Source organism: Cydia pomonella, chromosome 1 (assembly GCF_033807575.1).
Source record: "Cydia pomonella isolate Wapato2018A chromosome 1, ilCydPomo1, whole genome shotgun sequence".
NCBI classification, from domain to species: domain Eukaryota; kingdom Metazoa; phylum Arthropoda; class Insecta; order Lepidoptera; family Tortricidae; genus Cydia; species Cydia pomonella.
Genome location: NC_084703.1, coordinates 4,456,669 through 4,725,089, shown reverse-complemented (window position 1 = coordinate 4,725,089; position 268,421 = coordinate 4,456,669). Strand labels below are relative to the sequence as shown.

Sequence of the window (268,421 nt, the reverse complement as noted above, 5' to 3'; positions counted from 1 at the left end):
GGATCTTTGAAGCGTGGCAGGGGCTAGCCCCGGAAACAAACTGGCGTGATTTTCGGATATATGTATCTTGACTATATGATAAGAGGTATGATACTAGTCGAAACAAAAAGGCTTAAAATTTTCTCGATAGAATATAAATCCAAAGTTACATCTACATTTTTAGTGTTTACCTCAGTGCAACTAGAAAACACATCTTCATCCAGCATAATCCACTTTAAAGTAAAGGTTTTCATCTCGTCTTAAACCTCATTCAACTAAATATTAACTTATTATCTTATACAAACGGATTTATTCTCGTTTTTGATTTTATGAATTCAACAGAAAACGCCCATTTTACGCAGTTCGACTTCTCTTTTTGTCATGCGTCAAAGTCATATATGCGTCCTTTATGCCAGTAATGTTAGATGGCCGTGGTGCCTCAAAGAGGTAAGACCTATGTCAAATCGCGCAGCGCTTCAAATTACGTAAAATCGACATATCCAATAAACGTTGAGTCGTAGCTCTATTAACTAGTAACGGAATTCGAGGTCTACTACGAATGGAGCTATCTTTACAGGCCTATACGTTACGCATGTGTGCGTGTTTGCTTAGCTACGTCAAAGTCAAATACTCTTTGAACAATTACAACGGGTAAGGAAGTTTCGACAGCATCTGTAATGTATCGGTAGCTGTGTGGTCGTGTAGACACCAAAGAAAAAATGCGAGACATCTATAGACCGATCGAATCTAATCGTAACTTTTTGTTTTCTTTTTTTGTTACTATATAATATCTTTATTGCTTATTTTCTATTTCATTGTAAAAGTTAATCTTGTCTGTCTTATACAGAAATAAAGTTATTCTTTTAAATATGTGTATTAAAAACATATTTTAATGACACGAATAATTTTATTTTATTCATACCAATTTTTCTATAGCCTAGGTAATCTTTATATAAAACAAATATACTTATTATATAAAAAAATAAACGAAAAAAATCAACATGTTTATTAGAAAAAAAAAACTCGTTTGCACGGGCCGGGGTTTGAACCAGCGACCTCTGATTTGTAATCCGCATGCCTTAAGAACAATTCACATAATTGATTTAACAGGATACTGTCAAAACGTCAATGACTAATATGACTTTTCAGCAAAGAGTAAAGTAACTATGCTTTTCAGTTTGATTTTACTTGACTAGGAGCAATAAGAAAAACGTACCGAATCGTCCCTTTCTTAAAATTGCCATTCAAAAAGAGAGATGGGCATTGTGATAAGAGAGGTATGGGCATTGTGAATTTCATCACGCTTTGTGTGGTAGGGCACAGCCAGTACAGAAAACCGCAGCCAAATAACACTAGACCCTACTCATAGTGTTGTGTTCCTGCCGGTGAGTAAGGTTGCCAGAGCTCAACGAGGGGGAGGGGGGGGGCGAGTTTAGGGTCGGCAACGTGCATGTAACTCCTCTAGGCGTACATAGGCTACGGAGACTGCTTACCATCAGGCGGGCCGTATGCTTGTTTGCCACCGACGTAGTATAAAAAAAAAGAAAATTCAGCTCGTGTGTGGTGCTATCTATAGTTTTTTTTATATGGGTACGCTGACAGCTGTCGTTTCAATACGATTTTGCGAGATTTGGCGTTTTTAGGTTAATAATTATATAGAGATAACACCTGTCACCCTACCCATCGAGTTTGAAAAATACTATAAATGTTAACATATACAGGCTTACCATCAGGCGGGCCGTATGCTTGTTTGCCACCGACGTAGTATAAAAAAAAAGAAAATTCAGCTCGTGTATGGTGCTATCTATAGTTTTTTTATATGGGTACGCTGACAGCTGTCGTTTCAATACGATTTTGCGAGATTTGGCGTTTTTAGGTTAATAATTATATGGAGATAACACCTGTCACCCTACCCATCGAGTTTGAAAAATACTATAAATGTTAACATATACAGGATGGTTTTTGATAATGTATATCTTAGAACTTACACTGTTTTTAATTATTTTTTTTTCAGATTTTAAAATTATACTTTTTTACCTTAATAATATATCTTAGTCTTGGCAAAGACGATTAAAGTTTTATACTTAGCAAAATCGCTTACTAACAATGTCTTTCCTGTAAGTTTAGGCAACTGCTATAGCAGATACCACCATTTAACAGCAGTATCAGTTCATTACACTTGGTTCGGTGCTTCAACCTCTTGTCTAACTGTCTGATAATTAAAGTAGTTCCTAATAGACGGCGTTGTGCAATTTTGGATATCCCGATCAAACTTTTCATTTCAGAGGAACGCGATTCTGTGTTGATAATGTTAGTCAATACTTTATTTGTCCATGCTCTTGAAACCATTAGCCAACCAATTAGCTTATGGCGGGCGTTGAAGGGTCGTTCTTTGAAATCAGATTATTAAATATAATTTCAATATAAGCCCATCAATCGAATAGGCATACATTTTGGTCAATTTCTTACCTATCAGTGGAATAATAAAATCGATAAAAAGAATGTAAAAGCGACGAGGGAATGAAAAAAACCGATAAGGGAATGACAAGGAATGACATAATGACAATGAATTTCGGAACAATTACTTCCAAAATAATACACTGAATCATAGAACGCTCTTAGCAACTTAATGTTATTTTTAAGATCTATAGAACGAAGTACCAAACGTTGATTTTAGTTGAAACCCCAGTCCAAAGGCATTGAATGAGAACCAGGGGAAAAGAAATAAGTATGTCTTTGATCGACTGTTATGATTACGATAATTTTTACTTAATCCATGAAAGTAAATAATCATTTACTTGACATATGATTTTACATTGTACATGCCCATGAAGAATACATTTTATATGAAAACACACGGGAATGAAAATCACAGTGAACCAAAGCCACGGGAACGATATTATGAAATCGTTTATTTCAGGTGAAAGACCCATAATTACATCACAAACAAACGAAAATACAATACAAATTAACTTAAATTAAAAACAGTCAAAATAACAATCATAAATACATACGTCAATTTTGTGTTACCTGTAAGAATAGCATATATTTTTAAGAAAATAAGTAAACTAAATATCAATATCCTTAGTAATTTACCTCTAGTTTTATGTCAACCTAATATCCTAAGAGCATTTATTAGAAACATATTAAGAAGTTCTAAATGTCACGGAACGTGTAGTGTGACTTCCTCGGATTTTATGATATTTTATTTTTCTTTGAAAGTGTTTTTGGAAGAATTTTATATCAAATGTTAACACTTACACCTATTCCACAATACGGTTTAAAAATTGTATGGATATATAACGACTTTATAACAATTTTAATAACATACATCTTGTTATCAGTTTTCGTGTCACCGCCGCGCGTGGTAACATAAACATGCAGTACTCGGTAGAAAGTTACCTTTACGTCTGGCAGCCTTTTTAACGCTTTTTTTTAGAACAGCAATACTGTGTTGGTGTCAGATTTGCAAATGGCTGAAGGGAGAAATGTTGTCGAAAATTATTTTTTTGTGTTAATTAAAAAAAAAAGGTCAACCTTAACGCGTCACCGCCATGTTTGAGTTTTTAAAAGTCAGTGCTCATTTCACGTTATTGTTTGTAACATAAGATATACCTAATACATTCGAGATTGAGCTAATTATTTAATATTTGCAAAGTCAAAGGTAATTTTTAGGTAATACCGAACATGTTTCAAATTGTCACGACAGTGGCCTCAAAATTCTCTCCCCGCCACGGACTATTGAATCCACGTTCGTGTCATATAGATACGTGGTCGTGACATTCTCAATTCGTTTGATTAATTTAGAGGCATATTCACTCTTTAGAAATGGATTTTATTAGCTACGTTCATTTGTTATTATTGCCCAACTGCCGAAGCAGAAAAATGGTTTCCGCGTGTATGTGGATGTATGATGTGTATCCGATTCTTTGTCACGCTCTACAGCGTTAGTTTGACGAATTTCAACGTATGAGCTGTCATTCGATGTGTCGTAGTCATGGGAGTAACTTAGGCTATATTAAAAATATTGTATAATTCAAAATAGTGGAGTTGGCCGCCAAAATGCCGAAACGTCACGGCTGAGGGACACTTTGTGACAACCGTGATTATGTACTCATTTTATTTACCTTTCCTGAGGGTATTAAGCTTGACCATATGCATCAAAAAATGCTTTTTATACGTAACAATATGTGAAAAATATTTTTCTGGACACAATTTAAGAATCACCCTGATTGTTTGAGTAATTGTTTAAAAGTTTCACTTTTTTTGTAGTTTTCGTTGTTACCATATACTTACTTTTTTCTTTTTTATATGTAGGTGACAACTGTGATTCACTATCATCCGAAAAATTGGTCGTCGGAAAACGGCACCCTGTATTTCCTGCCTCAACAATATATTACTAAATAAAATATGATAACTAACAATGTAAGATACCGAATTTAAAAAGATAGGTAGTGTTATACCTACAATTATCTATACTATTGACATCTTCCAAAAATCAACAATAAAAATTGGCTATATTGTAGTCTCAGATTTATTACAATTTACAACAATATAATTTTTTATTTTCTAGTAGCAAGTAATAACGCCATCTTTTTTATTTTCTAAGAATTAAGTTTCTGGCCGACCGCGTATAATCGTAGTTAACTTTTGTAACGCTAGATGGAGCTTTCACCTTCACGTGCGCCGCGGACTCCGCGGAGCGCTTCCATGTGTGCGTGCTAGCGGGGAGTGAGGAAGCTATCGGGCGTGGCTTACGAACCGGTATTCACGGCTTTAGTAGGCCCTTAAAGAAATACTACTAGACTACCTAAAGTAGTGAGGCAAAAGTAATACACAAATATAAAAAAAGTTATACCATAAAAACATGGAGGTAATAAACATGATTGGCCGGTACTGTAGATTTATATATTTGGTGTACAGTCACGTCTGAAAATATCGATACGAAAAATGTGCCAAAAATATGTATACACAACCTTAAATATGGGCAATGAAGTCGTGTATACATAATTTTGGAATTTTTTTCGTATCGATATTTTCAGACGTGACCGTAATAGTTTCTGTTACTTGAAATTGTAATACTTTTATTCCGGAGGAGTCACATGCGCGTTGCCGACCCTAGCATCCCCCCCCCCCCCCCTCTCGTTGAGCTCTGGCAATCTTACTCACCGGCAGGAACACAACACTTTGAGTAGGGTCTAGTGTTATTTGGCTGCGGTTTTCTGTAAGGTGGAGGTATTTCGCCAGTCGGGCTCCGCTCTAGATCTGGAATGATGTTCGCTGTGCTGTGCCCTACCACAGCCGTCAGATTTTTGGCGCGAGGCGTAAATATGATGTTTTATGTTCCGATGTAGCCCACAAGATGGCAGAACCTACTATGCACAAGAAAACACGTGACGTGTACATGTGCATGTCTATGGTTCCGATTCAAGCCACAAGATGGCAGACCCTCCAACGCGCACGGTCCCTATTAGGCCTCGGGTGATTTATAAAAGGATCAAGGGAAATAAGACGCGTCAAGTGGTGCATAATATAGATGTTGCCCGCGTAACTGACGTTTTCTCACATTACGAGGCATGGGCAAGATTTATTTTGACATTATTATTATTTAATAAGCAGGCAGGCAGTTTGACATCTGATATGACCCATATCCAGTATTCATAAAGATAGTTATTAAATTTGACAATAGTTACCGCAAAATTCTCGGCAGCACCATGTACTTAGTTCAGGGGGTATGGAAGGTAGAGGCAAGGAACAGAATCTCCATATACCAAAAGTTGCCCGACAAAAAAACCATAAATAGGTGGCGCTACAATACCTAGAATACTTGAAAAAAAATTTAATCATAGACAGCGCACTTCACTCCGTCAATAACGCCTAGGTTCTTAGCTAGTAGCTACTCTACCGCTACTCTGGAGAGATTTGGAACTATTATTTGTAGCTGACAGCTGGACACTTTTGCAACAGTTCTGCCTAAGGAGATTTTGTTCCTTGCCTCTACCTTCCATATTAGGGGGCCTAGCCCAGACGTCAATCGTAGATGGAAAACGCCGATCGGAACTTCAATAATGTATGGAAATAGTCACGTGACCTTTTGTGACATCTGGCATCCCGATTTTTTTTCTTTTCATTTGACGTGTCGATGTACAGTCTGATGCAGAGGGAGGTGACCCCCCCCCCCCCCCCCTGCATAGACTGATTATATGCAGGGGGTCACCTCTCTCTGCAGCTGACTGTACGATTGACATTTTGTCTAGGCCCCCGGATGTCTACAACAAGTTTTTAATTTGGGTGTCTTATCCAATAACAATAGTCCGTCAAACAACTTTGCCAGTAGAAAAAGGCGCGAAATTTTTTTTTTTTTGATTTGCCGCTTTTTTCTACTGACGGAAATGGCTTAACACACTATATTATTCGTCTATGGCAATGAGGACATGGTCACAATGTTTACAACGTTTAGGCCCTTTGGGCCTCCATGGATCTTAAGAAGGTAGCATTGACATTTTTAAGTATTTTTAATTTACATGAACAATTTAGATAGATAAGGTAGAATAATTAGATGTAATACTATGAATTGTTGTAATTAAATGATAAATAAATGTTAAATCCTTAAACGAGGTCTTTGAATTGCACATCTCCTGTTGTTGTGTGGAATTGTATTTATTTACCTTCATAACTGTACGACTTGGTAAAATCCTTTCAATGGATTTGTTTCGCAGTTTTGCCTTCCAAAAAAAGAACTGATTAACTCCATGAATTCCTATTTTCTCCATCTTGCCGCGTAACTCAGACCACTTTTGTTTAAACTACTGTCAAATGTCAAATTCCCGCCAAAAATTACATGGCGCCACAGATTAAATATTTTTAGTTACTAAGCTAAATTAATACATACAGAGTTGACGCCAACGCCATCTATACGTAGGCGAAACAAGTTACTTCTTAAACCCTCGTACGAATAGCCATGGGAGTTTACGAAACATTTTCTCATATACATATTTCGAATCTTCGTCTTGAAATATTTCAAAATGTGTAAAAGTTAAAGAGCGTAAGAGCCAAGATAAGTTGGCAGCGCTTTTTATTGCCCAGACGGTGCAAGTGTCAAGTAAACTTCATAATTTCATAGAAATTGACGTGTAAAATAACCCGTGCACCGTCTAGCACATTCATTGCCACCCAGCCAAACAAAACATCAGCTCCAGGCCGCAAAAATAATTACGACCCGATACTCGGGTACAGTTGCACACTTATCGAACGAATCGACACTACACGCCAAGAACCCGACAGTCGGGTACACCATAGGGTTGCGCGTTGCGCTAAAAAACATTTGTTATTATGTCGGATTGCTCACTTATTACGTTATACCGGAAAGTTAGGCCAACGTCTATCTCCGGAATCTGATAGATAATACACATCAATATCTAATTATTAGAGACAATTCAAATGGAAAATTGAACGCATACCAATATTATGTTAGCGACAACCCTGTTCGTCAAAACCAGTACCCGATATATCGGGTCCTCCGGCGTGGCCTTTAGGCATGTATAGCTATAGTACCAAGATCCCGACTATCGGGTAGTGCGGCCTGGGCGCGAAATCATAAAATGCCCGATAGTCGGGTTTCCGGCATTGAATGTGCTAGACTATCAAAATCACTGCCAACTCTAGCAAGTAATAGGATACTTTCCTACTAGTCAAATCATAGGTCTGATCATTTGTTTAGGTTTTGTCTAACCCGTGGGAAGCCGAGACGGGTCGCCAGTCGAAAATAAAAAACAGGTGAAACGTTGAACAAATTTTATTAAGACTTTATTACACCAATAAAACAACCTTAGGACTAATGTATTTACAGTAAGACAGTAGTAAAAAAATAGTTTTAAAGAAGTTTAATTTAGGATTGAAGAGAAATTAACGTTAAACATATATAGCTGGCAAGTTTCAAGATAGCGGGTTATCAGATGTTTTCGAGATTTTTTTTGTATCAAAGCTAGTGTTTTTCTTTTTTGCCACTTTTTATGACATTTTTTGTCACTTTTGTGTGGTTTCTAGTCAGGATTGCGCGCCTTTTTCATCCTTACAAAAAGAGTCCCATAACTTCCATACGTTTTTTGTAACTTTCCTTTATGTTACCGCCATACAAAGTATATGGGGAAATGGTAACACAATAGGATTGTTTTATATTCCATTAGGATAGTAAGAGCTCGTGATCCGGTGTAAAAACAACACAAAAAATTAATGAGTGTCATTTTTTCTAAGAAACTCTGATATTGACAATAATATTTCCGAACAGACTAAGGTTTTGCATAGTCTGTCCTGGCAAATAGTCTACATAGGTCACTAGATAAGTTTTACAATAGACAAATACAAAAGAAACAGGTGGCCTCTCACATATACTTTTTAAAACTATATTCCCATAGACAATGATTGGCTGAAAAACATTTACTTTCTTTTTAAATTTACTTATTAAAAAATTTTGTATAAAATATGCGAAAATCGCCCTTAGCACACGCCGACGTTTTCAAAGTTTAAATCTATTTTACAGTACATATGGGGCTACTTTATAGCACTAGTGCGAGAAGTAGCATATTACGTTACTGTGTCGAACATTTAAAGGGCCATATGTACTGTAAAACGTTGTACGATACATGTGCGAATAGGTAATTCGCAACTCGTGTCGATTTAAAACACTCCCTTCGATCGTGTTTTAATTTATCGCCACTCGTTTCGAATTTCCTATTTTTCGCACTTGTATCGTAATGTACTATTTTAATAAGTATATTTAAAAAGTAAAGTGGCAGGGGTGTAGGTCTTGTAGCGGTATAAATGTCCGTATTCTGACAAGTCACTGTTGTTAGAGCTTGTAGTGGAGCCCTTATTCTGGCAGGGGTGTAGGTTTTGTAGCGGTATAAATGCCCTTATTCTGACAAATATTTACTTTCTTTTTAAATTTACTTCTTAAAAAAAATGTTGTATAAAATATGCAAAATCGCCCTTAGCCCACGCCGACGTTTTCAAAGTTTAAATCTATTTTTTAATAAGTAAATTTATAAAGTAAAATTTACTTGGGCGGAATCGTTTATGGAAATATACTCGTAGTTTAAAAAATATATGTGATAGGCCACCTCATTGTTTTATATTTGTCTATTGCAAAACTTATCTAGTGACCTACGTATAATGCGTGTGAATTTTTATGGCTTTTGCCCTAGTTTAAAACGGGTAAAAATTCAATATAAAAACCATATTTTTTTAAATGTAACCCCTCTTCAAGGCTTATATACGATATATCCACTATCTTGAGGCTCACGAAAACGGGAGGAGTATCATTGAGGAATATCACAATTAGAAAATCAATCGCGCTCACCAGTGTTGAAAAATATATAAAAATAACAAAAAAATGTGAAAAAATCTATGTACTTTTGTGCTGTTCTGCAGTTAATATTATTATATTTACGTAAATTTATTCTATATATGGTAAAATTCGAATGTCACAGTCACGGGCTTAGGGCCATTTACCGTTCAAACCATGTTCAAACTAATTTGACTGTCAAAACTAACTGTATGAAAAGTCCAATGTAAACCCTAACCCCCTTATTCATAAACGATTATTAGCGGCTTGTTAACTTTAGTAGACGTTTATGAATGAGGGGGTTAATGGCTTAGCAATTAAAGTCCGTGACTGTACTTAATTTATTTTAAACATTCATATCTTTTTTGTAGTTCATTAGCTTTTACAAGTATTGTTGATGTATATCAACATATGTAGATTTCTGTACATTATCATATTTCAGCAAAATCTAAATATGTTTAGCTAAAGTGAGGACACTAAGCACAAATAATGTTGTTCATCGACCCACCTGTTCTTGTCTGTCGCACGCGCGTAATTAATTACCTACTAATTATATTGATGTCACGTTCATGATGCAGCGGTCAATGCCAGCGAGCGAGACAGCAATATAATTATGCGCGTGCGATAGAGATAGAAACATGAGGGTACGAAATTCGTGCATAGCGTTCTTACTTTACCTCAATTGATTAAAAAAAAATACTAAAGAGACTAATTGACAGTCGGCGCTCAGAATAGTTTCTAAATAAGGCTTAAATTAAAATAATAAAAAGAACACAATTAGCGTTCTTACTTTACCTCAATTGATTAAAAAAAATACTAAAGAGACTAATTGACAGTCGGCGCTCAGAATAGTTTCTAAATAAGGCTTAAATTAAAATAATAAAAAGAACACAATTTTCTAAACACTAACCCCCTTATTCATAAATGTGTACTAAAGTTACGATGCCGCTGATCATCGTTTGTCCCTTTCCATCATACTAATACGTCGGAAAGGGACAAACGATGATCAGCGGCATCGTAACTTTAGTACACGTTTATGAATAAGGGGGTAAAGACATAATTGTAAATATTGCATGGCTGCTTCAGTCCAAAATAAATTTACACCATATCTCCACAGACATACACTTACAACAATATAACTCAAAATCTCCACTCCACTCCACTTCAGTACATTTTGTTCTAATGATTGAAATAAAAAATAGTCGACCTATTTAAAAAGTTGCCAATTACTCAGGCGAACTTTCTGGTAACATTAGTATTTTATTTACTATAGTAACGGCTTATCGTAGTGTTAGCTAAAAGAATGTTGATATCATTGCAAGACTTGATTTTTTTTGGATATGCATGAAGAATATTTTACAATGTTTGTTCAACAATACTAAATTAATCCAAAAATGTGAGATCCGCAATTTTTTGTAACATTTTAAGATACTGGAGAATGTCAAAATATAAACCTTACTTCAAAGTGTGACGGTTACTTTGACAGCGTCCGCCATAACACTTATGTCCTTGGCGCTGTGGGCACGACTAGTAACGACGACGACTTTAGGTGTTCTTGGCGTTCAACTGGTCAAAGATTGACATTCCTACAAAAATAGACTAATGATGGTAATGGGGTTGGCAACTGTCAAAGGTTTGCATAGATGGCGCCATCATTAGCTTGCCCCTGTCTCTAGTTTTGTTCTATGAGATTTGGCTTAAAGTACTGGAATCCAGGTCACAAAATTCCAGAAAAAAAACAAGAATTTGACACAATTCTAGGGATTGACAGGGCAAGCTATGATGGCGCCATCTGTTTAATACTTCGACCGGCCAACCCCATTTAAGGTGAGTCATTGGCATATATAGCAAGTCTCGCGGCATCCACATCCTTTAAACACACACTAATTGATAATTATTTACACAATCATACAAATTAATACTAAGTTAATATTTGGTAACGGAAGTACATTTTTACTAGCTATTCGGTAGCGTCTCGTCATAAACGGGGAATCATAAAACTACTTCATCTTAAGGTTATCAGAAAAAAATTACCATTTACTGTTTCTCGTGGGTTTTTTTCACAAGGACTATTGATGAAAAATAAGAAAAAAAACCTTTAAAAAAGAGACCTCCGTTTTTCATAAAAATTTTAGTCGACAGTTTTTTTGACGGCCCATATAAAATGTATGTGAATATGCGTCAGATAACGGTAATTTTTTTCTAAGTTGCTTGTTTTGCGAAAAAAAGTAGACGATACACTTTTCTCTGATAATGCCTATAAGACTAAATGTCGAAATGCCACATATAACAATATATTTTGGGAATTGGCGTATATGGTGACGTTTCCACATTCCGTCGCTTACCAAGCCGGTGGAGACTTAATTGCTCCCTTATTAAAAAAAATTAAAGCCTCAATTAGTCAATTTATGTTTTCTCCCTTTCTTAAAAATACAATATGACAGATTAAGACAAACTAATAACAGCTAATTAAGGCTTTTAGCTTGTATATTAATAACGTCCTCTGATATTATGTAACATCGGTGCCCCTTTCACTATGTTGAACACACAATAAAATCTTACACACTAGCGTCTTTTGAGCGTCGGTGTCTAGTCAGCGCTATGGAAAATGGCGTCGCTGCGCAGTTGCGCCAACGCTGCGTCGGGCAGCAGCCAAAGAGTTGTCTAGACGCTGACGCTTGGGAGACGCCAGTGTGGAGTGGCCTTTAAATAAAATGTGTCTTATCCAGGTACGTGTGCGTGTATTGCAGCTAATATACGAGCGTTTAGAGTGCTTATTACATCTCTACGGTGGCCCGACCGACGGCCGACCTGTTTTCCATTTCACGAAATATCAAAACATCTTTGAAATGTAAAAAAAAAATTTTTGAAAAATAAAAAATATACCGATTTTTTATACAAAAATATAACTATTTTAAATAAAATTTCGAATTTCGGAGCACAGTGGGCACATTTTACGGCAAGGTATTTGGATAACAAGCGTGATGACCTTCACCCTAGGTTTTGTGTGCAGGAATGTTACACTAAACAAAACCTATAAAAACAAACTACTTTTAACATTTCTAAGGGCCGGTACAGACGGACTGCAACTTGTATGGGAACTGCACGTCGACGTTGCAGTTGGAGTGCAGTCGGCATGCAGTCCCATACAAGTTGCAGTCGAGTTGCAGTCCGTCTGTACCGGCCCTAAGAATATTTGGAGCTTACCTATTTCGGATTCATAATTTGGTATCTATTTTAAAATATGAGTTAAAAATACAGGAAATCATTGCACCAAAAATTTCAGTTTGATTATGACAGAAGCACAGACCACCTCAACTATTAGACGAAACACATAAAACAATCGAGGTCATAAGCGCTCCTGTACAATTTTTGTACGTGGGTTTTATAACTAAATTTCTTAGAGCATATATCCAAAAGTGTGCAGATTTTTGGGGGACTGGAGCGGTATAAATGTCCATATTTTGACAAAAGTCACTGTTGTTGGGGCTTGTAGTGGAGCCCTTATTCTGGCAGGGGTGTAGGTCTTGTAGCGGTATAAATGTCCATATTCTGACAAAAGTCACTGTTGTTGGGGCTTGTAGTGGAGCCCTTATTCTGGCAGGGGTGTAGGTCTTGTAGCGGTATAAATGTCCATATTCTGACAAAAGTCACTGTTGTTGGGGCTTGTAGTGGAGCCCTTATTCTGGCAGGGGTGTAGGTCTTGTAGCGGTATAAATGTCCATATTCTGACAAAAGTCACTGTTGTTGGGGCTTGTAGTGGAGCCCTTATTCTGGCAGGGGTGTAGGGCTTGTAGCGCCCTTATTCTGGCAGGGGTGTAGGTCTTGTAGCGGTATAAATGTCCGTATTCTGACAAAAGTCACTGTTGTAAGAGCTTGTAGTGGAGTCCTTATTCTGGCAGGGGTGTAGGTCTTGTAGCGGTATAAATGTCCGAATTCAATGTGAGTTGTTAGGGCTTGTAGTGAAGCTCCTATTCTGGCAGGGGCGGGCTTTGTCATCTCCGTCGTAGGACACTCGGGCGAAGCCTCTCCAGATTAGGCTCTGAGAACAACAAAGTATTATTAATTATTTAGAGATTGATCATTCGAATAGACGAGTCAAAAATCAAAGGAATCCTAAGACGAAAAGATTTCAGAACGCTATTTAATGTTTGTCTATTGTCATCTCTATAGCCTTAGGTAATAGATTCATAATGGATTGTACTTAACCAGCGGCAGAATCTCCAGTTTTTTTTTTAAACTTATTGTTATATAAAAATAAACATACATGAACAGTAACAAAACTTTCGCCAACTGTTATACAGTTTATTTGCGGTGTGCTCTTATCCTGGTTTTAGGCAATTTCCTCGCGCACAAAACGGTTAGTGTAGACGTGCCTCGGCCGAGGCGGCGCGCGCGTTTTCCTCGCCCTACACTGGCCGGTGTGTGCGCGAGGATATTGCCTCGCGTGTATGCTCTCTCTGTGTGGACCCGTCTATTAATTACATATTAATATATAATTCTAATACCCAATATACGTATACAGTATGCTATATACGTAAATAATAAAAAACTATAATGCATGTTCAATTAAATAAGTAAGCTTTTTTCGTTGACTGAGTAAATTTTATATTAGGTATAGGAAAATTATTAATTCAAAATTCGATCGCTCTCTAAACTTGGGTCACATATATTGTAACTAGCCCTAGCACAGGCCCCGGTCTTTTTGTCGGCTGTTACTGCACACTATGTCTTTAAACGCTGGTTTCAATTAAAATGTATATTTAATTAGATATAGTGAAAAGTTTGCTGTACATATTTAATGAATAATAATAAATAAATAAAAATAGAGTTGCACTCCGGGAGTGCCGGCAGAAGTGAAAACTTGAATATTAACGATGTGCATTTTTGATATTTTGAAGAAATTGAGTAGCAGTTTTATAAAAAGAGATTATTCTCTATTATACCTACGTAAATAAATTTGTGTGTAAAAGATATTTTGAAATGCGAATTTTAGTGTTAATATATAACATATACAGAGTAATTCATGAGACGTGAACAGGACTACAGCCTACACAATCAGTAAATGTTAATTAATCGTTCACCATCATATTAAGATAAACAATCACGCTTCTTTGTTATTTAACTTTTTGGTAAGGACAAATTTGAGTATCTACAATCATGGACACCCAACAACACAAAGATACAATACAACACAATTAACAAAGATTAAATCTCTTTAACCGTTATGACAGCACTTTGATTATGAAGAAAATAAAATGTCACACTTGAATGAGATACGATTTTTCAAAAGTAACCAGGCTTCGATGACATTCAACTTGCACGTCACCATGATCCCCATCACAAAAAGTGCACAGCGCCGCTAAAGAAGTTTTCACTTTAAAAAAACACACACACCTTATTAGCGCGTGTCCACCACACGCTACATTTGATTGTTCATAATTCATAATGTATCTACTGTCTAAAGTCATAGAGTTAAATTGATATTTCAAATTTGATTAATTGAAATAAAATCAAAATTCCAATAACTCAAAAACGACATATGCCACTTGAAGAGGCGTTAAGGTAAACGCGCGAAAAGCACTGATTTTAAAGCTCTTATTTGTACATTTCTTAAATTTTCGAATGCTAAAAACGGCAATTTTGTATTACACATTACCTGTACTTCAACTTTAATAAACTACATTTTTGTTATTATAAATTTGAAGTAGTGTAAATGAATGTTAGACGAAATCAATTTTCTCCACAAATTACTTCAAAATAAGTGACAATTTCTCTGAAAATCGACTTAATTTCAACGTAAGTTTGATACTTAAAACATCTACAACATTTGTTGAAACTGTTCTTATACATCATTTTGTATAATTTACCACCATCATTTTTAGATGTTTTTTTTTAAACTGTCCCTTCTCGTCACATATTACCGGAGACGCACGCTTGCGACCTCATTATTAAAAGTCAAAGGAGAGAAGCGCTAACAGAAACCAATACTTGTTATTTAGATATAACGTAACGAAACGTATACAATTTCAACGACTAAATCTATCGATTTTACATTTTTGCTCTAAAATCGTTACCGGGCGCTTAACAAAGTAATACTTTTGTTTCGATTGATTTGGATTTCCGCAAACTAACGCCTGATTCTATAAATTATAGAGTTGATAAATGGTAAATATTGAGCACCGTTCCGACCTTGTTTTGGCGCCTCCGGTTTGCGCCAGTGCATGGAGTAGGGGTGTCACCCACCTCGCTATTGGTGCTGGCTCTCCACGATGAGCATGATGGACTGGTGCTGGTCGTGGATGGTGGGCACGGAGCGGAGACACTCTATCTGGTGGGAGGCCCAGTCTTTCTTCTGGCAGTAAGTGGAGCAGTAAGGGGTACGGCGGCAGAGGGAGCATTCTGCCGACGCCTCCCGATTGCAGTTTGCACACTAGGAATAAATAAAACTACCGTTTCAAAGTTGTAACAACGAAAGGCCAAGCTCATTCTATGGTCAGTTGTAGAAACTTTCTGTTTAGCAATTATTTAAATAAATAAAATATTTTTATTTCAGAACCATAAGAATTCCATAAAACATTGTTAGTACCATCGTTATAGCTAGGGGTTAGTAAGTACATTAAAATCAAATCAAAACATAATATGAATAATTAATAATATTTACATGATAACAATGAAATCACGATTCATAGTAAAATAAAAATTAGTTGAAATAATGAATACAAAAATAATTAATAAATTAACATGTCAAATTCAAAATAAAATAGACTCAAATAATAATTACGATGTCAAAATTTACTATATTTATTCATATTCCCATAAATAATGATTTCATGTCAAAAGAGCAATAGGTACAAGTATAAAAATGTCGATATATTTTAATTAATAATTTTGACCCATGTACACTGAACGGAACTCTCTGGTCTATTTGTGGTAACTGTCTAAATATTAATAAAGTCTTGAAAGTGGTTCTTAGCTTCTTAGCCTCGGCCTCTTCAGCGCTATGTAACGCCGCATCGGCATGTTCCACCGCGTGTAACAATGCCCCCTCCCTCCCCTGTTCTACCCTGGCGAGCTGCCGACCGGACACTCCCCTGACACTGCCACACTGTTTCAACTCAGTAGCTAGTCGTTACAGTGTCACTGTCGAGTCGTTGCGATGTGCCATTAAGTTCAGAACACCTATAGACACCTACCTTCTTAGCCTCTGCATCATCAGCGCTATGTAACGCCGCATCGGCATGTTCCACCGCGTGTAACAATGCCCCCGCCCTCTCCTGTTCTATCCTGGCGAGCTGCCGAGCGGACACTCCCCTGACATCTTCGACACACTGTTTCAACTCGGTGGCAAGTCGCGAGAGTGTCGCCCCGATGTCGTCGAGACGTTTAAGCACGCCGCTCATGTCTGGGAGACCTGGCGGTCAGACAAGAGTACTTATACAAAGGGGCACAGTTATTGTTTAACCCCTCATGCTCATATTAATACCCGAGCAAGGGATAGGTTCTAAAATTGAACCACGAGCGTAGCAAGTAGTTCGAAAGGAGAGTTAGACAAACTTTTCTCCGGAGTGAAACACAAAAATTCTCACAACATCAACGCGGGAAAAATTAACTGTAAAACATTACAAATGAAATTCAAATGAACGTTATTAAATATTTATCATTCAAAATAATCGCTCGAAAGTCAATTCAACCAGCCAACATGATTCAGTTTTTGTACTATAAAAAAGCCTTTATAAGAGGTGAAAAAAATAGTAAAGGGTCTTTCTTACTTAAACATAAACCAGAATACACTGATTCAAATAAATTCACAGTACTATAATCGTACAGTCTGGTTTTTATAAACACACAAATATTTTGTTTCTGCAGTATAAAGGCTCGCAACGGCAGCCGAAATTATCTGACTTAAAGTTATATTCTTATATAACTTGTACTTATATTCTTATTTAACTTCGTAGTATATTTGGAGCGACAGCTATAAATTATTTTAAATAATGTAACAGTTTAAATATAACATTTGATACTAAACAGTGAAGAGTAGTACAGTGAGCATATAGGGCATCCAATATAGGACGATTCTTAATACCGGTATTTATTATATCCGATCGAAATGGGCAAATAGAATTAATATTTTATCAAAATATTCTTGATTAATGAAATATTAGTAATTTTATAACCCAAAACTGATTAGGAAAGAAATTTTAAACGAATAAAAACAACATCATTCCAATAACTTCTTATTTAACTGTGCAGCGAATAAAAATCTTTAAATAAATCTTCGGTTACTGATGCTTAAATTAAAGTGACGTCACAAAGTTTGTGGCTCCCCCCTCCCCCTTGTCACAACATGTCACATTTTCTTGATCCCCTCCCTCCCCCTAAACGTGTGATGTAATTAATGGATGACCCCGAAACATACTCCATAAAAAAGCCACTGTCAAATCTCATATATAACAAAAAAAGAAAGTGGAAAAAGAACTCTCCGAAGTGCAAATAATCTATGCCTTACTTTCCCACGAACTAAAAACTTTGGAAATAAAAATATAACATACCAAGGTGCACGTATGTATAACGACCTTCTCAAAAATATAAAAGACAGTTTTTCAATATATAAAAATAATAAAATCTCATATACACTCTGGTATCCCGGTTATATAAATACGGCCCTGGCAAATACATCGTCTTATCGCGGGCTTAGTAACCGGCCGATCGCCCGGTGCCAAAGCGAATAACATTAATATTCTGTTTTACTCCTACCTGACATTGTATATATTTATAACTTAAAAAAGGAAAAGAATATGTTAATGTGATTTTTATTGTCTGTTAGTAAATAATATTAATATACTCAACTAACTCTCACTCAATACTTACAAGTTTTAGAAACTTTGTTTTAATCTATAGCTTTGTCTGCAACAAACTATTAATGTAAACGCTCACGAAATTATAATAACTTGTTATTTGTTCTGTATTTTAAACTACCTACTCATTAAGTGAAATGTAAATTTCTTAAGAGACGGCGATGACGCAACATTCAACTGTTCGTTAAGAATCATCCCCCTATTATTGTACCTAATTATTTCCAATTGTTCCAGAACACTCGAACGCAATCCTTTCTCGCAAACATGTAAAATATCATAAGAATGATGCTTAAGAGTAACTAAATGTATTTAACCAGAATAGTGGTAGACGGTAGTATATACATATATTAAGTACCGTAAAACCACCCAACTAAGTCCAAAGCTCCCAACTATGGTCCACAAATAAAGTCAATTTTTCTCGTTCAGGTGTGTATTTTACTATATTTTTGTAGTTCTAAGGCAAAGTATGATTATAAATGGAAGGTAAAACTAGGAGTAAACCAAAAGGAACATTGGTATAGATACTTAATTTCCTTTTGAACTTCTGGACCATAGTTGCAGTATTGGACTATAGTTGGGTAGTTTTATGGTATAGTTGAAAATTTATTAAATGAAGGTTTAGTTTACCACTTGAGAGGTTATCTCGTGAACATTACATTGTTCACTTTAGCTTAAGGCTACCGTTAATAACGTCCTGAATATCGACAAAGCGCCAAAAAAACATTAACACGTTTTTATTGCCAAGACATTAAGGTAGCGCATAAATATTTCTGGACCTTTATTCGTGTCAATAATTTAGACCTTGACGGTACTTCTGTGTCTACCGTTATCAGATTGAAATAAAATAGTAATTATTCTAATAAAACAGGCAACGCAAAATAATTCGCTATGCAGTTTTGCTTCAATCAAGAAATAATATCAAGGTTACAGTATATTTCAAAATGTACTTAATATAATTGCATTATTGAAAACATCGTGAGGTTTCTTGCATACCTCAATATATAAAAAGTTTTTTGTAAAAAAAAACATTATTGATACAAGCTTTTATTGCTGACTGGACTTTTCTTTCAACAGGCAACTAGTACTGATCGAGACAATTCTAACAAATTCAAACACTGCCACCTGTCTCCTTCATCAGATCAGCTCGATGGTACCATAATATTGCATTGTCGTCCAATTCACATAAGTTTGCAATTTTCAGCTTCATTGGAAACCGGGAAGTGGGTCAAATTTAACTTGCAAGATTTGACCCGTACATACACAGTTATATACATAACATACATACATTGCAAGCATGTAATAATTCAGCCTATACATATAAGCGCTACTGCTGGACACAGATCTCCTTACAAGCGGTCAGGGCTTGGGCTATAGTCCCCACGCTGGCCCAATGCGGGTTGGGGAGATTACATACACCTTTGAATTCCTCCGTGGATGTATGCAGGTTTCCTCTCTATTTTCCTTCAACGAAAAGCTAGAGGTAAATATCAAGTGATAAAACTCTTTGGTATGACATACTTATCATTATGGTGAATAGTTCACATGGTGGCTTTTTTCTTGTGTCAAGTTGGGTCAGAACGAGATGAACGGTTTAAGCTATCCTTGTCGCACTACAAAAATAAAAATAAAACGTAGTTTATTTCCATAATTGGTTTAAAAAAATCGCATTGCACAGTAATTATAATAATTTCGCATTTATCGATTGGTATTTCGCAGAAGCATTTGTTCGCCATAGTAAATAATAATATAAGTATTAAAAGATAACAAATAGTAAAATATTGCTCAGTTAAAAAAAATAGTATATAAGCTTTAGATTAATTTAATTAATAATACATTTTATATTAAATTTCCTCTCAGTAATCTAGACATAGAAAAGTTTTATTTAACATCACAAATATAGCATTGGTACATTTGAACATAAAATCTTAAAACGACTAAAACAATTTAATACTAAGATGCGTTGACTGACATATAAACAGCGTGATGTTAATAAGTTTTTGGCAAAAATTTTCAATTTTGGTACAAGCTTTTATCGCTGACTGTACTTTTCTTCCCACAGGCAACTAATACTCAACCCGCAAATTCTAAAAACCCCAAAAACAATTAGGTTGCGTTGTTTTATCACAGAGTTCCTATGTCCACCTCTTGTCTCCATCATCAAATCAGCTCGATGGTACCATAATTTTGCATTGTCACCCGACTTACATATGTATGCAAATTTTCAGCTCAATCGGAAACCGGCAAGTGGATCAAATTTAACTTGCAAGATTTCATTACAAACATGCAACGGTCAGGTGAAAGTAAATAAAAGCTTGTAAAAAGGGGCTCGACAGCATAAAGTTGCAGTAAATGTACTGCAACGCTGGTTTTCAGTCGGACCCTAGTAATAAAAACAAAACATAAGATTAAACATTTCAAAACAAAAACATTAAGACAAAACATTAGGAAGAGGAAAGCATACAATAGCAGTATAATGATAGCATATACCTATTAAATTAAAAAAATTACAAAAACACCTAGCCTATTTGTGTCTCCCACTGCTGGGCAAAGGCCTCCGCTCTTCATTTTGGAAAAGAACTGACAGTATTCAAACTGCTGGATCGATTTGTATGAAACATAGCTAAGAACCACTGCAACTAAACCCGATTTCACCTAGAAAAACGCATCGAAATCGGCCTATCCGTTGGAGAGGCTCTCCAGGAGAGCTACGATGCTAGAGATATTTTGGTAATTGAGATAAAAGGTAAAAGCCCGCGAGACGGACAAATCTTCCGTCGCAGCATTCTCGCGGCGCGTCATATCTTTTGTTTCCTTCTAATTTCCTGGCTTTACGTCTTCTTAAATGCTACGACACAATAAACAAGAAACTCACTGGCAGTAGGATCGTTGCTCGCGTCCGGCGCCTCCAGCAGATGATAGTCCGTATTGCTCTCCAAGCCCTCCGCTATGGTCTGCCAGGCCTCCTTCGAGTGGCTGTTGTTACTCGTGTTGTGAATGTTGTCCATGTCGCTGTCCCCGAGACTGCTGTCCCGCTTTATCTTGGGCTTCTTCTCGGTGCCCTCCTCTTGGTTGCGTCTCCGTCGCTTGTAGGGTGTGAATAGACGGACGGGGCCCATGGCTGGAACAGTTGAACTAGTATTTAGTAGGTGGTTTATAGACTCGAAAAAATCGGTAAGTCGTGTGAAATGGGAAAGCCTTGGTGCACAAAAAAAAGGCCTCATATGGTTGTGGCCCGCAGTGTGAGAAGACGAGGAAGAATAAGGAATAAAAATGACAATTTTTTTAAACTGTAGAACCATATCCCTATTAATATTAAAAATGCGAAAGTTACTATACTAGCCAAGGTTTCATAATGCATTAACAACACACACAGTTATGTCGGTAGTATTTTATCTACTATAATATAATATGTTAAGACGTAAATCTTACGTAAAATATAAACTCCATTGTGATATTGAATTTCCTGGTTCAATCCTGCCATTGTCACTTTAATTTAAAGAAATATGTAACACACTTCAAACTGAATATAAACTAGTTTCTACCGTGCACATGTGAATTCATATAAGCACGCTGTTATTTTAAAACGACTCACTAATTCCTCTGAAACTTCCACTACCACTACATCTATGCCTGTCTAAGTTTATGTAGCTTCAGATACCATAGTTAAAAAAATACAGTGAAGTTTTTCGTTTGCTTTATAAGCTGGAGCTATATAAACTAATTACAGGCATAGATATACCTCACATCATTTTATGAGCAAAGTTTTATTGCAATCCAACACGCAATTTAAAAATGAGAACGAAATTCCGTTTGTATAGGTTAGTAAAATTCGGTCAAGCTTCCTGCAGACTCATGGTTAAGAAAATAGCATGGCCAATTTTTTTCATGAGTATGTGGGTAGTTTTGAATTCGTATCTCGGATTTTTTACATGTTTGTGGCATAGCTAATGAACTCTTTCAATATTTTTTATTTAGGTATTTACTGTAAAAATAAATAATTGAATAGGCTAAATAAAAGCATGTAAATCATTTTAATAGATATACAATTACACTTGCCAAATATAGTTTACTCTTTCCAATTTAGGGTACAAATTTAATTCATTTTTAAAAGGTGTCTTGCAATTTATAATTGATGTCATCTTCTATGAAAATATGACGTTTATAATGACATTTTTCACTTTGTTCTAAACAAGTTGGTGCAGTTAACTTTGGGTAGTATTCCATTTGTCCAATTTATGTTTAAAGAACTAAAAGAACTTTATTTTTCTCAAAGGAAATTGTACATTTAGCTTCATGAGAATATTATACAAACAATAACAAATAAGTTTTTGTCATAAATGTCATTTTTAATACAAGCTTTTATTTTATTTGACTGTATTATTCTTTCCACAGGCTCACTAAGACTCATCAAGACAATTCTAAAAACCCAAACACAATAAGGTTGAGTTGTTTTATCACAGAGTTCATAGGTCCATAGGACCACCTCCTTTCTCTATCATTAAATCAGTTTGATAGTATCATATTGCATTGCCACCATCTTCACAGGACTTACATATGTATGCAAATTTTCAGCTTCATTGAAAACAGATTGGGTCAAATTTAACTTGCAAGATTTCACCCATACATAGTTAGATACATATATTGCATGTTAATTAAAAGCTTGTAAAATAAACATTTTTTGTCACAATAACTTATAGTAGAACAGTGCAGGTAGCACTATAAAAGTCCAGAAACTTACACGTAAACATTTCGTGTGGAGCATTCTACTTGTAGTGTTGCTAAAACTATTAGTAGTACTTAATAACTACATCTGAAATCAAATAAGTAGCAATCCTCTTCACATACAAGCATATTGATGAGCATGGATATTTGTTCCGAAGTCATGGGTGTTTTCTATGTATTTAAGTATTTATAAATATTTATATATTATATATATCGTTGTCTAAGTACCCTCAACACAAGCCTTATTGAGCTTACTGTGGGACTTAGTCAATTTGTGTAATATAATGTCCTATATTTATTTATATTCAGTACAAAAATGCTTGTGCTGCACATTGGTGAAATCCCGCCTTTGTTAATGTGAAACCCAGAAATTAACAAAGTAACAAGTATTCTAACAACCTACAGAATAACTTACATGAAGAGAATATGGGCAATAAATAGATTTGTCCTTCTTCTGTAAATATTTTGCTTCTAATATGAAATATATGTACCCTAAATTCAACATAACTGGCATGATTCATGATTGTATTCAACATTTAGGATTTGGTTTATAAGTTTTAGTTTTAATTTTGATATATTCCATATCATAAAATCGTGTATCACATGTGCTTTGGTATCTTGTGTTAAATGTGCAATTATATATCCAGTTTCTATTTGGGAATTCATATAATTTGGCTCTGTATTACTATTTAAAAAGTTTAATGTATCGTTTAGAGCTGTTGGAATTTCTTGTATGAATAAATAAATAAATAAAATTATAAGACAATGTCGAAGATGGGTGGTGAGGATATAAAATTTTTACTTTTACACAGCTATTTTTATTGTGATTTCAATGGATATGAAAAATATTATTTTACTTGTGAAGTTGTGCACCAATGGCGAAGTTAGGATTCCCAATGGTAGATCAACAAGATTCAATTGCAACATCGATAACAAGGTTTGTTTATTAATATTATATTATATTGTTTACAACACAACACACAAGCAGCTGAAAACTGATGCATGTAGATCATATCACTGCTTTTGATAGTTTTAAATGTTTGTCAAGTCTGTTATAGTTGCTGCAATAGTTGTACATTAGTTCACAATAAATAATACAAAAACTCTGGCTCTCTGTGATAAATTGTCGGCATGATCATGTTTTGATTCAGTGAATGCTACTTATTTACCTCCATTTTATTTGTACAGTGAATTCTCAATAATCTCTGTTCCAGTGTACCTAGTAATCTGGCACTAAAATTAAGCCGTGCCTCCGGGGTCCTGTACACTCTTGGCAACGGTCCGTCCTAAGAGAGCTACGAGAGGTCGGGTTGAGCTGGAGCAAGGCTAGAAGGCGAGCTGAAGATAGGAAGGCGTGGTGCGAGCTTGTGAAGGCCCTTTGCACCTCTGGGGTGCTTTAGGACAACAACAACAACAAAATTAAGGGTACAAATGATTATTCTATGTCCTAATACTCCTAATTTACGATGTGCACTTACATTATCACACTTCCATCTCTTTATAAGTGGCTAAGTTCCAGATAACAGTAACTTTTGGATTTAGTATTTTAGAGTAATGTATTTCTACAACATACTAAAACATCAAAATAATATGCAGATTTGCTCTAACTACCAGTAATCTGGCTCTCTTGTGTTAGCAATAGTGACAGATTAGTGAGATTGTACTGTACTTTGATTTATTTACTATTAGACATTACAGAAGAGGGACAAACCTATTGCCCATATTCTTTAAAGTTAGTAATTCTGCAAGTTGTTAGAATACCAGTTAGTTTCTGAGTCGGTAGGTCAAACTTGAAACAACTCACCAGACTGATCATCGCAGCATGCGCCGCAGGTACAGCTGGTGGCATGTGGCGTCAGCACGCCCTCATCTATCAGCGCCTGGATGCTCCTCCCGCCGAACCTTATCGAGCGCTTCCAGTCCTTGCTAGACGCCCGCCCGCACAACGCTTCGAACTCACTCGGCGTGTACCATTCAAGTCCGTACTTAATACACCTCCCGCGACCCCCCGAACCGAACCGCTGTTTGTGCAACTCCGCAGAGGTATTTTTACACCGAACCGGTAGAATGGGCATGTTCGCCGTCTCTGCCCACGAACGCGCGCTCGCTCGTGCTGGCGCCTGGGAACCCTCATCGTGCCGCGGCGACGGTGGGTTCTGTATTACTATATGTGTGGCTTTTATATCCTCGGTCACCGGCCCGCCTGATATGAAGCCGTTGTCCACGCAGAGCATCGGCTTAAAGTGGCCCGGCAGCTGGTCCGATGTGATCACATTGAAGGTCGTTCCCGTTATAAGAGTCCCGACAGGAAGGGACACGGGCACGGTCACCACGCCGTTGGAATCAGCGAGACGGGCCGCTTTGAGCGCGCCGCCGTCGCGCTCCAGCCTCTCGACTTCGCGCTCGCTCGCCGCCGCCAGCGGATCGGGCTCGGTCACTTCGGTAATGTCCGGCATAACGACGTCTACCGAACCCCTGTTCTCCGCCATCGCCGAACGCCGCCCACCCGATACTCCCCGACCGCCTCTGCACTTATTTATCGAAGCACATCAACGTTTCAACGAATTATTTGCACTCTTGATGGAAAAATGAACTTCGCTCAGCCACAGTCCGCCATAATTAATCGAAATATGAAAACATTTCACACACGTACGCTCCGAGGTTATGGCGGCAAATTCGAAATTCGATTGTAATCACTATAGACAGCAGGAAGCAGCCTATTTTTTAAATTGAATTTACACTACTATTCCAAATACTTGTAAACTTGCATGACAATCATATTTTATGCAAACCAAATCAATATTACATTTACACTTACACTATTCTTCGCTTTGCAACATAGACATACAGCAGTAGGTATTGAACAGTTGAATGGTAAAATGTTTTTCGGTATATGAAAATATGTAGTCCAGAACTGTATAACAGCGTAATTTACGTTATTAAATATACTGATAGAACACGTCTTCATTAATTTCTTATTTATTTATTTTTATACAAAATGATTATTGTGAACGCTACTTTAACTAAATTATTGATTTTTTGAACGCCATGTTCTTACGCAATATTAACCGGCTATATTGGGCAAACCAGCGCCATAAGCGGCTAATGGATAGATGATACATACATTTGAACTTTGCCGGCATACACGCGTTAGCTTCCCGTTTTACGACACTCGTATCTGCCAAACAAAATAATAATAAAGGAGGGAAATATTCAAATATATTATGGTATTTGCTAGTTTTCGCCTTAATTTTCGTTAAGTAACACGTAAGAAAGTTTTGTGTAAGTATTGTTTTATTGAGAAAATGTGAATATTTGTTTAAAACACCGGACAGGTAGTCAAGTGTCGTTAGAAGTTTAATCGAAAAGAAAATTATAATGGATGAGTTGCGGTCGAAGCATAAGTCCCTGCACAATGCCGCTCATCACATCGCCTTGGAGTGTATTAATCCTCAGGTACCATTACATTTTAATATGTACATACACGTATTTACAAAGGTAATCTAAGGAAACTATATGTAGGTATCTACAAACTGGTCAGACTGCCTGCGCATTTTTTTAATTTATTAACGCTGTTGCGATTATTATTCGAGTGGAAACCTAATATAAAATAAACACCTTGCTTGTGTCCAATATTTGATTTTTATAACACTTAAAGCTATGGAATTTATATTTCGGTTATCATTATATTAAAGATCTGTCTAAGAGACTCAGAGACGCCACAGGAGATCAAAGAGCTGGCAGCTTCCTCGCTCAACGCATCAGTCTAACAATCCAGCGAGGAAATGCTGCCAGCGTCGGTACTATGCCACAGGGGCCATTTTTAGATTTATTTTAGATTTAATTTAGTCATATTTTAGTTTTAGTTTACATTATTAATTGTAATAATTACTTTTAAAAATTCATTTTATATTACTTTTCACGAAATATTAAAACATTTGATTTTTAAATTTATTATTATATTATTGTTGTTGTGTTTATTACTACTACCACTCAGTAGGGTCAGTGGACCCTAGTTGTCCTGCCCTTTGTTTACTTTAAGCTCCAAAAAACCTTACTATCATTATTTGTGTATACACGTTATTCTGCCAATGTTGCATAATTGTGTACTCATTATTATTTTTAATTTTGCCAAGCAATCAGTTTCTGTCTTTACAATATTCTTTTTTCAATATTCATGTGAATCCTGTGTTTAACATGGTGGTGGGCATAGTACGGCAACGGAAATAATTTTAAACAGTCGCGTTGCCGGTCCTTCAAAATAATTTGTACATGGCAGTAACTATATTTTGATGGCCCAGCCATTTTAAGTAAAGATCAACTGTATAATTTTTATATTTTTATATTACTATGTGATTTGAAACAAAAAAAGATACTTTAAGTTTCAGTAACAGTTTCAAATTGTAATGCATTTTCTGGCCACCCATAAAGAAAGTTTGCCCACCACTGGTTTAAACCGTGGAGTGGATTTCAGGTTAAACTTCAAATTGCCAAAGTTATTCCGAGAATGTTTTATTGCTTTTTGGTCATTAATATTGTTTAAATTGTAATATTGATAGCTATGCAATGAACATAGTGGAAGTGTGCAGCAAATGAAGAATTAATCTTGTAATTCATTTAACCATTCCTTAGTGAAGCCACGGCAATCCATTGTGGCTATTTGTACAGTCCAGCTCAGGGATCGGAACCGGTTTTTTGGAAAAACTTTGAAATAAACATATATTTCGGTTTATTTTATACTCCAAATATAGGACTCGGTTGTGTTTTTAGATAACGACTTCGTATTATGAGATTGCCCAATTAGAAATGAAATAATTAACAAAGAACGAAGAAATACCGTTTTCGTTCCCATACAAAAAATACCGGTTTCCGATATTCCGATCCCTGGTCCAGCTATCACTGTACTAAAGGCAACTACTGAAAAACAGCACACTTGACATTGGCTAGATCATCAGGGGGCATCCATTAATTACGTGAGGGGTTTTTGACCCCCCGCCCTCCTGGAGAGATATAGTGAGATTTGTTTCAACCAGATTTTCACACTATTTATTGCTACAACCCTTCTGTCCCTCTATGTGAGATTTAGTGAGTATCGGCTTGACCCCCTCCCCCTGGAAGCCCTCACGTAAGTAATGGACGCCTCCTCATACATTTGATGGAACCTATTCTTTACAAGAATGGAGTGCAATTTTTATATTTATCTATCAGTAGGGTTATTATTTTTAAACCTCTGAAGTATCTCTCAATACCAGATAATTTTATTTCTTTGGACACATTTTTGAGTAGGTGCATATTTTATTATTTTGCTAATTTTAGTAGCTATTATTGCCAGAAGTCAGACTACAAGAAATTAACATAAAAATGTAGTGACACTAAAAATTTGTTCAAAGAAATATGGCCCCTCTATGATTCTATTGGAAATTTTCTACCGAATCACCCATTTTAGTATCTGAGCTATAAAAAATTGTAAAGTGAGGACATGAAACATGAAGAATTTCGTACATTGATCCGCCTGTTTCTATATCTATTGCATCTGTGTGCGCGCATTCACACTTAGATAGCTCCCGCTCCCGCCCACCGCAGCGCGACAGAAACATAGCTTCAAAAAGTCGAGATTTGAAAAGTTGCTCAGCTAGAAATTGCTCTTCACGCCTGTTTCTATCTCTATTGCCTGCGCATAGTCCTACTCGCACAGTGGCATTGACCGCCAGGATCTTCGGTGGAACAAGAATATAATTTTGCGCATGCAGTCATGTCTGAAAATATCGATACGAGAAATGTGGCAAAAATATGTATACACTACCTTAACATATGGGCAATAAAGTCGTGTATAGGTACATCATTTTAGCGCTTTTTTCGTATCGATATTTTCACACGTGACCGTACGATAAAGATAGGACCAGTTGGATCAATGGACGACATTCTTCTTGCTTAATTTACTTTAGTTTATAATCATGTTATTATTTCCAGAGAATGAATTAGCATAAAAACATGAAGAACAGGTTGTACCCGGAGCAACGTGGCCTGCAGATGGATAGAGTACATAACACCTTACTAAAACTGTTGTGGCACACGCTTTTAGAAAAATAATATAGTCTGGTCATGCTAAGTTTTCATACCAAGTGCTATGTCAAGTATGGTACTCCCTTATTTTCAGGTGACAACCAATACTCACTAATAGGCGGGCAATTTCCTCGCGCACAAACCGGCCAGTGTAGACGTGCCTCGGCCGAGGCGATGCGCGCGTTTTCGTCGTCTGAGCGCGCCGCCTCGGCCGAGGCACGTCTACACTGGCCGGTTTGTGCGTGAGGAAATTGCCTCGCGCGTATGCTCGCTCTGTGTGGACCCGCCTATTTACAGAAAAAATCCTTATTTTGGTACTGATAGGTTATTGCGTCCTGCGCATAGCATACTGCGTCCAAACGGGATGTGCTATAGCGTTGTTTCGCTCAAACTTTGGAGCGACGTGCAAATCGGACGCAGTATGCCATGCACCATATGGTTCACTCTGGCTGTGAACTTATTACTCTGGCGGTAATTAAGTAAGTTTTGGTTGTCACCTGACAATATATTGTTACAGTCAAGCCCAGTTGGTGCCAACTTAGCATGAACGGGCTTTAGACAAAGAAATAAAGGCCAATATACACCAGAGGCTTAATGCACCAAGCCATGCAGGCAAAGCGCTGACTAGACACCGCCGCTCAAGACACCAGTGTCTAGTGTGGCCCTTAAATGTCCATGCATCTGGTGTGGTCTTAAAACAGGCAAAGTGGTGAAAAAGATAATATGCGTAGTTTTAGCAGCTATAGGTTGGATGGCGAATCGGTATTTACGATACAAGTGCAGAAAATAGGAAATTTGCAACGAGTGGTGATAAATTACAACACGGCCGAAGGGAGTGTTTAAGTATTCCAGCTGCGATCGCGGCATTACGTGCACTTCAGCTCGTTTGTGGTGCGCGCCCCGCGGCCGCTGCTGGAAACCATCGCGAGCGCGGACTTCTGGCCGAAAGGTGTGATATTGCGGCGGTTTCGTGGGAAATTGGGAATCTGCCGAACCCCGCACCAGAACAGGTGGCGCAACCGAAAACTGCGTCGTCTAAATGATATTTATATTTTAAGATTTTTATTATTGTATGTATGTTAGTCTGTAAGGTATGTATGGGCCATAGTTGCCTGAAAATAAATGATATTTAATTTAATTTTAATTTAAATCGACACGAGTTGCGAATTACCTATTCGCACGTGTATCATACAACGTTTTACAGTACATATGGCTCTTTAAAGTTTCGACATATGCACGGAAAGTGCTCATTCTCGCACGCGTGCGGGAAAGTAGCACCATATGGTCCATATGTACTGTAAACTATTACTATCTTTCAAAACGCCTGCATACCACTTTGCGTGCCTTTTTATAACTTTGTCTCATTGACATAATTATATATCTAAGGACGGGCCTTACGGGCACTAAGAATGGTGCTAATAATAAAATTATTTTTTCACGTCAGCAGCTCGAACAAGGGTAATTTGCTGCTTAAAAACAGTGAGCAAAATCGCATTTTGCTCACTGAGTGAGACAAAATAAGTGACCTTTAGATTCGAATATCATTTTAACGTGTGGGGCCTAATACAAGTTCGAAATATTTGGATTCTATTGTCTTTGTCCCTTTCACGTCATTATCAAAAAGAAATATACAAAAAAAAAACTGCATCCGTAATTCAACGGCATATTGACGGTTTATAATAGACCCCCAAAATAAGTCAGACCGCATCGTTCCAAAACACCCTTCGAGTCTCCAATTCGTAATAATTAATTAATGAAATAAAAGTTTAAAATTTAATAAAAACACCATATTTTACGTATTTTATTATACAATCAAAACAATGAACTTATACTCTACTATAGTTGACAAATAGTAGTATCCTCAATTCGGACCGTATCTTACAAAAAAAAAATTACAAAAAAAAAGTTGTCGTTTGAACTGTCAATTGATGTTCGTTAATTCATTATTTTCGTATTATTTTATTGAAATTTCTTTAGTTTTGTTTTATCGCGGTAATTAAAGTTAATTGTTAGAATACCTGCAGAAAACATGAGTGAAATAATGATCCGTCCGTCTGGATTATTTTTTTTTGATGGCTGAATGTAGTGAAAAGTCTTGTGTACTACACGAGATCAAAGTTATTTACATCTTGTGCGCTTTTGAGTCCCTTACTACGCTCAAGATTATAAATTATCTTTCGCTTGCACGGGACTCAACACAAGCACTCGAAGAAATATCAAACTTTGCTCTCTTGTTGTACAAATAACTATTTAATTATTTAATCTGTTTATTTCATAAAAAAACATGCATTTTTACAAACTTACGTACTAATCTTAAATTAAAATATCAAATCACGATACAAGTGTGAAAAATAGGAAATTCGAAACGAGTGGCGATAAATTAAAACACGACCGAAGGGAGTGTTTTAAATCGACACGAGTTGCGAATTACCTATTCGCACATGTATCGTACAACGTTTTACAGTACATATGGCCCTTTAAATGTTCGACACAGTAACGTAATATGCTACTTCTCGCACTAGTGCTATAAAGTAGCCCCATATGTACTGTAAAGATTTTTTGAGTTAGTTCAGTGGTGTCACTCACGAATTCGAGCCAATCGTGCAGTCAAAGGCAACTAATTGCGACGAATCGCGCGCGTGATACGAACTCATCAACCAATCCCGTTGTGGCGTTAGACTGCAGGATTGGCTCGAATTCTTGTGCGTCACACCGCTGTGGGCCTACCGCGAACCACGTTCGACGTGTTGCCTTTCTGTCGCACTTGTAAATTCGTGCATAAGTGTGACAGGGAACGTGGTTCGCGGTAGGCTTCTGGCCCCATTCTTATTGCCCGTAAGGCCCGTCCTTAGATATATGTCAATGCTTAGTCTTAAAAATATAGACTTTGCAGAAGAGGTGCCTATTTAATATGCATAACTTTCAGTTACTGCATCAAGTTTCTATGTGGTATTAAAACCGTCAATTGTTCTACAAAGTCTATATTTTATTAACACGTGTGTTGCACCAAAATTGGATTGATACTCAAGAGTGATCTTGACCACATGATGTCTAATGAAGTTTACTTGCTAAAATATGTGATGAATTTTGTCTGTATCTTAAAATGCATTATTTTACGTTAATAATGGTTTCTCATTGATAGATCTAATTTAACTACATTGTATATAATGGCGATTCTGGTTATTTGTGTGGAATAAAGAATATCTACCAAATAGCGGAAGTGCCATCAACAGAAAAAGCTAGAAAGTTAGTCATTAACCTTTTGAAAACGTCACTCACACGCCAACATTACGGGCGCTAGTGTGCTAATGTAAACCTTATAGACCAGTCATATCGAATATTAAAATCGCAAACTAAAGCTTAACGCACACACGGCGGGAGCGTGCAGGTGCATGCGGGAGCGGACCAGGCGGGCCCGCGACGAGGATTTAGGTCCATTTAAGTTGTAATAAAATAAAACCACGCACGCGCACGGCCGGCCCTGCGCCCGCGGCCTGTGTGTTGATGGTCATACATATAAAACTAGCTAATGAGACGCGCCGCGGGCCCGCTAGGTGACACGCACGCCCGCACTCGCCCGTGTGTGTGTGTGGGTTAAGCTTAATGCCTAGTTCTATTTTTTTATGTTCTTAGGGCTAAAACCAATATACACTACATATATACAAGTTTGCAGCTTCGAAAGACCTGTGCGAAATTTTCACGTGGCCGCAAAAAATAATTTATAAGAGGACCATTTTGATCCGCATTTTAGTGTTCAGACATGCTATTCACCGATTTCGCACACCACTATGCTTCCTACACATGTGTGATACGCACAGGCCTGTTCACAGTGTGTGTTGTCCCACCATGTCTGTGCTTGGAGCAGTCTCACTCGCCGTACCATGTGCACCCGTACCCGAGCCCCGTGCGACTGCAGCACGCCTTCCAGAGCCAGAATAGCCCTAAGATGTTCCACCCTAAAGGGCTCAAGCCTCATATCGTGAGTAAAAATGTCTGCATGTGTGTTACTCGAAGCAGTTACACCCATACGTACCCGAGGTGCGATTATAGCACGACTTGAGATGATCCATCCTACCACAGCGGATTAAACAACGAATGACAAGTATCTCCCACACTACACACAGTTCGCGTTCAGAAATATCTATTACAATTCATTTTACAAGCTTTTATTTAACTTGTAAGTATGAATCTCGGTTTCCAATGAAGCTGAAAATTTGCATACATATGTAATTTGGGTGACAAATTGACAATGAGTCATTATACTATCGAGCTGATCTGATGATGGAGACAGGAGGTGGCCATTGGAACTCCACGAGGAAACAACGCCACCTAATTGTGTTTGGGGTTGTTAGACAATGCTACAATTTTCTCAATAATTGATAGTTTCCTGTGGATAGAAAAGTACATATCGATAAAAGCTTGTATCAAAAATGGCACTTTTGACAAAAACATATTTATGTGTTTGAGCTACTTTTGATGCTGACCGTACCACCACCACTCTAAGGCTTCACTGTATATTGTGAGTACCAAATTTTCTCCGCACTTCATGACCACGACCATGACCATCCAGGCACGACCGGTACACGTGTACAGGTTATCTAAAATAAGGCATAGGAGTAAAAACCTCCACCTACGTAAAAAAACTGTAAGTGTTCTGTATGGTGTACTTAATTCTTAGTCTATATCATATATGGCAAGGTAATAACAATGTCAACTACTTTATGTTGCAACTAGCAGAGCAAAACTTTACTTAACCTTCTAAGTTCCAGTCATTTTTGAAGTTTTGAATTTGGAACCTACCTTTATTCCATTATAGTTTAAATTGGATTTAATTTTGTCCTTTTAAAAGGACATCAGGACTTAGAAGGCTGAATAAGTTTACGCTTATTACTTTTTCAACAACACCTAACACCCGCTCTCTATCCAGGACGGGCGCGCCTACAGCACACCAAACGACAGCCCGATACTCGGGCGCGCCCTCTGCCTCACACCCCGCGGCAGCCCCTTACCGGGCCGAGTCTCGCACCTTAGCGACAAGTTTCAAGACTCACTCACTCTGGCCTCGGACACGGACGCCCTCGTCGCTAAGATCAGCGCTATGTTCCCTACTGTCAGCGAGACGCATATCAAGATACTGCTGAAGAAGTGAGTATATGTAGCATAAAGACCGTGTTGTTCAGCGACAAGTTCCAAGACTCACTCACTCCGGCCTCGGACACGGACACCCTCGTCGCTCAGATCAGCGCTATGTTCCCTACTGTCAGCGAGACGCATATCAAGATACTGCTGAAGAAGTGAGTATATTTAGCATAAAGACCGTGTTGTTCAGCGACAAGTTCCAAGACTCACTCACTCCGGCCTCAACACGGGCGCCCTCTTCGCAAAGATCAGCGCTATGTTCCCTACTGTCAGCGAGACGCATATCAAGATACTGCTGAAGAAGTGAGTATATGTAGCATAAAGACCGTGTTGTTCAGCGACAAGTTCCAAGACTCACTCACTCCGGCCTCGGACACGGACACCCTCGTCGCTCAGATCAGCGCTATGTTCCCTACTGTCAGCGAGACGCATATCAAGATACTGCTGAAGAAGTGAGTATATGTAGCATAAAGACCGTGTTGTTCAGCGACAAGTTCCAAGACTCACTCACTCCGGCCTCGGACACGGACACCCTCGTCGCTCAGATCAGCGCTATGTTCCCTACTGTCAGCGAGACGCATATCAAGATACTGCTGAAGAAGTGAGTATATGTAGCATAAAGACCGTGTTGTTCAGCGACAAGTTCCAAGATACTTGTTATGGTTTTACCAATTGCACCTCAATAACTTTTTATTTCGGATTGAATAAATATAAATAAATATTATAGGACAATCTTACACAGATTTAGTCCGACAGTAAGCTCAATAAGGCTTGTGTTGTGACTGCTGTGGGTACTAACGATACATACAATGTGTAGAGATAGGTAACTTCTTATACTCGTATAAGTAATAATGATAAAAACACGAATAAATGCCCTTATTAGAATTCGAACCCTTTATGGAGTGCAGGAGGTCCCTCCTGCTTCATAAGCTGGGTCACTACCGACTAGGCAAGAAGGCCGTAAAAATTACTTTATTTTTTTATTTCTATCTTCTCCCCAGGTACTACAACCGTGAAGCCGTCGTAATAAGTGCTCTCCAAGTCGAGAAGCATCCCATAACGACACCGGGGCCTCTCACCATGTCCCCTATGGCGGCTCGCATGCAAAAGGGGGCTATGGGGGTCTATTCGGCCCTGCAGCTGGCTAAGGGAGTCTCAGGCTCCATACACTCCGCTCATTTTACCCCGCTCTCTGGAACACCTCAAGGTAACATATCGTATCACATAATATTATAACCAGAGTAAGCGTAGGAGTTGAAAATAGAGTTCCGGTTACTCTAGTTATAATATTAGCGGAAAATCGTTGAGCATTAGTCTTTTTGTTTGCCGTGATATCTATTGTCGAGTAGCAGTACTGAGAGCTCCGCTACTCGATGCTAGATGTCGACTACGAAAATAATAAGCGTGTTGGTACCAAAACTGATGTATGGAGTGAACACTTTACTACTTCTTATTTCTCTATGATAGAACTGACCGTGGGAGAAACAGTCCTGTTGTAGTATCTCGTTCCCTACCTCATAAGCTAAAAAAAACCCTTATAAGATCACGTGTGGCTGTCTGTCACTCCATCCGTTACAACCGATTTGCTTCGAAACTACTGGACCGATTGAATTGCAATTTGGCAAAAATATTTTCAACATTTTTCATGTCCGTTGTTAAATTTTAAAATCATTCAATGCCATTTTCGTAAATACCGTCCCAAATAACGATAAACGACACCCATATTGATATTTAGTAATTTCAACCCCATCGCACCCCAACAGGGGATTTGTATTTCACGTCCACCTCGTTACATTTTACAATCTTTGTTATTTTCGTAATCAGCGACCCGATAAACCATAGAAATAATAGGCCTGAATTCTCAAAACCTGAAACACGTGTTTACTCATTTATCGTTAGGAATACTCTTGTAAAGTTTCGAATAAAATAGTCTAACTAATCTTGTTTCCCCATACAAGTTTTGGACCCCCATTTCACCCCCTTAGGGGGTGAAAATGGAAAAATCCTTTCTTAGTGCACCCCTAGACCTTGTAAAGAACCTACGTGCCAAATTTGGAATCTCTAGAACCAGCGGTTTAGGCTGTGCGTTGATATGTCAGTCAGTCAGTCAGTTTCTTCTTTTATATATTTACATTGGACTTATACGATTTTTAGTGACTCAATGTTGCATCGGTGGGAATCAAACGAATAATCTTTACCCTTCGTGAAATCTCGGTAGTCGGACTTCCAAAAGGTGTGGACAGCATTTACGGAAATTGGCGTATTACATACTTAATACGTAATGTTTGTATAATGATTAAAAACGAACCTGTGAGATTGGCGAATATAAGAAATGAGGCCTGTGTGCACATTGATTAGTGTTTAGTACGAGTTTATATTTTGCTACTTTCGTTTCGTAGCAAATGAAAAATATCGCACTAAACACGAATCAATGTGTAAACAAGCCCATAGATTTAGATCATTAAAAGACATGCAATTTTAGAATTGTTAACTTCATGTATGGTTTGACTTTCTCATGGTGGCCAACCGATAATTTCATGAAATGATTACCGCATCATAATATGATCAATTCTAAGATTTGGCCACGTCAAGGACATTTGGATGAATACAAAGGTGAGTCAGTCCCCCTAAACGAAAATCCTATCAGGTGTTTGACTTATCTATGTTATCTCCCAGATATGGATAAAAATAACATATCTATCTTTATTTCCAAATGCATAAATCGATCGGTCCGTTCGTTCAGTTTAATTCTCCTTAGGATCAAACCCAACGAATTACGGTTCAGAAAATCTATGAAAAAATAAAACACAATTCATCATCCATTTAACTTTTCGAGGGCCGCGAACTACTTTCGACGTCTTGCCTCTCTCTCTGCCCTTGTAAAATCGTACGTAAGTGTGACAGGGAGGCAATAGGTATACGTAGTTCGAGGTAGGCCTTCTGATACTTACTTAGTATTGTCAAAACTTTGTAAGTGGCTTATGTTCAACTGTTTTTTCTTCACTATTTATCATATTGTCCAAATTGCTCAAAAGAATATTTCTGATCTTCATAATTCTTGTTACCAACATATTGTATAGCAGATCGGACAAAGCCTGGGCGTTTGCTTAGCAATATAACTGGGAATAGCGTTAGTTTACTATAAAAAGTGATTGTGCTAGAAAACTTAGCTACAAAATGGTTCGTCAAAAATTCATGTGATTATCTAGTGCTCTATAGGTCGCACAGGAAATTACATTGCGCATTGGGTAAATAGTTAGCAATGTAAAGAATTTATAATTTTTTTTTTATATGGTTATAAATATGCAGGCAGGGCATTAAAATTAAGATAAATAGATATACTTACAAAGTGAAATATTATACATTCCTCTCTTCTCTTCTTTTGTGTTTTTTTTTTTCAAGTTTCCCAGCATTTATGACTTCAGGTCTGCACTCAGCAGTAGGACGTAAGTATACAGTGCGGAAGAACTCACAGGGCCCTTCAGGGCAGTATCGCCCTTAACTTTCGCGAGGCCCCTTGTAAAAATCTGCTTTACGAGGCCCTTGTAAACTTGTGATCGGGTTGATGCGAGGCCTAGAGCGACTGCCCTGCTCGCCACCCCCTAAGGCAGCCACTGCTCCAGGGGAATAGCTAAACAGGTTCCTTTCAGCAGATTCAGCTATCATACATTCGTTTTCCTACAATTTATTAAGCAAATTCAGTAACAATCTGGTGCACAGTCCTGTCCAGTTACATCGATGACAGTTAAGCCTCTTGCAGGGTCACCGAGCTTGCTCCGGCCAGCGTCCGGAGCCTCCAGCCATTATGGCGCCCGTTCCACCAGCAGTCAACCCACGCGACACCAATCACCGAAGATGAAGCTGAAGTAAGTACAGAATAGGTGCACAGAATACACACCTTAGGGTGAGAACTGATTAGTCCACGTTCAATGAATGCCTTAGTGTAAACTTCTCAAATAGCTTGGAAGCTGGACTGGTTTCTAATGTATTTTTATTTGTTCATGAATTAAATCTGTATATACCTATTATGTAATTTAATGCAAAGTACAACATAGGGCATAGTTGTCATATAAGCATACATCGCAATCAAGGGGGCATTTTGTGGGCACGTCAGTTAGTAACGTTTGTAAATAAATTAATAAATTTTAGTTGTCATTATAAGGTGACGACGGCTGATGAATGACGTCGGATTTTGTATATTTTATACTTAGACAGTCTTTTTTATTTGGACTAGTCCATAGCTGTTACATAAATGTATGCTGTAGACATTTTTTGAAGTTTAGCCCGTTAATTAACTTTTAGGAAATAGCAATACGATATAAACGTATTTCCTAAATATATTATCTAATAAAATTAATTGTGATTGGGTTACCTTTTGAGGTGAAGAAAGAGCTTTTAACGAACTGTTATAGGATTTTAATTACAAATTAAAATCATGCGTCATTATGATTAAATACGGTTACAGATATTTTATTCGGACAACTAGAAAATGTATTGATTTATTTGCAAACGTTACTAACTGACGTGCCCGCAAAATGCCCCCTCGAGTGCGATGTATGGATATAAGGCAAAGTTGCCGTCTAGGGCAGGAAATATTTAATATTTTAATTTAATTTAATCTTCACTATACTATACTATATACTATACTATTTTTTTACTATATTATTAGTTTTTTTTAATACCTATTTATATTACTATATAAACTTATTTATTAATATTTATATGTCACTCCCCAAGGCCTTGGCAGAATAACAGCGTTGCAATTTGCCTCGTTTGCGAATAGCAACAATATGCTGAGACAGGGCCTTTTCCCTACTGCACACATTGCTGGACCCAAGTGTGTAATTTTCGGATTTTAATGTGTACATAATTTATGTTTATATCTGTTGTTTTTTTGTTTTTTTGTTTTTGTTTTGTTGTTCTTATTATTATCGTTCTATCTTATTTCTTTCATCTTCTTGTCCTGTGTATGTGTGCTTTATGGAATAAATGTCATTTCTTCTTCTTCTTCTTCTTCTTCTTCAAAGACGCAATATCTTACGTAAATATTATATCACAGATACCTGAAGAGCGTTTTCCCGAAGGCGGAAGAAACGTTGATTCTGGACGTGCTCGCGAACAAAGACAACAACGTTCAGAAGGCAAGCGAGGAGCTCATCACTATGGGGTTCACTAAGAAGGCAAGTCGGTTCGGGATTTGCGGGCCTAGCCAACGTGACAATCGTAACGCTGAACGAAAATAGTTATTTACGATACAAGTCATATATCATTTGATATTTACCACTAGCTTTTCGGTGAAGGAAAACATCGTGAGGAAACCTGCATGCATCTGCGAAGAAATTCAAAAGTGTATGTGAAGTCCCCAATCCGCATTGGGCTAGCGTGGGGACTATAGCCCGAGCCCTCTCGCGCATGAGAGGAGGCCTGTGCCCAGCAGTGGGACGTATATAGGCTGAATTATTATTATTATTTTACGATACAAGTGCAGCAAATAGGAAATTCGCAACGAGTGGTGATAAATCAAACCACGACTGAAGGGAGTGAATTATCTATTCACACGTGTGTCATACAACGTTTTACTTTTACAGTACATATGGCACTTTAATGTTTTGACATATGCACGGAAAGTGCTCATTCACGCACGCGTGCGGGAAATTCAAGTAATTTTATTTTATCTAAAATGCTTTTCAACAGGAGATTGTAAAGAAAAAAGAAGAAACACCCCAGCCTGCAAAAAAAGTTGTCACCATCGTGAAAACAGCGGAGGAGAAAAACGAATGTATGTACAACTTTTCTGTTTAGAATAATACGTAGAATAAATATATGTTTGAGTAATATCTTACTTACAACGGAAAATAGACTAGGTTTAGGTATGCACCTACATTTGCTCGGGCAAACTCCAACCAAAACTTAAAAGGTTATATTTCTTGGTAGAAAAAAATCATGAAACTAGTCTATTTTTCGCCTTTACTGTTATTTTATATTTGTTTTACAGTAAAGAAGAAACTCCAAAAGAAATACAGCGCTGTGGCTGAGCGCGTCATCTCCATAGCGCTCGACAGCGTGGATTATAACGAGGAGCGCGCGGAGCAGATACTCTCCGCCGTGCTAACAGAGGAGCCCAAGGTACTATTCCTCACACTTTCTCGAAAAAGTTTTTATTTCATGCAGGTGTTCTGAAGGACAAAGGTCTATTTTGTTCCCGCGGGTGTTATGGATTGTGAAAAAAAAAAAGGATAGCATTACACACCAGTGTGTTTAATACCGTTTATTGATAGAAACTCCTTAAAAAGTATGGCCGAGGGGTAACATCTCCATAGCGCTCGACACAACGACGAGCGCGCGAGGATGTACAGTCAGCGTCAAATACTTTGTAGCAGTCAAAGTGGCCAAATAGTTCGGTACACCATACTAAATATATGGTGTACCGAACTATTTGGCTACTTTGGTTGCTACAAAGTATTTGACGCTGACTGTACTATTTCTCGCTCTTACATTTTCATTTCATTGCAAGCCCTTCGGCCTACATTAAAAGTACAGTCAGTGATAAAAGTTTATATCGAAAATGAAATTTTTGACAAAAACATTTTTACAGATCAAAACGGCGCCAACGACGCCGAAACGGTCTCGGACACCTGAAGTCAAACCTGGGTAAGAATTATATTAATAATTGATACACTTAATTACCTATACAAAATCAACATCACATTTTAATGACGCTTAAAGCTATAAAGCTCTGGTTTCCTAGCGTCATATAGCGGCCGTAAAACAGCGGTGAAATAACGTCACTAGAACGTTGTCTATGTAAACAAAATGGCGCGGTTTCCTAGAGAGCGGTGATTGAACGAACATTTTTTTTGCGTCCGTAATATTACGGCCGCTATGTGACGGCACGGCTATCCTAGGAAACCAGAACTTAACATTGTGTTGATAATTTAATGTTTTAATGTGAAATTAATGTTTATACCAAAATACGAACTTGTATTAATGTTAAAAGAAAAAAGGCATAATAGACACATTCTAAGCTAAAAAAAGTGATTCCATACATTTTTTTTTGTTACTACTGCCTGAGACAAAAAATCTGAAGTGATAATGAATCAAAAACATTATTTTTTTTTAACAATTAAAATGCTGTTTTACCATTCGATTATTATTCGATTGCTGTTTTTTATTTTAATTCGAATATTCCAACGACGGCCTATTAGAACGTGCACCTGACATCAGAACGATAATCTCAGTTAGTTATCTCGCTCGCACTTGTCCATACATGTACTAGCGTGAGCGAGACTCACGCGCCAATGATAACTGACATCATTCAGATATCGTTTCGGATGACAGGTGTCAGGTGCGCAGGCTTGAAAGTCTGGCAACTTCCCTATTAACGTTATATTTTCATAAAGTAAGGACGCTCAGCTAATTTCTCTCTATCGCACGCTCATAATTATATTGCTTTCCCACTCGCACAGTGGCATTGACTGCCGGCACATGGGCGGGATAGCAATGCGACAAGAACATTCGGGTCAATGTACGAAATTCATCGTGGTTAGTGTCCGTGGTTATACTCTAGGAATTAATTTAACGGTGGATACACTGTCGCACTGCAGAGTTAGAGCGACTAAAATTGTTAATTTCACATTAAAACGTTCAAGTTGACAATGGAAATATCATAAATATACAGTGTGTCCCTAGCCATTGGACAAAGCCGAAATGTACATATGCATTAGGGTATTTAGAACCAGTGTACAAAGTATCATAACAGCCGGTGTAGCGGTTTCGAAGAAATTAACAAATTACCATTTTTTACTTTGGAGCAGCCTGTATGTGTTAGTAGCTCCTAAGGTAATATCCTCAAAGAATAGTATGGAACCTTATTCGACCTTTTTGATTATCTTTTTTATTTATGACACTAATAAGCTTCTGACTTTTGAAAAATGACATTATTATCAAATATTTCGAACAAATTGTCAAAAACACTGCCAAAGATTAACACAGTGTTTCTTTTTGCTGTCGATTATTGCAAATAACTTTTGTTCGAAAAATTTATTTTTTTATCTTTTGTTCTAATTAAAAAAATATTAATGTCAGAGCATTCCTGAGAAGTAACCCCACGTGTGATTTCAGGGTTCGTTCAATTGCTAAGGTCACCCTGTATAATATTAAATGTCATACATTTATAATAATCAATAATTGATGTCAGGTTAGGTAAGAGAAACACATGGGGAACGGAAAATAAACCGAAATACGTAAATATATTAAACACCAAAATTAATAATAATACTAAAAATAAAACTAATGTGAGATTTACAAATACTTACGTAGAAGGACTTTCCTCATACTGTTTCTCTTGTCCTTAGCACTATAAACTATGTTTCTCTTACAGACTTTATATTAATGTTTATCATAATCAAATTACAAGCACAAGGCCGATTTTCATTCGACGAGCTTTTTATCTCATTCTTATGAATAGTGCTGTACGTTTCTTTGTGAACCTCCAGTACTCTTCGATCATACATCAATCTTGTTTCGACAGTGCGTATAATTTTGTAACGTGGATGAGTGTACCAATCGTGCCTACAACTTTGCTCACCTGATGTAAGTTTGCCCATATATAAAAAAATCAAAGATGAAGTACTGTTCTAGACTATTTTGTAGTATTAAATTTGCATGAAAATTTTTTGTGGGCAAAGTCACATAGTAGGGTATACTTGTATTCAAATTTAACACAATGAAGGAAAATGTTTGTGTTTTCTCGTTTGTTTGTGTAATTACCAAGCGACAAGCAAGGAAATACAACGCTATATATGTCTCATTACGGCTTTGAGACACCAAAACAGTGATAGAATCGGATCAAGATAACTCTTCTAAGAGTTATCTTGGTCTTACTCTAATTTTAAATTGTGTACGCGAGCGTTCGTGACTAGCTGCAATGTATATATGCCGTGAAACTATTCACTTTTTACGTCGCAGGTTTGATTAAATTGTTACTAAATTATTGTTAAATCACGAGCCCGTGACATTGATTATACTTACATGGGATGTGTAGTTAATGAATTTTCAATGGGCAATTTTCCTTATATTATAAACTGAAATAGATTTCATATACTAAAGAAAAAGTAACTAAACCATCCAGTGCCCAGGCCTGATTCGAATCAGGCTTCTTCAACTTTAGGCCACCAACACCCAGTCACTGTCGGTGACCAGTTCGAATCTGGTATTGGCCACTTTTGCTAGATCACTTATTCTTTAATGTATGGCATCTATTTAAGTTTATAATTTATTTATAGTAGTGTGACTAAATAATATATATCAAAAAAATGTATAAACAACCAGGGAGTTGTTTTCCTTCAATGCCAAAAAACAGTTTCACGGCACTTACAGTACGCTTTCATACGGCACTCATACGGTATTATGAACTAGGGAGGAGCGGAGAGCAGTGCTGCCGTGTGTTATAAGCGTCGCGCGACTACCGTACGTGTAAATTTATTACTAGATGCCATGTCTTTCCAGTCACATAAACATAACTAACAGAATTATCCTTCTATGGTCCACGGCCTAGGTACCTATAGTACTAATTACTTAAATATAATTTAAACCATTTTCAATTGGCACAAAGATGCATTTCTTTAGTTTTATTCGATTTCAATACAAAAGAAAATCAATCATATTTTCAACAGCCCGCCAATTTTTATTATATGACGGACCGTATGAGGTTAAACCTTTCCTCCTTTTATAAGACAATACCTTATTTTTTTTCTTTGGTTTTTGCTATACGGCAAAACAAAGTTCTTTGGTATATCATTTTTGATTTATGACTTTTATGAGGGCAAAGTTGTCGTTGAAAAATATGTAAATACGAAGTTTAGTGACTAGAAATAAGAGGCTGAACATCAATTTAATTGCGGCTGGTCCATATGGTGAAAGAGGTCTAATGGTGTATATGAGCATTGGGCATTCATTAACCATTTACTCGTCAATGTACATCATCAAATCGCAATTTAATAAAAATCAATTTTAGATTTCGAAAACAAAAATTAATCAATTAATTACCTCAACAAAAATAGTGGGTATTGCATTGTAAAAAGATTTTTTTGAGAAAAAGGCTGCAGTGAACATTTTACTATATTCATACAGACAGCTTCTCCCAACATGTGGATCAGCTGTGATATCTTTCCCGTCCCCAAGCGTAGTAATTCTAAGGGCCCGAGCTACAGGCCCTCGTGTATTTCACGCAGCTTGCACTTTATGTATCATGGCATAATCGGCCAACGCAAGGGCCTTTGTTCCTGTATTAACTCATTCACTGCTACAGTCGTAATGCTACGTCGTGTTTTATAATACGAGTATAAAATTAATTTATATTTTATATTTATATAGAGAAAACGGCAGCGTGTAATGATTAGCGCTGAGTGAGTTAAGCGACAAGAACACGCTATCGTAGAATTTGATTGTCATCAGTCTTTGGGCCCTAGCTCGATCCCTTACATCATATACGATACGACTAAATCGTAATACGAAACCTGCGAACCTGTGGATACTAGTATTTCTCATTAGCGCGGCTACGGTTACTTATGAAGGCATCAACGCCGAAACGTAGTTGGAACGTGAAGTTTTTAAAGATAGAACCGAGAACACACACGAGCGATACAGAGAACGCCAAACAGAGTTCGTAACGCGCGTGGCAAAAAAAAAAAAAAACAAAATTGCATTCTTGGAAACAACTGATTTTATTTCTTCTTAGTAAATTAATTCAGAACGGGTATTAGGGTATTACCTACGTTCTATCACAGTATTTTGCTGTACGTATGGTTAAAATTGATAAACTAAGGATAATTCAATTTTTAAGAAAACATTGATGTATCATAGACATATTTCGTTACTGGTATCTGACCTCCTACGACATGTATGATGAACTTTTCTATCTTAACGATTGGCGAGCTGGGTCGATTCTTAGGTTTGAGTTACGATTCAAGGTACACTTTGTATTAGCGGCTTTCGCATGTGACCTTAGCATGTTGAAATGTATTTTTATGTGCTCCTTATATCGATATTTGCCCGGTCTTTAAGCTTAGTTACATTACAAATATGATATATTTTCCTTCTTGAAACAAATAAATAAATAAAAGAAACTTGGATTTATGTAACATGGAAGGGCAATGTTGAACGGAGTTTTAAATAAGATACAGTATAAATTATAAATATGAATTAACAAAAAAAGTATAATACAAATTTACCTTTCATTGTTTTCTTGCTTCGCTTCGTATTTTTACTTCAATATGAAGATCTAATAACATATTAATGCTTTGGCTGTTGTACATACATAGTACACATTAAGTTGTTTAAAATTAATATAATATATATCTATTCATCAAAGCTGGCGTAAACAAATAAAAAACGGGCTTATCAAATAATCTAGTTATGGGTGTTTGTTAATTTAAGCAATGGTTACGAGTATATTCAATCAAAAAACATCAAGATTATTTGAGTAACATTTATTTGTTTTACTCGATGGTTACTACCAACTTGGTATTACGGTTATGTAAACCGCCAACTTAAAAATTGATGACCATCTGTATTATGCGTGCATTTATTAATTTTAAATGTTTAGCAAAACAAGAACAATTACTATACTCAATAATAAGTGAAATTAATTCACGCCAGCTCTTGTGAATTGGTTGGTCTGGAACTATACTATTTCAATATCATATGTAAAGTCTAAAACATTTTTTTTTTTCAATTATTTAATACACTTTATCTTTGTAAGTTGAAGTTAAAAAAATATACTTTTTACTCAGTGCTTTCTTTAAGATCTCCGTGTGAAAATTATACTTAACTTTACTTAATAACCTAAAAATCCAATCTTCGAAAAATGTTTTTTTAATACTATCTTTATTATATTTATCGTAATATTATAAATTCGAAACAACTCTTGTTTGTTTATAAAATACCGACTGATGACCGATAGACGGACCGATTCAAATATTTCATTTACATTTGAACTTTATCAAATGGCATAAAGCGAGATTATAAAGAAACATTCCTGGATTGGATTTTTGTCTTTTGATTGGACTATTAAATAAAACATAATAAGCAACAAACGCTTCACCTGTACAGGAATGAGACAGCAAGCATACACGACACGCTTGACGTATTAGATGACGTTGTCACTTCCTGGTAAATATCTTCTTTTCTTTTGCATGTTGTTGTCTTCTGTTTAAGGACTTGCCAGAGGGTATCTGTAATGACAACTTAACAAAAATTAGCTGGTATATATTAACCAGGACTCTGAAATCGTTTTCGTTCATTCACCCGGGAACGAAAAGGATTTCGGTTCCGTTTGCGGTTAGCGGTTAAAGAACTGTTCTATCGAGATAAAATTTCATGCCAAACTATATCACCTAACAAGTCGACCCAATTGTGGCTATTGCATGTCTTTAATACAACCGTAGTTAATTAAAAAAGAAACGCAATTTTGTTATTAATCATTAGGTTTCATAACATTTTTTTAATTTTTGTCATCGTGTTTTATCTTTGCCTTTTTGCAGCGTAAAGTTTTTTTTTGCTAGGCAAAGTTAAAACGAATGGGCAATGATAATAGCGTTTGACCCTACAGTAGTACGAAAGTAAGTAGGAATTAGATGTGTTGTGGTACTTGTGGTGTACGACATTACGTGCCTATAGTTTGTCGTAAGTGTCGTATTTTTACTTGATTTTGTTTTATATTGTTATACTTAGTAAGCATGTTTAATGTTTGTTTAACATAACTGTATATATGTATAGCTGTCATTCATGATCATCTTATTTTTAGTTTAGCAGTTAATATAATTTATTTAATTTGAAATATTAAAATGACACTTATATGAATTAGATAAAATATTTAAAATTCACTTGAAATATTTATGAAAGTTTGCAATCTTTTAGACATTAAATTATTACAAAAGACAATTTAATAACAATTAGTTTGTTATAGTATAGAATATTAAGCAAACTTACGGCTGCATGAAAAATATCCAATTTTTAGTTTGTTCTAAGCAAAAGGTATTCTAACAGGTGCCTTATGTACAATGCTATTTTATCTACATTTGCCGATTCTATCAAAAAACTCCCTCGCCTGTGAAAAAGCATCATTAGTGGCATCCAACTGCATTCTATCCATGAGTTATATTATATAACTATTAATTACTTTGTTGAATTTTAGTGATCCCTTTTGCTCTGAACAGTGTGGATTTCTATAAAAGTGTAGTTAAGACTAGTTCTAAACATTTTTAACGGAGATTTATCAACGTCACTAAATCAGAATGGCTAATAGTACAACTTATCACAATAACAATAACCTTCGTCCTCTGGAAAGTACTGAAGTTATACAACGTGTTTCGACAGCTATCGACAAAATCACCCCGATACCTATTATTTTATTAAATTATTAACTATTTTTAAATTGCACCCCTGTAATTTTTTGGTAAATTAACTGTTTGCCTAATTATCGGTCGCACATGTGTAAAAGATCGAATGATAAAATTTATCTTAGATACTATACGTGGTTAACGGCTCCACCAAGGCTGTCCAAACACATTGTATATCTCATCTGTATTTTGAGAACGAAGTATGAACATAAAAAGTCGACTTAAGTTATCTTAGCCCTTCTTCGTTATTTTAGGAATGGTTTTGACTAATTAGCGTTACACAATTTAATGAACATCCCTCTTATTACCAGTCTCATACCGCTCCTAAAATAAGTACTTAGTGACAAATCATACTTGTGTTTATCATGCAGTAATATCAAGATTTTTAAATAGCTTCGTCTTGAGACCACTTGAGGCCCGTATTTGCATACTTGTATTTTTTATGTAAGCAGAAGGCTTCTTTTAACTTCTTGTATTCGAAAAAGCCTTTCTCGTTTTACTAGATGGAAAACATTCATAAAACATGTCCCTAATTAAATTCTGAATAGCAGTTGTATTCTTTTCAAAACTGCATGTAAACGCAATTGTGATGTTATGTTTAACGCTTTAGAAAAAGATAAGCTCCTATGTGTAGTGATTTATGTTGCAGGCCGATCTTGAAGACGAGCGTCGCCGAAACCAAATATAAGTCGCAGTACACGGTAGCGGGTTCCGGGCCCAACCCGGCGCTCCGGCGTGGCCCGAAGGATAGTCTTTTACTGTAAGAATTAATATATACCTATGGTTCCCCTGTAACTTTTATATTGACCATTGTATTTGTGTTTTATCTAAATGTTTTAGGGGAGACTTCTAAAATTATACTTTTTTAGTGCATAGTGCACGTATAAGATACGAAGGAAGGTAAACGCGACAATATTGAAATTTCAGTGAGGACTACATGGTCTGGAAGGGTCCTAACCCAGAGCTTCGCAAGGGGCCATGCGTGCGGCCAGTGGGTCCTGAGCCCCGCGAGAGGGGCTTCTCGTTAGCGCGGGGGCCCGCGGAGCTCGCCAGTGGCCCCGCTGGACTAAACAAGGGCTCCATATATCAGAAGATGAACAAGAAGACCGCAAAAATGTGAGTAAAATTTACACTGATAACGTTGTAACGAGATATAATGATTTTAGTGTAGTTAATAGGAGCTTTTCTATTTATTTGCTTTGTTTCATATTTTGGTTAGACTGCATTAACCATTTTAATCGTTAAAATAGTCTGTTATTAACATTAATATAAAAATAATATGCGCTGAATTATGCGTTGAAGGTGACACAAATGCAAATCTTAATGGATCATTCGTAATTGTTATTAATATTCTTTATTTTTTGTTTTTAGTGACCCATTCATAAGAATGTTATGGCCAGAACACTTCCCGTCGCCTTAGTCGTAGTTTTACGCCATTGGGGTAGTTTGAGTACGTGTTTTTGTTTTATATTTTATTAGAACTAGCTTCGTTTTAATTTAATGCCCTTCTTATAATACTGTGTAGGTATACGGCGTACCAATAAGGTGTATGTTTCTGCTTAAATTTTTTATACTATTAATGTAAAACAAATAGACACCACTTTTATTTTTATTATTGTTAACAGATCAAAAAAAGTGAAATATGCGTTAAGGTCCAGTAAGTTCGTGTTCTTCTCTCACTCTCACTGAGCGTTAGCGTGAGCGAGATGGATGTGCGTGCCCGGGATCGCGGATATCATGTTTTTGTTATTAGTTTTTTGTACTATTAAATAAATAAATAAAATAATCTTATTCCCTGAAACATTATATTGCCGATTTTTAGAACAATTTTCATTTTTTTAGGTTTTGTGCAAAATTTGTTACATAATTTTAAAGTGCATTTTAGACCTTATTTCGTGATTTTTACCTATCTAGCGAAAGTCAAAAACTCGGGAAAAAAGAAACTCAGGCATCAAGTATACTAATTAAATTTTTGGCAGTCGTATTGTGATCTAAACAAGCACTTTACAAAAACTCCGCTGTCTGAACCTACTGTACCTTAAACTACTAATCCAAATCCGTACTTTTACAAGTAAGTCTCCTCCTCTTCTTCCTCGCGTTGTCCCGGCATTTTGCCACGGCTCATGGGAGCCTGGGGTCCGCTTGACAACTAATCCCAAGATTTGGCGTAGGCACTAGTTTTTACGAAAGCGACTGCCATCTGACCTTCCAACCCAGAGGGTAAACTAGGCCTTGTTAGGAATAGTCCGGTTTCCTCACAAGTAAGTATACAAATTTATATGTCCACCTTAATTTTGTTTTTACGTTTTATTGCAAAACTAAAAAAATATGGGCAAAGTTGTAAATAATGTTTTCACTTTCTCATTACGTTTAATGATTTTTTGTTACAGTCTGGCATAAAATCGGAAAGTATTATAATTATAAGCAATGTCCAGGTATGATCTATTTTATTATTATTGTTTAGTTTTTAGTATTGTTATTTACACTACGTTAATTTGGGTGTCACCCATACAATTGGGTATTAGAAATTTAATGATACGTGTTGGTAGAATAAACACGCGACCTGTAATAGATCTCAATAGTTTTAATATTATTTTATTGTTTATTTATAATCGTTTTAACATAAATAACTCAGGGAAATAGGTTATTAAATCAGACATTATTATTGTATGAAAGGTTTCTTACTTAGATGTAAGCAATATGTCAAAAGTAATACATAGTTAATTTTAGTCACCTTAAATCTTATTGCTGACCGATTGGAAGTCTATTTCGAACAAATCTTAAGGTTGTAAAGTTGAACTTGTATTGCAGGAAACAGAGTTAATTTTGCATTGTTGGAAAATTGCACGAAACAAAACATGTAATTGAACCCTTTGACCGCTACAGACGTCCACAAACGCGCACGGTTAACGTTTCATATTAAACTTTAATCCATTCTAATAAGGTTTACTATGGAGCGTTATACAGCAATAGCGTATAACGTAGCCGTGGCGTTCAAAGGGTTAAAGCGACATATTACTACAGTTTTGTTACTTTAGAAATACTAAACTGCCTTAGATTAGTGTATCGTGCAATATTTACTTAAGGTTATGTTTATGTGTTAAGGTAGTTGTTTTCATGTTTTGTATGACCTTTAGGGCGGCTAGCTAGCGCGGTTGCACGGAGCGGGTTAACGAAAAATAGTATGAGCAACCTGGCGCGGACGCGTGCGACGGATTTTACCTACAATGGCACCCGCGTGCGTGCGCCCGCTCCTTGTACCCGCCCACACGACGCGGACGCCCATATATAGGTTATTGCGCTGTTCTAATGTACCACGTACAATTATTTCAACTACCGTATCCGGCAATAAATATTGCACATCGGCCTTTGAAAATATTATTGTGTCTGTATAGTTTGTGTTACATTGTACTGCAATAAAAGTATGTAGCTACAGTGATTTAAACCTTTAACAGTCATAGACGTCATCTGACGCGCGCGGCCATAGCTCAAGAGGGCCTACCGCGAACCACGTTCGACGTGTTACCTCCCTATCACGCTTACGTACGAATTTACAAGTGCGACAGAGAGGCAACACGTCGAACGTGGTTCGCGGTAGGCCTCAAGGTTCCTGCATTAAGACAAAGTTCACGATGACACGCCGCGCACGATAGGCGTGATGTTCAAAGGGTTGAAGGAAAACCTGGAGCATTTTTATTGTCTTTTAAATAGCATAATGTTATGAATTAAAAACATTGCTTTCCAATGCTCAACATTTTCGTGTATCGTACGTGTAAATATAAAGCAGCTGATTTTAGTATAACTTTAAACATCGTTCCATGCGTAAAGTGGTACAAAATATTGATGCTGCAGACAAACAATTTTGGTATACTTTGTATTAATAAGAACTCTAAATTACTACTAGTAACTTTCCGCATTAGGAAGAAATATTTTAATACGACGGTTTAGGTACCTATAATATAATAATCTTTACTGGCACGATTATTACTAATGTACTTCAAAATGTTTCCGCATGAAGTGCCCGATTTATAACCTCATGCTTATTTCTGCGTAGTTCTTTATAATTTTAACCTCGTAAGGCCCAATGTGCATTACAATGTACACTCTGTTTCAATCTAGTTAGAACCTTTCATAAACCAAATAAAAAATAATTTCTATTATTTCATTGCTTTCTCAAACAAACGGAATTCATCATAACTTACTATAATTCATTATAATTTACTATTATGATGAATTCCGTTTGTTTGCTCATGAGGTTAAACAAAATTGAGTATTTCTGGATTGTCGAACGCCAGCGCATAAAGTACCTACTCGGCCTTACAGCGCCATCTATCTATTTCAGCTGTCAAACTTGCGTGAACAATATTTTGTGTTTACTTTGCGCATTACTTAAACTAAATAGCCACGATGGACTTTCTTTGAAACGTTTAGAGATACTATCAAATGACATAATCAAAAGACCTGCCCTCAAAATTTGGGGATGGGTTATATTTTTTGGAATTTATATTTATGCAATTATATTACTATAATATCGTGTAAATTCCACGTTTAAGATTCTTCTAGATTACCAGTACTTATCCGAATCAAATTAGCACTAAAATGTACACTTATAGAGCTCAGCTTTAACACTTTGAACGCTATACGTCATAAACATCGTCTCTCACATGCCAAGGTCACGGGCGTATGAAAACTATACTTGAAAGTATAGGTTACCTAGTTTACCTACATCCATACGCCATAAAAGTTGAGTTTATGATAAAACTTATGTGTGTTCATGGCGCTGTGGGCACGACTATTAGTTTATGACGCCTTTAGGTGTTCTTGGCGTTCAAAAGGTTAAAGATCGCAATAAATGTCAGTATGTGTAAAAACGCTGTTAATTATTTTATTAATAGCTATAATGACTCAAGTCCCCGTCATATTTAAAACAATTTTAGGCCGTATGCTTGTAGCAACAATATTATAACGCGTCGCGTTGATAAAAATTGTTTCTCTGTTTCTTTTTATTTGGTTCGGATAAATTAATAACGGTGTCTTTATGAATAATACTAGTCAAATAGATAGATAATAACATTGCTACGCGAGCATAATACATACATAATATTTAAGTTATTACTAAGTAAGTAAGTAAATATTCTTTATTGCACCAACAATTATACATTTTACATACATGTAAAACTACAAATGATTTTTAAAGGAAACTACTAATATATAATTTTAAGTTTAAAAGTTACAGCCATGAATATTAATTAGTATGACCATGCTCGCGTGGCAACCATTTTGAATTTATCTTGATTACAGTTGCCAAATTGAAACTGTAGTACGCTCGATTTTCTAATTGTTCATACATTCGGATGGAATTTCTTTTTTTCCTTTATTTATTTAAATTGTCACCTATTAGATCCATTCACGTAATTATACAAGACTACGAATACGGAACATCATCTTGCCGGCAATAGTTAGAAAGCCAGAGCCGCACGTTAAAGACCAGTCCAGACGGAAACAATTTTTCACCAATCTGATCAAATTGATCAAATCCTGGGGGCGCGGACGCAAACACCAATTTGGCTCGCCGATTTCAAACGCCGTTTATAACCGATATTGTCGAATAAAATGGAGGTACAGACGCAAGATGATCAATTTGTGACGCTAGTATTCGCGTTTGGGGGCTTTTTTATTTAGAGCGCTCAAATATAATTTTGAAATGTCATTCAATTGTAGGTACCTATGCCTTGTACTTGTACGATATGTTCTACAATTGAAAGAGATTTCAAAGCTTTGTGCGGCAACATTAAAGTGTAATAAAAAAGTAAATCGAGCGTACTAAAGTCGAGATACCGATTCGTTGTGCCCATTCTTCCGTTGCACTTAGACTGTAATATAAATAGAATAGTAGGTATGCACCGCCCCGGTAGATTCGGGGTGAATTTCAGTTTTTAAGCCGTAATATATATTTATGCGGGATTTTTAGTAGTAGGCAAACAAGAACAGTAATTTAATTGTAATCCAATGTACAGTGGACATCAATAGTAACATATGAAACGAAGCACCAAAATTATCTGCCGCCCTCGATTACTTTTCATAAAAAAGATACTTATAGGGACCGTGCGCGCTGGAAGGTCTGCCATCTTGCGGGCTACATTGGAAGCATAAACTTCACATTTACACCTTGTGATAAAAATCTGATGACCTCTACAGTTTATGCACGCTCCCTATATTATCTCGACAGTTCACATTCAAAAGTACCTGACATCGTTTAATCGTTTACCTACATATAGAGACAGTAATTAGGAAATGGTAGATACTTTTGACACATACACTGAGGGCCTGTCACACGTACGAATTTACAAGTCCCTCTGATGCTCTTACTTTTGATGCTGACTGTACCTAAGTCTATTCTAATAGTTCGATTATCGATAGTTATTTGCAATTTATTATAGTTAACCTGAAATGTGATAGACGCTTTTTAAGCTCCATACGTTACAAGAACACAGTTTTGTTACAAAAATCTATAAAAAAATTAGAGGAAAAATTTATCATAATTCTTCACATTTACCGCCTAGTATTTTTTTACAGAATTTAGCTGTTACTTCTTGACGTGTGTACGCGTTCATGGCGCTCACAAGGCTTTCCGTGTACGTGTTGAGGCGGCTAAGGGTCACGGGTACATTTCTGTGTTCTTAAGCTCTGGTTTCCTAGGATAGCGGTGCCGTCATATAGCGGCCGTAATATTACGGACGCAAAAATAATGTCCCTTCAATCACCGCCCTCTAGGAAACCGCGCCATTTTGTTTACATAGACAACGTCCCTATCTTATCCGAAATTATAAATTTCTCCTTTTCCTCTGGTACATTCCCTGCTATGTGGAAACTTGCTCATGTTATCCCTCTTCCTAAAACATCTAATCCCACATCCTTTTCTCAATATCGACCCATCTCCATTCTCCCAGTTTTGTCTAAAATCATCGAACATTTTGTTAATCGTCGCCTCCTTTCACATCTCCACAAGCATAATTTGTTGAATCGGTTTCAGTCAGGTTTCCGCCCCGGGCATAGCACTGTCACGGCTTTGGTGAAGGTCACTGATGACATTCGTTTTAATATTGAGAATAAAAAGCTCACGGTCCTGGTACTTTTAGACTTCAGTAGTGCCTTTAATGCGGTGGATTTTGATATTCTCCTTCATATCCTTCGTACGTTAAATGTTTCTCCTGCAGCTTTGTCTTGGTTCCGTAACTATCTCTTTGGGAGGCGCCAGCGTGTCAAGGTTGACGACAAGGTCTCGGAGTGGTGTGACCTTTCTGCTGGTGTCCCCCAAGGAGGGATACTCTCTCCTCTCCTTTTCTCGATCTTCATTAATGGCATTACTGAGTCCTTAAATTGTAACTTCCACCTTTACGCGGATGATTTACAGATTTACGCAGCGGCTAGCATTGATGATTTTTCATCTTTAGTTGGTAGAATAAATGGCGACCTTGAGTCAATTCGTTGCTGGGCGAATAAGTTTGGTTTGAAAGTTAATACAAAAAAATCGCAAGCAATTGTCATTGGTGGTCCTTATTTTGTGTCCAAATTGTCAGAGATGGTGGTACCCAAAGTGCGTTTTGATGGAACAATTATACCTTTTTCTTCTACAGTTAAGAACTTGGGTATCATCATTGATCAAACCTTGTCCTGGTCAGCTCATGTTTCTGACATTAGCAATAAACTTTTTGCGTCTCTCCACTCACTAAGGCGTCTTCAAAATTTCCTTCCTCTTCAAACCAAAATAACTCTCGCATGTTCACTTTTACTCCCGTTGTTAGATTACGCTGATACTGCTTTCTTGGACCTTAGTGAGGAGTTACTGGACAAACTCGAGCGATTGCAAAATATTTGTATTCGATACATTTTCGGTCTACGTAAGTTTGATCATGTATCCCAGTTTCGATCGCAGCTTGGCTGGCTTCCGATTCGTCGTCGACGAGATGTGCATGTCCTATCATTGCTTTTCAATGTTCTATTTAATCCTGCTTCGCCACCTTACCTTTCCGAAAGGTTTAGTTATTTAGCTGCTGGTAGTGGTCATCGCCTTCGATCAAGCACCAATCTTTTACTCACGATTCCTTCCAATACGACGCGCACATACAAGAAATCCTTTACTGTCCATGCCGTCAAGTTATGGAACGAGATTCCGGTGTCCGTGAGGCAATCCCAATCTGTAGCATCACTCAAGGAGAAGCTTAAAAAATTGTGGCTTTCCGATACTTTGGTTACGACTTCCTAGTTCTTTGGAGTACTTCTACTTTTTTAATTTCCTTTACTTTTCTGGTTCGAATTCATATTTATTTATATTATATATTGAATATTTATTTATTTTTATTTATATATATATGTATGCATTATTTTATGGTTATTTTTCTATCTATGTATATTTGTATCAATGTGTATTCAAAACGTGCATTTCATTAATTTCAGTGATTGTACACTTTTGTTTGTGTTTGTCATTCATTCACCGTTACTTCTGTTTTACTCATTTCCTCAAAGGTTAACTGGAAGAGATCCCATACAGGGATAAGTTCGCCTTTGTTGTATTTAATTTACTCTGTAACTGTGTTTTTCGTGTTTTTATTTCTATGTACAATAAAGTATATACATACATACATACATACATACAACGTTCTAGTGACGTGATTTCACCGTTACATTATCGCCGCTATCCTAGGAAATCAGAGCTTTAACGTTAGGGGCAAACTATACCTCCATCCCATCGAAAATGCTAAAATATAATCCTACTTATTTTTATACAATAACTACGGTTATTCTAGTGCTTGTAAGTAATTACTAATTAGAATATGTGACTTTTACAATGCGTTTATAGAAACTTTTATTTGAATCTTGCAAAATTATATTAAGTAATTGATATTTTGATCTGAGAGCCACATTGAGTGTAGTAAAAATATGTAATATTTTGCCATTATGACCGCAAGCCTTTTAAAACGTTACAGGTTTAGTTATACTATTTTTCATTTAATAATAGATAGGTACTAGGCATATTAAAGTGCAATATATAAAGTTTTTACTACAGATAGGAAGTTAACTAGAAAATTTATTCAAGCAATAATTGTAATTACTAGGTACTTGCTTACTAATAGTTACTAGATCAATGTTTTGATTAGATGAGGTGGGCCAAAATAATTACATTCTCTTGTTTTTTTTTTTTTTCATTTTTTTTCTTCAAATAATGCCCAACCTTCAAATAATAATAACCAACGCCAAATTTTTTATATATATTTGCTGTCACAAAAACATTAATTAAAAATATAAAATCATACCTTTTTATTTCTATCCAACATCAAAAATAATGGACCGCGAGCATCAGGTAATGCATTTTAATGAACTAAAACTTTCGCGGTATCCTTAGCCACCAAAACCCGAAAAAAGTCTTATTCTTTTCAATTTGTATTCTGACAGTGCCCAGGAAAAAGGAAATGAACAAAATTATAAAAGTAAACGTCTTAGCAAGATACAACCATTTATTTAATATAATTCTATTCATGATAATTTGACAAATTAGCCACAATAATAAGTCGTAGGACTCGTAGGTAATTATTTTATTCATAGGTGTCCGTGGCTGTCGGTCAAAACAGATTAATCATTGGCTAAAACAGGGTTAGCCGAACGCTAATTAGAATTGAAAATTAATCATTACAAATTGAACCGTAAACTGTAACCGACCGTTTGAAAATTAATTTCAATTCTAATTAACGTTTGGCCAACACTGGTCCAAAACTTTTGGAATATGTTTATGCCGGCTGCACATACTCGTCGAGAGACCCCGAGACAGGGGCCGAGAACGGGTGTGTACATACTGCTCCCTTCTTGTCCCGCTCTTATTCGTCTCGTGCCTTCTCGGATTGTGTGAGTTTCTTACCGAGACTTTCGGTTAGAAGCTCTCTGCGGGCCTACCGCGAAAACCGAAATTCACTAATTGCGGAGATCTTTCTCTTTTACTCTCGTTAAGACGTAATTAGAGTGACAGAGAAAAAACCCGCAATTGACGCACTTCGACTTTCGCAGTTATAGCCCAGATTGCCAATGTGGTGTCGCCTAGCTGCCACTCATTTAATTTTGTACCTTATCCTCGTGCAATAAAGAACAAATTTGTACTTGCTGTCCAAAATAACAGTTACCGATTTGTTTGAACAGGGATTATGTACTTTAACATCTTTTTAATTATAATTTAGTATAAGTATTTAATAAATAATATAGTGTATAGAAGGGACACTTCTACGTAAAACTAACACAAATAAGTGGCTGTGTCCAGAAAAGGTTATATAAATTAATGACGTCACTATTTTATTATACAACTCAATTTTTATCCGCTCAGCCAAAAAAATCAGCAGACTCCATAGCATTAAAAATAAAATTTAAATACATAATTACATATTATTGTGCCCTATAGGAACTCTATTTACGCTTTGAATTCCATAATCTGCTCTCCTTCTTATCTTTGAAATATGTATCGAATTAACCCTTCTTATATTCTGTGATTATTTATAAGAATTATGTCTTAAAGTAGGCACGTCTGGAAAAAAGGCGGTACCTGGGTCAAACGCAACACGCCAACGGACGATCTCAATGTTTGTACAAATAACTACATTTATTACTGAACTAAATTTTATTTTTATTTCGACGTTCGGGGAACTTATTCTTAATGTAAGCACGCTAAGCACGAAGAATTTCGTACAAAGACCAGACTGTTCCTATCTCTATCGCATACGCATGGCTGATATTGCTGTCCCGCTCGCACAGTGGCATTAGCATAGGCGGGACAGCAATATAATTATGCACGTGCGATAGAAATGGAACAGGCGGGTTAACGGACGGAACTCTTCGTGATCAGTGCTTAGCTTCTTTACCTACTCTGAATCGTAAAAATTAGTTCTGGAATAAAAATATAGTTTTATGCAAAAATGTTTGAAAATCGTCCAAACCATAATTGTATAATAATTTATGCAAATATTCTATAAATTGTTCATCTCGGCGCCGCCTTTTATTTCCGTCCCATATTAGTTAAAAGCCTAGTACCTATACATTTCCTAACGCTAGGTTCCGAAATATCAGAGTTAACAGTATTATGGCCGTCATTTCACATGTCTTCAAATCTCAATCACACGCTAAGATCTTGGGCGCGAGAGTGAAACTTTAGACTTCAAACTCAATGCATGCGCCCATGTGGGACAGAACAGAACCGTGATGCCTGTTCTTGCTTCACAGCAATATAATAATGCGCGTGCCAGACTTGGCCGAACGTTAATTGCAATTTACCGGTAACCATTACAAATTGAACCGTACACCGTAACGGACGGTTACAGTTCAATTTACAGGTTCAATTTGTAATGGTTACCGGTCAATTGCATTAACGTTTCGGCTAACACTGGCGTAAAATTCTTCGTGCTGCGTCCTTACTTTAATACTAATGATATGTTTGAATATTATATTAATATACCTCTGATATTTTGGTCCAGTGTGAGAAGGACATATCCCCGAGTGCAGCGCTCGGTCTAGTCGCAAATTTAGTCAATTAGCATAAGCATAGAGATGTAGGTGCAATTCAACATTCCATATTTTTGTGAAAATGTAATGTATTTGTCGAAATAAAGTTGTTGGTTTGTCCTATTGTTGTTTTTTTTATGGAATACAGAGGGCCTACCGCGAACCACGTTCGACGTGTTGCCTCCCTGTCACACTTAGCTACGAATTTACAAGTGCAATAGAGAGGCAACACGTCGAACGTGGTTCGCGGTAGGCCCTCAGGTGCAGTAGCGTGAACTAATTTAGCCGTGGGCGAAGACGCATCTGCGGGCCCTTTTCTTTCAATGTGTATTCCCAAGATAATAAAAAGGGTTGCTTTCCGCGAGCCCCTTAAGTGCGAGGCCGTGTGCGAGTGCCCACTTCGCCACTGTACAGGTGAAAGGTTAACCTTTTGAACGCCAAGAGCCACTAAAGTGGTCGTGTGCTGTCGTGCCTACCACGCCAACGACCACTAAAGAGGCCATGGCAGACGCTGTCAAAGCAATTTTACTGTTGACAGATAAGGTTTAAATTCGTTTCTCAATAGTTGACATATTGGCGTGTATGCCACATTTTAAAAATATGTCCATGAGTATATATACCTGGGCCAAATAGTATCCTTCCAGGCGCGGCAAGATAAAGAAGTTGCAAGACGGACCGAGAATGCCTGGAGGAGCTTTTGGTCCATAAAAGAGCACATGAAGGGAAACCTCCCTATATCACTAAAAAGAAAACTCATGGACATGTGCATTCTCCCCATCCTCACCTACGGAGCACAGACTTGGTCTTTGACAAAAGTTCAAAAAACCAAACTCAAGGTTTGTCAGCGAGCTATGGAGCGTAGTATTCTGAGCGTGAAGTTAACCGATCGCATTAAAAATACAATACTACGCTCCAAAACTGGAATAAATGATGTAGCTGAAACTGCCGCTAAGCTCAAATGGGACTGGGCAGGGCACGTCTGCCGTATGCCGGATGACCTGTGGGCCAAAACAGCCACCTGTTGGGTCCCACAGGTTGTAAGGCGTCACGGTAGACCTCGTCGGAGATGGCGGGACGAACTTGATGCCTTCGACAGAGACTGGTGGGAGACTTCCGAGGATAGGGACACGTGGAAGAATAAGAGGGAGGCCTTTGCCCAGCAGTGGGACAGTATGGGCTCATAATAAAATGCCACATTTTGATGCGAGGGAGAAAGCGTTGAAAAGGTTAATAGACCTATAGATAATAATAAAATTAATATTATATTATATTAATATCTATTAATAAATATAATAATACAACCAGAATAGTGTTCAAGTAATTTATTTCGGTAATCAGAAAAACTTCGTTCTATACATTTCGAGTGGGACTAGAATTGTACTTAAACTACACATCAATACCAGGGCCTTTGTAATACTCATAACGTACATTGACCCGCCATGCAGCGGTTTATGCCTCTGTGCGCGCGGGACAGCAATATATAGCGTGTGCGATGGATTTTACATGGCAGGTCAATGTACGAAAATCTTCGTTTTTAGCGTCTCTACTTTAGGCCATACTCACATTGACACCACGGTGTGAACGACGAATGTAACAATGTATGCGAGTACTTACATCCGCTTGCAGGTAAACACACACTGAAGACACGGCCGCGCACGATGGATAAGTCGCTCCGCCGAGTCGCGGTGTCATTGTGTTAATCGCCTAACCAAGAGACCAAGCACATTGTTCCAATATTACCCTGTTGTAGATTCCTTTAAGTATTATCAAGATACGGGAAAACAACTTACAAAGAATAATAGTAAGAAAAATCGTTGTTGGATTTACAGGTACAGTCAGCGTCAAATACTTTGTTGCATCAAAAGTAGCCAAATAGTTCGGTACACCATATATTTAGTATGGTGTACCGAACTATTTGGCCACTTTGACTGCTACAAAGTATTTGACGCTGACTGTACAATTCGAACGTAGGTTCAGTCAAGTTCATAAATATGTATACATTTAATTTTAGTCCATTGCAATAAGGTGAACAAATGTATACATATTTATGAATTCGACTGTACATTGATATCAGAATTACGTCTAACATAAGTAATTCAGTTATCATGCATTCCGCTCGTACTTGTCCGTACATGTATTAACCCGGGCGAGACGCACGATAACTCAAATATCATTCTAATGTCGAATTGGCCTGATAGTTAAATTCGGTTGAGTCACAAATAATTTTCAGTACCTATTTTCTCACTCTGTATTTGAATTGTTTGTTTTATCAATCGATCAATGTATCAATCCGATGTGTCAATCAATGGTGACGACTATTGGCTAAAAATTAGACCAATATGTGGCATTATCTAGAAAAGGGACCTTATTGTCGATGGCGTTTACACCGCACTGCGTCGCAGCGTTGTATTTGTATAATATCGGAGCATCGTTTATGACGGCGGAAGCGCCATCGACAATAAGGTCCCTTTTCATAGATAACGTCACATATTTGGTTATTATTCCTATACGTGCGTCTCTATCCATTAAACTATTATTACTACGCATAGAACGGGCACAGAGTTCCAGTATTTTGCGCCATGAGATGTTGTCGACCGACGATAAACTATGAAAGCCGTGAATCTCGCGACCTAAACGCGTAACCGCCATGAATTCCACGGCGCTTACGACGTTTTGGTCGCGTGGTGCAGGTTGAGTGTTGAGGTGAAGTTGTCGCACTTCATTGTTTGGAATGGCTTCTCTATAGTAATAAATAATAAGTTAATGTATATCAGATTTATTGATAAATATGTACATTTACAGGCCATAAAAGGCTTATGCTGAGTATTTCATGAAACAAAACAGAGGCGTACGCAAGAATGAACATAAAATAAGGACGGCTTGTTTTAAATTCGGTTAAAAGGACTGAAAAAACATCATAAGTACACCTAAAATTATGTCTAGAAAAAAAAACAACGGGTTGCACTCCGGGAGTGCCGGCAGAAGTGAAAACTTGAATATTAACGTTGTGCATTTTTGATATTTTGGAAAGGTTAGGGTATAATTTTGCACTAATTGCTTTAATTATCAGTATAAAAGTACTATCATTTATGTGGTAAAATACAATATTCATTTATTGCGCTATCGTACACAAACATGACCATTTACAATACATTAAAAATTTTACACTTCAGAACTATTACAATTATTTAACATTAAAAAGTTTCTCAGAGAAATCAACTTCTCTTCAACGACTCTTACACCATCATCATTACTAGAACCATCATGGAGTTTTTCGATCAGTACCCCTAGTGTAAATAAATTCGATTTCGAAACGTGACGTACGCGTTTGCGTTTAGTCTCATTTTGTATTGGATTTAGAAAGAGCGCGCCAAGCGGGACGTGTTGGAAACTCAAAATCCTATACAAAATGAGACTTAACGCAAACGCGTTCGTCACGTTATGATATCGATCAAATTTACACTAGGGGTACTGGTCACGTCTTACGAATTTTCAATCTGACGAATCTGTCGGTCACGTGACCTGTTGCGAGTTTAACATCTTTTTCCCCGTCACAAAAAGTGCACAGCGCCGCTAAAGAAGTTTTCACTTCAATAAGTGGATGACATAATGAAATATTGACATAACTGTTATCGATGACGTAGCCTCAACTCATCTTCATTGTATTAGAAAAAGTTCTAAGACTAATTATAAAATAGGTATATTTTGTATGTAGAATTGGCCCCGGTATTAGGGTTGTCACTACTGGGTATCTACATGTGTACGAAAATTCAGAAACAAGTATAAGTACTAGGGAAAATATAATATGAGTCAACGTAGCGCGTGAAAACCAGACGGCATAACCAAGAGACAAACGTTTATAGAAAACCACGATCGAAACTTCAATCAATATCGTAGGAAATCCCGCAACATGAGCGTCGCCAAGAGAACAAAATTTCTAACCAGCAAATGTGCCTCTCCCCCTTCCCTTGGCTATCGGCGATATGATGATTTCCAAAATGGTTTAAAATCTATTTTTTATATATTTAAATTAACAGTTGTTAGTTTTCGACTTTTTTTTTGCGTAACACTACATTTATTAAAAAAAATTAAAATCATATCAAGACACATGTCAGATCCACGACGCAGGCTTCGTCAATATGTACGTAATCATAAAAAAAACATCCACAACACGCTTCGTCATCGTAATATGCACCTTTTCGATTGAAGTTTCTCGACGATTGTCATTTTGGCTACGGTCACTGTCTCTTTTCAAAGTTGGCTTCAAATTGAGTTAATAGTCACAAAAAAAAAACTAGGAACACAAAATTCCGAAATTTAACTTTTTCGAGACTCCCTTGGTGACGTCGAGTCGAATGATGGTTCCCATGACAGTACTTCAAGTCTCTTTTGGTCAGGCTTAATTTAAATAATAAATATAAATAAATATTATAGGACATTTTTACACAAATTGACTAAGTCCGACAGTAAGCTCAATAAGGCTTGTGTTGAGGGTACTTAGACAACGATATATATAAATACTTAAATACATAGAAACCACTCATGACTCAGGAACAAATATCTATGCTCATCATACGAATAAATGCCCTTACCAGGATTTGAACCTGGGACCATCGGCTTCATAGGCAGGGTCACTACCCACAAAGCCAGACGGGTCGTCAAATAATAATCGAAGCAATGTATTTTTATCGTTTAAATGTTACATTTCTAAATAAATTAGTGCACTAAACTTCCAAAACATTTTATGTGTAAAACAACACACAACATTTTGTGACTGTCTGCATATAAAAATGAACTTTCATAGGGACATCATTCGACGCAAATCTTCATTAAGCTATTTTGAAATGAAGTTTAAAATCATTGTTATAGGGTGGTCATTTTTGCCATAGAAAATCTAAGTTTGCCCGTTAAAGGGTTAAAGCCAGGTATTGTAACCGATTTTTTTATTTATATTGTAAATAAGTAGATTAAAAATAGGTTACCCAAGAAGGAAGCTTAACCTTTTGAACTCCAAGAACAGTAAAGTCGTATTAAGTCGTGCCCACAGCGCCATGGACAACTTATGGTTATGGCGTACGATGTCAAAGTAACCTTCACACATTCGAATAAGGTTTACATTAGCTCCCACGCGCCCGAGACCTCGGGCCTAATAATGCATAATAAAATACAAGCTAGTACTATTAATGATTTTGCATGTAAAATCACTCATTAGCTTGCATTTTATTATGCAATAGGCCCCTAAACTAGGCTGGGCTTGTATGTAACGTTTTTGTTTATGATGTAAAGCGTTCAAAAGGTTAATCCTTATAACATCAATTCTCACTAGTAAATTTTCAAATAAATATCTTTGTTAAAGTTTCAACGAAAACGTAAATTAAATAACAGAAATATAAAACATTATAAGGATCCCTTTAAGAAAGCCAGATAAAACATTATTTCATAAAGCAAGGTAAGCAATCTGTTTTTTTTCCACTGACAGTACAGGCAGGGCCGGATTTAGGGGAGGGCAACCTGGGCTTCTGCCCCGGGCCTCCACAAAAAAGGAGCCCCCCACAATAGAGATTTCGGTAAATTTACCATTTTATTTGGAAAAAATTTGGGGCCAGGGGGCCTCCACTCCTTTATTGCCCGAGGCCTCCAGACCTCTAAATCGGGCATTGAGTACAGGGTGCGTAGACAAGATGTCAATCGTTAACGCTCCGTAGCAAACGAACCGGAACTGTTTGTGTCGCACTAATATGGAAGAGATAGAGAGAGATAACTACGCTACGCCTCGGAGTGTGAATGATTGGCATCTTGTCTACGCACCCAGTTAAGAATGTAAAGAAACCGACATCGTTGCTTCTATGGGCCATTTTATCTATAGTTGTACAGTCAGCATCAAAAGTAGCGGATCAAACAACGCTTCATAAGTATCTGTCTTTAATATAGAACAACTAAGACTGGAAAAGATATACTTATTAACGCGAATTTTAGAAATTTATCTATATTTGGAAAAGTTTATAAAAGTTATCCGGAATATCAGATACTTTTGGCGCGTTGTTTCATCCGCTACTTTTGATGTTGACTGTACGTGTACAGTCAGCGGAGACTACGCGTCAAAAGTAATAGATACATTCTCTAATAGCTTAACAAAAAGAGGGATGTCTCTCTTTGTAGAGCAATTAGACTATGGGCCGAAATACTTTTTAATGCTTAAAAAGTAGTCCCTTTTCAAATTGATAATTATTTCTATCAAATTGATAATTACACTTATTTTTAAATTTCATACAATTTAATCCATAACATTTAATAAAATTCTTTATTTTTCCTTAAATCAACTGTTTTACTGTATTTCTCTGTTATTATTACCACTGCGTTACCATTTTGCCCCAGAGATGTAGGTATTAGTATATTTCCTCTGGAGTTGCAGGCGTACATAGGCTACGGATACTGCTTACCATCAGGCGGGCCGTACGCTTGTTTGCCACCGACGTAGTATAAAAAAAATGCAATGATATTCATTTGAAACACTTGGACTCCAAAGTTTCTTGTTGTTTACCATTGACCAATGCTGTTGCAGCAAATTTATTTTTCTAATAAAATATAAAATTTTAGTAAAATAACGCAGTTGTTGTACGGACATCCCGTGTTTTTTTAAGTATCGGTATGAATAAAATATAGTTATCGTGAAACTTCTGAACGAATATAAAAAAAAGTATTGAAATATGTTAACAATTTCTATTAGGAATCAAAAATATCTGTTATACGATAAGTTCATACTTTTGAACGCAAACTGTAGTGATTGGTTTCTAGTTTGAAACTATTCCACGGTGGCAGATACTTTTGGCGCGTTGTTCCCGTTACTATTGATGCTGACTTGACTGTACACTACACCTTTTTTTTAAATTTGGGAATAATTATGTTATTTGTACTCAGAATCAAGGGGTTCGATCCGAGAAAAAGTGCTCTAAATTTTCATAAATTTGTGACAATCCATATCATAAGGAACCTTATGGCGGTCGGCGCTTATGTCGCGTAGTAGCGCATTAGTGTTGGCGTAAGCGCCGTTCGCCATAAGGTCCCTTTTCATTTGGATTGTCACATTTTTCGCTCCTTCAATTCCGTTACCGTCATATGTGACATTATCTATGAAAAGGGACCTTATTGTCGGTGGCGCTTATGCCATTATCAACGATGCTCCCATATTATAAACAACGCCGCGCTACGCAGTGCGGCGTAAGCGCCATCGACAATAAGGTCCCTTTTCATTTGGATTGTCACATTTTTCGCTCCTTCAATTCCGTTACCGTCATATGTGACATTATCTATGAAAAGGGACCTTATTGTCGGTGGCGCTTATGCCATTATCAACGATGCTCCCATATTATAAACAACGCCGCGCTACGCAGTGCGGCGTAAGCGCCATCGACAATAAGGTCCCTTTTCATTTGGATTGTCACATTTTTCGCTCCTTCAATTCCGTTACCGTCATATGTGACATTATCTATGAAAAGGGACCTTATTGTCGGTGGCGCTTATGCCATTATCAACGATGCTCCCATATTATAAACAACGCCGCGCTACGCAGTGCGGCGTAAGCGCCATCGACAATAAGGTCCCTTTTCATAGATAATGTCACATATAAGGTCTATGAAAAATGATAAAGGAATGGAAATACTTAATCTTGGGACACTTTCTTAGAATCGAGGATAGGAGCTCATCACTAGCAGAAATAGCATAACAAAGTTAACCCTTTACCAGGCTAAGGGATATATATTTCCCACATGCGGCTCTTCAAACATGTGTTCTATTTTCGATGAGTAAGACTGACATTCGATTGTCATTTTTGAACTGTCAGCCTGGTAAAGGGTTAAAAAAAAATTGGCAGAGCTGTCGGGCCATGCTCAGTGTAGGGTTTCATAGTTACCATTCTGTGAGAACAGGCCGAACGGGGGCTATTATTAAGTGTCATGTACATTACAAGCATAAGGGACTAAGGAAATACCTTTGTAGCGCTTTGTACGTCTTTTTACTACGAAGAGAAGATTTTTTGCAATAACACAAAAACGTCTGGGGGCCTACCGCGAAAACCGAAATTCGCAAATTGCGGGGATCTTTCTCTTTTACTCTCACTAAGACGTAATTAGTGACAGAGAAAAATGCCCGCAATTGACGAACTTCGATTTTCGCGGTAGGCCTCTTGGACTGATTATGTTCACTATAGTTTTAGTTGAAAGTATTTATTAAGCTTCTATTTAATTTTTTTAGTTTTTTTATGTTTATAGGACCCATGGTTCAAAAGATAGAGGGGGTATCATTTTTTTTTTTTTTTTTTCCTTTTCGGAGCGATTATTTCCGAAAATATTAACTTTATCAAAAAATGGTTTTCGGAGACCCTTATTCGTTTTGAGAGACCTATCCAACGCTACCATAGAGTTAAAGCGAAAATTAAAACCTAAAACAACTTTTTATATGGGTACCCTACATTTTTTTTTCTACCATTTATTTTACCGTTCCATCGCCATGTATGATTCATGTATCCATGCAAAATTGCAGCTTTCTAGCACTAACGATCACGGAGCAAAGCCGCTGACGGAGGGACAGACGGACATGGCGAAACTATAAGGGTTTCCGGGTAACTACGAAACCCTAAAAAGGTAGAGAACTTTATATAAAATGGCCCCTATACAAAATATAATTGCCATTTTCATTATGCGGACGCAAATAATATAACTCGATTTACATAACCTTGTTTTTTGGACAGTTTTTTTTGTACTTTTATCACTAAGTCAATAAATCTAGATTGTCTTCATAAAAACCAAACTATATTTTTCAAACAGACACAGTGCCAAGTTATTTAAAAAAATGGTAACATATATTCGACTCGTGGCGTAGGGCGGGCTAGTCCCGTACACTGACACATTTACTATTAATATCTCCTAAATAGGGTCGGAGCACTTTTATCAGTTTTCACTTTTTTTTAATCATTTCTAAGCGTAGACAACGCTAGCGTTGTTTCGCCGGCGCGTGCGTTCGGTTTACATTTTGACCGCCACCACTATTTTATAAAACACATAATAGTAAACTTCATTACATTATATAACGGTTCGTTTTGGGAGAATCAACTTTTTAGAGTCACTCGTTGCCATGGTTACGATTAGTTGTCCAGGGGACAAAAGTTCATTGAAATACTGATTTTATGGTACTTAAATGTATTAAACTTGCGTTTTTGTGGTCGTTATAACCAATGTCCATAATGGGCCCCCTACTAAGCATGTTAATAGAACGGCATACAACGTCTCTTCAAACAAACTGTGCCACTGTTGTCCCTTGGACAACGGGACAGGATAACAAAACAAAAAAAGTTGATTCACCCTTTTACACTGCAACATTTGTCGGCTATGCCCGACTGTGGCGGTCAAATTCATATGCCGGCTGTACAGTCACGTCTGACAACATCGACACGATCGAAGTGCCAAAAGTATGTATACCCAACCTTATGGCCCATATATTAGAGTAGATACATATTTTTGGCACTTTGTCCGTATCGATATTTTCGGACATGACCGTACACACTCGTCGAGTCTCGGCACCGTTCCGACTCAATCGGGCAAGGGCGAGACAAGACCAGAAGGGAGCAATATGTACACACTCGTTCTCGGCCTGTCTCGGGATCTTTCGATGAGCGTGTACATTTGCCAAAGTCCGTTGACATCAAAAAGTGCTCTTAATGTCTTGCTATCTTCATCGACATGGAATCGACTTGAGCTATCCACGTTTCAGGTCCCTCAACAAAGCCGTTAGGAAACCTTCGGCATTGAATTTTCACCGTAATCTCAAGTTCATTAGGTTTCTTTTGCGATTCCCCGTCGACAGAAGACTCATCCCCGTATATACCACTAACACTTACAATATCCATAGCAACGCCGTCAATATAGTATTGCAGCAAAATATATATAAAAAATACTTCTTCAATTTTGACAGGCGCTCAAATCACATTATTACTAGTCTTGAAAAAAAGCTGTCAAACATTGATATAGAAATCGAGAACCTTTTAGACTAGACATTCCGGCTAGGACATGCCGTTGAGGTCGAGAATATGACCCTTTCTTCAGGGTAATAAGTTGAGGGAACATTGTATTCCCATGAAAGCAATTTGATGAGTTACTTTCGAGGGAACTACTCCGCAGAAAGAGATGTAAACACATTAAAGGTCATATGTCGAACTCGGTTTATAAAATACAGGTAAAAACCGGTTTATTTCGGTTTTCTTCCGAACTTTTATAAGAACGCGAACATTTTTGTAACCTAAAAAAACCGGTTTATTCGACATACGACGAAACGGCCGGCCGGTCTGGTGGTGTGCCACGTAAACATAGACACAGACATAGGAAGAAACCGGTTACTTTGACAAGAACTGGTCTCATAAAAACCGGTTTTTCGAGCGAAACCGAAATCAAAAGGTTTTGCGCCAAGTACATGATAACGGTTTGGAAATTTAACCGGTTTCCGAGCCTGGCCTTGGAATGAGTCGATGATTACAAGAGTAATCTTAAATAGCGGTCTCTGTATGTTTGAAACCCATAGTAGGTAAATATCATTTTTCTACAGCAATACTACTGTACATTATTAAAACAGTATCCTTTTCGCTACATCATAGAAGGATTTTTGTGTGTATTTTTTAAAACTCCGTTAAATTCCGGGTTTGGCTGCCGTGATAGTTAGACAGTTGAAATCAGGGATCGGAACCGGTTTTTTGGAAAAACTTTGAAATAAACATATATTTCGGTTTATTTTATACTCCAAATATAGGACTCGGTTGTGTTTTTAGATAACGACTTCGTATTATTAGATTGCCCGATTAGAAATGAAATAATTAACAAAGAACGAAAAAATACCGTTTTCGTTCCCATAGAAAAAATACCGGTTTCCGATCCCTGGTTGAAATTTTCACAGATGATGTATTACTGTTGCCGCTATAACAAATACTAAAAAGTACGGAACCCTCGGTAGGCTAGTCCAACTCGCACTTGTCCAGCTTTTTAGTTATTGGATTAAACTTGCAATCACCGTCTCTAACAGAACCATACGTACAAATATAGAAAAAAGTCTTGTTTAAGACATTTCTACTGAGAAATAAAAAGTTTACAGTACTGTAGTTTTAGTTTATGTTATATAAAAACAACACTCAATAGCAAAATCATTGATCTCGATATAAATAAATAAAAAATACCAAAATAATTATAAATAAAGTTTCAGACCAGCTAAAACGCTCTATGACTAAAATTCACTTACATTTTAAATAATACGGTTTAATAATCGTTCAAACGAAAAGGGACCTTACAGGATGCTGTTAGTCGCCGTCAGATAAATCGGAGCGGCCAGGGTGCTCACAAATATCTGAACAGTTAGAATGCGTGTTCAGATATTTATGAGCACTTTGGCCGCTACGATATATCTGAAGCGACTGTAGAGTTGTTTATTTTATAGTTGTCTATTTTGTCTTCCATATACGATAGGAAAAAGTCAGAAGGAACTAAGAATGATTGAGATAGGTTTATACATTATAATAAATTCTTTATTATATATAATAACATTTAAAAAAAACATATAGTTTCAAATAAATAAGCGTCTCATACAAAGCCCCTTTGAGTTTAAACAACTAATATCTACTTAAACTGTGTCCCTAGTGAAAAAGGGTACAAGTCTCTGGCAGTTTAGGTGTATAAGGGCATAACAGGGGTCGGACAAAAAGTGCGGATGACGTAAAAATGACGTAATCTTACACACAGGATGATGTTTGAGTTTGTATTTAAACTTGTGTGACATGTAGTATTAATGAAGTAACAAAATAAACGTAAATAAATCCATGGAATTAATAATACAGGTGGTAGGGTGATGTAGTGAATAAAATAAATTTCACGAAACTTGTTACCATAAGGTATAATTATTTGAAATTAGTTAGAACAAGTCTGTGGGATCCTCAGATAAATAGGTTTAATAGTCAAAAGTGGGAACAGTAGGTAAGATTAGCAGTATACGTGTTTGTCACGTACCTCCAAAAACGGAAAATTGCCACAATATTCGAGTAAAGATGACATGACATTTTAGAGCGTTTTCTTATACATTAGTAAATATAAATTTTAGCTAAATATAATCGTGAAGATACAATAGCTAAACAGTAACGAAGTCAATTTATTAATAATTGTTCATCTGATTGACAATGTATCAGTCAAAAACGTACTTACTCATTTCAAGTGGCGATATCGTTTAATAAAGAGGTTGATAAATGATAAGTGATAATTGTTTATGAAAATCAAAAATACTATGTATTTGAAATCATCCTATAAGTGGTTTGACGTCATGCGCACTTTTTGTCCGACCCCTGGGCATAAGTGTTACGTGGAACTTACACCCCTTTACACCTGCGCTGCCAGAGACTTGTACCCTTTTTCACTAGGGCCATTAACCTACATAAATCTATGGAGATTTTAAATAAACTTTGAGATTAAGTCATTTTAGGCCGAATGAGGCCAATTATTTTAAATTAAATATTTTTTTCTTAATAAATTAAGTATACTTCAAAGGAATGTTCATTGGAATAGGTATAAAATCAACGAAGTCTTGTTGAATAATTATGAGAATTAAGAGTTACAATCAATTTTTTCGTCAATTTTGCCAGAAAAATAAAATATTTACAAAAAGCTTATGTATAATGCTCTACAACTTTTGTTGTTTTTTAAGGCAAGAAGTTAGGTACATAGAATTTTGATCAAATGAAAAATGATTATGATTAAGTACTATTAAAGAAAATTTGAAATAGAGGTGGATTGTCAACGAAAACTTGTAGCCACAGTAAATTTACTGCTATCTTTCGACACGATTGAAACTAAGAACGCCATTTGACTGTAATCCTTATTTATTTCACTGTATATGTGTTAAATTTGTTAAATATCAAAAAGTGGCGCCATCTTACCGGGCACCGGCTAAAGGTTGTGGCGCCATGGGTTGAAACGATGCCGCCATACCTTTGGTCTTTGATCTATTAGATGGCACCACTTTTTGATATATATATTAATAAGGATCAAAGTCAAATGGTGTTCTAAAAGTTTTAATCAAATGTCAAAAGATGGCAGTAAATTTACTGTGGCTACAAGTTTTGTTTGACAATCCACCTCTATTTCTAATTTTCTTCGGTATTACTACTAAAATATAGTTTAAACTATTCTGGTAAAGCTTAAACAAATAATTACAATAATAATAATAAAATATCTCACTGTCTCTTATATGACATTAATTGGTCAAAGACTTAAAAGAAAATGAGATCTTTTCGGTCTTAGATTAATAAGATCTATATAAAATAAAAATATAAAAGTAATAAAAATAAACAACATTATTCTAAGTCAGTTGAGACATCTCCAAATTGGTATACAGTAACTAGGTCTTGGAAGATTAGATTTCGTGGAAACTTTTACCAGAAACAGTAAATGGAGATGACCACCTTTATTCTGCAGACTTTTTCAATTATTAACTATAGTGTAAGTACACATTAGTAAAAAACATTGGTCAAAAATCACCAGTTTTTTCTTACAATTTGCAAATCAACATACCTATTTATACAGGGCATTCTGGAGGCGGAGGGCACCAGCCAATGCCGGATTTAGAGGTCTGGAGGCCTCGGGCAATAAAGAAGTGGAGGCCCCCTGGCCCCAAATTTTTTCCAAATAAAATGGTAAATTTACCGCATTCTCTATTGTGGGGGGGCCCCTCTTTTGTGGAGGCCCGGGGCAGTAGCCCCGGTTGCCCTCCCCTATATCCGGCCCTGGCACCAGCGGTGAAGATAGGGTTACCTACGGTAGATCGTTTTGTCAAATCAAATTTTCAATGATATGCAAATTTGCAGCATCGATAAGTTTGCTAAAGTCGTCATGGACACCAAAAAAATATTGAGTTTTATGACGCTGTCTATGTGATCTTATTTTTAAGGTTTATAATGTATTGGCATAATGTTAGTGTAAAAGGTACGTTTATGTAAATGAATTGTAGACCAAAATACTTTTAAATGCCTAAAAACTTGTCCCTTTTCAAATTGAAATCTATTTCCAACGCAAAAACTTCAGACAACTTTTAAGAAAATTACGTTTATATTAAAGTTTCATATAATAAACAAACAATGTAATATATAACATTTAATAATAGTACATTACGATACAAGTGCGAAAAATAGGAAATTCGAAACGAGTGGCGATAAATTAAAACACGACCGAAGGGAGTGTTTTAAATCGACACGAGTTGCGAATTACCTATTCGCACATGTATCGTACAACGTTTTACAGTACATATGGCCCTTTAAATGTTCGACACAGTAACATAATATGCTAATTTTCGCACTAGTGCGATAAAGTAGCACCATATGTACTGTAAAATTATTTATTTTTCCTTAATTCAAATTTTTACTGTAGGCAACTCTGTTATTATTACCACTGCGTTACAATTTTGCTCCAAAGATTTATTAGCATAATTTATAAAAATGATATAAAATACGGTAATATTTACTTAAAATATTCACTCCAAAAGTGTCTTGTTGTTTACCCCTAACCAATGTTACTCTCGCAATTTTTTTTTCTTATAAAATGTAAGGTTTTAGTAAAGTAACGCAGTTGTTGTTCAGATCTTATTAGTATTAGTACTCTGACATTGGGGACCTTTTACATCTCCAGATTTAATGTATTTTTAACCATAGAGACTATACATCTCTATTGTATTGTAGTAATTATTTATTTTAAGATTATTATAATGTAATGTTTACCCAGGTATTGGCTGTTGTATTTATAAATGTTGTTATGTATTTTTCATGTCACTATATGTTACTATAAATGTTGTATTGACTTGTAAAAGAGCCCTTGAGGCCTACTTGCAGAATAAATATTTGAATTTTGAATTTATCTATGGTCTATTACAATATATTTGTCTGTGGCTTAAGGGGAAAGGGTGGCCCCTTTCCGCTTCTCCACACAAACCCAGTCCCCATTTTCCTCTCTGGACAGTAGCATTATAGAAGGTATATTTACACAATTTGATGTATATTCATAAAGGTCCCTTCGTTTGACTTTTATTTAATTTTTGGTCGTTATAAGAGATAAGAGCGAAAAACAAATTGCATACAAACTTTAAATTCTTATCTTTTATAATAATTAAAGCGCTGGTGGCCTAGCGGTAAGAGCGTGCGACTTGCAATCCGGAGGTCGCGGGTTCAAACCCCGGCTCGTACCAAAGAGTTTTTCGGAACTTATGTACGAAATATCATTTGATATTTACCAGTCGCTTTTCGGTGAAGGAAAACATCGTGAGGAAACCGGACTAATCCTAACAAGGCCTAGTTTACCCTTTGGGTTGGAAGGTCAGATGGCAGTCGCTTTCGTAAAAACTAGTGCCTACGCCAAATCTTGGGATTAGTTGTCAAGCGGACCCCAGGCTCCCATGAGCCGTGGCAAAATGCTGGGACAACGCGAGGAAGATCTTTTATAATAATTAAAAATTCGAAAAAAAAATTAACGTGGATCTGAGGTTGATATACATCAAATCGTGTTAAAATATTTCCAATAATTCATAGCCAACATTCTTTTCGATCTTGTTTCTGACCACTCCGTCACGCTCGCATCTATTATTGATTTATTTTCAAACACATGTCCGGCTCACAGCAAAGGCCAAACGCCAGGACATGGAAAAAACATGTCAAAACATATACAAAATAATATTAATTACAAATAAACTAGTAAATAGAAATAAAATAAAAATCATAATAATTCAAGATAAAAATTACATAATTTTGTAACATTAACATTTTTTATTTGGCATATCTACCAACCGCCTCAGTTTAGGGACGTCTGATAGAGATAAATATTGGAATATTTTCGAGCACAAAATCTATGTCTTCTATAAGAAAAAGTCGAGTGCTGTTGTATGTCTTTCTAGCTGTAGATTACATTATACATGAGAAAAAAAAATCTCACACAAAAATCTCCACTCTGTCACATTTTTGGGGGACAATAAACAGGACCACGAACAGAATTTTGGCCCTGAGGGCCTACCGCGAACCACGTTCGATGTGTTGCCTCCCTGTCACGCTTACGTACGCATTTACAAGTGCGACAGAGAGGCAACACGTCAAACGTTTCGCGGTAGGCCCTCTGATGGCAAACATAGTTGCGTTGAAAAAATCTGCAGCATAAATATAAACTATATTTACACTTGAGCAACGACCTCGTCGATATAATTATCGTTGACGACATCCTTCAGTTCGACGTTGCCGTTCTGCTCGACGATGGTATCTGCCGTCTCTTTCTCTAGGTTGTTGTTTTTTACGCCGTCGACGATTGAGGAGAACTGAGGAGAAATAAAAAAACGATCAAATATTAAAATGTTTAACTAGAGTAAACAAATTAAATAAAAAAACAACGGGTTGCACTCCGGGAGTGCCGGCAGAAGTGAAAACTTGAATATTATCGTTGGGCATCTTGATATTTTGGAATGGTTAGGGAATAATTGCTTTAATTATCAGTATAAAAGTACTATCATTTATGTGGTAAAATACAATATTCATTTATTGCGCTATCATACACAAACATGACAATTTATATTACATAAAAAATTTAACACTTCAGAATGATTACAATTATTTAACATTAATAAGTTTATCTCTCAGAAAAATCAACTTCCATCCATAATTTCAACGACTCTACTGGTTTCAATGACATTGTAACAGTTTTTCGATCAGGTCACGTGTCCATCTTACGAATTTTCAATCTGACGAATCTGTCGGTCACGTGACCTGTCGCAAGTTTACCATTTTTTTCTCCATCATAAAAAGTGCCCAACGCGGCTAAAGAAGTTTTCACTTCAAAAAAAGCTACTCGAATACAGAACCTCCTCCTTCTATGAAACTGAATTCGGTTAAAAATATTTTAGAATATGACCTTCTTAACGGTCTCCTACCTTAATTTAATTAGCCTGCCTACGAAGGAAGGTCCCAGCTTCATATCCTGGTAAGGGCATTAATTTTTGTGATGATTATGGGTATTTGTACCCGAGCCATGGGTGTTTAAAGTATTTATGTATAAATCGTTGTCTAAGTACCCTCAACACAATCCTTATTGAGCTGACTGTGGGACTTAGTTAATTTGTATAATGAATAATGATGTCCTATAATATATATGTAGATACTTTCTATTACGTGTTTTCATCATTAAACATCATACAGTCCACCGTCAGCTCCGTCCGGCGTATAACATTTTTGGTTGGGAAGACCGTCATGGGGGACCCTCGTTATTGAATGAAATTTCTGATGACGGTGTCCCGCTTCCGCTGCCGTCTGTGCATTGGCCCCACACGTTGTTTACATACGTTGTTCCCGTGTCTCAGTAGTTCGGTGCTGGTCTTCTGTTCTAGTGTGATGGTGTCCCCGCCCCGCTGCCGCCTGTGCACTGGCCCCACACGTTGTTTACATACCTTGCTCCCGTCGCTCGATAGTTCGGTGCTGGTCTTCTGTTCTAGTGTGATGACGGTGTCCCCGCTCCCACTGCCGCCTGTGCACTGGCCCCACACGTTGTTTACATACCTTGTTCCCGTCGCTCAGTAGTACGGTGCTGGTCTTCTGTTGTTCTTGTGTGATGACGGTGTCCCGCTTCCGCTGCCGCCTGTGCACTGGCCCCACACGTTGTTTACATACCTTGTTCCCGTCGCTCAGTAGTACGGTGCTGGTCTTCTGTTGATCTTGTGTGATGACGGTGTCCCGCTTCCGCTGCCGCCTGTGCACTGGCCCCACACGTTGTTTACATACCTTGTTCCCGTCGCTCAGTAGTACGGTGCTGGTCTTCTGTTGATCTTGTGTGATGACGGTGTCCCGCTTCCGCTGCCGCCTGTGCACTGGCCCCACACGTTGTTTACATACCTTGTTCCCGTCGCTCAGTAGTACGGTGCTGGTCTTCTGTTGATCTTGTGTGATGACGGTGTCCCGCTTCCGCTGCCGCCTGTGCACTGGCCCCACACGTTGTTTACATACCTTGTTCCCGTCGCTCAGTAGCACGGTGCTGGTCTTCTGTTGTTCTTGTGAGATGACGGTGTCCCGCTTCCGCTGCCGCCTGTGCACTGGTCCCACACGTTGTTTACATACCTTGTTCCCGTCGCTCAGTAGCACGGTGCTGGTCTTCTGTTGTTCTTGTGTGATGACGGTGTCCCGCTTCCGCTGCCGCCTGTGCACTGGCCCCACACGTTGTTTACATACCTTGTTCCCGTCGCTCAGTAGCACGGTGCTGGTCTTCTGTTGTTCTTGTGTGATGACGGTGTCCCGCTTCCGCTGCCGCCTGTGCACTGGCCCCACACGTTGTTTACATACCTTGTTCCCGTCGCTCAGTAGCACGGTGCTGGTCTTCTGTTGTTCTTGTGTGATGACGGTGTCCCGCTTCCGCTGCCGCCTGTGCACTGGCCCCACACGTTGTTTACATACCTTGTTCCCGTCGCTCAGTAGCACGGTGCTGGTCTTCTGTTGTTCTTGTGTGATGACGGTGTCCCGCTTCCGCTGCCGCCTGTGCACTGGCGCCACACGTTGTTTACATACCTTGTTCCCGTCGCTCAGTAGCACGGTGCTGGTCTTCTGTTGTTCTTGTGTGATGACGGTGTCCCGCTTCCGCTGCCGCCTGTGCACTGGCCCCACACGTTGTTTACATACCTTGTTCCCGTCGCTCAGTAGCACGGTGCTGGTCTTCTGTTGTTCTTGTGTGATGACGGTGTCCCGCTTCCGCTGCCGCCTGTGCACTGGCCCCACACGTTGTTTACATACCTTGTTCCCGTCGCTCAGTAGCACGGTGCTGGTCTTCTGTTGTTCTTGTGTGATGACGGTGTCCCGCTTCCGCTGCCGCCTGTGCACTGGCCCCACACGTTGTTTACATACCTTGTTCCCGTCGCTCAGTAGCACGGTGCTGGTCTTCTGTTGTTCTTGTGTGATGACGGTGTCCCGCTTCCGCTGCCGCCTGTGCACTGGCCCCACACGTTGTTTACATACCTTGTTCCCGTCGCTCAGTAGCACGGTGCTGGTCTTCTGTTGTTCTTGTGTGATGACGGTGTCCCGCTTCCGCTGCCGCCTGTGCACTGGCCCCACACGTTGTTTACATACCTTGTTCCCGTCGCTCAGTAGCACGGTGCTGGTCTTCTGTTGTTCTTGTGTGATGACGGTGTCCCGCTTCCGCTGCCGCCTGTGCACTGGCCCCACACGTTGTTTACATACCTTGTTCCCGTCGCTCAGTAGCACGGTGCTGGTCTTCTGTTGTTCTTGTGTGATGACGGTGTCCCGCTTCCGCTGCCGCCTGTGCACTGGCGCCACACGTTGTTTACATACCTTGTTCCCGTCGCTCAGTAGCACGGTGCTGGTCTTCTGTTGTTCTTGTGTGATGACGGTGTCCCGCTTCCGCTGCCGCCTGTGCACTGGCCCCACACGTTGTTTACATACCTTGTTCCCGTCGCTCAGTAGCACGGTGCTGGTCTTCTGTTGTTCTTGTGTGATGACGGTGTCCCGCTTCCGCTGCCGCCTGTGCACTGGCCCCACACGTTGTTTACATACCTTGTTCCCGTCGCTCAGTAGCACGGTGCTGGTCTTCTGTTGTTCTTGTGTGATGACGGTGTCCCGCTTCCGCTGCCGCCTGTGCACTGGCCCCACACGTTGTTTACATACCTTGTTCCCGTCGCTCAGTAGCACGGTGCTGGTCTTCTGTTGTTCTTGTGTGATGACGGTGTCCCGCTTCCGCTGCCGCCTGTGCACTGGCCCCACACGTTGTTTACATACCTTGTTCCCGTCGCTCAGTAGCACGGTGCTGGTCTTCTGTTGTTCTTGTGTGATGACGGTGTCCCGCTTCCGCTGCCGCCTATGCACTGGCTCCGCGCGGCACTTGCCATCTGAAGAGGTTGAGCTCTGGCGGTGGAGCGTTTGTTTTCGGAAGCCACAGCGGCAGGATTTTAGGGCCTTTTCGCGCCTGAAAGGTTAAAGTGGTGAATACAATATTCGCTATGTGCACGACTGTCACGCAACCTAGCGTCCGTAACTCTAGGGGAAAACGTCAATTCACTACAGATGAAACACTAGAAATAAAAATAAGCTTACTATCAGAAAGTTTCGTGTCCGCAAAGTACAAAATTCATTCGCTGGACAATGCATTTATTGTTATAACAATTTACCTGACGATGCTTTAAGATTACCCTTGCCAGCTCTTAAGAATTACTTAAAAAAGTCATTGATGTTGAAGGCTTATTACAGAGTCGAGGACTACTTGACAGACAAACATGCATGGTCGAAATTAGAAACTGCAAAAACAAGTAGCAATTAAAATAATTGTATTATGTGTATATGTAAAATTGTAAGCAAGGACATCAAATATTTTTTGTAGGTATAGCAATCTGTCAGATTTATATAATGTATATTCTCATTTCTTTTTTGATATGTTTTCTGAAAGAGCTGCGTATCTGTATCATTTGATATGACATATATACTTTTTTAATCAAATTTCTATAAAGAAAAGTAGCTACTGTATGTAATTGCATGATTTCTATAGTAATCTAAATTGTATTTTTTTTCTTATTTAATGCATGTTAATTATAAGATGTAATGTTTTGAAAAGATGTGTCCCGCCGAGTTTCTTGCCGGTCCATATTGGGATACCCTCCTCCAATTGAGGGGGCGATTTAAATTTTCTCGGGTCAGAGGTGTAGGGTTAGAGCCGACGTAGCTTTATTTGACGTTCATAAGCGCATTGTAATATGCCTACCTGAATAATAAACTATCTTTATCTTATCTTTACATCTTATACACCGGGTCCGTACATTTCATGCCGATGACGAAAAATGACGTAGTTTAACATACAAGGAGTTTCCTTACAACACAACAGCTTTTGATAACTTACCTATTGACGCGTAGGAAAATAAATACTTGCTGCGTAAAATACATTGTTAAAAATCAAAAGTATTTCATCATCTATTATTTAGTTGGGTGAAAATAAGATAAAAGTCAGACGTTTCTGTACTGATTGTCAAGTATCTATAACAGTTAACTAAAGAGGCTGTCAACTGATTAATTATTAGGAAAATACTAACTGGAATGATACTCTATATAGCGTGACGTAATTTTTCCGTCAACGGCATGAAATGTACGGGCCCTGCTTATAAAACTACTTCAAAACTAAAAACTACTGACCGCATTTTCATACGACTTTCATCTATCAATAGAGTAATTCTTGAGGAAGGTTTAGCTATATAACTTGTTAAGGTTTTGTGTGAATTGGTTGAAATATAACGACGTTCATGTAAGGGAAAAAAGGAAATAAATAAACATTACAGGCCTAGGTCGAAATTTAGGATTTACAGACCGCATTGCCTACGTGTAATAACACCTTTGACAAGCAAGTGTGATGAACAGAGGCTTCAGTGCTTACTCTCTGAGAGCGGCCTCCCGCTGCTCCAGCTGCAGTTTGACGGCGCACGCCTCCATGTACAACTCGTTGGCTCGCGCTAGTTGCTTCTCGTAAACCTACAGGCAAATATTTAATTTATTTCGAGACCATGAAAAGTGAAGAATGTGAAAATATTGAAAAAAAAAAATACAACAAGCAACTAGTAGAAGTGGGCAAAGTTACCACCTATTGAGCAGAATTCAAGAACGCGAACTCTTCTACTTAGTCGAACGATAAATTGTTAATCTATGGCACTATTCAAATATTTGCAGTGTCCCACTCAAAGTCGGCTTTCATCAGGGCCCCGTATGACAGTTCAATTTTATATCGAGTAACTGACACGTAAAATGTTTTTAGACATTTTTTGGAATTTAGCACATTCATTTATATACGAATGTAACATTCAAGTAATAAAAATACGGTAATAATATATTTCTATAATTATTTTTCATTATCATTCGACGTGAGAGGTATAGCATTCTCATTAAAATAAAAGTATTTGCGGCAGTAAACGATACTCTGGTGGAATTTTCCCTTATACATAATTCATTCCAGATAACATTAGACTAAAGAATCACAAAATCAGATATTCTAATCTTAATCTGTGAAGTTGTACAGCAAACAACTTAGATATCGATACAACGTGAACAATTACAAAAGCAAACTGTAAACAGTGACAGTAATGACACCTAACATCAAGCGTTCTTGACCAGTGCCATTCGCCATTTGTACTTTTTTGTAAATTTGTTGAATAAACAAGACAGAAATTTTATTTATTTATTGTAAACTACAATCAGAATATTGCACTATATACAAATTAACATGTGAAAGTCGCTAAAATGATTTGTGAATAAATTTGTAGTTCTTCTTGATATTTTATTAAGAACTAGATTTGGAGCGTATTATTCAGAAAGAATAAAGAATAATAATTGAATGACATTATAAAAATTGCACCATAAAAAAAAAAAACACTTTTATTTATATTTAATGATATCTGGAATGGAGTATTCAGTAACAAAAGGCAAAAAATCTACAGATAAAAAGTGGGCAAAGTCACCATTTAATTGGTATTTAAATAAGATAAACAGGGCTCGAACTTTTAGTGCCGATGAAGTCAAACCACACAGGATGATTCAGATGAACAATAAATTGACGTTGTGATTAATTGTATTTTTTACTACTACTGCTGTGGCGCAACGACCCGAAGTGGATCTTGGCCTCCGACACCAAAGACCGCCATGCTTCTCTATCCAAAACTGTTTCTGTCCAGTCGACGGCGCCTAGTTCTCTATAGTATTTTCTACAAACGTGATACAATAGAAAGCTGATTATATCACTATTGTATACAATACTTTTTATTTATTTACAATACTTTTTCTATGGGTCATCTAAAAGTCTCTCGTCTCTCCAGCGGTACCTAGGCCTAGGCCCCTTCTAGGAGAAAGTGAAGAGGATGTCCGCAGAGCAGTCCAGAATCTAGACGGGGAAGCTGTGAAGGTTGACCAACTAATTAATGACGACAAAACTGAGTACAATCATACGTAGTATTTATTTTTACGTCATCCACGCTAAAAGTCTGAGCCCTGGAGAATAAAACGAACCTGTCTGATATCACGTGCGTGTTTCAACTCCTCTTTCCTAGTAGCTGTCTCCTGCACGTCGGCTGGCTTACCGCTCCTAAAGAATACGTTTTTGTTCATAATTATAATGTCTAAAGCGAGCGGATCATGAGATAAACGCATACACCCATTTTACATCAGATAACCTAATGACCGCATTGTAATTTTTCCTACATTCCGTTGACGCATGCGTTCACCGTTGCGTCTATTGCATAAAACAACGGCGCGCTTCTAAAGTTAGCCGGTTTTTTACGGACCGTAACATATTTAAAAAAAAATTGGAAAAAAAAATACATACTCAATTAAAGCCTTAATTAAGTCTGTATTCGTCCATATGTAATTGATTCCACTGTGTTACGAATATTAATTGTATTGTAATGTATTTATTTCATACGCATATGTATAAGTAGTTTATTAAAAGTTGTACTACAATAATCATTGTTGAAAAACTATAATACTATACAATTAAAACGTAATTTAGTATTTGTATCAAACTAAGAAGAAACAAGAAGAATATAAACACACTTACATACATGTAACTTATATTAAAAGGATCTAATTCTCGTAACACAATGGAATCAATTAAATTAAGATATAGTTTTGAACTTTGAAAAAACGTACTTTCCCTAATTTCATAATTTGTTTTTCATGACTAAAATGTATACAAAACAGCAATTATTCTAAAATGTAAGTTGAGCACAATCGAAAAATTTCGTCACAAGCCGCTTGCGCCCGATGTAATGAATGTGTTTTTAGGGTTCCGTAGCCAAATGGCAAAAAACGGAACCCTTATAGATTCGTCATGTCCGTCTGTCTGTCCGATTCTGTCACAGCCACTTTTTTCCGAAACTATAAAAGCTATACTGTTCAAACTTGGTAAGTAGATGTATTCTATGAACCGCATTATAATGTTTACACAAAAATAGAAAAAAAACGATAAATTTTGGGGTTCCCCATACTTAGAACTAAAACTCAAAAAATCTTTTTTTATCAAACCCATACGTGTGGGGTATGGATAGGTCTTTAAAAATGATATTGAGGTTTCTAATATCATTTTTTTCTAAACTGAATAGTTTGCGCGAGAGACACTTCCAAAGTGGTAAAAAGTGTGTGTCCCCCCCCCCCCCCCCCCCCGTAACTTCTAAAATAACAGAATGAAAAATCTAAAAAAAATATATGATATACATTGCCATGCAAATTTCCACCGAAAATTGGTTCGAACGAGATCTAGTAAGTAGTTTTTTTAATACGTCATAAAAATTTAAAAATTTTTTTTTTTCATCAAACCCATACGTGTGGGGTATCTAAGGATAGGTCTTCAAAAATGATATTAAGTTTCTAATATCATTTTTTTCTAAACTGAATAGTTTGCGCGAGAGACACTTCCAAAGTGAAAAAAAGTGTGTCCCCCCCCCTGTAACTTCTAAAATAACGGAATGAAAAATCTAAAAAAAATATATGATATACATTACCATGCAAACTTCCAAAGAAAATTGGTTTGAACCAGATCTAGTAAGTAGTTTTTTTAATACGTCATAAATGGTACGGAACCCTTCATGGGCGAGTCCGACTCGCACTTGGCCGCGTTTTTACGTACTTGGTGTAGAGGTGCGACATGCCCTCCTGCACTTCTTTCTTCCAGGTCTGCTGGGTCACGCTGAAGGTCTCCTGGTGGATCTCTGCGAACTCGTCGCCGGCTATCTCTAGGTGCGCGGCTATTATTTTGAAGGGTGGCCTATAAAAAACGTGCTAATTTATTCTGTTTATATATCAATATTCTGTTTATATGTCATTTGCAATGAGCGGAATTCTTCATAGCAAAAATCAAACTGTCAGAGGGATTGACCTAACTGTTTTATCGACTTATCGATGTTACGGAATAAATAGCATTAGGTATCCATAATAAACTTAAAAGATTATTCTGTAACATTTGACCGCTTTGATAAGCAACTTGCATCTCCGTATTAAAGTAAATCATGTCAGCGTCACATATGTCATTTATGTCACTTGAGTTTTCATGAGTGATTTCCGTGCCGTGTTACTAAAATGGTTAATCCTAAAAGAAAACAATAAAAAAATGGATACAGAAAGATTCTTATTTCAGTTTCAAAGAAGATTCTTCCACAATATATTGCTCTAAATGTTACGTTCATTTACATCATAAAAGTATTTTCTGTTTTATTCTTTTAATTCTTTACTATTATACCAAAATACAGTGGCGGTCAGCTAATTAGGGACACCTGTGTTTCGTTAAGTGACAAATATTTATCGATAAGTCGATAAAACAGTTAGGTCAATCCCTCTGACAGTTCGATTTTTGCTATGAAGAATTCCGCTCATTGGTCATTTGATATGAATTATCACCATATTTTTATATTTTAAGCCAAAAATTGATTATTATTAACCGTACGGAAGTATGGAAACAACGTTGTTTTCTTTAATATCTCATGTAACTATTATTATTGTATATTGCAACTAAGAACTTACATTAGGCAACTCCAGAAGATTACCAATACCTATGTCCTGTGTCCTTTATCAGATCAGCTCGGTGGTACCATAATATTGTATTTCACCCAACTTACATATGTATGTGAAGTTCAGTCGGTTAATGGGAAGTGGGTATAATTAGCATGCAAGATTTGACCCGAACGTACATACAATGCAAGTTAAATAAAAGCTTGTAAACACGAGCTCACCTGTTTTTAGGCGTCCTGTTCCAACATTGAGTGAGCAAGAGCTGCATGCTGTCGGGCACTGAGGCCGGAACGGGCAAGGAGATAGTGTCGGTGCCGACGCCCCACATGATCGCGTGCGTCTCCATGTTCTTATAAGGTATCTGGAGGAAATAGTGGGTAAACAAAGTCAGTTAACTGGTGTTTTTAAGTAAATTTGGATTTTGGAGAAATATGGAAAAATAAATTGAATTGGGTAATATCAAAGGCTGGGAAGGCACGAAAATGCAATGTTTTTTTACAAGTTAAGTTTTGTTGAAATTGCATATGAAAAAATAAATGACAAAACCAATAAAAAAAATTTTTTTCATTCCACATACTAACTAAAAGCGGGCAGTTGAAACTTATAAAGTATCTAAAATGGGCAAAGTTACGATTGAAGAAGTGGTAAAGTTAGTATAATGGACAAAGTTGAATTTGAAAAAAAAGGGAAAAAGCAGGTGCACTCGCCTCCTGAGTGAGAAGTTCCCATAAGACCACGCCGAACGACCAGACATCGACCCGCTCCGAGCACGGCTCGTGACGGATCACCTCGGGCGCCATCCACGCCACGGTGCCCGTGAACGACATGATGGCGCTCACGTCGTTCCACTCCCGCGACGTCCCGAAGTCGGACACTTTGACAACCAGGTTGTCCGCTATGAGGATGCTGGAAAGTTAGAATTAGATTAGAATTAAAGTTGGCTTAAAAAGCGAGAAACTACGAAGATGAGGTGAAAATTGGAGGCAAATAAAAGTGAAAATGAGACTTCACTCGATAACCTTAATACACCGTGGGCTAGTAAAACCCGTCAAATTTTAACCACGCATTCCTGAGGTCATAAAGAGCAAAACATGTTATATGAGTTTTGGTCAAATTAAAAAAAAAATATTGCCGAGATTTTTTTGAAACTGTTTTCTAATGAGCAAAGTTGCATTGTAATCAGGTAAATACATTTCAGTGGGCAAAGTAACCATTCATTGTAAAACAAAGTTTTAAATAAGAAACTGAAGCACTTACTTTGGACTCTTAAGATCCCTGTGTATAATCTTGTGACTGTGCAAATAAGCCATGCCGTTTGCTATCTCTTTCGCCCACTTGAGAATTTGTTTGGGCGCGAAGAGGGAGCCACTGTGCAGGAACTCGAACAGCGGCCCGTACTGGCAGTATTCCATTACCACGCAGTAAGTGGGGGGCTTGGTCACTACCCCGCGGAAACGGACTGGAAGAATAAACCTTATTTATTAGTGTGCTAAAGACGATAGTGGACGATCGCTTCTCCATACAAACGTAGTCCTCAGTTTTCTTCCCAGATACTAAGAAATATACATATATGGAAGGTCTTCAGTTATAGCCTACTCAGAGCTCAATAGTGCTAATGTTTTTGGTTAGGTTAGGGTCCACACAGACCGAGTTGCCTCGCGAGGAAATTGCCACGCGAAGCTTTGGTTTAATTGCACCTAAATATCATAATGCCGTTGTCTTTATTTGTCCTAGATTTCAAAATATCTTAGGCTCAAAATGCAGAAATATCAAAATGTTTTTTTTTTTTCAAATAGCCGAATGTCATATTGACTTTTATTAATATCGTCCAAGTCTCAAAATATCCAAATGTCTAAAAGTATGTGTGATCGATCAAATGCCGCTTTTCCGATGGGACTTCTTTTTTAAATATATTAAGCTTAACTACGTCTTAATTGCAATTTTATAAGCTTCTTCTTCTTCCTCGCGTTGTCCCGGCATTTTGCCACGGCTCATGGGAGCCTGGGCAACTAATCCCAAGATTTGGCGTAGGCACTAATTTTTACGAAAGCGACTGCCATCTGACCTTCCAACCCAGAGGGTAAACTAGGCCTTGTTAGGATTAGTCCGGTTTCCTCACGATGTTTTCCTTCACCGAAAAGTGACTGGTAAATATCAAATGATGATATTTCGTAATTAAGTTCCGAAAAACTCATTGGTACGAGCCGGGGTTTGAACCCGCGACCTCCGGATTGCAAGTCGCACGCTCTTACCGCTAGGCCACCAGCGCTTTTCTTGCAATTTTATAAGCTTATTAGCATGAATTATTATTTTTTAACAATCTGCTGGAACCCCGGAACTAAAGACAACAATATTGGATAGCACTCAATAATTTAGGTATTTTGCGATTAAGGTAAGTAAGTAAGTAAGTAAATATTCTTTATTGCACCAACAATTATACATTTTACATACATGTAAAACTACAAATGAATTTTAAAGGAAAATAGAACCAGGTAACAACAGGCGGTCTTATCGCTAAAAAGCACCTTTGACATTGTGAATATGATATTTTGAGTTAATAAAATTAGGCATTCTGAGATTTTTAATAAATGGGTAAAATAAAATTAAGGTACAATAAACCAAACCCGTGCGTAGCAGCTCGGTCGGTGGAGAAGTGCGGCCGTCACACATCTACACAGACCGAGTTGTTTCGCGTTCTGTGAGGACCCGCCTGTTCAGAAAAATGGCATAAAAGCGGTCAAAGGTAATATGCCTCCTGTGTCCCGTTGCCAATTAAAGGGTACTGTGGAGCTGAGTAAATAATGTGGATAAGTCACGAACCTATGTTGTCATGATTGAGTTTCCTGAGATGTTTAATGTCAGTCTCGGCCGGGTCTCGCAGTTTTTTAACGGCCACCATTTCGTTGTTGATTTGCCCGCCGTATACGACGCCCTGGGCGCCGGAGCCGAGGTACACGAGATTCGTGATTGCCTCCGCAGGTATCTCCCATTTTTCTTCTAAAAAAATAATTCTGGTCAGTTCGTACTCGTAAAAAATCATATCATAAGTAATACATTTTTGCATAATAATGTTGTGCGGGATCGGGTTCGCGTTGAGTGTTATTATTAAATGTTACGCGTGTTTTGCTGACAGCGTACGCACGCGCCGCACGAGGCTATAAACGTGTTAAAGGTGCAATGCACCGAACATCTTGCGGGGGGCAAACGATAAGATGAGATGAGAATGTTAAAATAATGATACAAGGTGATTGTACAATCGACTTAAAACTAGAATGTTATTCATTAAATGATATGTTTGTACAAACTAGAGAAACGTCAGAATTAAGGGTCAAAGTCAAGCGTTAGGTGGTACAAAATCTCTAACCGTGACATGATTCTCGTAATTATATTGTTGACCCGCCCATGATGCCGGCGGTCGATGTCACTGTGCGAGAGAGACATCAATATAATTACACGCGCGCGGTCAAGATAGGAACAGGCAGGTCAATGTACTAAATTCGTCGCGCTTAGCACCCTTACTTTAGCCTGTAACTTTAAATTAAGAGAAAATTCTGGGCATACGTATATGTGTTATTAATAAATTAAAGGACCCTACTAACAGACCGTGAAATAGGGACCGTGCGCGTTGGAGGGTCTGCCATCTTTTGGCCTGAATCGGAACAATAAACATGTACATTTACACGTCACGTGTTTTCTTGTGCATAGTAGGTTCTGCCATCTTGTGGGCTACATTGGAACAATAAACATCACATTTACGCCTCGCGCCAAAAATCTGACGGCTCCTGTGCTGCCTCCTATAGTTCATGCACGTTCCCTATAGGCAGCAACAAGAAATGGTGAACAAAGAGATACGTTTATGCAATGCAATGTAATGTTTATAAATTAAAATATCGCATTTGCAGAAGGGATTCTCCCCATGATATACTTATAGTGGTAAGTTACTTTAGAAATAATTATAATTACAATGAAAATATTTTCATTGAAATAAATGTCATATAAATAAATAAATATTATAGGACATTATTACACAAATTGACTAAGTCCCACTGTAAGCTCAATAAGGCTTGTGTTGAGGGTACTTATACAATGATATATATATATATATATAATATAATATATAATATATAAATATTTATAAATACTTCACTTAAATACAAAGAAAACACCCATGACTCAGGAACAAACATCCACGCTCATCACACGAATAAATGCCCTTACCAGGATCTGAACCCGGGACCATCGGCTTCGTAGGCAGGGTCACTACCCACTAGGCCAAACTGGTCGTTAAACTATACTTAGAAAAAGTGACAGAGGCCTCCAGGACCCAGGGATGGCGTGGAATCGAACCACCGACCTCTGCTATCGCAACAGGTGGCTCAGGCCCTCGGCCAGCTAAGTCACGGCGGCATAGGTCGAATATTTTTACTGAGGACTTGTGGCGCCCCCTGGCCATTCCCATGGTAGAATGGTATGGTTTTGACATAATTGCTCGCAAATTAGCAGAGAATTAATCAATAATTGCCATGCAAGTGTACCTATGAGTAATAAAAACACAAGATGAATAGTTGGTGTTATCAGGAGTAAATAAATAAATCAACTGCACAATAAATACTGGAATGAAATGGACACATGCAGGCAGACTAAGGATTTTCTACCGGAACTGAACCACAAACTCACCAAAATACTACTGAAAACACCTCGAAACCAACTACGTAAAATAGTAGGATTAATTACAGGACATAACACACTTAACAAACACCTACACAATATGGGTAAAACGGACAGCCCCATGTGCAGAGCGTGCATGGAAGAAGAAGAAACAACAAAACATATTCTCCTAGACTGCAAACAGGTAGAAGTATACAGGAACAAATACCTAGGGACTCCGTGCACACTAGGAGAGGCAATTAGCAACCTGAAAACTTTGCTAGGCTTCGTGGAGGAGCTGGGGTGGTTAGAGTAGCGCTACCTCGTTTCACGCAAAATAGGCACAATGGTTGTCGATTTGCGGAAAATGCCCAGAAGCACTAACTAACTAACTAACTAGGTCACGGCGGCATAGGTCAAATATTTATCTGAGGACTTGTGGCGCCCCCTGGCTATTCCCATGGTAGAATAGTATGGTTTTCCCTTCTAAGTATATGACATAATTATTCGCAAATTAGCAGAGAATTAATCAATAATTGCCATGCAAGAGTACCTATGAGTAATAAAAACACAAGATGAGTAGTTGGTGTTATCAGGAGTAAATAAAAAATGATAAAAATTGGGCTTGAAAAACATAGCATACTTCACACCGTCTATAAAAAAATAAGCACATAAGAAAAATAAAACGATGAAATGGCGTCTTTAGATAGTTTAGATAATCGGATTATTTATCTTATCTTTTACTTTGTTTGGACAATTTCTATTACTTCTAATTACTTTTTTGTCATCTTAATATTTAGTCGATTTGAGATTTGAATAATAAGCCAGTCACGAAACAGGTCAGAATTCTAAGTCATACTGCGTTGTTGAAATTGTATTAAGTAGGTACAGTGACGCACTTACCTACTTAATACAATTTTCTCCGTGCAGAGTCCCTAGCATAATTTGGTCTGTTGATCTGAAATATCTATGTGTTATCATGTATCATGTATACTGGTTCTGGAAACTTCAGGTGAAAGGTCATAACATTCAACTATCCCAAATATTAAGGACCAAGGACGCGTTCCTAGAATTTTCTATAGAATAACTTGAGGCACGCGAACATTCGCCTACGTACGTAGTTTAAATTTTATTTTAAGATCTTTGGTAACTGTAGTTTGCAGAGATCTGAGGGCATATCGCGAACACCGCAAAATGCGGGCATCTTTCTCTGTCACTCTAATTACGCCTTAATTAGAATAATAAAAGAGAAAGATGCTCGCAATCGGCGAACTTCGCTGTTCGCGGTAGGCCCTATATTATACTGGATTTACGTGCGAGACGCTTCAAGTCTATCTCGTCCTAAAGGTCGTATCGCAGTTGTATTTTTCACGAAGTACCGCCATTTTGGAAACCTTGAGAACAACGCATGCGCGCGCATCTGCGCATATCATTTAAATATGAGCTTTGTGGGGTGGTCGGAGAGCACATTATCGATTGCAGCGCGGAACGCGCAGATCAAGGTTAGGGGTTAGAGGTTGTCGTGTAATGGCCGACTTTTTAAAAATGTACAGGTTGCATAATGTTACGTGTTTTATACAATACATATGTTGGAGTTTTGATATTTTGTTAATAATCTTGTTTCGTTTTTTGAGAAACGTATTTTTATATTGTTAAATTAGTAAAGTAATAAATTTGCTGGAATAGTCGAAAGTAGTATTGATTGTGCAGGTCGAAAAAATAAGGAAAAATAATATGGTTAGCATGTGTTTAGATGATGCAAGAAAATGAAGTTGTTAGAGCCAGACCAGGAAGTTGGCAGCGGTTTTGACAGCCCAGACAGTGCACGTGTATTTTAAACGTCAAACGTCTATGAAATAATGACGTTACTTAACTCTTGTACAGGCTGGGCTATCAAATCAAGGTTTTTTCTTTCATTGTTTTTACACCTACTACTTTTTAATTTGATTACAAAATAACTTGGTTACTATATGAAGAACTTGTTTGTATGTTTATAATTATAATTCAGTTTTTAGTTTTATTACGAAGAAATATACACATAGTAACATTCCCCGATTGCCAGTGGCATTATAATGTGAATTTGTAATCCAGACACAACTTTTAACTTGTAACTGATGTATTTTATACATAAGTTTAAAATTCCTCATGCCCCTTTGCACAGCAAATTCTCACACCAACTTTAGTCAAAATTTTGTCAATCGACAAGAAGTTATAATGTCAAAATCTTTAAAGTTATTTATGGTACTTGAAGGATTCCATAATTATAAAATTAATATTATAGCAAATAATTATAAGAAAATGGATCTGGATAATGTTTTTCAAGTTTGATCCTGATTGAAAATGTTTATGATTTACATAATAAGTTTAAAAATAAATGGACGGTAACAAACGAACGAAAGGAATAAGAATAATGTAGGGCAAATCCAGGCAAAAGTAAAAAAAATTGGCATATTAAAGAACTGCCTCGTTTATCATTATCAAAGTTGGTTCAAAATATAGTGTTTGATGCTACAATGGAACACATCTAAAATCATAATGTCGCTGGTAGCCAGGTAAAAGACATTCGTAAACTGAAATTTCGTGACTCAGGAGCAGGACACATTTATTTGGCAATAAATCTGGTGAAAGTCAGTGCTGGGGGTACATATAGTTGTAAGAGATTGATGTTGCCTTCTAGGTACAATCTAGACATGCAACAATGTGTCAAGCCAAGTTTAAAAGAAGAGAACTAGTGACGCAACGCCCGTGTGTACACGAATCAGGAGCCACTTTTGACCCCTACGTAAAAGACCCTTAAAGCTAACTAAAACCCCAAACTTCACGAATATAGCACAACGTTATTAAGATACAAACATGTAAAAATCGGGATTTTTCCACTGGCTGACTGACCTAACATCAAAAACCTAACCCACTTCCAGATGACCTAGCTAGTTGAAATTAGGCATCCAGCTGAGCAACTGTGTGGTTACGAACCTAAGATAATGAAACAGGATTTTTTTTTACGATTTTTAATATTTTCCATAAAACTCTTTTTATTCCCACACTAAGCGTCTATCGAATTTGTAATAGCAGAAATAAATTTTTCTTTCCAAATCAACTATGATGAATATTAATAATATCTGTCCAAAAAGAAAACATCCCTTCAAAAAAATATATGTATGTGATATAAGAAACCAAGTTCAATATTAAGAATATATTGTTTACTTTGCCGGAATTGCGGTCTATAATGGGTACCAAGTTCTAGTTCACTTGGGATGTAATTATAGTTCATGATTTGTTCTTAACCAGTTTTTGTACCAACAAACTAAATATTAGAAAAGGAACATTCAAAAATATAGCCTTTATGAAAAATCTTGGCACATATAGATCCTCAATTTTTTTACCAGCGAAGTCAACAACGCATATCCTTAAAATAGAACTTAGCTCTCATTTCACATTTATGTTTTTGATGGAATATAATATATTATATGTCACAAAGAAGACTTTGTTGAAGAATATAAAGTAGTTATAATAGCCTCCTGGCAACCAGATATCAAACTTTGCAAGTTTTTAACTAAGAGTCAGAAATTTATTGGGGCCTATTTACTATATGTAGGATGCTGGTCGTCAGGACCAAAGGCCTTGGTCATCACTCAGTTCTGGACCAAAGGGCCGAGGGAGATGATGAAAGAAAGTAACATACACTTAGTCGAGTGACCTGCTCTATTGATATTTAAATTTAGTTAAGTTAGCACTTTTTATCCACTGCACATTGTTCGGTTTTGCTATCCTGTCCTATAATATGTAATAATGTAAATGTTTCTACTGTCCTTAGATTCTAGATATACAAATATGGTAGTGGCAGAATAACAGCGTCTGTTGCTGGAAGTCTTAAGGCCGCTGTGCACCGAGACCTTTTGGCACACACATCAGCTGAGCCACTTTCCTTTACAATTAGTTTGTAAGCATTATTGTGTGTATGTTTAAACTTTTTGAATAAACGTCTTTATTATTATATTATTATTATTCTGAAGGAGTAGCCTCCTTCATTGTGTTTCTCATACTGTTGTGACAGCAATGTGGTAAGGCTATGGTTGTACCTGCCATTCATCTTCAAATCTTGAGTTTTGGCAGTATTTGACAACCCTAGTTGGTACTGACCCTGCTTATCAAGTTGATGGTCCGCAGATTTACCTCCAGGACGGCCATTTATTTGAGTGATGAGCACAGATATTTTATCCTGAGTCATGTGTGTTTTCTGTTATCATCTTCCTCACATTGTCCAGGCATTTTGTTTGAAAGAAAAGAAACGCCAACAATTGCAGGTCCCATGGGATTCTGGGATTCCCTTGACATAGGCATTAGTTTCTATGGAAGCGACTGCCATCTCACCTTCCAACCCAGAGGGTAAAATAGGCCTTAGTCGGGATTAGTACAGTTTCCTCACGATATTTTCCTACACCGAAAAGCAACTAGCTTACAGTGGTACAAGCCGAGGTTTGAATCCACTGCCCACTCTTATTGCTAGGCTTTGTTAATAGTCTGGAGCCTCATGAAGTAAACACACAGACTACAGTTTTATGTGCTCCGTCTGGTAGTTGAGGTGGTCTGTGAGTGAACATTAGTCATCAGCTCAGTAGCCTTGGATTTAAAACGCATATATTTAAACCCACAAGTCTAAGTCTCATTACATGCTATACTCTGTATGATTAGGTACTTAAATAAAAGTTAACAAACAATTTATACATTTTTGGGTAGTTATAACATTTATTGGTTAACCAACTAAATACAAAACCGCCTGGATCTGTGACTAAACAACCTGACTTTAACCTACCTACATTATTTGATCATGTAATGTTATCATCTACCCTCAACTGGCTTAAGGAGCCATTTTTAAATACCTATACCTAGATACAGAGTATAATGATGTATCAATTCAAAATGTGTGCTGTTTTAGATTACTGAAACAGATAATTTTTGGTGTAACACTACAGTGTATTAATATGAAACTATTATTTCCCTGGATATTAAATCAATAAATGGATACCTGATGGTAGAGCCAATGTCAAGGATATGTTTACACTTTTGCATCTTACTCCTTTAGAATAAAAAGTTTAGTAAAATGTAAACATATATTATCTTTGTCATCAACTGTACATTGTAACTCCGATGCCACCAAAACATATGATCATAGTCTAACTAAATAAATAAACAATAATCTTTTTACCTTCTTCAGGTGGCTTTTCCCTCCAACAGTACACTCTATTCAAGATATCAAACATTTCCCAAAATTTAAATTTCGAATGTCATGTCAACCAACAAGTTGTTATCACGGAGAACGTACGAGAAATGCCAATAATTGCAGGTCCCCCAGGCGTCCAAGGTAACGGGTCAAGGACCAATGTCAAGGCTCCACACGTGAGGTAAAACGAGGCTTGTAACAAGCGTTTAAGGACGAGTATCCTTCGGGATGCGCGCGCTGACGTAAAATCAATTCCAATGCAACCCTGTAGGCTCGCGCATAGACCTTGAATGCATCGCATCCCGGGAGGATAAAAATAGTACCTACCCAATGCTGGCTTCTCTGCCGGTGGGCGAAATACGGAGATAACTGATGAGAAGCAGCCCATCACTCCTTCCAGCCAAAACAGCTTCTTTTCTTCATCATCAGCACTCGGACGAAGTTGAAATTTGTCATTGAAAATCCCACCATCTATATCGTCCTGCCCGTCCGGGCAACCGTTACCGTCCATCGTTGCTAATGAGGCATTCACTTAGAAATCTAACACATTTTGAAAGAATAATGGATTTCAAAACAAATTTTGAGTTCACTTGAGATGGTACACGCACAACACCGCGATGCCTCAAAGTTTACAATGTCTATGGTAGACAATGGCAGTCAATAGACAAAGTAGAATTAGTAAAACGTCCTGTTCATGAGCGGCAGAGAAACTTTAGGATACAGTGTGCACTGCGCCGTATATTTGAATTTACATAAATCTTTCTACACTGTGGCGCACTAGAAAGCGTGGGTGAAAAAACAGGAGAATTATTTTCGTAAACAAACAAAACAAGGAATAATTATTATTTTACCGTGACTATTTATATATATATTAACACCAAATTATTTTATTAAGATTCTAATGTGACCAATTCGATTCAACTCAAAAACACTTAAAAAGTTGGAATTATTTTTACATAGTTCATATATATTTATAGAGTCTGTGCGGAAAGAGAAGAGTCTATATCAATGGTCATATACCTTTTTATTTTCATTTATGTTTATTTAAAAACCTAAAATAAATAAAATGTATTTAAACTTTATAGAAAGTCAATAGGTATATGAACCATCCAACGAACCAGCAGTAAAAATAAATACGTAGTTAACGTTTGTCCACAGGAGTGGCAACTTTTATATTAAAATCTATGTATTGCTCTATTAAACGCCTATTAATTAATATATTGTACTTTAAGTTTATTTTATTGTAAGTAAGTATTAGTGAACTGAGTGTTTTAAATTATCTAATCACTGTTTCTTTGATAAATCCCTCCTTAAGGCTATAAAAGTGAAAATAACTCCGTCTGTTACTTCTTCACGCTTAAAGCGCTGAACCAATGTAGATGAAATGTGATATGGAGATAGTTTGGTTTTAATCCCGAGGTTGGACATAGGATTGTTTTATCAATCATCATCATCATCATCATCATCGATCATCATCCCACGTAGACGAATTGTAAATGACATAAATGTAGAGTACGTCAGTCACGCAAGAGTGGCATTATGATCAGTATACTGAGTGAATGGATTAACAAGTTCTATTGTATACTGATATTATCGTTTTAGTAATTGAACTTTCATCCTTGATAACATCATGAGTAGATAAAGTAGAGTAAAAAATATAATTAAATGCCAAAAAAAACGGCCGGTCACCTATTTACTATATAATGATTAATATGGTAATATACCCATAGTCGCAATTTAGGCAGGACATTAAATCTAGACTGGAGTGTCCTGCCTTACTTCCAATTAACTACTGATCTAGCAGATTTAGAGCATGTAGTAATTGAAATATATGTATGTATAAATAAATATTTTAGTTCCCTTATTTTTTTATGATTGCAAACAGTAATAAAGACATTAAAGTTAGTAGAAATTAAGTTTAAAAATAATCTAATTCATTATGTATGTACAGTCGACGTCACCAACATCTTTACAAGCCAACATGCCAATAATATATTTACACGCCTCTATGACACTGACTTTAAGGTCGCATTGACATATATTTGAAATGTTGGGTTGTAAAGATATCTGTGTACTCGACTGTACTACAAAATAAAAATAAGATTTTTTAATCGCCTGATGAGCCATCGTCAATTCGTCAGTCATATTATTATAGTGGTTATTAGATCTATGTTTTCGTAAGATATTTTCTACTATCTTGTTATTCTAGTTGCTAAAAGCGACCGGAAATAAAATGTACCTTTCTCTGATCCTCACAGCAGCAAGTGTCAATAATAGGATACCATATAATAACTGCTTATGCTATATTCATTATCGATCAGTGATCTTTGTGAACATAACCGCCGGTTACCTTCGACAACGTCGACGTCACCAGGCTGCTGAAGGACATAACATTCCTGAAGACAAGTCTGACAAAGGTGCAGTCCAAGTTAGAGGTGGCAAATAACACCATTTGTGAATTTCGTGTCGAGGTGGCGACGCTTCGTGACACTGATTCGGAATGTAGGTCACACGAGGCCACTGACTTGGGCTCGGGTAGTGATGCGCGTGCAATTATCTGCAATGCTGGGTCAGCAACGAGCGATATGACGCCTGTCCCCGCCACCGGCCCACCCCCCGCACCCCGCACGCCGCGTCGTGTCGTGCCGTCAACTGCTCCAGTTGGTGTATCAGCGACTCATCGCGATTACGCTGCTGCTGCAAAACTGAGAAAAACACTTTCAAGGGTGCCTGAACATGTTTCTCGTGATGAGAAGCCACCCCGCACCGAGAAAGGATTCACACAGGCGTCGAAGGAGAGGAGGGCGCGCAAAGCGCCTCGCAAGAGCCAGTGTGCCACTGCAGAGCCGGATATTGCTTCTGGCCTGTGGGTTGCCACACCAAACACGGCGCTATATGTATCGCGCTTGCATGTTTCCGCCACGGCAGAAGACGTGGTGGAATATGTCCGCAAGAAGATCCGTCACGAGCTGAAAGTATTCCAGCTGCGATCGCGGCATTACGTGCACTTCAGCTCGTTTGTGGTGCGCGTCCCGCGGCCACTGCTGGAAACCATAGCGAGCGCGGACTTCTGGCCGAAAGGTGTGATATTTCGGCGGTTTCGTGGGAATCTGCCGAATCCCGCACCAGAACAGGTGGCGAAACTGCGTCGTCAAAATGATATTTATATTTTAAGATTTTTATAATTGTAAGTATGTTAGTCTGTAAGGTATGTATATAACTATATATGGGCCATAGTTGCCTGAAAATAAATGATATTTATTTATTTATTATAAACAATGATTGAACTAAGTAGTTTAAGATAAAACACTGCTTATGTTACTTACACTGTGATGCTTGCAACAAGATAATGTCATCTTTTATTCCTGTTAGACTCTCAATTTAAAGTAGTCGCTTCAAGGATGCGGTTGAAGATTATCGTGTTTATGTGCGTGGCCAATGTGTGGGCAAATGTTGGTGCAGACAACTGCAAATTAAATGATATAATTTCCAATGGTGATCTCGTTTTCTACGATTTGTCACACAAGTTTGATGACAAAACTATCTATTGGCCGTATGTGAAACCGTTTGCGTTTACCAAGAAAACTGCTGAAAATAGAGAAGATGGCTGGTAAAAAATATCTTATTAAACGATATTCCATAATTGTTTGCATGATCCCTCTTGTATAGTATTTTTATTGTTGTATACAACTATTTGTGTTATTCAATCGACGGACACTTTTGTCTTTTCCAATGATAGTCAAATATGTATATTTGATTGTAATCTCAGATTTCATTAATTTCATTATCCTTCCACAGAATTTGATCAATGTTAAAGTCGTATCGTACTCTAAACTTGTTTTGATCCATTAAATCAACAAAATATGTAGAGCAGTGATCAACATATACATACTTAATCCGTATGCATATATTATCATATACCGTGCCGTGCTTATATGTGTGCTTCGGTCAAGAATAACAACTACCTATTCAAAGCACTGTGCATTATAAATTATAATGATAGCACACTAAGTGATCTGATAAATGGTTATTATATTACCTACCATTTATCATAAGGGCCTAGTTATAGTAATCCTCTGTATATATAGCCTTAAATTATCAAGCGACTTGTTCAGTTGCTTTACATATTAGAACTTATTTAAATATATTTATTTGTCTTTTTTGCTGTAATTTAATTTATAATTTGTATCCTTAATACATACCTTTAAACGACCAATTCTTGTTTTCCGCGTAAAGCTCATTTTTATAAGTATTATTTAAACCCCTTGAATGGTTTTAGTAAATTCGCGAATACCATGTTTCTCAGATAAATCTAGAAAATTATTGGTATGCGCGTATACGCCTTGCGAAGACACATACATAAAACCACTTTCATGTTAATAATGATACTGAAACAAAAACATATTTTTTTTTATGATACAGGAGGTAAACGAGCAGACGGATCACCTGATGGTAAGCGATTACCACGACCCATGGACACCTGCAACACCAGAGGGGTTTTAAGTGCGTTGCCGGCCTTTAAGATGGGCGTACGCTCTTTTCTTGAAGGTTTGACGGTGGTATCGGTCTGGAAATACTGCAGGCGACAGATTATTCCACAGTTTAGCTGTGCGAGGCAGGTTGTTGTACAAAAAAGACTATTCATTTCTTTTTCATGTTTGTTAAATAATAATTACCTGTGGCAGGTATGCATCGAATGAGTTCGAGGCCGGGGAACATGGTGGGACACACATGGATGCACCGTTCCACTTCTACAAAGAAGGAAAATTCGTCGATGAAATACCTATGGAGAAGCTTATCCTGCCTCGTAAATTTACATTTTGTTTTATTATCTTTATCTAGTTAGAACCCTTAGAAATTATGTATCAACTACTGCTTGTGTAGCAATCTTATTATACTATTGCTACGCAAGTGGTAGTTGATACATAATTTCTTATATTATTAGATTAATTTTAGTTAGTTTATATTTATTATCATTATTTTAACATTAGATTAGATGCTACTTAAGTGCAAAATTCTAGCAAAAAATATGTTAAAAAATGATATTTCCCTGCACCAGCATACACAAATGTCTCTGTTTGACCTTGACCCAATGGTTGACTGGTACAGAGTAGAATGCCTTTTGGCATTAAGTTCGCCATTTGTACATTTTTCTTTATGTGTGCAATAAAGTTTAAATAAATAAATAAATAATAAATATTCATAGTTTGTTTATAATACTGTCATTTTTTTCAGTAATAATAGTCGACATCGGCTCACGCGTCAATGACGATCCGAATTTTGTGCTCAACAAGCATCATTTGGACTATTTGCTAAACGACAACAATGGGAAACCCTGCATGATCATATTCAAGTTCGGTTGGAGCAAGTTTTACGGCGATAAACAGAAGTACTTGGGTATGAACGAGACAGCTGGTACGCTCAACTTTCCCGGTAAGATAAAGTTTTGCACTAGACTTTTCGTCAACTTAAAGCATCAGCTGGAGCAGTCATAAACAAGTCATGGGCATCAAAGTTTGCTCCTTTGGACGGAAATTTGCATATTCAAGAGCTTGAAGGGGCATAGTCAACTTTGATACTAATAGTGCAAGCTTTTACACGAATAGGTCGCTCTAATGTCTGTCGTTGACGTACTTACCCAGTCACGGCAGGATCTGACCGTTCGACCGTCCAAAAAAAATTAAAAACGATTTCATACAACCTCATATATTTGAGTTCTGTGCTTTAATCATGGCGGTAAAGCGTGCTGGTGCTGTAGACATCCATACTAAACTACCATAAACCACCTATGATCGATCGTCCCGAAATTAAATAGGGGTTATCCATTAACTACGTAACATGTAAGTTTAGAGGGGGTAGGGGGAGGTTCAAAAATGTCACTTTAACTTTATCACTAACTGAAAGTTTTTGGTTTTTATCAATTGTAAAGTTAAATAACTACTTTTTGCTATTGTTTTTATCATTTCTAATATTGCTTTCATCATTTTTTTTTAAGTATAATAATAGCTAACACAAAATGCAAATTTCTTTGAAAATAAAATTGCCAAATGTGTGACATCATACCAAGGAGGAGGGGTAATGTCATTTATGGATGTCCCCATACCTGTGAAAGAACACCTTATATAGTAAATGTTCTTCTCTTACCCTTGGATCATTCATTACCCTTGACCTCCCTTGACAATTATACCAAATCTGTGGAAAACAACGAAACAAATTAATCAGTGTTAATAAGCACCCTGTTTCTTGAATGTGAACTAATTAAAAAACATCAACTTAGCAAAAAAAAAATACAATGAATAATCTCAATATTCTAATTCTAATTAGAATCTAATGATAAAACAAATATATTCTTTTATTTTCAGATTTCAAATGTGTGGTATTTAAAAAATTAGCTTAAATAAGTCTAATAAAACTAATAACTAATATCACATACCTATTTCAGGTCTCAGCCAAGAGGTAGCCGAATGGATAACTACATCGTACAAGAACGTGGTCGGTGTAGGCGTAGACACGCCTTCCTTGGACCCGGGCAGCAGCACTACCTTCCCTGTCCACAGGATCACTATGTCTGCTGGCTTGTACGGCATGGAAAACGTTAAACTCGATACTACAGTTCCAGGTAGATTGACAAAAGTATAGGTGATAAGCTGTGTAAAAATCTGGTCACATAAAATTGTGAAATATAAACGAATGAAGCATTTTGGAATTACTTAACTAATTTGATAATTTGAATTAAGAAGCACTAGATCTGAAATAGAATAGAAATATTAGAAATTCTGATGAGTCAGTGGAGGCTCTAATAGTGGTTGTTGAACTTGAAATTAAATCCTATAGTAGAGCTTTTCTGGTTTCTATACGCCAAAAGTTTCTACCATTCTTTGATAACTTAACAATAAGAGATATGTCGATAGATTACTTAGTCTTCCGCAGATACTTTTGAACACAAACCGTCGAAATATAGGTACCTACCTTTACTAATTTGAAAAAGTATTTAAAGGTACTTTTTTGTTATTTGGCTGCGGTTTTCTGTAAGGTGGAAAGCGTTTTTTGAAGCGATTCAAAAAAAAGAAAAGGTTTCCAAGTTTAATGAAACAAAACAACAAACCTAAATAAATTCTAACACAAGATTACTGTGTATTGTTTCAGAGTATGGTTGCACTGGCGTCGCAATGCCAATGAATATAGCAAAGGGCACTGGAGGACCTCTCCGGCTAGCTGCCATATGCCCAAAGACAGTACCGACAACGTTTTAAGACCGGCAAGATTGTATCCTAGTTGGGACAACAAAATATACAATAGTTTTTATTATATTCATTATTTAAAATAAGGGATCCTCGTATCAACAACGTTTAGGAAAAAGTCACTATGAAATGCTTTAAATCATGTTAATTTTTTGCCTTTTCAATATTTATGAATTATATCTTTCTTTGATATGACATTAAATAACAAAAGTTAAAACATTTTTTTTACTATAAAAGAAACCACTTAATGACCTAGAACAAAGTTTTTTTTAATACTACGTCGGTGGCAAACACACATACGGCCCGCCTGATGGTAAGAGGTTACCGTAGCCTATAGACGCTTGCAACTCCAGAGGTGTCACATGCGCGTTGCCGACCCTAACACCCCCCACACCCTTGTTGAGCTCTGGCAACCTTACTCACCGGCAGGAACACAACACTATGAGTAGGGTCTACTGTTGTTTGGCTGCGGTTTTCTATAAGGTGGAGGTACTTCCTCAGTTGGGCGCTGCTCTTGATCTGCTCTAGATTACAATATTACGACAAACAAGGGTTTATTAGAATTTCTATATATATATATATATTATGTTATTAGTACGAAGTCTATAATGATAATACTCGCGGTCAAATATTAGCAGGCCCATGAAAAGTATCTATTTTATATATACCCTTAATTATTTTTATTTTTTGACTTTTGAAAAAATAAAAAATAGACAATGATCGATTGATTGATTAAAATTACTCTGTGGCAAAAATTGCAACATGAATGCCGCGCTTTATGACCATAGACTAACGTTTGTTTGATTTGACAGCTACGTCACGTCAACAGGGCAAGGGGCAATTGACTTAACCGTACTGCCGACTCGCATTTACATATAATTCAATAAGTGATTTTAAATGAATAATTTTCTTAACCTTACATGATACAAATGTAAGGAACATAGCCGATTATAGAAAGGCTCTTATGCACTGAAGAAACCATGGAGAAGTTGTCACTAAAGGAGTTTTTCGCGGCGTATAAGAGGTGGGTGATAAGTAATCCTAATTTGGTTACCGACGTAGAGACAGTGGCTACATGGTCCTCATATTTTGTGGCCGGGAAGATAAATAAGTCACCTATAGTCTCCGAACTCGTGTATTCTTTGTCTAAGCTGCTTTCTTTGTTCAACGACAAATTAATACGAGAGGCGTACGGCTCGGAAGTGCAGTTCTACAGCCTTAGGGAGCAGATTAAGCTATGGCTGACCGTTATACATTATTCAGAAGTTTTTGTGGAGCTTGTGGTCAAGAACAGATGGGGGAATAAGGGGAAATGGACGATCGCTACGCTACTGCAGCTATTCAAGTGTTCTTCCGCTCTGATACTACTCTTGAGGTTTAAGGAGCTTCCTATTCAGCACCCGCCTGTGGCTGCGCTTCAAAGGAAGAAGTTTACAGAAGAAAAAACTAGTGATGAAGGTGAGGGCTCATTCTTCACTTTAAAACGGTCTGGAAGGGTGATAAGACGCGTAGACGGCGCTCCACCAGTCGCTTTCAGAGATTGGCAGCCAGTGAAACTAAAAGATGATAACAGCCTTCCAGTTAACGTTAAGGATTTGGTGTATGCTGAATCTCTGCATATACTTAAGCCGCTGATTCATTTAGCGGCTATGAGAGTTTTCGGAACGAAAGCTTGGCGCCAATGGCTCGTATCACTAGGCATCGACTTAGCTAGCTTGAAGCTGTATAACCGTCACATGAAAGACTTGACTGCGGAGCAGAGGCTGGAGATCAGTCGCAGGAAACTTGGACTCGTATTATATTTATTACGTAGCCCGATGTACAATGGGTATTCGAAGAACGTAATAGAAAGTGTTCTGACATCAGCGTCAAACAAGGTTCCCTTGATGGCATTTATTTGTGGTCCAGTCATACAGTATCTCAGCCACTGGCAAGATATATATTTCTACATGTGGGCTTCATAAATAACAGTTTTTTTTTATTAGTGTGGTTAGCCGTCTATGTCACTATATTATTTTACATACCTTGGATATGGTGACAGCTGTCACCATAACTCGAGTGGCATATGTTTGTGAGTTGTTGGAATTTTGCTTTTATTTCAATCAATCAACTTTGAAGTTTAAATTACATAATCAATTAGGAGTTCACGGCCTACTATTAGCGGTTTAAGGTTATAATTTGTATGGAGATGAAAGCTATTACCCAAGCTATGTGAAATATATTATTGTGGAGTAAAAATATACTCTTAAACCATATTAGTAATTTGGTGACATGCTTGTTGACCTGACTATTATTTATGTGTCATTCTCAGGTAAAAGATTCCACTGTTAGCTATTAATAAGACAAGAAGAGACACTTAGAGACTTTTATTAATTATGAACAGAGTAGTGCCTTTTGCATCAGGCCATCACAATATGTTTCAATGAAATTATGTGCTAAATTAATGTCTGTTTAAAGACAAAATATTCTTCTTTGTCTTGTGTTGATGGTTTTGTATTTCATATAAAGCGGGACCAGAAGGTAGCAATGCTTAACACCCTGTCTGTTGCATCCCATAGATCTAGCACGAAACATGTGTGAGGGTTCGCTGGGCAGTAGGGCTAAGATGGATATGGAACCATGCTGCCACCGCAGGACCGCATGTGTATCATTGGGAGCTGTGCCACGTATGCATAGAGTAGAGATTTGAATCTGAATGGCTTAGGCCGCCCCACCTATATCAAATTCTCTTTGCTCAGCCAACCTGGGAACGCAGATGAGTTTAATTCTTATTAATATGAGAATGTTGACTAATTTTGACTCAAAGTTAATGATAATGACATAGGCTCTCCTATAAAATAATTATACTATTCTGTATAAAATATTTATAAGGGAAAAATATATTAGTTTTACAAGGGGGCAAAGTTGTTTAACCCCTTGTGATAAAATTGGTGCCCGAGCAAGAAAAAGATTCTAAAATTGTGTTCCGAAGAGTGGAATCTTGAGAGTTGCGATGGTTTCAAGACACTAGGATTTTAAAAAAACTCTGAAACACAAAAAATTTCACCACACCAATGTAAGGAAAATACTATAAAACATTACAAATCAAATTTACAATTAAATATTTATCATTCAAAGTCAAATGTACTAGACTACATGTGGAAACAACTCAAAGTTTGCATTAGATTACTTTCCCTCTCTTGTGGATAAAATGCATATTTCACATCACTTTTTTCAAGTATAAAGAGAGTCTTTACGAGCTGCGGTTGTAGCATGGTCACATTTTTATCGCCTGTCACCATGCCTGTCACGTTCTAAAAAGTATGTAAGTGCGAAAGTGACAGGTATAGTGATAGGATAGGTGATCGAAATCCTTCCATGCTACCACCGCTGGTGTGGTGAAAAATCTATGTCCATTGTGATTTTATTAAATTCTAGAGATACTGTTAAATGTTAAGAGAGATTTTAATTGTGTATATAGATTTTAATAGTCCTCAATAGGTAGGGGAGACTGGGTAGAGTTGGTCCTCTAAATTATAAATCTATATTAAATTTAAAATAAATCAAATTATCCAAATTTTTTATTGATTGGCAAATAATTATGGTTTTATCATTTAGGTGACCGAGTCTTTGCTTACCCCGTTACAATTGTAAATAATTTGTTCTAATTGATCTAGACCGTTATACACACCCTTGTTGAGGAATTAAGAGGTCATATTGAACACATTACCTGCTTATTAGTAGTGTGGACGATACAAAAGGCCAATAACTAATAATGAGATCTCTTATTAGTTGGAATTCTGTGTGCTTCCAGCTGTGGTATAAAAGTGAATGTTGTACACTGCACTTGTTTTAGATGTGGTTATAATATTGTGTCTACCCGGAATAACTCTTCGATCCTAATAGGAGAAAAAAAGTGTACCGAAAATTCCATACATTTTCCGGTCCTTCCATTCCGTTACCGTCGTACAACACACACGAACTCGCCGCCAAAAGATGTTCCTTTACAATCGAAGTTACGGTCTCATTTTTAAAACGACATGCTTAAATTGCATGAGACTTGGCATTCACATTTACGCATAACATACCTATAGTTCGTGTCATCCACGATGACGTGCAGATTAGTCAAATCTAACCTTTAATAACTTGACAATAAGAGTCAAGACACGCGTCGTCATATGTCGTGGTTGTTGCTAAAAATTATTATACGAAAAATATTTGTCAACATTGTTATACAAGTAAACAATAAGTAAAAAAACTTCTATTGTAGCTCCTTAAATTGGCCACGGGACACAGGCATCACCTTTGACCGTCTATTTGCATTTTTTTCTTTAACAGAATCATTAGCTTCTAGGAGATTTTCGACGTGTTGTGCCAAATTAAAGTCAAATAAAAAAAAAAAAAACGCCAGAACCACAAATTATGTAGGTTTATTGCTGTTATTTTACTCTTACTCGTACACTTTGAATACCATTGTATGAGTTATTGTTTATTATGGTTTTGGATATAGTTATTAAGGTGACTGGTACCATTTTAAGGAGTATATGTGACATCCCATGGGTAAAGGTACCTTATGGCGGTTGGCGCCGTACCTTTTCTCGTAGAACGTCACAAATGTCTATAATTTTCTATGTATGTATAGTATATGTAATAAATAATAAGACGCGTAAAGTAGTACACAATATTGTAGCATTTTTAGCTGTCAATTATACAGCTCAAGTGGATGACGCATGGCGCAATACGTTTTTTTTTTTTATTTAACTTGCCCTGTTAGTATGTATGATAGTTAGTGTGGGTCAAATCTTGCAAGCTAAATTTGACCTTCCCGATTTACGATTGAGCTGAAATTTTGCATACATCATATGTTAATCGGATGACAATGCAATGTTATGATGATATGGAGCTGATCTGATGATGGAGACAGGAGGTGGCCATGGTGTTTGGGGTTCTGTCTCGATGAGTATTAGTTGCCTGTGGAAAGAAAAGCACAGGCAGCGATAAAAGCTTGTACCAAACATTAATCTTTTGCCCTTAAATTATTATTTGTAACTGGATTGTAATGAGTTATACTAGGCCGTACAGCGTATCTACTTCTATCTAAGGTCACTTCGTGGAGACCAGCATGTAAAACGTATTGCAGGGAAGAAGGGCAAGAACTCTCGTATTTGTATACTAAGACGCTCAGACACAGTCAGGAAGGAAGATCTTCACTCCTGCTCTACTGACCTTCTGTAAGTTATGCGTAGTCAAGGTACTTAATATCGACACGAATAAAGTGCCAAAAATATGTACACTTTAATGTATGGGCAATAAGGTCGTGTATACATATTTTTGGCACTTTGTCAGTGTCGATATTTAATACCTTGGCTGTACAAACGTAATAGTTAAAAGTGACGAAAGAGCTTAGTAGACAGTCTTCTCCATCTCCACATTGACTTTACTTCAATAGTGTGTATTACTGCAATGTTCTGCCGCCAGAGAGCAGCACTATCATATATTCTTAACCATAGAACTCATGCCTTAAACAGTTTTTTGAGAAGTTTTCACTATGACATTAATGCATCAAGGCTTTTTTTTTATACTAACGTCGGTGGCAAACAAGCATACGGCCCGCCTGATGGTAAGCAGTCTCCGTAGCCTATGTACGCCTGCAACTCCAGAGGAGTTACATGCGCGTTGCCAACCCTAATCCGGCCGATCGTAAAGTTCCTGTGTAATGTTTTCACGGTAGTCACATTGTCCAGAAATAGGAGCTCCGCGTAGCGGGGATCCGTCGATTCAGGGAACTAGACAATGATTTTCACAATTCACGGTACGCATAGGAATTTAATGATCTGCCTGATTTTACGATAGACCGCCGAATATAAATTTTCTCACCTTGGAACGGATCAAGGTGAAGAAATGTGCCCACCTTGCTCCAAATTTCGAAATTTAAAATTATTGTATTGTGGTATGTTGATATTATACTTATGTCACTTTAAAGTAGACCATCAATTGATGAGGTTGTTGGAGCACGATTATCCAGTGGCGAGCAAAGTAGGCACATTTAACGGTACATGTACATACAATGTAGTTATTATGTAATGTACAAAATAAATTGTTTTTGTATTTCATCCGCCATTTCATTCATTTCATCAATTCATTTGTCATACTAAAATCTGTTTTATTAAAAGAAGAAGACTACTTATATAAACTTCGAAGAAAACGCCGTCTGTAGACTGTTTAGTTCCTAACTCTATGACTAGATGTCGCCAGTGGTCTTCGATGCACGAATATATACCGAAATTCAGAATGGAGTAAGAACAGTGAATTTGGGATATTCGGACTGGTTTTTGAGATTGTTATTGTATAAATATATAATATTTTTGATGAGTTCAATTTATTTTTCATGATAAAAACCATAAAAATGAACGTAATAGAGATACAAATAGTAGAACTGTGATTTTTCATATTTTGGCGCTATAGGCATGACAACGCACGACACCTTTAAGGGGTCTAGGCGTTGAAAGGGTTCACTAAAGCCATATCAAATTAAGACAGTGTCAGTATAAACATCATATATTCATATAAATTTGACATTAATGATGAGATTACTACACTTTGTCGTTGTAAATTCCATGCAGAGTTAGCTTGGTTTGAATCTAGTGAGTTTTGTTTATGACGATATTTTGTGGTAGTTAACTCAACAACAAAACTTTTACCAACCAGAGTTAGGTACCACATTATGTACGAAATGGTGAAGCGCCATCTGTATTTTTTTTGACAAATTCGTAGCACGTAGATGACGTAGACTATATAATCACAGAATCTTTGGAATAACATTACAATTCAAAATAATATTATGTACTAAAAGTGCCAATTAATTTGTATAATTATGTTATGGCGTTTAAAAGGTTCTAGTGTAAAAATATAGTTATTTTAATATTGTATTAGGTTAAGTTTTAGTAATATAGGTGATGTTACTCTATTTTCAGTAATTCGTGGTGATGTCTGTATAGTTCATTTAATACGTATTCATTTTGAATCACATTTAAAGTAAAATAAGTTATTGGGTCAGTTGGTTTGGGAAAAACTCTAATAAAAAATGTTTTTATTAGAATTTTTGTGGAGTAGGTGTGTTTTTTTAACTATATTTGTTTACATGTCAGACCTTTTTTGTGTACCAAGTACCCATTAGTTGTACGTACCTAATTTATATTTGTAAAAAATTAAACTGTACAAGTAATGTAAAAATCGTCTCAAAATAAAATAAAAATTTGACATTCCAGTGGTTTCTCATTGCACTTTTTGCCCCACGCTACTCTTACTATTTATCAGCAGTGGCAGCATGGTTTCATTTTTATCGCCTGTCACTTTGCCCGTCACTTTCGCACTTACATACTTGTTAGAACGTGACAGGCGTAGTGACAAATGACATTTGTTACCATGCCTGTCACGTTCTGCTGATCGGTACTCCTAGTGTAAATTTATTCGAGAGCGAGACGTGACGTACGCGTTTGCGTTAAGTCTCATTTTGTATGGGATTTTGAGTTTCCAAAACGTCCCACTTGGCGCGCTGTTTCTAAATCCCATACAAAATGAGACAACGCAAACGCGTACGTCACGTCACGCTATCGAATAAATTTGCACTAGGGGTTCTGTAACTACCCCTTTGCGTATAGTTATTTGTTTATTATATTAATGTTCAATGTTCCTGTAGATATTTCTTACAAGCTATATAACCTGCCCTGTTAGTATGTATGTTAGTTAGTGTGGGTCAAATCTTGAAAGCTAAATTTGACCAACTTTTCGATTTAATCCAATAACTTTGTCGCCGTTTGGAATGAGGTTCTTTTGCGTCAAATCCGGTAGTTTAATTTTTTTGCAGACTGTTGTTTGGCTCCATGAATAATCCAAGTTTGAGACCTCGAGTGCCGAACGCAACTTTGTCAAAAAACTAAAAAACTCAGCAATGGGTCGCGACCCATAGTTTGGGAAATTCGGGTTGTAGTTTATATGTACTGTTGCCTGCAAATGTAATGTAAAGTAATGATAAGTACAAGTCTGATTTGTTCCTGTTTCCTATTAAAAATAGTCCTCTTGTTAAATTATTTCGTAGACAATCGAGCTTCAGAAAAGGATGAAGACCATCGGGCGGCTTTAAAAGCATGTTCGAGATGAAGTCGAGAATTGGAAAGGTCGGTTTAGCTTGCTGCATATTTTTCTTTTAACGACGGCCCGCCTGATGATAAGCAGTCTCCGTAGCGTACAGAGGCCTGCAACTCTAGATGTGATATATAGGTATAACATTCCGCACCCTCGTTGAATTCTGGCAACCTTGCTTACCGGCAGGAACAACACACAGGATTTTGAGTTTCCAAAACGTCCCGCTTGGCGCGCTCTTTCTAAATCCAATACAAAATGAGACTAAACGCAAACGCGTACGTCACGTTTCGAAATCGAATTTATTTACACTAGGGGTACAGAACTGTGATTATAGATCGTGTCATTCACGATGACGCGCGCCTTGACTCCTATTGTCATGTTATTAAAGGTTAGATTTGACAAATCTGCGCGTCATTGTGTATGACACGAGCTATACATAGATAAAACTATTGCCTGGCTTATTTAATATTGCACTCACTGGCTGACTTCGAGACGTTTCGGCCTGGATTTTCGGAAAGTTTCATTTCAACGTATTGCAGCAGAGGACCAGCAAATAATATAGACTGCAGATGTTTCTCGAGACAAATACGAGGTTGATCAAAAGGAGTGTTTTGATGACTTTTTCGCTTATTGGAAAGAACTAAGGTGCAAAAGTGTACTTTTCTCTGCAGCTGACTGTACAGCAAATATTCGCATGACAACATTTAATTGTACCTATCTCATACCTTTGAGTCCCTCGTTACGTTCAAGATTCTCAGTGACAATCAATAACATGGTCGTAATTCCATTGCGCTGGTTTGGGATCAAAACTAGCACTCGCAGGAAAAAACAATTTTGATCCCTTGTGGCACATGTAGGTAACTATTTTGATTCAGTCATATTTATGTCAAAATATGATTGATAAGTCACGCACCAAATAAATAAAAGTTCCTTGAAGTTTAAGTCATAAATTAATCAAACGTCATTTTACTTAAAAAAATACCAACATCAAAATGATCTTCCATCATCTATGTACAAATAACGAAGAACTTGTCGCTGTATACATCGAGAGTCCTTATTATTTATTCGTCCGAGGCGGCAGTAAGTGGCATCTTCATAATAGAATTGCACTCAAAAGTTCCAACACGGAACCCGTATCCCACACAAAACTTTCTTGTTAACTATTCAGCTCAGAGCTCCTAGTGTAAATTTATTCGATTTCGAAACGTGACGTATGCGTTTGCGATAAGTCTCATTTTGTATGGGTTTTTTGAACAGCGCGCCAAGCGGGACGTTTTGGAAACTCAAAATCCCACACAAAATCTGACTTAACGCAAACGCGTACGTCACGTTACGCCATCGAATAAATTTACACTAGAGGTGCAGATAGTGAGAAAAATGTGATTTCCCATTATGTATAAATAAATGATTTGATAATATTTATTTTAGAACACGCCCGTGTAGCATAGATACTATTGATATTATGCATTAAGACGAAAGTATACATATTCATATTCATTAGTATTAAGCATACATTGTCATACAAACGTAGTCCGCCTTTTCCTCTCTGAATATTAACATAATTGAAAATATTTTAATACATTGTGTTGTATATCAACCACAGCTATGCTCCTACGTTTGATTTATTTCGAATTTTTAATTATTATGAAAGTTAGCATTTTTTTTATAAAGAAATTTGTTTCGCTCCCAATTTTTACAATAATCATAAATCGAAATAAGTTTTTGGCAAAAATTTCATTTTTCGTACAAGCTTTTATCGCTGACTGTACTTTTTTTCCACAGGCAACGAATACTCATAGAGACAATTCTAAAAACCCTAAACACAATTAGGTTGCGTTGTTTTATCACAGAGTTCCTATGGTTACCTCCTGTCTCCATCATCAGATCAGCTTGACGGTACCATAATATTGCATTGTCACCAGACTTAACATATGTATGTAAATTTTCAGCTTTATCGGAAACCGGGAAGTGGGTCAAATTTGACTTGCAAGATTTGTCCCATACATACTAACAGGGCAAGTTAAATAAAAGCTTGTAAAAAGTCAAACGTACGTACTACGTTCCTCCCGCTCTCTTAAACTCTCGGTAATCCCTCACCATAGTGGTTTTCTCTCTTCTTCCTTCACCGTACAAGCAATCCGTCTCTGGAATTCGCTCCCTCTGACGTTCAGACAGGCTCCAAGCAAGTTAACTTTTAAACGTTTGCTTTATAACCACCTGCTAAGGTAGGCGTAGTGGGAATTAGTCGGTAAGTAACCCATAACGCACGTGCAATTGTATGTATATGTATCTATCCTTGTTTATCCATATATATGTATATATTTATGTACTCATAGTCATAAGGTATAATGAAACATACGATAGTATTTATTTTGAAATTTTATTTCGCTTAAAATTTACGGTTTTTTTTTTTGTTTAATTCTCACTGCACCCACCTTGAAGTTTCTCTGTTTTGCCTTATGGTTGACTGGTAGAGAATGCCTATTGGCATTAAGTCCGCCTGTTGTACTCTTTTTTATGTGCAATAAAGTTTAAAATAAATAATAAATAAACGTAGGGGCATAGCCATGGTCCCATGGTTAATATACCTACTTACATCAAATTATGGAAAAATATTTTCCATAATATCAATATCCATATCCATATAGAGAAGCGGCCGTCCCCTTTCCTCTTAAGGCTAAACTTTTTTCACCACACCAGCTGGTAAAGGCTCTCTTGGTACTTCGCACACGCACAATACATCGTTATCGCGGGAGCAAAAACAAGTCGGTCAAAGAACACATGTAACAGAATGTCTGTTTTGTACAAACGGAATATTCTGCCTACACATTCTAAACCTCTAAGATGTGCTTCATATCTGGCATGAAGTTTTCGTTGGAAAAAGTCAATCAAACTAGTATTTCATTATGTAAACGCTTACCTATGAGTCAACATGTCAACTTTAGTAATAAGTCACCAAAGTATTTAATTTTTATATCAGTATTTACTTCTTAAGGCGAAGGGTAGGCAAGCTATTTCCATACAAACTTTGTGCGCGTTTTTCTTCGTTTGTGTTTTCGCTACAGTTATTATTTTTGGTAAATATGCTTATTTTTCTGTTAGGGCTTGATGTATTTTTTTAAATTTTTTATTGTATTTTTTTTAATAAAGAAGAATTTCTACATCAAGTTCTGCGTATATCCAATATATACAAGCAAAAACTGAAATTAAATGCTATAGTGCCAAAACTAACGAATAAAACTTGCACTAGCCTTAAAGTATTTTATTTTGAGTTTTCGTAAGAGATGACTAAAATTTCATAAAAAAAATATACTGCTATATTTTGAGTTCATAGGTACATATAAACGTTTCGCGATAGGAGTGTCACTTCTGTTATTGTTTATCTGTCATAATCTTTCAGTACTGTCAAATCGTTGTTGCTCCCACGATAACGATACTCATACTTTTATTGATAAAAATTAATCCACTTCAAGATTACATGAAAAGTGATTACATTTACATGTATAAGTTAATGTAAATATAATCGGTACAATCGATTTAACTTAAAAACAAATAAAGATACACATCAATCGTACGTATAAATTAAAAATTAAGTTACGAAGAAGGACTATCCATGTTCGTAGGCGCTTTTTTCTACAAAGCAGGAAAACATTGGAATCGGCTACAAGCGTAGCGCTACGAAAATGTTGGCAGTATTAAAAGACCTTTCAACGTCGCGTCAGGCTAGCTGAGATTGGCACAACCTTACATTCGCGCGTGGCGAAATTTGGAACTAACGAATCCTTGGTACAAGTCCACGTGGACTGCGCGATCCTGGCGCTCAGTCGGCCGCAAATGTAACTTTGTAGCGCGATTGGACAATTCAAAATGGCGGATGTTCTTGAGAATTGGCGGGTAAATATGACGTTTTGGGAATTCTAAATGGCCGCTATCCGTAGCTCAGTCATGCCTGGTTTCGATACGGCGCTTTGATATTATTTATTCAATAATTGCTCTCAACTCTCGACTAAAGTACTGTGAAACAATGTTTGAGGTTATTTTGAGCTATTTCTGATCTTAATAACGGGGTTTAATGAGATAAGTGCAATTTGATATCCAATTCGTGTAAATGTGACGATTAAATGTTTTAGTACACAATAAGGGATTGTAATACCATCTTAATATATTATTTAACATTAATTATTGTAAAACAACATAAACTAAATTGAGGATGTATTTTGGCTCTCTCTATATTATGATATTATACGTACAGTCAGCGTCAAATACTTCGTAGCAGTCAAAGTGGCCAAATAGTTCGGTACACCATACTAAATATATGGTGTACCGAACTATTTGGCTACTTTGACTGCTACGAAGTATTTGACGCTGACTGTACTAGCTACGTCATTTATACAGCGTGGGCAAATAAGAGTAACACACTTTGTTTTTAAAAATTAATTATTTTTAATGAAATATGTGTCAAATATTTTATCATAAGTATATCATTCAGGCTTGCTAATTGTATACGGCAGCGGCAATTGTATGAATACTCTATGTATGTGTGTAATCAAATTATTCACGTTACGTACAAATAGCCATACATTTGACGTGTCCCTCCCTCGCAATAATCGGCTGACTGATATGTACCGAAAATTATAGACAAGGTGTTAAATCCTCCAACCTGCCGATACAGTAGGTACATAAGCAAAATATACAGGCTCCAAAGCAATTAATCATAAATAATTAATAACTCAGTTAAGAGGAAAGCGGACAGCGGAAGATCGCCTCTCCATACAAACGTAGTCCCTATTTTAATTTATTTATTTCATTTATTCAACACTAAAAGTCATGTGCATTACAGATGTTAGTTGAATGTAGTCAGTACATGACACCCGGGTAGGGCGCATAATGTTAGTACTTATGAGGTACCTAATTACTTACTTATATGTACACTTATAGTACTTATAAATTCATGCATATCTAATTTAACACCTCTGTATATTGATATTATGGAAAATATTTGTATAATATAGGTACGATGTTTATTAACTGTAGCTATGCCGCGCCGTTATTTTTTTTGACTTTTTATTATTATATGAGCGAAATACAAATTCTGTACAACTTTTTTAAAGCTACTATCTCTTATAATAATAATAAATTTAAAATGAAACAAACCAACTATAATGGAAGACGACAGAAGGGGCTTAACCATAGTCAATATACATGAAATTGTGTCAATGGACTAACTTACAAAGTTTACAAACGGTGACTGGATAAAAGTAGCCTAAGAAAGAAAAAAATGGAGGAGACCTATACTCGTAGAGAGATGTTTTGTAATAATATAAGTTAGAAACATTACATTTTATATTAATATTAATTATAATTATCATAAGCTCATCATTTAAAATAATATCTGATAACTGTGAAATGAAATGTATGATTTTAATGTATTGTAATGTAAAATATATTATTCAAGAAATAAAAGGCTTCAATAAATAATGAATAAAATAATGTCAATATCCAGGGAGGAAAATGGGGACTACGTGTGTATGGAGAAGCGGCCGTCCACTATTGTCTTAATACTGTACGAGTCAAGTTTCTCCGGAGGTTAGGGACACCTTGTATATTGAAGCGAAAGGACCCAAGATTATTATACGTTACCTGCCAACGTAGCGCTACGCCCGTAGCTGATTACAGCGTTTTCCCGCTTTGCAGAGGAAATCGACTACGAACAGAGAACCCGCTAAGCGGGTTCGCGGCAATTAATGTGTCAATACTCGTATTATTATCATGTTTTGCCTGTACAGTTCAACTGCACAGGCAAATCTGTATAGGGAACTGCACAGTCGAATGCCACACATGCTCCGTTTTACCGGTGCCGGTGCAGTTGATAAAACTGCGTAGGCATACCCGAGTGCGTATGGCCAGCTTTAGATGGACTCTTTGGAACGCTACGCGCAGTGCTACGCCGTAGTACAGCGTAGCGCGTATAGAGATGGGTAGGAGTTTACTCATTCAGGTGGGTATAAACGATTGCCAATGAAATATTTAAAAAGTGAGAAATTGTTTTTTATTGAAGAGTGTTAACTTGTATTAACAATATCATCATCAGGCCGTGTACATCTTTACAAATGATTTAAGCAGCATCTATGATCTAGCGACAGCGCCGCTCGTGGCTATAAAAACCGATTCTTGAACTGCATAATCGTCGATATTTATTATTTATGGCAAATAAACTAAGGGTCCGCACCGACGCGATCCTCATCGCGCATCTGTTATATTGACAATATGTACATAATAAAAAGCATATACACGCTTAATTTTTGAAAAAAGGTAATCAATGGTGAGAGGCAATTTGTGATAATGTCTAATTACCAATTTTGTTTTAAATAAGAAGGAATTTACATTAAAAATATGTGCCTTAAGGTCTAGATAACTACATGTCGCCCAAAAATGCGCGTTAACGTCGTACTTACGACCTTTCATTCGCTCAAATATGGCTCAACCGATTATGTTCAAAGTAGGTATTATAGGGGTCCAGGCAGGAGGAGTCAAGTGTAAACAGCGGTATAGTCAGTTAAATAATGAACATTTATTGAAATGTATCGTCGTCTTATATACTATTCCTAAACCTACGAAAAAATAGAAACATAGGTATCTTAGAACTACAGAATCTAATCTACCCTTTGACGTAAATCGCACCTCTCTAGAGTGCGATGGCATATCTTCTATCCCGCTCACAATCGCCGGTTGCATGAAGTGGGTAGTAGAAAATACAGCAATTCAGGACTACCGCAGAGAATGTCGCTTGCGAGAGTAGCACGCCCTGTCTTCCATCTCGCTCCAACCGCTGCATAAATACGTGCGCGCCGCCTGCGCGCGCCTCAGTTGCGTCCGGCCGTCGATGCGAGCGCATGTCCCATAGCACTCCCTCTCAAGCGAAGCGAATACGTTTCGTGACTCTGCCCGATCTCGTCACATACGTCTGAGTGTTTGGGCTAGATGCAGGAGTCTGGCTGTCGCTTGTGACGTCTTCATTGTAGATGTAGGCTGGCTTCAGACGCTCTATAGTGACGACAGTAGTTCGTTGTGGCATTTGTATCTTGAAATACTTGTCGTAGCGTTTGAGGACTTCGAACGGGCCATCATATGGTGGTGTGAGCGGGGGTCGCACGGTGTCATTACGCACGAATACGTGAGTGCACGACGCAAGGTCCTTATGCACGAAAGGTCTCCATTGCGTGGCGTGCGTCCGGGTTACAGGAACAAGTGATGACATTATCTCTGACAAACGTCGTACAAACTCTGCATCTTCAATCGTCGACTTTGTAGGTACGAAGAAATCAGCTGGCATGCGTAGTGGGGATCCATACGTCATCAATGCAGGACTTAGGTTGTTATCGCTGCGTAATGCGGCTCGTAATCCAAATAAAACTGTAGGCAGCTCTTCGGACCATCTTGAACTTTCGCCCCTTGCCATAAGAGCGGCTTTCAAAGTGCGGTGTAGCCTCTCCACTTGAGAATTCGCCTGAGGGTGGTAGGCAGTGGTACGTATTCTTGTGGTCCCAAGCTTCTTCAGGAGAGCGTTGAAAAGGTTTGACTCGAAGGTACGACCTTGATCTGACGTGATGCGTAGCGGGCATCCAAATCTCGTAATCCAGTGCTCGTACAGGACTTTAGCGACAACTTCAGCTGTTATGTCGCGTACTGGTGTTGCCTCGGGCCACTTCGTGCAGCGGTCGATCATTGTGACGCAATATCGATAATCATTTGATATTCTTAGGGGTCCCACGATATCGATATGCAGATGCTCGAAACGCTGAGATGGCGGGAACTCTCCGATAGGTGGAATCACGTGACGATGTATTTTAGCTCGTTGACATCCAATGCATGCTCGAGTCCAAAGTGCGACGTCTCTGTTCATTGCTGGCCAAAAGAACTTAGATGCCATAAGTCTCCTCGTTGCGCGTACACCTGAGTGGCTTATATCGTGTTGCGCTTTGTAGGCCGCATAACGATAAGCGATAGGTAGGTACGGTCGCGGTGTGCCAGTTGAGAGCTCACACGTGATTGGTCGATTGATGGCTGGTAGTGTGACTTCAGTGAACTTCAGATTTTCTTGAGTTTTCAATTTTGTTAGTTCTTCATCGGTGCGCTGGTCGGTGGCTAATTTGTCGAAATCTATTGCGGACGGACATTGTATTTCTTCGATTCTTGATAAGGCGTCAGCGATGTTGTTTTTGTCGCCTGGGATATACTGGATGCTCGAACAAAATTGGCTAATGAAGTGCAGTTGGCGCTCGCGTCTCGGAGTGTCGCTGCTGCTCGGTGCTCGCGTAAGTGCGTGCGTAAGTGGTCTGTGGTCCGTGTAGACGATGACGTCATTGCCTTCTATAAGTCGTCTGAAGTGCTTTACAGCCATGTAAATCGCTAGGAGTTCGCGATCATACACACTGTAGCGGCGTTGCGTCGGACTCAGTGCCTTCGAGAAAAATGCCAGCGGTTTCCAAACATTATCAACTTTCTGTTGGACCAATCCTCCTACGCTGTGGTCTGATGCATCACTCATGATACATAGAGGAGCGCCGTGAACTGGATACGATAGCGTAGTTGCTTCCAATATGCTTTGGCGGCATTTCTTGAAAGCTTCATCTGACTCGGTGTTCCATTCGATAGGAGTCTTGTCATTTTTCTTGGAGTTGTGCAGATACTTGTTGAGTTGAGACTGAAGTTCCGCTTGATGTGGTAGGCAGTCACGGTAAAAATTTAACATGCCTAGAAATCTTCTCAGCTCACAGACTGTCTTCGGCTTTGGGTAATTCGATATTGCTTCGATCCGCTCTTGAGTGGGCCTGATGCCGTCGGGTGATACTTCATAGCCAAGGAAGTTGATTTTTCTTCGTCCGAACTCGCATTTATCGACATTGAGAGTTACGCCGTATTTATCTAGGCGTTCCAGGACTTGTCGAAGCAGTGTTTTGTGTTCTTCTTCATTTTCAGAGGACAGGAGAAGATCATCGACGTAACAGAAACAGCCATCTATGCCTCGTAGAACGTCGTGCATGAATCGTTGGAATGTTTGGCTTGAGTTGCGGAGCCCGAACGTCATTGAGTTAAACTGGAACAACCCGAACGGTGTGATTATTGAAGTTTTCTGCGCGTCTTCTTTGTTCATGGGGATCCAAAAATACGCCATCTTCAGGTCTAATTTTGAAAAAATCTTCTTGTTGTGCAACTGGTACGTAAAATCTTGAATTCGAGGTAAAGGATAGCGATCGGGTTGTGTTACGGCGTTCAGACGTCTATAATCGCCGCAGACACGTAGAGAACCATCTTTTTTCTTGACAACGTGCAGCGGACTTGCCCAGGGGCTGTTTGAGGGTTGACAGATGCCCATTTCCATCAAGCGTTCGAATTCGGCCTTCGCCGCTGCATATTTGTCGGGCGGCAGTGGGCGTGGCCTGGCGAAGAGTGGGGGGCCCGTAGTCTCGATGAAATGCTGCACGTTATGCTTGGCCGGCGTTTTCAAAGACATTGGTCGTAGTACATTAGGATACTGTTTGAGAATCTCGTAGTAGGCTTGATTGCTGCTGATCAAATAGACGGTTTCTTGAGTACTTCGAACTGTTAATGCGTTGACTTGGAGTTTAGTGGTTTTGTCGATGAGCTTCTTTTGATCTAGGTCAGGTAGCAGCTTGTAGTGCCGAAGGAAATCAGCTCCGAGGATTGAGGTCTTGATGGCAGCCACGATAAACGTCCAACGGTAGTCGCGCCGTAGCCCCAAGTTAAGAGTGATTGTTTTCTCTCCATAGGTCTTAATCGGCGTGTCGTTTGCGGCGTAAAGCTTGTAGGTGCTTGATAACTGGTTCTTCTTGTGATGCGACGATAGTACTGATATTTCGGCGCCAGTGTCGACGAGGTAACGTTCTCGAGAGTTGCGATCGATGACACAAAGGCGGTTGCTGACTGGAGGTACACCGAGGCCCGCCAGAGTCGGTGTAGGCATTAGTTTTCCGATGAGCTAGTCTTCTTGCTACACGGCGATTCACATCTTCGCGCTTTGTCTCCGAATCTGAAGTGATATCTGCACAGCCATCCAGGATCACCGGGCTTGCGTGAAGTTCCATGCGCCGACATAGATCTCGAACGGGAACGGCTGCGAGAGCGAAAGGGACGGCGATAGCGTTGCCGGCTGCCGGACCGAAGGGCTGCAATTTCGAGTGTTAAATTGTCGAGCTTCTGGGATAACTTCTCAAAAAATGTGTTTTCGCTGCTTTGCGGGGCTTGAAAATCTGTGGCTCGTGTGACTGCAGCAACGGTGACTGCAGGCTCGGCGTGCTCTAACATCTTGTCGGCCATGGCGGCGAGAATATCTAGCGATGACTCGTTGTTGACAGAAAGAACTGTGCGTACTTGTACTGGTAGTTGATTCATCCACATGACCTTCAAACCGTCGTCTGGTACCATATTCTTGCCTAGTTCTCGCATTCGTCTTAAAAGCTGTGTCGGCTTCTGTTCCCCCAGCTCGAGACCGCTGATAAGCTTCTGGAATTGCCTGGATGCAGATTCTTCGTAAACAGAAAGGAGACGAGTTTTCAGCGCGTTGTACTTGCCCGTGGATGGCGGCTTAAGAATGATGTCGCTAACTTGTTGAATATCAGCCGCTTGCATAACGCCGAGTGCATATCTAAATTTCTGGTCATCGCTTGTCTTCAAAGGTTCGACGATAGCTTCAAACTGCGCAAACCATAAGCGTGGATGCTCGCGCCAAAACGGTAGTAACTTGGACTGAATGGAGATTCCGGCGAGATCGTAGCTTGATGACGGCAGCTGCAGATGTAGCGAATTCGATGCTGTATTTGGTTCTAGCACGTTTTCTTTCTCCATTTTTCGCTTGCCTTGAGCTCCATCCTCGGTGTCAGACATCTTCTAAGCGTCGACGGGTCACCAAATATAGGGGTCCAGGCAGGAGGAGTCAAGTGTAAACAGCGGTATAGTCAGTTAAATAATGAACATTTATTGAAATGTATCGTCGTCTTATATACTATTCCTAAACCTACGAAAAAATAGAAACATAGGTATCTTAGAACTACAGAATCTAATCTACCCTTTGACGTAAATCGCACCTCTCTAGAGTGCGATGGCATATCTTCTATCCCGCTCACAATCGCCGGTTGCATGAAGTGGGTAGTAGAAAATACAGCAATTCAGGACTACCGCAGAGAATGTCGCTTGCGAGAGTAGCACGCCCTGTCTTCCATCTCGCTCCAACCGCTGCATAAATACGTGCGCGCCGCCTGCGCGCGCCTCAGTTGCGTCCGGCCGTCGATGCGAGCGCATGTCCCATAGTATTTATTTTAGTAGGCTATTCTACGACTAACCTCCCATTTTTTAAATTTTTAATCCTGGTTCGAGAGTTATAAAATGATTAACATTATTTCGTTCTTTAGAAACGGTTTTTTTTCCAAACGTATTCAATTTATCGAAAAACGTTTTTAGTACTTTGGTGGTTTATGACTTTTTGTGACAATAAGTTACATATATCCAGTAGCGGCTTACAAAATACACATATATTTCATTTTATACTGTATAGGGAGCGTGCATGAACTATAGGAGGCAGCACAGGAGCCGTCAGATTTTTGGCGCGAGGCGTAAATGTGATGTTTATTGTTCCGATGTAGCCCAAAAGATGGCATAACCTACTATGCACAAGAAAACACGTGAAGTGTAAATGTACATGTTTATGGTTCCGATTCAGGCCACAAGATGGCAGACCCTTCAACGCGCACGGTCCCTATACCCGCCAACTGGGGTATGAGTATTTACTCGGTATTTACCTGTAAGTATTTACTCAGTACCCATCTCTGAGCACGTAGCATACTAGGGCTGAGCTGGTTTTCACATTGGATACGGTATTGTCTGACCGAAACCGTTCTAAGTACGGGCCAGTCCGTGCTGAATGAGCGCGCGAATGACAGATAACTGATATGATTCCGATATTATTCAAATATCGTTTTTATGTAAAAAAAAAGGAAAAAAAGGTGCGCGTTCGAATAGGCATGTAAGTATGATAAGCGTGAATTTTTACTGCTCGTATAACAGCTAAATGGATCGCGTCATTCACGATGACGCGTGCCTTGAATCGTAATGTCATGTTAAAGATGAGATTTGACAATGCGCGTCATCGTGGATGGCACGAACTATATATATTAAACACGCACACACCTAAAACTAATTACACCTAAATACAGTACATGTACATACACGTGAAGTAATAAAAAGGAAAAAAAAAGGAAAAACATTCCACATGCGACCACTCTGGCCTAGCAATCTTGCGCCTTAAATAATTTTTTCTTAGAAACACAATGAAATTGTTAACCATAGAAGATAATTCGGCCCGCAATGTAAAGCTGGCCATACACACCAGGTTATGCCTGCGCAGTTTTGCCTGTACAGTGCAACTGCAAAGGCAAAGCTGTAATATGTCGCAGTCGGATCGTATAATCCGCCGTATTAGATTATGGCTAGCCGTTTTCAAAAACAGGGCCGTTTTGAAATGCGGCGGTTCAACGATTAACCGCATTGAATGCGGCCGAATGAAAACCCGCCGGAATGTATTCGGCGCCAAATGTTCTTCAACACGGCTAGCCGTAATGTAATACAGCGAGTTATTAGCGGCCTCTTTGACAGTTTTTAGTTCCAATTTTTAACACTTGTGGCGCTGCCTGACGTAACAACATTTTTTTATTTAGTTTAATAGTATCTATGATAATTCTTGATTGGCAAGGAATATCGTTAGTAGAAATCTGTTAGCATTTTCTTATTAAAATTGATTTTCATTTAAACATTGTTTTATTTTGTAAGTATGGTCACCTTACAATCTAAACAGTAGTACGATGCGGCTAAACGTGGGCCGCCTTATTGACGAACGTATCACAATTACAATCTGGCTAATCTTTGAACCGCCGCATTTCAAAACGGCCCTGTTTTTGATAACAGCTAGCCGTAATGTAATACGGCGGATTATACAATCCGACTGCGACATAGGGAACTGCACAGTCGAATGCCACACACGCTCCGTTTTACCTGTGCAGTTGATAAAACTGGGCAGGCATACCTGAGTGTGTATGGCCAGCTTAAAGCAACCCACAAGTTAAAAGATACGAGCGTTGGAAAGTAACTGTCTACGCTTGTTGGCAGTTACTATAAGAAGCTCGTATCTCGTAATACCATGTTATGTATCGTAATGTTTGCAGTACATTGCTGATGGGTAAAATTTGAAAAAATAATTACGGTATATTTATGTTATTATAGTTATTGGATTTAAGTACATATATACTATAAAACTGTATATTCTGTCACATCGTCTGATACCTTTGATGCTAATTATGCGGTCACCATTTAATATGTTACACAACGGACTTAACGGCGGGGGTCGCAAAAATATCTGACCGATCTTATTTGTAGAGACATAAGAGCGTATCACATATTTTTTCCCGGCTTCGAAAATTAACATATTATTGCATTTGACTGTACTACGAGTGACCTCAATATCAAAGCATAATGAGAAATTTTAAATCAGAATACTTCATTCGCGTTAAAAAAATTGAAGAACGGACGATATAATATCAAAATCAGTTCAGCCGTTTAGTGGCTAGATGAAAACATGGGTACATACGTACTAAACACAACATGATATGTTCGGCAAAATTTTAAAATATACGTATTAGAATATCCTATCTAAATTTGGAATACAGTTTGGAGTTTTTCAGGAATATACTATACTAATTGATTAAGGGTCGGTAACGCAGTTGACACCTCTGATAACCACGCAGCCTCGCATGTTTGCTACCATTCGTAAAAAAAGTCACTCCTTAAGTGTAACCAACTAATCATTAACCGAGCCATTCAAATAAGTTGGGGCGTGAACATCAAAAATCCTACGGAACCCTAAAACGACCATCGAAATCGGGACTCGAATTTCTTTCGCAACGAAACCCCGCAGAGTGCGAGCTTGCCATTATGACGTCACAGTTTAAGTAACGAATCAGAGTAAACCAAAAGGCAACAAAAACCCAGTAACTGCAAGCGATGTAATTCTTTACGGATTGGGGGGTGTTCGGCGCAGGCCTGAGTGTATCGACCGCTCGCAGCTCCGGGCATCATTTGACTAGTAGTCATGCGCGCGACATTACCTTACTGTTCCATCGACCGTGTGTACTGGGAGTGACGATGGAGCCTAGGATCTAGGATCTAATACCAGGTTAGTGCCTAAGCCGCGCCGCGAATGCCCTGGCCCATGCGAAACGGACCTAAGGTCTAAAAATCTTGAAGCCTGCACTCATGATTCTTTTACACTGTGATTCATAATTTGGAGTGTGATTTTCATACACGTACGTATTTCTTTAAAGTAAACATAATACATATGTGTGATTTTAAGCTTATTATTAATTAAAATTAGTATTAGAATCGTGGTAGTGTCTGGCTTCATCATATTTTTTTAGTATTTATCCCATTTTATTTAGCTAAGCTTGTACTCGTACATTACTATTAACAAATCAATACATATATTTCTTTATTAAATGAAGTGAAATGTTTCCGTGAAAAGAAATATGACAGATGTTACGCGTTTTGTAAGTTCGCGAATCGCAGAAAAACAACCGTTTGCCATTTTGAAAATCGATAATATTTTCTGTCCGTTGACAACTGTCAAAACGTGCTCCAAGATTTCTATAAGTTCCTTCTGTAGGTACTATTCTGTCATAGTATAGTGTGTGCTTATTTTGATTTATTTATATGAAAAAGAAAGAGGTTTTCTTTTTCTTGCGTATTTCGTGTGGTTGTTTCGATATTGGCAGGTTAATTTTAATTTTCTGAATTATTTAGTTAATGAATAAACAATGATAATGTTAGTCAACAATAAACTAAATATAACATATAGACTATTTATAACTTTTTAGTTATTGTTGTGGCCAAAGGATATTTCAACTCAATATGTAAAATTATTTGAGTCCAAGATTTTGCACATTGATTTGACATTTACTCGGTTCTGTCATAAATCAAATTTTGTTGCCTTTTTGCGCAAATATAGATATTGATTTCTCATCTTCACGTAAACACTACTTTGTGATGTAAGTAAAATAACAGTATGACTGTACAAATACAAATGAATTATTATTTATTTATTTAATCTTTATTGCACAAAAGAAATCCTTATAGTACAAAAGACGGACTTAATGCCATGAGGCATTCTCTACCAGTCAACCTAAAGAAAGTGAACATTGTTGGGATGTGAAAGAATCCAGATTTTATATATGGTAACACAGTGGTTCTCGTATTCGTTGGATTGTTTAAAGGATAGCAATGCAGTGGTAAAATGAACGGGGGGGGGGGGGGGGGGGGGGGGGGGAAGAATAAACGCAATAGGTTGCGTATTTCATTATGAAATGTGATAAATTAATGAACGTAGTAAAGAAAAGGATACATCCTCTAAAATTCGTAATAATGAATGACTTCTTTTTGACAGAAAGTTCAAATTCTATTGACAGTTTTTGTGGATTGATCCTTTTCCCTAAATAAAAAAAATGTGCTAAGTTAGAAAAGATCAACCTGTTTTATGTAGAAATCACCCATTAGAAAGAATGTGTAGTTTATCCTCACTTAATATTATTATAGTTATTATTTGTATTAGTATACAGAGTGATTTTGTTATGTCTGACCTTACCTTACTATGAGGGGTGAATTGAATTGAAATATTTATTTCGAACTTTTAATATGTTGGTATATAGAGCCACCCTCGAAATCACGAAATAAATATCCGCTTTATTATACAGTGTGTATTTTTGATATAACCTCAAACTTCAACTAGACGTAGGTTTTAGTGCTATAAAACAATTCAGAAAGATTTTTTTAGTTTAGTCTTCACTACCAGAGCGCAATTAATTTTTGAAATTTTTTCGAGCGGCAATGTATGTCGTACATCATGATCACTTGTGACAGTTGTGACGTCGCGTCTTTAATGAGACGTTTTGAGTTAAAACGAAGTAGTGATACATTGCTTGCTGAATTATTTTGTATGAAAAAATAAAAGTCGTCCATTTTTTATAAAACCTACGAAAGTGTGTTCGTTACAGCCTAAACTAACTGCCCTTTGATTATGTGTTGATATCAAAAATACATGCTGTAGAAAACGTTGACATATGATTCGCCGAAATGTATGTGAGAGCATAGTTTTGTGTTATCTGTTGGCTCTCTGTAAAAGTTGTTCATTATTACCTACATATCCACCCGTCAAAAGTCAGAAAAAATATCACTCTGTATATTTTTAACCGAATTCAAGATTTGAAAAAGAGTAGATTGTCAATTCAGTTGTACATGTTATTTATTTATTTTATTTATTTAAATATTTGGTAGTCTATAACTTTGAACGATCGATTTTGATAAGTACACTCTTTTTACAATCTTTTATTTAACTTGCCCTGTTAGTATGTATGTATGGGACAAATCTTGCAAGTTAAATTTGACCCACTTCCCGGTTTCCGATGAAGCTGAAAATATCCATACATATGTAAGTCGGGAGACAATGCAATATTATGGTACCATCAAGCTGATCTGATGATGGAGACAGGAGGTAGTCATAGGAAATCTGTGATAAAACAACGCAACTTAACTGTGTTTGGGGTTTTTAGAATTGTTTCGATGAGTATTAGTTGCCAGTGGAAAAAAGTACAGTCAGCGATAAAAACTTGTACCAAAAATGAAGTTTTTGGCCGAAAATGTATTTTGATTGAATATATATTTCTGACGATGGGATCTATGAGGAATAGCGGGAACGCCTCAAAACTTATAAGCATACTTATTCCGATTTTTTATTTTTATTCTAAAAACTAAGCATTTGCATTCAAATAGTGCTATTGCTGGAATGGTGTCCATGAAGACCAGAATGGAACTTCACTACGATAAAAGATTTTAAAAAGTCTTGTGATTATAATAGGGAATATTTGCAATGTTCTGCCACTAGAGTGCAGCTCTAGCGCACATCCCAAACCATAGAGTAACTTGTAAATACTACGCCTTAAACAGTTTTTTGACAATTTTGCACAAATAATTTGTTGCGATTAAATATGATGTTGATGCATCATTGGGCGGTTCCTTTACTGGGACCTACTGCGAAACACACTAATTTAAATTTTGTTATCTCCTTCTCTATCGTTCGAATATGCAAAAGTGATAGAGAGGCAGATAACGAAAACGATTTTTGTATTATACCTTCTGTCGTAGACTTTTGCGTAATATTCCCTATTGTTGTAAATAATCAAATGGCATCTCAAACTGTTTCGTGAAGTTACGGAGAGATATCTCTCTGACGCGAGGGCCAGTGAAGTAGACACCAAGACCCTCAGGGAGATCATGGTGGAACGACTGAATTTGTCCTTGGTCGGATTCAACGCCACCAAAACACAGGCGTGTCTTTTCACCGCAAACGGAGTTCACCTTGGCACCCACTTTACGAAATGTGTCCCTTCCCGTGACTAACACTTTGGAGCTTCTTGGTCTAAGTTTAAAATCGAACCTAAACTTCGGGTTGACTATTGAATCCACGGCTAAAACTGCTGCCAAAAAACTTGGTATCCTATTTAAGACGAAGCGGTATTTCACGCCGAATCAGCTTCGCTGTCTATGCCAAGCACAGGTCCGCTCGTGCATGGAATACTGCTGCCACCTATGGGACGGTTCCACCAAATATCAGCTGTCAGCCCTGGATTCGATAGAGCGCCGGGCTCATAGACTCTTTGGCGATGACCCATCTATCAAGTCAAAGTTACTGAGCCTTGAGCATCGCCGTCGAGTTGCTAGCCTATCGGTGTTCTATTGGATACATTTCGGGGAGTGCGCACAGGAACTGCACGACCTGATCCCACCTACCCCTTTTCATCATCGGACATCCAGGCGTGGGGAACGAATGCACCCGTTCGTGGTAAACGTTCCCTTTGTTCGCACGAAACGATTTGCCTCCTCTTTTCTGGTACGGACGGCTAAAGAATGGAATGCGCTCCCGCCATCTGTATTCCCTGATAAATATGACCTCGGTCTCTTTAAAGCACGAGTGAATAGTCTACTACTGAACCCGTGAGCTCCATCTTAGGCCCTGTATTCACTTTCCATCAGGAGTGACTAGAGGCAATCGCCGATCAGTTTTTATTATTATTGGTGGATTTATACTATCAAGTGCCCGAATTATAAATTCAAATTTAAAATTGACTTAAAAAAGATGTTGTCATTCTGTTTACTTCAGGTTACATGTTTATACTGATTGGTTGTGTCGTTGATGTTTCTGTTTATTGTAAACATTTATTAAAATAGTATCGAACAGTCCACCATTCCAAACCATCTTTTTTATTGGTCCTTCGAGCCGGATGCTGCAAAGAGTGTGCAACATTTACATTCGCTTATATATTGTGTGTAAATTCAATACGGGCGAATATTTAAGCGGTGGTTAGCATAGGAAGTATACTTGGTCAAGCAAATCTTGTCAGTAGCAAAAGGCGGCAAATTTAAAAAATTGCGGGTTAGCAACACTGTTTTCGAATAATTCCAAAATCGCGTGTCATCTGTGTTTTATCTGTGGAATGTGGATAGTGAATAACAGCCATCATGTTTGTTTACATTCTGAATCGTTGCTGTTTCAACAGAAATTTCTGCTGTCACCATTCCAAACAAAATGAGAGCCGCAAACGCGTACGTCACGTCACGCTATCGCATAAATTTACACTAGGGGTACAGATATCCATTCCATTTCGAAACTTTTTAGGGATCATGAAATTTTGGAACAAAAAGTATCCTTTTTATTAATTCAGGTTTTACGTTCAAAACTATACTTGTGTCTAATTTTTGGAAATATAAAAAATTTGGAACCTTAAAAATATATATACGTTTAATATTAAATCAGAAACATGAAAACAATTTTACAAGCTTTTATTTAATTTGCAATATTTGTATGTATGTACGTTCGTATCAAATCTTACAAACTAAATTAGACCCATATCCCATTATCCGATTGAGCTGAAACTTCACATACATATGTAAGCCTGGTAACAATGCAATATTATGGTACCATCGAGCTGATCTGATGATGGAGACAGGAGGCGGACGTAGGAATTCTATGATAAAACTACGCATCCCTAATCTAAACCCTAATGTGTAATGTATTTAGGCTTGTTAGAATTTCCTCAAAGAGTTTTGTGTGTTGAAAGAAAAGTACAGTCACCGATAAAAACTTATATCAATAATGAAATTTCTGGCAAAAAACTTATTTTAATATGAAAAAAAAATGAAAAGCAAGGTAAAACACATTTATGCGCATTCAATTATTATAAAATCAACGAAAAAGCTGATTACAAGAAGACTAATGAATAGTGAAACCTACTCATCCTATCGTCATAATAATATAAGTTTTTGTCAGAAATATCATTATTTATACAAGTTATTATCGCTAACTGTACTTGGCCTTTGTATGAAGGGTTGGCCAACCTGCCCCGTAGAAATAAAAATCGTGTCATAATAGTACATTACGATACAAGTGCGAAAAATAGTATGTGTATGGTGCGAATTACCTATTCGCACATGTATCGTACAACGTTTTACAGTACATATGGCCCTTTAAATGTTCGACACAGTAACGTAATATGCTAATTTTCGCACTAGTGCGCTAAAGTAGCACCATATGTACTGTAAAAAAAATTCTTCTACTTCCTCCTAATCAGAACTCCTAGTGTAAATTTATTCGATAGCGTGACGTGACGTACGCGTTTGCGTTAAGTCTCATTTTGTATGGGATTTAGAAACAGCGCGCCAAGCGGAACGTTTAGGAAACTCAAAATCTCATACAAAATGAGTCTTAACGCAAACGCGTACGTCACGTTTCACTATCGAATAAATGTACACTAGGGGAACACGATACCGATATTAAAGATATGCCCTTAAACGGGTCTCTACTATTTTTGTTACATCTGTATGTATAGTTCTTTCCGCTACTGAAACACAAACCATCCGAGTCAAGTGGTTGCGCTGCTCAGATGAAGTTAACAGATAGGGAGCGGAAATTGGTCGGCCCGACCCCTCGGGGTCAGGAATGGAGGGTTACCATTTGGCAAAATCTCAGTATGTTTTGTCACGCTTGATCGCATACGGAAACGTAAAGTTTCCCCACTATTTTGTTACAGGTATACGTTTTGAAATACCTATACCTGAGTCATGGGTGTGTTTAAGTATTTATGTATTATATGATCTTGTGCAGATAGTGCCCGAATCAGCCGTGTCCGGACACTATCTGCGTGACCCTGAATGTCAGGGCCCCCTTCTTTCTCCCCAAGCACTCGTCCCGTTAGCCCCTATGGTTCGGGTTCCATAACGGCTATCCTCCAAATATATACTAAGACAAGCTTGAGCTTACTGTGGGACCTAGTTTGTGTAATAATGTCCTATATTATTTATTTATATAGGATAGTTTATTAACCATCATCATCATTATTCTCCGCAGAAAAAGTCGCGGATAGAAGCTAATTAAGAATAGAAAGACAATAAAAGTCATAAGCTATTATTGGCCACGCAGTGAATGCTCAAAAAAAGTTATAGAGGGAAATGCTTGGAACACAATTTTTGCTTTCGTAACTTTGTTTGGACTAGTTAGGAGGTGAACATATCAAAGTCCCCGGCCGTAACCCTTGAGCCCGCAGGAGAGGGGGGTTTGAAGGTCTCATTTTTCGGTATTTGTTTATATCTTGGAAACCGGATCCCTTTCTTTCGCATAATTATCGAAAGTCATAATGTAATGATAGTCATATTATCATTAGTCATAACTCTGAAACCGTTAACTTTTCAGGAATTTCCTTAGGTTATCCTATAGTTAGGTTAGGTTAGGTTTGTTGTATGGCAATCCTGGAAAGTTACACGTTTCTGAGAAAAACCAAATTATGGCTAACGAAAATGCGGACAAACAATACATTATGACTTACAACTTTATGGGAAACAATAGAGACCCTTTGGAAACTATGCATCTTAGCAAAGAGAATTTGAAATAGAGGTGGATTGTTGAAGAAAACTTTGGAGCCACAGTAAATTTACTGCCATCCTTCGACCCATGATTAAAACTTTAAGATCGCCATTTGACTTTGAGCCTTATCGCTCGAAAAGATGCCGCAATACCTTTGGCCTATGATATATTAGATAGCGCCAATTTTGATATATAACAAATGTAACACATATCGAAACACGTGTCGAAAGTTGGCAGTAAATTTACTGTGGGTACAATGTTTTCTTTGACAATCCACCTCTATTACAAATTCTCTTTGGTCTTAGCGACATGATCACTTACACAAAACGTAAGTTAATTAAATTAGCTACCAGTTTCCAAGATATAAGTTAAAAACCGAAAAATTACCTTTAAACCTCCCCTCTCCCCCCAGCTACGGCCGGGGATTTTTGATATGTTCACCTCCTAACAGTCCTAACTAGTTCGAACAAAGTTACGAAGTTAAAAACTGTGTTCCAAGCATTTCTCTCTATATCTTCTTATTGCTTGGCCTATTATCCGAAAGTGAAAACTGGAATCCATTCTTCAAAGAAAGTAAGCTAAAAGCGAACATGCCCACTAGAAATCTATTCTAAGATTCAAAGTGAAACAAAAATAATTCCAAGGCGACACACTCTTCCACAGATAAATCGAAATACATTTCACTTATTTGAAAGCGTCTTTAAAGAAAACACATACTTTTAATTCCATAAATGGTGCGGCTGGTTGCGCAAAATGGCGACGAATCCACAACGTTCACAATTTTTGCAAAGTATTGTCTATGGTTGCACTTTTCGAGATTAAAAAAAATCTTGCGTCCTCATTCGAGCGAGGTTTCACGCTAGCCGAATGTGAGTTTTGGCATGGAGGGAAATTCAAAGTTACGTTTTGATTATGCAAGGAATAGGCAGAACTGTTGCAAAAGTGTCCAGCTGTCACATATAAATAATAGTTTCAAATATCTCCAGAGTAGCGCTAGAGTAGCTAAGAACCTAGGCGTTATTGACGGAGTGAAGTGCGCTGACTATGATTCGATTTTTTTTGAAGTTTTCTAGGTTTTCTAGCACCAACTATTTATGGTTTTTTGACAGACATTTCTGGTACATGGAGATTCTATTCCTTAACTCTACCTTCCATAGTTTTGACGGCGGAATGATATAATGATAGGTCATTTTCTATCCATTTAACTAAATTTTGTTATAATATTCAACATGTGTCAAGTACCCAATTGCCCGCCGCCCGAATTATCATTTGGAACTAAGCGACCCAGTTCGATGCTCATTCCAGAAGGTCTTGTTTGGACTCGTGTAACTTGTGATTTTTTTTTAACTAGCGCTATCATTTTGATGTCAACTTTTAGCTGATATCCTGTTTATTTAACAATAAATAAGTTTTAGGTCCATTTAACAATAAATAATTTACAGTTTAGGTACTTTTCTTTCCACAGGGAACTTATACTCGTACTCATCGAGACAATTCTAACAACCCTAAACACAATTATTTTGCGTTGTTTTCAGAGGGCCTACCGCGAACCACGTTCGACGTGTTGCCTCCCTGTCGCACTTGTGAATTCGTAGGTAAGTGTGACAGGGCGGCAACACGTCGAACGTGGTTCGCGGTAGGCCCTCAGATGCCACAAATGCGGTCGTAAATGCCGGTCCCGCATTGGCTTATATAGCCACGAGAGACGTTCGTCACATACAGACGCTGCATAAATCATTTGTCAAGATGTTAAACGCCTAATGAAGGAGCCATTAGCGATAACATTCATCTGTGCATATAATATTTATTCAACTATACTCACTTTTAACTCGTGAGATTTGCCCGCGGTTTGCAATTGACCTGAATAGGGTTGCCACTCAATCGAACTCAAATGCATCAAAGGAGAAATGAATGGGCGCCCACAGACATGATGAATTGCTGGTTTGATAGGATTGTTTTTAATTTGAAGCTAGGGCTGTCACTATCTTAAAATAAGGCAATAAGTAGAAAATATAACAAAAGATAAACGTTAAAGATGTTTCAGCATTTAAGTTCCTTCATTTAAAATTAAAACCACACCTTCGTTTTTATGAATGAATTAAATTCATGCATCTAGAGGTCCATAAACTAGTATACATATTTTTATTCAAGCAACGAATTACACAGTATTACAGTAAGACACTAACCCCCTTATTCATAAACGTCTACTAAAGTTAACAAGCCGCTAATAATCGTTTGTCCCTTTCTGACATATTGGTATTGGCGTATGGATTATTAGCGGCTTGTTAACTTTAGTAGACGTTTATGAATAAGGGGGTAAGGCACTGTGAAATGGATACAATGTTATCATTATCATAAAACGTTATCATAAAGTTGTGTTATACAATAATCTTAATAAACAAGTGAAGACGGGTGATACAAAATATATCATAAAACTAAAAACCTCATTATGGCTGCGATGCGTTTCGCGACCCCGCAGTGTCAGGGAACAGGCCACGGAACCGTCGCAATTTGACATTCTTCGGCCAAAACTCATCCTTGGTGAAGGTGGCTAGACTTTCAGTACAACTTTAAATAGGTACTCGTATGTACGAGTTTTTTTACGATGTCCTCGATCTTCGTAAAAATTGTTTTGTCATCATCATCATAACTTAACACCTTTTTTTATTTCTTGTGTCAGTCTTTTAATTTGCCCATTCGACGGATTATTTTTTATTTGACCGAGAAAAGCGATTCCAGGCTCTCCTTTTCCTCTTATCTTTTCAATCCTGCCTACCAAAAAGTTTAAGAAAAAGTTGTCGTGCGGTATCAGGTGTCCTAACATCTTGCCTCTCCTATTTCTTACACAAGGTGTAACAAAAATAGTGGTAATCCGTTTAAGGGCGTATTTGATCAATATGTTCTGATTAGGAAAAAGAAGATTTTTTTTATTTTTTGGTATAGGTCAGGGCATCTAAGTTGGCCAATCCTCCATACAAAGTCTAAACATTTTTCACGTCAAAAATTGTTTCTTTTACTTTTTCCTTATCAAAATAATATACCGAATATGCCGTTTAAAGGATCCCCCTATTTTTATTACACCTTATTTATTTTTGTTATAATAAACATCGTTTTCTCCTACCATACTCAGAACCTCTTCATTATATTTTTTGTAAGTAGTTAGTATTATTTATATCGATTACCATACGCTGGCACTCACTGGCAATAATATTGCATTTTTTTCTTGGCATAGAAAAAAATAACTCGGATTTGAAATAAAATAATTCGTTTGTAACTTTAACCTTTCGATACAGTGTATTCTTATATTACTAATAAAAAGTCAGAAAGCTCTAAATTCATCTTAACAAAAAATCTAGATTATGCAATTAATGATATATAAAATAAAATAAAAAAAGTTTTTTTGTAACACCGCTGCAGCAAGCGTCCCCAAAAAATCGATTATCAATGTTACCCATTAATAAGTAAGCTCAGTTTACCGGTGTTGAAACGACCACATTTATCGTACCATCTGTCATCCTTTATATTAGTTAGTACCTTGTTTCGATAAGTTTTGAATCTATGTAGCGCATAGGTGTAAAATGTTACGTAATGTATGAATCCAATAAATAACTCCCCATACATTTTTTACTATTCAAATGGCGTTTTTCGATATAGGTACGATTGTCGTTTGGCTAGGTTTGTGCCAACCCTGAAACATTTCCGTGCGCCCTCGTCAATTTAAATTGCATCTCTGTACCGTGTTATTCCGATCGCTCGGCCCGGTCGAGTCGGAGATCGGTGGTCATTTGTTTTGGTGGTCTGTCGCCTTATGCCTCTAGTTCATACGAAGCCGGCATATATGAAAATTATAAAATGCAACTCTATTGACAGCTATTAAAGTTCAAATTTAAACTAATAATTTTATATGATATGCACTAGAGGGTGTGTGTAGTTAATTTTATGTATGTATTACAAAAAACTAGTTTAGATAGAAATGAACAATTGAACGCAATAAAGTGGTCACTAAAAATATATACGAATGTGATATAAAAACTAGACCTTATTGTTACAAAATTTTTTTTTTAAAACTTCCGTAACGAAAAAATAAAATAGATTAATGAGATGAGATTATATGTAATATTTCACCGTCAAAATAGCAATATTCTTGTTTTCCATACTACAACTTAGAACCGTTTAGTTAGGGGCGTTTTGTGCGTAGAGTACGAACGCCAGACCTTTACGGCTACCACGAGCTTGTCATTCTGGTCATTCACCTGTAGGTATGGCTACCACCAGTTTCACACTTACTTACTTTTTATGCATCTCGTTCGTACTCGCATATCGGTGCGAGCGAGATGTATAGAGAGTAAGTTACGCACACGCTAGCGAATATGTCAGAGTCATGTCAGAGACAAGCTCGTGGTAAGGCTACTTCACCGTCATTTTGACTTTTGTATTGCTTTGATGTGATGCATCCCATATTGGAATTAAAACAAACTTGATTAACTGATATATATTATATTGTATTATAAGCCTATACGGTGTCCCAGTTCATCCATCTCCAACTCAAGTCAACTGATATTATTATTAAGAGGCTGTCAACACCCAATGTCCTTGAAATTGATGTTACTTAAACAGTTTTTTAAGAAAGACTATTTGTTTTAGTCAAGTAAGAAAAATATATGTTCATATTAATTATATTTCAAAGACCGTGGTTGTACTCGATACATGATTGAACGAAATCGGCTCGATAAAAAATAATTGCAAAGATTGGTCTTAAAATCACAATTAAACGGATCTATGTCTTTATTGTTTTGACTTATGGGTCTGCAATTAAAATCACAATTTCAAAACATTTATATCTAAACCGCTATTGAGAAAAATATTACACTAATAATCCACTTTTTTTATTTAAATATTTTTCTTATTATTCCCTTGCCCTTGACAGTGTGCGCGCTTTAGGTATTGACAGCCTCTTAAAAACTTGTCTTGTCTAAACGCACGTAATGTATGAAACCGTACTAAACACTAATCAATGTGTAAACAGGCCTTTTAGACCCCCTAGCGTCTTTTAAGCGTCAGCGTCTTCAGCGGCAGCGCTATGGAAAATTATGTCGCTGGGCAGTTGCTCCAACGTTACTTCGACCAGCAGCCATATTGTAAGGCTGCTGCTCGACGCCACGTTGGCGCAACTACGCGGCGACGTCATTTTCTATGGCGGTAACTAGACGCCGACGGTCAAAAGACGCTAGTGTTGGGTGGTTAAGGTCATGTTACTTGGCTTGCCCGAAATCAACTCGCCTCAGCAAACCAATTCGAATACGGCCTAACCGCACTGGAGCCACATAAAATGGATTCCGGTATTTCAGCCATGAATCGTTCTCTCGTTTGTTTTGGTGAATATTTTCGCGGAAATGCAAGTTGCACTGCTGCTCTCGAGAGCTGGCTGAATGGCACTTTTGGTTGAGAAATAATTTCCAGCCCTAGGATATGAAATTATATCGTTCTGTGCCTATAGTTACCACAGTCTAAACAGACAGCATTATCGAGCGTTTACAACATAAATAATGTTCCGTTAAATTCCGTTTTTATAAATAATGGTACGGAACCCTTCGTGCGCGAGTCCGACTCGCACTTGCCCGGTTTTAACTTTATTTTGTATGTTATTGGTTATTGACATCATGAAAAACTAAGTTTATAGATTATCTTTTTTTTAATTAGCAAAACAAAAAAAAAACTTTTTTCAAGAAAGCGAAACCTATAAACCTAGAATATATTATGCTGAGCGATCGAAATTAAAATCAAAGTGATTTGTTAAGATTTAGTTAGTGAAAACCTAACCTAACCTTTACTGCAGGTGATTGAAAACTTGTGAGAAGGCCATGCGTATCGTTGCGGGGACCTAACCCAACAAAATACTAATAAATCACCACAAAACACAACAAGTATAGCTTTTATTAAACAAAGAGCAACCGGCCGCCCGTATCTCTAGCGAGGAGCGATTGACTCACATCAACGACTCCAAAAAAATAAAATAACCGTTACTCGCGAAATGGAATTCCATAAGTTATTTTGTTAGGATCGCAAAGCTATTCTTCCCTCTTAAGTACTTTAGTTATTTTCTTGAATACCATGACGGTGGCAAACAAGCATACGGCCCGCCTGACGGTAAGCAGTCGCCGTAGCCTATGGACGCCTGCAACTCCAGAAGTGCAATATGCGCGTTGCCGACCCTTTAAAAATCTGTACACTCCTTTTTTGAAGAACCTCATATTGTAGACCCTCGGGAAAACCTGGGCAGGAAGCTCATTCCACAGCCGAAGCGTGCGCGGGAGGTAGTTCCTTTTAAACCGCACAGTGCGGGACCATTTAGGTTCTAAGGTGTGAGGATGAACACACGGTGATAGAAAGTAGCCGTGGGCATCATGTCAAACAATTCCTCAGAGCACAGCCCATTGTACAAGCGGTAGAACACACACAAGGAGGCAAAGTCTCTCCTTAGACTTAAAGGTTCAATACCGCTTGTGCTTAATATACTAGACTTACGTACCAGCTATTATGTAGATAGTTAGCTACAAAGGAAGTTAATAAACGCTTGTATTAAAAACTAAAATAGAACCTCCATAGTTACAAAATCAATACCAATACCGGTTTATTTATTTATAAGATCGGCCGTCCATGATTCTTTATGCACCGCGTACAGTGTCTCCAATAGATAATGCATTACGGAGATAATTGATCGAAAATACTATCAGGCAAGTCAAACGTAACGAATAGAATAAGGCGTTACTTTGCGGAAATCCATATTAATTAAAATACAAAATATTATTTTGCTAATCTGCGAAAAGATAACGTGCTAGTCAATCAGTGGTTTCAGTCGTCGGACTTCCGAGCGTCAACATGTCCTGAGGATGCCTCGTAGAGAGGCGAAACAGGTGTCGAGTTTTGTACTTTCGGTGGTGGATTGTTATATTTATTTGCGTAATTATTTTTGCGGTGGGAGGGTGGGAACATTAATTGCATGTAATAATACGCAAGTAAGTATAACGGTTAGAACTGATTCACTAGCACGTTATCTTTTCGCGGATTACCAAAGTAATATTTGTGTTGTGTTGTAATCAAGTCGAACGTACACTGACATTAAAATGATATCTAAATAATGTTATTTAATAGCCGTATGCCGTTAGCCGGATGCTATCGGCCTGTCATTTGTTCGGAACTGTCATCTTTTTGTTCTAACTTGCAGGCCGATACCGTTCGGCGGACTGTTAATCAGTGGGCCCCTTTATTAAAAATTAACTGTCATAGGGGCCAACATTTGGCACACGACACTAGTCAGAGCTACATTATGCGGATTAAAAAGATACAATGATTTGAATATTTAGAAACCTCTGCAATAGTAGATTTAAGCTAGCTTCATAGCCTTTGAAGTGACAAAGTGTGGAGTCACAATAAATGTAATATTTGGTGTTTAGGAACGTTCATTAGTTGTGTATTTTTTTTTTCTACTGAGTATCACAAGCTCTTTTGATCCTTATAGGAGAAAAAGTGTCCCATGATTTCTTTTTTATTCCCATTCCGTTACCATTTTCATAGACTTTGTATGACTGTAACGAAAATGAAAGGGACGAAAAATGTATGGAAAATTAGGTAATTTTTTCTCCTATTATGATCGAAAGAACTCGTGTTCTTGAGTACAAATAACAAAATTCCCAAATCTGAACAACTTTAAACCAAATAGCCCGTTTATGGAGGCACTTCGACGCTCTGTCACTGCAAAGGGGTACTCTGAGGGTACTCTGTTCGCTTTATCTTTGCCGCCCGGTGACGTTCAGATTCCGACCGCAGCTGCACTACATTACTGCCGACTGCATAACTGCAGCAAATATCGAAAATCCGGGCATCGACATAAAATTTGACATTTGTGGCAGTAGTGCAGCTGCGGTCGAAATCCGAATGCCACCTTTATGCTCCATCTACAGGGAAGATCTATGTAACAGGAGACTATAACACTCCATAATTACTAGGAATTTTCGCGTTGACATACAATTTAAATGAATTCTAACGATCAAGGGATACGCTACATATAACAATATACTTCCTAAGACAATATTGTAGAGAATTTTATGGATAATACTTCTCCTAGACATTATTGTAACTTATTTTTTGTTTTCCCGAGGGGCTACAGTATGGGGTCATTCAAAAAAGGAGTCTACAAGTTTTTAAAGGATCGGCAACGCGCATTTAATATATCTGGTGTTGCAGACGTCCATAGGCTACGGTGACTGCTTACCATCAGGCGGGCCGTATGCTAGGTTGCCACCGACGTTTTATAAAAAAAACTTTCACGGTTTCAGTCATGAAAATGTATAAAACTAATAATAGGGATATAAAAGTGGGGGGAAGCGGGGTAAACAGTAACCCCTCGGTGTATTTCGACTTCTGTTTATTCTTATAAACATAAAAACCATTAAGTTCGCGATAAAAAAGCTTGCAACCGCCAAAAATTCTATGCATTTGACATTTTAGACGATAACCCTCAATAAAACGTGTAATACTTATTCCCTTTTTGACATTTGACTTAAATCAACTAAGCTCTGTGTATTGTTACAGGCAAAATGTTGTCCAGATTAGACAGCCAACGGCCATAGTGAAATGACAATACATATACTAAAGGTAAGACTGTTATTTATTTAGGGTCGTTAAGAGGAAAGGGGACCGCCTCTTCTCCGTACAAACGTAGTCCCCATTTTCCTCTCTGGATATTGACATTATGGAAAATATTTTTACATAATTTGATGTATATAAGCTATGCCCCTACGTTTGACTTTTTTAATTATTTTGGTTATTATGAAAATTAGGAGCGAAAAACAGTTTCCATACATTTTTAAAAATGCTCCTAACTCTTATAATAATTAAAAATTGGAAAAAATCAAACGTAGGGGCATGGCTGTGGTCGATATACAACAATTTGTGTCAAAGTATTGTCAATAATGTCAATAATGGAAGGTGATTTCACGCGGGTCCTCTACTCTCGTCTTAAAAAATCGCCTCGGGTGTAATGATCAATGTATAATAATATCATAATTGTATCATTGTATCATAATGTACGAGTTTTTCCTACTATAAATTATTGAAAGTATTTTTTTTGACAGTGCGGGGAGCGCTCATGAGACAGTCGTGCCATCGTCTGCTTGAACACCAGCAGGCAGGCGAGGAGGAGCCGCCGCTTTATTCGCCCATTGACCGAATTTCAGGTAAATAATCATTGGAATGTGGACCTTAATGTGGTGCGGCTAAGTTTAGTTTCGGGGTTCTGAGTTCAAAAATATACTTAATTTTGTTTCCAAATCGGGTGAGAAATGACGGAATTCTGAGGTAACAAACATTAAATCACGCATAGCGCTTTCTATAGCTCATACTATGGCGCGGATTGTGGATGAATTGAGATGGACAGGCCAATTCGAATTTTAGTTGTTAAATCTCACCCAATGTGAAACTGATCGTTCAGTGTCAAAAGTGACGTTTTTGGTTGAAGGTTGACATAATGCGCAATTCAGAATGTCTGGAGATTGGAATCATCTCATATTGATATGGGCCAAATGGGTTTGATCCATGTTAGATTATCATATTATATTTTTTGAGTTAAAATTTATTAAAATCTTTGGCAAACATTAAGGTCCATAATATTATTCCGGGTCAGCACAATGTTTGTGTCGCTCCGTAAAAAATAAACTAAGGGCTCTTGGCGCTTATGTTGCTTAGTGCCCCATTTTCCCCTTTATATTCTCTAGAATATACAGTGTGTAAATTCGATAAGGGTGAATCTTTAAACGGTAGTTAGAATAGAACCTAAGAAGTATATTGATACCATACAAAATAATTCAACTCGCAATGTAAAGCAAGTTTCGGCATACGATTTTTAGTAACTAACTGTCAATGCTTATTGGCATTTACTATAAAAAGCTCGTATCTCGTATTACCATGTCATGTTATGTATCGTAATGTTTGCTATACATTGCTGATCGGTAAATTTTCAAAATTTAATTACGGGGCCATAATTGAGTGTGACTTAATGGAACTTAATAATTAATGATTACACCGATAAATTCTATCTGTTTTAATTTATCGCCCGTAATGAATTAACACACTGTATATAATATATAGATAATTGCTTAGAGTTAGACCAAGTCAAGTCTGCATCGATTTTGATAGCACACACAATTGTTATTTATACGTCATAATTTCATAGAAGTTATCATAACACTTACACTGCGTGTGCTTGATCGTTGCAGACTTGATCTGACTCTAAAGTCCTTTTTGATGTAGTACAGTCAGTATCATATATATAAGAGCGGCCGACGTGCTCACAAATATCTGAACACGCCTCTATTGTCAAGGCGTTAGAGTGCGTGTTCAGATATTTGTGAGTACCTTGGCCGCTCCGATATTTCTGATGGCGACTGTACCTAGTTGATAGAAAAGTAATGCCGTAGATAAACCGGTCGTTTTAATATTTTTAGTTATAAAAAATAAGGCGCCTGCTTGGCTCAATAAAGTGATAAAAAAACGTGGCTATTAATGGCCTCTTTAGAGTAAATATAATTATGTATTATGGAAGGTAGAGGCAAGGAACAGAATCTCCTTAGGCAGAACTGTTGCAAAAGTGTCCAGCTGTCAGATATAAATAATAGTTCCAAATCTCTCCAGAGTAGCGCTAGAGTAGCTAAGAACCTAGGCGTTATTGACGGAGTGAAGTGCGCTGTCTATGAATAGATTTTTTTCTCAAGTATTCTAGGTATTGTAGCGCCACCTATTTATGGTTTTTTGTCGGACACTTTTTGGTATATGGAGATTCTGTTCCATCCATAATAAGTATATTTTATAAGTGCATATTGTTGAATTTAAAAAAAAAAAATTGTTCAGTTTGTGTATCAGCCAAATTTACATACTATTTTCAACCAAAAGGGTACTTATGGTCGATTCTCATAAGGCGCTATTTTCATATAGCTTCAATTTGAAATCAACCTTATCGACAACCGACAGATACCTACTGGTTGAGCACGTCACATATTTTGAATATTTAGTTTCAGTACGATAATAGCAGTCTAAATTTTTGATGACCAAATGTAAAGGGTGTGTAAGTAAGAAAAAAAATTCCTAAAAATATTTTATAAAACGTATTTCTGTGCAAGCCTGTAAGGAATATAGTCTAACTTGACTTTGATGACTCAAATGGACCGTTATTTCTATTTTTTTTTTCTATATATGTAGACTATTTCACAAGATTGGCAGGGTTTGTAACTATGAGAAAGCGATATCGTTAGCGAAAGATTCATCTCTTTCACACATTTCTTGATCGCAAGGTTATGTAGTATATTCTGTTGTTTTTTAAATACTTCCGTAAACTGTGCATACTTTGCTCCCCACTGGGTAATTTTGCTCCAACAGTTTAACAGTTTAATTTAAGTTTGGAAACATGATAATGTTTTTTTTATAAATCGGCATATATACCATACACAATATATAAAGTTTTTATTTATATTATGTACCGATTTATTACTATTAATAACTAGCTTACATCTAAAATAGGCCCTTAAGGGGCTCCCCGCGGTTTTCATCGATTTTTGACTAGCTTTGAGTCGTTACTCCTACATTTGCACTATAGATAGAATTATTTGACAAACGGCTATCGCTTCTTCAATCTTTTATCTCCATTCTGGTGTGCCGGATTTTGAAAGAAATGAACTCTTATTTTTTATATATTTTTTAAACATTGTCTAAAAAACACTTTTTTCGTTACTAGAGTGCTGTGAAGGATTTTACATGTACAAAATCACACATTTGGGTTCGTCCTTGACTTCTCTAAAAACTGGTCACAGATTTTAAGTCTAAAATAATTAACACAAAAGTTATGGTGAGTAAACCGTTTATTTAGCCTAAAATTGTTCAACTTTAATGCCAAATATCTCGAAGATAGTGAACTTTGAAGTTCTATGACGCAACGTCAATTATAATGATGATACATTGAATACAATATTTAATTTGTATGAAAGATAGAAAATCTAACTTCATTTTTTTAAGTTATTGAATAAAAGTGTCATCGTTTGAGTACAATTTATGTTTAAGAGGCCGTTATCGATTTTAGTCGCAAAAATTTAAATTTTTGCTCTAAAATCGTTACCGGGTTCCATTCATTGTTTATTTGTTGTACATGACTACCCGGTATAGGTATATTACACAAGTATACAGTCTCTCAAGTCACTGAACCTGTTATCGACAATATTAAGGTCAACATGATATATTACCATTTCGAAAATAGACTTGTACAGTCGCCATCAGATATATCGGAGCGGCCAAGATGCTCAAAAATATCTGAACACGCGCTCTAACGCCTTGACAATAGAAGCGTGTTCAGATATTTGTGAACACCTCGGCCGCTCCGATATATCTGATGGCGACTGTACTTTTGAAGGCACAATAAAAATCCGTTGATAACTTTTTTTGAACTCGGTTAAAATCTGTACATTGTTAGATATTTGACAGCAAGTGCTAATGAATTTAATAGTGTATATTTATATGGTGATGAATATGTACGTGGAGAGATATTGTATTTGTTTCTTACCTGATTATACAGTTATTAACATTAGTATATATAATAAAATTAAATAGGCAGTGTTATTTTATTAAAATGAAACAAAAAATAATTTATTTCCGTAACTGCTGCGATATGAATGGGACTGCATGACCTCGACAGTGATAGTAACCATATTATGAAAACAAAGAAAAAACAATGTTTAAAACAAAACAAAAACAGGGTGCTAAGAAAATGACAGATTCAAACTAATCAAATTCAAATTCAATTTAGCGGTACAGTTAAGATTCGGATATTCGCCTGCCATACCTATCTTCGCCTACCTTTAATAAAATCGTAATTAAAATTATATTTAATAAAAGTATTGTTCATGCATGGCACTAGTTTAGGATAAATGTAGCTAATTTCACACTGTTGCAGATCAAAGATTTATTTCGTTGAACTGTGAACAAGTGTATTTTACTCGCGTACAAGAACTTTAGTTTTAGAAAGTCTTCGCCTACTATGTTTTATTTTAATATGACTACCTAAACTCGTTACAAAATATTATTATATTGACGTTACGGACAGTGCTATGTAGGCGAAGACAAAGACCCAGTCGTCGTGCATTTGGAGTCCAACTTCAAAATTTAGAGCTTAAATTGCCTATAGTAAGATAAGTAAAATAATTTATTAATCGCGATCCTAAATACGTGAAAATCCGGGAGAATTAACATTGAAATTATTCTTTGAGTCTAGTGAATTAATTTTTTAATATTATTATTATAGATAACAGATAAATAGTTAAATAGAAAACGTAGGAACAAATATTTGTGTTAAACACACTGCTTCATAGGCAGGGTCATAACCTCACAACACTCACTACTAACTAGGCGAGGAGGTAGTTAAAATCAAGTCAAATTACAATTTTTATTATTCGAATACGCATCCCGACTTTCTTTTGTCTCCGACAATGTAGCATTGACGAGCATGTAGCGTAAGTGAGACAACGTTTAGCTGTTAGTTAGTTCGTTAATTATATATAGTGCCATTCACGAAGACGTGTGCCTTAACTTGTAATGTCATGTTATTAAAGGTTAGATTTGACAAATCTGCGCGTCATCGTTGATGACAGGAACTGTGCTAACTGTACATGAACGCTGTGCATGAGCAAGTCGCGCCATGCTCAGTGTAGGGTTCCGTAGTTACCATTATGTCAGAACAGGTTTGATGGGGGCTATTAGTAAGTATCATGTACATTACAAGCATAAGGGAGTACTTTCGCAGCGCTTTGTACCAGGGATCGGAACCGGTTTTTTGCAAAAATATCGAAATAACCGTACCTATATTTCGGTTTATTTTATACTCTAAATGTAGGACTCAGTTGTGTTTTCAGATAACGACTTCGTATTATTAGATTGCCTAATTAGAATTAATAATTAACAAAGAACGAAAAAAATACCGTTTTCGTTCCCATACAAAAAATACCGGTTTCCGATCCCTGCTTTGTACGTCTTTTTAGTAAGAAAAGAAGACATTTTGCAATAACTCAAAAATGGCTAGACCGCTCATGTTTGCTACTTTTCATTGAATGTATTTATTAAGCTTTTGTTTTACGATTTGTTTCATTGTTTTTGGACACATGGTTAAAAGGTTAGAGGGAAGGGGGGCGGGGGGAGGGTTTTTATTTTTCTTTCGGAGCGATTATTTCCGAAAATATTTACTCTATCAAAAAATTGTAGTTTGTTTTCCAACCTATCCAACGATACCCCACACCATTGGGTTAAACAAAAAATTAATAAAATGAAAATACTTTTTTAAAAACCATATTCTCATTTGATTAATTGCCTGCTAGATGTCGCTGTAGCGTGTGTTGAAAATCCTAGAAGTATTTTTAGTATAAGATGAAACATTTAAGAAATAAAATACTTAAATATGTTAAGTGTGGCTGGTCTCCTCATTGGGCCCTGTTTACACATTTATTAGTGTTAAATGCGAGTTTATACGTTACTACTTGCGTTAAGTGGCAAATGTACAGTATGAAAATATCGATACGAAAAATGTGCCAAAAATATGTATACTCTACCTTAATATATGGGCAATAAACTCGTGTATACATATTTTTGACACTTTTTTCGTATCAATATTTTCAGACGTGACCGTATGAACTCGCAATAAACACGGATCAATGTGTAAACGAGCCCCAATGAGACGGCCAGCGACACATACTCCGCAGCCACACTTATATGGCAAATTTAAAAGTACCTTTGCGGTTTAGTTCTGATTTAGAATCTATTTTTAAAGTCCAAATTTATTTTAAGTCTTGAACGGTAGGGGTTCTGTCTGCAGTTGAAACACAATGATGGTAGAACTTTATTCACCACAAATATAGGTATTATTAATAAACTGTTTTTTTTTTTATATAACCGCAAATTTAAACTAGACGTAGGTTTCAGTGCTGTAAAACAATTCTGAAAGATTTTTTTTAAATTTAGTATTATCTATCTGAGCCTAAATAATTTTTGTAATTTTTTTGAGCGGCAATGTATTTCGTACATCATAATCACTTGCGACAGTTGTAACGTCAACTAACAAACATTGCTTGCTGAATTATTTTATATGGAAAAATAAAAGTATATACCTATGAAAGTGTGTTCATTAAAGCCTTATAACTTACTACCCTTTGCGGTTGTATCAAACATATACGCTGTATATGTAGTAATGTAATGTAAGTTTAGAGTCTTACAAAAAAAAACATTTACATAATGTCCTTTGCTACATGTAGCATGTCAATTTTGTGCCAAACCGATGGAGGTAGGGTTCTTTAAACGCCATGAAATACCAATTAGTAATACAGTCAGCATCAGAAGTAGCGGATGAAACAACGCGCCAAAAGTATCTGATATTCCGGATAACTTTTCCAAATATAGATAAATTTCTAAAATTCTCGTTCAAAAGTATATCTTTTACAGTCTTAGTTGTTCTATATTAAAGAAATCACTTTTTGTTAAGCTGTTACAGAATGGTAGTTACTTATGAAACGTTATTTCATCCGCTACTTTTGATGCTGACTGTACCTATTATCATCCCCTTTTAAACTGAGTTCATCAAAGGAATCATAATTAGATTGCATTACAAATATGCGTTCACAGTTCATATACCGTAACGGGTTTGGAATTAAAATTTGAATAGTTCCATTTACACAACTTAGTTTCAAGCTGGAACAAGGCAGCGGAAAGTCTAGCGGCATACAAAATTATACCCTATAGTGCTATGTTAAGAAAAGGTCGTATCTGTGTTTGCGTCATAGTCGGATAGGGCATTTCGGGCGGGGGGTATGTTGGCCTAGATGGAGTGAGGGGTCGGGGAGGGGCGGGGCTTGGTGCAAGCAGTGGGTGTTTGGCCGCGGGATGCACCGCGCGTTGCACCGTGCACGAGACTCATTAAAATATAACCGAGAGCGAAATCCAAAATCAATTTAAATCTACCCTCGTTAAGGGTAAATCGGGAGGGATGGAATTCAGGGGGTGAATTAGCGCTATTATGAGGCGAGGCGAAGGTTTGCCCTTAATGGGCTTGGGTACAACTAAAAGTGAGTGTTTTCTGGAAACCCTTTTGGCAGTGAAATGTTTTTAATGATCGCTTTGTTTTTTCGAAATATAGTTGGGGTAGTATGGGATTTTTTATGACACTGATAGTTAAAGTTATATGATTTTAAATCGTCAACAGTAACCACATCTGATCCGTACCCCTAGTGTAAATATTTTCGACAGCGAAACGTGACGTACGCGTTTGCGTTAAGTGTCATTTTGTATGAGATTTTTGACTTTCCAAAACGTCCCACTTGGCGCGCTGTTCAAAAACCCATACAAAATGAGACTTAACGCAAACGCGTACGTTACGTTTCGCTATCGACAAAATTTACACTAGGGGTACCGATAAAGCTTCCTTAACTTAAACTAACGCTGAGCGTTCATTCAAATGAGACTTAATTAGCTCCTTTATCAATTTTTTTTTTTTACACTATGTCGGTGGCAAACAAGCATACGGCCCGCCTGATGGTAAGCAGTCTCCGTAGCCTATGTACGCCTGCAACTCCGGAGGAGTTACTTGCGCGTTGCCCACCCTAACCCCTCCCACCCCTCGTTGAGCTCTGGCAATTATCAGTAAAAAATAATATCTCCATTAATCAATTCATGATCACCCTACGGGTCACGTGACTTAATTACAATGTAAATAATTAATGTTATGACTTGAGTCAGACGAAGATAAGTTGCAAGTGTTATTTTAAACTTCAAACTTCTATGAAATTCGTTTACTTAACGCTTGCACAGGCTGGGCAATCAAAATCGCTGCCAACTTAGCTTGGTCTGACTTAATGAAATTTGTCAATGTCAATATTTTTGTTAACGTGTCCTGCCAGCAAATACAAAGAGGTTGATTTATATTAAATATAATAATTTGATTAATATGCCATGAGTCCGTGACAGTTTTATGTATAGATCGTGTCATTCACGACTACCAGTGCTTTGAGTCGTATTGCTATGTTATTAAAGGTTAGATTTGACAAATCTGTGCGTCATCGTGGATGACACGAACTATAACAAATAGGCTACCAAACCGTGAGACTCATCTAACAAGTTTACATATTTTCGGATATTCTTACGTATAAGTTGTACTGAACGTACCTACAGAATAAGAAACATATTTCTGATCACGACTTATGAATCATCCTGTATGGCTTATAAATAAATATTAACCCCCTTATTCATAAACGTGTACTAAAGTTACGATGCCGCTAATAATCGTTTGTCCCTTTCCGACGTATTGGTATGATGGAAAGGGACAAACGATTATGAGCGGCATCGTAACTTTAGTACATGTTTATGAATAAGGGGGTTAATGTATATTCATTAATAGTACGTTACGATAGAAGTGCGAAAAATAGGAAATTCGAAACGTGTGGCGATAAATTAAAACACGACCGAAGGGAGTGTTTTAAATCGACACGAGTTGCGAATTATCTAATCGCACATGTATCGTACAACGTTTTACAGTACATATGGCCATATAAATGTTCGACACAGTAACGTAATATGCTAATTTTCGCACTAGTGCGGTAAAGTAGCACCATATGTACTGTAAATAAATAAATTCACTTACAATGTCTATCGCTCTAATGTAACAGCAAATAGGTGAGAGGGCCGAAGTGCGCCTGCCGTGTAAGTGCGCCTACCTTTATTAAAGGAAAAGATATATAAAGGTAGACGCATTTAGGCGGCAGGCGCACTTCGCCCCCTTCACCTTATTTTATTCATTGTAGTTCTTTGTTGTTTAATTTGCATGACTTGACATATACCGGGTGTAGCCTGTAACAGAGTTTAATTTTATAAACTGTAGGCTGTACTCCTCAAACTGACCAACATTTGTTCAGCAACTTTTAAAAATATTTTTTTATTTTGATATTTAGAACACTTTCAAGTTGATTCTAGGACGCAATGTATTGCGAATTTTGTTATGTTTAAAGCGTGACAACCACGTCAATTACACTGATGACAGCGTACATTGAGGGTATTTAATTTGTATGAAAAATAGGAAGTCTAAAGAATTCATAATTTTCAAAAATCGCTGGACAAATGTTGGTGATTGTGAGGAGTACAGCCTACAGTTAAATTTATTGCTCGTGTTACAGCCGACACCCGGTATTTCCCATGTGTATTCGTGGAAATAAGTGTACAGGTATTTTTCATTAAGAATGGTAGTTATAATATATTTAAGTGCCACGTAATTCTTCGAATTTTTCCATACTTATGATTAATTATTTTTAATACTCATTTTATTTTAAAATTATTCATATATTTGGAACACACAATTAAAGTACATATACAAATATAGTTTTTGTCATCCACGATGACGCGCAGATCTGTCAAATATAACCTTTAATATCACAATACGAGTTAAGGCACACGTCTTCATGAATGAAACGTTCTATATATATCAAAGCAAAGGCGTGTAAACGTTATATAAATATATTTGATTAGGATAAATAAATAGGATTCAGATTAGTTATTTGCGTTAAGTAGGTATACGTACCTACATTCAAGTACAGTATCCCTAGTGTAAATAAATTCAATAGCGAGACGTGCTGGTGACGTGATGACGTTCGCGGTTGCGTTAAGTCTCATTTTGAGTTTCCAAAACGTCCCGCTTAGCGCGCCGTTTCTAAATCCCATACAAAATGAGATTTAACGCAAATTTGGACCCTTCGACTCAGTCCAAAGGCGCGCTGTACGAATCGTCGACGATCCCAAACTCACAAGCGGCATTGAACCAATTCAGTCTAAGGAGAGACTTTGCCTCCTTGTGAGTGTTCTACCGCTTGTACAATGGGCTGTGCTCTGAAGAATTGTTTGACATGATGCTAACGGCCACTTTCTATCACCGCACCGCTCGCCGTCGGCAGGGTGTTCATCCTCATACCCTACATAGAGTTTATGTTCGTGATGTTACATTATTCTTCTACACAATGATAATAGTTACAATACTCTCGAAGTAAGAAAATAATATGTATTTCTTATTATTGGCGCGAATTCCAGACTATTAAAGCGAATTGCGAAAGTTATTAAAATGTAAATAATTATTGCGTCAAGCGAGCGAGGAAATATGCGATGTTATTTGGACAAAAGTGTTTTCCCAATAATATTTAATTATTATTTGCGAATCCGTGATTGTATGAATTCAGGGAATCGTTTTGTTTTATTTATTATCCGAAATATCCATTTACGATTATTAAAGCTGATGTGTTCATATTTGATTTGTGTTTGGTTAGGTGGTCCATTCTATTTGAAGACGCCATCAGATATATTGGAGCGGCCAAGGTGTTCACAAATATCTGAACACACCTCTATTGTCAAGGCGCTAGAGTGCGTGTTCAGATATTTTTGAGCACCTCGACCGCACCGATATATCTCATCGCGACTGTTCATGTACAATCCTGTAGGACTCTCGCCTGCAGTTTTCCTTCAATATTCGTACGTGTATATACATGCAAGTAATTGTTTTTTGTAAACAAAATTGGCTGAGAGCATGTCGGGCTAAGCTCAGTGTAGGGTTTCGTAGTTACCATTCTATCAGAACAGGCCGAACTGGGGCTATTCTTAAGTATCATGTACCTTATAAGCATAAGGGATTAAGGGAGTACTTTCGCAACGTTTTGTACGTATTTTTACTAAGTGTTTTTTTTTGCAATAACGGCTTAAGGTCTTAGCACATTGTTACAACTCAACAGCCACTCGACTCAAAATTAAATATTGAAATTAAAGCCTTATCTTGTATGTCCTATAGTACAATGTTTAAAATTTAGGTAACTGTCGGGTGGTCTACGCGTCGTCCACTCGTCGTCCACTAAGGTGAACCAAAAGTGAGTTGAGTTGGTGTGGAATTGGTATAGTGTGCGAAGACCTTTATCCGATCATTTTCGCTATAGTTTTCATTGAAAGTTTTTATTAAGGTTTTATATCATGATTTTATTTGTATATTTTTTGGACCCATGGTTCGAAAGTTAGAGCGGGGCCACATTTTTTTTCGGAGCAATTATTGGCGAAAATAATAACTTTATCAAAAAATGGTTCATGGAGACCCCATATTCGTTTCGAAATACCTATCTAATGATACCCGATACTATTGTGTCAAAGAAAAAAAAAACAAAAACAATGTTATGTATGGGAGGTACCCAACATTATATAAAAATGTTATGTAGTTTTTATTTTGTTGTTCTGTCGCCATGCATGATTAAATGAATCCATGCCGAATTGCAGCTTTCTAGCACGAACGATCACGGAGCAAAGCCGAGGACAGACGGACAGACGGACATGGCGGAACTATAAGGGTTTCTAGGTGACTACGAAACCATAAAAATCACAGAATAAATGGACAGAATATGTTTATTTTGTTTTATTTATCGCAGTCAGAAGTTTAAAACTGAATAAAATCACATTCCCATGCAATCCAATTTAGTCAAATAATATCGGAATTAATACGAAAACACAGTCAATACCCGAGGCAAAACAGCCCGACATGCGATTGTGAACTGTAAACATACTAAGTTTTAAGTACATTTTGATTTGTAAAGTTTGCACAATGCTTTGGACTTCAATTTGCCTTTAGGCAATGCTTTAACATACTATCGAAATATTTAGTTACAATGGAAATATTAATTAGGAGAGCTTTTGATCATTGCTGGTGTAGTCAGGGGCAGAAGTTAAAGCATTGGGATTCAATTATTGGTATAGCCAAAGAGAATTTGAAATTGAGGTGGATTGTCAAAGAAAACTTTGTAGCTACAGTAAATTTACTGCCATCTTTTGACACATAATTAAAAGTTTAGAACGCCATTTGACTTTGATCCTTATTCGTTTACTGATATGCGTTTAATTTTTTACATATCAAAACATCAACAGAGCTGCTTATAACCTCATAGTGTAACGGGCACCGCAGGCGCCGTACCATTACGGACACATGATTATTATAAACCATAAGGTACCATCAGCTGCGAAGAAAATAAAATCTTAATTAATTCATTCATAATTTCTTCATGCCATTTCGCAGCTCACTGTACCTCTACATACCTTAAACAGTGTGTGAAGCTTTTACTAAGTCATTGATGCATCAAGGCGGTTTGTTTACAGAGAGTCTATCGGGAAATGCGGAAATCGAAAAAAGATCATCGATTTTCGGCCCACTTGGTACCTACTAACGCGTTCATACAATTTTATTCATCAATATGCATTTTAATACGCAAAATAGTTATAATATTGGGGGTAATTGATACGGAAATTAGAAATACACAATAAAAAAAATATCTCCCATATGCCAAGACGAGCCAAGGGAAGCGCAAGGCACTACCTACCTTTTTTCGAAGCGCTTCATTGTTTTTTGAACCCTCATAACTTGGTTTTTGGATATATGATGTCAATAGAGGACCTATTTAACAAAAAAAAAAGTTTAAGTTGCATAGCTTTTATAACATAAGCAGGGGTCGTACAAAAAGTGCGGATGACGTCAAACCACTTATAGAATGATTTCAAATAGTATTTTTGATTTTCATAAACAATTATCACTTATCATTTATCAACCTCTTTATTAAACGATATCGCCACTGGAAATGAGTAAGTACGTTTTTGACTGACACATTGTCAATCAGATGAACAATAAATTGACTTCGTTATTGTTTAGCTATTGTATCTTCACGATTATATTTAGCTAAAATTTATATTTACTAACGTATAAGAAAACGCTCTAAAATGTCATCTTTACTCAAATATTGTGGCAATCCCACAGACTTGTTCTAACTAATTTCAAATAATTATACCTTATGGTAACAAGTTTCGTGAAATTTATTTTATTCACTACATCACCCTACCACCTGTATTATTAATTCCATGGATTTATTTACGATTATTTTGTTACTTCATTAATACTACTTTGTTACTACATGTCACACGGAAGTTTAAATACAAACTCAAACATCATCCTGTGTGCAAGATTACGTCATTTTTACGTCATCCGCACTTTTTGTCCGACCCCTGAACATAAGATTGTATTGATATCTAAATAACCCCGATTTCGTCACTGACCCACTTACTCACTCATTCACTGAAGATCATCAAAACTCTTAGGGTAGTTCCTAAAGTCCTAGAAAGGTGAAATTTGGAACTTTTACCCCCAACCCCTTAAACTAGGGGATGATTTTTTTTATGAAATTTCCGCAAAGTTTGATGCCGAGTTTGACGACCGGTCTGGCCTCGTGGGTAGTGATAGTGACCCTGCCTATGAAGCCGATGGTCCCGGGTTCAAATCCTGGTAAGGTCATTTATTCGTGTGATGAGCATGGATATTTGTTCCTGAGTCATGGATGTTTTCTATATATTTCAGTTTTTATAAATATTTATATATTATATATATCGTTGTCTAAGTACCCTCAACACAAGCCTTATTGAGCTTACTGTGGGACTTAGTCAATTTGTGTAATAATGTCCTATAATATTTATTTATTTATTTAGAGGTCTGAAAATTGATATATAAACTACTTGTTATACATAATAGAATACATGATTCAGGATTTTTTGTAAATCAGCCCCCGCCCTTTAAATTAGGGGAGGGAAGACTGTGATGAGCAATTTACAAAAAGAAATGAAATCCCAACAAAAAAATTCATGTGAAATGTTGTCAAGACGAAAACATAAGGCTTGCACTGTCAAAAAGTTATCAGATCTCACGCAGAGCCAAGCTTCTAACTCTAGAAGCTCTATAACTCTACAAACTCTACACCTTTGTCAAAATATGTGGCTTGGCCGTTTCACTACCATCACATGAGCTATGGGCGTAACTTGAAAAAGCGGCCAAGTGCGAGTCGGACTCGCCCATGAAGGGTTTCGTACCATTTATGACGCATTAAAAAAAACTACTTACTAGATCTCGTTCAAACCAATTTTCGGTGAAAGTTTGCATGGTAATGTATATCATATATTTTTTTAGTTTTATCATTCAGTTATTTTAAAAGTTACAGGGGGGGGGGGGGGGACACACACACACACACATTTTACCACTTTGGAACTTTAGCTTTTTGATCGCTTCGCATTTTACTTGTGTTTGATATTACGCTCAAATGCAATGAAAACCGGTCACGTAGAATTTCCATACAGAGTGGGTGAGCGTTATAAGTAATATTGTTTTATCCACTTCTATTTTCTTTGAAAGTAAAACGACGTTTTCCTTTGAGTAAACTATGCTTTCATACTTTATCAGATTGTACAAAATATAAATTCTAAGTTTCCTTAGACACTAAAAAATGTTACGTGGAGCGTCTTAGTCTAGCGTTGCGTGGCCATCAAAGGAAAATAAGTCGTTTGTAAGGTAAAGATAACATAATAAGCAATAAAGCTACAAGAAATACGTTTGAAAAACTTTAACTCGACTACGAGTTTTTATGTAAAATTACAAATAAAGCTTATTTACGGATGGATCTATAATAATGCTAGTATTAATTATAGAGTTGAGGTACCTACGTATCGATACGTAATATTTTCTCGCACATATGTTTTTTAACCACTGATCTACTTTTTCATATCATTTTACAGCTTTATAGTCATATTTTAGTTGCTAACTTATTTCCTTTAGCTTCTTTGCATCTGACAGCACCTTATAAAAGCAATGATTATTTTTCCATTAAACAGGAAAACCGTGAAAGAAAATTTAATTGATTTTATAAAAAAATGTTTTTACGACTATGGGCCCGATCGATAACAATAAGTTCTGGTTTAGATAAGTTCTCATTTAGATATCGTTTGTATGTCGTATAATTGACAGAAGCAGCACGATTCGGGCAACTAATGTCACTTTGACGTTAGAAATATCGTAGATAGATCTTATTGGGATCACAGCGGAATCGAAATAAACTTCAATTTTGACATGTCATTTAGTTATCGATCTTTTTAAGATCTTTCCAAAATCTTAAACGTGTCGTAATCATTATTCGAATCGGGCCGTATGAGTTCAGTAGTCCGAAGCGGATTCCGAACTTCAGAAATGTGATCCTGATTTGATATTGATTAGATGTTGCTTGATAGATTTTTTGCTCGGACCAATAAATGATTGAGTGAAATAAGTGATAAACGAATTATTTTTGCAGTAGGTAACGGACGAGACAATATTTGGAATACATTGGAGGAGTATATGATTGCCTTATCGATCCATACACGGCTCTGTCCATTTTAAAAAGGATTAGTGGATAGTAACTTAATTATGTACATAAATTTCTTCTTCTTCTTTTAAAATATGGCTTCCATCAAATCTATGATGATTTTGCCAATGTCAAGTTTCGTTGTAAGTTTTAAGTGTGCTCGTAGAGCATGACGTTGTTCGGTAGTTGCTTTTAGTAAAGATATAGCTGGACTTTACTAAAAGCCACGATGGATTGCCGGATGTTGATTAAAACATGGTTAAACGCGTTTCAACATTAGTTTTTCATTAACTGCACACTTCCACGATAGTTCACTGCATAATAAGCTATCAATACTACACTTTGAACAACATAAATGAGCAAAACACAAAAAAATATTCTCGAGACGTCTTCGCCATCTTGAATCTCAACGACAATCCCCGGATAGTAACTTAATTATGTACATAAATTTCTCTTTGTTTTGAATTTCAATCATTACGTCGTATTTAATTGACAATGTCAAATCCAATATTGTGACAACTATTTTTTTGTTGTGGTGAATGGCAATGGCATTTCACCTATTGTGTCGTAGAATTGGTAAAATTAAAAAAAAATTAAGCTTTTGCATTTCTTGTTATAAGCGATATTATATTTATATAAATATATTGCAGTGTTAAGAAAGCAAAATTGTTCGAAATCATATGTAAAATTTCAGGTGTTACTCGTATAAAATTAAATGTTGTCAATAGGGTTGTTTCAAATTTTTTGAAACGCTTGTATTACGTTCTATATTACCTAAAAGTTGCCCTAAAATTCAACTTTTATACTAAAAACGGCTTTAAATATATTTTGACAGATGCTTTCGCGCCCAAAACGCTCTTTGAAAATTGTGTGACGTCACAGTTTACGGTTTGACACATAACTACATACTCACGTAGAAGATACGAACTGTCAGCTGACATTTGTCATTTGTTATTTATCGCCTAACTGTGAACAGTGTCAATCCGAGAGTTGTGACGTCATCAGAATCTTCAAAGACGTTTCAAGTTTGGCCACGTGACGTGTGCCAAAAGATATTTTAAATTCAATATTTACAAAAATATGGTCATTACAGGTCCCCTAAAAGTAGTTTAACATGTTCTTATAATCCAAAGGAATTTATTGGGATACAATTCTGCCCTAAGATTTGTAGATGGAAACAACCCTATTCTACAAGCTAATATGAGGAAACAACTCAATTATTTTGCCACACATGTGGATAAATTGCAACCTTTTCATTAGTTTTTGAACAATCAAGAGGGCCTTTACTGGTGTGGTGAAAAAAATGTTGCATTTGTGCTAAAACCGACCATGGTGGGGTTAAGTCCAGAAAATGCTAATGTGGTCTCGTACCATTAGTAATGATGCCATGAACTATTTGTTATAGGTATCCTGACTTTTCATTTATCTTCAAGGCATTCAGTTTCGCATATTGTTCCCGCTTTTAACTATATTAAGTATAGGTAGGTACTCGTTTGTGCGGCGTAAGGGTGAAGAGCCATAAAGATAAGCTAATTAGTTGTCTATTGTTCTAATTTTTTGGCAACAATTTCATTATTAGCACATGCTTTTATCGCTGACTGTACTTTTCCTACCACAGGCAACTAATACTCATCGAGACTACTCACGAATTCTAAAAAACCCACATATACGTAGAGGACCTACCGCGAACCACGTTCGACGTGTTGCCTCTTTGTCGCACTTGTAAATTCGTAAGTAAGTGTTACAGGGAGGCAACACGTCGAACGTGGTTCGCAGTAGGCCCTCAGGTTACGTTGTTTCAGCAGAGAGTTCATACATACATCCATACTAACAGGGCAAGATAAATAAAAGCTTGTGGAAAGAGCGTAAGTGATTTCTTACGTATACAAAAACCTAACGTAATAGTTTGTATTAAGGTTTAATGTTGCCATGCCATCACTAAAACTGCAAAATTTGCTGTTTAAGTGATGATTTATTGCATTGTATGCAATAAAAAAACATTATGTTGATGTATTTTACTCACTAATTACAGTTTTAACAACCTTATGCAGATTTGAAGATATCTTTTGCTTAAGAAACATGCCTACTCGTAATTTATTACGAATAGGTACGTTTAGGGACTTCGTAATAATTTTTCTTATTGCTTTTTACTCTAAAGCCGCCGTACAAAGTTATACAATTTTATACGGTACCTGTGATTCCGGTGCATTCTCAGATATATTATATTATATACATGTATTCACGAATTATTCCTGCAACTATAACCACTTTGCCCAAATTCAGCTGCTTTGCCCATAACTTACAAAAGTCGCATCTGTGTAGTGTCTATGAGAATAGAGTATGAACACTGTGTTTTTGATGTTTATCGGTATTGAAAGTCCTGTATCCGGCCATTTTAGAGTTATCTGGACGTTCTGTTGACCTAGAAACTCATCAGCATATCGATAAATAGTTGATCCCTACTATATAGGTCTTTAACATATAAGTCAGACAATTTGTGAGAAGAGGATAGTGGATAACCACTTCTCCATACCAACGTAGTATTCATTTGCCTGTCTGAATGTTCACAATATGTAAAATATTTTCACACATTCTATATAGGTAGTATTAACTATAGCTATGCCCATTGATTTTTTTCGATTATTTGGTTATTAAAAAGTTAGGAGCAAAAAATAATATCCATGGACATTTCTCATAATAGTTAATAATTGATGTGGTTAATATACATCAAATATTATAGAAGTATTTTCTATAATGTTAATATCCCGAGAGGGAAATGGGGATTATGTTTGCATGGAAAGGCGTTCCCGGGCGGTGGTCCACTTTCATCTTAATGGCCCGGCGAGTATTGACCCCGTAGATGAATAGGAAGGGTTCAATATTTGGGTGTGTAAATCTAGTTTACATAAAATAAAATACTCACACTAAACTGAGTTCCAAAGTAACTACTCGTATGAGATAATCTCACTAGCGTCTGAGTTAAGTGGTGCTAGGGCTATAATAATAATATGTTCCAGTTAAATCTAAGCTAATATTTCCAATATAATGTATATCTGCGCGCGACCTCCACATCCCTGTGTTTGAAGATGTAGATTTAAGACGTTTTATTTCGCTTTATAAAAATTGACCCATATTATCTCGACTTCCATTCTGTTTTAAATATTTATCATGCAATTTTATGCGTATTAATGTTTTTTGGGAAGTGGGCAAAGTTGCCAGATTTCACGAGTAGAGAATTTAATAACAATGAATACAAGATATCTTAAAAATGAAATTAGTTATTTATTATTGTTTTTTATTTTTGAAATAAGTTATTTAATTATCAAGAACATAACATTCTATAACGATATTGGAAAATACAATATTTATTATTTAACATATTTATTAAACAACCAATATTTATTGGATCATTCTACTTTTCGTTACCCATTTTACTTTACCTAAAAAATATAGAAATTTGCAATACCTTTTAAAATAAAGTGTTCGAAATAAATGTATTATTTTACTATTTCCTAAATAAAGGTGTGCAACCATTCCCTTCGGCCGCGTACGCAACCAGAGCTTCGTAACCAGATGCGATCGAAAACTATTTCTGCCTTGTACGAAACCGGTTGCGATCAAAAACTAATTTCGTCTTACCCGTAACCAGTTACGATCGAATACTATTCGTTCTTATACGAAACCAATGTCTAGGCCATCTAGCTATAGGTTTTTTTTTCAAATATTTTGTCATGAAACTCATGATAATTTCTTATCCTGAATGTCAGTGCTCCATGTCTCTTAAGCCAGTGTCTTTTAAGGAACAAGGTTACATTGTATTTGCCAACAAAGTATTTGAATATTATCAACTGGTACAATTTTTTTGTTCTGATTTTTGATTAGATATATAACGTGTACAGTACTTATACTGTATAACAAGGTGTATAAATATAATCTTAGCTGACTTTATCAACGGTCGAAAGGTTTCGTACAACAAAGAAAAGTGTTCGATCGTAACTGATAACTAGTAAGACGGAATTAGTTTTTCATCGCAACCGGTTTCGTACAAGGCAGATATAGTTTTCGATCGCATCTGGTTACGAAGCTCTGGTTGCGTACGCGGCCGAAGGGCAACCATTTATGGGAAACAAATTTATGGGCTGAAATAAATCTATATTACTACTTAGAAATCTGGTAACATAGTGAAAAATACGATTTTGCTAGGAACATGGTTCAGTACCCCTAGTGTAAATTTAGTCGATAGCGAAACGTGACGTACGCGTTTGCGTTAAGTCTCATTTTGTATGGATTTTTGAACAGCGCGCCAAGCGGGACGTTTTGGAAAGTCAAAAATCTCATGCAAAATGACACTTAACGCAAACGCGTACGTCACGTTTCGCTGTCGAAAATATTTACACTAGGGGTACAGTTGCTAAATGGTTAAAATTGACAAATCTATTAAATTTTGGTTAAGTATTGACAGGTCTGTGCGCTGAAAATAAAAGGATTTCCAGGAAAAATCCTGCATATTTTTTTTTTTTGCATTATAGAAAAAAAAATGTGGTAAATATACAGCAACGAAAAGTAAAATGGCCCAACATTCAAGATAGATAGATCAAATCAATTGTACTATAAAAATAAAAATTATGAAATTAAAATATGCGTGGGCAATGAATTGTCAAATGTAAAATTAAAAATAGGGCTGCCAAAAACGTTAGGAAGGAAATAAACGGACGGTTTGCACGCAGTGGTACCAGATCATGTGGCCCGGGAGGCTGACTCCAAGCTGACCAGATATGCGACGACGGAAGAAGACGAAGCCACTCTGAGGGAGCTACTACTTAGGTACGTGAAACGGGAGACAACCCTGAAGGAACTCAGGAGAGACTAACCGTTATAGATGCCTTTTGTGCGAGTGCAGTTTTCCGCTAGGGTTGTGCTAAGAGTTAGTGAGTTTTATACTGGTCTTTTTGAACAGATTTGTTTTTCGTCTCAGCAGCTTTAAAAAGCGAATTTTGACGTTTCTGTTACAAACACTGTGAGTAAAAATTGGTTTGTTTCAAGAAGCTTGTCAAACTAGCAAAGAAGCTCAAGATTTTGATCTAGAATACATATAATATTATTTAAATTATAGAATGTTTTGCTTACCCGAGATTAAAGACTATATATTCCGTCCAAAAGTATTAAAGTTTTTGAAAAAGATCAGTATAAAATATGCAGTAGAGTTTTTCAATTTTTTAATAAATCGTAGTAGCTGTGTGAACTTTGAGCACTGACCTTGACAATAGCTTATATAAAACTTAAGAAATACCTCTGTGGCCGTAGTCGATGACATTCGTTTATCGACCAATGTTAATTGAAAAGTATAAATGTATCAGGATGACTAATACGACGAAAAGTCTCGTCATCTTGTCTATATATTATTTAAATTTCAAATGGCGTTTCATTAATCGATCGTCACTCGGCTAGGCGAGACACCTTCGACAAAACGTGTCAATAAAGTAACGGATCCATATTTAAATTTCAAGTTAAATCAGTGATAATACGCTAAGCACAAATAATTTCATACAAAGTCCCGCCTGTGCCTTCCTCTATTACACGCGCGTAATTATATTGCTGTCTGATCCATGATGCCGGCGGACAGTGACACTGCGAGCAGGAAAGAAATATACTTAATTATGTGCGTGCAATACAGATAGGAACACATGGGTCAATGTACGAAATTATGCTTGCTTAGCGCCCTTACTTTACGTACAAGTTTTGACACAGTTCCACAGACAAGATGCGATTCTTAAGTTTTCCTTACAAGTTTTTCTTTCATACCTATTTATTACTCTCACAGTAAGTAAGTGCACTAAGGTCATTGCTTGAGATTCATGCTGCTATGCGCGAAACCTACAAAAATTTGGCCATTATAGTATGTCATAAAATCTTTTACAATGTCACCACATTGAAAAAATAGATGCTAAAATGGCTAGTTTTGAGGTTAAGACCACGTTTTCAATCTTTACATTAGCTTAAACATCATCATTGAGCATTTTCCGGACTTAAACCTCATCTGTACCTGTTCTTTGAGCACATTGCTAACTTTACCTTCGCAAGTAATTTTTTGCCATATAACTTTGCCCAGTGCAGAATATCATAAAAAATGCTTTGACTTTACACCGCATATACACTTACATAGACCTTGCGAAAACAAACACCATCAATAAATCGATAGGTGTCAAGGTATTAAATATAGTCATGGATAAAGTGCCAAAAATATGTATACACGACCTTATTGCTCATATATTAAGGTACGTAGTGTGTGCGTATTTTTGTTATTTGGTCCGCGACGATATTTGTGGCGGTGACTTACCTACCTTTTGTTAAAATAATTAGGTATAGGTACGCAATTAAACAATAAGTAGGTGAAATAAAACTTTTTAACAAAAAATAAAACCGACTTCAAATATTACCAAAAGCGCCATACATGTACCTATAACATTTGAAGAGTTCCCTCGATTTCTCCAAGATCCCATCATCAAACCCCGACTTGGTGCCAACGGGACCATCTCGGGGTTATACCCGTTCGATTAAAAAAAGAAATTTGAAAATCGGTTCACGATTCTCGGTGATATCGAGGAACATACATACAAAAAAAACAGTGGAATTGAGAACCTCCTCCTTTATTGAAGTCGGTTAAAAATAAGAACAAAGTCCCAAAAACATGTATACTACGCTACCTTATTGCCCACATATTAAGGTGTATACATATTTTTGGCACTTTATCATCCGTATCTATATTATCAGACGTGACCGTACTAATCGCAAAAATCTCAAACTAAGTCAAACATAATTGAGATTTGAAGATTTATTAGTACTAAAATTTATCAAATTATCAACAACGGACAAAATTTCGAGTAAAATTTTTAAGAGTAGAAAAAAATGCCAAAAACTTCCGTTTATTTCAAGTTATATTTAATTCTGTATTAGATTTTTGGCTAAGTTGTTTATGAGTTATGACAAAGTGCCACAGCTATATAACATATACCGTGTAATAAAAATAGTAAGGACCCGGAATAAAAAAAGCAGAAAATATTTATTTACTCGAAAAACTTTTGGCCTTTGTATCAAGACTTGGGCGACTAGGACGAGCCCCATAGAAAAAAAATTCGCGTAATAAAATTCTTCTACCTACTTTTTGTTAATCAAAACACACTACCGAATATGCCTTTAAACGGACCCCCTTTATTTTTGTTACACCTTGTATTATGTGCGACGTCATTACGGGTAAGTGCGGCTGGCCTTCACATTGGTGCCGGTTTACACATTGATTAAAGTTTATTGCAAGTTGCATTTGCCACTAAACGCAAGTAGCAAATGTATAAACTCGCAATAAACACTGATGTATGTGTAAACAGGCCCCAATGGGAAGGCCAGCCGCACTTACCCGTATTCACTGAATACAAGGCACCCATAAACGCCTCTGTGTTAAACTCTCGCATATCCGGTTATGGCTTTTCATACATGTATTTTATACTTATATTTATGTGTGTTTCTATATCTGCTTTCACGTAGTGGGTTTACAATTTTAACAAATTTATAGATCACATAAAATAGCACTTCCTTAGCTCATTGTGCTTTTGACTTACATTAATTAGGTGCGTTGAGGTAATTACGGATGCAGGATAATTGGGGAAATCGCAAGTATCTACAAAACACACTTATAGGTCGTGTCATCCACGATGACGCGCAAATTTGTGAATTCTAACCTTTAATTACATGATATTTCGAGTCAAGGCAGATGCCATCGTAAATGACACGATCTATAATAGCGTCAAAACCCCTCTCGCGTCCAATGATGGTTCGTATAACAGTTCATTTTTATATTGGGACCGTGATAAGTGCATGGTGGGTGTAAGTAAAGCGATCCCAGCGCATAAGGTGGTAAAAATTAGAACTAACTGCGGATAGCGTCTTTAACATTTCGTATAAGTTATATGGCTCGAAATGAAACTTTAATTTACGTTTTTTCCTGAAATATTTATTTAAATTGTATGGTGTAATGGACTATTGTAATCTGTATGAAATGCTTAATATAACTAATGCATTTAATTTGATAAATGTTAATAATGTATCCATCTAAATAGCTTTGCAAATGTCACATAGTACGTGATCTTTTTCTAGAAGTTAAGAATAGGTATAGTAAGTTATCCTTAAAAGATAGAAATTTAACATCGCGGACTTTTTTGTAGACCTATGAATGAGAAACAACCCCACCATACATTGTGTTGTTATAGCTGAAATGGATTAGGCTGCGTTTTCGATTAAAGCTCCTAGCCAGCGTGATTTTTTCCGACAACATCGTTATATTTCAACCAATTTACACAAAACCTTAACAAGTTATATACATAAGCTTTTCTCAAGAATCACTCTATTGATAGATGAAAGTCGTATGAAAATCTGTTCAGTAGTTTTTAGTTTTGGAGCAGTTTTATAAGATGTAGTGAATTGACGTTTTCCCCTAGACTTGCGGACGCTAGGTTGCGTGACAGTCGTGCACATAGCGACAATTCTAGTATTTTTTTGGAAGTTTGGCACATTAACATAAATGATAAAAATACGGTAATAGTACATTAGTATATAGATCGGGAAACGACGGGTTGCAGACCAAGCAGATAAAGATCAGACAGGGTACGCGGCCGGCAACCTCGTTTCTCGCCGAGATTTGTATATATCATCGTCGCTCATCGCAAGGCATACGTAGTATTTCTGGATCTAATTTGAAGTAAGTCATGTCAATATTTCATTCCAAGTTTGCGATAAAACATTTTTTATCTATTTTTTTAATTAAGCCCAGCGAAAAGACTTAAAGGATTTTTAATAAAAAAATCTCAGTTGATAGTTGCTATGTAACATGAGTTGTAGTTGCTGTGTAGTATGAGTCAGCCCGTCAACGCGTGCTCCCAATGATGCTTCTCGGTATGTTGTGAAACATGTGCAATTTGCGATGTAAGTGAGAGTTTTAATATATCGGTTTAAAGACATTTATTTCACTTACATAAGAAATGTGTATGAATGGCTGACTTAATATTATTTTTTATTTACAAGCAATAAGCTCGGACTTGGGTACATACCAGTTTGGGTAGCATTTTTTCTAATCAGCATGGACTACATGCATAAAAGTAATATATAAGTATTTAATGCACTTGAAGGAATTGGCATAGGGATCATTATTCGACGCGAGAGGTATAAGACACCTTGCAGTGTACATATGTAATAAATAATCCTTTACCATCGTATTAACGGAAACGTACGAACGTGTTATGCTGTTTCAATCAGTCTTAGTACAAGTACTGAGGTTGACTGAAGTAGCATGACAAATACGAACGCTTCCGAGAAAATACGACGGCAAAGGATTGTTCACTACATCTGTACCCGTAGTAAATGCTGCTAGTAGCTAAATTGATTTGCGATTTAGGAAATTACCCCGTATCCGAAGTTATTCCGATGTACAGAGCACCTTGGACGCTCCGATATATCTGATGGGTACTGTACCATATCTATATTTCGACCTCAAACGATTCGATTGATTTAGGCGTCAAACGGCGATAACGAAAGTGATAGTATAATATATCCCCAATTATTGTATTTTGTGGGACTGGTCATAATAAGGTTTCTTAAAAAACAAGGACCGACGTTACAAATCGAGACGAAATCGAATTCACCTCGCTAAATATAGGTTGAAAAAATCCTAAAATGTTGCCGTGTTCGTGCCACGTAGCCCCTTCACGGATTTTGAAAAAAGAAGCTTGTTTTTTTAAAGCCGTTTTGCGTCGTGCCAACTCTTTCAAATCACGCATTAAAAAGACAAACAATTTGAACCGCTTTTTTAGTAAATCTCTTGAATTGACACACTTGGCATCCGTATACGGCAAATCGAGAAAAAATAACAGTTTTGGCGAAGATTAGTGACACTCATTTTTTAATATCAAGTTAAGGTTTAAATAAGCGCTTTTTAGATGACAATACGTTTGCCAAAATTTCAATTAGCAGTCTTGAGGCCTTTCCCTGTTTTTTTTTGGCTTTCACACTATATAAAAAAATAACGAACATAGGTCTAAAACGCACCTTAAAACCTTGGAACATTTATTTAAAAAAAAACTAAAATATTAAAGTTGCTCCTTAAAATGCGCAATTTAATTTTTGATCGAATTTTTTTATTACTTTTTTAGGGTTCCGTAGGAACCCTTATGGTGCGGCTCTGTCCGCCCGTCCGTCTGTCTGTCTCTCTGTCATACCGCTATATTTAGCGATAAACATAAACACTTAAGCTATCGATTTGAAGTTTGGAATAGTTATGTCAAATTGATAGATTTAGCGCATGAAATTGTACACCTTTTGTTAAGTATTAAAAATAACAAGTACTGGTTTCTATAAGCACTTCTTGTTATCTTTCATAATAATAAATTTTTTTTTTGAAAACAGACTCACTTAATTAGTAATGATTTTTTTCTGATGGACGTTTAGGTAAACACGCGTAAAGCAGTGATTTTGTCGATCTTATTTGTAAATTTCGTAAAGTTTGGACTGCTAAGAATGGTAATTTTGTATTACACATATCCTGTACTTCAACTTTAATAAACTACATTTTTGTTATTATAAATTTGAAGTAGTGTAAATGAAAATTAGACGAATTCAATTTTCTCCAGAAATTACTTCAAAACAAGTGACAATTTCTCTGAAAATTTACTTAATTTTGATACTTAAACAATCTACAACATTTGCTGAAACTGTTCTTATACATCATTTTGTATAATTTACTACCATCTTTTTTTGATGAATTTTTAAAAACTATCCCTTCTCGTCACCTATTACCGGGGACGCACGCTTGCGACCTCATTATTAAAAGGCAAGATGAAAAAACGTACTAATAGAAACCAATACTTGTTATTTAGATATTACGTAACGAAAGGTGTACAATTCCAACGACTAAATTTATCAATTTAAAATTTTTGCTCTAATATCGTTACCGGGCTCTTAACATGCCCTGTTAGTATGTATGGGACAAATCTTGCAAGTTCAATTTGACCCACTTCCCTGTTTCCTTTGAAGCTGAAAATTTGCATACATATGTAAGTCGGGTGACAATGCAATATTATGGTACCATCAAGCTGATCTGATGAAGAGACAGGAGGTAGCCATAGGAACTCTGTGATAAAACAATGCAACATTATTGTGTTTGGGGTTTTTAAAATTGTCTCGATGAGTATTAGTTGCCCGTGGAAAAAAAAATACAGTCAGCGATAAAAGCTTGTACCAACACAGTTTTTTTTTGCCAAAACTTATTATTTATTTATACTATGAAAAATTACCAATATGAAGAGGGGCAAAATTTCAAAGTCTAGTGACTAGAGTCAAGTGGGGTATCATCAAGAGCTCAAATTGTACATTCCAAATTTTTTTTGCATAGTAAAAAAAAAACATTGATTTATGAAGGAAAAATGGAAAAAGAATACCGCCAAATCTTTCATCCCAACTTTTGCGCGGCGGGGCCGGCGGGCCATATCCTCTGTTCTTCTCGTGAACAGCGCGTGTTCAGCGTGATTACTTGATTAGCGTACTTCGATTTGCGTTAACGAATGTCGATGTAACGTAAATGTAACGTCGTTTCGCGGTCGCTCGCCATAATTGGCTTCGTGTTCGTCGGTATAACCGGGAGCCAACAACATCGATGTAGTCAGACCGAGTTAGCCCAGCGCAGACTTTGCAATGACAAATACAATACAAATACAAAATTCTTTATTTCTTAATAATATACATTTTTGTGATGCAGGGGATGGAGCCGCCCGGTAAGCAAAACAATGCTTGTGTTGGGAGGCACCGCTCTTCCCTAGATTTACAACTAGTACATATATATATATTTTAAGATCTCAGGGTGGATTTTAGAACAAAAACGGCAGAATAAACAAATCACAATTATTTTATTCAAAGTTCTAATAAATCTCACAAAATTAAAGGAACAAACCACACATTTATATTACACAATGAAATATAAAATAAAAGTATGGAACGATATCAAAGTAGCTCACGCTATCACGACGGCGGCCGAAGGCAAAATGTTCCGAGCAACGGTTTGCACCGGTTTTTATAGCCTATGCCTGGTAGGGTAGAATTGATGTTGCCAACACGGCTTCTCCTGACTAGAGGTCGTCCACGACCTCTTGAGTAACATCCACGGAGCCTGTGGTGCCAGCAGTGGATGGCTGAAGGACGGGCACTCGTCACGCGCCGGGTTCTGATAGGCTGGTTGCGCTGTCCGACGCGTTCATCGTCAAAGGTTGAGGGGCCGGTTCCGAGCAGCTCGTACGGGCTCCAGGCGCGAGGTCCGTCAGAGCTTCACCTGGAGAGTCATCAGTGTCATCAGCTGGAATTGGAGAGAGCAATTATAACACACGCTTACATTTTATTTCCACCACATCTACCATGTACGTTAATTCAATGTTTCGTCAATACATCTTTAGCTATTTAACGTGTTTTTTTCTTTTTAAAAACAAGAACACAAGTATCTTACTCCTATAAGATTTAAATAAAGAAAGTATACTGCCCTGTAAGTGTTTCCCTTCCTTCCAAGCCAACTTCAGTAAGGTAGCGCCAGTAGACTCGTTCAGAGCAGCATCCGCCGGGTATGGAGCTCGGTGCGCCGGCTCTATGACGTAATGCATAGGGTAACCGACGAACGGTTAAACTCGAGCCACGAGTTTGACAGTGATGAACACATAACTACGACCGTAGGTAGGTATACGGTCATCAGGTGACGAACACCTACACAGGACCTTTAGGCAAGACGATGACGAACATCAAGTCTGTGCCCACCTGTGGCATCCTCGAATGCAGTAACAAAGTATGCTTATTCGAGTACTCCGACGAACGGATAGGCTCGACGTACGAGCTAGACCAGCGACGAACGCATGATCAGCAGGCGACGAACGCCATGTCAGTTCAGTAGGCGACGAACGCCATGTCAGTAGGCGACGAACGCCATGTCAGTAGGCGACGAACGCCATGTCAGTAGGCGACGAACGCCATGTCAGTAGGCGACGAACGCCATGTCAGTAGGCGACGAACGCCTCTAAGAAGGGCAGCTCATGTCTCGGGGCACCACTCGCCACGCCAAGGCACCATACACTGTGATGCCGCTTGAGTCTCTCTCCCGCAGCTGCCGCTGAGTAGACTCAGGCCGTAGCGTCCACTCATCAAGAAATAAGTTTTCCTGTAGACTAAAAATGTTTTATTACAAAAACAAGATCGCCAAATTGGAACTCTCGTGATTCTTGCCCCGTATTTAACGAAGGCTTCTAATTTACAAGGCTCGGCCTTACCTGACCTTGACTTACTAACCTAACTAGGTATTCGACCTCAGTGACCAAGAAAGTGCATTTCCGACGATTAATGGAAAAACCCGCCTGAGTAAGAGTCTTCAAGAAGTTTCCTAGGGTCAGTATTTATGTGATCTCGCAGGTTGAGCAAGTTTAATCGCATCTAGCAAGCTTGTACATTTAGAGACGCGCCGTGCACTACCACACTCGAACCTTGTGTAGTATCGCGATCCGCACTAATACTAGGTCTACGTACGTACGTTCGACCTGTATGAATGAAACGCGTTCCCAATAACGCCGCTGAGGTGATTTGTTTACGGATGGGTTGCACCTACGTAAACGAGAACTACTGTTAGCACCAGAACTGCGACGTGAACGTCTTAGAGGTCTATTATGATCATCTGCAGACCTTCTACGCGGATACCCATAAGACCGCGGAGTCATACTACGATGCGCACTCCGAGACCGGTAACGCGATCGAACACGCGGATAAACACGACGGAGACGCGATCTAGAACGCCTATTAGTACCCAATAATCTCATTCCTGCGAGTCAGATTGCAATCGGTACCGAGAACTAACGCGTGAGCCATTTCGGGAACTACTACACATACGAACACGCGATCTACTTCGCGACGTCCAGTAACTTCCTCAATGTCGCTGAATCACTTGATATGTTAAACCACAAAAAAAAATACCAGTCGGTCCAATACGTCTAATCAAGAATCAATTTTAATGAACACACTTTTGGTAACCGCACATTTACAACATCAAAGTCTAAGAACGACAAAACTACGATTGATAATGATTTGCCGAAATAAAACACTAACTTACTACAATAAGCAACACGGTTACGCAAAATTGAACACTAAAAGCAATGCAACAGAATGCTTTTAAAGATTACCCACATGTAACCGGAATTTCATCGTAAACAACGCATAAAAAAGACGCGATAATAACCATTACACCATAAAAGTAGTCAAATGTAAAATTTGTTCCTTTTTAATGTGGGCTGCAACGTTCTTTATCCAACTTCTGATTTAAGATCTCAGGGTGGATTTTAGAACAAAAACGGCAGAATAAACAAATCACAATTATTTTATTCAAAGTTCTAATAAATCTCACAAAATTAAAGGAACAAACCACACATTTATATTACACAATGAAATATAAAATAAAAGTATGGAACGATATCAAAGTAGCTCACGCTATCACGACGGCGGCCGAAGGCAAAATGTTCCGAGCAACGGTTTGCACCGGTTTTTATAGCCTATGCCTGGTAGGGTAGAATTGATGTTGCCAACAATATATATTATATTATAACTACAAGTATGGGTAATTATACAGATTTACTAGTTAGACAGTTTTTAACCTGTGAACATTGACAAACATGACAAAGTGTAATTGTGTCATTTTTAGGGTTCCGTACCCAAAGGGTCAAACGGGACCCTATTACTGAGACTCCGTTGTCCGTCCGTCCGTCCGTCTGTCACCAGGCTGTATATCATGAACTGTGATAGTTAGCCAGTTGAAATTTCTTCAGATTATGTATTTCTGTTGCCGCTATAACAACAAATACTAAAAACATAAAATAAATATTTCTTTCCAATCTCGAGGTTCTCATCCAATCACCGAAGTTAAGCAACGTCGGGCGGGGTCAGTACTTGGATGGGTGACCGTTTTTATAGATAATGGTACGGGACCCTTCCTGTGCGAGTCCAACTCGCACTTGGCCGATTTTTATTATGAAAATATGGCGTTTATTGTAACGTGTACGACGATTGTGGAATTGTTATGGCTCCTCTACACGATGGGCCATCATACTGGCCCACTGAGATGGGCCAGCGTGTAGAGAGGGTAGTGGTGTCGGATGGCTTATGGCGCGCGGGATGGCGATGATGTCCACGGTGGTGGTTTTTCGTCCCCATGTCTACACGTGGCCCATTCCATGGTACGTCTCAACCATTGCATAGCCATCTCGCTGGTACAGCGCTATGCCATCGTGTAGAGGAGCCATTAGAATTGTCTTAATGAGTATTAGTTGCGTGTGGAAATAAAAGTACAGTCAGCGATAAAAGCTTGTACAAAAAATGATTTTATTTGCTAAAAACTTATTACTATGCAATAAAACATTTTATTGTTAGCCCCCTGTTAACTTTTCATTATTAAACTTCAAAAATGATGCTTTATTGCCTACATAGAAGTAATTAGAGTAAACGACAGTGGTGAAATGTTCCAAAATCACTTACCTTGATAAATGCAAGGCTAAAACGATTCTCTATAGCTTTCTCCACCCTCGCAGTTAGACTATTAGATAGATCTCATCCACCAGATGGAACTTTTCTCTCTTCTCTCTCGATTCTTAGAGACTCTCAAAGAGAGACCCAACACTAGCGTTTTTTGAGCGTCGGCGTCTAGTCTATGGAAAGTTGCGCTAACGTTGCGTCGAGCAGCAGCCATAGAGTTGACTAGACGCCGACGTTCGGGAGATGCTAGCGTGGGGTCTCTCTAACAGTCATCACGCGTAAGCGCCATTATAATTATTTGGCCCGGCCACGACTTAAGCGTGGTTTACGCGCGGCGTGCGGAGGCCATAGGTGAGAGCGAGAAACAGCAATCGGGCCTTTTGTTCTTACCTATGTCCGCCGATCGCCGTTGCCGGCACCGCGCGCAATTGAAAGAAATAAGCCGCTATAACAGAAGTGTTTTTCTATACATTATAAATAAAGAATAAAAATGATAGTATTTTATACATTACACCGCCGCGCATAACAACTGGAACTTAACATTGAAAACTGGTTCAAATTGTTTACCGTAAAATACTGTTCTGGAAAACAGGTCAGTCGTATACTAGAAAAGTGCAGTTCACTACCTTGAGCACCGTTTTATGCGAACGTATAGAATACGCCTATTATCTATGCGAATAAATAAAAACAATAACGCACTTGACAAGGCAAAACTATAAAATGTATTTAGCCTATATTTTGATACGAATCGACATTTTTTCAAGTGTCAAATTACCACGGACTATTGTCGCGCGCACATCTTATATCACTAATCTATGGTGACCACGAGTTTTTTACCTATACTTTGGAAAACGAGGTATCTATTAGAGGCGATCCTCAGCTTACTGGAAACCATTAGAACAGAATTACTAAATCATAGCCCACGAGAGTGTTGACGCATTTAACTAGTCGATCATTACGGGCAAGGGCTAAACCAATTGCTTACACCATCTAGTATAGTGAGGTCTCCCATCAGCAACAATTAATACGGGGCTAGGGGTGAGGTCATAATGGGCGGTGTGAATGCACGGCAAGGTTACTCCACTTTGAAGTAGAGTTACCATTATGACATGTAATGTAGGTCGTGCCCTTGTTACTGCTTTTATAGCTGTTGTTCTTTAAGTTATACAATCGAAAAGCCGCTCCCATACAATTGAAGTTACGATCTGATTTTAAAACGACATGCTAACTTCGTATGAACATTTATGAAAAATCTCAAAATATTAACATCAGCCAGCCAAAATGTATGGAAGACACATTTTTTTTTTCGCTATTTCGGGGTTGGTCCCATAGTAAAAGTTGCTCAGTATGACCTACATATAAATTCACTCCGTAAATTATTGCAGGTGACTAAATTCATACCCTGTATATATAATTCTGTATATCTATTTCTGGTATTAGATTTCGTTGCAAAAAATTATAATACAAATAAAATAGAATAATTTGTATTTAAACTGCTTACTCGCTCTATTACAAATTCTTATAAGTCGTTGTATGGTCACGTCTGAAAATATCGATACGAAAAAAGTGCCAAAAAAAAGTATACACGACTTTATTGCCCATATATTAAGGTTGTATATACATATTTCTGGCACTATATTCGTATCGATATTTTCAGACGTGACTGTATTGGTTACAGTCTCCTGGGTCACAATAAAACTGGTTTTGTGGTATTTAAATTGACGACACCTGCATTACTTTTTGGTAGTTATAAATATTATAAGCCCTTTCCACAATGGATCATCTTTTAAAGATCTACTATTGTCCCCTGGCTCACGGGACTGAATAACAACAGAAAAATCGCGAAGCGTCTGGTTGACCGAAGAGCTGGCGGCTTCCTCGCGCAACTTATCAGTATTGCGATACAACGAGGACATGCCGCCAGAATCCTTGGTACAGTCACGTATGTATGTATACACGACTTTATTGCCCATATATTAAGGTAGTGTATACATATTTTTGGCACATATTTCGTACATATATTTTCAGACGTGACCGTATAATGCTTCAAGTGCCTATAAGTTTAAGCTACGAGTTGCAGTACGAGAGTTATAGTAATCCTTTGTATATATCCATTATGTAAATTATTATTTTCATCACACTTGCTCGAAAAAGTTCTTATTTCATGCAGGTGTACTGAAGGAAAAATGCCTATTTTGTTCCCACAGGAGTTATGGATTGTGAAGAAAAAAGCTAAACTCCCTAGGGAGTTATAGCTTTTTTTTATTATGTCACATTTTCATAGAAACCAAGTAGCTTAAACGAGTTTTACTTTTAAAATACTGACGTTTATAATTTAATATTTTTGTTTATGTTTAAAATTAAAGAATTAGATTAATTTAACAGCCGTTTAAAATATTTTTACATAAATATAGGTCTGTGCCCTCGATACTAACCTGTCAAGAAATTACAAAATGGCGGACGAATGTTTGATATGTCACCGTATTTAAGAATTATTTCGTTTAAAATTTAGTTTTTTCTTGCTGCAAGTGCGATGAAAAACATTGTGTGTAACCCGGGGGTAAGAATATTGCAAACTCGGGTCTTTAATTCCCTCGTATCCAAAATTTCACTTACCCCCCTCGTTGCACAATGTACTATTGTTAATGCAGAAAAACAGTTGATCCACCCATAAATGACACAAATTTCCCATATGCACTTATGACCCAGCATTGCCCTAGTTTTGCCTATACGTCCTTTTGCTCTGTGCACGTATGTCCTATTAATAAGTCCCTTTGTGGAATAGTCTGACATTTACATGAACCTACATGTACACCTGCGTTACCTTTCATGAGTGTTATAGGGTTATAGGCAAACATCGTTAAAATATCGCAGTTCATTGAAAATGTACGGCGAAAATGCGTACCTTTAATACACTACGAATATTCTTTTCATCTCTCCTATTCGGAAAGTTTCATAGGCTAATAGTCGGGTGGAAAATTGCATTTCCCACCCTAGGGTGGAAAGTATTTTTTTTTATTTGTACTTCGAGCAACGGCTAACAGTGGCATATGCCATATTATTCAGTTAAAAACTCTCCGCGCACGCCTCCCAAAGGTCCGGAACACCATTGTTCCGTGATGGGAAAGACATACAAATAAAAAAAAAACAGATACAAAAAAAAAACTAAAATTATTTAGAGGTGTAAATATCTCTAAATGTCAGAACTAAATGACTTTTATCAAATTATCCTTAGCATATAGAGTATAGAGTCTCTAAGAGTCAAAATTCCGTATAATTAAAACATTCATTAGGATAAAACAAACATACGAGAACCGAGTGAGGTGTCTCACTGTAATTATATACTCAATAAAGTTAGCTTAAACAGACCAGTCTCCACAAACAGCCCCCGTTCACGAGTATGACTCGTATCTCAGCCATCGCCTCCCTCAACCTTCATTCGGGAAAGTGGTTACTAGTTGAAAGTAGCTGAGTTTTGGGGCTAAAACGATATTATATACAATTATATTATATAAAACTAGATAAGTTATACTCAATAATCGATTAAGACATGAAATGCCACAAAAATACTCCCACCTTTTTAAATCGTCTACAATGTCATATCGTCTTCATTAATTCCTAAGTCGTCACGTTTGTATCTTTAGGTATTTAAAAAAAGGTAAACAAAATCTACCCTCAAATGGCTCCTTAAGGCAGCTGAGGGTAGATGAAAGCATTACATGATCAAATAATGTAGGTTTAAAGTCAGGTCGTTCAGTGACAGATCCAGGCGGTTTTGTATTTGGTTGGTTAACCAATAAATATTAAAACTACCCGAAAATGTACAAATTGTTTGTTTACCTTTTTTTAAATACCTAAAGATACAGGCTATAACTCGTCCACATCACTATTTTGACTAAAGTCCCAGATCGTCTACATTCCTACTGTGACCACAGTTCCAACTCGTCAACATTATTGTACCACCCATTATCCTAACTGCCTTCTAATGGACAAATGGAATTAGGTACTTTTCATTTTAAAACATTCCTTTTTCCCAACTGAAAAGTTTTGTTGGCTTGTCATTTTGACCTCCAATGCCAGCTCTGTGGACCACGAAGAAATGTAGATGAGTTAGTTCTGTGGACATCATAGGAATGTGGACAAGATAGAAAAGTTACGAAATAGGACTGTAGACGCATCAAAACAGTGGACCCTAAGATGGAACTAAGGTGGAAGAAGCGGTCCTTAGCCCATATTTATTTAATGACCTACGAATTCATCTGTTTTTTTTATTAATAATTACATTCCATTCATCATTGTTACATTCATTGTTGAACATAAGCTTGTTTCATCTCTTTTGCAAATTTCCGGACATACGAAAGCATTTTGGCCAAGTTAAAACGTAGACCTTCGCTAACGCTTCGGTCAGTAATGCATCTTCATGCGGCCAAGTCTCCAGTCCGTAGCTAGCCATAATAACTTCTTACCAACCGCCTGAGTTAAACGGCTTTAAACTACCCTTTGAATTAGTGCTTGTATTAATATTACGTGTTATATTTAATATGTCTGCTCACAGCAGTATTTTATTTTTTATTACTTAATCGGGCGGTACACTTGTTTGCTACACTCGCACAATAAAAGACGGTTATCGATTCTCGTTCTCTCCTTTGCATTGGACGCAATAAAACGTGCAAAAAGCGAGTGACCTAATTCGGCAGTGTGCGCCAACCCTTATGTAACGTGTAAGCGTCCGCATGTTCTCGCCAGAGACGAGTAAATAATAGACTGTTGACCTTCATACTCACCGGAAATAGAGCAGTTTTTGATTTTAATAAATGCTAGGAAGCCGATTTTTGGTTGACACTATATAAGTTCGCTTCATAGTTTTTAAACGCGAATGAACTTTGGGCGCGCTAATGCCTTCACACTATATGAGTCGGGCGTAGCTGAGAGCGCCCTGATGCCGATCGCCGAAGGCGCCCTCATATTAATATAGTCGGACGTGGCCGGATATACGGTGTGCCTTGCGCGAGCTCCAATAACAGCCTGCCATTAGGGCTTGCAATTCGATTATTCAAATTTGTTGAATACCGGCCGCTTAGTTTTCGAATATTCGAATATTTTTAATTACTCGATAAAAAATATTTCATCCGCTATAGTTCAGTTTCTGTGTCTTCTGCCGGTGTGTGAGGAACCAGTGAATGAGGAACGGTAGGTACCCAAATGCGAAGGAAATAATATTTTCACAGCATTCCTCTTGATAGGCTTCGTGTAATTACAGCTAAAATAATACTAAATTGCAGCTAATATGTAACCATTATACAGCGTATATGATCATTTATATTTTTTGTTTCATAAGTAACAGTTACTATTTTCTTTTATTTATGATATAAAAACAAAGTATAAGTTTGATAAGATAAATTTAAAGGGGATATACACGTATGTATGTATAAATGAGTAGCGTGATTTTGTATAGAGCTAGAGAGAATTGTCTTTATTATTCCTTATCTTTGGGCCATATGAATGTTATCTTGCTATATTGATTCCCTGCTCCCGACTCGAGCAGTCAGGCGACGCGAGCTGTTGTCTAGTGTCAAATAAAAAATCTTTGGGAAAACTGGACATAGAATAAATATACAATTAAGGCGCCCTGAGTTCAGATCCTACTCCCAATGCAGCTCGCTGAGCACTGAGCGGACGGCCGTGCGTGCCCGGGATAACAATGTTATGTTATTGAATTGTTGTTTTTAGTTAGTTTTAACAAAAAGAGTAATCGTTAAGTTCGATCTGAAATGAAATAGCTTTTAAATGTAAATAACTTTGTGAAAAAAAGTTAATGGTGCGTTTTAGACCAAAGTTACAAATTTAATGGATGAAAATATTTACTAGAGAAAGCCCTCAAGATTGCTATTCATATGTTTGTTACCGCATTATGGTCTAAAATGGGGTTAGATTTTTCAAAAACTCTGTTGGCTGAACGCACTGCACTAACACTCTCTCTCCGTACTATTCGTCTGTTAGCGTAGCCCATGAACGCTATTCTAATTGACCTACATTTATATAATAAGGATAAAATTCACACCAGATTAACTTTGAACTGGCTCTGTTAGTTAGTACTAGAAACTATTTACAAAAGCGGATATATGAGGGTTCTGCCTCATTATAAGGAGATTCTAAAAATGAAGTTGATTTAGCTGCAAATTGAACTACCTCACATTTTAGTTATAAAGGATGTTATTCAGGATGTTTTTGGGGATACCTCGCTCGCGTTTATGCACTTGTAGGTATTAGGTATTGTTTTGTATGTGAGCACTACACTCTCGCAACTCGGCCTTCGGCCTTCGCAATTAAAATACTTAGAGAAGTTGAGGGAAGCACACACCTTTATGTCTGTGTTTTGGGGGTGCATCAGGCATGGTTCTAGAGGCTAACACGCCGTTAAACAACTGTAACTATTTTTCCACAAAAGCTATTAACATGAAAATTTCCTCTAAAAATGCGTTGTTTTATTTTTGATCGAATACACTGATTCCTTTTTTTTTTTAATAACGAAACAATAACATCGATAACTACGATCCCGGGCACTACCAGGGTGTAAATACCTCTTAATTATTATGAAATACCTAGATACAATACTTTATTATATCCATAGTATATTAAGATTGCAAATGTGAAAGTGTCTGTCTGTTACCTCTTTACGATTAAACCGTTAAACCGATTTAGTTGAAATTTGGTATAGAGATAGTTTATGTCCCTGGGAAGGACTGGATAGTTTAAATCTCGTAAGTTATTCCTTAAGACGGCCTTTAGACACAATTAACCAAATGCAGAATTTGTAGGTGAAGTAAGAATTAGTAAAAAAACTACAATTGATCTGGAATAGTCCTAGTTAAAGAGGTCATAGATTGACGTTATCTCAGATACAGAGGTCGAGTCCTATAACATTCTAAAAAAAACAATTGAGTAAAAGTATTCTTGCAAATATAGTCTCAGTAAAAGATGTAGGCTCTTTGCTATTAGGAAATAAATTAAATTACTTTATGAACCTATCTACCTTAGAGTTGGCCAGAGCTGTTAGCTCTTAAGGGATTGCATATACTTGAGAAAATTTGACCCGTGCCGCAGTAGCCTGCGTGGCCGAGTGGTCTAGGCAGCTGCTGCAAATGCAGAGGACGCTTGCAAATAAACGTACGTTTGCAAATTTATTAGCTTTACATTTATAAATTTTCTTCGATTACCTTTTTACTGATTTTAATTAAAATGTTTTTATTCTTGAGTATAAAAATAATTTTAATTATTTGTAAAAAAATGCGATATTTTCCCTATTACCTACTCCCGGGCAGAATGTTTGTAGGATTTCTGCATATATCATCTGTAAATATCTGATTAGAATAATATTAAAAAAAAACAAGCTATAATAATTTAATGTTTTCACAACCGTATTACTGGACTGTTTCCTAAATGTAAAATTTTCGCCGTTTTTTGCCAACCCGGTCCTAAATTAAGCTATCGTTTACCAGAGTCCGCTGCGCCGCGTCCGCGCCGGGACCCCGGGACTCGCGATGGAGTACCATCAGCTTTCGCACAGTTCCGAAAACGTTAACTGCCCTTACTCTCAGTTTCTCAGGTTAGAGGCTTTTTATTCGAAATTTAAATTGGTAATTATCGTGCGTAAACTGGCTGTATGCCGAGTTTTAAAAATTAAAGTTTGTTTTTTTTCTGTAATAACCTTAAGGGCCCACGGATTACCAGTTTGCCAGACGATATCGGCCAGTCAGTTATTCGGGATTGTCAGCTTTTGCGAACAACTGACAGGTCGATATCGTCCGGCGAACTGGTAATCAGTGGGCCGCTTTACGCTTGGTTACAGATGTAGTGAATAATCCTTACCCATCGTATTTTCACGGAAACGTACGAACGTGTCATGCTATACGAACATTTCCAAGAACATACTTTACTCACGCTTTGAAAGTGTGTCGACTGTCGTTGTTGTTCTAAAAATTGTGCAGAAAATGATGACTCTAGAGAACTGTACTTTTTTTCTTTTTTTATGACAAGCAATTAAAACTTTGGTCCATTGTGATAATTAACTCCCCATTCGATAAATAACGATATTTTTACTTAAATTGTTAATTTAAAGTACGGTTCAAGAAATACTACAGAAGTTTTTGTTTAGCAGTATTTTAACAAAGGCACATGTATTTTACTTCCCTCGTAATCGAATTGAAAAGTAGAGTGTTTAACTCGGGTGAAAGCGCCAATAGCACTAGACTGAAATGGTGTCCAGTCTCATGCTATTGGTGCTATTACTAATTTTTTAAATGCTTCGCTTGTTTTTTGTACCCCATTTAGGCTAAATTACTCACCAAGTCTATCGCACGATTAGTTACCCATTATAGTTTTCAAAAAAACATCTTGTTTTCGATTTTAATGTTCAATGAGAGTATATGCTTGGTTTCGTTTTAAACGCGTGTATTATGTAATTGTTTATAGTATATGTTGCTTTTATTATGAGCTCCACATATCGTTTATTTATATACATTTGAACCTGTAACTAGTAATATTTTTTGGGTATTTTTAACATTGTCTTTATTTTACATGTGTTAAGGTAGAAAGTCGACTGGATTTAAACTATCTGTCAAGCGCAAAACTAACTTTAAAATACCTACTTGGAATGTCGCAGCAAAAATAGTTAATCAATTGATAATTTATGCATCAGCAATTTCTAAAATAAAATAAAATCTCTAGGATAGTGCGTACGATGATTATCGTACATGTACGATAATTTAGGCTCTCCGGTACGTGAGAAGTCGGACGGAGGCACCTAAACAGATTTGAAGCAAACTATGACACTTTACCTTAGAAATAGGCTACAATTAGCACCTTTTGAGTGTTCGGCTCCTTGGTATAAGTCAAAAATGTCGAAATTTCCTGTAAACCGTTTGGATCTATCTACAAATATTAAACAATTTTTGCGCAATAATAGACGTAAATTGAAGCGCTGGTGGCCTAGCGGTAAGAGCGTGCGACTTGCAATACGTAGGTCGCGGGTTCAAACCCCGGCTTCTACCAATAAGTTTTTAGGAACTTATGTACGAAATATCATTTGATATTTAGTCGCTTTTCGGTGAAGGAAAACATCGTGAGGAAACCGGACTAACCGAATAAGGCCTAGTTTACCCTCTGGGTTGTAAGGTCAGATGGCAGTCGCTTTCGTAAAAACTAGTGCCTTCGCCAAATCTTGGGATTAGTTGCCAAGCGGACCCCAGGCTCCCATGAGCCGTGGCAAAATGCCGGGACAACGCGAGGAAGAAGAAGAATAGACGTAAATTGTGTTTTCTATGATTATAAATTGAAAATTAAAGCTTATTTTGCATGACATTTTCGAGATAGTGCCTTTTTGATAGGCGTACGATATTTTTTTAATTTTAACAGTGACACTCAAATACGATATATCTCTCCGGCTCACCTGGCATCACTGCTCCATGCATTTTGTACGAAAAAGTATACATTTTCGATCTACGTTTTACCAATATTCATATTAATAACTTTAAAATTGCCAAACGAGCCGCGTTAACGATGCCGTGTCGCGAAATTGGTGATCGGGCTGAAATTGAAATTTCGTGTACCCATTACCATACTCATGACGTTAGTCGTATACGTGTATACCGGTACACGTCCTAACGCAAAATTGTATTATATTGAATTTGACACGTTTTAGGGTCTGTTTCACGAAGTCCAAGTAAAGTCCTGTATAAGCTACTCGCCATTTATCTGACGAATAAAGTCATTGTTGGCGTTTCACCATCGTCAAATAAGCTTAACTGGTGGATAAAGTGCTTAGTTTTGTAGGAAGTTATATCTGGCAGTTAATTTATTTGTTAGTTAGCTTTACTTAAGGCCCGTTTCGTAATCTCCAATTAAAGTCCTGAATAAGCTACTTACCACTTATCTGAAGAATAAAGTCATCGTTGGCGTTTCACAATCTTCAAAGAAGCTTAACTGGTAGATAAAGTGCTAAGTTTTCTAGGAAGTTATATCCGGCAGTTAATTTATTCTTTTGTTAATTACCTATCATTATTTTAATCTAATAAAATAATAACAAGTAAAACCCATCGCGCGGCTTTATTCCGTTGCTAAATTCGCGCTGCACTGCACCATAATCTTTTGCTTCAATTCAATTCAATTCAATTCAATTCAATTCAATTCAATTCAATTCAATTCAATTCACTTATTTGGCCTGACATACACAGTTGTCATGGTTGCATGTCCTTGGGGTGTTACAGGTACATATTGTATGTAAGGTCTAGGTCTAAACATTAAAAGAATTATAATGAAATTCTCAAGTTGGGTCAAAATGATTTTAGTTTTCTTGTTTTTTGTCCGCAAAAAATGTGCCTGAGTATAGCTTTATGTACGGGTGATTTTTAGTTTTAAATATTTCTCTAGTAAAATATAATCTACAGCTATAGAGACATGCAATAGCACTCGACCTTTTTATTTATTTGATAAAAACCACCAATACACGCGCGAGCGTGACAGAGTGGTCAGAAACAATACAACGAAAAGAATTATATTTATGACCCAGTTATCAAAATATTAATTTAGATTATAAAATGGTCTAACTAGTAGAAATGATTTATATTTTTTGGAAAAGTCAATAATATTGTCACATTGTCTAATGTCCTTTTAAAAAAAAACAACGGGTTGCACTCCGGGAGTGCCGGCAAGTGAAAACTTGTATATTAAAATTGTGCATTTTTGATATTTTGGAATGGTTAGGGAATAATTTTGCACGAATTGCTTATAAAAGTACTTACTATAATTTATGTGGTAAAATGCAATATTCATTTATTGCGCTATCGTACACAAACATGACAATTTATATTACATAAAAAAAATTACACTTCAGAACTATTACAATTATTTAACATTAAACCATTTAACCATATTACCATCATGGAGTTTATCGATCAGTACTCCTAGTGTAAATTTGATCGACATCATAACGTGACGAACGCGTTTGCGTTAAGTCTCATTTTGTATAGGATTTTGAGTTTCCAAAACGTCCCGCTTGGCGCGCTCTTTCTAAATCCAATACAAAATGAGACTAAACGCAAACGCGTACGTCACGTGTTTCGAAATCGAATTTATTTACACTAGGGGTACTGGTCACGTGTCCGTCTTACGAATTTTCAATCTGACGAATCTGTCGGTTACGTGACCTGTCGCGAGTTTAACATTATTTCCCCATCACAAAAAGTGCACAGCGCCGCTAAATAAATTTTCACTTCAAAAAATTCAATTCCATGTATTCAAGACTTCTTTTGAAATTAAAATAAAATCTACATCTAATTTATCTTCACGTAAGTGTGTCAGGAAGATGCTAGAATTAGACCAACATAAGTCTGCAACGATTTTGATAGCACACGCAGTGCAAGTGTTATTTATGCGCCATAATTTCATAGAAATTTGACGTTTAAAATGCGCCATAATTTCATAGAAATTTGACGTTTAAAATAACACTTGCATTGCGTGTGCTGTTAAAATCGCTGCAGACTTGTCTTGGTCTGACTCTATTACCATGTTAGAGTAATTTTTAATGAGATGTTTTTTTGGCAGTTTAGCACATTAAGTAATTTATAGGTACTTAGAAATGTAATATTTTAATAATAAAAAGGCGGTATAAACCTAATTCTTGATTTGTTTTGTTAAGCCTAACCAAAAGTGACTTGAAGGAACAGTCATTGAGACCATCATTCGATGCGAGAGGTATAGCAATGATTGTCATCTTGGCTAAGCCCTGTTTATTGCAAGTCCCCATTGACCAAGATTTTTATTTGCAGCCTTCAACGACAGGTCAGCGTGATGAGCATGAACCTCTCGCAAAAGCTGGATGACCTGCAGCGAGGCGACCGCCAGCTGGAGACGACGGTGGCCCTCTGCGAGATCCGCACCCAGTTGCAGGAGCTCACCAAGAGCGTGGAGTCATGCCAGAGCGAGGTGTCCGAGGTACTAGCCCCATATGTGACTCAACAGCTGGACTTGCCGACCAGACGACGGTGGCCCTCTGTGACCGCATCTGCAGCTCACTAGGAGCGTCGAGTCATGCCAGAGTAAGGTGTCCGAGGTACTGGCTTCATATGTGACTCAACAGCTGGACCTGCAAACTGCACGACGGTGGCCCTCTGCGACCGCATCTGTAGCTCACCAAGAGCGAGGAGTCATGCCAGAGTGAGGTGTCCGAGTTGAGTTACTAGCCCCATATGTGACTTAACAGCTGAACCTGCAAACTGCACGACGGTGGTCCTCTGCAACCGCATACAGCTACAGCTCACCAAGAGCGAGGTGTTCGAGGTACCAGCTGACTGTCCTGCCAAAACGGGTTTTTAAGGTAACATATATATGTTTGCGATATCACAGCATAGAATTTAAGTGTAGAATTTCTAAGAATAGGCATTGAATACAATTCAAAGCTTTACAAATACGGTATTCTATTGGAAAACATACAGGTATTACTGAGAAATGCATATTCATCATAAAAAATTTCAATGTGAAACGTTTGAACAAAAATTCAGCTCCCTACTGGTGTTCTAATATTGTCCACACGTTTAGCCGACCGTGAACCCTATTGCGAAGATATAAGGTCCGTTTATGGTTAATCAAGAAATTTGCTTAGTTTGTATAAGAGTGGTTGGTAGCCGTGCAAGTCTGGATCTTGACGAAGCAAATAAAACTTCAATTCGTAATAGGTATCTCTCGCGTCAAATGATGTTGATGATTAAAAAAATAATTGAGAAATATGTTTTTACCGTATTTTATGTAACTTTTATGCTACATATAATGTTCTTAACTTCCAAAAACTGTCTCCCAACGTGACAGCTACTCCGTAAAAAATAAACTGTCATAGAGACCATCTTTCGCAAGAGGTATAAAAGTATGGTAATCGCCAAAATGGTCAAGTGCAGAATAGGTTGAAAAAATGATTGCAAAAATTGAACAAGTATGTATGTGCTAATGGTTTTAAACGTTTTAAACATAGGTATTTCTAATTGGCCACGATAAAGCGGAGCACTGCCATTATGATCGTTTTCTATAAAAAAAGATCGAATATCGAATCTAAAAGAGGTCCGAAGGAACTGCCATAGGGATCATAATTCGACTTGAGATGTACAGTCAGCATCAATGGTAACGGATGAAACAACGCGCCAAAAGAACTGATATTCCGGATAACTTTTCCAAATATAGATAAATCTCTAAAATTCATGTAGAACCATCACTTTTTGTTGTTACAGAATGGTAGATACTTTTGAAGCATTGTTTAATCCGTTACTTTTGATGCTGACTGTACCTTACCTATATTGTGCTTCAATTCCTATTACTTTTCAATGCACGGTCTCAGAGTGGCCGATGACAATATAACCACGGTAAAATGACAAGAAATGTCGATCCATCCATAATTTCCTTTTTTAACCGACTTCATTTTCCAGGTGAAACGTGACATGGTTGCCATCAAGCAAGAACTGGACACCGTGCAACAGGTCAAGGAGGAAATCGAGGAGCTGCGCGAGTACGTTGACCGGCTGGAGGAACACTCGCAGAGGCGGAAGCTGCGGCTGCTGGAACAGGTGGGCTTAGATCTGGAATACCTGGAAATTGCAGGTGGTAATAGTGCTGCGTGGGTGTACCGGCTGGAAGCACACTCTCAGACGCGGAAACTGCGGCTGCTGTAATAGGTGAGCTTAGACCTAGAACACCTGGAAATTGCAGATGGTGATAGTGCTGCGTACGTGAACTGGCTGGAGAAACACAGAGGCAGGAGCTGCGGCTGCTGGAACAGGTGGGATTGGACCTGGAACACCTGGAAATTGCAGAAGAAGACTGAGTAGCTATGCTGATACGTTGACAAGTTTCACGACCACACACTCCAAAATATTATTGCTGTTACAAAGAAACCAATTACATACCTCGTATGTTGAAAAAGAGGAATATATAATATGTCGCTTAGTCCGTCTAAACTAAGTTTGCAACGAATTGAACAGAACAAAGTGAAAGAATATTTTCATATTTTCATAGAATTTTGACATTAATATTGACATTTCCACACTTTGTGATTGCGAATTCCATGCAGGTCTGACTTTAACACATTAAGGGCCACTTGCGCCATCAGGGTCAGCCACTAACCCGGGGTTAACCGGGTTAAAACCAAACAGTACAATTTAACCCTGTTTTAATGATTTCCTCACGAGTTAATGCCCTGGCTGGCACAAGTGGCCGTAAGCTTAGGTATCATAACTAGTCAAGTTGATTCGTTAGTCAAGTAGTTAAAAGGTTGCCAACGGCGCTATCATGGTCGCATTTTTATCACTTGTCATGTCATGTGTCACTTTCGCACTTACATACTTTGTGACAGCTAGGCATGGTGACAGATGCCGACCATCTTAGCCTTACTGAGCTCAACGAGAGTGCGGAGTGTTAGGGTCGGCAAGCCGCATGTAACTCCTCTGGAGTTGTAGGCGTACATAGGCTACGGAGACTGCTTACCATCAGGCTTGTTTGCTACCGACGTAGTATAAAAAAAAGTGACAATAATTTATCGAAACTTACATTGTATGGAAATGATAATGTAACAATTCGGGGAAACGAAAAAAAAAACGACGAATTTAATATTTTAATACAAAACTTGTTTATGCTTTATTTCGTTATTTTATACGGTGGAGCAATATAAACTAATTTACATTCCTAGATATCCCTCATGTCATTGTATGTGCAACGTTTCATTATAATCCAACACGTAGTTTTAAAATGAGAATGAAACTTCGTTCATTTGGGAAGGTGAAATTCGGCCGAGCTTACCGGGGACTCTTAATCCATATTTAGATCCAAAGGAAACGTACAGGCAAAGAAATTGAATCCTAGGCCACTGATCTAGAAAAATTTTGGAATTTTCATGCATGCGTGGGACGTAACGAGCATTCGTTGCGTCCGTGCAGATTGATGACTTTCTTAGGAGGTCACTTTTGAGTTAGGTCACGGTCTGAGGTCGTCACTTTCGACTTTAGTCACTTTCCTAAGATTGGGGTAAGTCCTCTGTCCGCAATACTCAAATATAATATATATAATATTATAATAATTCAGCCTATATACGTCCCACTGCTGGGCACAGGCCTCCTCTCATGTGCGAGAGGGCTCGGGCTATAGTCGCGGATTGGGGACTTCACATACACCTTTGAATTTCAATATACCTATAATAATACTCAAATAAATGTTTAAATTTTATTTCCATCTAAAATTGCATTATCAAGTTCTCGGGTAAAGAATCTCTTGAAATCAAGCGAAAATTATTTCTATGCTCGCAAAATCTCATATTTTTCGATTTACTTTTGCCGACTTTGTGCAAGGAAAGCTTCTTAAATTTGCGAAAAGTGTATTCTATCTACTGTCGATGTCGGGAATTTGCAAGACTTTAAAACATCATGTCAAAAATCACTCCTTTACGTACGAGTATATGTATAATATTATTTGTATCTCCTTGGATTTCACGGGCCTATAAATCCCGGTTTTTCGATAGGATTTCGTGGGGATATAGATCCAACACGTAGAGGCCTCTTGGAGAGCTTTAATGTCATCTAGAACGCCTGCTGGAACTCGTTCGTAGGCGAAACAATAGACACCTATCAACCGGTCGCAGCAGGCATTGGAACTATTGTAGAAAAGTGAACAGTAAAACGGTCTTTGGATTGAAGTTTGGTTGGACAATGAGACTGGGTTATTGAAAAGACGTCCTGCCACAATGTTGCATAACATTGTTTTAACTAGTCATCGAGGCCGGCGGTGACTCGCACTAGATGGGCCCCCGAAACTGCCGTCGGCTTCGTGAAGACGACCAGGAGCAACACCGGTGTGAGCGGCAGAGGGGTGTCGAGAGGTGTACGCCGCTTTCTACTCAGAGGCTGATAACAGCCACTGTGCCAACTCCAAACTTTCACTTGTATCCCTGGAGCATTAAGCCCTAACGACTCCTCTCTGGACGGCTAATGAAGGCAAGCCAGAGCTGAGAGTCCTACGGGTCCCCTTGGGACCCACTCCGATCTACGAAGACACGCCGGAGACGGAGACCCTGACCGACTCTCGGGAGTACTCGAGTCCGTGAGGTCGTTACTCCCCTACAGCTCGCCACAAGCTGCCCTACGGATGTTTATTATTAACTTTGATCAAATTTTTCTTCTGCAACGTATCTTAACTATCATCCTTTAAAGAACTTTCAAAGGAAAATATTTACTCGCTGCTTCGCCATATTAAAGAGATTCCATTTTAATACTAAACTTATAGCTTAGATATTTTTATAGATACACGCACTTTACCAGGGGGAACATGCTTTGAAAAATGTTTGCTTCACTTTAGTAGGACACATTTCGATTTTAACTTTCTTATTTTATTAATATATTTTGTTTCGTATTAAAATCTGTTTGCTTCATTATTAAATAATTTCATCTGATTCTTAGATCTAATGTAACACAATCAACATCAAGAGTAAACACTCTCTAACAACTTAACAATAAGAGATTATCTGGGTTTGGGTCAAAATTCTTTTGTTGTCTTATTTCTAACCACTCTCACGCATGTATTGGTGGCTTCTTTCAAATAAATAAATAAAGTCGACTGCTATTGCATGTCTTTATAGCCGTAGTCGCTGTAGATTATATTTGACTTAAGAAAATTTAAAAATTATTACGAAAATCTCGTTATTATTTTATATTTTTTTATAGTTTCTTCTTATTTTTTTCTAGCCTTCGAACAAGTCCGTGGATACTGAGAAAGAGAAACGTCGAAAAGTATGTAATAAATCTGTCTTCATCTGCACTATGGTCATCACGGTGCGCACCATAAATGTCTGTGTACGTAATCTTAGGTCGCGGACTGGACGCATGCGACCGACGGCGCGGCGAGCGACAAATCAAGGGCGTTCGACAATGTCGAGTGCAATGTATGAATGACCTTGATTTGCCGCTCGCCGCGCCGCCGGTTGTAGGCGTCCAGTCCGCAGGGCTTCTAGGGACGGCAGTTTCAGAAGATGCAGTTATAAAATGCAGTCGATGTGTCTATTGGAAGCGTCTGAAATCGAGTTTTGGGCATAATGTAAATTTCTGAAACATTGGCATTTTATTCTTTGTTGAATATGGTTATTATCACAACGTGCGTTATAACAAAGACAAAACCAGAAACGTGCGTGTTAGGCCACTCATAACGGAGAGTTCCGTTCTTTCGTACAATAAAAAAATCTTACGAGGACAAAGATGTACCTTCGCGGCACTTACGTCCTACATACATACGTCACTACTTAAAAAAAAAAATAATTGTGTCAATGTTTTCGTCGTGAATACACTAACCCTTCATATACATACGAATACTTGCACATATTAACATACTTATACATATATATATATATATATATATATATATATATATATATATAATTGTCAAATCGTACCATTGTATTCATACTCGTACACAATAAGGTCTTAAACACATTTGGTGAAGTTTTAAATCACTGACCATTATGTTTCGTCCAGTAAATAAACATTTTTTTCAGTAAAACTACTTGTTAAAAACACTTGTGTAAGCTCTTATTAGGATAATATTGGACGACTGCTTATCAACACATATGTAGTCCACAATTTTCACCTTGGATATTAACGTTGTCGAAAATATTTTTACACTATTTAATGTGTGTTACCATAGCTATGCCTCTTCGTTTGTTTTTTTTTCGATTTTTTTTACTATACCTATATAATAAGAGATAAGAGCGAAAAACAATTCTATACAAATTTAAAAAGTTTGTAACTAAAAAAAAACTTAGTTTCATCGAATTGCGTAAAAATATTTTCTTTAATATTTATACAGAGAGAAAAATGGGGACTACGTTTATATTGAGAAGCGGTCACAGGACGTTGTCTCCTTTCCTCGTAGCACTTCTTAATTGTACAAACTGAGTGGAAACTCGAGCGGAGCGACTAGCGGGGCGTGCAGCGCAGCGTCTATGTTTCGACCGAAGGTTTGATTTCGGTTAAAAAAACTGCCGAAAATTTCAACGGCGCAAAAACTTACAACATTGTACTTTCAGATCGCGTTCTATAAAGATAGGTAGTGAGTTCTAATAAATAAATAAATTCATATGTCTAAAAAGATTGTCTATAAAAGTTTCGGTTTCGGCCGAAACCGAGTCAAAACCGAACCTTCGGTTTCGGCAAAAAACCGGTTTCGATCGGACACTACTTGAAAGCTCGCTAGAGCTCGCTACTGAGGCCGTATGCCAAAGAAAGTATAGGTAAAAAACTTAAGTAAGTCACCTGTTGTATGTAGTTGTGACGTGTTCGAATAGACAATACATGTTTAAAAGACACACGCGAACATAACAAATGTCTATTCGAATACGTCACAACTACATACAACAGGTGACTTACTTAAGTTTTTTACCTATAGCGTCTTTACCAAGACCAATTCAAAAATATAGGTATCATATCAAACACTATATTGTTTTTATAATTATAGCTTGTTATTACATACGCAGCTTACGTATACAATTTGGTATACTTATGTGACGCAGTCAGCGGGAGAACAAAACCTAATCTGAAATCGCTTGTCGCTGACGCTAGTAGCGTCAACCGTCAAACGTATATATTATGAATTATTTGATTTAGCATGAGCTCATATTGTGCCACTGTTCTTTAATATATTTGTTTTTTTTTGTCAATAGAATATCTTAGGTAATAGGTATAACTAGAAACTTATTTTGCCTAAAAGTATCATTATTTTTCTTTTGACTAATCGTTTTGTTTCAGGGTTTGACTTTCTTCCTCTCCTACGCCATCTTGGCCGCTGTGCTTGGCATGCTTCAGTTCGGATACAACACTGGCGTCATCAATGCTCCCGGCAGGGTAAGTTACGCGTTTGAGGAAGTAGCATGTGACGTGACTGCCTAAGGCCACGGACAGGACGCTAGCGGCGCGCGGCGCGGCGAGCGGCAAATCAGGGCCATTCATACATATTATTGCCCTGGACTGAATGTATGAACGACCTTGATTTTGTTTAATGTTTGGACATGTGATTTCTAAGTTATAAAGTTGATTAACATTTTAAATTGATATTTTTATATTTTTAAAATCTTCGCCAAAAGTCATATTATGAAATTAAAAAAAAATTTAAATATTTTTTTTTTACTTTGTAATTTGTAAATCATATGTTCAAACAGTGGGATGCTGACGAGAAAATATTTGTGCGGGAGATAGGCCGTCGACTTAGGCAAAAGGGAGAGGACTCCCGCTCCGAATTATTTCTGGTGCATAGGCTGTCCATAGCCATCCAGCGGGGTAATACTGTGAGCATTATGGGCACTTTTGCACCGGAAACGATAAGGAACGGGTATGACTTAGTTACTTAATGTAAGTAATTGTGTAATTATTTGTTTATAAATAAATATTATAGGACAAACATCAATTAGTTAAGTTAAAAACATAAAAAAATATTTATTTTTGATTTTATTAGGATTAGAATTTTGTATGTGGTTGATCACCCGTTTGTGGTTGTACACGTCGACCGTCCCTTTGTACCACATGCAATCAAAAAGTAGCGATTTGTTAGACCTCGTACCTTTAGTCGCTTTCTCAGATTAGACCTCTGTTTTTTACATTTCTTTATAATTATTTTATCACCCTAATATGTTATGTCACTGTCGCTATAGGGTGCTTAATTAATATAACTATACTCTCGCCTCGAATAATGATCCATACGACATTTTATTATTATATGGAGTAACTGTCACGTAGTGTTTGTAGACATACTTTATTTATTTACAAATTTTATATCTAATAAATAAAAATATTCTATTATTTATTTTAATTAAGCTGAACCAAAAGATACTTAAAGGAACTGTCATAGATATCATCGTTCGTCGCGTTAGGTATCTGTAGTAGAGTACGTAGTCAACATGCCAATCGTTAACGCTCTGTAGCGCACGAAACGCAACTGTCACAGTCGTACTAATAAGGAAGAGTGATAGAGAGCGATGACTATGCTACAGAGCTTGGTTAAGCATCTTGTGTTGGAATTGTTATGGAATCGACTGAGTCGAGTAAACGTCTTTGACTCCAAAACAATCATAGAATTATAAAGCTTTCTATTCTAGGATAACGTTCTACTCAACAGTTAACCTTTTACCAGGCTGACAGTTCAAAAATGACAATCAAATGTCAGTCTTACTCATCGAAAATAGAACACATGTTTGAAGTGCCGCATGTGGGAAATATATATCCCTTAGCCTGGTAAAGGGTTAATAGTGTATTTAAGCAATGTATCCGAATCTCACTGTGTTTTTTTTTATTAGCAATAACTTTATTTCAGAATATCGAAAACTTCATGAAAGACGTTTACAAAGATCGGTACGGGAGAGACATCACAGAGGAGACGGTCAAGCGGCTTTACTCCATCGCGGTCAGCATCTTCGCTATCGGCGGCATGCTAGGCGGATTCTCGGGCGGCATGATAGCGAACCGCTTCGGAAGGTATGTCGTTATTTAAACATATCAGAGGTGGTCAAGTATACTACATCGCGGTCAGCGTGTTCGCTATCGGCGGCATCCTAGGCGGCTTTTCGGGCGGCATGATCGCGTACCACTTCGGAAGGTATGGCGTTCTTTAAGGGCCTACGCTAGCTGACGCGGATGCCCGCCGCGTGCTCACGCACGCGTGTGCTATTTGTAGGTGAAATCCGCCGCACGCGTCCGCTTTGGTTAGCGTTGCTCATACTATTTTTCGTTAACCCGCTCGTCTGCTCCGTGCACCCGCGTCAGCTAGCGTAGGCCCTTAATATTTCAGAGATGGTCAAGTATACTATATTGCGGTCAGCATCTTCACTATCGGCGGCATGCTAGGTGGATTCTCGGGCGGCATGATCACGAACCGCTTCGGAAGGTATAATAATAATAATAATAATAATAAATATTATAGGACATTATTACACAAATTGGCTAAGTCCCACAGTAAGCTCAATAAGGCTTGTGTTGAGGGTACTTAGACAACGATATATATAATATATAAATATTTATAAATACTTAAATACATAGAAAACACCCATGACTCAGGAACAAATATCCATGCTCATCACAAGAATAAATGCCCTTACCAGGATTTGAACCCGGGACCATCAGCTTCGTAGGCAGGGTCACTACCCACTAGGCCAAACCGGTCGTCTAAAATGTATGTCGCTATTGAAAGACATTTCAGAGTCAGCATCTTTGGCATTTACTCGATATTCTGTCTACCTGTCTCTGTCCGATGTCGCCACTAAATTATTTCTGGTACTTATAACAAGTAAATATTCAATAAGAATACGGTCAAATCAAAGAGCAAATTGACATTAGCTTGGAAATAATATTGTATGCAACGGTTACCACCGTGAGGGTAATTCAAATTTAAGTTTCGACATAATCTAACTTGAATCTGAAAACTAGAATCATGTCCTAAAATCTGATCATGTAGTGACGTGAAATCCCGTCACAGGAAGGGCGGCCTGCTCCTCAACAACATCCTGGGCATCAGCGGCGCCAGTCTCATGGGCTTCACCAAGATCTCACACTGCTACGAGATGCTGTTCTTCGGGCGGTTCATCATCGGAGTCAACTGTGGTCAGTTTTTTCCTGGTTTCACACTGATACTTCTCTGGTGTTGAAGTTTTTTTTAAATAAACATAGCACATGAGACAGCCATAGGTTTTGACAGCCCTAGCTGTCACGTACCTCGGATCTCGTACCGAGCAGGTGGACCTTGATCGGCCGCTATGCCCGGAGTGACATAGCTAACTATCAAGTGTTTTGCGCGCTATCCTTATTGTATTGTTTTCCTGGCCGTGTTTTACAACCAACTGATAGAGAGAACATTTAATATGGATCGAATTAACCTCCTCTTTTTGATTCATACTGTGTGAAGGCAACGGAATATGCTATCTCGCCAAGTCGCCACTTGACAATCACGGATGACCACGTTCAATCATTATAAGACCCGTGTAATATTGAGGTAATGCGTTAAAGATTTCCAACAACTCACTTGAAATAGTTTTATATTAGGTCAGTCTACATTTTCGGGCTTCTACACGTTATTATAGCATCGTAACCAAGATGAAAATCGTCAATCGTCAACGCTGATCGAAAATATAATGCTCAAGAGTGCTGCATTTTAACTTTTCGATTTGCGTTCATCAATTACCTTTACCCCTGGTAACTTTTTCAACTGTTCATTTGTTCAACAGGACTAAACACTTCCCTTGTGCCAATGTACATATCCGAGATTGCTCCCCTGAACCTGCGAGGTGGCCTTGGCACCGTGAACCAGCTGGCTGTGACCGTCGGCCTGCTGCTGTCCCAGGTGCTGGGCATTGAGCAGATCCTTGGCACGGACGACGGCTGGCCTATCCTCCTTGGTAAGTTGAAGCTCGGGCTTAGCACGGGACTACCGCGACAGTATCTCGTGCCTCTCTAAGGGCGTCCGCTAGCTGGCGCGGGCGTAGCATTGTAGGTAAAATCCGTCGCCAGTTAGCGTAGCTCAAATTATTTTTTGCTCAGTGATAGTCTGTCTACTGCTGATGCTATCAGATATATGGGAGCGGTCGAGACGCTTAAAAATATCTCAACACGCACTCCAGCGCCTTGGCAATAGAGGCGTGTTCAGGTCTTTGTGAGCGGTTACCGACCCTTTAAAAACATGTACACTCGTTTTTTGAAGAACCCCATACTGGAATACCTCAGCAAATAAATTCGGAGAAATGTGTCTACTTTGCTCCAAAATGCGAAAGTTAAATTTAAATTATAAAACTTTTATATTGTGTTAAGTATGTTGATGTAAATGCCGGTTTAAAGTAGACCATCACTTATAAAAAATACGATTTATTTCAGACCATATGTAGAATTATTATCTATAGTAGAATTAGTTACAGGCTTTAAAAAGTAAGTAATAAATACCTATAATTAAACACAAAAATAAATAGACATGTAGGGTCAGTTCCGACAGAAGGAAGGAGTTTTACATGTTATCATGTTGTAACACTTAGGTAAAAATGGTTGTAATATAGTTTTTATATATAAAAAACTGTTGAAGAACGTTGTCGCAATCCTCTGATATAAATTCAGCCAAACTAAATCTCGTATAATAATTCAAAAAGAGCATAATCATCTTTAGCAAACGAATAAAGCAAATAAGTTAAAAAGCACATCAAGTAAAGTTTAAACTACTTTTAAGTTCTAGGAATAGCTAGTCACGACTTCTACTTCGAAACCTCCAGTCACGTATTAGGTACCGCTCTATTTAAACCACAGGAAGTAGGCATGTTCCGATGTTAAAAATCAGATTTCAATTTGATATCGACCTCATTGTTTCCGTCTATGAGTGTAACCAAGTGTAAGTGAAATGCAGTAACTTATATTATATATCAAATCAATATGTTAATTTGATTGCATTTGCTCGTAACAGGTCCTCCGTAATCCTATCGACCTAGGTTGTAATGTTCGTCCGAAATTAGGCAGAAGTTTTATGATTATCCCTTATTTACAAGTGTGATGAAAAAGTGTGTGCCACGAGCTGCACAGGAATTACGAACGCGTGTTAATTAAGCCCTTGCCTTCAGCTTCGGGCTTTAATTCACACTCGTTCGGAAGATCGTGTTTACCCCCCTTAAAAGGGGTCGTAAAGCTAGGAAATCAGAAATGAACAAAAAATACGGAGCCCCGCGCGAAACTGGAGGATTTACGTGGCTTTGAACATTTTACCTCAATAACTCTGAAAGTAAACTTCTGATTAAGATTTCGCTAGTCAAATCCCTCGGCTATATCACTACCTATTTAATATTAAAACTATACTGCTTTATGCATTAGTATACAGGGTAACGATGTACAATGGAAAATAAACGAATATCAGAAATGTTTTTGTGTTTTTTTTCTATCGAATCAACTTTAATCTAGTTTTCGTGTGAGTTATTCATGGCATATCCCTTGATTGAAACGTGTAAATATTCAATATAAAAACTGTAATTCCTCTTACTACTACAAAGTGTATTATTTAAAATCGCAATACGCCCCCAGGCCGTGTCGAATCCGAACCCACATCGACGACAGCATTAATCGAATACTCTATTCTGGTAAACAGTTGCCAACTTACGTTTGCCGTTCAAGAAATTCCCACCTGATACCAGCTTAAACATGTCTGTGCAAGTTGACTGTAAAGTTAAGTTGGTAAAAATATCACTGTTTTAAATATGGCGGACCACTGTTTTATATATGGCGGACTGGTCAGCGTGTTGTCAACCGAGGCCGTTAAAACATGTCTGATTTATTTCAGGATATTAGCTTTATATTTTTATGCCGGCCTTTCTTGTGTAATATTTTATTGATTTTGAGACAGTAGCTGATTGGATTTTCTTTAAGTAAATACACAAAGTTTTTTTAAAGCTTTTAAGGAACATTGAAAATTATATAACCTTACACAGATCAACCTAGCCCCAAACTAGGCAAAGCTTGTACTAATGGTACTAGGCGACGCTATACATACTTATATAGGTACTTACACAAATATTCGTGATGAATTTTTATGGTACGTTTTATACCTATGCTCGTGATATATTATTTTCTCTTTCGAGCGAAAGTCACGAAATCAGGTTTCGAATCAGATGGTTCTTTTTTCGAATCTGTACGATCGCTAGAATTTAATTCGTACGTTCTTCAGGTCTGGCAATCTGCCCCGCTATCCTGCAACTGCTACTTCTGCCGGCGTGCCCCGAGTCACCGAGATACCTGCTCATCACCAGGCAGTGGGAAGAAGAAGCCCGTCGCGCCCTGAGGCGGTTGCGGGCTAGCAACCAGGTATGATCGTTGGAATTTTTAGGTCAATAATTTTCTTGGTACCCGGTCAAACGATCTGACGATTTAGTAAATGCTTTACACGGCGTATTCCGTGTGACGAGGTTCATGATCATGAATATCACACTATTAAAAGAAATAGGGGCTCTGTCGACTCAGCAAACGTGACAAAGATTTTCACGTTTCACGATATGCATAGAAATAGGGGCTCCGTCGACTCAGGAAATGAGACAAAGATTTTCAGGTTTCACGATATGCATAAAAATTTCACGACCTGTCTGATCTCACGATCGGCCTCGGCGACACATAGACGGTGACTGGCAGTAGATTTATTTAAAAAAACCTCTAATTAATCTTGTTAGGTTTCCCATGGGACGGACGGACAAAATCGCTAAAAAAATCGATGGACATTTTTGGATTTTTTTATGACAAAGAAGGCTAAGGAGCAGACGAATCACCTGATGGCAAGCAATTACCGTTGCCCATAGAATACCAGAGTTTGTTTGCCAGCATTTAAGATAGGAGTACGCTTTCTTCTTGAAGGTCGTAACGGTCCGTAAATACCGCTACTTTTAGGGTTCTTTCCCACTCAATATCCAGTTTTTTTGCCAGTATGGTTGTCTACAGGATTCTGTTTTATGGGGCGCTGTTAGTCGCATGTATATGGTGACAGTTTAGTTATCAGTCAGTCAATCAATCTATCTATCTATCTACTGGTCAGGCATTAGTAACGTTCACACGAGCATTCTGTTTGCGGGGTACTGCATGCATAATGCTAAATACTACACTACGGTCCTGACTCTGCAGAAAATAACTCGCAAAATACGGGATGTTCAGTGGCAAAGAGCCCTAAACTGTGCGAGACAGAATGATTTAGATCATGACTAGAATTAGAAATAGTTTGTCATACTACAGTATCTTTGTCATATCACGCCCTTCTCACGTATATTCAGGTAGAAGAAGACATCGAAGAAATGAGAGCGGAAGAGCGGGCGCAACAGGCCGAGGCTTCTATCTCGATGCGGGAGCTGCTGTGTTCGCCAACTCTTCGGGCGCCCCTGCTCATTGGCGTGGTGATGCAGCTGTCGCAGCAGCTGAGCGGTATCAACGCGGTACGTGCCAACAAAATGCCTCTCCATAGTAGTACTTATACTCAGTATCTGTATAATGCAAAGTATTGACATAATAACCTTCACTGTTTTTCGAATGCAGCCCACATAAGTACAATAAATATTGCACATCAGAATTTCAGCTTTGTAGAACGTTGTCTTTTTCTCTCTCGTTGTCTCCAATTGTCCCTTTCTAAAGGCCGATGTGCAATATTTATCGCCGAGTATTGTATTATCTCCGTTTACGCATGGTCAAATTATACACCGAGTGTCTGTAAACTGAAGTGAAAATCCTTACTTATTTACGTAGTTTGCGTAGGTCAGCCAACCCAACACGTGTAGCTCAAGGTGAAGCATTTTTCGACCTAAAAATGTTTGGGTCATATACCTACATTTTGTGTATTAGGCTTATCTAGTTTGCGTTATTATAGTAGCCATCGCAAAGTTACGAAAAAAAATACTGGCTGGATATATATTGTCAGTATACATACTTGTGAGACTCATAAAAGAAAAACGAGGTAATATAATAATATAAATCTAATATGAAGCAAGTTTACTTGCGTTGCTTCTTAATTGTTTCATAGAAATCGACACAGTAGTTTTAAGAGTATCAGCTCTTTTCCAAAAATTACGTAAGGTATTTTACAGTGCATATGGTGCTACTTTACCGCACTAGTGTAAAAATTAGCATATTGCGTTACTGTGTCAAACGTACTGTAAAACGCCATATGTACTGTAAAACGTTGTACGATACATGTGCGAATAGATAATTCGCAACTCGTGTCGATTTAAAACACTCCCTTCGGTCGTGTTTTAATTTATCGCCACTCGTTTCAAATTTCCTATTTTTCGCACTTGTATCGTAATGTACTATTACAGTACATATGGTGCTACTTTTCCGCACTAGTGCGAAAATTAGTACATTATGTAACTATGTCGCAAATTTTAAGGATCATATGTACTGTAAAACGTTGTACGATACATGTGCGAATAGGTAATTCCCATTTTACGCACTTGTATCGTAAATAACTATTTGGCATAAAATGGATTTTGATAGCATATAGCGAAGGGTTTTTTTTTAATTGGTTATAGTTACACTGTCCCTGAAACCCTTATAAAAGTAAAATATAATTGTGAATATATAACAATAAACGCCAATTTATTGTTAATATGAACAATCAATTTACAGAATGACAATGTTAGCCAAAGACGTTCTTCTCATCACAACTGGCAATATCTCTTAAAGAGGTTGATAAGAAGTATACGAAAATACTAGTTATATAATACACGTATGTGTAGTTTGACGTCATCGGCACTAAAAGTTCTAGCCCTAAAAAGCACTAAAATCACAAACGTATTTCTTTCCCAGGTATTTTACTACTCAACATCGCTGTTCACGTCCTCGGGACTCACGGAAGAGGCGGCCAAGTTCGCCACCATGGGCATCGGCGCTATCATGGTCGGCATGACCCTTGTATCACTGCCACTTATGGATCGCACTGGACGAAGGTAAAGATTAACGTACTGATTATTGATTACATTGACAGAGTAACTGTTGATTCAACGTTGCTGTTCACGTCCTCGGGACTCACAGAGGAGGCGGCCAATTTCGCATCATGGGCATCGGTGCTATTGAAGTCAGCATGGCCATCGTATCACTGCCACTAATGGATCGCACTGGGCGGAGGTAAAGATAAACATACTGATTACATGGACAGAGATATTGTTGACTCAATGTCGCTGTTCACGTCCTCGGGACTCACAGAGGAGGCGGCCAATTTCGCCACCATGGGCATCGACGGAATCATTGTCGGCATGATCCTCGTATCACTGCCACTTATAGATTGCACTGGGCGAAGGTAAATATAAACATACTGATTACATGGACAGAGATGTTGTTAAGTCAACGTCGCTGTTCACGTCCTCGGGACTCACGGAGGAGGCGGCCAATTTCGCCACCATGGGCATCGGCGCTATCATGGTCGGCATGGCCCTCGTATCACTGCTACTTATAGATTGCACTGGGCGAATGTAAAGATAAACATACTGATTACATGGACAGCGATATTGTTGACTCAACGTCGCTGTTCACGTCCTCGGTACTCACGGAGGAGGCGGCCAATTTCACCAGCATGGGCATCGGCGCTATCATGGTCGGCATGACCCTCGTATCACTGCCACTTTTAGACTGCACTGGGCGAAGGTAAAGATAAACATACTGATTACATGGACAGCGATATTGTTGACTCAACGTCGCTGTTCACGTCCTCGGTACTCGGAGGAGGCGGCCAGTATCGCCACCACTGGACGAAGGTAAAGATTAACCATCGACAAAAGATATGTCGCAGCCCTGCGAGGACTATCACGTTCCGAAAATTTTAGGTTCTAGGAACAGTCTGTGTGTAGCTACAGATTTATAAAAACTTACTATGAAATCGTGTTTAACATATTTGAAATCTGTTTTTTCAAAGATATTTCTATTTCTATTATTGTGCAAGAGAAAAAGAATGGTATAAGAGAAATAGTTTATTTTACTTTGGCAAGAGCAACACGATAATTTCACTCAAGTTCTCTCTTATCCCGGTGTTACTATTAATTCAATTAATTAATCTTATAATTGTTTTGGTTCCAGGACCCTTCACCTGTACGGGCTCGGCGGCATGTTCATCTTTTCAATCTTCATCACAATTTCATTTTTAATAAAGGTGTGTTCTATAATATTAAGGTTTCGACACGGTGGGGAAATCCGACCTAATTATCTCGGCCACGAAACGCGACGAGCGTGTACGTGGTTAATACACATGGAATACCTAAAATACGATAGAAATACTCTAAAACACAAACACAGAAGAGAAGAAAATATACAAAAAAAATATAGTATAGGAAGGAAAAAGTGCCACGAAATGTTGGTCGGTCGGAGTCTGGGCTATAACTGCGAAAATCGAAGTTCGTAAATTGCGGGCATCTTTCTTTGTCACTCTAAAGACGCCTTCATTGGAGAAAAAGAGAAAGATCCCCGCAATTTGCGAATTTCGAATTTCGCGGTAGGCCCTCTACCTCGATCCTACACGCTAGGTGCATGCATTCCGTGGCCCTCGGGTTAAACTAAGGTGTATGCGGGCAATTCCAAAAACTTCAGAATGTCGCGTAATTCCAAAAATAGACTCTAAATAAGGGTATGGGTAACCATTGACTAAACTAGTAATTTAAAAACAGTAACCCATAAAGTAGTTATGAGATAACCACAAATAGGTATAGGTAACTTGCAGAAAAGTTTTTATTAAGATGAATATTACTCTTCACAGGCAACGAAATGAGAAAAGTTTTAGATTTTAACTAAGTTACGTAGGTAGTTGGATTTTACGAGTATGTAGCCAATTTACTGGTGTGAGTATATAAATCCTTTTACAGTACATATTATGGTACTACCTTCCCGCACTAGTACGAAAATTAGCATATTACGTTACTGTGTCGAACATTTAAAGGGCCATATGTACTGTAAATTAAAACACGACCGAAGGGAGTGTTTTAAATCGACACGAGTTGCGTATTACCTATTCGCACATGTATCGTAATGTACTATTGAAAATAAGATTACTTTCATTCGCAGCATAATATGCATTCAAATGTGCATACGAGTATATGCATTAGTAACTAAAAGTCACTTATTACATTTTAGTTTTATACCAGAAAAAATTTTTTTTTTTGAAAAATTTCGATTTGTCTCGCGCGTTTTAATATTATTTATCTCATTGGAATTGTTACATTTGTTCGATATCGGTCGTATTTTAAGACAGAACAATAGTACATTGTGCAACGTGGGGTGTAAGTGAAATATAGCAAACGAGGGTGTTAATTCTTGACAGCTGCAGGCAACATTCTTAACTCTGGAGTTACACACAATGTTTTTCATCACACTTTCGAAGAAAAAAAACTAAATTTTAAGCAAAATGTTTCTTAAATACAGTGACATAATTAGACATTCGTCCGCCATATTGTCATTTAATGACAGGCATCGAAAACCCCTCCAGCATTCAGCTGCGATTGAAAATTGTGTAAAAATATTTTATATGGCTAATTAATTAAATTAAACATTTTTTTAACATGTGCAAAAATATATTACATCAATATTTTAAAAGTAAAACTTTAAACAAGTATTTTACGTATAACCTACTTGATTCGTATGAATTAGTGACATAATAATAAAAGCTATCCCTAGGGAGTTATAGCATTTTTACAATCCTTAACTCCCGCGTGACCGTGACAGGCCTTTGTCCTTCAGTACAAATAAGATATTTTACAGCATGTGTGATCAAACAGTAAAGTTTACCAAAAATATTCACATTCTGAGTTGATGTCTACAATAAAAAGAAAATATATTTCAAAATGGTGTTCCTGCTATTTGGTTGTCTATTACTCTATGAAGTTAAACTTTCTGGCCAATAGACGTTTAGCGTCACAACTGTGTTAAAATAATATTTTAATATTTGGGAGTCGGCCTCCCTTTGCTCGAGAAACATAAAAATCAACTCAAATAATGTGCGTTTTCTCAGAGATAAAACCTAGCTAGATCAATTTCTCGCCCCCGAAAACCCGCACATAGCAATATATAAATATACAAGAATTGCTCGTTTAAAGGTATAAGATATAACGAAATCATTACAAAATACCGTTACTATAGGTCTATCACTTATCTTAGATGGTTAAATAGTTATTTAAGGTTTTTGTAGTACCTATTCGAAGCATAATACTTAAACTAAGGTACATAACTTACAGAAGGTCGGTAAAGCAGGAGTGTCTTACTGTCTGTGCACACAAGTTGCTCAAAAATATGTCCCATAGCTCTTATCTCGGCGAATTAAGAGCTATGGGACATATTTTTGAATAAGTTCCGTGCACCCATATTTTTACACTAGTTCGCCATGTCTGAAAATCACCGCGCAACTATTTTGCTCTCTGAGTTAACTGTTAGAACTATAATATGACATCACTCCTTATTTAAAGTAATTTAAGCTAGACTAAGTATAGAAATAAGCCATATAGCCAGTGCTTTGAAATACATCAAAGCGTTCTAGTTTAGTCAGTAGACTTGAATATCATTACAGTCAGTCTCTGAGCAGTAGTTATTTAACCACAAAATTATGTTATAACTATATTTATTCCTATACTTTGTAGTACGGTGCCTAAGACTCATTAGCGACTGACTACCTCGATTAAAAGCACTGGATTTTAAACATCACTATTTTGTTTTGCTAGCGTTCCTTTGTCTGTTTTTGACTAATTGACAGATCATGCAATAGTCAATTGTGCAGCAAGAGATCAAAGTTGTTATTTGCTATAGATTTTTCCGAATAGGAAGACGGTAACATTTTAAAATAGTATCATGTTGTTTCTTTAACTACTTTTAAGATTCTAAGTTAGGTCACTCGTTTTACTAGATTTTATAATATGGAATCTTCAATTTAAGACTCAAAATCAACACTCGATCTAAAACAATTTTTTCTTTTGTTGCGCAAATAAATATTGAACATCACACTGCGCAAAGGAACGCTAGAACACCCGTCAATGCATCAGTAATATAAAGAGCTTCAGCACGCTTCTATGTCGCTTCAAAACCATCTCCTCCATCAGTACCATGTCTAATTGTCGTTTGGCTGCTGGTGACTTCAGGTTTTTCTGATGATTAAAGAGATGTATCAATCCGTTATCAGATTAGCCTATATTACTGGTAGACTCTCGACTTTTGGAATTCAGCAGTAACTAATCAAACAAGCTCTTAAATAATAAAACCACAGGGATAAAACCTGTTGAAGAGATGAAAGTGAAATAATGAGACGAAATTGCACATGGTATAAAAATGAAACAAAGTATGAGGGCTTGTTAGATTATTCATAATGATCTGAGAAATAGGGCTACAAAAGTGTGTATATCCAGTCATTCAAGAAGAATTTAATTTTTTTTTGTTATTTTACTGCGACTGCCGTGTTCACTTTTAATAAAAACGCTAAACGTTAATTTGAACTCAGTCCTTTTAATTGAAACACTTATTTTGTAGTCAGTATTCTGGCTGGTGCTATGAGTATGACACAATTCATGGGAGTTGTATTACTGGCGTTAAATAAATCATGACCATAATTTGAAGATCATAATTCATATCATGAAGATGAAAATAATTGCAGTGAAATCACATCTAAGATACCAACCCAATAAGTTGAAATCTAGGATGAAAGTCGTGTGCCTCAATAAATCTATGGATTCAAAGGCTAAGAACGATATAGGTATGTAAATAACAATTGATGAGGATGGCAAAGTTTTCGACCAATTAATAAAAGGTCCTTCACTTGGAAATTCAACATTTGGTCATAAATTTCTTGGACAACTTTTTTATTTATTTAAGAGACAATGATTATTCCGGCGATTTGGCATAAATTCGGAAACATCATGGAGTCTCCAACCAATTCTCAAAAACGTCCTCGAAATTGAGGCAGTCGCATTCAAAAATAACGATACAAAGGAGTACACGCTTTTGACCATTCACCGCATGCACGCCCCATTTCTTCTTTTCTCACCTTTATTTGCTTCCGCTTCGCCAGCCCCCCCAATCTGCGACTTTCCTAGCACCGAAGCAGGCGTCTCGGTAGGAAAGGAAAATTGATCAAATAAACATCACACACTGCACTCCACACGCCACAACGATTGAAAAAGGAATTGGACGCTCTAGCACGCGTATTGATCGTGAATGCTGAGGACAAGTACGTAGGTTTGTTTTTGGACAAGATCGGAATGAAGGAAACACATAATTTTACGTTTTACTAGGGTCAAGTCAGACGAAGCTAACTTTAAATAAACTTTACAGGTTTTTTCTGTCAAAGTCAGCTGTTTGTATTTATTGGATACTCTGCATGACCAATTTAATAAAAGCCGAGATATATTTCGTAGCAAACTTAGATCTAGTTGGTTCTAAGTTGTAAAGTTAATTTTAGGTTCAACATTGATGTTCGATATCGTCTGATTCAGTAATCATATTAATTATCTTCAGCTTTTCGTCTTTTGATCTTGTCCTAGAAATTACTTCAGCATAAACACACTACGTACTTGTTGCACCTTCCACAGCTCAGCATTCAAGATTGCCGGCAGATACTTAAAGACACTAACACTGCTTACAAGCAGATACCACCTTCACATATAGCAGGCGATGGCGTTACTTCACTGTTATATAACCAGGGTTGTTATGGTGTCCCTGTCCTTAAATGTCGTTTGCTGTCTGATAGTAATCTTGATTTATAAGATTTTTGAGACTCAATTGGGATTTTTTTAAAGATTTCCCATTTTTCCTTTCGGAATTTTGGTATTTTTGTTTCTCATTTGAATCAATGGTTTAATGTTAGATTTTTCCTTATTAGAATCAATAGTGCCCTCGATTCTAATAGATAAATAAAAAACCACAAGGACTATTTTGGTATGAAAGTAAAAAACACAATCTTTTCAAAACTTTGCAGCGATTTCACTGTGTTCACCAAGGTGGTAAGTCATTGCGAAATTTAAAAAGAAACGATTCGTGTGAACATAAAAAAGGGTCACCTTTTATTTGATTAAAAATACATAAATTTTCGTAAAATGGAAGAAAAAATGGGATTTATTTCTAAGTTTCAAAAATCTTTACCTATATAATAAGGATTACCATTTGATAGTTTTCTGACAAATTTTATTCAGTGACCGAAGATGTACCTTGCTTCTTTGACTATTAAAGTGAGATAATTATTTTCGCCACTGAATAAGTTGCTCCGGACTTTACAGTGCCATCCCCAATCCAATCCTTATTTACGAATTTAGTCTGAATGTCTTCTTTGTAACGTCTTAGTAGCAAATCCTACAAATTAATTTTCAAAGGTGCGTCATGATTGTTGTGATTTCTGTAGGAATAGAGTCGGACCAGGCTAACTTTGCACATACTTTGCTGTGATGAAGTAAGTAGGTGTCACTATAATCGTGAAATTGCCATGAAGTTATAATGACGTCTATAATGATACTCTATACTTTATCATGTCAAAGTGGGTGCAGAAGTTAGCTATGATGGACTGTACAAAGTTTAAGGGGAAAGGAGTTTTTTGTTGAGAAATTTGACTAAAATCCGGACCAGCTAAGTCGTCTTAGGAAAAACGGCTTAAGCGTAAAAGATCTAAGGATTTACCTAAATTTAACCACCTATTCCTCCCATCCCCCGTAACAACCTGGATTATAATGCACATAAACATCGTGCGTGATGTGTATCTTGATCAGCCGATCGGTGCAGGAAAGAATACGATTCTACGCACTGATAGGAGTTCTTTGGTTATGTACAGGAAATGATTGACTGGATGAGTTACCTGTCCGTGGTCTCCACGCTGAGTTTCGTGGTGTTCTTCGCCGTGGGCCCAGGTTCGATACCGTGGCTAATCACGGCGGAGCTGTTCTCGCAGGGGCCGCGGCCGAGCGCCATGGCCATCGCTGTGCTGGTCAATTGGATGGCCAACTTTGTCGTCGGCATCGGTTTCCCTAGCATGAAGGTTAGTGACCGCTAAATAGGAATAGCTCACCCCATCCAGACTATTTCTTTTAGTTTTAGAGATGGGGTGAGCTCAATGACGTAATGTGTCTATGGATCCGCCCATCCCTTCCTAGAAAAGTCTTTAAACGGTTTAGTCGTGCATTGAATAGCCCCAGCGATTGGCTTTCCATTTTATTTGATTACCCGTTCATTTTACTTAGCTCTAGGAAGGGGTTTTTATTTATATATTTAGAAAGATGAAAATAACATAAGAGATACCTTTTCAAGAGGTCGCCTTTTAGAGACGGTTTTTAAGCGCTTAGGAGCGGGTACCAGATATTTGAAAAGAGCACTTCTTACGCGTATTAAGAAGCGCTTTAAAAGCCAAATGAAAGGGTTTTATGGCGTTATTCATAAAAGCGTTACTGGCCTGAATTAGCTACGAATCGTTTGTCTTTATCTGTCATTTTGACTTATGTATTTGTAAGAAAGGGATAAAACATAAATTAACTAAATCAGGCCGTAAAGTTTTATGAATAAGGGGGTTAGAGACTAAAGACTTTGGTAAGCAATTCCTGACGAAAAACCCCTTCCAAAACCCTGGAAGGGGTTACCGAACCGGTCCCTGAATGCGTCTTCTAGATATGCTACTGATTTTCAAAGTCTTACAAGGACTAGTCGGGCTGGTTAAATAACAAATAGTTATATATAAAGATAACGTTAGCCAATTGTTATAGTCATATATAGTTTTAAATTTGACATTAACAATTTAACACGTTATTTTTTAATTTCAGGCGCTACTGGAAAACTATACATTCCTGCCTTTTAGTGTATTCCTTGCAATTTTTTGGATATTTACGTATAAAAAAGTTCCTGAGACGAAAAATAAGACGTTCGAAGAAATTTTGGCCCTCTTTAGAAACTCCAACGGGAGGTAAGTGTGGCACAATTCACCTTGTCTTTAAAACCTTTTTTTGACACTACACCGCACTGTTGTATGATGGAAACCATTAGGTAGTAACTACTTTGACAAACATTTTCTAAAGATTTCTGCAAAATTATTGAATAGTCATAAATTACGAGTAAGTGACTAAAACTGCATGTTCCGCCGCATGAAAAAATTTAATTGAACCATAACGATAAGACAGTTAATTGGAAGTGTTGATTAGAATTTTGCAAGTGTCACCGAGAGATGGCGCTCCTTCTCCTGTCATATTAAATTTGACTTTTTTTCTTACACCGTGTACACACAGTGGCGACACTGTCTACTTTTAGTCTGTTTCTCTATAGTTATAATAAGACTTTTAAAGATAAGTATTACAATTACGAGTGAACTTTATGTAACCAATAAATTATTATTGATAGAAGGTCGTTAAAAATGGACTCCATCATACTCCGAATATACATAAATATAATGTCAGTTGATATCTCATACTCCATAGGCACGCGTTGCACTAACGATTATTCACATAACTATTGTGAAACTGCAATGTATTTTATCTATATCACAGTATAAATACTGCGTACAGAACTCCCACTGTAGTAATATCGATGTTTGACAGCCAGAAGGTCATTCCAAAGGAAATCATGCAGTCCCTCCCTGACGCATATTCTCTATTGTGTCAAATTTTTATGGAATATGATGTATGAGTTGGTCCAGGATAGTTTAATAAATTAGGAGTAGCTACTTGGTTTGTGTCGTATTTTAATTTTGCTGCGGGCTTTTTGGCCACCGAAATTAGAATATTTCGTATCCCTAATTTTGCTTATAATGTGTGGGACGGATAAATAAATATTCGAAACTTGTTTCCCTGTCGCAATTCTGATTTCCGTGCGACATTTTAGTCACCGAAATTAAAATGTTTCGTAGCCGTTAGTGGGACAGTTTCTAAAATTTTAAATTCTCAAATCTAAAAGCGGAATTTTTACACTGAAATTCGATTGTTTCGTAACCCTAATACCCGTGGATATTTATGGTATCTTTTGCTGGACTATAACATCATCAGGTGGTAACCAAAACTCACTAATTAAATAAAGATAATCAAAAGATAATCAACCTTGTTTTGTGATACGGTTAACTATGGTTCCGCCTGTTGCTACCTTTCTTTACATTGTCAATCTGTTTTGAAAATTGTTTTCTTTGTGGTGTATAATTTACTTACTTATGGCTCTGAATTTGTGGTAGTGATTACTGAGTTTTGGTTGTTACCTGACGATATGTGGGACGGACAGGGACAGTTTCCGCGACAGCCGGCTGTATGGCAGCATGATGAACTGCGTCAACGCGCTGGAGCAGCAGCTGCCGCCGCCGCCGCCGGCGCCCGTCGACGAGAAACATGACTCGCGTGAGTACTGCTTGTGTGACCAGCGAAAAGGCGAATGCAATGAATGGAATGATGGTTAACCCTTCATTACGCAATGTAACTTAGGAACAATACGTGTAACCCTTTTTGCATTTTTTGATAACTGAACTTTGAACTCACTGCTTTGGCTATTTTCTGCGCTGTAAAGGGTTAAAATAGAATGGAGAAAGGAATTATATATTCGACTGATCCTTGTTTAAAATCAACTTATGTCAATATTTTATCAGAAATACATAAAAAGAGCTCATTAATTTTATACATAATCAATAAAAGCTGAACAGACGTCCGATAAAATGATATTATATTTTATCATTCACTGTTTTATAAGTTCCATTTTAAATGAAGAAACAGTCTAAAACCGAAAGTCAAATCTTGCATGAATAGAACGCTAACTCACATTTTTTAATAGCCTAATATATTATACTTTAATATGACGTATTCTTATCACGACTCCGATTGTCGCGTAGCACTAAGCACTCGTACTTATAGTTCGTGTCATCCACGATGACGCGCGGATTTGTCAAATCTAACCTTTAATAACATGACAATACAAGTCAAGGCACGCGTCGTCGTGAATGACACGATCTATACAAATGTGCAAGGTGTGGAAAGTTGGAAAAAATCTCGGAAATTTCAGGAAAACGACACAGGAAATAAACGAAATTTTCATGTTTTATGTCGACAATTTCGATACCTATATGAAAATATGAGAAGTTTCCGAAACTTTCCGAATTTTCTAAACTTTCCGACGGCACATCAGTACTCATACTCATTTGTCTTCATTTCCATTATAAAGAATATAAATTTAATCTAGATTTCGATGCCAATTCCGACTCAAAAAAGGAATAAAAGTATTGCGTTTCAGATGTTCAAATTTTGACACGTACGTCACATTTTGAGCATTCACTGGACGTAACGTAATAACTTTGTCAAGCCTTATCATGAACTTTTGTCACTGCATTTGCTAGCGTGTGCGTAACTTACTTTCTCGTGGTAGCCGCACTCAAATCAATAACAGTAGTGGTCTAAGTTTTCCTTTGGTTTTCATTGCCCGCGTAATTTTGATGAGATACCTAGCAATTTTCATATTCGATGGTATGGTAAGGTACGACTTGGCACAGAAATCAAATTCCTTTTCTATACCCGAAGTTCTAATTTATTATACATACACAGAAGGTAACCTATGTAAGGGTTTTAATCGAAAATGTTTCTCAAATCTCCAGTATCAGAGCAATCGTCGGGTGCGGGCGACGCGGGCCGCCCGCCTCCGCCCCTCCCGCCGCCCCGCTTCCCGGCCCCAGGCAACGTCTGACAATGGGATCCCCCCGCGCGCGCGCCGCTCGTCGCTCCCATAAAGGCCGCAGCCAACTTCTTGTTTCATGGACTGAGGCGCAATGCAGCCCGTGCCCCTATCACCACACAACAAATGTTCTAAATCTATGTGATTAGGTATAATAGGCTAAGTCACGAGCGTTAGCGTTAGAGAGGGCGGAGAGTTCTGCTGGAGTCGGGGAGTCGTAGAGTCTCACATGGCGACCTTGTGAGAACGTTTACACACAAATTTCCTTAGCATAGTTTTTTTATTATCAGCAAAACGAATAGTGACAAATGATATAAACATTTGCGTATTTTTTATGTTATTGACAGAAAAAGTGCTATATGATATTTCTAATTTACAAAACTAAAAAGCTTTTTTTACAAGTACTTGAATCTAGCACTCAATTACAGACTCAACTACCGATAGGTGGTGGATAAACGTGAGTAGGCTGTAATAAAAAACTAAAATATAGATTCTATTCACACTTGTTTTAAAAATCAATGAACAACGCCATCTAGTGAGATTTCACGGCATTTCTTGGACTGTAGCACTATTATGACTCTTCGCTCTCTGGTTAGTATCATTTTATGACTCGCATAGTTATAAAGAGCCATGTTGAATAGTATCATGGGAATTTTATTGACGGCTCCACGGTGAGCTAAAGACTAGCTTCTGATATTTATATTAAAGTTAATAAGGTTAGCACCAAAATTATCATTTGTAACGTAAATACACTGCTATTTTTGTTATACTTTGTTTTGTAATACAAAATCATTGTAAATTTAGTACTTGTGTTATTTTGCGTAACAAAACTAGCAGTGTTTATGTTATACTTTTATGTTGCAATTTTTAATTTTGGTGGCGTTACCTATATATAAGAGACGAACTCATTATAAAATAGATTTTTATTGGATACACGTAGGGCGCGGTTTTGATCAGTTATTATTGCCGCACGGGTTATATGCCAACTAAATCTATGTAGAAACAATATTGTACCAGGTGCGGAGCTGTGGGGTAACTCACACGTATAGGATACGATGTAAATATGCTGTGACGTTGTTATGTTTTTTTTACAATACGTATTTTATTGTTTTTTGTGTATTTGTTCTTTTTACTCATTGTTATCACTATATTAAGTCATATCTCGAAAGAAAGTCTATTAATGTGTGTGCGTGTTAGCGAGCGGAATTGACTATTATCAGCTACACCCGCTACGCTCTAAGTTCTGTTGGTTCGTAGTATAGGATAATTATTTTATTGGTAATGTAAGTTTAACGATTTTGTGAAGATTTTTTATGTAAAGCTTTTTAAAGTACGCCCCTCGTCGGACACACGTTTATTTTCAATCCGCCGCGGCTCCTTTGACTGAATATCAGTAGCTTTTTGACTGAACTATAATACTCTTAGTAGACCTAGAACTTTTTCTACCTAAAATGAGAGAATGACAATATTAATAATCGACATCATTGTTATCGATGAGTAAAAGCAAGTCAACGACAAATATATATAAGTAAATTATAAAAAGTTATACATAACTCACCAAAACGTTAATGATGCATGGGTTACTTTAAACGTCAAACTTCTATGAAATTCGAAAAAATATCAAAATCGCTGCCAAATTATCTTGGTCTGACTCTAAAATATAAATCGACATATATGTACCGACTATACCTATGTCGTGTGTACTAAGTGCCCTAAAGTATCCTAAAGTCTTTAAAAATGACTGATATATTAAAGAAGACAGGCTACTGCTATTTAGCGGTAGATATTTTCTTAAACAATGTTAATTGTTCTCCAAAGAGTTCAGGTATCTACGTACAGTGCGGACAAAGTGCCAAAAATATGTACACACTACCTTAATGTATGGGCAATAAGGGCGTGTATACATATTTTTGGCACATTTTCCTTGCCGATATTTAATACCTTGGATGTACTCTTCTTCTTCTTCTTTGCCTTGTCCCGTTATCTGGGGTCGGCCCTCCTCGTTCGAAGGCGCCAGGTTTTTCTGTCCTGGGTTGTCTGGGTGTTGATCTGCGCCCGCTCCATGTCCCTGGTAACGGTTGTCCACCACGTGGTAAGCGGCCTCCCTTTGCCGTTCTTTTTCTCTGCAATGGCCAAGGCCTTTTTGACCGCATACTCTTCGTCGCGTCTCATTATATGCCCGAACCATCTCAAACGACTTTCAGCCATCTTTTCTGCAATGGGAGCGACCTTGAAAGAGCCTCGAACATATTCATTTCGAACTCTGTCCAGTCTCGTCACTCCCGCTGCCCACCTCAACATTTTCATCTCATTGGTGTGCATCTTTTGTTCATGTTTCTTGTTAGTCGCCCAGCACTCGGAGCCATACATTAATGCCGGTCGTACTGCGGTTTTGTAGATGCGCCCTTTTAGCCGTATTGGCATCTGGTTGTCACAAAGCACCCCGGTAAGGGTCCTCCATCTCAGCCATCCTGCGTTGACTCTGTGGGTGACATCTGCGTCTATGTTGGCATCGGCTGTTAGCATGGACCCGAGGTACTTAAACTGATTAATACCTTGGATGTACTACGTATCGATAACAGTTATGTGGATATTTCATCCTGTCAATGTCTCGTTTATGCTATTAAAAGTTGTATTTCTAATTCTTAGTCATCATAAAACAAGCTCTTTTTGTAACACACATATTTGCAAGGACGTATATGAGTAGCGTCTTTTCAAAAGAGCTTATTTTTGTATGGTTTTTGGAAATAAGCCCGTTTGAAAATACACTTTACATATATTATAATTTCTCGACTATTACAAGGAATTGAAATAAATATTAAATGGTTTACTAAATACTCTACTATCTTGTACATATTTTATATTATAGACTTATCGCAAATTAAATTATAAAGCTTATTGTGATTAAAGATCAATACTTGTATTATTTTGAATGAGAAATGAATAATTTAAATCTACAAATCAAATGAAATAATCTAGATACAATAAGAAAATGCAACTTTGCAGACGTAGAAAGCCACCAAAATGGACAAATTTGAGTAAAATGATAAAAAATGTTCACTCAAAACGTTACTTGATGTCACGTCAAACGAGATTAGGGCTCTTGTAGCATCACTACCCTATTTATTGCGAAGAAAATCTGAAAATGAGAAGGAATATTTCAATTTAGTTATCTATCATGGTGACGCGCTATCGAGCATTCTATGGTAAAGCAGGATTGTAGGTTAGCGCTCTTTAGTTTTACTTCCAGGCAGGATCACTAATCCGTTTTTTTTTTACATATAAAGAGCGTGCATGAATTATAGCCCTCTGTTTATTGGCGCGAACTGTACATGACAAGTTTAAGCTTCCCTATACATATACACCGTGTTTTTATTAAATTCCGTTAACTTCGGGGTATCGGTAAGTACGTTTAAGGAAACTAAATGCCATAGTTAATTTTGTGAAAAAAAAATTTTTTTTTGTAATTTTTTTTATTAATTTTCTTTTTATAAAAGTTATTAAATGTTGCATATAGCGTTGTTATAACACGGACATTACATTTAACTCAACTAAACAATTGAAAACTGTGACATTTCAATGTCATTTCGAACATCGATCGTCCGAGATAGTACTTACGTTTAGTAGCAAATGTATGAACTCGTAGTAAACACTAATCAAAATGTAAACAGGCCCTAAGGCAAGTGTACACGCTCGTAAGGGCTTTATAAGACAAAAATTCATTATTGATTATCTCCGAAATGGAGTTAATTAGAATACCGGTGTCTTTGAGAAAGTTACTTATTTAAACTCAGGGATGCACCCTTGAAATTAACGCAAATCAAAAAAAACATGGTATATAGTTGTTAGATTTGTAGCTGGCCCCGAGCGGCTAATCCTTTGTCTATTGTCAACTAAAACAGCACGTGCCACTACCTGCAAAAAAGGGTCCGGTCACTTTAACCGGTTATTGAATTACAACTCCTATGGTAATTGAAATAAGATTCAAAATGAACAAATAGAAAAATAATTTGCGATTTCTTGTGTGGTCCCTATACGGTTACTGAGTCGTGAGCGAGTCGAACGCTAGCTAAAGGCGCATTATCGGAGAACACTAGTTTTTTTTAGCTTTGAACTAGCCCACGCTCAGGTGCCTCTTTTTTGCAGGTAGTGGCACGCGCGGTTTTAGTTAACCATAGACAAAAAATTAGCCGCTCGGGGCCAGCTTCATATCGAACGACTATAGGACAAAAGAACCTGCAATGCACAAGAAAACATACGTAAACTGTAGAGGGCAGTGCTTGCTTTGGCGTGAAGTGTCAATGTACAGTTTATGGTTAATAATTCTGGCCACAAGATGGCAGATACAACGAACAATTTTTTTATAAACTAAACAACTTTAATGATTGCAATGTATAACATTTATTGTAACATAGCGAGTCATTAATCAAAACATTGAATTTAAACCTACGTCTAAATATCATAATGTGGTTTTCTTTCAGTCTCTGAAGAAATTTCTAGATGTAAATATGTACTGAACAACTATTATTATGGGACTAACACCAAAATATGCAAATAAAACTTTCATTGGCTGCCCAAAACAATGTTTCGAAGATTTTTACAACATTTCATTTTAAGAACATATACTTAGTATTAGATGTGAAAAGTGTAAGAAAATCATGCCTGGTGTTTGACAGCGGGGAAATGTTTTTTCGTGTTAACGAAATTTTCAAACGTGATATGTAAATTGTACAGTCAAGTGTAAAAATATCTTACTCAAAAATATGTCCCATAGCATCTTATTCCAGTGTAATAAGAGCGTAGTACCATATTTATGAGACGATTCTTTCGATACATATTTTTGCACTTGACTGTACTGAGTCATACAGTTGCATCTACAATCGCTGTCAAATGTGGCTTTCCATAGCGAAGGGTCCTGATACACATTTAGCATAAGGACCCTTTAGACATGGAAAGCTTAAAATTCGAAGCATGATTTTTTTCTTAGACTTTACACATCTGATATCCAATGGTGATAGAGGTGAGTGATGCTACATCGGTATATTTATTAGTAAGGGGTTAAGTATTACCACAGGGTTGTAGTCAATTGTTCGTCCACGCATCTGAACACTGCTCAATTCAAGTTAAGACTTTGTCTGGTCGGCGTCGCCGCCAAATCGGCGTAGCGCCGTACGCATACAATCGTGGGACCCGTATCGGAGCTGGTCCATTCATATCACCTGTAATGTGAGTCAAATAATCATACTATTATAGCCATAATCGCATTTTTATATCATTTATTGACACATTTTAATATTTTCTTAGAATGTAATCGTATTGTTTGAAGGAATTGTGAATGCAGTGTCTTAAAAACGCCTGAACATATTTGAAAAACAATAGATTTATTGTAACAGATCATATTACAGGTGACTTAACTGATATGTGGTCTGAGCCGATCGAGATATATACGCATGTTCTGTACAGGGGGCGTATGCAAGGGCTAGGCCCACGGAGGTTGCTGACTTCTACAAATATTTAAATTAATGTATTAGAATGGCTAGTAGACGTGAGCGCCGACTGTACCTATTTTGCAGCGCCGATTGCGGTGCGTCGTATGCTTCTGTTGCACTGCACAAGCGGCAATTTTTTGAGTAGATGCCGACGACGCTAAATTTCGGCGCACACGTCTAAATATCTTACTGTTTTTAATCAGGACTGTACCTATAGCAATAAAGACCTTGTACGCCCCTTACACGTTGTCCGGGTTGTACAAAAAAATAACAATCCGGAATCGCAGTGGGTCACCGTGGATAGCCCGTTTCCGTATTCTGTCTCCTTCACATAACCGTAAAATACGTGTGGGGGACAAGCACGGCACTAGAATAAGTTGGTACACTCGACAATATGAAATAGAAACCGATTTAATTTGTAACAATTTGTAACTTGTAAGAACCAGAATCAAAGGTCACAAAGCCACAGTTATTGGAATAATATGGACCTAAAGTCGTATTAGTAAGGTTCGTTTTGCGAAAGGTTGGCGGCGTTTGGGGCTGGGTCAATCTCGAATAGGTTTATTCGTCGGGAAGTAAACATTGTAAGGCTGGCAAAGATATTTGTGGTAATATTTCAGTTTAATAATATATTTTATTTGTACTCAAGTTTTGAGAAGACCATTGTAGTAAATATGAAATTTAATTATATAGGTTTTGTAATTTAACATGTCAATTTAAGGGAGTTATAAAAAAGACTAAATCAAGTAGCTGTTCTGCCAAAAACTAATTGCTGGGTTACTTTACTTAAAAAAATATGTTTATCTTTGCTGACTGTAAGAACCGAAAGACAAATATCTTTGTTGGCCAACTGCGAACATAATGTTACTGCGAGAGCATCGTCAGGCGTGACAGGTTTGTCTACTTTACGTGTAAGTTTGGGTAAAGACACTAACCCCCTTACTCTGTTTTCTTTTCTCATTAGTTTTTTATATTATTAAGTTGAACCAAAAAGTCTCAATCACGCAAAGTATAGTTTGTACTTGTATTAAATTTAAATAGATTCTAATTCATGATTACTTTCTGTGATTGGGTGATTTGCGTGTCAAGAAATATGCTGAAAAGAAAACAGCATTCACATACCTAAGCGTCCAATATGAATTAGCGCGAATGCTATTGGGTTTAACAAATGCGCCCATTCTTTACCCAACTTGCGGAGTTGTCGTTACGTTTACTCTTTGACTTTGAGATTAAACGTATCGATGGATATGATGATAAATTTATCACGCCGACTCACCAGCGAGTGGTCGCCGAACGAGAAGTGATGCTTAGGCTGTGCATATACCACTATACATATGAATCGATATAACAATAAGATAACCTGAGCCCTCGCTGGATGCAATAGTTATAAGGTTTATAAGTTTTTGGAGTCAACTCCAGTTCACAGACGAAATCCCTTCTTCCAGGCGTAGTTACCATTAGAATAGATAGACCGTTCAACGAAGGAGCGTGCCCTGATCCCGCGAGAGGGTTCTGTACAAGTCCTCGTTGGCTAGTTTAAAAGCGCAAAGACAATTTTTGTCGCACAATTCGGCACAAAATCGGCTTTTGCCCAACACAACATCGTATTTTGTTACGGCTTTAGGGATGTGTGTGTTTTCGCGGCGAATACACGACTCGTTATGATTTGATCTGACTCTCTTTCGTTTAAAGATGTGTTAACACAATGATGTGTTTAAGGTTATCAGGAACCTTAAAGCGTGCTGATTTGAAAACGACTACTTTCTACTATTGTTATCAGTAAAGTTTTTTACAAATTATCGTTTGAAAAAAGAAAAAAATGGAGGTTCTCAAATCATACTCGTTGATTTTTTTTTCTTTAACTTGTTTTTTCTTATAATGGTGCAATTGTAATGATTCTTCTTTTATTGGTAAATAGTCTCCCAGTTAAACTGTTTAAAGGCACTTTGAGTCCAAAAGAATGATTGCTTGATTACCAAGTAAACTTTTCAGTTTCTTTATCTCCCGTTTAAAACATGTATACCTAACACTAGTTCCAACGGGTCGTACGCCGCCGTAGCTTCGGATGTATGACAGATAAAATATAAGTCCTTAGAGTAATGATTGTATGTGATGAACCCTGAGTCTTTAGCCCGAATAAGTTTGCTATAAGCAGTCGATCGCTAGCGTACGTTTGCGTTTTAATTTTAGCCGTATGAATTAAACTTATGGAGACCCCACAAATGCCAAATAGGCACATTTAGTTTGTGAAATTTATATCGTTTTACAAATTGTTCTTTTTAATGTTGGTTTCTAGGGAACAACACAAATCACTTACTGAGTCGCGTAAGGGTAAAATTTTCGAAAAAGTGATGGTCGAAAAAGTTGTTGAGTAGTTGTCAACTACTAGTTGACGGATCTTTCCATAATTGGGTCCAAATTCTATTCGTTGTCTTGATTTTTGTACCCTAGAATGACGGAGTGGAGCTTTTTGTATGAGATGAAATTTTGTTTTTATCTACAGCTAGGAAAACATACAATAGCACTTAATTTTTTTTTCGTTGATAGAAGACATAGATACAAGCGTGATAGAGTGGTCAGAAACAAGCCATAAAATTGAATTTTGACCTAACTGCACAAACGTACCCTATGAGTCGAAGTATATCCACAAGGACCCCCGAAAATCATAAGATAAGGGTAAATATTTAAAGTCTGAAAATAATATGAATTAATTATGAAAATACTTTTTAGTCATATAGATTCTGAATATGAATTACTGGCTTTTACCTATGTTTAATATACACAAACCCAACGTAGACTGCTGGCCTTCACTTTAAACTTTGAACGCCTTAGGCCTTCAAGAAAGTTCCTAACGAGAAACCAACAGTAGTACATCACCTAGCGATTGACTGTCACGCCCTTATGATTTAGATTCCCATTATTACAGCACTTATAGCCAAAATCATCTCACACCAAAGTATATTAAGGGCAGCCTCACACACAACCTAAATGCGATAATGAAATAAAATAACCTAAGAATATCGCGCAGAAGCGACATTAATTTATCCAGGAGATTACGCAATGTTAAAACAGCGAAATCTCTCATGAGGTTCACTTCGTCAATTGTCAATAAACTAAGAAATACTGATTGCGTGTTTGGCGCCATTAATAAATGAGAATGTGGTTTCTTTTATGTACAAACTATCAAAACTAGATTCATCCGATTTTTGCCTTCGGGCAACCAGAACGTTTGTTCTGGAATGACAACATTGTTTAAGGGCCTGTTCATACATTTATTCTTGTTATAAGTTTTTTTTTAATACTACATCGGTGGCAAACAAACATACGACCCGCCTGATGGTAAGCAGTCTCCGTAGCCTATGTACGCCTGCAACTCTGGAACGTTACTTGTGCGTTGCCGACCCTAACACTCTGTTGAGCTCTGGAAACCTTACTCACCGGAACATAACACTAGAAGGGTCTAGGAGTGTTATTTGGCGGCGGTTTTCTGTAAGGTGGAGGTATTTCCCCAGTTAGGCTCTGCTCTAGATTTGGAATGACAGCCGTTGTGCCCTACCACACAAAGCGACATGCCATTCACAGTGCTCATATTTCTCTTTAGGACGTTGTTTATGGATATACCTGGGTCCAAGTACATTTGTTACTTGCTTAATGCAATATTATGAACTCGCACCAAACACTAAACAATGTGTAAACAAGCCCCTTATGCGAGGTGGGGTAAAAAAAGCTTAGATAAAGGAGACCACACGTAGACTGTCCCTGTCTATTTCGCCCCGGGCGCAATAAAACTTTTTCTTGGCCCATCTGACGACGAGGATATCCGAGGAGAATTATTGAATATGATTGACGGCGTTAATGTCGTTTCTGTGCGTATTATTGATTATTCTTATGGTAATATCTAACAAACTAGATTTAGGGGAGCACCGTGATTTCAAATAATATCTCGAGGCTTAGGCAATACGATACTGCCTAGTCTTATAAAAACAATATTCTAAAATGAGTAATAATATTTTTAATGTTAATGTACTTACAAGTATTGAGAGTTTAGTTCAAGATTACGTTTTTTATGTAATTGTAGTTATATTTTAAAATAGTTTAGTGCTTGAACGCGGGGCGGGACTTGGGCGACTGTGCTTGTTTTTGTACGAATTAAATATTGTGACGAATTTAGAAAGGGGCAAAAGACAGTACGTTCAATCAGCATTCTAAAATACAGGGGTAGGATGAACTAGTTATCATCATGTTCAATTTTCCCCGGGCAAAATTAACAATGCTCTTGCCTATTAAGTCTTAAAAAATCCTCAAGTGTCTTACAAAACTTCTTTACTGGAGGCGTTTTTGTTCGCATCCATGATATTAGAATATAGAAGCAAAAGTCTTGTCTTTTATTTTTGCATGGGGTTACAAGTAACAATTATGGAACGAAGGCAAGTTTAAGTCTAAAGAATACTAGTGAGGGGACTGAGTAAGACAAAAAAAATCAGGAAGTCGTGCGCCCGCGTTCTCGCTCTAACCTACGGACAATATTAAGTTTAAGTTGGTGGCAAATCTCAATCGATAAGTTCTAAACTAGATTTGTAATGGACCTTCGGGTGTGTAAATAAAGATTATTTTAGCGTGACGCGAGCAATGCAATTTTACAGCTGTGGTTGAGAGTTGGGCGTGGCGGAGCCAAGATGTGTTATCTTTAAGATGATACTGTATTGTATATTGCTAATAATAATTTGTAAAATATGATTTAAATATTAAGATAAGTGTAATATTCATACATATGAGATCATTGGTTGATTTATGTTGCGGACGACTGTCGATTGTTTTTGCGATGAAAGACAAAGATTGTATGTTAACGGCTATACACAAAAGATGCCGTCTCGATTATAGGGTAGTTGACTTGTTAGTCAAATCAGTTTCTTTTATCGAACTGTCAAAACGATTAGCCACTATGGAATCTATGTGGAAAACAGAACAATGACGTCACGGTCAACTTATCTACTCTTTATAGTTCTTTCTGATTTATTATAGAAATTGTATCTGAAAATAATTGCGGTCTAGATTTTTCTAATATTTTTTGGTGCTTTAATTCGTGCTTGTGAAATAATTTATTTTAAATACAGGAAAAATCCCTATTATGTATGGAATTATATGAGGGTCGCAGCGCTGTTGTATGCTCGTATCGTAAAGCGTACAAAATGACATTCGTCTTATAATTCCATACTTTACAACCAGCGTGTGAACATGCGTGTCTAAGGTGGCCGCATTGATGATGCATTGTTGCGTGTTTCATGTGGTCCGGTGTTTGTTCGTGTATGAGTGGTATGAGGGCTTGAGCTTCCAAACACGAAATAATAAATATATCAAAACCTTTATATTTTTGGAAGCCTTGGTACTAATGGCAATGTGTCAAAAAATACATCCAAAAATATTTGCTCATATTTGTGATTGTAAAAGAAGTAGAACTTCTTTTTTACCCAAAATGCACTTATTACCTACTGATTGAGTTTGCATACAAATATGTATATTAAAGATTTAGGTAAACGATTCAAGTACTGGCACTCTTTCTGATAGGATAACACTAATCTGTCAAAACTTTTGAGTGTCAAAAATGAATCTTTTACCTTGTTTTAGATTATATGTTTCATATTTTGTTACATGCACTTTATTTGATCTTTCTTAAATATGTCTGCGGTCTAATTACGTGGCAATTGGACACGACCACAGACATATTCTCAGAGAATGACCCATTTGATACCTTAACCTAAGTTTAAGGCTTTATCTCAATTTTATGATACATGACCTAATTTAATTTGAATAAAACAATTTAAGCCGTTTAAATTGTTTTATTTAAATGAACCGCGACGTCCAAGTGAATAAATGGATATTTATAATAGTAAATGCTATTAATGATTTATTATTAGGTATACTATTATTATATTGCAGATGTAGGAGAGAATCGCGAAAAAAAAAAAATGCAGCTTTAAAATTGTATTGGTCGGAGGGCTTAGTATAGTCTATAATGTACTATATAATGTCTTGTTACCCATCATTGTTGTGAACGTTTGATTTTCAATCGTATTATAATGGAGTTAGGTTCAATTTGGAAATCGTTGCGTAGTAACAAAATATCGACGAATTCGTCAAATTGGTGTATAAGTTACACTCTATTTGCATTTGCAAGCGTATAACTTGTATTTTAGGCATCTAAAAATACCAGCCAGGTTTGTCTAAGTACGTTGAGCAGAAAGCTCGGTCGAATTTCACGTTCGTTCTCATTTTGAAACTATTTGTTGGGTTATAATGAAACTTTGCACATACAATGACATGAGGTATATCTATGCCTGTATTTACAGCTTCAGCTAATAAAACAAACAAAATAGAGCAAAAACAAGTTTTGTATGAAAAACTTTAATTCGCTGTATTTTTAAACTATGGTATCTGATGCTACATAAACTAATTACAGGCATAAATATATCTTGTCCCATTATAAGTATAAAGTTTCATAGCAGTTTAGCTAGTCGTTTTAAAATGAAATCGTAACTACTTTTGTACGGAGAACCGTGCTTACTGCGGACTCTTAATGATGATTAATTGATGATCATTGACCTTATAAAATATAAATATGATTATCATATATTTATAAAAAGCAGCATTAAAAAATAAACGAAGTTTTCAACTTCTATGGAGACATCATTTACAAATCGAAGACTATATTCCATATTTTTAGTTATTGGGCAGAAAAGCTAGGTTATGCCATTTGCCTATTTGCAATGACTAAGTGTGGAATTGTCATAATTAATGTCACATTTCTATGAAAATAAGACGTTTGTAATACGTAGGGAGGTCAAGTTATGCCAACCCTAATTGATCGGAGCAATGTGAGCCAGACGGAGTCGATAATGCTCGAATGAAGAATTGTCGCTCTGCTGGTTTGGCTAGAATAGATTTATACTTATTAGTCATTTTGTCAATGCCAAGTAATTTTGGAAAAGCAATAGAGAATACGGTTAATTCAAACTTAATGTTTCGCTCGCGCTAAAGTACAAGAAAACTGCACATGCGAATGATAAACAGATTACATCATTTTGATGTCAAAGTGTACGTTCGAATTGGCCTCAATGTACAGTCAAGGTATTAAATACGGATTCGGACAAAGTGCCAAGAATATTACACGAATATATAATATTAAGGTAGTGTGTACATATTTTTGTCACTGTCCGTATCGATATTTAATACCTTGAAGGATTTGCCCCACTGGATGCGTTCTGCGGTCTGCGGTCAGGTCAGGTCAAATTGAAATGTGTGTAATACTAATGACCTGACCGCAGACCGCAGAACGCATCCAGTGTGGCAAATCCCTGACTGTACCTTAGGCTAGGTTCATGCGGCGTTAATTGTTCCCGTATACCGTATACGGGATTATATCGAATATTGTAGTGATAGCGTTTGTATATATGTCAAATTTTGAAAGCCGTTCACACGGCTAACAGCTAAGGTAGAGTCAGGCCAAGACAAGTCTGCAACGATTTTATTAGCAAGCGCAAGTGTTATTTTAATCGTTAATCTTCTATGAAATTATGACGAATAAATAACACTTGTACTGCGTGTGCTATTGAAATCGCTGCAGACTTATCTTGGTCTAACTTGAACGATTTTCACTCAATTCTGACGACAGTAGGAAGGAGAAATGAACATAGAATTGAAACCAAGAAAATAAATATGGAGTTTAATATTATTTGTAAAACTTCTGTCATAGATTTTACACATGTTGTCTTTGATTCTTAAAATATAAGGCTTTTCACATAAAGAGCGTAGATAGCTAATAAAAGACACCACGAACTGGCTGTGTACTTGTGTCTTTTGGCACATTTTTATAGCATTTTTAATAAATAAGTCGCAAACCAACGAGTGTGGACGCCTGTTGAACGAAATGTGGACTTTATTACAGTGTAATAGAATTAATAATTGAACTGACAATATCTTAACGGTTTGGTTCAGTATCTGTAGTTTAATAAATTTTGGGAATTGCTGAAAAAAACTGTCAGATAACAAAGATAGATAGCCCGTAGACATTACAGATGTTACACAAATAAGAATTTTATTATAATCTTAAAAACTAAAAACCATTTGGCACCACAACAGTTGTTGCTTAACCTGTTCTAGGTGCGTAGTCAACGTGCCAATCGTTTACGCCCCGTAGCGAATGAAACGAAACTGTTTCTGTCACACTAATATAGAGAGAGATGACTATCTACGCTACGCTACGGAGCGTAAACGATTGGCACATTGACTAAGCTTCCAATTGGTACGTTAGTATTTCGGTAGATACCCAAGTAACTGCTGAAAAACCACACCCAAGCAACAAGCAAGAAGTCCGCGCGCGAAGATGGTTCCCAGCAGTGGTCGCGGCACGCAAACCACGAACATAATAGGCTAGTTGATATTTTTTTTATTAATAGTAGGTATCATACGAACAGGTTTGTTTTGAGGAGTGTCTATGGGAGCCATTGCCTTAAAGCAATACAAAAGCCACAAATGATAGACAAAGTCTGGCAATCGCACTTTCCTGACCAAACGTTCTTGACAAAATGGCAATGCAATGTGACGAAGCCGTTTCGATGCATGGAAAACGAGAAAATTACGATTTTGTAGGTGAAATGTTGCCTTTATATATTTATTGGCTACAATTTTTTTTGATGTTATGTAAGGATTCGAATTCTATCATTATTTGTTTCTTTTTGGATGTTTCATTTGAAAAACTTAAATTTTGAAACTTTGAGGTCTTGTATTTTTTTATAACTCCCATATATTTTTTAGTTTCCAATTTAACTAGATTTAGTAATAAACATGCCTCAATAGCCCTATTGCGCGATCGCAGCTGGACCGACCTCAGCGCGTAACTGGCGTCCTTGCGAACATATTCTACCACATCGTCTGCCGTGGCGATATGTAAAGCGCCTTATTGGTCCTTGCGTTCCGCAGACCAGATGCAATATCCGGCTCCGCAGTACCACACTGACTCTTGCGAGGAGCCTTGCGTGCCCTTTGATTAAACTGTAGATACTCTACCAAAACGTCTTTCAACTGTCTACGCTCTTTAATATATTTGGCTTGGATTTGCTTAAGAGGATAGGTATACTTAGAACTTTTAATAGTTTTACTACGCAACGATTATTGTTAGGTAGCGTAAGATTAGAAAATTATATAGTACTGTCCGAACTTAAAAAATCTATCTTCAGAAAATACGTCAAATTATCTTCAAACAATGCTTTGTACATATGTAAACACAAGTGAAGAGTACAAAATGATACCGTTTGTCTGTCGGAAACGTGTCAAAATTTTAGATATGATTTATATGAGTTTTCTTGTTTGGAAAAATGAAAAATTCGCGATAGTCAGCTTGTGCGAATAACTGATAGGCCGATATCATCCCACGAACTGGTAATCAGTGGGCCCATTAAAGCGTGGTGGCCTAGGAAAGAGGTCGCGGGTGCAAACTCCGGCTCGTACCAATGACTTTTTCGGAACGTATGTATCATTCGATATTTGCCAGTCGCTTTTCGGTGAAGGAAAACGGGAGGAAACCGGACTAATCCCAAGAAGGCCTAGTTTACCCTCTGGGTCTGACGCACGAATTTATAAGTGCGACGGAGAGGCAACACCTTGAACGTGGTTCCAGTAGGCCCTCTGGTTTCATAGGATAGCGGTGCAATACAGCGGTTAATGACGTCACTACAACGTAGTGTATGTAAACAAAATGGCGCGGTTTCAAAAGGGCGGTGGTTGAAGGAGCATTATTTTTGCGTCCGTAATATTACGGCCGCTATATCCTCGTAAGGCCCAAGGTCCTACCTATAGGACTTATTCAGTTCGATGAAATTTAAATCATATTCAATTAGGACAGAGTTGCATTTGTTTTGTTTCATGCAATTTTCAAACAAATTAAAATCTACTGTATTCCGTGCACTATAGGTTCAAATTCCAGTGGCAAATTTTGGATTTTTCATTTCTATGGCTGGGCCTTAAGAGGATATTACGGCACCGCTACCCTAGGAAACCAGAGTTTTTGCTAACTTTGCACCGTAATATACTTGTTGGATTTGCATTTTGGAAAAAACACAAATGGGTGGAAAAACAATTAAAAACTTAAATTAAATACTTATAAATAAAAATTTTGTCCCAGATCGAGACCGCTTGGCAGGGTGCCCAGAAGGCTGGCTGCATTACCCCTCTGGATAGCAATGCTTATCCGCTGGGCGAAGTACAGGCCAGCCCTCTAGTCACCCGAAGCCTCTATATAAGGCGTTTTGCTAACTCCTTTTCCATTTTGGAAAACAATTTCAAGTACGAAATGAGACCTTCTCATAATTGGAGTACCTTTGAAAATGTTCAAATTTATTATTATACCGTAAAATGATTTCAACATGGATATGAAAGGCCTGTGCAGTTGTGCACACCTGATGCGCGTGCGTAATAGTGCACGTGTGCGTTGTAATATATAGACTATTATGAGATACGGCACACCGCTTACGTGACGTGTGCGTGCACGGCTCAAACATCTTAGCGTACGCGCATGCCAATTCTACTCTGATTAGCCTCAACTTTAGAAATAAATATTCCTAACGATTAACATTAAATCGAATTCGCGATTATTGAAAATCATTATCTAAATATAAATAACGTCTGATTTGGCAGATAATTATGAATTCCAAATAAAAAACAAATAATCATTAACGATTTTTGTCGCTTAAAATAACAAATTTACTTTTTCATTGTTTCTTTTTCGGTGTTCAGAACCACTAGTGTAAATTTATTCGATAGCGTGACGTGACGTCCGCGTTTGCGTAAACTCTCTTTTTGTATGAGATTTTGAGTTTCCATAACGTCCCGCTTGGCGCGCTGTTTCTAAATCTCATACAAAATGAGACTTAACGCAAACGCGTACGTCACATCACGCTATCGAATAAATTTACACTAGGGGTTCAGTTATTCAACATTAGTAATTTAATATAGTTAGCAGCAGAAGTAGTTTCAAGTGATTCGTGCTACTGTATAGATAAAAATAATATTCTAAATCAAGCGCCCAATGTTAAGACGTAAGATTTAAGGTGTGAAGCTCCAGCCCGACAGGTCATGGCGGTTTGACTGAAACGGTTTGCTCTGGGCTTTAGATCTGTTAGATTTGTGTCTTGAACACACGCACCTAGTAAAAATTACAAATTGTTTCAAGAACATTTTTTTTAGAAGTGTTGTTTTAGACCCCTCAAGCAAGACCTGCAGTGCTGAGTTAGAGTAGGATAAGTAACAGGCAAATAAGCTTGCCTCAAATACCTACTCCAAAATCAGTTTTGCGGATACAGGCCAGCCAAGCCAGACATATGCATCTATTACAAATGTCACAAAAATACAGTAGATTGTGTCACAAGGGAGCAAAATTACATTTTTACGGCGAGGGCGTGCATTGAATCTTGAACGAAGCAAAGAGTTCTAAATTATAATCCTGAGCGTGTGAGGGATTTAAGTGTTAATGCCCAAGGTGGAAATTATTTTACTACCATGTGACATATATTGCTTTTCAAATTAATGCTATTAAAATGTTATTTAAGCTGAAAAAATAGTATGAAAAAGAAGTGTAGTAGAACAGAAAAGTGTCACTTTGATCCCTCCGAGCAGGGAAGAAAAGGCCCTTTTCCGAATAGGTGATGTGAAAAGTATAATAAGAAACTCCAGGTTTAAACACGCTAGTCGAGACAATTCTAACAGACCTAAGTTGTTGGTGCAAGAGTATAATGGATTTTAGATTAAGGCCAGTGTGACTGGCATACCCTATTCGACAAAGTGACAACGACAATTATGCCATAGACAGCTGACAACCGTTTATTGCGACAATTATCAGTAGGGCTAAGATGGTCGGATCTTTATCATTTGTCACCATGCCTGTCACGTTCTAACAAGTATGTAAGTGCGAAAGTGACGGGCATAGTGACAAGTGATATAAATGGAACCATGATGCCACCGCTGCAGTGGCAGAGCCGACCATCATAGCCCTACAGTTGGGTCTTGTCGATAAATGGTTGTCATTGTGGTCACTGTATCCCGGTTTGACGGGTGTCATTTGGTTGACGTTTAAAAAGTGCGAGGATAAGTGAAAATATAAGTCGATATCGATAAATTTATGACGTAAGACAGTACGGTTATGTAATTTCTAAACATTGTAATCGTTTTTACAATAAAATGTACTGAACTATTGTTAGATGTAACATTAATTATTCGTAGACTTGAGTCAATGTCAGATCAGATTTTTACAGATGCAATAAAAATAAATCAAAGAGATAACGCCACTTGAACCATTCAACTAACCGGGGGTTAACCGTTTTACCCGTTAACCTAGTCTCAAATTGGAAAGTCCAGGTTTAACCGGTTAACCCCTGGTTACTGATTGGTGTAAGTGGCCCTAAGGCCCACACCATCGGGGGTTAATCGGTTAATCCTGGAGTTACCATAGTTACCGGCACAATTTGACTGTGGGTTAACGGTTTAACCGGTTAACACCGGGTAAGTGACCTGCCAGTACAATTTAACCCTGTGTTAACGGTTAACTCCGGGTTAATGGCTAACCCTGGATGGTGCAAGTGGCCTCTTATATTTTTTACTTTACGGATCATTATTAAGATTTAGAAATTGCTTATTATCGACGTCGATAACACATGAGTCGATATTGAATCAATCACTGGCACGGGTGCAATTTTGCCCCCGAAAAACCGGGCTATGGCTGTTACTGTCACTTTAAAAAAATAGGACCCTTAGCGCGAGGATTTTCGAACATTGACCCCCTATCTCTATGGCACGTAATTATATTGCGGGCGCTCACATTGCCGTTGCTCAATGACACCGTGCGAACGGGACAGCGATATAATTATACGCGTTCAATAGAGAAAAAAACAGGCGAGTCAATGTACGAAATCCCTTGTGCTAGGCGTCCATTTTTTTAGTAGGCGCCGCTCTGGCTTATATACCCTAGAAATTGTAAGTAGTTCTTCCAACAATGGTGGGTAGCGAGCACTTAGAGTATATGCTTGTGTCCGACGTCCGATCCGGTGCGCCAACGGGAACTCGCTTTGGACACATAATGTATATCCCATTCGCTAGAATCTTCGTTTAAGCACTATCCCAAATAATGTTATGCCACAAATTATCTGAATTTTCGTTTGTCACGGAGGTTACTCCATTCTTGTACAAAGAGAACTTGTAAAATTTTATTGGGACTACTTGTTATAAAAACGTCGAAAAATACATTTTTGTTGTGTTATTTATCCTTCCTGAACCTTTTTTAGGGCGTCCGCTAGCTGGTGCGGTTGCACGGAGCGGGTGAGCGGGTTAGGGTAATTCCACGAGACTAACGTCAGTTACCAATTCTTTCGTGTGTTCGTACATTAATTAAGCAAATTTAAGTATCCAGATATCTACCTGTAGGGCTACGCCAGACATACAGACACTTATGGCGCAGGACAAGGCTCGGTGCATTATTGAATATGTACTCACAGGATTTAACTACTTATTCTTTTTTTAATTTATTTTTTGTAAAAATGAATCATATATATATATATATATATATATATATATATATATATATATATATATATATATAGATCTGTTCTTATGCTGTAGGAACTTGTATGTGTAAATTAAGATGGGCAAAAACTTTTTATAATTTATTGTATTTCTATAAGTGAGAACCTGTAATTGGCTCTGTAATTCTATTGGAAGTTCTAGATATATATATAGCGCTGTTGGTTTTCCATATACTAAAATAAAATAAAAATAAATAAAATAAATTTACTCAATTAATGTAAGAACACACGAAAGAATTGGTAAATGACGTTACAGTCTCGTGGATTTACCCGTTAATCCTTCATCTGATGAATAAAGTCATCGTTGGCGTTTCACAATCTTCAAATAAGCTTAACTGGTAGATATAGTGCTAAGTATTGCAGTTAATATACGGCAGTTAATTTAATGTTTGTTAATTACCTATCCTAATACTTGGACATTGTGAAACAGGTTCTAATTAGAATAAATTTATTGAATAACTAAGTATACAATAACATACACAAAAGGGATCCGATGAGTCCCAAACTAGGCTGATCCTGTATCTTGGGACTTACTAATAAGAGTATGTAACAGTTGGGATATTGGATAAACTAAACCTAACTTAAAATTGTGTGTGAGAAGAGAGTGGGTGATAAGGTGTACTAGTTACGAATTCTCTTTGCTTCCAATCAAATCAAAATAGGGAGCGTGCATGAACTGTAGGAGGCAGCATAGGAGCCGCCAGATTTTTGGCCCGGCGTAAATGTGACGTTTATTGTTCAGATGTAGCCCACAAGATGGCAGCACTTACTATGCACAAGAAAACACGTGACGTGTACATGTACATGTTTATGGTTCCGATTCAGGCCACAAGATGGCAGACCCTCCAACGCGCACGGTCCCTATAGAGGTGGATTGTCATAAAATTTTGAGACCACTGAAAATTTACTGCCATCTTTCGACATATGATTAAAAGTTTTGGAACGTCATTTGACTTTGATCCTTATTCTTTCACTGACATGTGTTAAATTTGTTAAATATCAAAAAGAGGCGCTACGAGTAACTTACCGGGCATCGACTAAAGGTAGTGGCGCCATCGCTCGAAACGATGCAGCCATACCTTTGGCTTTTGATCTACTAGATGGCGCCACTTTTTTATATTTAACAAATTTAACACTTATCAGTGGGAAACCTGTGGGAAACTTACCTGGGAAACGGAAACATGGTCGCCCTAAATTTACTAGGCGCCGTTCCGTGGAGCAAGACTTGTATTGGGGATGGGGTGGGAGGAGTTTAGCCAAGCTGCCCAGGACCGGAGTCAGTGGAAGAAAGTGGATCGAGCCCTACACTCCAGCAGGGGTAACAGGATGAAAAGAAGTAGACGAAAGGCAAGTATAACCATATATTACCTATATTACAGTTGTTACACGCTGGGAGCCCATGAGGGAAGAACTTACGTAGAGCGACGAAATTAAAAACGCGTTTTAAAATTGCCAACAATATTACTAACAGCGCGGCTTACGTGGGCGATGACTCGCGAATGCGGCCCAACGGCATTCGGAGATCGCCCACGTAGGAGACTGCGAAAGGTATCAAAGGATTGAATTCACCCGCGCCGCGCCGCTTCGCGTTCGCGAGTTATTCGCTCAGTTTAGACACTGCCTAATAGGGGAGACCGACTTGAGTTATAGAGGCAGGTTGAAACAACGTCTATTTCGTGACATCTGTAACTTATCGAACTGGAAAAAACGATGTTTAGCCTCGTCCCACCGTCCGCTGGTATCTCAATATGCGTTCATTTTGTGATGTTACGTTATAAGGCAAGACAAGCATTTTTATTAATACATAATTGAGAAAGATTACAAATTAAAATACAGAAGAAATGTTTACCTTTATTTTGACACTTGATTGTGGTTTCGGTTTTTTATCAACCCACCCTCGTATGGCGCCATCTGATTTACATGTCAAACTAAGGGGCACGTTTTTTACTTACACTACGTCTCTATTACAATAATTATCTTTGCTCTTAAGATACAAGCGACATCTATGACTGACAGTACACTCTACAATGTCACTCTAGAAACGAATTTTAAATTTAACATGAATACCAAGATTACCAAGCGCTTAAAGCGCTATCTGTTATTAACTTACAAAAACCAAACTCCAGCAAGTAAATATAGATGGGGCTACTATAAAGATTCTTCAAAGCAGGTTTTGTCAACTTTTTTTCTTTGCAAAAATATGTTATTTGTGCTCAGCGACGGAATATATAACATATGGAGTAACTGTAGCAGGCAGCACAGGAGCCGCTGGTTTATTGTCGCGAAGTGTAACTGTCAAGTTTAAGATGACAGAACCTACAATGCACATAAAAGTGTACATGAATTTTAGAAAGCAGCGCCTACTTTGGCGTGAAGTAGGTATCAATGTACTTATAGTGTATGATTCTGATTTAAGCCACAAGATGGCAGACCGTCCAACGCGCACGGCCGTTATATATCTATATTATATAAAGCCGCACTCCTACATTATATATTTTACAGACGTCAAGTAGACGTAGTGGTAGTAGTTAGTTGTCAAGCGGACCCCAGGCTCCCTGAGCCGTGGCCAAATGCCGGGACAACGCGAGGAAGAAGATAGACGAATCTTCTAGTACATTTTTGACTGCAAAAAACGATCCACATGACTGACACTTCTCTTTAAACGTGACACGTAAATCCCTTCTCTATAAATCTGCCCTGTTTATCGCAGATGCAGTACTTGCATGAAACAAATCGTTTAAATATAGACCTTATTTAAGCAGAACAAGATAAACCATTGCATGAGTTTTCACTTATGATTACTGCATTTGTGATAAGCAGTGCCGAAATATACCCCGCCCGCAGCTTCGTATAGCCCATACACAATTTATAAAAAATCTGATTGGTCTAAGAGTATTGATTAACTAAAATAAAATTATATATAACAAAGCTGTTGCGCGGCATTAAAATCTTTGTTGTTGTCAAGCTGCGCGCGGCACAGTTGACTTGCTCTCAGCATAATACACGTGGGTTAATGCTTAGACTTCAGTCAGACTTCTATAGTTGATCTAGTTCGTTTGTCCGCAGTACACGTCGGGAATTCTATAAAATATTTTTATTTAACTAACTAAACATAAAACAAAACAGCTTCTTTGCAGCCAAGCTTTCAAACAGTCCATAACTGGCCATAGTAACTTTTTTAAACTCAGATAAACTATTTAAAATATTGGTAAAATAAAATTTAAATAACGTCAAATTAAGGAAATCCTCTTAAACAGGTAGATAACCGGGAAAAATATCATAGGTAATAAATGTACCTCAAATACCAGGCACATGCGGTTATACGGTGCATTATATCTGCTTTATAGTTTTCTGTTAAAATAAAGTATTAAAATTAACATCAAAAAATGACAAACCCTTTTTGCAAAAATGCGATAAAAAATAAAAATGAGAGTGAAACGTTTGTACTCAGCGCAAGAAATGTTGGGTGCCCCTGTGGGTGGGTCTAAACATACAGGATATTTAGTACCTACAGATTTTCGAACGCGATGTGAATTGTAACAATGGCGGTTTTAGTTTCGTGTGTGTTGCGGATTGATTAGTAAGAATGGATCGCTGGCCAGCCATACAGCGTGCATAGATAGGCAGACGTATCGTACCAAAGGTTTTTCAATTAGTACCACAAGGCGTAAGTCTTGCATTAATTTCGGAATATTTGGAAATGGCTGACGGAGTGCATAGCAGAGGCCGAAATTTAGAAAATGTAATTTCCACAAAATGAAATCACTTTCACTAAAGAGTGGCCAAGTCCACCGGTGGCCGAGGCGGGAATTGAACCCGCATCTTCAGCTTACGCGGCTAAATATTTCATAAAATAATTAGATTGGCTCACAAGTTGGATTCATCTTCTTTTCCTAAAAATATTTTTTTTTGGTTAATGTCTATTAATTATTAAATCAAGTTTTGAAATCGGTTATCTGCTGCTGGACAATAAGCAAAAACATTCTTAACAACAATAAACATGAACGAAACCGCTAAACGATTTTGATGAAATTAAATATGATTAGAGACGAAAATCATCACTCCACGCAGACGAAGGCACGTGCAGCTGGTAAGTAAATTTACACTTAATTTTCACTTACATAACCATATATCACTTTAAGAGTCCGCAGCAGGCTGGGCCCAATTTCACCTTCCTATACTTAATTTTACACAATTTTTTAGAAGAAACAAAATTGTATTTACATATTTTTATAATTCGCTTGTGTACTCACGCATCTTTACAAGCCAATGTTATTTTTGGAAGACACGAGCGAGAGGCATTTAAGATTAGCCCCAAATATTCATTTATTTATTGGAAATATTGAGAAGATAAAAGATGTGTCCCGCCGAGTTTCTTGCCGGTCCCATATTAGGATACCCTTCTACAATTTAGGAGGGATTTAAATCTTCTCGGGTCAGAGGTGTAGGTTTGGAGCCAGCGTAGCTTTATTTGACGTTCATAAGAGCATTGTAATATGCCTACTTGGAAAGTAAACTATTTTTATCTAGACACGCGGTAGTGTTCAGCCAAGTTCAAAGAAAAAGGAACTGGTGACGCAACCGTGTGTAATATTACACGAACCATTTCGAGCTACTTTTGACCCCTTCAAACTTGAAACCTATTTAACCTACACACATGAAATTTGGCACAGTTATTTAAGCCCCATACCCTGGAAAATTACAAAATTTCATAAACGTAGCTCCAACAGTTATTGATAAATTAATGTTTAAAAATCGGCATTTTTGTGCCTGTCTGACTTATAGATCAAAAACCAAACCCGCTTCTAGGTGACCTAGAAACTTGAAATTTTCGCACCTAGGTAGGCTATTAGGTGTATATAGGGGGAAAAAATCTGAAAATAGAAAATTATTGAAAATTCGATTGATAAAATAAACATATATGGATATAGAACAAAAACCTAATCCACTTCTAATGCAATGTTGCCAATTATGGAACAACCAGAAATTAAATTAAATTCCATAGCTGAAATAGACTGTCCACGGTATTTAAAAACAGGAGCAAAGGAAGTACTGAAAAAGAACGAGGATGATTCATCATTAACCGCTGGCTTAGAAAATATTATAACAATAAAAATAGCGCTCTTCTTGATATAGGCTCCACAATATTTAGCAAAGGGCAGGCTATCGTTGCAGTCTCTAGATGTAAAACCTTAGCCGGAGTACATCTTATTAATCTAGATCCAAGTCAAATAACGACACAAGAAAGCTCTATAATAACCAAAACCGTGTAAGAAAAATTGCAGATAATGAATGGGCAATTCATCCTAATATTTCGAAGGGACAAGAAAATATAGAAAATAACACAAAAAAGAAAACTGTACAGCGTAAACTTAGAAAAAAGAGTAAAAAAAAATTAACACTAACATAATTTCTGTACAAAAAGTAATGATATCCCATCAAAAATAAATAAATGTGAAATGCGAGCCAAGTTCAATATAAAATTAAGATAATGCGTTGTTGTTTTCTTCACCTACAAAAGAATTGAGATCTATATGAATGCGAAGTTCTGTGTTGAAAATCCTGAATTTTTAGTTAAAAGAATATGCAACGTTCTAAAATGAATTTTCAGCAAACATTGTGGTAGTATCAAGAAACAAGAAATTGTTATATACTTAAATTCATTTTACAACGTTGCATATTCTTGTACTTAACTAAAAATTCAGGATTTTCAACACAGAACTTGACACCCATATAGATCTCAATTCTTTTGTAGGCGAAGACAACAACGACGCATTATCTTAATTTTATATTGAACTTGGCTCTCATTTCACATTTATGTTTTTGATGGGATCTTTATTACTATGTACCGTAGGGACCCCTGACATCAAAAAAATAAATTATGAATTTTATCAAGAAACGGATCCATTGAGTTCTTAATAAATAGAGCTACATAAAAATGATTTGGGGGTTTGATCGTCAATAGCCATATCACGACTAGTGCGAGAATATGTTCGTGTCAAACTAATGGTAGCCGTACAGTTACCTTCAATAATATGATACAGAACGAAGGCCGCAAAAATATTTGACATATAAGAGCGTGTCACATATTTTTGCGGCTTTCGAAGAGCTCATTTGCTAAAGATACGATATAGATTAGATATTTCAGTGACATAACTGACGTTTCTTCAAACAAAAACGTCACTTTTGACACATACATAGCTAACCCATATCGTATTTTAGGATTTTCAACCGGGACATAACATATTAATTCAGGTGACTATATATTATAGTACAGTTTGAGCGTAGACGATGGTAAATAACACTGAGTGGATGCTACGAAGCTACGAATTGTCTACGAATTTCGTAAACATTATGAGGCTCGTAGCAATGATATTATAACTCCAGATGGGTTATAGGCAGTGATCGGCATGGACGGTGCCACAACGAGGGCCCCGAGTGAATTCTTATTAAAAAACCGGCCAAGTGCGAGTTGGACTCGCGTTGAAAGGGTTCCGTACATCACACGATTTTTCTCCCTCCGCATCTCTGCAAACTGTAAACCTCACGATGGACTTAATATTACTGAAAACCGACTACATAAAAAAATCCGCGTCATGTATCTATACCTATATATAACAGGCGTCGCCCGACTCTATTAGGTACCTACTACGAGACGAGTGCATCGGATCACGAGCAGAACGCCCTGTAAGTTGCCCCGTTAATATGAGGGTGCTTTTGATGCCCAACACTTTACGACGGCCTTCGCCCGCCTCTTTCAGTACGTATGAGGACACCGTAGGTGACACTGGTCTGCGCGCAGCGCGTCTCTTACGTTAGGCTTATTAGTCGAAGCCTCGAAGGGTCAAAGGCGCTTCAAGCACTAAAGCGTCAAGTTATTTCCGATTTTTTTTGTGTAAGGGCGTCGAAGGCGCCGTTCTCTGTTCATTACAGTTGGCCCGACTCTTTTTGTATAAGTGCACCTAAGGAGCCTGGCATCACAGAACCCGCTGCGGGGCCCCATGAAGCTGGGCCTTATCAGTACGAGGGCGCCCAGGACAGGAACGCTCGCAGCGGGCTTAGTTCAACTTTGTAGTATGTGGACGCCGCGCCGTACAATAGGCCGAAAAGTAGCTGTATATACGCCAGCGGCCCATGGTTGGAAGGCAATATCATAATTAAAGCATGCTATGTATACCTATATAGCTGTAAACACAAACCATAATACTTATTTTGCTTTGCTAAAATCGGATTACGCACGTAGGTATGCTATGGTATATATATACAAGAACCCGACTATGAAGATTGCGGATTCAAAATCTACTTGCCCTGGGAAATCCCTGTTTAAGTGAATCAATCAGGTGCATGCAAGCAATACCAAAAAAGAGCTAACAATACCATGGTACGTTATACGTTATGAAATGTGCTACATATACCCTTTCCTTAAACTTTCCTTCCTTTCCTTAGAATGATACCATACAACACGGTATCATTCTATAATTATTAGAGTCCATCTGAAATAATTTTGCACCGCCTTTAATAGCACAGAGAGTGAGAGTGTCATTATACCTAAACATCATATTTTCTTTAAAAAATGCCATGCGGAGTTAAGGTAGAAGTACTAGTGCTCGACGCTGCACTAGTACTCGACATGGGCACTTTATGTCAAAGTGACCAGGATTAAGTTCGAATACAGAAAAATCGTCGTTGTTCAAATTTAACCTATATTTCCATGAAATAAAGTGCCCATGTCGGTGACTAGTGCAGCGTCGAGCACTAGTACTTCTACCTTATCATGGTCCGACTTTTTTTTCTTATTCATGACAGACTTAGGATATCATAAGGGAAAAAATTGTTCAATGACGTTATTTATTCAGCTACAATAAAGACGTTGTGAATGACACCTCATTTGTCAAATTATGATGAGTACCTATTTTAGAGAGAAAGAGAGACAGTGAGAGGTTTAGAGGCGACGTAGCTTTATTCGACGTTCATAAAGGCTTTGTAATATGTTTGAAAATAAGATTTTGTCATAAAAAGAAAAATTTGATACCAGCTTTTATCGCTGACTGTACTTTGCTTTCCACGAGCGACTATAAATACCCAGCGAGAGAGGTTGCGTTGTTTTATCACAGAGATCTAATGACTACTTCCAGTCTCCATCATCAGACTTGATTATCTTAAATAGATGTTTTTGAGGAAACAGATAGACACAGATATATCCGCACACATACTGCTTTTGATTTGCTATAGTCGGGTAAAATATAAAAAGATACTTAGTTAACCCTTTACCAGGCCAAGGGATATATTTCACCCACATCTTATATCGGTTACCGTAGTCAGGTTTTAACTCCAAACCACCTACAAAATATTTTGTCAATCCCTGAAAATATTATTGTATGATCTTCATTCACAACACGCTTCTAAATTGCGTAATATATCTTTGGCAGCCGTTTAAATTCACTTGAACGCTAATTTCAGTAAACTACGGATAAATTCGAACACTTTTCATAATTTCTATGAAACAGAAGTACATAGGTCGAACAATTTTTTGATATTTTGTAGATTTTGAGTGTTGAAAGCTAATGTAATCGGAAACATTGCTAAATATTCATGCATTATTGTGTATGACCAGAATTAGGATGTGGGTTGACATTATCCCATGGCCTTATTAGAGTTTAACTGTGTGGGAGCTATATTTCCCATGGCCCGGTAAATTGTCTTGTCATGTCATAAAAACTCACGTAAGTAAGTGATTTTTTTTCAGTGATTGATATAATGTTTCGTAGGAGATTTGGAGTTAAACCTTGACTATTATAACCGATATAAGATGTGGGTGGAATATATCCCTTGGCCTGATCAAGAATATAATAAGACAAAATCTAGTATGACAGTTCATTACTTAGACAGGCGATGGGATAACCTTAACCCACATTTTTATTTCTGGTTTAAAGGAAGATCTCCGACGTTCATAAATACATTTTTTACAAGGCGTTCAATACGGTTGCAACATCATATAAAGTACGTATTAAGACACGCTGGTTCTTCGGGGCCTGGTAAAGGGTTAAGTTGACACCGCGAACTCACAATGGTCTTAAGCGCCATATACTTTAAAGGCGCTTAAGTCCTTTAAGCCAATAATCGCTAAATTTCACAATTTTATGTAACTATCAAACCTGCTCACAAAATTTAACGAGAGTCGGTAACACCTTCGCAGCGGCAATTAGTGTAACTCGTAACTTAAGTTGTTTAGTCCGAGTTACCCTTGAACGACAGATTTCTAATAGGTTTTCCTGTCATCTTTAGATAAAGATCTATTTTGTGTATTTTTTTCAACATTTATGACCCAGTAGTTTCGGAAATAAGGGGGGGGGGGGGGGGGGATGGTAATTTTTTGCCTGTTTTCTTGAATAACTTCGAAACTAATTATTTATATATATATTTGAAATTCTCACAATAAACCCTTTCCTTTGAAATATAACACAATATACTTTGCAAAACTTTTATTTTCAATGTTCTCGTTTACTCCCCCCCGCCCCCAAAGTGGCCCCTATGTTTAAAATTCATTGCTTTAAGTTACATGTCCATCTTTGGGTCACAGATTTACATATCTTATACCTTTAAACGAGCAATTCTTGTATAATATATAAATATATATATTTCTGTGATCTCGGAAACGGCTCTAACGATTTCGCTGAAATTTGGTATATGGGGGTTTTTGGGGGTATACAATCTATCTAGATTAGTCTTATGTTTGGAAAAACGCGTGTTTTCGAGTTTTCATGCGTTTTTCTTCCGACGCAGAATATGCTCGCTAATTTCGTGTTACCGGCCACTGTCCGTCTGGTCCAGTGGGTTAAGAAGCAGACTGCTAAACGAGTGTATCGGGTTCGAATCTCGCCCGGTGACTAACTTTTGTTTTTTTTTTTATATGTTCAAGTTTATATATATTTTTTTAAATTTTTATTGTTTTAGACAAGTTTAATTTAGTAAAAAAACGTAGTTAAGATTATCACCTATAGACCACCATATTACAATAAATAGTTATAACCGAGCAAAGCTCGGTCGCCCAGGTACTATGTAACAAATTTCAACTAAATTGGTCTGATTGGTTCTCTTCCCGAGTTTAATTAGACTTGGTCAAAAGTATAATGAATAATACAACCATATAATGGTTATATTCAAATTGCCTATGTAACGCTGATTTCAGCGATATATGTGTTGACATATACTTTCATATATAGATAAGCTAAAAACGTAGATTTTATAAAATCTCCTTAATCCGCGCCGACCACCCATCGGGGCCCCGCCACTTGACTACTTTTCGCGTTTTCGCTGGCGCCACTTGAAGGGCTAGAAGAAACATTTATAGGGACCACCATTCGACGCGAGAGGTATAGCAAAGCCTACCTACTTGAAAGCATTAAGCCAAAGGTTCTTGAAATTGAGTTAATTCATTAAAGATATACGAACGAAAGACCATTTAAAATACATATTTGTAAGAAATATTTTTAATCTTAAAAAAAAATAAGGAGACCAGTATTTCATTCTTTACAAAAAAAATTTAGAATTGTTTAATATCTTGGAAGAATATTTTGTCTAATTTTCAGTTTTACTCGTTCAGATGTGTTTATTTCGAACAAATAGGGATAGTTATTCTTACTTCACCTGCAATCTGCCAAATCTTCTCTTATGATGAGAGCCATCCAAAGCTCAGCTGACTGATTTCTGCAGATACTTTAGGTTCTCCGAGCTGGCCACTGAGTCTAAACAGCTTCCCGTTCAAAGCGGTGGCGGCCTCCATCTTCCTCAGAAACATGTTCTTCGAAGACGCGTTCAGCGTTCTCTCTGTCAAAGTCTTATTGGAAGCAGAGTCCAGGGAATTGATGATAGAATCCGCGTCTACGTCTACGTTGAAGATATTTGTCTGAGACTCCTCTCTCCACAATTTCTGGAGATTCAACGCCATCAGCTCTAGCTGGACTTGTGACAACTCGCGAATCACGTCAATCTGAACAGACATCACGGTGTCACAGGTCTTGAGAAGGGAGTTCAAAGTCTCCAGCACTTCGGCACGGCGCTTCTGTATATTGTATTGGTTATCAATATTCTTTTCGAAGAAAGCCAAGTGCTCGTACAGTTCAGCCATCTGGAGAGAACAGGATATATACTGCGCTGGGTGATGCTCGAAGTCGTAATAGTGTTTCGTGCGCATGATCCATTTATGTGTGAAAGAGAAAAGCTTGCGCGCTTCTTCTATACTGTTTACAAACTGTGTAGGCACCCTCGCTTCTATCTCCTTTAAATCTAGTGAAGCGAAACAGAAGATATTGTCCGAGGGCATATCCCCTTGCGACTTTTCAATTTCTTTCTCAAACTTCTCCGATCCCACGTTCACTGTCTTCCAAAGATCAGCTTTCGAACTTCCTTCAGAAAAATACTTATCAAGAACATGCTTCTTGGATAGTTTGAATAACGTCAAACCGTATTTGACGAAATGGTGACCTATCTCGAGGAAATGGATTTCAAAATCGGCTTTCTGCAACACGAACTCTTCAGGCATCAGTTTGCAGTTGTCGTGGCAGGTCCGAAGGACGTGGTACGCGGCGCAGAGGTGGTGACGAGCGTTCCCAAGTTGGTGTAAATAGGTGAAGTAGTTGCCTAATCTAGCCGCTCTCAAAGCCCAGTCTTGCGGCGTTCCTTCCTTCAGATCCAACTGTCTCCGAAGCGCCGTATGATTGTATAGACAGTATTTATCAGGTATGTTCATTTTGTTGTACAAAAATGCTTGCATTTGAACATTGTTAGTGATAATTCTGTCAATTTTCTCAGGGCTGATAGGACGGACGTTGGGAAGCGGGTCGCACGTGAACATGTATTCAGCATCTAGATATTTGTCACCTTTCGGACTTATCTTGTCATATATGTCCTCTGTCGCTTCAAGTATCTCTCGCGCGAGTTGTAACTGTTCCAGATTTATCAGGTAATAGCATAAAAGGTTCTGAATACGAAGGTAAATGAAGAGGCATTCGTCTCGAAGAGCGTAAGGCTTAAGTTTCTCGAAAGCTGCCTGGAGGACGTTTCTTTTCTCAACCAGGGAGATTGGTAGGACTTTAGCGGACAATAAAGCTAAGTAGCCCTCCATGGCGAGGCCCCGGATGAAGTCTTCATGGTTTTGCTTACCGAGAACAGCGAGTTCCGCCGCTAGCGACTGGATGTCCCTCTTCAAGGCGGCAACTTTGTCTCCGCTGTCCTTGCATTTTATTGTAGTTCTTATATTTTCAAATGTCCTGCTTATCCTTTCAAGGAATTCCATTATTTGATTTCTTTTACATACAATTTCGATTATATACGGATTGTAATTGTAATTTGACTTTTAGTTTGTGAGTTTTGTTCTTTGTTTGATTTATGTATGATGTATGTGTCAATTAATGATTTATTGCAGCCAGCTTAAAAAAGAACGGAAGAATAGAGTTTGCACCAAGTTTGCACCGACTTGAATTCAAGACTTGAACTTAACAAAGTGATTTAGATTATGATATTAATTAGCCATTGACATTTGTGGGAGAGAGAGAAACAGACGTTAGTGTGGCAACTGATCAATATCGGAATGTTTTATTATTCCTGAATTAAGAATCTGAATTCAGAGTATAAAATTAGAGAGACATTCCGGACGTGTGAGGCGGGTCTTAGCCTTGGTCTGACTCTAAGCTTTTAGCTATTTATTACAAATAAAATATTGAAGTATTTCATTAAATTGTTGATAAGATCATGATTGGCGCCAAACAGTGTGTGATTACGAAATATTGAAGGTAAATTGGTTTGTTTACATTATTTGCTATTTCTATTGGACTCCACTTTACTTAGATAACGATATATACAAATACAGGGTGACAAACTAAGAAGGATACATTTTGTTTTTAAATTTTTACTATATCAAGTTCAAAAGTTATAAAGTATTGTTTTAAGAATATATTATTCAGAGTTGGCAAATATATGCGGAACATCCACCACTAACAGCAGGCAAGCGTGATCCCTTATCATCGCAATTTGCAGGAAATTTTGCGCACAGTTTTGGCGTTATCTTAGGGCTTGTGCGCAAATGGGCTACTTTTTTGACCCCCCACTCCCCCTTGGTGATATTTGGTGAGGTTCTTGGCTAAAACATAACCTCGCGTGTATTTTTATTTTATATTTTCATTCAACCTAATTTTAAGATAAATAGTATTGTATAGAGTAAATCTTGTTTTTACTCGCTATTTTGATTTTTGAACAACCAAGTGAAGATTTATGTTTAACGAAACCGAGAAAAAGTATGTGCTAGATATTTTTTCTTAGTTTCGTTCACTATGAAAAAATACACCTACATACACAGGTTTCCTTATTTTTTTTGTGTCGGATCGATTTCATCTGCTTGTCACTGTACAGAAATAAGTCAAGAGCTGCAAAATTTGGGTATTTTGGGTGCCAATGACTGTCAATGTTTCTCAAAATTAATCGAGCAAATAACGTGTGTTAAACACAAACATTTGAGAAAAATATACTTGCCGCTAGAGGTAATTTAGTGTTGCTTTTACTGGTTTTGCGCTTGTAGATGATCTTCCCTTATAGACGGTCCTGTCCACATCGACCGAGAAATGGCACAACCTGATTGATTTTTCTACAGCTAATTTTCCTAGAATGGCATAGGTCCACGGTCCTTGGAAGGATGTATCTTTAGTGGTGTTATACTAGGTGATTACTTAGGTACTGATTTTACTGCACTTTTCCATCCCCAGGGGCGGAGCCAGGCTCGATATTAAAAGGACTTGCAACGGCGGATGCCATTCGTTCGGCAAGTCGGGCTGCGACACGTCGACTTAGTGCATCGCGATAGCCTGTCTGGCTGGAGTGACTCGGTGAAATTTTTGAACAATTTTGTGTTGAACTGGAATTTTAAAATTGTGCGAATTTGGAATAGACAGTTGACTTTAAATAAGTATTTTCCTCTTCTACATTTTGGAAACATTTTACAGCGACTGCAAAACAAGTCTACTTTGATGATATAAATTCAGGTTATTGCTGTTCGTAAGGGATTGCGATAATGCGTAGCCTTAGTTTAGTATTATTGACACTACCTGTGAGTTCCTATAATTGGCTTCCTGTACCTTCTATATATTATATGTTAATGTCACAGATGTTGGATCTCCAAATAAATAAAATAAATAAATATCAGATACCAAATCAATTCATGTATTTTTATAGAAAGGAAAAAGTTTCCTGACTTTGACCAGCTGCAACTTACCAGAAACCCGCTAGCAACAGGTAGGCAACAGGTGATACTTGTTGCTTGGTTCCTGAGCGTCAAACAAAACACGTTTAATTCTTTAACAGATCTGATAAAAAAAATACATGGTTCAAGCCTCATCGCATCTTAAAAGGACTAGGGTAAGTAAATATTCTTTATTGCACCAATAATTATATATTTTATATACATGTAAAACTACAAATGTGAAGCGCTGGTAGCCTAGCGTAAGAGCGTGCGACTTGCAACCAATGAGTTTTTAGGAACTTATGTACGAAATATCATTTGATATTTACCAGTCGCTTTTCGGTGAAGGAAAACATCGTAAGGAAACCGGACTAACCCCAATAAGGACTAGTTTACCCTCTTGATCAGATGGCAATCGCTTTCGTAAAAACTAGGCCTAAGCCAAAGCTTGGGATTAGTTGTAGCGGACCCCAGGTTCCCATGAGCCGTGGCAAAATGCCGGTACAACGCGAGGAAGAAGAAGATGTAAAACTACAAATAAATTTTAAAGGAATAAAGAACCAGGTAACAACAGGCGGTCATATCGTTAAAAAGCAATCTTTTCCACACCACCTAAGCCTAAGTTCGGCATAAGAAACTGATACAAAAAAATAATGTTGTAAGGTGTTCATATTGGCGTATACTAATATCTAAGCCACATGATTACGAATTGATAAGTAAAATTTCTGCAAGAAACATTAGGTTTTATTTAGGCTGCGGACCGGACGCAAGGCAAATCAAGGTCGTTTATACATATAGCCGAGCGTAAGGTATGAATAACCTTGATTTGCCGCTCGCGGCTGCGCGGGCCGCTTGCGTCCAGTCCGCGGACTTACACTCGTCAGTCGTACAAAATATCTATAAAGCGAGAACTTTGTACACAAGAATATTTTTAGACTAGCGAATTGTAATTAAAAGTTAAAATTATGATTCCTTTATGTAAAATGAACTAACTTAATGTTTTATTGTTATTTCCCCCCAAGGCCCATGATTTTTTTCAACCTGTATACCCGTTTTAGCCAATTTAATCGCCGCATCAATTTTTGAGAAAAATCATTTTTTTACGATTCCTAAAATAACAAAATATATGCTCTAATTGATACTAGTCGGTTTAAAACAAAATATTTTTCAAAAATGTGCCTCATGCGTGCGTGCTTATTTTACTACCTTAGGATGTTAACAGAAAATACGAGTAATCACAAAAATTGTGACATAACTTCAAAACTCTGTGTCATGTCATACATTATGCGTTTAACATTTACTCATCAAAAATGGATATGGCAATAATAAAAATGTTTTTATTTCATGCTTATATTAAAAATATTTGTATGGTACTATAAATAATAATACATTTTTTTTGCTCTCCTACTATCTATTCGTAGAATCTGGTCACAAAATGTCACGAGATTAGGTTATGAATTGCGACCTGTAGAGGAGACCATGCGGAAGTACGAAAGCAAAATAACCGAGTTAAAAGGAAGACCTTCGCTAACGCTAAAACGTCAATTATCAACACACACACACACACACACACACACACACACACACACACACACACACACACACACACGCACGCACGCACGCACGCACGCACGCACGCACACGCACACGCACACGCACACGCACACGCACACGCACACGCACACGCACACGCACACGCACACGCACACGCACTCGACGAGAGACTGACTGACAGACTGACTGACCATACCGCAGTGCAAGAGCTGTTCCTGCTGCGGGAGCTGTGTATCCGGTTCAACCAAAGCTCAATGCACAAAGCATTTCTATACTTCGATACCTACTCAAAAGTCGAGTGAGCCCAATAGAATCACCGCGGTTGTCCTGAAGGTCTGTGCTCCGGAGTTAGCACCGGTGTGAAAGCGTCTTCCTCGGCTGGCTTTTTACTCTTTTGAGTTTGTGGTGTCACCTAGGCGTCGACATCTCGAGGTAAGTCAAGTTTCGCGGCCATTTAGAGGATCCCAAATTTCTCAGTGTACTCAACAGATCGACACAGTATTTCACACGGGTCCACCGCCTCCAGCTTCATAAAGGCATAAGGTTCGCCCACACATTGAATACTGTTCTCTTCTGTGGGCAGGGGCACCCCAGTAGGAACCAGCTTGCCAGCGTATTTCAGATCGGCTTGACTCCTTGGCGCTGGCCCCTGGCACTTTTCCATAGAAACAAAGAACTATTTAAAAAACGCACCGGTGACGGATATATATAGTGCCACAAAATCACAAATAATTCGTAGTTTAACCATTTGCGAGGATATTACGGTTTGTTTTGCGGTTTTTGAAACAAACTGATTTTTAGTTTCTGCTCTATACATTGTTTTTGGAAAAAAAATCATAACTCGACACTCTTTATGCCAAATCGTCTGAAATTCAAAAGTTTCCATGCTGAGAAAAACCTACATATTCCAATAAAAATAAAATGAAATTAACAACTTTGATTTCTATATCAATGAGAGCCGAATTTCATCCCAGCGTGCCGCTTCTTTCCGCCATCGCCCTTCGCGACAACATTTTCATCTTCACCACTTAGATGGTTGATGGCAGTCCTTGTGCATTTCTCCAGAAACATGCGTGCCTCGCACAGCTAAACTGTGTAATATACGAGTATAGGCCTGCGGTATTTCTAGACCGATACAACCTTCAAGACGAGCATATTCCCAAATTAAATGCCAGCAGCGCACTTATCATTAAAAAATACAATAAGGTTTTAAGGAGGCATCTCCGAGGTCGTCAAAATATGGCCGCACCGCCGGCGACACGCACACGCCGGCCTCTATTCGCCCGCGCGCCGCCGTCGAGATTTCAGGGGTCGGCGCCCATCTCTAAATTCTGAAGCAACGTAACGAACCTATCCTATCTATGAGACAAAATATTAGGAATTTTACGACCGGCCCGACACGTAGATCAGCGAATATTTGCTAGTCAATAATACATCTTAAATACGCCCCTCAGACCCATCCCATCTCGAATAGTTAGAAGGTCCGCCTCCCATCTTAGCGCCACAGGTGGTTGCTTAAGATTCCTTCGCGTGTGGGCGTTTCCACCTTAGATCCACAATGTACAAGCTTGCCTGTCAAATACCAGTAGCCTTTCTACCAGTTTGACACTGAAATATTCGCTAGCGTGAGGGTAACTTGCTTTGTAGTATACAGCTTCGAGCAACACCGGCTTCCGACACGTCGGAAGGGAGGAGCCTAAGCGATATCTTACTGTAAAAATCTTTCTGCCATTATTTGCGGGGGGAAACGTGCACACAGTCACACTTCTCACTCACTACATACAAAATCCAATCTGTAATGACGACGCAAGTACATAGAAAATGACACACGTCAAGTTGGCAGAGGGGAAATAGTCTGAATGCCGTCTCCCTTCCCTGTGTTGCTCGAAGGTATACAGACTTCAAATTAGTAATACAAAATCAATGCTCTATACACATCTTCTTTAAACTAGGCCCCTCAATTAATTCTCATGCTTTTAAAATAATCAAAAGTATTTTTTTTTGTTTTAATTTATCCCATTTTTAGGGTTCCGTAGCCAAATGGCAAAAAACGGAACCCTTATAGATTCGTCATGTCCGTCTGTCTGTCCGATTCTGTCACAGCCACTTTTTTAGGCTTCACATGGTTATCCTAACATAATGATTAACAAAGAAGTTTAAAAATGTTAAATTAACACTTTCCTCCTTAGTTAACAATCGGTTGCCAGTTACACGAGTGTCACTCAAAGGTATACAGGTGATTCAGGAGATGTGAGAAGGATTAAGCCTGCGTATTTAGTAAGTCATCAGTAACTGTTTCGTACCAGTATTTGTGAGATTAACGTTAATTTATTTTTTTCTTAAAAAAAAGGTCTTTTTTTATTTACGACATTTATGGTCACCCTTCTTGTTTTATCCATAACAAGTGACAAATTGAATGTCATCGGAGTCTGTACCCCTAGTGTAAATTTAGTCGATAACGAAACGTGACGTTTGCGTTAAGTCTCATTTTGTATGGGTTTTTGAACAGCGCGCCAAGCGGGACGTTTTGGAAAGTCAAAAATCTCATACAAAATGACACTTAACGCAAACGCGTACGTCACGTTTCGCTGTCGAAAATATTTACACTAGGGGTACTGGTTACTTTTGAAAAATCGTATCCCACTCAAGTGTGACATTTTTTTTTCTTCATAATAAAAATGCTGTCATAACGGTTAAAGAAGTTTTATCTTTGTTAATTGAGTGTTGTAGGGTGTCCATGATTGTAGATAATCAAATTTGTCCTTAAAAAAAGTTAGATAACAGAAAAAAGCGTGATTGTTTTACTTAAATATGACGTTGAACAATTCATTAACATTTACTGATTGTGTAGGCTTGATCCTGCTCACGTCTCATGAATCAAGATAACTTACATTGATAACATCGAGTGACTGTTAATGTGGGGTAACCGCATTCGGGACTTTAATTATTTGTTTTATTAGAATATTTGCGGTTAAATTTTAAGAACCTTTATGTAGTATACTAATTGGCATTAACTGAGCCACAATCAAATGTTTTGTATTACCAATTTGAAGTTACCCTGTATGTTTTACTCACTCTTGCGTATTCTAGAAAATAAAACGAAGACCTATACGCCTAGTGTACACTTATTCGATGGCGTAACGTGACGTACGCGTTTGCGTTAAGTCTCATTTTGTATGGGATTTTGAGTTTCCGAAACGTCCCGCTTGGCGCGCTGTTTCTAAATCCCATACTAAATGGGACGTACGTACGTCACGTTACGCCATCGAATAAATTTACACTAGGGGTACTGATCAAGATATACATATGTTATTTGAATGTTCATGTCATGTTATTTAAGAATGTCATTTTAAAATAAGAGCGTAACGAACGTTTGTTTCACGTTTTAGGGTTCCGTAGCCAAATGGCAGAAAAGGGAACCCTGATAGATTCGTCATGCTCGTCTGTCTGTCCGTTTATGTCACAGACACTTTTTTCCGAAACTATAAGATCTATACTGTTCAAACTTGGTAAGTAGATGTATTCTATGAAACGCATTAAGATTTTCACACAAAAATAGAAAAAAACAATAAATTTTAAGGGTTACCACCCATACTTAGAACTGACACTCAAATTTTTTTTTTCATCAAACCCATACGTGTGGGGTATCTATGGATAGATCTTTAAAAATGATATTGAGGTTTCTAATATCATTTTTTCTAAACTGAATAGTTTGCGTGAGAGACACTTCCAAAGTGGTAAATTGTGTGCCCCCCCCCCCCCCGTAACTTCTAAAATAACAGAATACATGAACTAAAAAAAAACACACAACTAAAAAAAATACATGATATACATTACCATGCAAACTTCCACCGAAAATTGGTTTGAACGAGATCTAGTAAGTAGTTTTTTAAAATACGACATAACTGGTACGGAACCCTTCATGGGGAGTCCGACTCGCACTTGGCCGCTTTTTTATATCGATCTTTGTGAATAGAATAAATAACAGGTAAGTACATGACTCTTTATATGTGTGTCTGTGTGAAACTTTATGTAGGTCTGGGGGATGGTTGGGCCGCTCCAATAGGGTTGTTTCCAATTTTATGAAACGCTTGTATTACGTTCTATATTAACTAAAAGATGCCCTAAAATTCGACTTTTATACTAAAAACGGCTTTAAATATGTTAAATTAACAAAATATATTTTGACGGATGCATTCGCGCCCAAAACGCTCTTTGAAAATTGTGTGACGTCACAGTTTACGGTTTGACACGTAACTACATACACACGCAGAAGATACGAGCTGTCAACTGACATTTGTCATTTGTTGTTTATCGCCTGTCAACAGTGTCAATCCGAGAGTTGTGACGTCATCAGAATCTTCAAAGACGTTTCAAGTTTGGTCACGTGACGTGTGCTAAAAGATATTTTAAAATCAATATTTAGAAAAATATGGTCATTACAGATCCTCTAAAAGTAGTTTAACATGTTCTTATAATCCAAAAGAATTTATTGGGATACAATTCTACCCTAAGATTTGTAGATGGAAACAACCCTATTGGTCTGGCTACTTACAAAATGGTTTGTAATAATATCATATATAAAAATCAACAGTGAGACTATAAGTAAAGTTACAACATATTTTTGGCAGCTTTAAAGCGTTTGGTAAAAGTTACCGCCGGCGGAAATGGTCTGACAATGTTGATAATCAATTTTTAACAATATTTTCTAAAATATACATAATAAACAGCCATGAGAATATTAAGAAAAGTTAGTATCATTTTTACCAACCTTTACCACGTTGTACCTGACAAATGGGCGTCGGCCCAGTATAGAAAATATGCAGACATTAAAAGTGCATACTAACTCTAAATACTCGTACTCTAAACTAAATTAAGTAAGGTCTGGCGGCTCTGGGATCTTGGTTTAATACAATCGAAACAATTAATAAAGTTTTTCCATTCCTGTCTACTTTGCTGAATCGGCCTATTATAGACGGTGCTACATGAGGAAACCGAAAGATTTTGACAGTGTATTACTGATCACATTTAGAGACTAAAATGTCATATAAACTTTTCTGGGTTTCGCCTAGTTTCAGAGTTAATACCAATGTAAAAAAAAAACATCTTCATATCGTAACTTAGTGCAAAACGCCGTTTTGATCGCGATGATGCCATTATGGGGCGTAGTCTAAATATCCTTATTGATAGATGTCAAAAAGTGACAAGTAACCTTTGCAAGAACTAGTTTTTACAAAAAAAATCGTAAAAAATTAATTTCAGTGTCAGTTTTACCATAACATTAACTTTTTATGTACAAATACGTTCAAAATTTGAAAAAAAAAAACAAAAAAAATTTTTTTTTGCGAAATTTACTGAAATTCATATAACATTTTTTCCTTCTTTTGGCCTCAGAAGTGCGTGGTTAAAATCTTGCGGGTTCCTCGTGAGCACCGTGTATAGGTCTCATCATCATTGGCCACAGCATCTTGACCGGTGATTGTTGCAGCGACAGGTTATTAAGAAGAAGAAGAGGTCCGTGCGCCGTCGGAGATCGGAGGTGCGGCACATCTTTTCCTGTGACTGTAAAGCCCAATAGGCATTGTAATAGGCATTGAAATAGCTGTGGCGGTGCATCCATAGAACTCGTTTCCCACCGTTTTCCACCGTTTAGTACCTTTACTGTGTCCAATGAAAAGGAACGGCAAATTATGAATATTTCAACGCACCGCCTCTGGTATGCATAAATAGTATATTGTGTCACACGGGAGCAAAATAACGTATTTACGGCGTGGGCGTACCATTAGCCGTAGTGCTTGGCGAATTTATCAATGAATTCTTTCATAACTTCTCCATGCAATTTTGCAGCTCACTGTACATTGACCCCTTTGCTTCAGCTTCTAGCATGGAAAAAAGTAAGGTAAGAAAAAGCCCTTTTCATACCTGCATAGGTCATGTAAAAAGTGTCCTAGTTTCTAAATGTTGAGTTCAGTAGCTTTGGAAATAAATTATTATTTTTTTATAAAAATTTGTACTTTTAAAAGGACATTGGGACTTGGGACGTTTTGTTTAGTCTATAACTCCGCCATTGTCGGTCCCAAGCCCGAATGAGAAAGGAGGAGGGTAGGCAGATACAACAAGTGCCTGAATAAAACAAAACCTGGATTTGGTCGAATTCAAAGAATTACGCGTGTATAGGAAATGTACGCGGCTATGATTCGAAGAACTGATCTTAGACACGTGGAACTATAGAAAAACCTCAGTGAAGATATAGATAAAAGAATTCAAGTTACAATCGGTAAGAAAATAAAAGACTGTGGACCGACCAGAAACCCATAAGACGAGAAACTTTTGTAAGGAAATGGCGCTAGATCGGACGCGTGCTCCGTAGACCGGACAACTACCAGTCCAAGCAAGGTCTCGTCATGGAACATTATTCTGCGAGCCTTATGTCTCTAATGAGGGATAACAGGAACACATCATCATCGTCATCGAGGAAGAACGTGCCGCTGCATGCGTGGATGTGGTGCTGGAGGCGTATGCTAAGGATACCCTAGACCTGGAGATTGTATCGATCCTTTCACAGCTTCGTGTCAAACTCGCCTATCCGCAGTCTACCAGCAATGCATATTGTCCTAATTCGGCCACATAGTGAAGAGGGGAGATGAAAGCCTTGAAAAGCTGATCATTTTTGGAAACATGGAGGGCAGACGAGCCCGGGGACAGTCTCCAACTAGATGGAGTGAACAAGTAAAAGGGTCCCCATCTTCAACCAACTTTTGCTCAGTTATCAGGGACCCGATATATGGAGGCAGATCATAAAAACCAGGTGTGGAGCTTCCACATCCACTGATGACCACGATCGTTAGTCATGAGAGAGTGACCATAGAGAGAGAGAGAGAGAGACTTTCTTTCAACAGTCATCTTCTACTTATCGATATTGATTAAGGTCATATTCACCTTAATCAATGGCCATGATAATTTTGCCCTGTTTTTTTCAACAACAATAAAAAAATACAAAAACACCTGCGAAAATTTGTTTGAAAATTTGCAGACAAATTAACATACATACTCACATTCCAAATTAGACATAAGCTAGTGAAATTGATAATTTACAAAAACTTATCTACTTCAAGGAACTATACAACACTTTTGAAGTTACCACACGGCCAGAAGTAACCAAAACAACGATCTTCAAAACTGAAAACTGCTCTGAATAACAGCATATAAGAAGGTAAAGACCAAAGATTTACTTCATTGTGATAGTGTGCTGCGTTGATCATTACACACGAGGCCATATTGTGCGCGCGAGTTGAAGCGAGCGCGCAATAAACAAGCCGATGTGTGTAATGATCAATGCACACGTGTTTCATACGTCGCCTAATAACCAAAGTACAAGCTTTGCTGAGTTTTGGGATAGGTCGATATGTGTAAGATTGTCCCCAAATATGTACTTATGTATGGAAATTAAAAATAAAATGAAATCTAAACCGTAACAAGCTTTGAAATCTGAAACGGTGTCATTGACTACTTACTACTGCCAGAAAAAACATCATAAATGGTTCCTAATGTAATGTTTATTTTCACAGGTAATGGATATCCAGAAAATGACAAGAATTGCTGTTTCCTTGCAAGCACGCGACAGAAGTTTTCTCAAGCAGGCAGTCTCGTGAGTCATTTGTTTAATTTTGTGGGTAAAACTTTTACTGTGAACTTTTAATATGAGCTAGAATCAAGCGTGTTTGCTGCTGCGGACATCATATAATAAATTAACTACCTAATTTTGTTACTGTACCGGTTTCTGGAATGCTATTGACCTAATTTTGTACTTAATTGTATTTTATGTACTTAGCTTGAAATCATGTTCCTTACCACGTGTTTGAGACTGTCATATTCGCTAGCGCTAAGTTATGCAACTCACATATTAACTAGTGCGAACCCGATGTATAGAAAGTAAGTTACGCAAAAATTTGTGAATATAGAATAGAATTTGTTTTATTCATAAACACACAAACAGTAATAAACATATATAAAAGAGAACATAGTGAGAGTAAAGTGTCACGAAATGGCCTCATCTCAGCATGTTGCTGGCGACTTCCAGCGCTGATCTTCCGATGAGACCATCGAGTGCGAAATAATCACGGAAGGTAACAGACAAAAAGAAAGAAACATAAAATAAACATGACGAACATACTTAACACCAAGTTGAAATAAAATTGCACGGACAAAACGAACGTACCGGTCTGTACCGGTCCGGTCGGATCGTATCGTGGCGCGGCATTAAGCGTGCATAACTAGCGCCAGGTCAGCGGTAGCTACACGAATTAAATCCAATGACAGATTTGACAAACATAATAATAAGATGAATCTCATAATCTCAATCCGTTTTCGATCATGAAAACCATAAAACAAAGTTGAATATGTCAGTGTGTCACTGCTATGGCAGTAGTGAGGCTACTTGTGAATATTGTCTTCGGTTGCCGCGATGGTTACCCATGAAATAAAACTTAGGAAATGCATTATATCGCATTTAATGAATTTCGCGTTCGTGTTCTACGGATGACACCCCTAATATAATACGTATCCATAGTTTTATTTCAATATTTTTTTAAATTATTCTATGTGGTATATATGCCGGTTTGTAGTAGACTATTTCTACTATAATGCTGTAACACTCAATCGAGGTTGTGATATACTGTACATACGAGTATAAAACTAGAGCACAATTGCCCAACGGGGAACAAATTAGGCATATTTTACGGTAAAGTTATATGTAATGTAAAACAATGTAAAGTCATGGAAATAAAGGCTATATTATTATTATTATTATATTACTATAATCGTATTATAAGGATCAATTTCAATAAGGCTCAATTTTACATAATAATTTTACAATTTAAGAACTAAAGAGAGGGTACCATTTTGTACCATTTGGCGTTGAAACTCTAGGTCCAGGGGCTCCCAGCGCGCACTCGTTTTTTGGAGAAATCGCGAAGCGTTTGGGTGACGTAACTGGGGACCGAAGAGCTGGCGGCTTTCTCGCACAACGTATCATTATAGCGATACAACGCACTGTATATATCCATTATGTACCCATACTGTATTGTAAATAACTGAATAAGAGCCGGTATTATCATTACTTATAAATGTAAATATATTCGTTGAAATATACCACTCAGATAGTCTTCAAGCTGTAATATATAAAATAGAAATATAAAATAAAAAAACTCGGACCCGGGTATGTCCTTAAACTACGTCTAAGACCACGGTAGGGCCCAGCGAACTGTCAACTCGCCGGAATCGGAGGGCCTGCCGCGAAAAACATAAATCGAAATTTCTTTATCTGGCTGTCTATCGCTTGAATACGCAAGAGCGATAGAGAGGCAGATAACGAAATTTCGATTTTCGTGGTAGACCCTGTGAAGCCCTACGGAGAAGTGCCTCCTTTGCACAAGAGTCACAAGGCAAAAGCCAAAGTCTAAGCTAACGCCAAATTAGCATGTGTGAATGCGCCTTTATAAACGTCATATTTTGACAAAATTTAGACGTTTGTGGGCAATTCTTTAATTTGTAGTCGATTTTTTATTTTCGTCAGATTTGAATAAAATTTGGTTAGTTTGAAGAGCTCCTTATTCTGTGTGGAATACATACGAAATCCCATTGCGAGACAATAAACGTATGTATTTTGTCTGTTGAATTACGAAAATATCGTACGTTTTCGTAGCTCAGAGGAGGATTTTTTAGAGCATACGGTGAAAATGCTTATGTTGTACAGAATAAGAAACTGCTTCTATGATCTGTTTAATTTTATAAAAATCTGACGAACAAGGGAAATCGACAAAAATAAAAAAATAGCCCTTATGGCGGCATTCCCGCTGTGGTTCGCCTGAGTTTATAAAGTTGCTAGACTTTTTAGGCTTCGGTGTCAACTTACCATCAGGAGGCACCTCATTGTCATCATCGTGGAAAATGTAAACAGTTAAGGTATGAATAAGTAGATTATCTTATTATAAGTAAATTTTAAGTAAAAACATGTATTTGGATTATAGCTTTAAAATTTTACTTACTAGATACTAAGTAACTATTATTAATACTTTAAACAACATATTGATAAGTATACAGTGTGACTACACACCGTATGTTATGCATTTTTTTCAACGGCTTGGTGTGATCGGGGCTTAAGGTTTATAAAACGTAAGGCAAAAAAAAAGAACAAAAGAAAAAAGTAAAAAAAAAAATATAAGTAATAAATGTTTAACGAATAAGGTTAAAATAAATATTAGCAACATTCACGTGCCTTAATATAAGGTTAATACGGGTAAATTTGGCTGGTCGTCACATTGGGGCCTGTTTACACATTAACGAATGTTTATTGCGAGTTCATACATATGCCACTGAACGCAAGTAGCAAGTGTATGAACTCGCAATGAACAATACATATAATCAATGTGTACACCGGCCACAATGTGAGGGCCAGCCACACTTACCTGTATACCCCACTTACCCGTATTGACCTTATACGAGGAAATTATATCGGTGGTACTTATATAAAGAGTATTTATATTTTGGAGGTCCTAGTTAACGGACTAAAAGGGGAGAATGGGGACGGAAAGACCCGGGGTGCGAATTCACATCGTTTTTTGACAGGATCGTTGGTTTTACACCATACCAACGCAAGGAAAATACCAACTGTGAAATATCAAACGAAATCAAACTGAATCAACTCTAAATGAATGTTATTAAATATTGATCATTCAAAATAATTTAAATGTCAATTCTACCAAACAACACAAGCAAACAACTCAATATTTGCATTTGTTTACTTTGCCACACATGAGGATAAAATGCAACTTTCTCATCAGTTTTTAAATCAAGGGAGCTTTTATAATAATGTAATGAGAACATGGCTATTACCATACATTATTTAAATTGCGATTGACGTTATCTATATACGATTGCCATCTTGGCTAGGCACTGGACTGTCATACTCCAGAAAGAGGTACCATAGGGCATATAATTATTTCACACTATGCATGAAATAAAGAACCAGAAAATTAATAGAGAAACGTAGACATCAGTTATTTTTAGACACAATTTCTATTTCATTAATCGTATAGAACTATAAAGAGTAGGTAACTTGACTGTTACGTCATCTAGAGTTCGCGAATTGAGGACATCTTTCTTTGTGTCTCTAATACGTCTCCATTGGAGTAAAAGAGAAGAATTGCCGCAATTTGAGAAGTCGTTTCGCGGCCTACCCCGAAACGCAGTCGCAGTCGAGTTCACGCAGTCAGTCTCGCTAACGTAAATGAGAAATGCTACCTTGAGGTAGTCATGCTAGGTGCGACTAGCATGGCTACCACAAGGTAGCATTTCTCATTTAAGTTAGCGAGACTGACTGCGTGAACTCGATCCCATCAATACATCATAAATACATCAGTTGCAAACGAGATGGCGTGTCAGTAACGTAAACGTCAAGTGTCAACTCATGGTAGCCGTGTCCAAATACCCTATTGAAAACCATGTGTGATTGCATCTGAACGTCCCAAGTGGGGCCCCACCGGCAAGTGGTCTCCCTGCTTCAACAGAGTGGGTCCTGCCCTCTAAATGGATCCATATTTGGATACTTTAGAGCCTACACAGGGTGATTTTCAAATTAAAGACAATTTTTTGTGGTGGTTTATAATTGGTTATTTTTGGTTTTTATAATGATAAACATGATTTATTGACTTTTATATTGAAAGAAATTGATTGAATTCAAAAATCACCCTGCTCCCGAGGTAAATCCTTTAAGTTGTTTAATATAAAATTATTATTATTATTAACGCATAACTTAGTGATATAAAGCTCATATTTATAAATAAACTTAAGATATATGTTTAAGTAGTTGCATAATCTTTTTAATACTTGATATAACTAACCAAGTACGTAGTTATTAACTCTATTACAATAAAAACTGATGCGTAGTTAATAATTATATCTAAATGCATTTATCTCCTATTTTCTGGCACTAATAAATAAGTAAGTAATAGTATAATAATAATAATGTTATTAGCTTAACCGAAAATTTGGCAAGTCTTAACCCTTTCTGTACGGGGACTTGGAACGCCTAGCACCGCCTCAATACGGGCATGTCTTTGCGAGAGTCGGCGGTTAGACATATTTTCACTTACGTGTATTTTCTGAAATATAACAGCTGTGCGGTTGAAATTTTGTACACACATTAAAAACATTATGCACTTTTGATAACTACTCACTTATTGCACTTATAATCACTAGTACTTTATATTTCACGCGTAATATCTCTCACTAAAAAAAGTATAAATGTAAGTTACTACAAGCGATTTTAACTATTGTTAGTTTTGTAAATATTAGTTTATGATATTTTGAATAGAACAAGGCCTTGAAATGATAATAATTATTAACAAAATGCAAAAATATCAACCGTTTTAGCGCAACATAAAAACACGACTGCCATTTGAATAAAATAGTGAAGTGCACCTATCGATACAGTTGTCGATATTTATCTGTACTGCTCAAGGGTAAAAATAAGAAAGTGTAGCAGAGATCATTACTATTTTAATCTTAAGAACATATTATTATTATTTATTACCATACACTGTAATATAATCCAATTTTATAACTTTTTTTTATAATTATTCTATAAATCACGAAATTTCCAACTATAACACTTGCAACTAGCCTAAATACTAAAACTCGATGAAATATAAAACAACACTATTTGCCGCCATATTGAGTTACTTTTTCTGCACTCGTGGAGTACGGGTGTCAACCCCAGTTGACAGAAAAAATGCGGGATTTTTAAATAAATATTTGTTTTAACGCCATCTACCAGAATCTTTTGCCATTTTTTTCTTTGAATCTATACTAATGCTACTACTAAATATCATCGTTATTACCAACATATAAGGTCTAGGTTGGTTGAAAAAAAATTTCAAACTTCGTCCTTGTTTCGATCAACTATAGTTGACACCCGTACTGCAGTGATGATGCCTAATTGGCAACTCTGGTTGTCACCCGTACAGAAAGGGTTAAGGAATTCGATATTAAAGCAGAAAAAAAAACAAAAAAATAACGAAAATCCAAAAAAAATTTTTTAAATAGTCCAAAAGTATATGTTAAGACTAAGTTAATTAATATTTAATAGAATATAATCTGTCATATTCTTATTTAATTGTATTTAGAGTTGCTATACCTACAAAAATACCGAATATTTGTCTAAATATAGCACAATAACTCATATTTATAAATAAACTTAAGATACATATTTAAGTAGATGCATAATCTTTTTAATACTTCATATAACTAACCAAGTACGTAGTTATTAACTCTATTACAATAAAAACTGATGCGTAGTTAATAATTTTATCTAAATGCATTTATCTCCTATTTTCTGGCACTAATAAATAAGTAAGTAATAGTATAATAATAATAATGTTGTTAGCTTAACCGACAATTTGGCAAGTCTTAAGGAATTCGATATTAAAGCAGAAAAAAAAACAAAAAAATAACGAAAATCCAAAAAAAAATTTTTAAATAGTCCAAAAGTATATGTTAAGACTAAGTTAATTAATATTTAATAGAATATAATCTGTCATATTCTTATTTAATTGTATTTAGAGTTGCTATACCTACAAAAATACCGTATTTTTTCTAAATATAGCACAATAAGGACAATAAGTGGCTAAATTATATATTCAGACATAATTGTCTTTAGGTAAAATCTACAGGTAAGGTAAGGGTAGGTAGGTACAAAGCGGGTAAACGCTAGAATCGGCTACGCGTGTAGCGCTACAAAAACGTTGGCAGTGAAGGGCCACCCCAAACTATCGTTTTTTGAGCGACGGCGTCTAGTTAGCGCTATGGAAAATGGCGTCGTTGCCCAGTTGCACCAACGTTGCGTCGAGCAGCAGCCTTACGATCCGATTCGTACTTTAAGATACGTAAAATATTAGGCTTAGATACGATATGAATCGGATATGTCAGTGTCACTTTTGACACTGACATATCAGATCCACATCCTACCTAATAATATACCTAGTAACCAGTAGTACTAGTAGTAAGTAGTAGTTGTAAGTAGTAGTAAGTAGTAGTACTAGTAGCAAGTAGTAGTAGTAGTAGTGGTAATAGACCTAGTAATTGTCGTATCTTAAAGTTTGAATCGGGGCTATAGAGTTGAATAGACGCCGACGCTCGGGAAACGCTAGTGTGGAAAAAAGAGCGTAATCTCGTCTTATAGGCTAGGACGCACTTTTAAGCCCTCTGGTGTTGCAAGTATCCATGGGCAACGGCAAGCGATTAGCATAAAAAAATATATTTTAGCCACTTGATGTCACGGGGACTTCTAGTACTGTAGCCTGGGGGGTTTATAATTAGCAAATTGCTAACCGTTTGGATTGGATTGTCACGGTCAAAAATGATGAGATATGGACAAATTTAATCTTGTCATATTAGGCACTTTTTCATACTAACAGAGTATTTTAGCTTGTACTAATAATTTAAGTAAAAGTGCAAATTTGTGACCGAGAGGTATAATTTTAGATAGATATTAAAAAGTTTGTAGGACGTGATATATTTCTTCTTACAAACTGTCAAGGCAATTCGAACGTACACTGACATTAGACCGTCTAACATGAGTTGCGTTCTCGCGCGCGAATCCATACTTGAAGTCGCGCAAGATGTATGGAGTCGCGTGCGAGAACGCAACTCAAGTTAGCGAGTAGAATTATATTTTAATAATAAAAAATCGTTTATTTTATACAAGTTTTTTTTTCCAAGGTGTCGAATCCTCCTTTTAAGTTTGACACTTGTGTAGGAGGTATTTGCTCTTTCATACAAAGTGATAATATTGAAGTAAAAAATATGTTTGACAAGGTTAAAAAACTAAAATTAAGTTTAAACAATGAAAGCGGTGAAAGTACTGGTGGAAGATTTTTTTCTGTCAGAGTAAATGAACTAAACTGCTCACAGTTGTACCATTTTTAAATATAATTTTTTTACATATACCATATGTTATTTAGTTATCGTGCATTTCGCTCGTACTTGGTACATCGCGAGCGAGACACACGATAACTAAATAACATGATTTAAATATCATTCTGATGTCAGCGTACTTCCGAATTGGCCTCTTAGTCACTGTTGTCCCGTGGACAAGGAACAGAATGACAACAAAAATAAAGTTGGAATTTGACCAATTGAAAACCCCCGTGTCTTTAGTACTATTTGGGGCGGAAACACCTTAGCCGTCCAAGTCTAATCTCACCTGCGAGTGGTATCCCTGCTGTTTAACGGACGAGATTAGGCGCGTTCTTATGGCGCCGTGAGTTCAGGTCGCAGCTTGGTGAGCAGTGAGCACTGAGCGGACAGCCGTGCATACCCGGGATCACGGATGTCATTGTTATTAGTTTAGCAAAAAAGTAATCAATCTTATCGTTTTTAGAACCAAGCTTCATTATTATAGCTTTTTTGCTAAAAATAATTCAGTTTTACATTTTGATAGATCGCAAGCGAGGTTTTTGATATTGGCTTCCCGACCGATTTTTCTTCGGAAGCTAAGCAAGCTTGCAAGCCAAGAACTTTTAATATAATTATGATCGCGTTTTCTAAAGACTTCATCGCTTTCAAGCATCCTTTTATATATCTGTTTTATTAGTGAAGAAACTTAAGTCTGGTTCCAGTAATATGCTTCTCTAAGAAAAGTGGTGTTATAATCAGATTTTCCATAGACCCAAGTTTAGGTTTGACCGGGTAGGTCAAACCTTAAGCTTAAGCTTAACTGTCCGGATTCGCTCCTCGGATATCGTGATGGTTGTGATGTTTGACAATTTCCACGGATAGTTTTCAGAACATAGCTTTACAAAGGCATGTTTTCGAAGGGCAGCTTTGAGTATAGACATAAAAGGCATATTGGTCGCCAGCTTCACGGCGTCAAACCTTTAGGTACTGGAACAGTATATCTAGCAGTCGCCGTAGATATGTTGTCTGTATGAGCTGATGAATATGTGACAATTTTGAGACCTTTTTAGGTATGCTTATAGTTGTGTCTGCCGGCGCCAAACTTGTTGGTAAGTATTGTCCGTAACCAGTGAGGTTTTTTGTCTGAGTGATTTGCAAGTTCTTCAGGGGGTTCTTTAGGTGTGCAAATGTTTGGTGGTACGAGCTCTTCGGTGCCAAAGTGGAGAGCTGGATTCGTAGTTATTCAGGGAGCTTCTTAGGTGTGCTACTAATGTTGTAGCGCCAGCTCTTTGGTACGAGAGCAACAGGTACTGGGTTTTATCTAGTAGCGGCCGCAGCTGTGGAGATTTTTTGTTTGATAAGGATTGTTCGATTTGTTAGAGCTCTAATGTAATTGAGAGGCTCTTATCAGGTATTTCAGCATTATTTTCGGTTGATATGAAAAAGAAGGCATTTGTAGTTTTATGGCTTTCCTTCAAAGTATCGTTCTTGGTGTTTATCTTTATTAGTTATACTGTTTATCTTTCTTATATATTTACTTTTTTTATCTTTTTAAAACAAACAAATTTTAAATAGTGCCTGTACCACACAGGCACTATTTAAAAATTGACAACAATAATTTTAGAAAAATATTGATGTGATCTGGACACAAAAAATGTATTGTTGACAGGTTGTTTATAGTAATAAAATTAATGCAGACAAGCAAATTTACCTAATTTTATAATTTAATACACATATGCCTTTGTAAAACGTTAAATCATTGTTAATACTAATAATAAAAGTAATTATAATCCGCAGGGCAGCTTGTGGCGAGCTGTTGGGGAGTAACAACCCCACGGACCCGAGTACTCCCGAGAGTCGGTCAGGGTCTCCGTCTCCGGCGTGTCTTCGTCGGTCGGAGTGGACCCCAAGGGGACCCACAGGACTTTCAGCTCTGGCTTGCCTTCATTGGCCGTCCAGAGAGGAGTCGTTAGAACTAAATGCTCCAGGGGTGGAAGTGAAAATTTGCATAAGACGCGAGTTGACACTGTGGCCGTTATCAGCCTCTGGGTAGAAAGCGGCGTACACCTCTCGACACCCCTGAGCCACTCACACCGGTATTGCTCCTGGTCGTCCTCAACACGGCAATTCCAGGGGCCCATATAGTGGGCGGCAAGTAACCGCCTGCCTCGATAACTAGTGAATGAAAACATTATTATGGCAGGTGTCCGGATGTCTTTGCAATAACTCAGTCTCATTGTCCACCCAAACTTCAATCCATAGACCGTTTTACCGTTCACTTTTTCTACAATAGTCCCAATGCCTGATGCGACCGGTTCATGGGTATCTATTGTTACAATATAAATTATTTCAAGCTATTCTATATGAATTTATATTATGATCGTCAAATATTTATTATATACAATGTCAAGGCAGAAAAATCATAAAATATCAATAGCAAAATAAATTCATCACAATGTCAAATAAATATTGAGATATAATGTCAAATAAAATAATTACAGAAAAGATGTCAATGTGGCTACTTATACCTAGGTATCAAGTAATGATCGTCAAATTAAAGTAAAAGGATAGATATATAGATAGATAGATAAATAGATAGATTTATATATAGATAGATAAACAAAATAATTACGGAAAAGATGTCAATGTGGCTACTTATACCTAGGTATCTCGTAATGATCGTCAAATTAAAGTATAAGGATAGATATATAGAAAGATATATGCTCATAATACCTACGTCGGCCCTATCACTTAATTTTTAACTGAAAGTGCCATGCGACGCGGCACTGTACGTCGTCTCAGACAGACGACTCGTCAGTCTCCCTGTAGATCGGAGTTGCTTACCCGTAACCTCGATACTTTTGAACATATATAAATTAATTCTCACAAGTACTTGAAATATGTATAAGAAGTGTGTCATGATGCCAATTTGTTTAAAAAGTTCTTTACACGGATGTCGAGCTTGGACTCCGTCCAATTTTTGTAGTATTAAAACTCGCTTTGAATCAGTAGAGTTTCCCCAAATCAACGGACCATATGATATTAAGGAGTGAAAATGGGGAAAATATACAGCTTTTAGCGCTTTTCTCGATATAAGTGGCTCTTTTTTGATGGCAAAGACAGCACTGCTCAACCTATTACATAATTGGTCAACATGACACTTCCATCCGAGGTTCCAGTTGGCCACCAGATTGTTTGTGGGGGCGAGTCACCGTCTGCGGGAAATAAAACTGCATGCCATTTTATTAGGTAGGCGTCCGGTTTTTTTTATACTATGGCCCAATATTTATTAGTCCATTGCTAAACCCAATAGCCTAGTTCATTTTAGTACTCAGTAGTCCTTTCACCCTGGCGGGTGCTGTTTCTGTATGCGAAAGGCAGCATCCTCTCGGTGTACCCCTTACATCTCATCAAAGTGTCAAAAGGGCTTACGTGTTGGCTTCGGCTCCGCACACGCCTCCCAAAGTCCGGAACACCATTGTTCCATTACTATAGTTGAAGGGTAAATACATATAAAATTAATTCTTAATTATTATTTATTCGTTTTTTTTAACGGGCAGCGAGTGGCTAATGATGAATTTAATTTTAATATCATTTAATTTATTTATGTTAGTTATAGAATTAAGTGTGGCTTATTAGAATTTATTGACAATAACAAAATACATAATGGATATATACAGATGATTACTATTATAACTAGCTTATATCTAAAATAAATTAAATTAAGTTAAATGATTTCAAATCGATATTATATAATGTGATTGCGTGTGTGTGTGTCGTCCTGAAATGTATGTACGCCTGAAAAGGTAGAGTTTGGTGAGACTACTAGAGTAGCAATTTTAGCTAATATATGTAACCCATTCTCCACATGCATTAATAAATTATTTCAATTATTTCAATGCGGCAACATGAACCTTAGCCACTCGCTGGCCGCGGGGAGTGGGACACGAACACCGCAGTTCCAGCCGAATCTTACCTGCTCGTGGTCTCCCTGCTGACTAACGGAACAGATTTGGCCACTGGCCTATGAGGACAGTGAAGGGTACACGGAAAGAACATGTCTAGTCACTAGTAACATATTGAGTAAACGCGTTTTTAAGCGAAGCCTAGTCCAGAACCCCTAGGGTAAATTTATTCGATGGCGAAACGTCGTACGCGTTTGCGTTAACTTTTATTTTGTATGGGATTTTGAGTTTCCAAAACGTTCCGCTTCGCGCGCTGTTTCTAAATCCCATACTAAATGAGACAACGCAAACGCGTACGTCACGTTTCGCTATCGAATAAATTTACACTAGGGGTACAGATGTCAATTGTTAGTAGAAAACGCCATTCGAAACTTAAATTATGTATAGAAATAGACACGTGACTCAGTCATTGTAGAATCTGTCGTCCCGATATTTTTTTCCATTCCGTTGGCATTTGTCCATATATGATTATCATGTTGGCCAGGCCTCCAGGTTTTTTACAATGATAACAGAAGATATAAGTGATAGTTCATTCAGAGCTCTGCATTTTGTAACTAAGAAAAACCTCATTTAGAAAAAAGTTAATAGACATGTTCTTTCCGTGTACCTACCCTTCACTTTTGTTAAGAAATGGGTAAATCCTATTAAATAAAGACAAGAAATTAACTTAGCCTCGTTTTTGTCCTAGGTAAATTCGTCTTTTAAGGTTTTCATGTACTCGCAGAACATAATGAAAATAACATCATTTTCAGGATATAGGTATAAGTTTTTAAAACGTTTTTTAATTAATCCATTTCGGGATCGAAAGTTTTTTTTTTATGTTTTATATTAGGTCTTTTGTACATAGTTTCCTCACATAGGAAATATATCATGATCATGACGATATAATAATGTCTATAGTAGACGTTGATCGGTATTGTATTTATAGGTTCACTTAATTGTTACGGATTAAGTTGAAACCATCATATCCTACACTAAAATTCTTGAAATACTTGTGCGATATCATCGGCACTAATTAACTACATTTTCTAGTAGTAGTAACATAGAGGTTAAAAGATACAGATCATAGAGTGGTACCTTGTGAAAGCCCATTAGTTTTCTTGGACTAATCACTTATCACCTTCCCTGTAAAACGACGAATGTTCTGTTATTTAACATACTGGTTGTAACTGTTCTTAGAACAGTAAATCGTTGGTCACAGACAGCCATATTTGTATAAGTATATGCCACGTTAATACGCATACTGTGTCATAGGCTTAGGACAGATCGAAGGATAAATAGATTTAATGGATAAAAATAACCCATTTTGGGGGATGATGTTACTCACGTCCGCAGGTGTATTGCCACAACCCCCTGCACGTGTACCCCGGGTGACGCTAAACGAGTAACCGAGCACATAATTAATAGCAAAGCACTATTGTCGAATCGTTTCAACAAATAGTCAATAGACTTGTGTTGAAAACGTAGCGTTCCTCAGACAGCTTAGCAAGATTTGTGGTTGAAGATACCACGCACGCATAGTAATGGACCATAATTCCCTAGCTAATTGTGGGAGCAGTACCGCATATGACGACGAAAGTAATGACGCCATAGAACTATCTTCTATAACCGTACAAACAGAGAGTGTAAAACGGGATGATGACGAAGAGAGTAATCAAGAGGAAGTTGAATGTAAATGTCTACTTATATTTTACTCGGGATTTACAGTGTTTATAGTATTTATTTTTGTTCTTTTGTGGAGCTTTCGCGAGGTATAATCTCCAGGACTTAAAAAAATACCTTATTAAAGGAGAAAAAGATAAACAATTTCATGAGTTTTCCCATATGATTACTGCATTTGCGATAAACAAGGCAGAATAAAAGAAAATAAAAACTACAAACGCAATAAAACCTATCTGTACTTACAGTTACCGTTATGATAAACTTATTCAACATTTATTATTCACAAAAAGGTTCAATAAAAGGTTAAAAAAAGCTTCTTTTTCAAGAAGCAATTATACTTCTGAAACTCAGAAGGTTAGGTACATAAAATAGATATATATATACAGGATGTTTATTTAGTCACCTGCAATAATTTACGGGGTGAATATACAGGTCATACCGAGCAACGTTTACTATGGGACTAACCCTCAAATCGCGAAAAAAAAATTACTCTCCCATAGAAAATGTCAAGGTCAGGCAGTCAAAATGTATGAAAACTCCATTTTTTTTTCGCGATTTAAGGGGTTGGTGCCATAGTAAATGTTGCTCAGTGTGTATGACTATATATTCATCCCGTATCATTGCAGGCAATTGCAATTATTGCAGGTGTCTAAATAAACATCCTGTATTATACATTATATACCTACTCAAAAATTGTTATAATTATAGTCAATTATTAATACTTGTATCTTATGTAGCAACGCAGTAGATTTCGGCATGTATTTCGAGTTACCGCTTTCATAAGACGAACCCCAAACATGTATATGTTACCGTAAACCCCGTTTTTAGAGAAAACGCTTGTTAAATTACTTACGTTTCCGTAAGGCCCCGGTGAAAACTAGTTTTAGCTGGATTTTTTAGTCAGAACTAGATTCCGCAAAGTGCCTTGAAATGAAATGAAATGAAATGAAATAGCCTTTATTTCAGACAAGTATTTTGTAAGTACATTTTTTTGTTAACATATATATATATATGCCTATCTAATATCCATCTGTATGCCTTTTGTAGACAAAGGCCTCAGCTAACTCTTTCCATTTATCCCTTTTCCTTGCTATTGTAGTGTAAATAATGTACTGGTTTGCTAGAGACAAAAAGAGGAAGCGTGGCAGGCCAACAAGAAGATGGGAAGATGAGATTAAGAGTGCAGCAGTAGGTTGCTGGACTACAATAGCAAAGTGCCTTACACTACACAAAAAAGGCTTTTTTTTCTAAGTCAAGATTATAAAATATATAAAATTGGTTTGATCACGATTAACCTAAAAACGTTCCTCCTCGCTCGTCATTGTAACTAAATATTTTTTGGCTTTGGTGGAATACCGTGAAAACTAGGTTTAACTACTTAGTAAAACAAAAGCGTTTTACTAGTCAAAACTAGTTTTATCTGAAATTTATTTTGAATAATTAGTTAAAACTAGTTATAACCGAGGCACTTGACGAAAACTAGTTTTAACTAGTGAAAACGCGTTTTTACCAAAGCGATACGGAAAACTAGTTTAATTATAAAAAACGCGTTTCCAAATAAAATGGGTTTTTACTATAACATATACAAATACCCATAAAAAGTTTTCCTATCATGATAAGATGATGACGAAAAGTTCAATAAAATTCACTAAATTTTAGTCTTTTATTTTTAAGTTATTGTACCTTTTTATGAATATTACTTCTATTGTAGGTAGACTACTATTGTTATTGGCTCCTCCATTGTAATTGGCCACTCCGAACAAATCAAAAAGAAATAAGGCGATATAAATCTTATTGTTAAGAGTGGTCACTTACTATGAAGTGGCCAATAACTATAGCAATCACCCTACCTAGATTAAATCACATTGAACATATAAATTATCAATATTTTCAATTCAAATAGTCTCGGATTTTAAAAAATAGTTACCTATGTAAATATATACTATGATATTTAAAAAAAATATAGATACTGCACTGCAACAGTCCACAAAGATATGTTAACACTTTTTTATGTTTGCACTTCCTGTAATGCGAAAAATTTAAATATATCTTTGACGTCGACTGTGCCTACATATCTGAGGAGTGATGACATATAAATATAATGCTTATTTAATGAATTGTATGTCTAATTGTCCAATGTTTCTGTTTAGTATAAGGTGTTTAAGTTAGTCATATACCTAATGTTATTAAATGTTTATATATTATGTAACGAGTAAGTAAATTTAGCTTAAGACTTAGAAAATTAATATAAGTACAGGTAGTATCCGTCTGCCTAAATAAACTTTCTTATAATACTTATGTAAACTGAATATATAATTAGGTTTTATTTTAGTAGTTGATGTGACTGCTTAATCTCGTTTCATATAAGCATCAGAACCCCTAGTGTATTTTTTTTTTCGATAGCGTGACGTGATGTACGCGTTTGCGTTAAGTCTCATTTTGTATGGGATTTAGAAACAGCGCACCAAGCGGGACGATTTGGAAACTCAAAATCCCATACAAAACGAGACTTAACGCAAACGCATACGTCCCGTCACGCTATCCAATAAATTTACACTAGGTGTACTAACTAAAGGTTTTACCCGGCTGCTCGAAAGTAAAGACCGGAATATTATTAAATTATTACCTAAGGAAATTTGTTTTTGTTATTAGTGTATAAGGTAAAAAAACTTTTTTTTGTCTTTAGGTAACTAAAAAATATATAAACTACTTAAAATAACTCAATTATTGTGTACCATTCACACATTGAACGATTATAGAACCGGCAAAGAGAACCAGTATTTTGTGCAATGAGTTGCTGTTTTGACAATAAACCATAGAAACGGAGCTAGATTTTCGCGACCTAAACGCGTAAGCGCCATCATTTTTTACGGCGCTTACGTGGTTTTGATCGCGTGGTACACAATGCGATTGTGACAATTTCATTGTTTGCTATGGCTTCTCTATAGTAATAATAACTCTATGTATTCACATGTACTATTTTAAATATTCTGTAAATTATTTTAAAATTAGGTACTTGTCTATTATAGTTACTTATTATAAATCTCGCAGTGTCATGGAATTGAGAATTATATTTGTATAAAGTTAGGACGAAGAATTTCGTACATTGACCCGTCATCTTTTGTCTCTATCGCACGTGCTTCATTAATTATACACGTCCCATGACCTTCACTGAAAACAATATGATCTTTCGAGCACAAATTGAAGTGGTTTTCATTAAGATTTACTACTTTATACAATATCAACAAATGTTTGAAAAACAGTTCAATTTGATACAAAACAGTAATCAAATGTTACTGTTTGAAAATTTCTAAGTATTGAAAAAAAGATAAAAATAAAAAGTCATTACATTTCAGCTACTTAAAACAGTAAAATTTACTCTTTTCGGAACAGTGAAATTTACTGTTTTATTCGATAGGCTCATATGGAACTGTTTAAATAATTAAACGTTAATGCAATTTCAATAGCTTTAAATGGTTTTTTTGAAGTGTTGCTTCATTTACCGCAGTGTATTTCTCAAAAATCCTTATTTCACTGAACTGTAATTACTCATTAGTGTAAGGGTTAAATGCATCGAGATTCGTAGATATAATATGTTATGCGTTAAAATATCTGATTCTATATTTCTAGGAACGGCACCAATCATGGGCTATTTAAGAGAAAATATTGAGATTTTTTGTTACTACAGTCGAATGTCCTATTCGTCCTTTATGTTTTCCATGTACTTAATGAAAGCTGTGATTGGTATCAATATTATTAACTAATTAAAACTGTGTTTTTTTGCACCAGTCATGGGATGTATGGCGCCATTAATATTCAAACGAACAAATATCAATGAAAACCTTAACTTAAGCATCTGTTTGGCTCTTGTTTATGGTATAATGTTTGGTAAAAAACTGATGTCAAATACTTATTTAACAGGTTTTTGCCTCTGCCATCCCATTACTGGTGCCAGTCCCATCATAGGGGCGTTTACTATAAGGGTTGATTTTTCTTAATAATTGTGT

At 37.3% G+C, this 268,421-nt stretch overlaps 8 protein-coding genes and 1 long non-coding RNA gene across 14 annotated transcripts; 4 read left to right on the top strand and 5 right to left on the bottom strand.

Moving 5' to 3' along the window:
* Positions 1–9,030: 9,030 nt before the first annotated feature.
* On the bottom strand, positions 9,031–25,940 carry LOC133518610 (deformed epidermal autoregulatory factor 1). The gene is made up of 5 exons (XM_061852310.1): positions 24,707–25,940; positions 21,053–21,298; positions 16,519–16,736; positions 15,569–15,755; positions 9,031–13,364 (listed from the first exon to the last, which is right to left on the bottom strand). Exons 1-4 carry the CDS (start codon positions 25,389–25,391, stop codon positions 15,573–15,575), a joined length of 1,332 nt encoding a protein of 443 aa, XP_061708294.1. The 5' UTR covers positions 25,392–25,940; the 3' UTR covers positions 9,031–13,364; positions 15,569–15,572.
* Positions 25,941–26,024: 84 nt separating this feature from the next.
* On the top strand, positions 26,025–50,378 carry LOC133518335 (uncharacterized). 4 transcript variants are annotated; one of them, XM_061852112.1, is made up of 14 exons: positions 26,025–26,358; positions 32,831–32,944; positions 33,893–34,110; positions 35,106–35,311; positions 37,865–37,970; positions 39,164–39,284; positions 39,799–39,883; positions 40,100–40,230; positions 40,700–40,755; positions 43,522–43,572; positions 46,216–46,275; positions 48,154–48,264; positions 48,432–48,620; positions 49,895–50,378. In XM_061852112.1, the coding sequence occupies exons 1-14, from the start codon at positions 26,281–26,283 to the stop codon at positions 49,902–49,904; spliced, it is 1,536 nt and encodes a 511-aa protein (XP_061708096.1). In that variant the 5' UTR covers positions 26,025–26,280; the 3' UTR covers positions 49,905–50,378. The 4 variants fall into 4 exon arrangements, with proteins under 4 accessions (XP_061708096.1, XP_061708027.1, XP_061708172.1 ...); XM_061852043.1 differs by lacking the exon at positions 49,895–50,378 and adding an exon at positions 48,876–49,802; XM_061852188.1 differs by lacking the exons at positions 43,522–43,572; positions 49,895–50,378 and adding an exon at positions 48,876–49,801.
* Positions 50,379–67,827: 17,449 nt separating this feature from the next.
* Positions 67,828–76,787, bottom strand: LOC133526751 (uncharacterized). Its single transcript, XR_009800769.1, has 2 exons — positions 76,642–76,787; positions 67,828–75,410 (listed from the first exon to the last, which is right to left on the bottom strand). It is a non-coding gene; the product is annotated as an uncharacterized LOC133526751 (long non-coding RNA).
* Positions 76,788–76,877: 90 nt separating this feature from the next.
* On the bottom strand, positions 76,878–96,176 carry LOC133529382 (uncharacterized). Its single transcript, XM_061867089.1, has 10 exons — positions 94,808–96,176; positions 87,433–87,609; positions 85,870–86,071; positions 85,320–85,518; positions 84,834–84,973; positions 83,735–83,872; positions 82,120–82,195; positions 80,501–80,595; positions 76,999–79,048; positions 76,878–76,949 (listed from the first exon to the last, which is right to left on the bottom strand). The coding sequence occupies exons 1-10, from the start codon at positions 94,989–94,991 to the stop codon at positions 76,878–76,880; spliced, it is 3,333 nt and encodes a 1,110-aa protein (XP_061723073.1). The 5' UTR covers positions 94,992–96,176.
* A 1,679-nt stretch (positions 96,177–97,855) lies between these two features.
* On the top strand, positions 97,856–101,938 carry LOC133518256 (isatin hydrolase-like). The gene is made up of 5 exons (XM_061851932.1): positions 97,856–98,090; positions 99,166–99,287; positions 99,716–99,913; positions 100,923–101,099; positions 101,627–101,938. The coding sequence occupies exons 1-5, from the start codon at positions 97,882–97,884 to the stop codon at positions 101,731–101,733; spliced, it is 813 nt and encodes a 270-aa protein (XP_061707916.1). The 5' UTR covers positions 97,856–97,881; the 3' UTR covers positions 101,734–101,938.
* A 532-nt stretch (positions 101,939–102,470) lies between these two features.
* On the top strand, positions 102,471–108,967 carry LOC133518173 (peroxisomal membrane protein PEX16). Its single transcript, XM_061851830.1, has one exon. The coding sequence runs from the start codon at positions 102,702–102,704 to the stop codon at positions 103,683–103,685; it is 984 nt and encodes a 327-aa protein (XP_061707814.1). The 5' UTR covers positions 102,471–102,701; the 3' UTR covers positions 103,686–108,967.
* Positions 108,968–119,829: 10,862 nt separating this feature from the next.
* LOC133529361 (uncharacterized) lies at positions 119,830–120,750 on the bottom strand. Its single transcript, XM_061867069.1, has one exon. The coding sequence runs from the start codon at positions 120,748–120,750 to the stop codon at positions 119,830–119,832; it is 921 nt and encodes a 306-aa protein (XP_061723053.1).
* Positions 120,751–123,515: 2,765 nt separating this feature from the next.
* LOC133517995 (glucose transporter type 1) lies at positions 123,516–210,458 on the top strand. Of its 3 annotated transcripts, none has more exons than XM_061851716.1 (18): positions 123,516–124,087; positions 139,469–139,531; positions 140,011–140,112; positions 159,897–159,993; positions 182,580–182,745; positions 184,224–184,361; positions 189,576–189,671; positions 191,134–191,294; positions 192,292–192,416; positions 193,037–193,207; positions 195,502–195,638; positions 196,589–196,747; positions 198,114–198,253; positions 199,377–199,449; positions 205,087–205,290; positions 206,066–206,205; positions 207,504–207,616; positions 208,858–209,053. In XM_061851716.1, exons 3-18 carry the CDS (start codon positions 140,025–140,027, stop codon positions 208,944–208,946), a joined length of 2,097 nt encoding a protein of 698 aa, XP_061707700.1. In that variant the 5' UTR covers positions 123,516–124,087; positions 139,469–139,531; positions 140,011–140,024; the 3' UTR covers positions 208,947–209,053. The 3 variants fall into 3 exon arrangements, with proteins under 3 accessions (XP_061707700.1, XP_061707635.1, XP_061707551.1); XM_061851651.1 differs by having other exon boundaries at positions 205,066–205,290; XM_061851567.1 differs by lacking the exon at positions 207,504–207,616 and having other exon boundaries at positions 208,858–210,458.
* Positions 210,459–238,522: 28,064 nt separating this feature from the next.
* On the bottom strand, positions 238,523–241,028 carry LOC133517922 (KIF-binding protein-like). The gene has a single exon (XM_061851444.1). It carries the CDS (start codon positions 240,341–240,343, stop codon positions 238,718–238,720), a length of 1,626 nt encoding a protein of 541 aa, XP_061707428.1. The 5' UTR covers positions 240,344–241,028; the 3' UTR covers positions 238,523–238,717.
* Between the last annotated feature and the right edge of the window lie 27,393 nt (positions 241,029–268,421).

Coding starts and splice junctions, on each gene's coding strand:
- LOC133518335 (XM_061852043.1), top strand. CDS start 26,281: ATGGATGAGTTGCGGTCGAAGCATAAGTCCCTGCACAATGCCGCTCAT. Junction 34,111..35,105: donor ATCAAGATACTGCTGAAGAA/GTGAGTATATGT, acceptor TCTTCTCCCCAG/GTACTACAACCGTGAAGCCG. Junction 39,285..39,798: donor CTATGGGGTTCACTAAGAAG/GCAAGTCGGTTC, acceptor GCTTTTCAACAG/GAGATTGTAAAGAAAAAAGA.
- LOC133518173 (XM_061851830.1), top strand. CDS start 102,702: ATGGAGAAGTTGTCACTAAAGGAGTTTTTCGCGGCGTATAAGAGGTGG.
- LOC133529382 (XM_061867089.1), bottom strand. CDS start 94,991: ATGGACGGTAACGGTTGCCCGGACGGGCAGGACGATATAGATGGTGGG. Junction 87,610..94,807: donor GGCAGAGAAGCCAGCATTGG/GTAGGTACTATT, acceptor TTATTTTTTTAG/AAGAAAAATGGGAGATACCT. Junction 82,196..83,734: donor ATGTCGCACCTCTACACCAA/GTACGTAAAAAC, acceptor CGTATTCTTTAG/GAGCGGTAAGCCAGCCGACG.
- LOC133518610 (XM_061852310.1), bottom strand. CDS start 25,391: ATGGCGGAGAACAGGGGTTCGGTAGACGTCGTTATGCCGGACATTACC. Junction 21,299..24,706: donor ATGCTGCGATGATCAGTCTG/GTGAGTTGTTTC, acceptor CAACTGTTCCAG/CCATGGGCCCCGTCCGTCTA. Junction 16,737..21,052: donor GAGCAACGATCCTACTGCCA/GTGAGTTTCTTG, acceptor TCTGACCGCCAG/GTCTCCCAGACATGAGCGGC.
- LOC133517995 (XM_061851567.1), top strand. CDS start 140,025: ATGAGACAGTCGTGCCATCGTCTGCTTGAACACCAGCAGGCAGGCGAG. Junction 159,994..182,579: donor CTGAGGGAGCTACTACTTAG/GTACGTGAAACG, acceptor TTTTATTTGCAG/CCTTCAACGACAGGTCAGCG. Junction 206,206..208,857: donor TTTAGAAACTCCAACGGGAG/GTAAGTGTGGCA, acceptor TCAAATCTCCAG/TATCAGAGCAATCGTCGGGT.
- LOC133518256 (XM_061851932.1), top strand. CDS start 97,882: ATGCGGTTGAAGATTATCGTGTTTATGTGCGTGGCCAATGTGTGGGCA. Junction 99,914..100,922: donor TGGTACGCTCAACTTTCCCG/GTAAGATAAAGT, acceptor TACCTATTTCAG/GTCTCAGCCAAGAGGTAGCC. Junction 101,100..101,626: donor ACTCGATACTACAGTTCCAG/GTAGATTGACAA, acceptor GTATTGTTTCAG/AGTATGGTTGCACTGGCGTC.
- LOC133517922 (XM_061851444.1), bottom strand. CDS start 240,343: ATGGAATTCCTTGAAAGGATAAGCAGGACATTTGAAAATATAAGAACT.
- LOC133529361 (XM_061867069.1), bottom strand. CDS start 120,750: ATGTCTGACACCGAGGATGGAGCTCAAGGCAAGCGAAAAATGGAGAAA.